The following is a 243,793-nucleotide window of genomic DNA, read 5'->3' as shown; positions in this document are numbered from 1 at the left end:
CTGATATAAAAAGCCAATAAAAATTACTATATAAGAGGGAAAAATATTCAGAGTCTATGCTGTTCAGTGCATCATTGTTTTGAAATGTCAGTAAGACCTTATAAAGGTTTTTTTCTTTTAACAGTAAAAACATTTATAGGGCACTGGGATTCCTGGTGTAACTACTTTTCCTATTTTATTTGCAAGTTGTATACATTATCGAGGGAGATGTTAAAAAATTTTATGAGTTTTTGAAAATGTTGTCTAACATAATTGAAAAATCCATAACATATATGAGAGAGTATATTGCATAATATACAGTTGACCCTTGAACAACATGGGTTTGAACTGGCAGGTTAACTTATACATGGATTTTTTTTTGCTATGGTACAGTACTGTGAAAGTATTTTCTCTTATGATTTTCTTAATGACGTTTTTCTCTAGCTTCCTTTATTATAAGAACACAGTATGTAATACATGCAACATACAAAATATATGTTAGTCGACTGTTATTGATAAGGCTTCTGGTCAATAATAGGCTATTAGTGGTTAAGTTTTTGGGGAGTCAAAAGTTATACGCAGATTTTTGACTGCGCAGGGGTCAGCACCCATAATCTCCGTGTTGTTCAAGGGTCAACTGTACATCATTTGCCTTTTCTTTTTCAAGAATGTGCATCACTCCATTTGCCAGTCTAAGACATTCCATTTTATAGGTAAGAAGAAGGAAAGAGGGAAGAGTAATGGCCAATTCCTTTCTTACTTGTTACTGATCAGATTCTTAGCAGCTGCCTCTTCTCGGATTTCTTCCACAAAGAAATGATTTTTCTAACTATTAATTACCTTGCCGATTGCAGATACTTCACTCATAATAAACAAAACCACACTTTGTGTCAAAACCATCACTTTTCTTTAGCTATTTGTTCAAGAGCTACGTGAGCCCTAAACTGTAATCGGGCTTCCATGGAATAGTCCTTGTAGTTTTTTATGCTGTCTAGGTTTTTTGTTGCACTGTCATAATCTCCTTTTAGATAGTGAAGAATTCCTAGTTCGTAGTAAGTATATGGCACCAAGTAGTGGTCATATTTTAACAATTTCTCCTTTTGAATGACACGATTAAAGTAATGCTCAGCTGTCGAATATCTGCCTAAGTGTTTCAGGCATAGACCTTTCAGTAAATTTAACAAACTGATGTCATCTGTGCCATACTCCTTATTTGGATTTTCTCGTAAAAGGTCTTGTCCTCTATTAATTATCGAGAGCCAGCTTGAAATAAGGTCTAGTTTTTTGCTCATGACTCGGAAACCACTACAGGCATAAATGAATTCCAGAATGGGCTGTGCTGTGAACCAGCCAGTGGTCGTGCCATAGCGCTGACCCTTCTCAGCAACAAACTTCTCTATTGGCACAGAAGTTCCCAAGATTTTGATTCTCAGGCTATCCACTTTTAAGAAGAGAGAGTTTATGTCCTCGCTCCCTGATTTGACAGAATCAGAAGGAAGCAGGGCAAGTAGCATAGTTTTACTGTACATGTATATTGCCTTGGACCACCTGCTGTTATGATACAGTAGATCGGCATAGCGGTAAGCTCGCTTCCAATTCCGCGTAAAAATGTGGCACCACATGAGTTCCCAGTAACAGAGGTGATGAATCTGCTTCCATTCGTTTTGAATCAAAATGCACTCCTCTAATACTAACTGTGCATTTTCAAAATTTCCTTTCAGCATACTAAGACGTGCATGAAAAAATTTAAGTATGACACAGTTTGGAAATTTCTGGAGGTATATTAGGAAGAGGTCCTCTGCAGCAGAATTGTGACCCTTTTCAACACCAACAGCTATATAGATATAACTGTAATAAAAGAGGAGAGTCAAAACACTTAAGATATTATTTATATGGGATTCAGATGCACTCTCATAAAGCAAAGTCAGGCCCACCTCTTTATTACCGGAATATCCAGCAATATTGAGTAGTTTAAGGGTCTTTGGTGGCAAAAGCGATAATATCAGATTGAATGCTCCAAGTCCAAATTTCACTCCTCCAACTAGGTGTCGGTAGGTTTTGCTGTGGTTGTGAGGTATCTGTGTTAATACTTGTTGACAGTCTTTGTATATTTGATAACTTAACCCGATGTTGATTGCGCTTTTAAGAAAACCAAACATACTGTCATCCTGTATAAATGTGATGGTGGATTTCAGAATCAAACACTCAGCATAGCAGACTTCCGCATGCAGTTCCTCTTCTTTGATAGCCTTTATTCCCTGTTTACTCACTAGATGAGAAAAACTTGTCATCCTAGATTTTCTTCGGAAACTGTTACAGGTTTTCAAAGCCTCCTTTGTGGCAGTCATTCCAATCTGTAGATCCAGGGGATCAAAAGTCAAGATGGCCTTGACAACCATAAGGATATTATAAATTAGAGCATGGTATATGCTGTTTTTCGACCACGGATGAATGAGATCTATGGCCTCTGAGAATCTGTTATTTAGAAATAAATATGATCCAGTTGTGCATTCTTCCAGGGAAGATGTTAGATTCATTGTTGATGCCATAGGGATAACTTCATAGGCGTCTTCAAACTTGTCCTCTTCACTTTCTGCCTTACTTAGAGTGACTGATGTAAAGTTACTCCCCTTATCATTTTCTCTTCTACTTACAGTAAATGACATATTTGCTCTCCTACTTTAGAGACAGGCGGTATCTGAAGGGAAGAGGCGTAGCGGCAATAAGGGTAGGTCCTGCTCTCCCAACTAGGCTCACTTCTGCAGCCTGAGGTGTCACTGTTACAATGAAGGCAGACAAACTAATAGTGTGGGTACAGCATTAGGAGATCCTCATCTATACCAGACAAAGAGGGAGGGGGAGAGAAAGAGAATTTTATTTACCTAAGAGGTATTTCTGAGAAGTTCAAATCATTTGTAATACATAGAAAACATATGATGTAAAACCAAAAATTCTTTCATCAATAACATACATTTTCAGAAATGTTGATGGGGCAAGGCTTATTCCCTTTAAAAAAATTTTTTTTGTTTGAGTATAGTTGACACACTCCCTATTCTTCACCCCTCCCCCCAGCTTCATTGAGATAAAATTGACAAAACTGTAAGATATTTAAAATCTATAACATGTTGGTTTGGGGGGGATAAGAACATTTTTCTACTCTCAGCAAATTTCTTAAATATTTTTTTTAAAGATTTTATTTATTTATTTGAGAGAGAATGAGATAGAGAGCATGAGAGGGGAGAGGGTCAGAGGGAGAAGCAGACTCCCCGCTGAGCAGGGAGCCCGATGCGGGACTCGATCCCGGGACTCCAGGATCATGACCTGAGCTGAAGGCAGTCGCTTAACCAACTGAGCCACCCAGGCGCCCTACTGTCAGCAAATTTCAATTATACAATACAGTATTATCAGCTATAGTCACCATGTTATATATTAGATCCTCAGACCTTATTCATCTTATAACTGAAAATTTGTGTCCTTTTATCAACCTCTCCTCATCCCCCCCACCCCCAGTCCTTGTTCTTAATGTTCCCATAAGGGGACTTTTCTGCTAGAGGAATACTCTGGGCTGACTTCTGGCTGGGAGCTGATAAAAGAACCTGGAAGAGTATTGCTCTGTGCCTTCTGAATTCCTCCTTTTTGAATTGGCCTGTTCAGAGTCTGAAACCAAAAACCAGGAAGAGGGGCACCTGGGTGGCTCAGTCCTTAAGCATCTGCCTTCGGCTCAGGTCATGATCCCAGGGTCCTGGGATCGAGCCCCACATCAGGCTCCCTGCTAGATTGATCCTTTAAAAAGTAGGAAGCCTGCTTCTCCCTCTCCCTCTGCCTCTCCCCGTACGTGTGCTTTCTCTCTGTATCTCTGTGTCTCAAATGAATAAATAAAATCTTAAAAAAAAACCAGGAACAGTTTTCTGCTCTCTAGCTGTGCCAAGGACCAGGTGGGTAAATGTTTAATTAGGGGCTGAAGCATCAGTGAGCCCACTTGGCAGCACATCACATCTGAAATCATAGTAACTATCAACTTAATCAAAAAGGTCATGTTTTGGTGTTCTGCCTCTTGCATCTATATCCTATTGGTTCTGAACTCAGGCAGGAAAAGGCATGTTATTTATTGACCCCTAAGGCCATCTCCTCCTCCTCCAACTCTTGCATTCCCTCTTTAGATGATTGGTACCATCATCCACACTAGATCTCTTTTTTTCCCCCTCCTCTCATATCCATCAGTGACCAAACCCTGTCAGATCTGCTTTGCTGAATGCAGTACCTCTCTCTTGTCCTCCAAATCACTCTGGACATTCTTCTTTAACAAGGTTATAATATAGTAAAATGGTATAAAATGGTAAAATGCACAGACTGTGAAGTTAGACTGGTTAGGTTTGAATCTGGCTTCTCCACTTGCTTGGCTTTACTGTGCCTCTGTTTCTGCAAATAGGGAATAACAGTACTTCTACCAAAGAGTGGTTGGGAAAATTAGGTAAATTAATATATGTAAAGGGGTCAGGAGAGTACCTGGCATCCATAGTAAATACTCAATATATTATTCTATACACATCCCCCCATAGCCTGGCATATAGCAGGTGAATGCTGAATTGTTTTAAATGGGGTTTGGGATGCAGACTGCTGTGTGTAGGAGTCCCATAGCTTTTGGTGATAGAAGTGGAGTCATTCTGCCATTCTTTTGCTTAAAATGTTTTGTCTGAAATGTCTTCTTTTCCTCTGTCTGCTTGTCTACCTTTTTTTTTTTTAAGATTTTATTTATTTGACAGAGAGAGATACAGCGAGAGGAGGAACACAAGCAAGGGGAGTGGGAGAGGGAGAAGCAGGCTTCCCGCCAAGCAAGGAGCCCAATGCGGGGCTCGACCCCAGGACCCTGGGACCATGACCTGAGCCGAAGGCAGATGCTTAACGACTGAGCCACCCAGGCGCCCTGTCTGCTTGTCTACTTTTGAAAGGATCAATCTAGCAGGGTGCCTGGCTGGTTCCATTGGTAGAGCATGCAACTCGATCTCAGAGTTAAAAGTTTCAGCCCCACGCTGGGTGTAGAGATTACTTAAAAGTATAATCTCTAAAAAAAAAAAAAAAAAGATCAGTCTAGTAAGAATGGATTAGGGAACACTAACACAGAGCTGGGAAGATCAGTCAAGTAGGGGCTTGAGTAAAAGAGAGAGGGAGAAGTTGAAGGTTCAGAAAGGAATATTCAAGGAAAAAGAGGCAGAGAGGGATGCACAGAGCACAGGTGCAGGGAGGTAAAGCCTTAAACAAGATGAGGAAAAACCTCTTGCGCTAACAGAGAAGAGCCTTCCTTTCTGTCATTCATTTACTACAGATTGAATTGAGCTCCTTCAATATACTGAGCACTCTTCTTGGTGCTGGGGATACAGCAGTGAACAAAACAAAGACCTGGCTCCCATGGATTTGGTTTTCTTAGGGGAGGGGCATTCTGGCAGGGAGAGGGATGTTGTGATGGGGAGGAAAATGATAAATAGATGAATAAGTAACGTGTCAGCAGTTGAGGGGCACCTAGTGGCTCAGTCGTTAAGCGTCTGCCTTTGGCTCAGGTCGTGATTCCAGGGTCCTGGGATCAAGCCCCGCATCGGGCTCCCTACTCTGTGGGGAACCTGCTTCTCCCTCTCCCTCTCCCCCGGCTTGTGTTCCCTCTCTCACCGTGTCTCTCTCTGTCAAATAAATAAATAAAATCTAAAAAAAAAAATGTCAGCAGTTGATATACCACTATGAAGAAGAATAAGACAGATTAAGACAGAATAAGAATTTAAAGAGTAGGGCGCCTGGGTGGCTCGGTTGGGCGACTGCCTTCGGCTCAGGTCATGGTCCTGGAGTCCCGGGATCGAGTCCCACGTCGGGCTCCCTGCTCAGCGGGGTGTCTGCTTCTCCCTCTGACCCTCTTCCCTCTCGTGCTCTCTATCTTTCATTCTCTCTCTCTCTCGAATAAATAAAAATAAAATCTTTAAAAAAAAAAGAATTTAAAGAGTAATGGGGTGTGAGGTACTTGGTATTTTATGTAGGGTAGTCAGGGAAATCCTCCCCAGTAAGGTGACATTTGAGCAGAGATGTAGATGTGAGAATCTCTTGATCTCTTCTTTCAGTCTAAGATAAGTGAACATCCTATGTGTTCCCATGATGCCTTGTGCTTACCTCTATGCCAGCACTTGCTATATATATATTTTTAAACATCTATCTTCTTCCTGCATCTTTTATTTTTTTTTAAAGATTTTATTTATTTATTCATGAAAGACAGAGAGAGAGAGGCAGAGGGAGAAGCAGGCTCCCAAGGAGCAGGGAGCCCGATGCGGGACTCGATCCCAGGACCCTGGGATCATGATCTGAGCCAAAGGCAGATACTTAACCATCTGAGCCACCCAGGCGCCCCTGCATCTTTTATATCTATCTTCATCACCAAGTACAATGACTGGCACTTAGTCATTAAACTAAATTAGCATTTATTGAATGGCTATAACAGTTTTCAATTTACATATACTAAGATAAATTCAAGATGAAGTAATCATTTAACTGTTAAAACTATGAGACAAAAAAAATAACAGTGAATACTACAAAGAATTGATGTCCTTAATATAGTAAGAGATCCTAAGAATCACTAAGCTAGAAAAAAACACCCCAACAGAAAAGTCAACAAAGGACATAAACGAATTGCCAGTAAGCATAATGTTGAATTTCATTGTAAATAACAAAATGCAAATTAAAAAAAATAGCTATCTTAAAAATGAAATTTGGCAGATTAAAAAAATTCATCCAGTGTTAATGAAGGTGCAGAAAACCAAGTACCTTTGTGGACTTGTTGGTGGGTATACAAGTGGCTGCAACCATTTTGGAGAGCTATTTGGCAACATGTTTTAAAAGCTTTTACATTTTTTTAAAGATTTATTTATTTTAGAGGGGGGGAGGAGGGCAGAGGGAGAGGGTGAGAATCCCAAAGCTGACTCCCCGCTAAGCATGAAACCTGATGGCTGGGGGGGGGGGGGGGGCGCGGCTTTCCTGTGGGGTTTGTCATGGGGCTTGATCCCACAACCCTGAAATCAAGAATCAGTCACTGAACTGACTGAGCTACCCTGGTGCCCCAGCTTTTACATTTTTTTTACACTCTTTGACCGAGTAATTTCACTTATGGAATTATTCTAAGGAAATAATCAGGGTTATACATAAATATCTATCAAAGGTATATATACTTCAGCATTATTTATAATACAAAAAAATGAAAAGAATCTAAATTTCTTACAATAGTAGATACTGATGAAATGGAATACCACTGCAAACATTATAATGTTGTAGAATATTTAATAACGGGAAATTGTTTATGGTGTAATACACTGTATTAGTCGGGGTTCTCCAGAGAAGCATAACTAATGCCAGATATATACAAAATAATATATAAAATAAGGAATTGGTTCATGCAATTCTGGAGGCTGAGAAGTCTCAAGATCTGTAATTGACAAGCTGAAGACCCAGGAGCCAATGGTATAAATTCTAATCCGAAAGCCGGCAGGCTCAAAATCCAGAAGAGCCAATTTTTCAGTTAGAGCCCTAAGGCAGGAAGAGACTGGTGTCCTGGCTCAGGCAGTCATACAGGAGGAATTCTATCTTGCTCAGCCTTTTGTTCTGTTCTATTCAGGTCTTCAATTGATTGGATGAGGCCCACCCATAATAGCGGAGGCAATCTGCTTTACTCAGTCTATTGATTCAAACGTTAATCTCACCCAAACACCCTCACCAACACACCCAGAATAATATTTGGCCAAATGTCTGGTCCTGTGGACCAGTCACGTTGAGTCATAAAATTAACCATCATATATACTAAGTAAAAAGAAAAGGTTTTTACAAAACTATATCATATAATTTTTTTCCAAAGTGATATAGGCATAGGTAAAAATTGGAACTATAAATTTCAGATTATTAATAATGGTTATATCTGAGTGGTTGGATTATGGATAACATTTATATTCTTTATTTAACAACATTCAGTAAATACTGAGCACCTACTATGTGATAAGGACTATGCTAGGAACTAGGCATACCATGGTTAATGAGATAGCTTTGGACCCTGCCCTCACAAAATTCACAGCCTGGTATTTGTGCTATTATATAATTTCCACAATCAACATGTTACTTATAATCAGGGAAAAAAAGCCTGTGATAGTTTTGTGGGCTTATCTCATGTAATTCTCACAACTGGATGAGGTGGATATTATTGTCATTTCTCTTTTATGTATGGGGAAACTAAGTCCAAGTGAAGTTAAGTTACTTGCCCAAAATTATAGTTGGTGTGTGTAGGGAGAACAGGATTCAAACCCAGGTAGTTGGACTGCAGAGCTTATAGTCCTAGTCAACATTACAACATGAGCTAACTTATTTATTTGTTTATTTATTTACTTTTATTTAATTTTTAAAAATTTATTTAATCTCTACACCCAGTGTGGGGCTTGAACTCACAACCCCAAGATCAGGAGTCACATGCTTTTCTGACTGGGCCAGTCAGGTGCCCCAAACTTCTTCTTCTTTTTTTTTTTTAAGATTTTATTTATTTATTTGAGAGAGAGAGATCATGAGCAGTGGGGAAGGATAGAGGGAGAAGCAGACTCCCTGCTGAGCAAGGAGCCCATACAGGACTCAATCCCAGGACCTTGGGATCATGACCTGAGCCAAACGCAGATGCTTAACTGACTGAGCCACCCAGGGGCCCCCCAAAAATTAAGCGTCTGCCTTTGGCTCTGGTTTGGCTCCCTGCTCAGCGGGGAGCCTGCTTCTCCCTCTGCCTCTCCCCCTGCTTGTGCTCTCTCTCTTTGTCAAATAAGTAAATAAAATCTTAAAAAATAAATAAAGTCATTTGGCAATTATTTATTGAACATCTCCTTTGTACCTGGCACTGTTCTAAGATGCTTGGTCTACAACAGTGAATAAGCAAGTATTTTACTGGGAAAGTTAAACCATGTAGGATTATTGTGTTTTTTTTTATTCTGCTTTTCATATTTTCCATTTTCTGCAGCAAAAGTAAATTATTTTTATAATTAAAGTTTTTACATTCCCAATTTAATATCACATGAATAATTAATAATTTTTTTAAAAGATTTTATTTGAGAGAGAGAGAGAGCACACAGAGGGAAAGGGAAGAAGCAGACTCCCCACTGAGTAGAGAGACCAACAGAGGGCCCAATCCCAGGACCCCGAGATCATGACCTGAGCTGAAGGCAGATGCTTAACTGACTGAGCCAACCAGGTGCCCCTGGAAAATTAATAATCTTATCCATATAACCCAACGAAATAATTGAGCTAAGTACAGAAGAACATACAACACTGCGGTCCAAAATAACTCAAAATTTTGAATTGGATTATGGTTATTAGCTTTAAATCATTTTTCAAATTATGCTTGAATGTATATCACATGAATGAATACAAATGAGACAACAAATGTCTAAAACATTAAGTGGTTTTTCTAAAACCAAGTAGTAAATTGCAGAGACAGGATTCAATTTCAAGTCTTCTAAGTCCCAGGTCATTGCTCTTTTCATTAACTCAGACTGTATTCATCAAAGAGGTAGCTGGATGGCCTTGGGCAAATAATTTTATTTCTCTGATTCTAGGAAGTGATACATTTAAGCTAAGCTTTTAAATATAAGTAGGACTTTCATAGATAGGACTGTTCATAGAAACAATGAAGGATATTAATATAAGGATAATGGCATAAGGAAAGGGGCAGAGGTTTGTTCAAAAATGAGCAGTTTACTTTTATTTGTAAAGTGAAAAAAAGAGTTAACATATGTAAAACACTTAGTATAGTGTATGGCACATAGTAAATACTCAGTGAATACTCCATCCCCACGTTGGGCATGGAGCCTCGTTAAAATAAAAAAATTAAAAAATTATATACTAATTAGAAATGTTATATCTGAGTTAGTGAAAAGTTAAAGGATATTTTGGAAGAATTAAATTTTATATATTCTAAAGTTTGTGTGTGGGGGTGTATATAGGCTATAAAAGTGCTTCATTAAAGAAGGAAACAACATATTGATAAATTGACCCTCAAATATGTGGTATTATTTCACATTCCCATTACTGTGTATAAGTGCCAATTTCACTGCACTCCTGACAAAAACAGCATATTGTTTTAATTTGCATTTTTAGTAAGGATAGACATGTTTTTTTCTTTGTGGTTCTTCTTTTCTTGTTTGTTTCTGTGGGTTTGTTGTTTTTTTTTTTCTATTTTTTACCGGGTGAAGTCATTCTTTTTTTTTTAAAGTAAGCTCTGTGCCCAAGGTGGGACTTGAAGTCAAGACCCTGAGGTAAGAGTCACATGTTCTACCGACTGAGCCAGCCAGGAACCCTGTCATACTTTGTTCTTAGCTAGAGATTCCAGACTTGGATTTTGGGAACTAGGTAGATCTGAAAAACTTTTTCCTTTTTTTTTTTTTAAGATTTTATTTATTTATTTATTTGACAGAGAGAGAGAGCACAAGAAGGGGGGAGAGATAGGCCAGAGGGAGAGGGAGAAGCAGGCTTCCCGCCGAGCAAGGACCCCCAAATGTGGGGCTCAATCCCAGGGTCCCGGGATCACGACCCAAGCTGAAGGCAGACGCCCAACCGACTGAGCCACCCAAGCGCCCCCACAAATTTTTTTCTATCAAGAAACCATGAAGAGGAGTGCTGGGCTGGCTCAGTCAGAGGATCATACTGACTCTTGATCTCATGGTTGTGAGTTGGAGCCCCATGTTGGGTGTAGAGATTACTAAAAATAAACAAACTTAAAGGAAGAAAAAGAAAACATGAGGTTTTTTAAAAAAGTACTCTTAGCATCCTTTCATTGGGGGCGCCTGGGTGGCTTAGATGGTTAAGCCTCTGCCTTTGGCTCAGGTCAAGGTCTCCAGGTCCTGGGATTGAGCCCCATATTGGGCTCCCAGCTCAGTGGGGAGTCTGCTTCTCCCTCTCCCTCTGCCTCTCCCCCTGCTTGTGCGCTCTGTCTCTCTCTCAAATGAATAAATAAATTTTAAAGAGGGGGGGAGGAACATTTAAAAAAATAAGACATATTCACAGAATAAAAGATGGTTCTTCCCAAGAAAGAGTGGTTGGCAATAGTTCCTAGTTTTCTGGAATTGGAGATATTTTTATCAAAGTTCTGATAGTCCTCGTGGCAAGATTTGGGTACCACTGCACTCACTGTGTTATAATTCTAAGTCTTAGTCTCATTTGAAAAATGAGGTAGTTAAACTGATTTAATAAAATTCCTCATTTCTCTATGTGTTTCAAACCACTTCTTTATTTTTTAAAAAAAGATTTTATTTATTTGAGAGAGAGAGAGAGAGCACAAGCTGGGCAGGGGGAGAGGGAGAAGCAGACTCCCCATTGAACAGGGAGCCCGACCTGGGACTTGATCCCAGGACGCTGGGATCAGGGCCCCAGCCAAATGCAGCCACTCAATTGACTGAGCCACATAGGCACCCCTCAAACTGCTCCTTTCTTACGAAGTCTGAACCTACCTCTTTGAGTCATGGTGTATGTATCCATTTGTCATTGGCTTGGGAATAGGTTTTCTATTTGCTTTTTTTAAAAAGGTATACTTAGAAATTAGCTTCAAAGGGGCACCTGGGTGGCTCAGTTGGTTAGGTGTCTGATGCAATTTCAGCTCAGGTCATGATTTCAGGGTCATGAGATCGAGCCCCGAGTTGGGCTCCAAGCTGGGCATGGAACCTGCTTAAGATTCTCTCTCTCCCTCACCCCTCTGCTCCTCCCTCTCTCTCTCTTTCTCTCAAAAAAAAAAAAAGCTTCAAAGACTTTGTAATAAAAAGCAACACCTTCCCCATTGTTCATGAACATGTATCTCCCCATTCCGTAGGCAAATGCCATAGAACCTTAAAGAAGGTTTTAGCATTTGATTTTGGGATTCCTGTAAATTCTCTTTTCATGAAGAAAATTTATTTTTCTGCCTTGTTGCTTTTTATAAGTGTCAGATTGTTTTTGTCTGTATGGATAGGGTCAAAGAAGAAAAGTGACAATTTCACGTAGAAGTCAATGAGTGAAGAGACAAAGATGTCTTAGGAGTAGCCACATAAGGCTAGTTACTGTGTTTCAGGGTCTAGTCCCCAGCTTTGCAGAAACAAAACTTCACTTTTGTCAGTGTACCTAGGTCATATCAAATTTTTAGCAACTGACAAAGGTTAGTCAAAACACTGCTACTCCCGTCCCTCTTCATTCTCCTAACAGCTAACATTTATTAAATACTCAGTATGTGCTAGACGCTGGGCAATGTTAATTGCTTGATTTACCTCATCTAATCCTAACAACAACTCTCTAAGATGGGTAGTCTTGCAAACCCCATTTTGCAGATGAGGAAGCTGAAGTACCAGGAGATTAACAACTTGATCAAGGGTAGGCAGCTATTAAATAGTGGAGCCAAGCTTCAAACCCAACTGTCACACTCCATGAGCTTATGCTCTAAATCATTATACTATACTATACTATACTATACCTACCTAAAAGTATATACCACCTGTTTTAAGGAAATAATTCATAAACAGAAATCGTTTTTATTAATTTACAGTAGAGGATATTCATTTCCAGGGACTAAAAGATCAGTATCAAAACATCAAATAAGGGAAGTCAACGGTCTTCAGCAGTAATCTTTAAGCACAGCTGAGGGCTGGCTAATAACATAGGTTCTCTCCTAAGATAGTGCTGAATGAACTGCTAAACTCTATCCAAGCCAGTCTAGCTCTCTCTAGTGAAGACAACAAGCTGACCAAGTCCCTTTCATTGCTATTCTTTCTTTAGATAAGGAACAACATAATTGAACTGGGGTTTGATGGTTTTACAGTTCCACACTTTTTAATACAATCAGGCATTCCTCAGAAAGCCTCATTTTTCCTAGATTGTTTTATACTCCTAAACCACCCATTTAGGTAATATTTGTATCAGTGGATCACTCTTGCATCACATTTTCACTCTTCCTAGTTTCACCCTTTGAGGTTGGTGAAGGCACGGGCATTCTTAATGAGCCACCGTTGCTCCCCCACCCCCATATTCACACTTCAGTACTGATCCTAGTCCAGTACTTGGCTAATGAAAAGTTAATTTCTTTATACAATATGGAAGAATTATAAACATGATTCTGAGAATTTTTCCTTCCTAGAATTTTGTAAGAGCATTCTAGAGGGAATTGAAGATTATGAAATGTCGAAAAAAGAAAAGCAAATTGTAGTTGAATATAGCTGTTTGGACTGACCCACAGTACATACATGTATAAAGCAGATATATAAATACATATGAAAAGACTAGTGTTTAGAAGTACAGACTATTTCTTTACATTAAAAATAGATACATGTGCAAAAGGTCTAAATTTGTTTTTAAGGTTTTCACATATAAGCTAAAATAGTGACAATAATTTAAAAGTGAAACTAAAATGGAGAAGAAAATAAGAGAAAGAGTGAACTTTTTCTTTAATGCTTCTCTGGAAAAACTGAATCTGGGAAATGCAGATAAATTTTGAAAGCTGCTGTCAAAGGATTAAGAATTAACCCACCTTCTCCTAAACTAATAATATAATCAATATTTAACAACAGTAATATATCAAGAATTACTTAAAAATTTCGTATTAGGAAATCTTAGAATATTCGTTGAATTAAGTAGCTTTTATATTCCACTTGAATCTGGGAAGGTGATCTTAATTTAACTCACAATGCTATAAGCAGAAATTTATTGGCTGAAACTGATTTCAAAAGAATCAGTGGGAATAAAAGTACACTGTACAATAATATCTCCCTGATTTGGACTTTTAGTGAAAAGAACTCGTTATGTGTTCTTAGAGAAAGAGTGTACAGTAGAATAGTGTATGGAAATACTATGCGGAACTGTTGTTTTTTCATGGTACCAGCCTAGAATTGGCCCTCCTCTAATAGAGATAAAAACCTGTCATTAGCTTATCAAAGCACCTGTCTCTAGAGAGGTAGCCAAGCCAGTCCGGGTTTATCCCTTTTCCTTTAATGTGCTTGAAAGCAGTTTGTTACAAGTTGGAAAACTGCTTCTTTTAATATTTTTTACAGTATTACATCCTTCAAAATTCTCTTTAGTACAACAGACTTTGTATTCAAAGACAAAAAACATTTATTGAGGCCTAATAGTATACTGAGTACTATCTTTCAATAAGTTACTTATGCTTTGTGCAACAGCACTTCTCACAAATTCTTTTTTTTTTTTTTTTTTTTTGAGAGGGAGGACGGAGGGGTAGAGGGAGCAAGAGAATCTGAAGCAGGCTTCTCACCCAGTGTGGAGCCTGAAGTGGGGCTTGATCTCACAACTCCGAGAGCATGACATGAGGCAAAATCAAGAGTTGGATGCTTAATAGACCAAGCCACTCAAGCACCCCCATAAATTCATAATAGAAGAAAGTCAAATTAGTGAGCCTTTACAGAACTGATACTCTGTCTTCCAGGAAGTATATAAAAAGATCTTTATCATTTAATCCTTTGAGAAGAACCCAGTTAAGTGGAAAACAAAAATCAATAAAACTGAAAGGAGAACTGGGATGCCTGGGTGGCTCAGTCAGTTAAATGTCTGCATTCAGCTCAAGTCATGATCCCAGAGTCCTGGGATTAAGTCCCGCATCGGGCTTCTTGCTCAGCGGGGAGCCTGCTTCTCCCTCTGCTTGTGGCTCCTCCTGCTTGTGCTCTCTGACAAATAAATAAAATCTTAAAAAAAAAAAAACCTGAGAACAAATATAACATATCCTATAGAACTTCTATTTTCTTGCTAGAATTTTTTTGCAATGGATGTATTCCATAATTTGATAAATCTGAAAAAAATGTGTATGAATTTGTAGCATTGTCAAGAGAGGATTCCTACTTCACCAACTAAATTTCCTTTCTCCTATACATCACGTGCTGTTTACAGATGAGAAACATAGAGATACAAATATCTAAGGATTTCATCTTTCATTTGCAACAATTCCGACTCATATATTCCAAGTATTTATGGTGTAATGTCTTTTTTTGTGTGTATGGCTGGTGAAAAAGAAGTTAAATCTGTATTTGTAGACTTGGTGTTTGGCAAATATTTGATTGTATAAAATCAAAGCTGGAAAGTATAGCATAGGAAATATAGTCAATAATATTGTAATAATGTTGAATGGGTGACAGATGGTGACTACACTTATGGTGAACATAGAGTAATGTAAAGAATTATTGAAACACTAGGTTGCACATGTAAAACTAACATTGTCAACTATACTTACTACAAATAAAAAATAAAATCAAAACTGAATTCTAAGTGATTCTATCTAAAGAAAAGGTTTACATTTATTTTATATAGAGAATGGCTGAGCTGCAAGGCTGTTACTCAAAGACAACTTGAAGTCCCAGTCCTCAGGATGAGTATTAGTGGATGAGATGTGGTACTACAATACAAAGCAGAAAGCACTAGAAAGGAAGCACAAGTAAATAAGTCTGTGCTTCAAGTGCAGATAATTTCATAATTGCCACTAGCTAGAATGCTTTAAGGATTTAGGGTTTTTGCACAATTTCATAACCGCAAAACGAAACAAAATTCTATTCCTTTGTCCCCCAAGAACTCGTATGGTGTTGGAGAAAATTGGTTCTGAAGGGGCCGGAGGGTCAGTGCAGTCCCTGGGGGCGTCATTCTTTTTGAGGCCCAGGGGCAGTGACCACTACTCAGAATGGCGGGGTTCATGGAGTTCTCACCCTGGCCAAGCTCCGGATTACCTCTGATGCGCCCCAAAGATGACTGAGTATCAGTCTAGGCCAGGTTCCCCAGCAGAAAGGCGGCGATAGCTGCAACATCAGCGGTTAAATTTTACAGCCTTTCATAAGGCCGGTCTAATGTACCTGTAGTAAGATTACTAGAGCTGAGGGTCCCTAGATAGGGGTAAATGAAAGGGGGGAGGGAGAAGGGGAGGAAAATGAGGAGGGTACAGGAAAAGGGGGAGGGAAGGGGGCGGGACACCGCAGGGAAGTCCACAGGTTTACAGGCGCGGTCTGGCGTTCCCATGGAAACGTATCCCTCCGCCCGTGCCTAGCGTCTTAGCCTCTTCAGTTCCCTCCGCGCCGCTTCTCCACTGTTTCCGCCCAGCTCCTTTGTGCCGCGCAGAACGTCGAAATGACGCATGCGCAGAGAGACACAGCCGCCGCATATATAAACGCGAACCCAGCCTCTTCCTCGTAGTGCCGCCGGGACCGTTGGCCACGGACTAGGTTTTGCAGCTTTTGTATTTCACGCTCCCTGGGCTCTGCGAGCTGAAAGAGCCGAGCTCGCGGGCCAGTCATCATGTCGCGTTACGGGCGGTATGGAGGAGGTAAGAGGCCAGGGTCCGGTAAGGGACGTTGCTGTGGATGTAGTGAGTATTGCGAGGCCGTGGGGTTGGCGCGGCGGTTGGGAGACGGTTATTCCGCGTGCGTAATGGCGGCTTCGGCGCACACCATACGAAGCCGGAGGCCGCGGGGGCGGGGTATCGAGGGCAGCCGGGGGATGGCGGGTGCAGGTCTGTGGTGGGTTCCGTATTCATTCTTGGGCGATTTCGTTTCCCACCGCAGCCCGAGGCAGACCCACGATCACTGTTTCCCTGTTGCCCTTCCTCGAGGCGCCCGCCTGTCCCCCCCGTCCCCCCCCCCCCGCTCTCGGCTGCCATTTTGCGCACATTGACGACCATGGTGGCGCATTTCCTTGGCGCTTTCCCGCCACTTTAGCAGACAGATCTGGTCGCAGCCGTAAAATCAGGGGTGAATTTGAGACTGAACAAAAGCGTGGCAGCTTCGAGCTGCGCATTCTCGTCAGACAATCGGTCGAATGAGGAGTGGGAATGGAGACATAATCTTTTCGTCTGGCGGCTGGTTTCTTTTCTCTTTTAGCTCTTTCGAGCGCGGTTTATGGCTCTGGGGCGGGGAGCTGGAGTCTGGGCGAGCCTGCGCCTAGGGCGGTTGCCGCGGAGGACGAGAGCCGGCGCAGCCCCGCTCTCCCGGTCCGGCCCCTGCCGGGGCCCGCCCGCTGCCGACGCTGCCGGCCCGCGCGCTCCCCGCGCGCCCGGGGCTGCCGGGACTCGGGGGCGGGGCCGGGGCGGAGCCCGCCCCACGCCTCGGAATATCCTACCACGTGTCTGTGCTTCTGTTTTGGAGGTCGTTTCCTTACTAGAATGTAAAGATCTTTGTCATACACCTAGCTTCTCAAAATGTATGGGCTTTGCTGGGTTTAAGGCTAAAGTAAATCTTTGATAAAGCATTAAACGTGCTTTGCACAAGATTAAGGATGGCCTGTTTGGGGCACAGAATTCACTCAGACTTAGGCAAAATTTTGCATAACATGCGTTATTCTATTTGCGTTTTTAAACAGAAACCAAGGTGTATGTTGGTAATCTGGGAACCGGTGCCGGCAAAGGAGAGTTAGAAAGGGCTTTCAGTTATTATGGTCCCTTAAGAACTGTGTGGATTGCGAGAAATCCTCCAGGATTTGCCTTTGTGGAATTTGAAGATCCTAGAGATGCAGAAGATGCAGTGCGAGGCCTGGATGGGAAGTAAGTAAGATGTTGGTTATGGGAAATTGATGTCTATTAGAATATTCCTGTGGGCTGGGTAGTGAGCTAGGTGATAAGCTTGGATTCTGTAGTCTGGAGGAGACTAGCTAATCGTAATTCTGTATTTTTAAGATATGAAGGGGGCGCAAAGGTGGGAGTTGGAAGGGTTTAGAAAGATAGCTGAAGTTTGTGAGGGAAAAGAGTGGTTGGAAAGTTCTAAATCTAGAAGTGATGTGTATTCTTAGCATTAGAATTTTGTTTATTCTCTTTTATAGGGTGATTTGTGGTTCCCGAGTGAGAGTTGAATTATCAACAGGCATGCCTCGGAGATCTCGTTTTGATAGACCACCCGCCCGACGTCCCTTTGATCCCAATGATAGATGCTATGAGTGTGGCGAAAAGGGACATTATGCTTATGATTGTCATCGTTATAGCCGGCGGCGGCGAAGCAGGTATTTATTTTAATAAAGGAATGGTTGGTATACTAGTTAATCAAGTAATTTTTTTATTAGCAAGGCAGAAACTAGTATTTTTCTATAAACTTGAATGTTAATTGTACAGGTGTATTTTACAATTTTTGTTTAATTAAACAAATGTTAATATATTAATAATCAACCTGGTCAAAACCTTTCAGGTTTCTTCGTTTGAGTCAGTCGCCTTGATTCAGAATGTCACGAGCCTTATGATATCATGCTGAGGCGCCTTGCAAATCCGACAATTAAGATCCTCCTAGACCTTGAGGTGATCAGCATAAGAGGCCAGATCCCCTCGAGTCATCTACACCTAGCTTCACCTTATTCTTTAAAGGGCAGAAAATTTGAGACGGTGATCGCCGTAACAGTAAATTTGGCTTACAATTGGGGCCCCCTCCGGTTTAGAAAGAGGAACACCAGATTGACCACATTCCCAACTAGAAAAATCTTCTTGCGTCAATCAAGCCTCACCTGGCTCATTTGGCTGTCAGTTTGATCGTCGTTAGATTGAAGAAAACATCTAGATGCAGCGATCGGCTATAGATACTTCTAGATCGTCTAGATCTACTAGACCATGGGCCAAAGAGGGTCGACCTGCAAACTTGCAAGGTTTATTTTAAATACACATTATAGTGTTTTATATTATGTAATTCTAAGATGTAATTCAGCTTTTAACAAATCTTTTTTTAGGTAGTAAAAAAAAAAAAAAACTTAATAGGCCCAGAGTTTATTTCCGAATGAGACACTAAATTTAAATAGCTTTGAGATTTGATTTCAGCAGAGGCACACAAACTCTAAAAACGAGTTACCATCTAACATTTTGTGTTTTTCTAACTTAAAAAAATAGGTCACGGTCTAGATCACATTCGAGGTCCAGGGGTAGGCGATACTCTCGCTCACGAAGCAGGAGCAGGGGAAGGAGGTGAGAAATACTGCTTAATTTAAGCTTTAACAAGTGATAAACTAATTGGACATAAGACTTAAACTTGGATTTATGTTTTAGATCAAGATCAGCATCTCCACGACGATCAAGATCGGTGTCTCTTCGTAGATCAAGATCAGCTTCACTCAGACGATCTAGGTCTGGTTCTATAAAAGGATCGAGGTATTTCCAGTATGTAACACTTTTTTTCCCTTATTTGTATTTGGATTGTCACGTCTTAATGACTGCACTTCAAGGCAATGAGTGTCTTAAAGACGTAATTGAAATGGGATTGCTTCAAAAATAATTTTGAGACCTAGAAGTTGAATTTATACATGACCTATAAATGGATATTACTGTAATTGTACAGATAAAGAAAAGCCCAATCAAAGATTTTTAGAGGGTTGAGAGGCCATGGTAGAGGATGGTCCAAAGCACAAATCCTCAAGTCATTCCAGTGAACACTCTGGGTAGACGTATTGCTGAACTCTAGTCAGATTATGTCTGTCTAGGTAAATGATGCTACCTCTAAAAGGTGGTAATTGCTGGATCTCTGATCAGGAGGCCCATTAGAACAAGGAGGATAAGGGTGCCTGGGTGGCTCAGTTGGTTAAGCGACTCCCTTTGGCTCAGGTCATGACCCTGGGGTCCCAGGATCGAGTCCCACATCGGACTCCCTGCTCAGTGGGGAGTATGTTTCTCCCTCTGACCCTACCCCGTCTTGTGTACTGTCTCTCAAATAAATAGATAAAATCTTTTAAAAGAACGAGGAGGTTACTTAGAAGCAAGTTTAAACATAAAAATTTCTCCTTTTTTGAACAATGGGTGAATTTGAGACCATGGGAAGTTGTTTACAGTAGTGTAACTGTGGGTGAATGTGGCCTGTTTTTAACCAGAGACTGACACTGAAATGTAAGAAGTTAAAAATCAAACTACGAACCTTATTTTTTTTACTCCTTTTATAGAAGTCCTTTAAAGGTGATTGAAATGGTTAAGATTCTAGAAAATGAAGAGTTGACAATACTACAGTTGAGTCACTAGTAGGGAATGCCACTGGGAGTTAAATAATAGCACAAAATCTCTAAATGCAGGGATTCTAAAATTTTAGTCCACTTGAGAAAGCTCTGGACTCTCTAGACGAATGCATTGCAGGACCCCGATTTGTGTATTTTAGAGCCAGATTTAGTTTGTATGACAAATCGATGGTCCTGAACTATGAAAGCTTGTTAATGATCTTGAGAATAGTCTTTTAAGATCCAGTTGTGACATTATATACTGATACATCACCAGAAGTATTGAAATGTCTTTTTAGGGGTCTGATGTTGGTTTGATTCTTTGAAGGTAAAGCAGTCTTAAATGAAAACCATTTATTTCTCTTGGATACTATATAGTCTAAGAATGTCATACCTCTCTTCAGGAACTGTGACAATCAACCCAGATCAATGAGTATGATAGAACCAAGTAATTGAAGTGGTGGTTCTTATTCATGTCGTTTGTCCAGTCATAGGCCGATATAAGGAAAGAGTTGTCTGCTTAGTTTTGGGTTTTTGTTTTTGTTTTTGTAATACTTAATTGAAAAACTTTTTTAGGGGCACTTGGGTGTCTCAGTTGTTAAGGTCTGCATTTGGCTCAGGTCATGATTCCAGGGTCCTGGGATGGAGCCCCACATCGGGCTCCCTGTTCAGCGGGAAGCTTGCTCCTCCCTCTCCCACTCCCCCTGCTTGTGTTCCCTCTCTCACTGTATCTTTCTGTCAATTTTATAATAAAATCTTTAAAAAAACAACACAATTTTTTTAATCTTTACACCCAGCCTGGGCTCTTAACTCCTAACCCCTGAGATCAAGAGTCACATACTACCTACTGAGTCAGCCAAGCACCCTGTGTCTTGCTTAATTTTAGTTTCTCTATTCTTAGTTTACCTAAAAGTGCTCAGTAGGTGTTTAGAGAGATTATTCCTATGAACTAATTGGTATAATTGTTTTTCTTTTTATTAAGATCACGGTCAAGGTCAAGATCAAGATCCAGGTCTCTTTCACGACCACGAAGCAGGTAGGGTAAAAATCTGATGAATGCTCTTCTAGTTATATGGCACCAATATCCAAAGAGTTCAAAGTGTTTTGAATTGTTGATTAAGCTTAGGTGTTAGTGGAACACAGTACCTTCTTAGTAAATCAAACTTTAGAACTTCAGCCACAATAGGCCTATTGACTTCCTGGACAAGAAAATGTCAAGCTATAGTGCGAAGTTTCTGGCTTTGGGGTTACATGAAGAGGCCTTGTTAGAACTGATGGGCGCATGGAGAAGCATTCTGAGATACCGTGCTTAAAGCAGATGTAAAGATTGTGATGTAGTGAAGCAGTTCATTTTATGAAGAACAGTTGTTGGAAGATTGGCTTTTGTTTGCAAAAACTGCAAGGCTCTTTCTCAGTTTAATTGTGGCCTGACCTTTTAATTTTAAGCTCAGGGCAACTTGGGGGTTCATTTCATGATACTGTGATTATAAGAAAGGGATTGGTTAGTACTTTTTCTTAATAGAATTTCTCATGTTTTGACAGCCGATCAAAGTCCAGATCTCCATCTCCAAAAAGAAGGTAAGCTAAATAATTTGTTGGCAAATCTTAACTGTCAAGTGTGGCCTCCGCAGAATTTGTTTTGCTTACTGCTTACTTTTGCAGGCTTTGAGCTCTTTGGAGAATTGGTGCTATATATATTACTAGATACTAAGTTTCTTAGATGATTGCTTTTCCTACTTCAACATTAGTTTGTAGTTTTGGTAGATTCTTAGTCATAAAATGTTAGGGTGATTATTAAGATGTTTAGTGCTGTGAACCTTTAACTGTATAATTTCATGTTGAGAAACCTTTTTCCTCCACATGGGACGATAGGTAAATGAAGTACCCACATGAAGGAAAAACCTCCCAGAATTCAAAATTGTTCTCTAGCAGTTGTAGTAAGGAGGCTATTAAACTAATCTTAAGCAGAGACAAAGGATTTATATGTTAATCTTGGGATTTTTAGCTTTCTGCCATAAAGTACTTTTGGCCACTTTCGAGTTTATTGAAATTGAGTTTTGCCCTGACATGTACACGAGAAGAGTAAATTTCAGTAAATACTAATCAGTGCCAAACTTAATGTTTTTTTTTTTTTTAGTCGTTCCCCATCAGGAAGTCCGCGAAGAAGTGCAAGTCCTGAAAGAGTGGACTGAAGTTCTCAAGTTCACCTTTTAGGGAAAAGTTATTTTGTTTACATTATTATAAGGGATTTGTGGTGTCAAAGTGTAACCTAGGAAGGGTATTTCAACCATCTAATCAAAGTGGATCTGGATTATTACTCTGTAAATTCACAGCAGTAAGATAATATAAAATTTTTGTTGAATGTATTAACATCCTATGGTCTGAAAATGTGGGTTTTTATTTGGCACATTTAAATAAAATGTTTCTAACTAGATTTTTGATTTGTGTTCAATATTAATAATTCAGTTTGTTAAGCTTCAGGGGTGAACCTTGATATTAACCATATTCATACAGACTTAACATTTCAAAGTTTAATGGTGTTGAGTCGTCAACATCATTAGCTGTAGTATACATACACTTTGAAAATTCCTTTTTATCCTTAGAGCTTTGGGTGAGATAACTCAAGTCCCCTTAATAGCATAAGTGTATATGACAAGTCCCTACATTAATCTATTGGAGTTGGTGTTACTAGATATCAAGCTCTAATCTCAATCTGTCAACCTAGAGGGACCAATGATTCCAAAGGCTATTTAGTTAAGTATCGTAACTGAGGTTTTCAGGCTATTAGATGGGATGGTGTCAAACTAGAACTCCTGATTTTATTAAGTTTTACCCAATGTTTTTGTTTTTTCAACATTTTATACCACAACTTCTGCATGTTTGAGGAATTGTCTGAATTTGGGACAAAACATCTTCATGTAAACCAGCTTTGCAAAATTTTCCAGTCCGGATAATCTGTCTCTTGAAATGGATTGCCATATTCTGAGCAGAGATCTGTTAATTCCCAATCTAGGTTTTTCAGTTTCTGACTACCAACCAACATCTTATTTTGCCAGGCTGGTGCAAAAGTAAAGATGTCAATCAGAGAAAAGAAAAAAGATGTCAATCAGAAATGTTAATGAGACTAAAGCAGTTTTGTAAATCTCACATTTAGCAACACCTTATGTAGTTGTTTTGGTAGCATCTGGTAGATCTTAGAATATAGCCAGTAGATTCTTTATTGAGACTTTATCTTTAGTAGGGCAATAGTAGTTAATTTTGAGTTTTCCGGTCAAGCTTTTACCAGGTATTCACTAGCATTGGTGCAAAAAAAGGGGAATACTGGTCTGCATCAAATTTTATTTGGTCTGATCACTAGTGCGTTGAAAGATTGGATGCTTTGTTTTCAGAATTTTGACAACTGGCTGAATTATAATGGTGTAAAGCTGTGTATAATTGGCAGGCTTATTTGTTCCACTTGGTCAGCTTTAATTGTTCTGTATTATATAAAGATAAGTTCACTTAATAAATCTGCAGAGAACAAACAATCCTGATATCAATTTTTGGAAGTGGGAGTTCTGAGCCAAGAGTAGGAATCACCTGTAGCTTGGGGATGGATTGCTAGCTGCATCCTAGAGATTAGTACAAAAGAATGAGAAGGATATAGAGGAGGGGTAGGGGCAAAAATGGGTTTAAGAAACCAGCACGGAAAGTTCTGCCCTTAATGGGAAAGGGAATGCTGGGTATCTAGGCTAGTACCTTTCACGTGCTTCACAGCGACTACTTCTATGATTAGTATACATCTTAAAATGGTAACACTTTGATGCAGTGTACTTTTGTTTACAATTTAAGATGTTAGGAATGCTAAATTTATGTGACTGACTTGATAAGGTGCCAGTCTAGGCTCATTCCTTCCAAATTTTAAACCTGGCACTACCTGGTAGCTAATTAAACACATCAGACACAGTACTTTGGACATAAAATCTTATTTTGGTCCTCTCACCTACCGAGAGGTGTTGAAAGGTAGGTAATGCATACCCCTGACTTCACAGTGGTAGTTTTCCTTTGGACTTGGAGCTAGGCTTAAGTATTGAGTGAAAGTTCCTACCACCTTGCCATGTTCCCTCCTGAGATGAAGGAAATCTGAGGGAGTTTGGAAACACCGTCAAACTTTGAGAATTGGTTAAATGAATGGTGGTATAGGATTGTGATTTCTCATCTTTATGTAGCCTATCTTGAAGTCTAAAGAGCATGGTGATTTCCAAGATAATATTAAAAGGAAGTGGAAGCTCTTAACAGCTTGGCGAAGAGTAATAGCGAAGAATTCATTAGATCTGGCTCTCCTTGAGCAACCGTTATTTGGAGGACTTTGGAAGGGAGGGCTGTACAACCTCGATGTAAATAATTGCATAGCTGGAAAGACATGTTGGAGTAAAAGTCGAAGTAACATACTAGGGGCCTGGCTGGTCTTGGAGTGTTTGGAGGGTGGTGAAAACTGGTGACAAGCCAAAGAAATGGGATGAAGATGCCTAGGTTTAAGGTATGGTAGTATTAAAGCTGTTCTATCCAGAATTATCTTAAGGGACAGTGGCAGGGAACACCAGTAGGCAGCTTTAAAGCCAGATAGGTTATTTTTTCCACACCTTAGGGGTTTCCTGTTATTCTAGTAAAAATACCAAACTTTTGATATTTTTGTCAATCCCCACAACAAAATAGTGCTGTCAACCCCATCTTGCAGAAGAGGAAATGGGTTCAGAAAGATTAATACTGTACTATTATCCTGTTAGGAGGTAGGAAACGTTGAATCCTACATACCATTCCAAAACCCTTACTTTTTTTTTTTTTTAAGGATTTTACTTATTTTGACAGCACAAGCAGGCAGAGCAGCAGAGGGAGAGGGAGAGGGAGAAGCAGGCTTCCCGTGGAGCAGGGAGCCCGATGCGGGGCATCATCCCAGGACCCTGGGATCATGACCTGAGCCGAAGGCAGACAGTTAACGACTGAGCCACCCAGGCACCCAAAGCCCTTACTTTTCTAATCAATAAAGCATCTTATTGCTCCTTTAAAACAAAACCATATGGGAAAATCAGAAAATAAAATCTATGATTCTATCCATTGTAGATTATGCCATTGCTAATAATTTGGCTATTTTGTTTCCAGACTTAATGAGGAAAAGATGCTGGTTAGAAGGATAACAAACATGTGGAATGCAGTAGCTAATTAACTGTTACGCCCTCAAGGCCAGTTCTCAGATCTAGTGCTTTTTCCCTTTCCCATAGCCATTGGCCCAACTTATTTTCCATTTTATCTCATTTTTTGACTTGGTAATATATATTCAAGGTGTATACAGTAAGAAGGCTCCCTACCCCTAACTAAGCAGCACAGTTCTCTCCCCAAAGATAACCACTGTTAACCAATTATATAGCCTGAGCACACATACATACTTTCTCCTTTTTCCTTTTAACACAAAAGAGATAGACCTTGTTTTTCTCACTTAACATTTTGGAGTTCTTTTATGTAGGTAAAAATGGCACTTGCTCATTTTTTTTATGCTGCATACTATTTAGTTCCTGGATATTGCATAATTTATGCAGTTAACTTTTGTGCCCCTTCAATGTGCCAGGTTCTGCTAGCCTTGGAAAACAGGTGAACAAAGTCCGTCTTCATGGAGCTTAAGTTCTGGGAAAGACAAATGAACAAACAGGTGGGTAATAACGTATATGCACAACCATGAAGCTGGGGGAGAGAGAGGGAGTTGGTTGGTGTTGAGTAAAGGGTGTCTAAGTAAGGCCTCTGATGGTGACAATTGCACAAGTGAGGGAGTAAGGTACATCAACTCTGGGCAGAGGGCACAGTAACTGAAGGCCCTGAAGAGTTTTCAGTTGGGTAAGGAGACCACGATGAAGTGAACAGAAGGGAGAACCGGGAAGAGATGGCATAGGAAGGGAGAGGGCTGTAGGACACAGATCATACAGGACCTTGTATACTTTGGAGAGTGCTTGCTTTTTTTCCACTGAGCGTTTTTGAGCGGAGTTAACAGGAACTGAATCAGTTCCTTATCACCTGTGAGGGTTGTTTCTAATTACTGTAACAATGCTGTAGTGAATCACCTTGCACAATACATTACGTGTGACCCTGCATATCTTGGATAATCCCTAGAAGTTGAATTGCTGGTCAAAGGATATGTGCATTTATATTTTTGCTAGATATTGTTAGTTTGCCCTGGTGACTAGATATATATCTGTTTCTCTCCTATTGCCTACATGGTATACTTTGTGTAACATGGTGGGCTATCACTTGTTAATTTTACCAATCTTGTGTTGGAAAATGGTGTCTCAGCATAGTTTTTTTTGTTTTAATTGTGGCAGAATGCATATTTTCCCCCTATTCTGGAAAGTTTCCACATATTCAAAAGTCTGGTTGACGTTCCCTTGCTCTCAACACCGTGAACTTCTATAGTCGGATTCCTATTCACACTGTAATTGCCTATTTACTTCTCTGCAGGTATGCTGCCAAGTCTAATTGGGACAGGATGTACCAGGCCTTATTCCATTTCCTCACTGCCTAGTACTTGATGAAGGAAAAGTTAGTTAATGGATGAATGAATGAATTCTAATCTATTAAACCAAGCGTATAAAATTGGAACCTCCTCTCTTGTCTGAGACCTTTACAATCACCATTTCAATGAAAAGTTCCCATTTCCTTTCAGCTACCTCTAAGACTGACTCTGACCCTGTCTGACTCCGCCTGCAGAGGATCTGGATCCATAGGCCGCTGTTAATGTCCAGCTCCACTCTGCAGCTGTAGTGCAAGGTTTTTTTCTCATTTGGGTTAAACTCCAAGAGTTCTCCTCAGAAAGGGTGTGGAAGATTTCTGTGCAGACAGTTCTCTGAGAAGGGTGGGGACTTACCTACCACTCCAAGAGCTGGTGAGCCCAGATGAGTCCACCTATCCCATGTGAGAAACATTAATAACATCATTGGACCAACAGCAGCCATTTCATATGACTATCAGCTGCCTAAGGTTATAGCCTGTAATCCTATCCAGTTCTCTGCAGATTCCCTGGGGTAGTTCTCGGTAACCAAAGCTTGCAGGAGGCTGAATGTGATCCTATAGGAAGACCTTGTTAGTTTTTATTTGGGGTTATAGCATATCTTGAAGAAATCTGGATTCTAGAAAATGAATCTGTTCAATGCCAAGAATAAAAAATCTGGCTGTAAAGAAAATATATATAGCAGAGGTAAAGTTAGATGGGCTAGTTTATCTCAGTCATTGTCAAAATGACCATCGCCAGAGTTCCTGGGCTCCTATAATAAGAACATACTGCCTTCTTTAAGTAAGGATGGTTATACTATGCTTTACTGTTTATATTCTTTCAGAGTGCAGGCTATTTAGACCAGGATTTAGGAAGTGATGGCCCACAGGCCAGATCTGGCCCACTGCTGTTTTCATACAGCTAATGAGCTAAGATGGTTTCTACATTTTTATGTGGTTGAAAAAATTAAAAGTGTAATAATACTTAATGACATGAAAATGATGTGAAATTCAAATTGCAGCATCCATAAAGTTTTACTGGAACGCAGCCAAGGCTCATTTGTTTACCTATCATCTCTTGACTTTTTGTGTTACAGGGGCAGAATTGAGTAATTGTGACAGATTGTAAATCACAAAACCATTACAGAAAATGTTTGCCATCCCTGGTTTAGACGTTTATCTTCAACTGTTCACAATCTTCAATATAATTATTTCTGAAGATCTTAGGTGCCATTACTGGTAGGGTTGCAACAGCCTTACCGAGACACACTTTTGGTCTGGGAAGATTGTTTCTCTGTGACTCATTCTTGAGGAAGTGCTTCCTGAAGCTACGGGGCAAATTCTAGCTAAACATTTATGCACTTAGAATGTTAGTGAAAGCTTTTACTCTAGGGTGGTGGTTTTCCCTAGTTACATATTAGGATCACCCAGAAGCCTTAGAAACATTCCAATGAAGTCAAAATTGCTGAGGGTGATGCCTGAGCATTAATATTCTAAAAATCTTCCTGGTGATTCTAATATATAACCAGAATATTGCAGTTGGGGCTAGTAATGGCCCACCTAGTTCACTAGTTACTGGACAGATTGGCCTGGCTTATTACTATTATAATAAAGTTTGCAATACTCATTCAAAGGAAGGTTCTAATATGTATTCTTTATGTTTCTCTGATCCTTTCTCTGAGCAAATGACCTTAAGCTGGAATGGAACCTTTCTTTCTTTCTTTTTTTTTTTTAAAGAATTTATTCATTTGAGACAGCATGAGCAGGGGAGAGGCAGAGGGAGAAGGAGAAGCAGAGTCCCCACTGAGCTGGAAGCCCGATGTGGGACTCGGTGTGGGGCTCGATCCCAGGACCTGGAGATCATGACCTGAGCCAAAGGCAGAGGCTTAACCATCCAAGCCCCCCAGGCGCCCCTGGAGTAGAACCTTTCTATGAAAATGGTAGAAACTGCATTTTAGTTTATATAAATACCAGCAGAGGTCACTGTGCTCAGAGAAATATTCATCTAAAAGAAAGAACGTGCTGTTCAGGAAATTTGAAGCCGTATTTACTAGAACTATTGGTTTTACCCAACACTAAGGTGACTCCAGGAGTGGCCTCTGGTCACAAAGCCTCTGTGGCTCTTCTAGCTGCATACATACATTTATAATTGTATCTTTCTGATATGATGATGCTTTTACTATAAAGTATTTTTGTCTCTACGAATACTTCTTGTTTTAAAATCTATTTTGTCTGATAATAATATAGCCACTCCAGCTCTATTTTTTTTTTAAGATTTTATTTATTTATTTGACACAGAAAGAGAAGAGAGCGCAAGCGGGGGGGAATGGCAGGCAGAGGGAGAGGGAGAAGCAGACTCCCTGCCAAGTGGGGAGCCTGATGCGGGGCTCCATCCCAGGACACCAAGACCATGACCTGAGCTGAAGGCAGACGTCCAACCGACTGAGCCCCCCAGGCGCCCCTCCAACTCTCTATTGATGACTGTTTTGTATGGCACATTTTTTCCATCCACTTAATTTCAGCCTATTGGTGCATGTAGTTAGTTGCTATATCTTGCTTTTTAATTTCAGTCTGACAAAACTGCCTTTTGGGGTATTTAAGCCATCTACAGTTAATACAATCATTGCTATGGTTGGATTTACAATTCCCTTTTTTTTTTTGTATTTCCCATTTTTGTTGTTTTCTATATGTTTTCCGTCTTTTTTCCCCTCTTCCCCTTGGACCTGCCTTCTTTTGTATTAAGTGTTGTTTTGCTGTATCATTTTAATTCCTCTTCATTTTATTTTTTACTGTATTTGTGAGTTATTTCCTTAGTTGTTATATCTTCATTTATCACAATCTACTTCACATTAATATTCTGGTAAAATACAGAAATTTTGCTCCAGTGTATTTCCTTTTCCTGGATTTCCTTCCCGTGTGCTGTAGGTATTATAAACTCAGTGATACAGTGTCATAATGTTTGCTTTATACAGTCTTATGTCTTTTAAAAAAGAGATGAGAAAATACACAGGTCCTTTTTGTTACCCATAAATTTACTATATCTGATATTCTTCTTTCTTTCCAAGGATTCATGTTGCCATCTTAATTTCCTTTTAGCATGAAGGACTTCCTCTAGTATTTCTGGTAAGGCAGGTCTGCTAGCAATGAATTCTCTAATTCTTTATCTGGGAATGTTTTCATTTCATCTTTGCTTTTGAGTGGTAGTTTTGGGTGATACGGAATCCTTCGTTTTTAAGCACTTTGACTATGTCTTTCTGCTGCTTCCTGGACCCCACTGTTTCAGATGAGCAGTCAGATAATTGTATTGGTAGTCCCGTGTAGTAATGAGTACTTTTTCTCTTTCCAATTTTCTTTGTTTTTTGGCATTCAGTAGTTTAAATATTATATAGCTAGGTGGGGATCTTTTTGTATTCTCTTGGAGTTATTTGAGCTGCTTGGTTGTATCGATTAATGGTTTTTGTCAAATTTGAGAGTTTTTGCCATTATTTTTTGAAATACTTTTCTGACCGTTTCCTCTTCTTTTTGTTCTTTTTTGTTTGTTTTGTTTTGTTTTTTGGTTCTCAAGTTTTATTCAAGAACTCATATAAAATATTCCAGATAAATGAGTTTTAATCCTCCTCTCCCTCATCCTGGTTAATCTGAAAGTAATGCAATTTGTAACTCTCTTTGCTGGTAGCAACTGTGTGTAACCAATCACATAGATTATTGTTCTTCAAATATTTTTTGGTGAGATATTTCAAATACCTTTTGGAAAAAGGCACCTCAGAGGTTACAGTAATCTCGCTCTTGCTCCTTTCAATGGTTACAACCCCTCCACTGAGACTCCCAGTTTCTCCATTCACTTTGATTCTTTCTTGCAGAAACCGCTCAAAACTGGCAGCTTCCATGATTCCATCCTCTACAGAGGGAGTGCGGTCAAGGGTTCTTTTTTTTGCCCCCACTTCGCCATAAGCTTTTTCACAGGTGCCATGGCAGCAGTGGGCACAGAACGCATCCTCTCCTTCTTGGACTCTCACACATGTGTTGATGTGCTTGATGTCTTACAGGTCTCCGAGGTTCTGTTCTGTTTTCCTCTTTTTTTAAGATCTTATTTACTTATTTGAGAGCGCGCACACAAGCAGGGGGGAGCGGCAGGCAGAGGGAGAGGGAGAAGCGGACACGTGGGACTCCATCCCGGGACCCTGAGATCATGGCCTGAGCCGAAGGCAGACGTTTAACCAACTGAGCCACCCAGGTGTCCCTGTTCTGTTTTCTCTATTTTTCAGTTGATGATTTCTATGGATTTATCTTCAGGTTCACTTATTTTTTTTCTTCTGTCATCTCAAATCCATTTCTTAGCTTCTCTAGTGTTATTTCATGTGTTGTTGTACGTTTCAACCCTACAGTTTTCACTTGGTTCTTTTTTATAATCTATCTCTATTCAACTTTTTGGTTATTTTTAAAAAACATTCTTGGGGCGCCTGGGTGGCTCAGGTGTTAAGCATCTGCCTTCGGCTTGGGTCATGATCCCAGGGTCCTGGGATCGAGTCCCACATCAGGCTCCCTGCTCAGCGGGAAGCCTGCTTCTCCCTCTCCCACTCCCCTGCTTGTGTTCCCTCTCTCGCTGTGTCTCTCTCTGTCAAACAAATAAATACAATCTTAAAAAAATAATAAAAAATAAAAACATTCTTGTGTTTATTTTTAAGTTTAGCTTTCTAGGGGGTTGCCCTGTGTCTGCATAGCTTAGTGGTGCTAAGAAACCCCAACCAGTCGGATTTCTGCCCTTTGCTGATGGATGTGTTTTAGATGGGGAGTGAATTCACTGTTTGGGCTGTTTTCAAGTCTGTCCTGGCTTATACTTTTTGCTGAACCCTTTTTAATTTCCTGTGCACGTGCATGCAGCCTCAGAGTTGGCCAGGAGTGTACAGCTTGGACCCTATCTGGTCTCTGCTATGCATGTGCACAGCCTCTGATCATCCAGAAATCTGCATTTTCCAACCAGACTGCAATGTCAGGCTAGTAGGGCCGTCAGCTGCCCCTGCTTGCATAGCAGAGAGAGATCATTGATAAAAATGTTGGGTATTGGTATCACCCGCTGCTCCAAATTGAGCGAACACCCCCTTCAGCCACAGCAACCTGCCGGCCCATATGTTCTGTTTTGTCCCGCAGAACCTCCACAGTGACTGAGCTGGGGGAGGAGGAGGGTGGGAGCAGCTCCAGGCAAAAATGCCACAGTCTCCCACGGTCCCTGCACAAAGTCTGCAGTTTTCCAAACATAAACACATGTCAGATTGTTGTATGCTTTTGGCCAGTTTCCAGAGCAGCAGAGTTGTTTGGTCAATTTTTTTTCCCGCATTATAGTTGCTTTTTTGAGGAGAGGATTTGCTGACCTCCTTCCTTGGCGATAGCTAGAAGTGCTACCCAAAGCATCTGAGCCTTGAATTATGTTTTGAATAATTGGAGGAGAAGTTGAGACTTGAAAAAGATAAATGCCTCAATTGGAAAAGGATTGCACTCCTACCAAAACTATCTAAATAGCCCACTGCAAACTGGTGATCCAATTGTTTAAAATGGTTACAGCTGATAATGGGAACTGGCTAAGGAACAGGAGGTATGTGCTGTGTTTCCCTTCTGTCTTCTGCTGGTAGTTCTGAATTCTTTCACGCTCTGCTCTTCACGAACTATCCTTGTATTCGTTGACACTAACTTCCTTTAGTCCTTTGAGATTGGACGGTCATTGGTTACCTAGCGGTCACAACAGTTCAAACTCCACAGTATGCCATCTTAGTTTGGTCTTTACAGTGATGCCTGTGTAGTTGTTTAGTATCACATCTTACCTGGTTAGGCAAAATGTCTGGGAACTGGAAAAATGAAAATCCCACAGCTAATGATAAGAACTTATATTCTAAGAATTTGAAACAGGAATCCATAGATCATTGAACTAAAGTCAGTGATAGGCTCACCTGTGAAGGGTCAGAACTGGGGTGTATGGTAAAGAAGGCATGGACTCCTGGACGCCTAGAGACTTATTCTTGTGGGGGTGGGGTAGGTTGTGTTGCATTTTAGTGGGTATTTGCATTTTCAACAAGGCTTTACTAGATCTGTGGTTGTGTGGTGTTTTTCATATTGAATACCATGTTTGTCTTCACCATCTCACATGAACTAAAATTGTCCTGTTATTAGACCGTAAAGTTTTGTTTCTTGCTGACACCGTCAGTGAGTTCGTCATCAAATGCCACAATTAAGCTCACATGTTGTCACACTCTACATGTCTCATATAGAAGGTCTTTTCTCAGGAAAATCAAAGTTCTCTTTTATGTGTGTATTTTATAAAAAGGGATAGATTGGTTGCCACCACAAAACATCAATTTCTCTAAGATTTTACTCTCATCGGATCTTTGGTTTGACATATAATTAGCCTTTTTATTGTCTTTCATAAAAAAAATTAATTACCAGTATCTTCCTCCAACTGCCCCCCAAAGGTGCATATCCTTACTGGGGCTAAGTAACTCTTATTTATTTGTTTTTGTTTGTTTTATTTTGTTTATTTGTTTTGTTTTTATTTGTTTTGTTTTATTTACTTATATATTAGAGAGAGAGAGAGCACACTGGGGGAGAAGCAGGAGAGGGGACCCAGACTTCACGCTAAGTTAGGAGCCTGATGTGGGGCCGGAGATCCCACGACCCTGAGATCGTGACCTGAGCCGAAATCAAGAGTCAGACGCCTAACTGGCTAAGCCACCCAGGTGCCCTATTTATTTATTTTTAATTTTTTAAATTATTTTTTTAATAAGTGGAAGATGTTACTTTATTTTTTCTTTGTAATTATTTTCTTTTTAAAGACAATTCTTTAGAACAGAGGAAAACCAAGTCCGGTTGAACAACATGGGTTTGAACTGCACAGGTGCACATATATGTGGGTTTTTTACAGTTCAGTACCTTAAATGTATTTTCTCTTATGACTCTCTTCATAACATTTTCTTTTCTCTAGCTTATTTTACTGTAAGAACACAATATGCAATACATGTAACATGCAAAATATGTGTTAATCAACTGTTTATATGTTATTGGTACAGCTTTTGGTCAACAATAGGCTATTAGTAGTTAAGTTTTGGGGAGTCAAAAGTTATATGTGGATTTTTGACTGCATGGGGGTTGATGCCCTGAACCCCTGCATTGCTCAAGGGTCAACTATACTTGGGTAATAAATGTAATCTCAAACCTAGAAGCCACCAAATTGGGAACTAATTTGTAGTTGTTATGTTTCCTTGTGAATAAGAAAATATTCTTTTTCTTTCTTCTCTAGGGTTTCCCAAATGATTTCTGACACCTAGAATATTACAACCCTGCATTGAACAGTTAATTAAACTAGTGGATAGGTTATAATTAGTTTAATATTTCATCTCTGAGGCCCCTTGGCTAAAGTATATATTAGTAGCTTTAGGGTGAAGAAACCTGGCAACCTTACCCAGGTGAACAAGGTTAACCTCATGGGTGAGAGGCCACACCCGGAACTTGGCATTACCTGAGAGGTGTGAAGAACAGCATTATTTCAGTGATAATCCTGCGAAAGATGTATGACTCCAATCTCATCAGGAAGAAACACCAGACAAATCCCAGTGGAAGCACACTGTATAAAATAGTTTTCCTGCAACCCTCAAAAATATGAAAGTCATAAAGGTCAAGTCAAGGGAGGACTGAGGAATTGTGCTGGACTGAAGGAAACTGAAGAAACAAGTTCAGTTGTGCTCCTGGTTTGAACCCTTTTGCCAGGAAGGACGTTGAGACAGGTGCTGAAATTTGAATGGGATCTCTTGAGTGAGGGGTGTATGGAAATTTTTCTACTGTTGTTGCAACTTTTCTGTAAATTTGAAATATATTTTTTGGATGTCTTCCCCCCTCACTTTGCAGACTTAAATTTTTATTTTTTATTAAAGATTTTTATTTATTTATTTGGCAGAGAGAGAGAGCACAAGCAGGGGGAGCGGCAGGCAGAGGGAGAGGGAGAAGCAGACTCCCCGCCAGAGCAGGGAGCCCTATACGGGGCTCGATCCCAGGACCCTGGGATCATGACCTGAGCCGAAGGCAGCTGCTTAACTGACTGAGCCACACAGGCGTCCTAAACATTGGGTTTCTTATTGAAGGGCTTGTGTTCTAAATCTGCCACTTCCTGGCACTATTACTTTCTCCAGCTAGTGACCTCTTGTTTTTAATGAGGATTTTTCTACCTCATTACAGGTTGTAAGGGTCAGATGAAATAATTTCTTCAATCATACTTTTGGCAATCAATAAAATGAAGACGAGCCATTAAGGAGGAGAATCCTGGCAAGATGGTAGCAGTCTAAGAATTGTCCAGAGGGTCCTAGAAGAAGGATGTGTGATGGAAGCTCTAAACAGTAATGTAGTTAGACCTCCACTGCCTGCTCAAGCCCAACACGGGACGAGAAATGGGACCACAGCTCCTAGCGCTCAGGCTCTGGCTGGCTTAATCACTTGCTGTCCACCTTCTCAGGTCCTTTGTCACGGCACAGGGATGGGCCTGTGGAAAAAGAATTTGACTAGTGGCCAGTTTTCGTTGTAGCCCTGCAGACATAGACTTACCTTCCAGATATTTTAAGTCTAATCCCTTTGCCTCACAGGTGAGAAAAATTGACTCCAAGTGAAATTAGATTGTTTGCCCATGTAGTAAATGCCAGTAGCAAAGTTAATGCTCAGGGTTTGGTCCATCCTGGTGCAATTCTACATCACCTTATTGTCACTATTAGTCTTGTCTTCCCCAGAGAGACTGACAGATCCCTGAGGGAATACACTATATCTTAGACATTACTTCCTGAATTCCTTAAAAGACTCAGCAGAGAACTGTGGACACAACAGGGATCTGGAAAATCCATGATGAATTAAAAAATGATCACTATTTCTGATTTATTGTTGTTGCTAAGAAAGAGGGACTATAGGAAGGTCAACAAGCGGCCAGTTAGGTGGCTTTCTTCTAGAAAGATGCTGGTGCTTGGACTGGAGAGCACAGTGGAATCCAGAACACACCATATACTCGGTCAATTTCCCAAAGGTCCGTGTCTGACAGATTTAAAAATGAATGAAGACACGGGCAGTCTTCCGAAGGTGCAGCTTTTGGTTTTATTTCAACTGGCTGCCGGTATACAAAAGTGTAAGATACATTTCTTTAAAAACCTAAACCAACCACCAACCCAAACCCGTAACTGGTAATTCAATTGTTCAGGAAAGGGGGCAGCCCCGAGCTCATCTACATAACAAGACATCTTGCTCCAGGTGCAATGTGCAGCCCTCAGGTGAGGCCCTGTCTCCACACTAACACAGTTCCGGTCTCCAGTGGCTTGCTGGCTTCCCATGCCTTGGCTGGGCTGGGACTTTTTCAACCCCAAAGGCAGAAAATCAAAATCACAGATTTTTTCTGGATATTTTGACCTGGCCCTTTAAGTGACATCTTTAAGACAGCTAAACTCAAACTCAGACTCATATAAACGTGAATCTGGGAAGAAAGGCCGGCGCAAAGAGAGGAGGGTCAGACCTACTCCTTTCCGCATCAGTGACCCCGCGAATGCCCTGGCAGACTGAAACGGAAGCAAAGAAGGGGACTCGAATGTGCATGACCTGATGTCAAGTCCTGGCTAAAACTGTCCCCAGCTGTGTGTTTTTACGAGGGTCGTTTACCCTCCTGAAGCCCCGGCTCCCTCCGTCTGTCATCTCCTGCCTTCTCAAGGCAGACAGGTCCATCTGCCAGCATGGTGCAGGAGCTAATGCGACTGAAATCCGAAGTGCTGCACGGGGGCGGGGGGGGGGGGGGGCAAGGTGGTCTGAGGAGGCGGAGGAGGAGGACGAAGAGAAGGAGAGAAAGTAGGATCAAAGAAAGGAAGGGTGGAGAGACGGAGCCAACACAGTACAAGGGGCGTGGGCGCCACTTCTGGGCTAGGCTTGGGCTTAGGTGATGACGTTAGCGGGTGGGTCCTCTTCACCACACAGAGGAGACAGCTCGCTGCTCATTAGACCTGACCTGGAGCCAGTCACTGGGAAAGAAAATCAACACTCAGACTCACTACTACGAAGCTACCCTTCATATGGCTTCCATTCACAGGATCACTTGTAAAGCCTCTATCGCCTCTCTGGGCAGGAGACAGGCTGCTGAAGGGGCTCCCAGCCTGGCCCTGGAAGAGGTCACATCTTCACACTTCTTCAAGCCACAGAAAACTTGAACCAAGTGGTGTGGTCATACTCCTCCCCAGGCCTCAGCAGCACAGGAGGGAAGTGGGGCTGTGAAGGGAAAAAGAAGACAGGTTACACTTGCCAGCCCAGCTGCCCCCTTCACCATTCAGGATGGCTCTGGACTGGTCTCTAGAACCAGCTGCCAGGGTAACAACTGTTTACTCTTGGTTTGCAGTGAGAGAGAACTCAAGCCACATCACTGAGCACTTTGTTACAGCAGGACTTTCCCGATGAAGGAGGCCGTGTATCAATTTACATTCTGGTGCAAGCTGCAGAGCTGGTGCTTTGGGGAGCACTACTCTAGGCAGTAGCTAGAAAAAGAAGTCATCAGTAAGCAAATAGGAAGAGAAGATGGGATCATTTTAAAAGTGTGGTTGGGGCGCCTGGGTGGCTCAGTCGTTAAGGATCTGCCTTTGGCTCAGGTCATGATCCCAGGGTCCTGGGATCGAGCCCAACATCAGGCTCCCTGCTCGGCAGGGAGCCTGCCTCTCCCTCTCCCAGTCCCCCTGCTTGGGGGGGGTCCCCTCTCTCGCTGTGTCTCTCTCTGTCAAATAAATAAAATCTTAAAAAAAAAAGTGTGGTTGCAGGGGGAGCCTGGGTGGCTCAGTTAGGCATCTGACTCTCAATCTCGGCTCAGGTCATGATCCCAGGGTTGTGAGATCAAGCCCTGTGTCAGGCTCCGTGCTGGGCGTGGAGCCTGCTTAGGATTCTCCTTCTCCCTCCCCTTCTGCACCCCACCTCCCAAAAAAGTATGGTTGCAGAAGATGAGCAGGTATTGATAAGGAGCAACGTTGAACTGAATAAAGGCTTTGAAGGCATAAAATAGATTTAAAAAATACATAAATGCTATGTTAGTAACTTGGCTAAAGGTTTCCTTATCATGACTGGGAGAACATGACTGGGAGAAGAGAACCCCGTGGACCTGTGATTCACACAGACCTGAGTGTCGTGACCTCTGTCATACAGTGTGACCTTGGGCACAACACCACTGAGAAGCCAGGCTGGAGCTTTACCTGATTGACGGCATCAGGCCAGTTCTGGGTCTCGAGACAGAAACCAGAATGCTTGGGATAGACTGCGCCGCCCTTGCCCTTCAGCGTGCCATCCAGGAAGTTGCCTGTGTAAAACTGGACCCCAGGCTGGGTGGTGTACACCTCCAGTAGCCGCCCGCTTCCAGCATGCCGGACCCTGGGGGTAAAGCAGACCACATCGGTACATTGGTACGGGACACAGAAGCCGGCAGGGACAGGGCGAAGCTGGGAAGCAGCCTCTGAGACAGTAAGCAGGCCCAGCCACAGAGCAGGGACAGATTCACGGAGACAAAGATGAGGAGAGCATGATGGGAAATTCTCGTAGTCTCCTGGGTGAGGCGTGAGCAGGTGGTTCTGAGGATCCTCCAATGGCCACTTCTCACTGTGATCTTGGCTTCTCTGAGGAAGGCTCACCCCAGCCAGATGTGTGTGTGTGTGTGTGTGTGTGTGTGTGTGTGTGTGTGTGTGTGTGTGTGTGTGTGTGTGTGTGTGTGTGTCGGGGGCAGCCAGGTTGAAGAGACACAGTTTTCAGGTTCTGGAGGGGCTGAGATTCTTTCTCATAAAAGAGTTGGAGCTCTCTGCTCGGCCTGGCAAAGCCACCAGCTTTGTCTTGAAAGAGAAGGGATGCTTTTCTAAATTAAACCATCCCCCTTCCCTGGGGCTCGAGCAGGCGGCGCTTTTCAGTCAGATCTCCCCTGAGAACAGATGTACTGTCAGTTTTTGCTAGACTCACTGTTTCCTTTAAAAAAACAAACAAAAGAACCCCCCCAAAAAACAGGCCTCTACAGAGCTGAGAGTACCTACCCGCTCCCATACTTGGTGTTGAAGGGATATGGATAAAGAAAAGCCTCGGTCTTCTCCTCTTACTGAGAGGTAAAACATCCCAGCAATGTATGGTCAATGAAGAGGTTCAGGGAAAGATGTTTGGGAAGAGGAGGGTCAGGATCTGAAGAGTGGAGAGAGGCCGGAGAGTCTCCTCAAGGTGGGTGCAGGAGAGAGAGGAATGTGAGCGCTAGGCAAGAGGAGAATGGCAGAGTCCAGCTGGAAGAACACAGGGACTGGGGCTCTGAGGGGGAGAAGGCTTTTGAAGTTTCTCTTGGAGTTTGAATCACTTTCTCTGCTTTATTTCAAATCTATTTATTCTACAGACATTATTTGCTGGCGCCAAGCATGGTGTTAGGCACTAGGGCAGTGGAGCGGGGGGACTCAGGGAGACGAGACGGCACGAGGAGTCAGAATTTAGTGAGGAGGAGGGAGAGTGCACACAAATGCCGCTGAAACAAGGCTGCTGGTGCTGGTGGTGGGTGCTCCGGGGAGAAGGGCGACCTCTGACGCTCCATGGAAGTAGACAGAGCATGAATCACATGTGAACACAGTACAAAGGGCTCCAGAAGTTCAAGGAAAGCAGAGGTGACTTCAGTCTGGAGGATTCAGGCCTTCTAAAAACAGTGGGCCTTAACAGGCACAGATGGGGAGCGAGGGAGCGAAGAGAAACAGGCTGCCAGGTGGGCGCACAGGGCTAATGGCCCGGTGGGGGAGGGGGAGAGAAGTTCCGGGGGTGGGGGGGGCGGCTCCGTGGAAGAGGAGCTTTGAAAAGACAGGGGATGTGTATGCGGTCCCTGCAGCAGAGTGAATGCTACTGATACGGCCAGAGAAAAAGCTCCTCATATAGGACGTGGCATCTCTTCTTCCCCACAGAGGCAGCAACTGAAGAGGACCTACCATGCACAAAAGTGCTTTTCTTTAGATCCCTTCAGACAGAAATTGTGGTCGAAGCCGTTGAGATGGAAGTCCTGCAGGTGCTTCCCAAGCTCGACTGGCTTCCGCAGGTCAAAGGCAGTTCCTTGTACTGGAGCGACTTCTCCTGGTGGGAAGAGGCAGATAAAAAGGCAGCAGGCTGGAGCACTCTGGTCAGGCTTTCTTGAAAGAGGAGAGGGATTCTACTCCAGAGCTTTACACCGTGATCCAGTTTAGTCTCTGTCTTTATTTAAAAAAAATTTTTTTTGTTTTCCTAATTTGAGCATAGTTAACACACAATATTGCGTTAGTTTTAGGTGTGCAACGTAGTGATTCTACCTTATGCCGTGCTCTCCATGAGAGGGGTCCCCGTCTGTCACCAGGCAACTCTATTACAATACCACTGCCTAGATTCCTCGTGCTGTGCCTTTTATTCCTGTGACTTACTCATTCCACAGCCGGAAGCCCGGTTTAGTTTCTTTAAAAGTCTTCTTTTGTTCTAGAATAGTATCACATATTTAAAGGTGGACACAAATGCTAGTTAGTTAATATACTCTTCTAGGGTTAGAACTACTTTTGCCGGGGCGCCTGGGTGACTCAGTCATTAAGCGTCTGCCTTCGGCTCAGGTCATGGTCCCAGGGTCCTGGGATCGAGCCCCGCGTCGGGCTCCCTGCTCGGCGGGAAGCCTGCTGCTCCCTCTCCCACTCCCCCTGCTTGTGTTCCCTCTCTCGCTGTGTCTCTCTCTGTCAAATAAATAAATAAATCTTAAAAGAAAAAAAAAACTACTTTTGCCTTTCATGTGGTCAGATGGAGATGTTGTAGGAACTTGGTTTCTGTGCTATTTTTAGAGGAGAGAGAGGTAGCATGCAAAGTGGGTCTGAAGTCTTAGGAGGCTGAGAAAACTCAGGAACTTGTAACTTACCACTAAAAGATTTAAACAAGTAAAAGGAGAACCAACTTTAGCTGTTCAAAACGTTGAGTTCTGCTTTTGTGTGTTCCTAAATACTAAGAGGAAACACGAATCTATCTTTGGGCGAAAGACAGCAACCTTTTCTTAAACTCGGAGCTCCTGTTCAGAAACAGGGTCTTCCTGGTATGTGAGGACTGGAGTCTGTGAGTTCACACAGAGCTGCGGGGATGCCTGGGGTCCAAAGCACCCAAGGGGGACCCAGAGGCCTGGCCAATACCATCCTAGCGTCCGATGCCCACTATTTGACCAAGGGAGTTTGGGAAGCACACAGAAGAATCCTTCTCTTACCAGAGTCAGCTCTAGGAAAAAATAAGTAGCATTCTTTTTTGAAAACACCCTTTAAAACCATCTATTTCCTTTGCCTGGTTCTGCTTGTATGAAAAAGAATTTTTGAATGGGTAATATTTGCACATGTAATCAATTTATTTATTTATTATTTATTTATTTTTAAAAGGTTTTATTTACATGAGAGAGAGAGTGAGAGAGAGAGCATGAGAGGGGCGGGTGTCAGAGGGAGAAGCAGACTCCCCGCTGAATGGGGAGTCCGAGGCAGGACTCCATCGTGGGACCCCGGGGATCATGACCTGAGCCAAAGGCAGACGCTCAACTGACTGAGCCACCCAGGTGCTCACATGTAATCAATTTAAAAGGTAACAAATGTAAAAGATATAAAATACTATAAATCAAAACAATCTCTCTCATCTTTGCTCCCCACAGATCCAATTTCCTTCAACAGAAGCAACCGCTGTTGCTTGTTCCTGACCCAGCCTTCCAGAGATGTTACAAAGATATCGAAGTATGTAAACACAGACCCATGCACACACACACACAAAGATAGAGCCTATTTCCACCTTGATCTTTTTATTCAATTTGTCTTGGAGGTTGTTGCTAAATTTATTCCTATGTATTTCATTGGACAACTCTATATGGACTCATATTTCTATTTTTTCTATGATAATCTGCCGATTTAAAATTTCTTTTCTGGTGTCATAATTGCAAATTTATATTTTTCTAGAAACATATGCATTCCATCTATATTACTCTCACTTATTTGTAGAGTTGAGGAAGACAGTAACTTATGATCCTTTCAATTTCATCTGTCTGTGGTTATTGGCCTGTGCTCATTTCTAACTGTGCATTGAATAGGTTAGCTAATGCTTTATCTATTTTATTTTTCCCCCCTCCAATGAAGCAGCTCTTGGATTTATGTATTAGTACTACATTTTTCCTCCTCTTTTCAAAATAATAATTTCTGCTTTTATTTGTATTAATTTTTCTTTTGTTTTCTTGCGTTTATTTTGCTATTTTTCAAATATCTTGCATTAGATGCCTAATTAATTTATTTTCACATTTTTTGGATTAATATAAGCATTTAGTGCTACAATGTTCTTCTGAGCAATAGGCTTTATAACGCATATAGGAATTTCAGTTATATATAATTGTAACATCCTATTTCCATTTATTATATATTCCAATATATATTATGTATATATTTCCATTATATGTAATTATGATTTATTATTTACTTATTTTCTAAATGTTACTAGTTTTGGGGTTTGAATTCCCTTTTGATCCAAGAATTAGAAAGAGGTAAAACATTTCTAGGTCAGTATTGGCTGTCTTACTCCTATTTTGTGAGACTACCTGAGGTTTTCTTTATAGTCTCAGATATGGTGAACTCTCATTGTAAATTGCATCCTTTATCATTACAAGGTTCCCTCCTTTATGTAATTCAATGCTTTCTGTCCTGAAATCAACCTTTACTGATATCAAGATTGAGACTCCTGCCACTTTGGCTTTCATTTGCTTGGTTTGCTTTGAAATCTATTTTTAACCTTTCTGTACGACTTGGTTGCACACAGCATTCTGACGGGTTTTGCTTTGTGATTCAATCTGAGAGACTTTGTTTAGTAGAGTATTTTATGGCATTACTATGACATATGTATGTTCTACGTATTCTTAGTTCTATCGTTACATTTTATGGTGTGCTTTCCGTGTTTATGAATTTTTGTTGTTGCTTGCTTTTTAAAATCTTTTACTATATGGTCTGTGTGTGTGTGTGTGTGTGTGTGTGTCTTTTAAGTTTGAAAGCTAGTAATTTTGTTTTAGTGGTTACATCTGTATATAAGTAACTTCAATATAATATACTTAATCCTCTGTTTCTCAGAATCTGCTAAGCTTTTCCTTTCTTACCCTTTCTCCTTTCTCTTTGCTACCAGACTTGGGTTTCTGATGCTTTCAACTGTTACGAAGCCTAATAAAGGCACTCTTGTTTCCCAGTAGATGGTGCTAGGGACACAATATAAAGAGCTTGCTTTATAAACATCCACCTCTGAATTCAGAGTCAGCCCTCTAAAACCTGATCAGTTCTAGGAGAATGAAGAGTTGAAGTTTTGGGATCCCTCAGGCCAAAGGCCAAATCCTGGATGGAAATGACCCACCTGGGTGCTACTGTCTTGTGAAGTCTGGGTGACCAACCACCTCCCACACTGATTTTTAAAAAGGTAAAATGTTTCCTTATGAAACAATTAGTCTGGGAAAAAGCAGCAGCTGTTTTCATGGGCTTAAGAAGATTTTTGTCTTACCAGCCCATATTCAGAGTATCAATTTACGTTATGCTTTTTTCCCTAACCTTATATGGTATTCACAATATTTAGTTCCTTAAAGTCATGCTTGACTCAAACTCTGACCCTTATGACAGTTCCAATGTAATATTGCACAAGTCAGTCAAGATTACTTATTTCTCTTGACTTTAAGGTAAAAAGAAAGTCATGGAATTTTCATGAAGGAGGGAGCCAGGGCATATTTCAGGTCTGTTTACCTGATACTGAGCAATCTACAAATCAAGGTTTATATTAACTTTTCTCTTTGTAAAATGAAGCTATTATTTGCTGCCTTATATACATTATATGGAAATATTTGATAAATGATAAATGGTTTCTGGAGGGTTGCATAAATAAACAGGCCAAATTTCAGGATAACATATGTAACACAAAGGAGAGCCTAGAGGGGGTAAGACTTCAGAATGGCAGAGAAGCCCTGACTTAAAAATGAGAAACTTGGGATAATTCCAAAATGAGATGTTAGCTAAATGAGAAGAAAAAAAGAGAGAGGGTTCCAATCTACCTTGTTCCAGCCTCATGCCCTGACACATGTACCTAATCATCGGGCAGATGGAAAACTTGGAATTGGTCCCCCAGATTCACTATGTCTTTGGGCCCTTTCTCATAACTGGAATGTCCTCTCTGTGCCTACCTCCAGCACACCCTGGCAAAGTTGTTTAAGAATACTTACTCTCCAATGCCATTTCCTCTGTGAAGGACAGTAACCACCACAGCTAGAACTAATCTCCTTTTCTACTTGGTTCCTACCACACTTTGAACATTCTTTCTTTGTTTTTTTTTTTTTAAGATTTTATTTATTTTTTTTGAGAGAAAGAATGAGAGAGAGAGCACATGAGAGGGGGGAGGGTCAGAGGGAGAAGCAGACTCCCCGCCGAGCAGGGAGCCCGATGTGGGACTCGATCCCGGGACTCCAGGATCATGACCCGAGCCGAAGGCAGTCGCCTAACCAACTGAGCCACCCAGGCGCCCGACATACTTTCTTCAAAACATTGATCACATTAGGCATAATTATAGGATTATATCAAGCTCCTAGAGGGCAGGGATTGTGTCCTTTTTACCTTTGTACCCTCTGAGCATGAAGCGAGCCTTTACTCGATTGAAAAACTGATGGATGTATGAAGTAGAGGCAGAAAAAACAGGGGCAACTGTGAATGTTGGTACATCCTCTGGCAAAGTCAGAATGAAAGATCTAGAAAGTACCTTAAGAATTACCTCATCCAGTCCCCTCGCTTTGCAGATGATAAGATTGGGAACCAGAGAGCTAAAGGGACTTGCCCACGGTGACACATCTTCACAGTGTCAAAGTCTCCAGGCTCCTCACCCTGGAGTGACTTGGGTACAGTGCCTTCTACTGCCAACCCTCCAAGTGATTTTTCAAATAATTTGGAAAATCAATGTGCTGTTCTAATTTTGGTCTCTCTGCATATGTGACTTTGTACTTTGGTGCTAAGAATAGAAGATGTCAAAATCACTCTCTCAGCAATGCTGAGTGTACAGAAAATGAGGCGGAAATGGAAAGGGTGCCCTCAGAGGGGATGTCGCATCACCAGACTGCAGTTTTGAAGCCACCAGAAAGCTGGGGTGTTGGCAGAGAGAAGTTGTTTTCTGAAGGGGATTTCTTAATGCTCCTGCAGGTTGGCTGGCTGTGCATTAAGGTCTGAGCAGCAATGCCATAATGCCTGGCAGATGGTGGGCTCTGACCCAAAGATACAGGGTTACAGCTCTGGGGCAGGTGAACAGCCTGAGGTGGCATTTCCACATCCCCATATCAAGGAAAGCTTGACTGCTGGCTCCACGGCAGACTCATCTGAGGTTACTGTCATGAATTTAGAATGAGACTGGTCCCTGCATGGTGGCAGCTGTGGACGGCATGGCGGGTTGGGTTTGTTAGGAGAATACACAAAAGAGGGAGGGGGGTGAGGGAGTGGAGAGCACATGCAAAGGGGTGAATCTAATGATGGACTTCTGATTTAAGTAGGTGGGGAGCGAGCTCGTGAGCAAGCAAGGGGCAGTGAAAGGGTGGTAGGATCAAGGGACTATAGGTTTGTGTGGCATCAAAGAATTGTTGGGGCTGAAAAAGACATCTTAAATAGGGATTATAGACGGCTACAATAAGAGGTGATGACAAAGTCAAGGGTATGACCCAATGACCATGGGATTGAGTTGGGGGACAAGGTTGGGGGACAAGATCATTGGAAGAGAGGATGTCAAGAAGAAGCTGAGAGGCCAGTATCATCAGTATGGATAATGAAATAATTAGGGACTATGACAAGAGTGGTGTTGGAATGACTGAGCCAGGGATGAGCTGATATCTATAGCCAACCTCAACAGATGTGTCACTCTGGCAACTACAGCTGCCCCATCCTTGCAAGAAGATGATGTAGACCTGTTAATTGGAAACAGGACTCTCTAACATTCTAGATCTCTCTCACAAGGTGTTAAATCTTCTTTTTCCTATTTCCATTCCTGACAGAGTTATAATGACCTGCCTTCTGGCAGCAAAGGAAAAACTCACTGCCTTCATGAAATCCATCTGCCTTCATTCATATCTCTCTTCTCACATAAGGGGTTCTTATATGTGTTCTATTATATGGACTTTGGCCTTTTCCCCATGACTGCTTGTGGCAGATTCCACTTTTCAAAGATGGCCACACCGGTATGTATCCCATTCCACAGGCTCTACTTACAATGTGATGGTGACACTCCTTCACTGAGAGGTAGAGTCTTTGTTCCCCACCTTAAACAGGGAAGGACCCCTGTAACTGCTTCGACCAATAGAATATGGCACAGATGATGCTATGTGATTTCTGAGGTCAGGTTATAAATACAAAATGGTCTTGGCTTGGCCCTTGCTCTCCAGGTTATTTCCCCTTGGAAGCCAGCCGCCATGTTGTAAGGAAGCTCAAGTCACATTAAAAGGCCATCTGTGGGGTGTTCTGGCTGATAGCCCTAGCCAGTAGCCAGCATACAAGTAAATGAGCCCCAGACATCACATGCAGACATAAGCTATGCCCTGTCTAAATTCCTGACCACAGAAACAACAAAAAATAATACATGAAGTGTGGAGTAATTTATTATATAGCAATAGATGACTAGTATACTGCCTTAGGATGTTTTCACCTCTTGGCACTTGACTAGTCTTGACAGGAGGTTAATGCACCCCTCCCCTCCCTTTACTACATAGTCAGAAGTGTCTAATTTGTTCTACTTTAAGAACACTAATCCTTGTAATTACTTTTGGGTGGGGGAAAAACAAATACAAAGTTGTTAATTCACGCATTTTTGAGCAGCTTTTATGTACCAGGCATGAAACTGGCCTCAGAGAGCCTAGAATCTGGTGAAGGAGACAGATAAAAAAATATTAACACTGACAGGAGAGTGTGACAAAGGCCATGAGAGTGGCGGTCAGGGGGCTCTCGTGGAGGAGAAGCTGCCCCCAGTGCAGCTGTGGGGGTCAGGAAAGGCTTTCCAGAGGTGGTGACAGGAGCCCTAATCTTGAAGGATAAGTTGGGACTGGCTCAGTGGACAGGGTGCGGGTCCGAACAAGCACAGGAATGGACTCCTGTCCCCTGTGAAGTTGTATCTGGAGTGTAGGCAAGATGCATTTATATTACACATATCCTAGAGACTGCTCACTCTGACTTAATGTGGGGGGCAAACGACTTAAGAAACGGAGTGGAAGGTGAATTAGTCCTTTGACTAATCAAACACTGATCAAACACTGACTCCAGTGAAATGTTTTTTTGTAACATCTGGGCATGAACACTCTCCCGGTGTCTGACTGAGAAAATTCACCTGGGGTGAATTTTAATTCAATTCTTTTAATTTCTCATCATCAGAAATAGCTCTTTCCTCTGCCTGGTGGCCCTAGTTAGTACCTGACTCTCTGAGAAGATGAACAGATGGTCACTGCAAGAGTCACTGCATCTCCACATTCATTCATTTTTAGCCCCTTCCTGGCAGGTCCCCTTTCTTGCTCATCTTCACACAACCCAGTAACACAACTGCAGCCATAAAATCAGAGTCCCACCGGACAGTCCTCAGCAAAGTCTTATTTATAATAACAATTAAAAATTATTTTGGGAAAAGGGAAAAAAAAGAGAAAAGAAAATCTGGCATAGACTTTCTGGAAAAATTTGGATGAGTGGAGAAATTTTTTCCAAAAATTTTTTTCTCCCTTAAAAAAGAAATCTTAAAAAGAGAGAAATATTTTAAAAATTAAGTATATTATTTGAACATTATTTTCTATGATTTGTCCTATATTTTGGTTTACAAATCTATGTAAGACATCTTAGGATTTAGACAGACTTACTAACTGACCTTGGGCAAGTTTCTGTGCCTTTGTAAGATTCAATTTCTTTATAAAATAGAGCTAATATTGGTGTCTACCTAAAACAGATATTGTGAGGTTTGAGAGAATGATATGAAGGAACCTATCTCTAGGGCAGTACCTGGCACATAATGCTCTGTCTCTTTGTCACACACTCTCTCTCTCTCTCTCTCTCTCTCTCCAGAAATAGAGAACAGAGAGAACAAAGAGAACACTTATTCATTACAGCATAAATCACTGATGCAAAAGGAAGGTACATTTCTGCCTCCAGGGAGCATTGCCATTTTCATTAAAAAAGGAATAAGGGTTTTTTTGGTTTAGTTTTGTTTTTTGAAGCTTCCTTCCTTAGTGATTTTTAAATCTAGAACTGTAGTTTTTAAACTGGCTTTGGAGTTATGTACTCCTTTGAGAATATTGTAAAAATTAAGGGCTCACTCTCTAGGAAAATGCATACAAATGTAAAGAATGTTCTCAGAACCTCTGAAGGCCAGCCATGCATGACTGGTTAAGAATCCCTGATTTCCAGGCCGATGAATATGTTCTGCCAGACCACTACTTCTCACCAAGCAAGTTGCCCTCTCATGACCTGAGACTAAAATGCACATTTGGAATGTTGCAGTCACACAACCTTAGGGGTTTGGTCAAGAAAATGCAGTCTGGGGGTCTACTGGGAGACTCATCCTATAGGAATACGGCAAAGGCTTTTTGCACAATACATCAGGGCCTCCTTCTGGACTATCTACGATTCCTCCATATTCTTGCAGGATGTACAATAAACTAATATGTGAAATACGCAGGAACTTGTCTTAATCTGAGCAAATCAACAGCTTACAGAAATTGCAGGAAAGTGAAGCATCGGAGAAAGTGGAAATTGCCCCTAACAACAGCTCAGAAGATGGCGCTGATCAGGCAAACTGTGTCCCCCCAGGTTACAGTGGCTATCAGGAATCGAGATCACCAATGGCTGTTATCAACCTCCCAGGAGCAGCATCTTGCTCACTTGTTTGGCAGTCAAACTCAATAGATACTAGAATGGATTTTAAGAGTCAGGCAATCTGGACTTAAATTCTTTGCTGTAAAAATGTGTGGAGGTTGCTTAGCTTCTCTGAACCTTGCTTTCCTCATCTGTAAACCGGGGATAAGAAGAGTATCTACTTCATGGGATTATGAAAATTAAACAAGGTAAGGCCCATAAAATGCTCTGCATCCTACCCAGTGGGCAGAAGTACTCTGTAACACAGCTGTTTTTATGGAACATGGCCAGGGGTGATAACAGCATAGACTCTGGAGTTAGGGAGACTTGGCTCCAAATCCTGACTTCCTGAATTACTTACCTGCCTAGCTCGGTGCAGCTTAATTAACCTCTCCAGATGTCCGTTTCTTTGACTGAGGCATAACTGAAGCATTATAGCTCTTCCAAAAGGTAGTGAAATGAGCTAACGTGTGTATGTGCTTAGCTTAGTGGCTGGTACATATTCAACACTCAGAAATGGTGGTGATGGTGATGAAAACGGTAATAATAGTAGTTAATCCTTACAAAGCTCTTATGAAATGCCGGGAGCTGTTCTATGCACCTTACATGTAATACCTCATTTAATCTTCATGACCAATGAGGTAGGTCCAGTGGATTACCTTTACTTTACACATGAAGTTTGCAGAGGTTAAATAAATGATCCAGTGTCACAGAGCTGGATTTAAACCCAAGCAGTCAGGGTTTGAGTCCCTGCCTTTAGCTACTTTGTTTTCCTGAGGATGTGTCAAAATCAGCATTTAAGCATTCAAGGTCACACCAAGGGCTCACTAAGGTCAGAGGCATTTTTCATTTCCAGTGGAAGCTCCCTCACCTGTCCCCATCATTTTCATGGCATCCTGGGGCACCAACTGCCCAAGAGTAGGTGCATTGCTAGGGCCAGATGTTGATCTATGAGAATTAAGACTGGCTTCCCCAGATCCTCCTGGGTCCACCGGGCTCAGTCTGCCAATGGTCCTTCACGGCTCCAGCAGAAGAAGGACACCCTTCTGCCTGACCACACAGAGAGACAGTGTTCGGCGTTTGCTTGATGATTTCAAGAGGGGAACATGTTGGGGCAGAAACATCTTCCTGCATGCTTGTTCTGCGCTTCACAGTAACTTGGGCAGGCTCCAGCGACAGTGGCGTAATTAGGGAGCCCAGGCTCCTGGTAGACCCATGGCTTCCTGCTGTCCTCCAAGAGCCAGGAGGCTCCCACAGTCATGGGTCACGGAAGCCAAGAAGGGTGGTAACTGAAGAGAGCCAAACTGCATTAATGGCCCAGGGTCAGAGAATATAACCCGTACGGGGAGAGGGAAGAAATCAGTCCAGCCTTCCTGGTCAGTCGGCACAGTGGCACCCAGAAATGGCATTATGTGGGGGGTCTAGCCCCTCTGATCTCCATCATTGCTTCCCTTTCCTGCAAATCGCTCCAAATAAACCTACAATTTAAGTTTCAAAGCACGCCCCAGCCTCCCTTCCAAGGAGACTGGGGCCCCACGCTCTACCTACACAGAAATATTGACCACCACGACTGCTCAGCCTCCTGTGGTTTAGTCAGGACATAGAAGGGCTGTGGAGCCAGAAGGAAGGGAGCCTTGAAATGCAGAGCCAGCCTCCTAGGTCTCATTATCTGCAGGACGTGGTCAGTATCTTCCCCGGTACGTGTGTTCGGCAGACCCTGCATTCGACTCCGTCTTTGCAACTGGACCTACCTAGAGGGTCAGTTTCACAAACTATAAATTTAGGAGCTGCCCTCTGTTCTGGGAAGAACTCTGGAATGGAATGGAGTCCTGGAAGGCAAGAGGAAGCATGCTCACTAGGAGCCAAATACAGATATATTCAAATACAAATCGTCCCCAGGCTAACCCCTCGGCTTCTCTGGGTTACAAAGCTGCTGGCTCGGGAGCTTCGGGAGAGGGAGCACCTGGGCTTCAGTGAGCAGAATCTGCAGGGAGCTGTCACATGGCCTCTGATCTGTGGATGATCTAGAGGGAGATAGAGAAGGTATTCTTCTCAAATTAGGACGGACAGCGTGAAGCTGGGAGGCAGATGCGCTTGGGATAACAGAACCAGGAATCCAAAAGACAGTGCAAAGTGGGGGTAAAGCACTGGTTATATGATGAAATTTTCGAATAATGGCAAAGGATACGGTCTTGCACTTGTGTCCAAAAAAGCCAAAAACCAAAAAGCAAAGGACACTGCCTCACTTTACATTGTAACTCCAACCCTGGGCACGAAAAATAATCTTTGGAGGTTCCATCTCCTTCCTTGTAAAATTGGGACGATTAATTAAAACAGTTATTGTGGGCAAAGTGCTTAGCACAGGGAGGATGATGATAATCATGACGGTGATAACTAACAATGACACGTTCTTCATTCAGTGCTTCACACCTAGGCAGTCTGGTTCTAGAGCCTGTGTTCTCAGCTATCATGTTCTACTAATTCTCATAAATGTTAAGTCTAATGACTACAATTATTACTGACTAGGGAGATGTAAGCTGAGCTGCAGCATGTGTGAAAATGACTTCAAGGATGTGGTTGGCAGTAAGTTCGACAGGAGTCACATCAAGAGTGTAATGAGGTGGTAGACAGTTCTTGATAACTTTGTGCAGTGCGGGCATCCCAGATGGAGAGGCCTAGACACACAGAAGCAGAATCAGAGGACAATGACCAGAATGGTCAACTCAGGGCAGAAGAAGAACAGCTCTTCCTGGAAAAAGAAATGACTTGGGGGCACCAGCACAACTACCTTTCAAGGCTTGAGCCAAGAAGCGGGCAAAATGGGGCTGGCTCTAGATCCCAGCTCAATTTCTGCAAGGCTTTCTGTCTGACGTGCTGACCATCCCGACCTGGAGGCACCTGAGTGCCTGTGGAGCCCCCAGTCTGGGATTCAACTTTTCTGACTGTGACCTTCCAAGGCTGTAGATCCATTGGCCCACGTGATAAACAGAATGAAGCAGGCTGTTCCCTTTAGGGACACACTGTGACATCTAGTTATTTCCCTCCTCTCTTTAAAATCAAATTGTTAGCTTGTCTTATCTAGGGAGGCCATAGGCTGAGAGCAGCTCTTTGTAGAAAGACCGATAGAGAGGCCCAGAAGTGGGAGAATGAAGAGTTGAAGGGGGGGAGGGGAGCTCAGAGCTCAGCAGGAGGACAGCAGGGTTGTTGGGGAGGGAAGCAAAAAGGGAAGGGCAGGTGCCCAAAAAAGGAAAAAGTAATAAACTTGAGGCCAGCCAGAGCTTTTTTGCACTTTTTATGGGGCTAGAGAAAGGGTGGACCCAGGACCACCACCTGGGGCTTTTTAGAAACCCGACCCAGAGGCTCTCCCTCAGACCAACCGAGTCAGAATCTGCATATTAACAAGCTCCCCAGGTGATCTCTGTGCACACTAAAGGTGAAAGGCATTGATGTGGAGACCATCTAAGGGAGACCCAGGCTCAGATGTGTCCTGCATTCATCTCAGAAAGAAAAAAGGGGGGGTGGGGAGGAAAGCTGGGGCAACGGCAAGAGCGGGGAGTCTGGTCTCCATGGGGACGGCCCAGCCGTGCTTCCAGCCCAGCTGCTCCAATTCTGTCCGTTTCTTTATCTAGTCAGGTTCAGAAGTCAGTCCCATTTGCATAAGGAAGCCAGCAGTAATGGGGCTCATGGGCACAGGTACTCATCTGACATCTAATTAAGCCATCTTGGTATATCATCTCTAGAATGCCTGCTATTATTTTAAGAAACAACATAAAGAGAATGATAATTAAAAGTAACACCCTGGGTGGGAATTTTGTCTTCATTCCAGTGGTTGGCAAGTAAAGCACCCTGGGATTTTTTTTTTTTTTTTTTAGGTAACATTTCTATAAATTTTCATAGATCACACAACCTCAAAGCTTGTCTCTGCTGCAGTTTTCCCCCTTCCCTCCGCCGAAGCTTTGGGTTTGTGGCTTTATTCTACTGCTGTTTTCTTTCTTTCTTTCTTTCTTTTCTTTTCACTGAGCATTTTCTGATTTTACTTTGACTAGCAATGGGGGGAGGGTATTGCTTCTGGATATTACATGCCATCCGAAGCATAAAATTCTAAACCCAGTTACATGTTGTTTTCAGGTGAGAAGGCAATTTTACACTTCACAGTTTGTCCCACACGAGGCATTTTCATGCAGAGAATTTTTCCATCCTAGACTCACATCAAGATGGCACCCAGAGATTTGCTGCCAGTGGGAAGTGCACCCACTGTCTGTGTGCAGCCTTCCCGCAGGGGCATTCCTGATAGACCTGTTCTCCAGAGTGCTGCTACACTCCCCTGGTCTTCGGGTTCCCCCGCCAGAGCGTCCATCAGGCCCCTCATGTCCTTTGCTACGTGTCTGGGCCCAGTGACTATGACCTGAGGCGCTGTGGTTAGTAACACTCTTAGTGACCTGCCTTACACCCTGTCCTCCTGCCCCTCCAACCTGACAAAACTCCAGCTTTGGATCATCCCACGGTCCACCTTCTCTGCTCCCGACTTGAAACTCCTGAGAGAATCTGGAGGAAAATCCCAGTGGCACCAGCTGAGGCCACCACAGATTCCTGGTCTCCATTCTCACCTGGAACCCTTTGACAAACATTTTACTTGCCCGCCATCAGCTCCTCTGCCCTGAAAAAACCTCTTCCTTGACCTTGCATCTGCACCTCATGGAGGTACCCTGTCTTCTTCCTTTCCCGGGTTTCCGAAAGCATATTCAACACCAGTGGTTCCCGCTGGCTCAGTGGGGAGCTTACAGATGTACAGACTCGCTGGCCCCACACTAAAGCAAATGAACCAGAACCTCTGAGGTGGGGCCTGAGATTTTGTATTCCAGAAAGTTGCCTCCTCATTGGCCTATGCTCCCCCACTCTCCTTCCTCACTTTCAGTGGCTCCTCCAGCTGTCAGAGCCTGGCTCCTCCCTCACCACTCTGTGAAAGGAGGTCAGCAGGGACAGCCCACCACAGCCCGCATGCTCTCCCCAGGCCTCCGCAGGGAGAGTACTCTCCGGAGTACTGATGCTGTCGGTCACTCCTAGACTGCCGGTCACCTTTTCTCTTTGGCTTCTACCTCTGACCATCTCCCCTGGCGCCTTTCGTGTAAGCTTTTCTTGCACCCTAAATATCGGTGGTGCTTTCACAAAAGTATCTCACTCTCCTTGCTGCTAGATCCTCACAGACACTAAGAAACTTCTTGTAGCTCAGGGGGAACTTGAGAAAGCCTCCTTCTACCCTTGTCTCTGGGCTCCCTGAGCCCCATGGACATCCCCTTTTCTCCTGTTCTGACCACATTAGATTCTTCATTCCCTGTGAGCTTCTCAAGGGCAGAGATAGTGTTCAACCATCTTTCCATGGCCAGCGCCTCAGGAAGCAGGTAGCAATTAGCAGGCGCTCCATAAATGTTCGCTGAACTGAATATAAGTGTGCTCTGAGTACTTGTGTGAATCAGCCTCAGGCCCATAGTGCAAAGCCCACAGTTACATCTCAGCTCCTTCAGAATGGGGTGACCTTGAAGGAATGAGCTGGAGCCAGCCTCTGTCCACACCCGGGGTGGGGAGGGTGGGTGTTAAACACCGGCTCTCCAAGGGTGGTAGTCAGAGCTCTAGCAAATAACATCTCTTCTGGCAGATGCACTTGTCGTTAGTCTGAAATTTTCATAGGAGTTACATAATGCCTGGCCAAGTGCTAATTTCTGAGCTTTCTTCCTGCCAAATTTCCACCATGCTGGCTCACGTTTGCCCATCTTGTAGCAGTGATGTGTTTTCTAGCAGCGAACACAAGTACTGCTTTGGAAGTTATTCTAGAGCCTCATAAAACTGTTCTTGGGGCCCTTTTATAGAGAAGGATTCAGTAACGCACCCGGTTGGAGAGTATTATTGCTACCAGGAGAGGTCCTTAGAGTTTTTGTCATGAACTTCCCCAAACTATCTAGGAGGGACCATCATAGCAGAAACAGCTCTAGGTAACTAACATTCCGTAAGTGCCAATATCACGAGTTTCACTTTTTTAGTGTTATTCAAATCCTTTCTTTAATAACACTAGCCTTATTTCTTTAAGCACAGGACGTGTGCTATACGCCTGCCTGTGTGTTCTCCACGGTGACGAAGAATGGAAAAAGAAGAAACTTCGGGCGTAGGCCCACAGCTAGAGGTGCTTGTCTCGAGAACTGCAGAGCTGAAGGTGACAACCAGGACACCATGCTCTGGCTTCCTGCCCACAGGAGGCCCCTGCGTGCCTGCCTGCTCCTATACTCCACAGACCGATGGCCAGACCTAGAGTCTTGACTGCACCAAGGGTTGGTGGATACAGAAAGGCAATTGCATTCGTCAGATCAAGCAGAAACAGAGAAGCTGGCCATGCAACCCTCACTCCTGGCAGTTCTTGCTCCTCCAGATGGAACCTTGGAGAAGTTCCTTTCCTTCTGGGAATGCCATCTTCCTCCTCTTGCTAGTCTTCTAGCTCCCTTCAGAAAATCAACTGGTGACGAACTAGCAAAAAATTGTAAAGCCACCCTGAAGATTACCAAAACGAAAACACACTATTGCTCATCTCCAAAACAATGGCTATCTTATATATAATAATACATAGTAGGATAACCATAAACTATCATTACCTTGAGAAAGGACAACCCTCCCCTCCCCCTTCACACACAAAACACAAACCCTCTGTGGACCAAGATGATGCGATCAGCTCATATAGGGCTTTACACAGAATTCTGGGGGCCCGTGAAGCCCCTGAAGATCTCTCATCATCTTCTCAGATATACATCTATGGATCCTGGTTATGAATATCTGGGTTAGAGGCTGCACGGAGTCTCTGAATCAGGGTTAGAAACTGACTGGATTTCAGAGTTCAACTGATATAACCCCCATCTGATGAGAGTTAGCAGATTAGCTTATGAGGCCCAGCGAGTTTTCCTGGCTGGCTCGCGCACGCAGCTGGTGGGTAGTAGAAGAGAGCCCGGTGTCCAAGCTTTCTGAATCCCAGTTACCCTGCACTGTTGTGTTCATATGCTCTGTTGAAAACAAATGTCAAGAAGGGAGAAGACTGGAGAGAGACTGAGTGTAGGGAAAGGAGGGAGTACCTGTTCCTAGAACGTACAGCCTGGCTCTTACTGGGTTTCATTTTTGTGTTTAGCACAGTTTTCTAGCTTTAAGCCAAAGAGACCAAGCCTGAAGCTCCCTCCAGCTCCCTATTTTAGACCTGTAACTAAATCCTGCTAGATCATCTCAGGCCAGGCCGACTTGTGGAAGGGAAGATAAGAAAGGTGAGCTCTGGGCACAGGGTGAGCTCTAAACAGTTTCTGTCATTACACAAACCCTTGAACAACAAAGAATCTATTGTTTGCAGGAAGTGAGGAAAAGACTTCTAAGGAGAAAGTATGGCCTTGAAGAGTAGGGGTTTATGCAACAGAGAAGGGGGAGTTGGGTGGTCCCTGTGGGTGGCAGGTGTGTGGGATATGAGTGAGGCACGCCAGGAGATGGGTCTGAGGCAGCTGGTGTGTGGCCTGGGAGCCACCTAAAAGGTTTTTAAGCTGTAGGGTATCAAAGCAAGATTTGCATTTTAGATAGATAACTTTAGTAACCAGATGGAGGCTAGATCTAAAGAGATTTTTTTTTTCCCCAGTTAGAGAGCTATTTTCCAGATTCATTTGTTCATCCACTGATCCCAATTTGTGAAACTCATAATATAAGCCAGGCAGTGATCTAGACAAGAAAAGACAGCCTAACCAGGACAGTGACGATGGAAATAGAACAATATAATCAATAATATACACCAAAGAGACAAATTCGAGAAATACTTAGGAGTTAAAAATCAGCACGACTCGATGATTAACAATACTGGGGGGAGGGGAGACTCAAAAGGAAAGAGGAAGCGTACTGATGGCTGGTTGAAACTAATATTATGTCCAGAGGATTTTAGGGCAGCGAATACTCTGTGTGCTATCATTATGATGGATACATGTCATTCTACATTTGTCCAAGAGTGAACCCTAATGTAAACTATGAACTTTGGGTGATGATGATATGTCAATGTAGGTTCATCAAATTGTTAACAAATGCTTCACTCTGGTGGTATATGTTGAAAAGGGGGGGGGTTGTGCATATGTGGGGGCATGGGTATATGGGAAATTTCGGTACCTTCTGCTCAATTTTGCTGTGAACCTAAAAATTCTCTCTAAAAGAAAAAAAACACAGTCTTGGTTTAAAAAATCAGCAGCACCTGATGACTAACAATATTGGGGGGAGGGGCGCCTGGGTGGCTCAGATGGTTAAGCGTCTGCCTTCGGCTCAGGTCATGATCCCAGGGTCCTGGGATCGAGCCCCACATCGGTCTCCCTGCTCGGCGGGGAGCCTGCTGCTCCCTCTGCCTCTGCCCCCCCCCCTCTGACTCTCATGAATAAATAAATAAAACATTAAAAAAAATACTGGGGGGAAGTGGGATGCAAAGAAAAAGGCTGCATACTGGTGTAGGTTTGAAACTAGTACTATGTCCAACATTTTAGAATCATATAAAGTCTAAAGGAACTTTCTGTAAGAAGCTCCAGAATGATTAAAACATGTAGATCAAAACAGTCTTCATTTGCACCATCTTTGAGCCGGGAGACTACTTTGGAATTTGTTATTTCTCCAGGGCAGAGACTTAGACTTGCCCTAGGGAAGTAATTATAAAATTGACTGAATTGTAGGTTGAACCCAGAGAGGATGAAAAAAAATACAAAGGTTTTTGCTGGGCCTTTCTCCACAGCCTCATGGTAAGCCTTTCGTACCAGAATTCTAATTTTGTCAAAATGGGGTTGCTTTTCATGTAATTTTAGAAGGCGCTTTCAAAAACCGAGAGCAGCAAGAACAGCAAGTGAACACAGATGGGCTGGGGGACAGAGTGGGTTGTGTAGATTTCTATAAAAATAAAAGGTACCTTTTCTCAAGGAAAAGAATAAGATAGAATTTTACTAATGTTACTGTAAGAGGCAAAAACCTAGTCAAAGCATTCATTTTTTGCTTTCTTAATTCCCCATCTACGACTGTAAGTAAAGAACAGCAACATTAAAAGAAAAGAAAAAAAAAACTGCGTGCTGCAAATGCCTATAAAGACACGTGCTTGGTTCTGCACAATCTTGTGTACATGATAATATCTTGCTGGGCAGGTTGCCCACACTGCCTCCAAGTCTCACAGTTCTATAAAGCGAAAAGGGGACGTGTAATGTTTACAACCCTGGGAATGAATTAATCCCCAGGGAAACAGAAGGCCAGAATTTTCTCACCTGTTCACATTTAGCTGGCTTCGTACCTGAGCAGGGCTCCAAGAACTGATTTCCTCTTGTTGCCCCAGGACAGGACAACTAGACTCGGGTCCCAAAGCTAAATGCCCGACATAGCTGCACAGAGATCTGGCACTGGAATGTTCTCTGTCTGTGGACACTGATTATACACTGGTCCTTCCTGATAAATAGCTTCCGGGAGTTGCACTTTTGGGAAACTACAGGGACAGCCCTGACAACAACATATATAAACATACACTCAAGACGATCTGAAGATGCCCCAGTAACAGAGTACGAGCCCATCCTAAGTAGTGGCAAATGCTTTACGGGCTGCATTTTTTTTTTTTTTAAAGTAGGGAAGGACAACTGCTCAGAAGAAGCAAAGCTAAACTAACTGCTGACATGCAAACCCAGCCTGACAGCTTAGCTGCAGACACTGCTCTTGGTCTCCAGGTGAACCAAGCATGCAGCCTTGCAGAAGCCTTCTGGTGGTGCAGCAGTGGTGCAGGAGACACCTGTGAACCAGGACCCTGTGACCCAACACCCCTGCCAGCTCCAAAGTGCCCAGAATTACATCCAGAGCAGTAGCTTCAGAAACCAGGTGATGGATTCTATTCTTTTATTCAACAGAGTTTCTTCTTCTTTTTTTTTTCCCAGAAAAAAAAAAGCAAAGACGCTGGAGTCTTGCAGCCTAACACACAAAGGATATTGTTTGCCTGCCTTTGCCTGGAAGCCTCCAGGAATGACAAAATGGCAGAAATTTCCATGGGGAAAGCGGGGTGGGGGGAGAGGGGGCGGGCGGGTGATTTGATTTGAATGGGCCCCTTTGAAGGCTTCTGCTACCCCCACACTTGCTGAGGCTTTTCCACTGAGCTTTGGGAAAAGGATAGCTTTTTATTTTTTTTTTAAGATTTTATTTATTTATTTGAGAGAGAGAATGAGAGATAGAGAGCACGAGAGGGAAGAGGGTCAGAGGGAGAAGCAGACTCCCCGCTGAGCAGGAAGCCCGATGCGGGACTCGATCCCGGGACTCCAGGATCATGACCTGAGCCGAAGGCAGTCGCTTAACCAACTGAGCCACCCAGGCGCCCAAAGGATAGCTTTTTAATAGGAGCTCACAGAAAGGGGGAGAATGAAGAAGCCAGTAATGCAGGCTGTTGTCTTCCGTGTCTTACTGACCGAGAGGGCTGAAGACATTTTCTATGCTCCCCAGATTGCCAACAGGAAGAAAGCCAGGAGCAAAACAGGAGCCTGAGGCCGCCAGAGGTCTGAGGGCGCTGCCTGGGCGAGGGGTCTAAATGGGGGCTATGAGTTTAAGACAAGGGGATTTCATGATATGTGCTTTCTTTGGCTCCCTCAAACTGTATGCCAAGGCAACCCTTTCCTTTCTGTGTGATGAGGCCCAATCGGTGAGCCTGCAACAGGCAAAATGGAGGCCAAGGCTCTGCCCCTCCCCACCAACACACACGGGGAGGGGGAAGGTCCCTTTTTACCGACTACCTCGGCCACAGTATCATAGCTACTGTACAATAAGAGGTGCTGCTTTCTCGTGACAGTGGGTTTTCCCTTCACCTGAAAAATTATTTACCGAAAATCTATGACCAAGGTGAAAAACGCCCGCAAAGTTTAGATCTGCATCAGCATTTCCCTCAGAAATAGTTTCTATGAAGGGCAAACAAAAAGAAGGAGTTGAAACACAAACATAAGTAAAAATTCACAGTCACAAAAGGCAGGGGCCTGGGACTATTAAACATCTTTGTATCACAGAAAGACACGAGCTTCGAAGCAAGCCTAGGGGGCCTTGGCAGAAAGTCAAGAGAAGGTTGGCTCAATGAAGCTACAGAAATTGCCATTTGTCAGATGAAGCATTTGGGACAAACTGGCACAGAATTCAAAGAATGATCTGATAAAAGTCCTCATGGTTATACAATGTTGCCCCGAGCTTCCTCCAAATCCACCACAAGTTCTCCCGCGGAGCTACCCTTTCAGACATGTTTCGCGGCTGTCTCTTCTTGGGATACTGGGTGCAGGTAAGGAGTTCTCAGTTTCTTTTTTTGTACAATGATGATAACAGAGACTTTTCTCTCTGGGAGTTCCAAGTAAAAACAATGAGGATTTTTATGACCCTAAAATAAGAAATCTAAAAAAACCCAAAGACACAAGGATTTGGGGTGGAAAGCAGAGGATGGGGGATGGTGCCCAAAATATTTGATGGTAGAGTAAAAGGCATTCACACACAAGGAGACCAACGTGGCCCGCCAACCTCTGCCGGGCTCCCTGCGACCAGGCAGCAGCCCCAGGGAAAGCCAGGGAGAGCCAAAGGGTCTAGAATGAACTCACTGCCCAGCACCCTGCTAGTTAAATGAGGCATCTCATTGTAAGTGAATACCAGATGACCGAAAGCTACCCAGGTACACGGTGAAGCTTTTCTTCTACTCTGTTGGTGAACTTCCTACCCCCTTCAACAGAGATGACCAGTGGAAGACGGTAGATCTGCAACAATAGCCTGCTCAGATGAGAAAACTGAAAACAAGCAGGACAAGGGATGCATCACCAAACAAGGTCTGACATTGCAACAGCGCAATGACCTCCGAGGTTACTGAGGGGCGCGCAGAATAATTCTGAGCTTTAAACTGGACTGTTCTAGAGTTGTTCCTTTTCCACATTCCCTTCCTGGCCAGTCTAACACGACCAGGCACTTCCACTCATGCTCTTTACTCTCAGGCAAGCCTCTTAACGCTCCATCTTTGCCTTTCTTTTTTCCTCCTCTTTCCAATATAACTTGTTTTCTGCTTTCTTTGCAGAAAGGTCAAAATAAAGGGAGGAAAAGAGAGAAGCTATAAGGCTACTTCTATAAAAGGTAGAAAAGAAATGAGAACTGACAACTGTTGAAGGCAGCTTTTTTTTTTTCTGGCTTTGTACCCATGTCATGACCACATGGTGATCTTGTCTATCTATATCATCAAGAAATGACTTTTCTTTCCTCTCCCACCCACCCCATCCCAGAACCCTTCTCAACATCTAACCACACGGTAGGGTCTGCAGAGTACGGGTGTAGTGAAGAGCCTGAGTTTGAATACCAGTCTCCCTAGGTTTGAATCCCAGCTTCCCACCACTTGTTAACTGGGTAATCCCCAGTAAGTTACTGACACTTCTCAGATTCCAGGTTCTCTATCTGTTAAATAAGAATCGTTATAGGATTCTGGTATGGATTACCATTTATAAATCCTCTCTTAAATGTTAGCTATTATTATCATAAACCTTCACCTCACCTCACAAATAAACAGTATCTTCCTTTTTCTCAATTCAGTACAACCACAATCTCTAATACTGCATATCAATCCCCAGAACTCTTAACCGAGTGTGACTGGTCTAACGGGTTTCTTATATGCCTCAAGGAAGTGGCCTTGTGGTTCAGTCCACTTCTGGCTCAATGTCCGGAAGTTTAAGACTGGACTCAGGTACACCTGTGAGTCTGCCCTGTGTAGATCAGCCTTGAACTCTAGGCCAGCCTAGGGTCATCCAGGGCCATCCAGAGCCATCCAGGACTGCAGCCACACGAGGGCCTGGTGCAGATCTGACATGGTCCCAGCCAACCCCTCTGCACCCGTTGGTTTTCTGCCACTGAGAGCACGCCCCGGATCCTTCAGAAGCGCAGCGCTTTCCTGGGCATAGTCCTGCTGTTCCTGCACTCCCTTTCCTTGTTCATCTCTACCCAGAACACCTTTCTCCTCGTTGCCTGGCAAATCTCCACTTGCCCTTGCAGGTTTTATTTAACTCGCATCTCCTCCATCTGGGAGCCCTCAGGCCGCGCTTTTCCTCTGAAGCAAGTCTCTGAGTTCCATCTATCCTGACATTTGCCAGGTGAATGGATAATATTCTGGCTGACTCCTCCACTAGACTGTCCATTCCTGGTGAGCCCAGCAGCAGAGGGGAGGCATTTCCAAATGACCAAATGACTTTGGACTGGTCTCAGAGTTAAGCCACACACTCATGGGCTTTGGGTCAGGGTTAAGAATCCGATGAAATCTGGGCTCCCAGAGATCTGTTCTTGGCTGAAAGAGGGTCAGACATGTGAATTCTTCCATCAGGGCAGGGCAGAGTGGAAGTGACCGCCCATTTCTGGAGGCAGTGCCGAAGCAAACACACAATTCATTTGTTTCTCACACATTTCTGACAAAGGGGAGGAAGAAACAACCCTATAATTTCAGTTGAAGTGTCACTGGGCAAACGGACATAACCTCTGTTGGACTGGCTAATGTATGGAAGGTAAAAGAGACTTAGGGATTTTTGTACGTGCTCTGAAGTTGTTGCAACTTATCTGCTTTCATGGCAGAGTTCTAATGGATTTGAAGGGTGGCAGAAAAATAGCAGTAAGATGTTATAAGAGCCTTATAGAATCATGGAATGTAAGCACTTCAAGTGATCTTTCAGACCAATTACTGGTTTACAATCATGAGTCCATGATAACATTTTTATTGGTCTACAGAAAACAGAGATATATTTGGATAACCTATCACATTTCTTTAAAAAGCAAGATGAATTCAATTTAAAGGGGTGTTCTTTATTCTGAGATTAAAATTTCCCCACTTTTGTGCTGTTAAAATATTTTCTTTTATAAAAAGATGGTGATTATAAATGGCAGCTTGGGTTTTAGAAAAAAATAAATGTAGTCTATTTCTTCCTCTTTTTTTTTCCCAATAGGCTCCACGCCCAACATGGGATTTGAACTCAGGATCTCAAGATTGAGAGTCACATGCCCTACTGACTAAACCAGCCAGGCACCACTAGTCTATTTATTTCTGTTCCTCATTATTACCTCGGTTAGTTTAAATTATTTTTTTAATTGAAATATATATACATACATTCCCATTAGTTTTAATAGCCCTATATTTATGATCGCTCTCTAACTTGGCAAAATGAAAAGTTGGGCAACCCCATGTAAGTCTCTCAAATTATTTTTTAAAGAAAATTTACAGGTCCATAATATTGGATTGAGTTCAACATCCCTCCCATTTGCAGAAAAGGAAATGAGGGCGTAGGGAAGTTAAATGTTAAAGCATTACACAAACACTGAAGGCTGCCTAGCGAGTTAACAGCAGAGCCCAGACCAAAACCAGGGCTCTTGCCTCCCAGGGTCCAGAGCCCTTACAGCCCTATTCAGCTTCACAGGTGTTCAAAATTAGTACAAAGTATAGAATTTGATCCTAAAACCATTCACAGTGCAGACCTGAGCTGACCATGAGTTTTCTGAGCTCTATGGTGCTTTGCCACAATTCTCTCTTACCATCATGACAAATAATCTTTTTTTTTTAAGATTTTATTTATTTATTTGAGAGGGAGAGAATGAGAGATAGAGAGCACGAGAGGGAAGAGGGTCAGAGGGAGAAGCAGACTCCCCGCTGAGCAGGGAGCCCGATGCGGGACTCGATCCCGGCACTCCAGGATCATGACCTGAGCCGAAGGCAGTCGCTTAACCAGCTGAGCCACCCAGGCGCCCCGACAAATACTCTTTACACGGCATGAGTTACACATTTTTGTGATTTTCATCTGATCAAAATGCAACAGGACAACATAAGATTTTATAAATATACACAAATAAATATGCACTAATTTCATCACCTCCACCTAGAAGCTCCTGAATTCATTTTCTTCCTTTTCGGTCGCAAACCAGCAGCCGCCGCCATTTTCCCTTTGGAGTTCACAATACGGAGTTCTAATGCAATCCTGCAGCATCTAGGATAGGATGGGCCGGCTTACTCATCCTCACGCTGAGTCACGCAAATATCAGAAGATGACACATGTTACCAAGACAAATGTGAAAGCCTTTAATCCCAGCCCTGGAGCAAGGAAAACTGCGATGCACAAATTTTTAATCCATTTATCTTGATTTCTCGTTATTATTCTAATTAGCTCTGTAGTCCCTATATTGATGGGTTTCTAATTCCTGCTGTTCACAGAAGTTGCTGCTTAGTATGCAGGCTCACATTCTTACCATTTTCCTCATACAAATTTTGAACTAGTGGCCATAAACACAACCCCATTATTTTAAAGACGCCCAAATAAAACAAAAGCCCTTACCTATAAATAAAGGCAAGTGTCCAGGAAAATTAAAAATAATATATTACTTGGAGCCCTGGGCTTTTTAAAATTTTTTTTTAAAAATTTGAAATAATTTTAGGGCGCCTGGGTGGCTCAGTTGGTTAAGCGACTGCCTTCGGCTCAGGTCATGATCCTGGAGTCCCGGGATCGAGTCCCACATCGGGCTCCCTGCTCAGCGGGGAGTCTGCTTCTCCCTCTGACCCTCCCCCTCTCATGTGCTCACTCTCTCTCTCATTCTCTCTCTCAAATAAATAAATAAAATCTTTAAAAAAAATAAAAAAAAATAAAAAATTTGAAATAATTTTAGACATCAGAGAGGTTACAAAAATAGTACATCCCTGGGGGTGCCTGGCTGGCTCAGTCAGTACGGCGTGCAACTCTTGATCTCAGGATTGTGAGTCTGAGCCCCACGTTGGGGGTAGAGATTTCTTAAAAATAAAATCTTAAAAAAAAAAAAAGTACATCTCTGTATACCTGTCCTTTCCCCAATGTTAACATCATAGATAACCATGGTGCAATGATCACAACTAAGAAATTAACACTGGTTCAATACTATTAACTACACGCCTCCCTAGAATTTCACCAGTGTTCCCACCAACATCCTCTTTCTGGCTCAGGATCCAGTCCAGGATCTCCCATTGCATTTAGTTGTCCTTATATTCTTAGTCTCTTCTGTGACCATTCTTCAGTCTTGCTTCAAGGCCACCATGACCTTGACACTCCTGAAGAGTACTGCTTAATTATTTTGTAGACTGTCCCTCAACTGGGTTCACGTGATGCCTTCTCCTGAATGGAATGAGGTTAGGCATTTCTGACAGAATATGACACAGATGATGTGCTTTTCCAGGACATCATATGAGGAGGGTACAATACATCTTATTAGTGGTGATGTAAAACTTGATTACTTATGATGATGCCCTTGGCTTCAGAGTGCTCATATTCTGTCATTCTAAGCTCTTTACTAGCAGAGGAGACAAGCAAAGTAGTAGCACCCTTCCAGGGGGTGGGAACGGGGAAAGGCCTTCCTGACCTTCCACGAGTAGCTGCCAGCAGATGGGGTGATGGAAGGCTGGAACTCTGAACGGATGCCTAAGAGAGCGGAACACAAGACAACAGGGCTCTGACAAAGGGGCTCTGACCTAGCACCTCTAAGTCGCTGTCACACAGGCAGGAGATCTTGGCCAGCCAAGCAAGGGGCAGCAGGCAGCAGCCCTTCTTCCCAGGGGAAGGGGAGCTCATGCAAAAGTGTTTGTGTGGTTCTGGATTTCTGCTCTTCTTTCCCTTCATCCTCTGCTTTTGTTTACTTTGGTTTTCTCTGGCTAAGCCTTCTACACTTACCTCAGCTCTGATTTTTTTTTAAAGATTTTATTTATTTGACAGAGAGAGACACAGCAAGAGAGGGGACACAAGCAGGGGGAGTGGGAGAGGGAGAAGCAGGCTCTCCACTGAGCAGGGAGCCCGACGCGGGGCTCGATCCCAGGACCCTGGGATCATGACCGGAGCCGAAGGCAGACGCTTAACGACTGAGCCAGCCAGGCGCCCCCTCAGCTCTGATTTTAATGAAATCCAAATAAGAATATTTATCTACTGCTTTGGGGTAATTACCTCAAGTGAATTTCTATAAGCTGCCACAAATAACAGCACCCCTGCGAGCCACCTTGCTGTCATCCGTCTGTCCCCTGGAGGCAGATGGCAGTGCACCTGCAATCTAGTACAAATCTACACCACTTAATCCTCGAGACAACACAGAAACCAAGTTTGTTTGGTTTGTTTCTTCCTTTCTTTCTTGTTTTTAATTGAGATATAATCCCATACCACAAAATTCACCCTTTTAAAGTACACAGGTTAGTAGTGTTTAGTATATTTACAGATGTTTAGCATATTTACAGGATATTACCATCACCACTATCTAATTCCAGAATCTTTCATCACCCCCTACCAAAAAAATCTTGTACCAATTGTCACTCTCCATTCCCTTTGTCCCCAACCCCTGGCAACCTCCTAATGTACTTTCTATCTCTATGGAGCTATGGATTTGCCTATTTGTACTAAGGTAGTTTTGCTCACAAATAATAACAACCAAGATGATCTCAATCCAGTTAACCTAGGAGGCGCACCACACACACAGACACACACACACACCCATAAGGCTTGAGTTTGGTAACACCTCACCTTCCCTTTTGATACTTTGGACTCTCCATGCTACCCCATCCCCACAACTGTGTCTCAGAGGTGACACATGCATTGTCTTCCTCAGGGTCCAACCTTTCCTCCTCCATCTAAAACCACGTTGTGTTCTGTCAGTGTCCTGCACTGGGGAGGTAATGCTGAGGTAAATTTAGCTCCGCTGAGGTGCTAAGAAGTACCTGATTTACATTTTAGCAGAGAACTCTTGCGGTCTACGGCTCAGCTAGGATCGCCGTCTGACCCAGTTTGTTTAGAACTGCCCAGTTGCCCCAGCTTAATTATTAATAGCATCCCCTTTCCCTCTCAAAAGTGTCCTGGCTTGGGTGTTTAATTATATGGTCACCCAACCTTAACTCACATAAATGACTAATCACGGTAATTATAGGCAATTTGGCGGGCCAACAGAGAAAATAAATTTAGGTAAATGAGGTTTCAGTACTCTCCCAATCACACCCCAGCTCTGCATTCCCGTAAAAACGTTGAAGTTCACCAACCTGTAGGAATCAGGGTTTCATCCACAGGCAAAAAGGCATCAGCCTCTATAATGACTTCATGGTCGTATATGTTTGGGGAACCCTGGGACAGAAAGAGAGAGAAAGAAAAGAAGATCTAATGCTTAGTCTTATTTTGTATTTTTGCTTTTTTTTTAAGATTTATTTATTTGAGAGAGAGAGCACGTGAGCTGGGAGGTAGGGTGGAGGGAGGGACAGAGGAAGAGAGAGAGAGAATCCCAAGCAGTTTCCACGCTCAGCGCTCAGCGAGGAGCCCCACGCAGGGCTCGATCCCACGACCCTGAGATCATGACCTGAGTGGAAATCAAGAGTTGGACACTTAACCACTTGAGCGACCGAGGCGCCCCAGGTATTTTTCTAACTTCTCCGCAGAAATGTTTTCAGGCATTGACAAATACTTTAGAAATCCCATTTGACCTATGGCGACGATTAATATGTTCATTTAAGTGTAGGTAGATAGGTCCTCAACATCGCAACTGATACATTTGAAAGAAGTTTTTGAGGGTGACCCCAGCATGCATCTTCTTGTCTAAGTGGAATTACGAGTGTGAAAAGTCAGAGAGACATCAGTGGTTTGAAAGACTTTTCAACTTTGGCTTATTAACAGAGGGGTTTCTCCCACTCTCCCCACGTGCTAGGCAAACAGAAGAGCAAGAGTTGTTGACCTGGAACACGCAAGTGCTGGATGGCCAACATCTTGCCTCCAGGCTTGGAGGTGGGGTACCCTGTCCCCCTTCTCTGGCCCAGCTCCCACCCAGAGGACCCACTCTCTAGCACAGGACAGAAGCCAGGCGGTCAGAAGTAGAGTTCCTGCATTCGGGAGCTCGCTCATCTCTTCCATTAAAGATGTGGCCTGCCTTCCCGGGGGGAGCCAAAGACAGGTCAGTAGCCAGCAGGCCCGGGGTCTAGTTCTGGCTCTCATCGAGTGGCCCCAGGGAAATCACTTAGCCTAGAATCTCTTGTCCTTCAGGGTAAAACAGGCCAATGATGCTCCTTTTCCACCTTTTCCAGGCTGTTTGTGAAGGACAGTTTAGTAAAGCTATGTTGTGCTGCTTGCAAATTGGCAAGGATACATACAGGTTTCTGATAAAAAGGATTATATTTGAATAGTGTATTTTCAAGCTTCACAGCAGAAGTCATGGAAGGGGAACCAGGTTCCCCTGGAGAAGGTTTCTCCTTGGTGAATGCTCAAAACTAAGCTCAACTAGTGCTTCTCAACTGGGGATGATCTTGCCGTAGGGCAAAATTTGACAATGTTCTGGAGACATTTTTGATAGTCATGACTGGAGGTGGTAATGCTACTGGCATCTAATGGGAAGAGGCCAGGAATTCTGCCCAATGCCCTATAATGCACAGCCCTGCAACAAAGATATTGTCTGACCCAACATGTCAATGTGCTCGGGTTGAGAAACTCCGAGCTAAGCTAAACTGAAAGCTAGGCTGGGTAATTGAGAAGCAGGCAGAGGGAGGCAGAGCCCTGTGGGTTAACCGAAACAGATCCTCTAGTCAGAAAGACTTAGGCCGGGGCACCTGGGTGGCTCAGTTGGTTGAGCGACTGCCTTCGGCTCAGGTCATGATCCTGGAGTCCCGGGATCGAGTCCCACGTCGGGCTCCCTGCTCAGCGGGGAGTCTGCTTCTCCCTCTGACCCTCTTCCCTCTCGTGCTCTCTATCTCTCATTCTCTCTCTCTCAAATAAATAAATAAAATCTTAAAAAAAAAAAAAAAGAAAGAAAGACTTAGGCCCACACAATCAAATGGAGTCATCCTGAGGAGAAATGCCAGGATTTTAGAGACCATGAGAATCTATGTCTAAACAGGCCAGAAATTGCTTTAATTACACTCCGAGGAGGCTCTGTTCCTCAAGAACTGCCCTGGTCTTGTGCCCTCCCGGTGCATACACATGGGCAGGGGTAGGAGGGGACTGAAGACAAGGCCAGGGCAGAGGCCTCTCCTCTGCTCCCATAATCTCTACCTTAGTCACTCGTTTGGTCCCTGTTCTGACCTGAGAAGGGAGGTCCAAAATGGGAGGGGTCTGCACCACCACCTACAGCAGCTCTAGACTAGAGGGGGGTCTCTCCTGGCGGGCTCCCCGTACTCCCATCCCCTCATGCCTCAGGGGTCCTGCCAGCACCGAAGAGGCCTCTGGGCCTGAGGGGAGCAGAGATGAGGGAAGAGAACTGGGGACTGTTTCCTTGGCTCTATCCACTTGATGCTCAGCCGAAGGTTGAGTAGTATTCCATTGTACGAATATTTGGTAGACTGTTGCTTGTTTCCAGTATTTTTACTATTATGAATAAAGCTGCTCAGGAATTTCCTTTTTTTGTTTGTTTTGTAGCACTAGGGCAGGAAAAAAATGATTCAATCACACACCAAATAAACTGATGAGTCTGAGAGGTTAGGAAGAAGCCTGGGTTGGGGGAGAAGGCAAAGAACATTTACGAGAGAGCCACTCCCTTAATGCATCGGGTCACCAAGCGGCACCTATGTTCCTTTATGAAAGGGAAGCAGGCTTCATTTTACCATTCTTCTGACCTGGAATAATTCAATGATCCACTCTGGTGGAATATTCCTGCTGGATTCATTTCCTTTCTAGGCTGATGAAAACCTGGCAAGGAAGGCTGATCCACCAACAGCTCTTGAGGCCCATCTCTGGGTTCACTGTTGGTTTTGGTTAGCTTTGCTCAGCTGCTATTATTTCGGAACATTAACCATTTATAAAGCCCTTTGTGGCCTGCCGGGGGCTTTATAGACCTCTCCGTGCGTTGCCACTAGGACCGCCTTCATTCAGCTCTCCTGACCCTCTGCAGGGCAGCACCGACACTCGAGTACTCCCCCAAGCCACTGCAACTCCCTTCCTGGCACCCTTGTTTGCCCCTGGCAGAGCGCTGACTTGTTGACTCGTCCTGTGCTAGGGTCATATGCTCAGGGTAAAGGACGCCCTCCCTAATCCCACCGAGTAGTCCAATTCCCTTGCTGGTACTCGGTTACGCAGGGCATGGGACACACTTCTGGCGCATGAACTGGGAGGCAAAGGCTGCTGGAGAGCCTCTGGGAAAAGTTTTGTTTATTCTTAAAAATGGAACATTAGAGATATGAAAAAAAGGAATAGGCTCTTTTTTTGCCTCTGGGTGTGACTACACGAAGACATGATTCCTGGAGCTGCAGGTCAAAACCATCTTGTGGCCAGGAGACAATGAGCCCGAAGACAAGAGCCAAAACACTGAAGAGGCAGAATGGGAAGATGGAAGAACCTGGGTCTTTGCTGATGTACCTCTCCAGTCAGGCTGGAACCCCACTATTGCCTTTCATCTCAAACTCCCCCCAGGCTGCTCCATTGCCCCGTTCGGGGTTAGGTAAGTAAGGAACAAGAACAACAAAGCTCAAACAACCTGCAACCCGTATACCTTTTCCATTCTTTGAAAAACACAGTTCTCTCCTCCCCCCAGGCCATCAACACTCAATCTTAGAAGTGATGAGTCAAAATTTGGCCCCAGGTAGAACAAACATATTGCTTATTAAATTTAAAAAAGAAATAAACAAGCAACAAGCAAAAATACATTAAGATGAGCTGACCACCTTAAATGATCAAGTTTTGAGTTATTTCCCTGGGGAGGGTTTAAGACACATAATAATGCTTCGCTGGGTAGGGTAAGAGATGTTCTGAAGATGCAGAGGCCCCTGGACCCCAGGCCTGGTGAGTGACCACCCACTCTCATCAAAGGGCCCCAAAGGGCTAATGGCCCTCTCCCATCCTCAACCCTGAAGCTAGTGGCTGTGGATTCCAGTTGCACTCACTAAGACAGTAGACAGAAGGGAGTTAATGTTGACTACCCCTGTGGGTGGGTCTGTGATCTGCAAGGGTCCTCCTGCCTGGTAAATGGACAGAGCCTTAGTGAACCTGCATTCCCATTTTGTCTCCTTGATTGGAATACATCAGAAGATAGTTACATATTTAATGTATAATTTCCATATCTGAATTTTTTCTTTAGATTATAAAATCGGATGTCCTAAGTATACAAAAATGTGGAAAATAGTAAAAAATCACCATGATCTACTACCTATAAAAAACCACCAATAGTTTCTTTCTGAACTTATTAGAAAAGGTAGGGTCTTTATGAACAGTATTGCAGAGCCTCCTATGGCTGGGCATGTTTGTTTTGGTTTTGGTTTTTGGTTTGTCTTTAAGATTTTTTTTTTTAAAGATTTTATTTATTTATTTGACACACACAGTGAGAGAGAGAGAGCACAGCAGGGGGAGCGGCAGACAGAGGGAGAGGGGGAGGGAGAAGCAGGCTCCCAGGACCCCCGGGGTCAAGACTGGAGCTGAAGGCAGACGCTTAACCGCCTGAGCCACCCAGGTGCCCCAGTCTTTTAAGATCTTAAGGAGGACAGTGGAAGTTTCTGAGGATAAGCAATAGGCAAGTTTAGAATTTTCTTCTTTATTTTTAAGGGGAGAACTTCGGAAATTACATAAGAACCAATTAATTTGTGCTATTTGGAAAGATCCTAGAAAAAAAAGCAGCACATCGTCAGCAGACTCCTAAAAGAGTGTAAAAATGCAAGATATTACTAGTTGGCTGTGAACATCATCTTGTGGTAGGAAATCATGCCAAAGCGATTCAAGTATAGTAGACAATGATGAGCTTTTTAGATGAAGAGGAAGTAATAGATAGAGTCTACAGAGTTTAGCTAAACTTTCTACTCTCTGCCTCATGTAACAGCCTCCTCAACAAGCTCAAATATTACCATCAGGAGGGAATAAGGTAGTGTAGAGGGGATTACCTGAGGGGTGAGGAGTGTCTCTATAGCACTCTTGACGGTGGGCTACATGCTGGAGGCATACAAATGTTGGCAGCATGTCTAAAGGGGCTGAGCCAAGCCCATTTTTAAAATTCCAAGGATGGAAAGTGCCTTAACTGGAAACTTTTAGGGGTAGGAGTGGAATGAGGAAGCAAATGTAAGCTCATGTTACAGTGAGATGAAAGGGAGTTCTTGAAATAGCTGGTTCCTTGTCTGAACATGTGGGAAAGAGATAATTCTCTGGGTAATACAACGTACTCATTCTGTCTTTCTCTATAACTTCCATTTATTGAGCACCTACTATGAGTCCGCAGCTTTGCTAGCCATTTCTCTTCAACGCCAGGGTTGACCCCATTGCAAGAGTAATTCCGTCCTGGGTTGGTCTCTCCAGCCACTCCCCAGGTCATTTCACAAGGCACATGGCAGGAGAGAAGGGGCAAGTTACCGTTTATGCTACAGAAGGAGAGCTGAGGAAAGTCCACTTACCTGGCCTGCCAGGTTGAAGTAAGAATGGTTGGTCAGATTGACCGGTGTGGTCCGACTGGCCTGGGCTCGATAGTTGATCATAAGCTCCCCACCATCAAGCGTGTATGTCACCCAGACTTTCAGCTCTCCAGGATAACCTTCCTCACCATCTGGACTGACTCTTGAGAACTGGACACCATTTGACAGCATCCGAGGGGTCCAGAGGACCTAGAAAAGTGTTTTCAAAGCTGTTAAGTCATTGCAATCTCGAGCTAAATGCCACGTTTCAATATTTAAAGCTAGCTAATTCTAGGAAGAGAAATGGTTATATGATCTTCAAGATGTTTGAGTAATAGCTTGGATTTTAATTGTTGTAAAATTTTGTTTTATACAAAAAAGATCTTGAGAGAAAATTTTTTTCTTTCTCTTTACCTACTCATATTCCCCATACTCTTTCTCTTTAAACGTATATGTATGTGTCTACAATATTTTCTTCTTCCCCTTCTTTAAAAGTTTTTTTTTTTTATCTTGATGCCCCATTCTGATAAACGTCATATAGCAAAATCTGCTAATGGTATTTAAAAAACGACCGTAATAAATCAGCCCCTCTTTCCCAGGGAAGTACTACTTATGAATATTTATAAAAAATGCTCCAAGATTCTATATTCCCTGGGCAGAGTTCCAAACAAGTAAGACGGCACTTGTTCTATTAGGAAGAGTTCTGCCCACATGTCAGGAGTCCTGATTTGGGGGCCAGGTTTGTTCCTAGCTCAGTGTATGATGTCGGGCATCAGTCCCTGGCATAAAGGGGTTAAAAAATGATCTTGAAGTTTTCTTCTTATTCTAGAAAATATGGTTCTAAGGGTGGCAAGAAAAATATGAAGAAAAGTCTTCTAGAATTTTTTGCTTTTGGCAATAGGAATTTTTGATTCACACACAGTGGTTCCTCTCACCTTTGCCCTAGAGTCCTTAAGATTACCCTTACAGGGGAGAGACAACCAGGATTTCCTGAGTGCCCATGATGAGCCATGGGCTCTCTTTGCTTTGCTAGGAACTTCACAGAAATTCTCTTATCTGTCTCAGAGCTGATTCAATGTAGGCACCACTATCTTCATTTAACAATGAGAGAGCTGGAAGACACTTTGCTAGGAACTTCACAGAAATTCTCTTATCTGTCTCAGAGCTGATTCAATGTAGGCACCACTATCTTCATTTAACAATGAGAGAGCTGAGCTCAGAAAAAACACAGTTTTTCCTAGCTTCTTCCAGCTGAGAAGACAGTAGTCTGATCCTGAGCTGTTTTCCTTATTCTATGCGATCAGAGGACATACTGTCCAGAGAGCCCAGTCCCTCTGGGGAGTCCTGGGGGTCACTATCAAGAGGTCTTTGCTGACAGGAGATGTCCATTTGTTCGGTGCTCACCAGCCACTGACCTGGTGCTTTACATAAATCATTTCATAAGGTAAAGATTTGGTTGAACCAAATGAAATGACCATCTTTGTAGGTCAAAACAATTGAACACTGGCAATTTCAAATCGCTCCAACTAATACTATGACCCCATTTTACAGATGAGCAAATTGAGTTCTGTGGTGTTTCCTTGCCTACTTCCACCTCCCATGTTCCAGGGGGATTGAGTAGAACCTTTTCATACTTCATGCTCATTGTTTAAAACTTTTTTTTTAAGATTTATTTATTTATTATATATATAGAGAGAGAGAGAGGGAGAGAGAGAGAGAGAGAGTGCACACATGCACACATGCACAAGCAGGGGGAGGAGCAGAGGAAGAGAGAGTCTTAAGCAGACTCCAGGCCGAGCATGGCGCCCGCTGCGGGGCCATGCCCATTGTTTAAAGGGGTAAAAAAATCTTGTTTAAAGTCATACATGTCATTAGTGACAGAGCTAGGATTCAAACTCAGGCCTGGCAGGCGACACCATCCACATCTTCATTTCAGTGAATGTTTTGTTTGAATCTCCTTCTGTCAACAGAAGAGTTGAGGCCAAACACTGTCATTCCAAATAGACTTGAAAGATAATAATTTCTGTGGGGTCACAGGAATGGCCTTTGAGCCCGGGCTCTGCCCACCTGCTCCTAGCATGGCCTGGATCTCTGTCACTGATGTTGAGAGATCCCACATTTACCAGGAAGGGGAGCCCAGCAGGAGTGGAGGTCTCTGCATTTACCTATGGGAAAGCAGCTGGTATCTGAAATAAATTTACTGACCTTAGTAAAAAATTAATTTTACACCCTAGTTATCTCCTAGAAATGTTGAACTTTCAAGACACTTAAAATATAAAAGCCGGTTATATGCATGATTAAAAAAAGAAAAAAGAATCCCCCAAATGGAAAATTTTAGGAATAAAATATTTGAAATAAAGTGTTCTTCAATTGCTACCTAGGTCTTGTCCTTCAGAGAAAGAACACAGTGGAAAGTTTTTTGTGTAAACCAATATTATCAGATAAGTATAGTTTTGTGGAACACACAATTTCTATTCATGGGAGAATATCCCTGACCCTGCACTTTCCGAATTTCCTGAAAAATTTCCACGTTTGCATCTCTAGGCCTACTTATATGCCATTTCTAATCCTGTTAAGTTATTCAAATTTCATCTTTTAAAAAAAAAATGTGTTGATATAAATAGAAAAAGACGTATCTACAAACCAGCTATTTGTTCAGTAATTGTTGAGATGAAACACAACTGGAAACAAAGTTCATGCAATACTGCTCATGTCACTGTGCGAAAGCTTACAGTTCAAAAGCTTTCAATATCTCCAGGATAACATTCCAAGTCTTTCCCCCACCGTTTCTGGGCTTCTGCACAGCCATTTTTTCCAGGACCTACTTACTAAACGAAAGGCTATTCTTTCTTCAAGGGTGGTTCCAATCCTCCCTCCTGAGTTGCTATGAATCTGTCCACACCTGGTTTCTATAGCACACCACTGGCATCTGTATGCGGGGGCTGGTTGCCTAGAACAGCTATTTATCGAAGGGTCTGGCTCCCTCGCTATAGGGGAGTCTCAGGAATCCCTGCCATATTATGCTGCCCTGTTCACAGAAGGAACTCAGGAGGCACAGTGCACTGAAGGATGTGTTGACTCACTACTGGGCTGTTTTTACAGGGCACACACGTGAAGCAACACCACAGAAAACCCCACAGTGGAACAGAGGGAAGAGCACCAAGCCAGAACAGGTGCTGTTCTGAGGCTCTTCTGAAAATCCCTGTCAGAACAGAGCTGGGCCTAACTTCCCCTGGCTGGGCTTTGCCCATGGGCCTGCCATATTACGGAGACCCTCTGCCCTAGTACTGCTAGGACCGAGGCTACCCCTTGCCTTCATGCCTTCCTGGTGTGAGGAGTCCATTCACGGAGGAACAGGGAAGAGACGGGGCAGTGCGGTTCTAGGCTACAGACAGGAAGTCGGTGAGACGGGAAAGAGAGTGACCAACTTCCTTCAACAGGACAGGAGGCAGTAAGAGGCAGAAAGGAGGAAACAGTGATCTTTAACTGCCATACACGTTCCAGTATTTTCTGGCTCTTCTTTAGGAAATAAACGGGGGAGGGGCTATAATTTAAAGGAGAGTTAGCTACCAAAATTATCTCCCTGAAATTAGACTAGTAAGAGAGTCGCGGGGGGTTAACCCTCTAACTCCCCCACAGCTAGGAAGCACACCAGGCATCTCTACTTCAGGGAGAAGCTGTCTGATCAGCTGGCAGTCCGAACCTTGTTTTTCCAGGGATTCACTTGGGGAATGGGAGTTTTAATGTGGAAAGAGGTAACTGGGGGAGGATCTGAGGTAATTTTGAGGCATGAGGCACCTCAGTGGAAGGCTACGCCTGGATGTGGCACCACACTGTGGGGTGGGGGTGGGGCCTCAGCGGCAGTTTCAGGGGTGTGTGTTGGACCGGGAGCACCTACACCAGCGGTTATGTGTAGAAATGAGGGCTGTGGGCCAGGCCACCCAACCTAGGCGTTATATGGCCTTTCAGACCCTCAGATTTCTCATTTGGCGATAACGCAGGGCTCTCATAAGCATGAGAGAGAAGATGTGCAAATGCCTTGTACAGTAAGTGGCAGGTACTGGTTTTAAGCCACTTTTCCGTTGCGCCCAAGGTCCACTGGACTTCCTGATCCCGACGAGGAGAAAGTCATTCCCTGTCTTTCCCTTTCACTCCGGGCTCCCCTGCCTGTTACAGTCCGAAGAGCTACAGAAGGATGGGTCCTGGAACAGGGCCAGCACATCTGCTCCCCCCGAGTCCCTGGATCAGCCTCTTTCCTCTATCACCTCCCCACGCATTTGCTGTAGGGCCTAGGATTGAGCCTGGAGAATAGATGGTATGTTTGAAGGTTCTCTGTGAAGTACGCCAGGTGAGGACTCTGTCCAGTGCCCCTGACTCACCTTATCAAACCCTCTGACTCCTCCATGCAGACTGTTGGGCCCATTGTTAATGGCCAGTTTATACTCCTTCCCGTCCAACGTGAATGTTCCTTTGGCAATTCGGTTGGCCACCCTGCCAACCACGGCTCCAAAGTAGGGCTGCTTTTGGAGGTAGCCTGCAGGACATGAGATGGAATGGTTTTTTAAAACCTCAAACCGAGGGTGAGGCTCACAGTGCTGCCCACCCCTTTCTTCTGAGAGCAGCTGAAAGTAGGAACAACTTGGGCATATTCTTTTTTTTTTTTTTAAGATTTTATTTATTTATTTGACAGAGAGAGACACAGCGAGAGAGGGAACAGAAGCAGGGGGAGTGGGAGAGGGAGAGGCAGGCTCCCCGCCGAGCAGGGAGCCCGATGCGGGGCTCGATCCCAGGACCCTGGGATCATGACCTGAGCCGAAGGCAGCCGCTTAACGACTGAGCCACCCAGGCGCCCCCAACTTGGGCATATTCAACTCCTCAGGGGAGCACAGGAAAATGGTGTTCTTTACACACGACGCTTTCCCTTTCCAAAAGTAATGCGTGTTCTTTATAAACATTGTGAAAGAACTTCATAAAGCACAAAGAAGAAATTTATTTTTTATATTTATTTATTTGAGCGGGGGAGGGGAAGGAGAGGGAGAGAGAGTCTTAAGCAGACTCTGCACTGAGCACAAAGCCCCACTTGGGGCTGGATCTCACGACCCATGAGATCATGACCAGGCCAAAACCAAGAGTCGGATGTGCAACCGACTGAGCCACCCAGGTGCCCCAAGAAATTTAAATCATCCTAATCTCATCACCAGAGGGAACTATTGTTAATATTCTTATGTATAGCCTCCTGCCTTTTAGTACGTGCAGACATGTGCTTTTCTTCTTCTTTTTATAAAGAAGTAGAGTCTCAATTTACATGCTGCTTTGTAATCTGCTCTTTTCTAGGCCAATTTCCTTAACTAAACATTTCCTAAACATATATTTGTGTTGTCTTGAGAATTCTTCTTCTTTTTATTTTTTTTAGAATAATACAATTATTTCATGAAACTACCCTTTAAAGAGCATTAAACAAATGTATAGAGTAGGCTTGTCAGAGGAAATACAGGACACCCAGCTGAATCTGAATTTCAGATAAACAATAAATAATTTTTTAGAATAAGTACAACCATATTATTATTATGCATGAGACATACTTAACACTTGAAAAACCATTTGTTGGGGTGCCTGGCTGGCTCAGTCAGAAGAGCATGTGACTCTTGACCTTGGGGTCATGAGTTTAAGCCCCAAGCTGGCTGTAGAGATTACTTAAATAAATGAAGAAAAACTTTTTTAAGAAGTTTAAAAAAGCATGGGGGCCTGGGTGACTCAGTCGGTTAAGCGTCTGCCTTCAGCTCAGGTCACGATCCCAGGGTCCTGGGATTGAGCCCCGCGTCGGGCTCCCCACTCGGTGGGGAGCCTGCTTCTCCCTCTCCCTCTGCCTGCTTCTCTGCCTACTTGTGCTCTCTCTATCACTCTGTCAAATAAATAAATAAAATCTTAAAAAACAAGAAAAAAATAAAAAGTTTAAAAAAACAACCAAAAAAACCCCATTTGTTATTTATCTGAAATTCAAATTTAATCAGGTGTATTTTCATGTATTTTCGTTTGCTAAATCTGGCAACCTTAATAAAGAGTAAAACATGAAAGGGGCTCCTGGGTGACTCAGTTGGTTAAGTGTCTGACTCTTGATTTTGGCTCAGGTCATGATCATGATCTTGGGGTTGTGAGATAGAGCCCCACGTCAGGCTCCATGCCCAGTGAGAAGTCTGCTTGAGATTCTCTCTCTCCCTTTGCCCCTTACCTGCCCCTCACCCGCTCTCTCTCTCAAACAAATAAATAAATCTTTAAAAACAAAAAAGAGTAAAACGTGAAAGTCCCTCTTTTATGCCTCAACTCTTCTTCTTCCCAGTGACAACCAATGCTAACAGTTTGGTGTATACACTTCCAGTTTTTTTGTTTTTTAATTAACTATAGAGAAGCACGTACAATTACACAAATGCAATATTTATATAAAGAGGATCGTACTATGCACATCGTTTTGCAAGTTCTCATTTATCAAATGCCTTAAGATCTGTCCATGTGACTACCTATCCATCTACCATATTCCTTTTTTTTTTTTAAAGATTTTGTTTATCTATTTGACAGAGAGAGATAGCAAGAGAGAGAGAGAGAGCACAAGCAGGGGACGCAGCAGGCAGAGGGAGGGAGAAGCAGGCTTCCCGCTGAGCAAGGAGCCCAACACAGGGCTCGATCCCAGGACCCCGGGATCATGACCTGAGCTGAAGGCAGACACTAACTTGACTGAGTCACCCAGGCGCCCTACCATGCTACATGGCATACTGATGAGCAAATTGTTGTGGGGCTTTTTAGTGGCTATAAAAAGCAATGTGCTTGTGCCCTTTTACTTACAAGTCTGTGCACAGGAATGTTTAAATAGATCTTTCCTTCTCTTTAAGTTCCTCTACCAAACGATTACAATGGTAGAGACTAAGGTTTGGAGGTAGTTTGTTTTTTGCATTATCACTAGCATCACTGTCTACTCTGTTTTTCACTCAGATGCCCTTGGAATTCCATCCCCCTTTCCTGTGGTACTCTGTATCCATTCCGTCTATGTGGATGAGAAGAGTATATAATTCTCAGGGAAAAACCACCTCACACCCGTCAGAATGGCTAAAATTAACAAGTCAGGAAACGACAGATGTTGGCGGGGATGCGGAGAAAGGGGAACCGTCCCACACTGTTGGTGGGAATGCAAGCTGGTGCAGCCACTCTGGAAAACAGTATGGAGGTTCCTCAAACAGTTGAAAATAGAACTACCATACGATCCAGCAATTGCACTACTGGGTATTTACCCCAAAGATACAAATGTAGTGATCCAAAGGGGCACCTGCACCCCCATGTTTATAGCAGCAATGTCCACAATAGCCAAAACATGGAAACAGGACAGATGTCCATCGACAGATGGATAAAGAAGATGTGGTGTATATATATAAAGGAATACTACCCAGCCATCAAAAAAAGTGAAATCTTGCCATTTGCAACAATGTGGATGGAACTAGAGGGTATTATGCTAAGCGAAATAAGTCAATCAGAGAAAGACAATTATCATATGATCTCCCTGATATGTGGACTTTAAGAAACAAAACAGAAGATCATAGGGAAGAGAGGAAAAAATAAAACAAGACAAAAATCAGAGAGGGAGACAAACCATAAGAGACTCTTAATCATAGGAAACAAACTGAGGGTTGCTGGAGGGGAGGGAAGTTTGAGGGATGGGGTAACTTGGTGATAAACATTAAGGAGAGCATGTAATGTAATGAGCACTGGGTATTATATAAGACTGATGAATCACTGACCTCTACCTCTGAAACCAATTAATATATTATATGTTCATTAATTGAATTTAAATTTAAAAAAAAGAAGAGTATGCAATTCAAGCATATGAATTTTTACCATGGCTGGAGGGGTTCTCAGGATACAGACCTTGAACCATTAGGGCCAGTTACAGACCATAGGTTCCCATTACTCAGCCGGTTGGGCACAAGTGAAACATTAACCATTCTCTTCCAGGTCTCTCCTGATTCACTCCCCTGCTAACCTGCAGGTCCTCAGAGTCCTGCTCATGGACTACCATAATAGCTAACGCCGAGTTCTTCCTAAGGCTCGGCTACTTTCTAAATGCTCTACGTTTAACTCATTTCATCTTCAGGATAGTTCTACGAGCTAGACAGTATTATTACCCTCCTTCTATAGATGTGGAAACTAAGGACAGAAAGGCTAAGTAACTTGCCCCCAAACACAGCTAGTTATCAGAAGAACCTGGATTTGAACAGTCTGGCTCCTAAGGACTTATTCTGAAGCATCACATTATTTGAAAACAAGGCTTTCTGATGAATTGATCTTACTACCATCCCTTCGCATAGGCCAGACTGACCTCTCCACCAGCTCCCACCTCCCTCCCCACCCTCCTCTCTTTCTGAAGCTGCAGCTTTAAAACTCCTTACACTGGGTAACCAAAAGGAGTTCCCATGGGCCAGGAAAACTTCTCTTGGTTTTGCTTCATCTGCTTTTGTTTTTTTAGTAACTTTATTTTTAAAAGATTTTATTTATTTATTTGTGAGACAGAGCACAAGCAGGGGGAGAGGCAGGGAGAGAGGCAGGCTCTCTGCTGAGCAAGGAGCGCCATTCAGGACTCGATCCCAGGACCCTGGGATCATGATCTGAGCCGAAGGCAGACACTTAACTGACTGAGCCACCCAGGAATCCTAGACTTTATTTTTTAGAGCAGTTTTAGGTATACGGCAAAATTGAGCAGAAAGTGCAGATTCCCCATACATCCCCTGTCCCCACACATGCATAGCCTCTCCCATTACCAACACCCCCCCATCAGAGAGACACATTTCTAATAATTGATGAACCCACACTGACATAATCATTATCACCCAAAGTCCCTAGTTCAACAGTAGGGCTCTCTCTTGGTGTTGTACATTCTATGGGTTTGGACAAATGAATAATGATATGTATCCATCATTATAATACAGAGTATTTTCGCTGCCCTAAAAATCTTCTGTGCTCTGCCTACTCATCTCTCCCATCCCCCTAGCCCTTGGCAACCACAGATCTTTTTACTGTCTCTATAAATTTGCCTTTTTCAGAATGTCATAGTTGGAATTGGATAGTATATAGCCCTTTCAGATGGGCTTTAGTGGCTCTTTGTGGCTTGACAGTTCATTTCTTTTTAGCATTGAATAATATTCCATTGTCTGGATGTACCAGTTTATTTGTCCACCTACTAAAGGACATCTTGGTTGCTTGTTTTGGCAATTATGAATAAAGCTGCTTATAAACACCTTTGTGCAGGTTTTTTTGTGGACATAAGTTTGTGTGTGTGTGTGGACATAAGGTTTTAACTACTTTGAGTAACCACCAAGAAGCATGACTGCTTGATCATATGGTTAGAGTACGTTGGGTTTTGTAAGAAACAATCAAACTGTCTCCCAAAGCGGCGGTACCATTTTGCATTCCCACCAGCAATGAATGAGATTTCCTGTTGCCCCACATCCTCACCAGCATTTGGGGTTGTCAGTGTTCTGGATTTTGGCCATTCTGGTAACCCTCACTATTATTTTAATCTGCATTTCCCTGATGATGTATAATGTGGGCCATTCATCTGCTTTTCAGGAGCTCAAAAACGTGAAGAAAAGCAGAATTTTTGTTCAAAATTATTTGGCTGTATCTATCTTTGATTACTACTTTGATCCATTCAACAAATGTACACGGAGCCCCAACTCTCCGTGGAGACAATGACAAATCCAACAGCAATGCTGCTGGTTCATGGGCTTGCAAGAATTCCCTCAGAAGGGACCACTATCTGGCCACAGTAAATAGCCCATGGAGATAAGAAGCACTTGTCAGTGCTTGGTTTAGAGGAAGTTTTCAATGACTGAACCATAAAGACAGCAGAAACTACTGCTCCCAACTGTCTCCGAAAAACTCTTCAGAACAAATGGATTTTATACTATCTTGATATGTTACTAAGTTTTATATCAAATCAGAATTATAGAAAGTGACAGTCCTCAAATTCTGAATAGGACAAGCCTAAAAAGCTTCTTTTGAAATGCAGAAAATATGGGGCACCTGGGTGGCTCAGTTGTTTAGCATCTGCCTTCAGCTCAGGTCATGATCCCAGGGTCCTGGGATGGAGCCCTGCATCTCCCTCCCCCACTCCCCCTGCTTGTGTTCCCTCTCTCGCTATCTCTCTCTCTCTCTGTCAAATAAATAAATATTTTTAAAAAACTTTTAAAGGATAAAATAAAGACATTTTTGAAATGCAGAAAATACTGTTTTCCATGCAAAAAGGGCAAAGTTTGTAGGTCAAGCCACGAATGATGATTTAATCAAGCCCATTGCTGACGTGGGATAAAGGGTAGAGGAAAAGTCTGTCCCTTTACCTGGGCAAAGGACTGGCCCGAATATATTAATGGATCTTTCCACTCCTCTACCATCCCAAGGACTCCAGCTGTGCTGTCCACCTCATACAGCCCAAATTTCAGCCAGAGTCCCCTAAAGTCTGAAATAAAAGTGCCTACTAATCCCAGGCGAAGGTTCTACAACCTGAATGACTTTCCTTTGGCTTTTGGAGGAAAACAGCCATTACTTTCATTGACAAGCATTTTAATTGTCCCCAGTATTTTATATATTTTCAATGGCTGCTGGTTATCCACACGGATCTTCATGCCCTTTTTTCAGTATTAACTAAGTGAAGTAAAAGTTTCCAGGAGTGTGAGGGAAGGTATTTGGAGGCAAGGGAAGGAAAAGAGATAAAAGCTATTGATTGTTCACTACCCAGACACTATCACAGCTGGTAGCACATTTAATCATCATTATCCATTAATTTAGGTGAGGAAATAAGTCTGGGGAGGTTAAATAACTTGCTTAGGTCCCACAGCTTTAAGGGACAAAGCAGAGATCTAAACCAGGAATCCTCAATGTTTCCTCTAAGGGCACTCTCGGGCACCTGCAATACGGAGCCCCTCCCTTTTCCTCCACCCCGCTATGAACAGCGGTTTTCGAAAAACACAAAGTCTGTTTTTTCTATTTCTTTTCATAATGGCTCTCATGGCAGTAATAGCTGGGTATTTGGTGGTGACTGGGGGGAAGATAAAGGGGCAGGCAGGTGGTGACTGTGTGGGTAGGTTGTTTATACCTGTGGCTTACAGGCAAATAGTCTCATCACAGGTTTTGAAAGAAGTCATAATGACTGTAGGTGGGACAGGAAGATGAAAAGCATTTTTAAGTACTTTAAGTACAAAAAAATGGCAGAAAAATTCATAGGAGGCATTACTGATTTTTCCAGGCTGTAACTAAAAGATCCTAGGATTTACCTCTTTAGAATTCTACAGAAGAAAGATCCAATTTTCCCAGGGAGAAATTGAACCATTCTGACCTCTGGTCATGGCCATGATCCAGGCAGATTATATAAGCTATCTGGGAAACTGGAGAGCGTTCACATCTAACCTGGCAGTTAGGAAAGGACCATATCTCATGGAATTATCCATGCTTAGCTCCTCCGTGTGGCTCAAAACGTTTTGGGGACATAGTAATGTCAAGATAACCCCCTACTCTGTCATATTCTGTCATGTCTTGTAGCGTTAAATGATTTACCTCTGTTTTGTTTATATCATACTTACATATTCAGATATTCCAAAAGAATATGCAGTGAAAATAAAGTCTCCTTCTTAACCCTCCACCCCAGCTACTCAGTGTCTTGTCTTTTTTTTTTTTTTAAGATTTTATTCATTTATTCATGAGAGACAGAGGGAGAGAGAGAGGGAGAGAGAGAGAGAAGCAGAGGGAGAAGCAGGCTCCCAAGGAGCAGGGAGCCCGACGCGGGACTTGATCCCAGGACCCCGGGACCATGACCTGAGCCAAAGGCAGACGCTTAAACATCTGAGCCACCCAGGCGCCCCTCAGTGTCTTTTCTTAAAGACAATCACTGTTAGCAATTTTTTTCTTTTTTAAGATTTTTTTTTAAGTAATATCTACACCCAACTGGGGGGGCTCAAACTCACAACCCCGAGATCAAGAGCCGTACTCTCCACCAACTGAGCTAGCCAGGTGCCCATTTTTGCCAGTTTCTTACCAGGGGTTTTAATACACAAGAATTAATCAAAATAGTAGTAGAGCACCATTTCACACTACTCTAACCCAGACAAATATGCTTCCTGTTATGACATATATGAAGTCTTCTTTTATCTTTAACAATACTGAAAGAATCTACAAAAAAACTGAAAGGGCTGTAAAAAGGGAACAAAGGGCCACTTGCAATAACCACGAGGATGGTTGCACATATTAGAAAGCACTAACTGATATTCTGAGGGCTCTTTTCCAACTTCTCCTCTTCTGAAAATAGTGTGCTTTCCTTTTAAAATCAATAATTCAATTATCTAAATTATAGCATAGGAATGAGGATGTCTGTCTCAACCCAGCACCCAGAATATTTTAGAGGCTTTGATTCAACCTTTTTGGGAAGCCTGTGATGTATCCTAATAAGAAAACGCTATTGCGTGCCTGGGTGGCTCAGTTGGTTAAGTGACTGCCTTCGGCTCTGGTCATGATCCTGGAGTCCCGGGATCGAGTCCCACATCGGGAGTCTGCTTCTCCCTCTGACCCTCCCCCTCTCATGCTCTCTCTATCTCATTCTCTCTCTCAAATAAATAAATAAGATCTTTTTAAAAAAGAAAAGAAAATGCTATTTAATGTTCTCAAGACAGGTTACTAACGTGGAGGGCAATACAGCACAAGCCAGATCCCCATAATCTGAGGGCATCTGTTTTTTTTCTCCCTTTTAAGAACATGTGGGGATAATACTTTCTTCACCCAGATTCCCACAGGAGTCCTAGACTCAGAGACGACTCCACCGTATGGATGCCCTCACAAAATCGGCACTTCCACGCCCATGAAGACACTGCTACTTCCCAGGTGTCATGTCCCCGCACGCAGTTCCTAAGAGTTCCACAGACGCTCTGTCTTTGAAGATCCATGTGACTCTTGCAGCAGAACTAAAACGGGGAAGGAGGGAGGGTAGGTGAATGTGTGTGTGTAGAGGTGCAGAGGGAGGGCCGCTATCTCTTGAACGGCAATAAAGCAGAGATGGAGGAGGTGGTAAAAGTGGATGCTGACAGCTTAGCATCTCCAATGCTTTGCTGGCTCTGGAATTCTAGGCCCCACGTCGAATTCTTCGACTCCACTGGGCAATTCTGCACCAGCCAAGTAATCTCTTTGTGATTCTGCGTCAGCCCAGAAAATAGCTATGCTACTAACAGAGTGGTGACTCAGCAGAATGACTAAGAGTCCTCTTTTGTCACTTGTCAGCCCTCCTGCCTTCTGACTCTGAAGGCAGAAGATCTGAACCCCCACCAGGGAAAAACCAAGACCTGGAGTTTTCTGTTGACTTCTAACCATGAGCCATGTTACATTAGCTAAAGAACCAAGCAGATAGAAAGACGCACCCAAAGGAAAACCTCAAACCTCCTCTCCAGCAGTTTTTGTGCACACCCCTTCCACTGAGCAAAGGGTATTTATCTTCAAGCAGTTTCCCTTTGCCAACTTTATTTCAGACCTTATCTCCAATGTCTAGCTACACAGCAGGGACAAGAGATAGCTCTGCGTCCATTTTCCTTTGCTGAGATCAAACTGCAAGTGTAATTATTCATGAATCCTGATTCATGAATCATGAGTAATCATGATTATTTGGCTAATGTCTATCTCCCCAGCTAAAGGGCAAGCTCTGTGAGGGTGAGGACCATGTCTGTCTCACTGAATGAGAGACTGAATGAACCGTTTTTGAATGCATGGATTCATACATGATCCTAATTGCCCACGGATTCCACTAGAAGTTCATCCTTAGTTGGGAGACCTCATTGCTAGACAATGAGTCGGTCTTCCACTTCTGCACCCTTTGAGCCATGTTGGAGCATTTCTTTCTTTCTTTCCTTCCTTCTTTAGATTTTATTTATTTGTCAGAGAAAGAGAGAGAGCGGCAGGCAGAGGGAGAAGCAGGCTCCCAACGTGCAGGGAGCCCGATGCAGGACTCGATCCTAGGACTCTGGGATCATGACCTGAGCTGAAGGCAGACGCTTAACGATTGAGCCACCCAGGCGTCCCCATGTTGGAGCATTTCTGAGACAATCAGTCCTCCAAGAGGATCTGATGGGGGAGAAAACAAGTAGAAAAGGCAGGTCTTAGATTGTCCTACTTCAGAACACAGGGGAAGAACGGGGAGCCACACCCCCTAGTCAGCTTTTCCCTCTCCTGCCCTCACAGACCTGGCAGTTCAAATATGGCTCCTGGGTTGCTGGGATTTCATCTTACCCTCAGCTATTCTAAATTAATTAGAGCAAAGCCGAACTGGATAACCAGAGGCCAAGTCCCGTAGCTGTTCGCATTCACTTGTCTTTTTTTCCGGACACTGGATGGAAACACAGAGTTGGCCGACTGCTAGCACTCTTGACGGCGCCAAGCTCGGGGACTTCCTCTGGATCCCCGCCGCCAGCAGCCCGATCGATCCGGGCGCGTGTCCGGGGGCGCTCGGGGCCTGGGGCCGGCCCGGCAGCCCGGGGCAGAGTTCAACCCACCTTCCAGGTCTGCAAAGCCGAGCACCACATCTGACGCCTTGCCCTGCCTGTCTTTGACCTCCAGGGCCATAATGGTGCAGCCCCAGGAGATGATGTCCACTTTCAGCAGGTCTGACTGCAGCTGGAACTTCTCCACTGTCCCTGCCCCTGACGGCAGGTCTCCAAACACGGCTCTGGTCACCGAAGCCATGGGGAAAGCCGGGGGCGTGCTACTGCTCCCTGCCCTAGGAACTCCAGCCTCCAAAGCTGGAGCGGGAGAAGTTTACTGGAGAAGAGGCGGGACCCGGCTCAGACTCCTCCCCTTCCTCGCCTAGATTTAGAGTGACCGCTCCTGCAAAAAATATCCTCTGGCGACTTCCTAAATCTTTCCTTGGCCTGAGGGTGACAGGAAGGCAAAACTTCAGACAGGCTTTTCCTTTGCTAACTCTGGCTGCATTGCATGTTGGGAGTGGTAGTCTTTGGAAGGTGAAATTGCATTTTGGGGCCTGTAGTCTTTCTAAACCCAAGTCCTGAATCTGCAGGATTCTACCCCCTTCTCTGGCACGCGGTTCTCAAACAGGCAGTGAGCTAGCTGTTCATTAATGTTGGTGGCAGGCTTTCAGATGAAATTCTGGAAAATGCAGAAAGCAGAATTAGAGGCAGACGAATGGTGGGGGTGGGGCGGAATTCTGGTTTTAAATTAACTCTTTGATCCAGAGGAGAAGGAAGTGCAGAGGTAATTTAGAGAAGGGGCAGATAAGTGCGGGTGACTCTGAACATTGACTGAAGATTCCTTCTGTTTGTCCCTCACAGTGAAGCTCTGGACATGTTTGTGCTGGAAGCTCTGCCCATGGGCTTTCCTGGCGGTGGGTCTGGAGTAGCAGCCTGGACAGGGTCAAGTGTAGATGAACTAGGGCTTAGTTACCTGGAGGTGGTCAGAGACTGCCTCTGACTTTCTTTTTCTCAGGGGTCTGGGGGCTGGCCTTGAGGTTCTACCCTGTCTTGTTCCTGAAGTCCAAAATTCCTTTAAGAAGGGATTAAGGGAGCGGTGCCTGGGTGGCCCAGTGGGTTAAGGTCATAATTCAGGTAGTGGGATCAAGCCCCAGGCTCCCCACTCAACAAGGGAGTGGGCTTGCTTGAAGAGGAAAGAGCCCTTTGCCCCTCCTCCTATTCATGTGCTCATTTGCTCGCTCTCTCTCAGATAAATAAATTTTTTTTTAAAAAAAGAGGCGATTAAGGGAATATTTATTAAGTTCCCCTTAAATGTCACATACTGTACTTTTATTATCTCTTTTCTACAAGCAGAAAAAGGCCTTAAGTATGTACTGACGGGAGAGGAAAAGACAAGCAGATCATTAAATAACTGTCATACTTTAGAGTACCTCTGAGTTATCTGAGACACTCTTTTTCAAGAATGTGTATTTCCAGGGCACCTGGGTGGCTCAGTTGGTTGAGCAACTGCCTTCGGCTCGGGTCATGATCCTGGAGTCCCGGGATCGAGTCCCGCATCGGACTACCTGCTCAGCGGGGAGTCTGCTTCTCCCTCTGACCCTCCCCCCTCTCAGGCTCTCTCTCTCTCTCTCATTCTCCCTCTCAAATAAATAAATAAAATCTTAAAAAAAAAAGAATGTGTATTTCCAGGCTCATCCCTGGAATTTCTGATTCTGGGAGTAAAGGGCAAGACTCAGGAATCTGCCCCTTTCACAGGTGTCCTAGGTTATTCTAATGCGGATTACCTGGGACCAGACTTTGAGAAAGGCTGCTCAATAGTCTGATGACTAATCTCAGATTTTTTTTTTCCCCCAAAATAGACTGTGATGCCATAAGACTAAGATAGAGCTCCTAAAGGCCTTAATAGGATTGTCAAATAAAATATAGGAGCCTGTGTATTTCTTTGCTAAATGTGTCAACCCTAGACAGTACTGGGCCTAGGTAGGGGGAGGATGCTGGAAGCCGGAGGACATGTTTTATTTGACTGCCTTCATACTCCTCTTTGCTTGACACTGCTTTTGGTTTGGTTCCTAGGTACCACGGAGGGGATTCAACTAGACTGTGGTAAGCGCCAAAACGCATCTATGGTTGGGAAATGAGGAGAATTGGAATCGTGTTCCTGGAATCAGACGCTAATACAACAGAACTGTCTCTCAGCCCTTCCTGTCTGTAGTTTGAAGGAATATTTAGCATTCTTGCCACAAGCCTGAATTCTCATTCATGAAGCAGTGGGATTGTGAGAGCATAGGAAAAAGAGAACTTGCAACAGGCCTTAGTGAAGCGTTAACACATAATAACAAAAAGACCCAAACAAGTGAAATTACAGATTGCACCACACTCACACGATGACCGATAGCACTGTTACATGCTGCTTCACCAGAAATTCTCATAAACTCTGCAATCCTCATCAGCCCACTTAACATTTGTGGCTGATTCATATACAAGCCCTTTCGGCAATGCTGTGTTAGCACGGATGTCTCAGAATCTCTTCTGTGGGCAGGAAGACTGCATTTTCTTTTCTCAGCCTACAGTTCTCAATGTTCTGCCAAGCTCATGTTGTTGTCACAGAAAGAGATAAATGCATTTGAATAGCCAAAGCCAAGTGTCACTAGGGGAAGTATTGTAGCTAGGCTTGGTAGAAAATGAAACATACTGTGATGTCTCTCTAAGGTGTAAGGACTACATGTCTTCAGTTCATTTTCCTTTCACTTTTAAGGGCTTAACATGGTGTCCTAAATAGGACTACCTTGTGTTAGGTCAGCTTTCAGGCACAAATCTTGACTTTTCTTACCAAAATATCCTATTTTCCTAGTTCCACAGTGATAGTTTAAAGGAATATTTGTGCATTTGGGGCACCTGGCCAGCTCAGTCGGTAGAGCATGTGGCTCTTGATCTTAGGGTCATGAGTTCAAGCCCCATGTTGGGTGTGGAGCCTACTTTAAAAAAAAAATACATATATTCAGGGAGATCTAGCTTATTTTGCAAGGTTAAGTATTTGATATAAATGATATTTCTGCATCCTTCTGCACTGTTTTTTTCTTCCTTAACGTTATAATTATGAAATTTATGCCCGAGCACCTGTGGAGTCCCTAGTGCATTTATTTTCCTGTTATGTCATATTGCATTACATGGATATATACCAAAATTATTTTATCTATTTTTAAATTGACAGACTTTAGGTTGATTCCAAATTTTTATTCTTACACATAATACTGCTATAAATATTCTTATGCCCTTATGCAAGAGATCATCTAGGGTATATTCCAAGGCATGTAATATACCCAGCAATAGCCCATGACATGTGCAATTTGACTTTATTAGATATTGACAAGTTGTCCTCCAAAGTGGTTTTATCAATTGCAAGTTCTACCAGCTGTGTATGAGAGATGCTTCACATCCTTTCCAGCATTGAAACATTCATTCAACAAATATTTTTTAGCGATCTACTAATCTGTTTTAGTTACTGGGATACAGCAGTGAAAGTTCTCACTCTTGTGGAGCTTCCATTTTCTTGGCAGAAGACATAATAATAAATAAACAAACAAATGACAATATAGTAGGTCTGGAGGTGATGAGTGCCTCATTTCCAGAGTGTGCAGGTGCCAAGGACTAGCTCTTCTCCTTGGACCCTTCTTTACCTACAGTAAGTGAATGCAAAGCCGTCTTGAGCCCAATGTAACCTAATCCCAGAAACTAATTTTTTAAACTTGTAATTGCTATAAAAATTAGGAGATGAACATTTTACATTGGTGTAATGTACTAGAATTTGTAAAGTGGTTTGGCATCCAGGTCCTCAGTTGACCACAATACCAGGCAGCATATAAGGAAGTGGTTACATGCTCCTATCTCTGCAAAATAAGCTAGATCTCCCTGAATTTAAGCCATTAGTCCAGGGTCATTTAGCTCGGGGGCTTTGTAGTGCTAGGATTTTAATCCAGAGCACTTTCCATTACATCCTTCAGCCTCAGGTAAGCAATGATAGTCAGATATGTATTAGACCCTCAATAGTGCTCTGGAAACCCCATTGATTGATCTTTCCTTAGTCTGAGTGAATGGTGTCGCCAAGGGAGTGGTTTGGGGGGATGTCTTTTTTTCCTCCTCATTTTTTGATATGAATAATAGATGGTTAATCAATTTCAGGTAAAGCTGCTTCAAAACAAGTCCCTCATCCATTCCCCCCCTTTTTTAAAGATTTTATTTATTTATTTGACAGAGACACAGAGAGAGAGGGAACACAAGCAGGGGGAGGGGTAAGAGGGAGAGGCAGGCTTCCTGCTGAACAGGGAGACCGATGCGGGGCTCGGTCCCAGGACCCTGGGACCATGACCTGAGCTGAAGGCAGATGCTTAATGACTGAGCCACCCAGGCACCCTCATCTATTTCCTTTTACTTGATTGTGGCACCTACTTACAGAAATTCTAAAGCCACAACAGGCCTGAGCACATTCTTTGGTTTTTTTTTTTTTTTTTTTAAAGATTTTATCCATTTGAGAGAGAGAGAGAATGAGAGATAGAGAGCACGAGAGGGAAGAGGGTCAGAGGGAGAAGCAGACTCCCCGCTGAGCCGGGAGCCCGATGTGGGACTCGATCCCGGGACTCCAGGATCATGACCTGAGCTGAAGGCAGTCGCTTAACCAACTGAGCCACCCAGGCGCCCTCTTTGGTTTTATATAGACTGGATAAACACTTCTGGTTGTCCTTTTTGACAGCAATAAAGTTTCAAGAGTCAGAACTCTTTTAATTCCACAAGTCATAAACCAGCTCAAACTTGGCTTAGGCAAAAAGGGAAATTATTAGATCACATCGTGAAAATGTTATCTAATGGATGAATCTCCCTGCAGGCGTGGCTGGATCTAGGCTAAAACTATGTCAATAGAACTCGGTTCCTCTCTCCTCTTGTTCTGTTCTCCACTGTGTTGGCCCTATTTTCAGGCTGTTTTTTTCTACCTATGATTCCTAGCATCTCCAGGCTTATATTATCCCTACAGTAGCAATCTCAGGACACAGCAAGCCTCACATTCCCAAATAGTATCAACAGAAGTCCCAGTGTTGAATCTCACCAGGTCTTGTGCCCTTCTGCACCAATTACCTGGTGCTTGGTAGGGCTGGGTCAGGCTCAGCCAGAAATGTGGACTGGGGAGCGGGAAGGGGTGATTCTCCAAGGGAAAATCTAGATGCTAGTCCCAAAGTGAGAATGGATGCTGAACAGGCGAAAACAACATTCGCCCACCAAAATGAGTCATGGGGTAATTTCGTTAGAGAATTGTTCAACAGGTGCACAGGGAATTCTGGCAGAGAGAGTTCATGCACTCAGAATATTTGACACATCAAAATACCTGTGCCTCACAAAGAGCCGTCAACATTCTGTCAGTGGCTGTGTAGCTGGGACTGCCACATCCTCACTTCTATTCTTCTTTTATCTTTGTCGGCTCCGGTCTCCTGACTAATGTGGTAGTGACGCAAACTTGCTTGAACCTTTCTCAACATCTTCAATTATCCTGCTGTTTTTCAAAGGACAAGAGCTGCCAACATTCTAGAAAGAACGTTAGCTCAGATTCAGCCTCACCTGAAGCACATTCACCCCCGCCTTGTCTGAGATAAGGCAGATCTGGGTTCATCTGGATTCCCTTCCTCATAATAGGGAATCCTATATCAAAAAGCATGGCTGAATATTAAGTCTTGGCAGAAAGTAACACTCAAGCATTTAAAACAATTAAAGCTTATCTGACTCACATCAGTGTGGAGAATTTGCTCTTGTGATTTTGCCAGCCTGGTTAAGTAACCTTCGATTCAATGCCTGCAACAGCTGCTCACCAGTCATAGTGTGATCTTGATTTCTCTAGGACACTGTTCAAGAGGTCCCAAGTGGCACACACTTCTTACTTTCATAATTTCTTGCTTTTGAATGAATCACATTTGGCTCAGCTTGAAAGATAAATTTCTAACAAGATATAACAAGCATGTTTTTTTTTTTCCTTTTTTCTTTTTTGCCAAATTAGAGCTTTGAAAAGTTACTCTTTGATTAGAAAGAATTAGATTTGGCTGCCTATTACAGAGATCTAAAATAACAGTGGCTCAAGAGAGATACAAGTTGTTCTCTTTTTCCCTAAAAACAGTCTAGAGGTAGGTATGTCAGGATCTGAGATTTTACCCTATTTGCAAGTTAATAAATTACTGTTTCACGGATGCTGACTGAAGACAGATTTCTGGGTCCAAGACAAAGGATTTCATTGCTCACTGCATAGCAAGAAGCACATGCATCCTGCTGGTGCTGGTTTCTTATGCCCCCCACGACCCATGGAGGCAACACGGAAGAACCAAGGTAGACATGATATGTATAGTGGGTTTGCATTACACCTGGAATTACCACTTTTATAGTGAGTGGTAAGCAAGCCTACTCTTTGTCTAGGAGAAGCTGAATCTACTCACTGTGAACTCAACCCCGAGAAATGGTTGCCTAAAGAGTAGTCAGGGCTTTGCATTCTTAGCATAACCAAAAAGGATGTTCAGGGATGCTCAGGGCCTTGGTGGATTGGTTCTCTCAGCCAGTGGTCCAGGTGAGTACGGCAGTTCTGCTCCATGTGGGTCACCTGATACATAAGTTCCCTCTAACTTGTTGCTTCACTATCTGAACGGTGTGATCTGAAGTCCACTTAGCCAAGGACGTATGCCACTGTGTCCACATTTAGAGCAGCGGATGGAGGGGAGGAGGTGTGGAGGGGGAATGTTGGAGAAAGGGCAGGCTCCCTCCCTTTGAGGATACACCCTGAAAGTTCCGTAACTTATTCACATAATCATATCAAACTTCAGGGTAGGTTGGGAAATCTTGTTTTCTCTGGGTTCTGTTCATGTAGTATAAGGAAGATGATATTGGAGCAGTCTGCCACATTCTTTACTAAAAGTTTACAGTATTTCAATAAATACTTTTCAGGAACCTTGGAGGGTTGCTAACAGCCACCTTGTCCCTCCCATTCTTTGCACGTAATGAAAATTTGAGCCTGGTTTGGGTGTATACTAGCCAGATAGCTATGAGCACACATTGGGGATGGTAGTACGGGTATCAGGTACACTTCAGGCACTGCCCAAGGTGAGAACACAAAGGAATCAGAGCATTTCAGGGGATCTAGAAGAAGACAGAGATTTTAGTCCAGAAGATGGTGCCTTTGTGAGTGTGGAGCTAGAAATTGCAAGGATCAAAGTGACAAGGTCTGCAACAGCTCTAGTTGGAGAGGTTCATAATGTCCAGAGTGTGGGTGGTACAGGGTGCGATCCAGTTTGATAGTGATGTGTTTTTAAACGGAGGAAGAGCTCAAGCCACACGGGATTTCCCCCCAGCCCTCCCAGAACTGGCTTCCCTGAAGGATATCTAGAACCCCAAGTCAATCACCCACAGTGCATGCGCTGTTTGTATCTTGGAAGAGGACACTGAGCCAGAGTTGGAGGGAGGGTTTTAAGGAGTCAGTGTTGTCACAGGAAGAATGTCCTGGTGCCAAGTGACTGGGAGCTGCCTAGGGCACTATCCTAAGGAGGGCCCAGCTGAGATCTTTGGGGATGACCTTGAAGCTGGCAGGTACTTTCCCCTCATTAATGGTGGCTCTGCGGTATAGCCCTCTAGTTCCTGGGGAGCTTCTCTTTCATGGGAGACTTGAGCCTCCACTCTAAGTAGAAGCACTTAGCTTCTTCATTCCACCTGGACTTCAGCGCATAGGGCCTCTGTCATGTCCCTTGACTTTGTGCCACCTTTTACCAAATTGACCGTGTCTCCCTCCCTCAGGTGGGCAAGACAATCATTGACCAGGTTACTTTGTCCTAACAGGGTCTTCGTAGAAGAAGTCTCTGTCAAAAATCACCACATATTTTTAAAAAGATGAAGAATGAGGGCCCTTTGCGTGGTTTCAGGTGGTATACTAAGATGGGTGGCATTGACTAATAAAACAGTTTGGCTTCTCCAGGAGGAAAGAGAGGAGAAGGCAAGGAAGGGAAGGTATAGCATCCTAATAAACGCTGGGACAACAGTGCAGCTGAGACCTCAGGAATGAATCCAGTATAGGAAAGCTTATCAGCAAAGCCTTCACCTGGACTCTTGGGGGCACGTTCTGGTGGAAATGGCTGAGTGAGTTTATTGTAGCAATTTTGGGGCACGAGGAAAGGCTTGACTACTGATAAATAGCCAAGAGGAGCTAGGGCAAAGGATCTAGCTAGATGGAAGGGGTCTGGCAGGTCAAAAGGTCAAGAGGCAGGTCAAGTAGTGTCTAGCCAGAGTCAAGGTGGTCAGTGAACCCAGATTCCAGAAAATGGACTTGTGCCCTATTCCAGAGTGGGCCCTTGCCTCCCTGGCCTGTTGAAGATTGTCCACTGGCTATGGTGTGGATTATAATCAGCAGGTCAGAGGCACATAGGCAAATTCTGCCCTCCTTTGGGTAGGTTTGAACAGGGAAAATTTAAGCCCCACTTCTGCTCCTCTTCAAAAGGCTAACACTGAATTTAGGTCAAAGAATTGCAACAGAATTGGCCATTTCTTCTGGGCTTAACCACATTCTATAAAGAAGTGCAGTTGTACAAGGGCCCAGGTGAAGTCAAAAGGAGATGAAATACAACAGGGCCCCTGTGTGGTTTTTTTCTGATACCAAATGTGTCATGTTTTTACAGACACCAACCAATTCTATGACACTAATTGGGTGCCCAACAATTCAATTCAATTCTGACACTATTCACCTAGAGTTTGGGTCAGATCTCATGAGTTAAAAGACTCAGTCCCGGAGGACTGGCTCCACATCACACATCAGTTGTAAATGGGGTACGCAGCCTACCGAGATTTCTTCCAGCCTGACTACAAATTTGGAAGTTCCCTTGAGCTCCCTTCAGATTTGATAATTTGCTAGAATGACTCACAGAACTCAGGAAAACACTTTACTTAGGTTGACCAATTCATTCTAAAGGTTGTACTTCAGGAACAGCCAAGTGGAGAAGATGCGTAGGACCAATTATGGGGGTTTGGGGTGGGGACTGGGGATTGGTGTGGAGCTTCCATGTTCTGCATGAATGTGTTCACCAACCTGTCCTTTAGGATTTTTATCAAGGTTTCATTAGGTCGATTAATCTAAATGGTTGGTTAAATTCAATGGTTGGCATGGTTGATTAAATCTCTGGCCATTGGTGATTGAACTCCATTCTCCCCTCCCTGGAGGTCAAGGGGTGAGGCTGAAAATTCTAACCCTCTAATTACTTGGTTGGTTTTTCTTGTGACCAGGTTTCAAACTGAAGCTATCTAGCCCCCTACCACACCCCAACGGTTGTCTCTTTAGCATAAAATAATCATCACTTAAGACACTCTTATCACTCAAGAGAGCTCTGTGCCAGGAAGCAGAGACAAAGACCAAATATTTTTTATTATCCTACAGCCCCCAACTGGGCCCTACCATGCACTCTGTCTTCAGGGAGTAACCAGGTCAAGGAGGAGGAAACTTTGGTGCACCTTAGAATATTCTGGGGGCCCTATTAAAAATATAGATTCTTGGGTCTGACCCTCAGTGGCTCAGTGACTCTCAGTCACTGAGGGAGGGACCTGGGTATCTGTATTTTTAATAAACTCCCTAAGTGATTCCCATGCTCACTGAAGTTGGAGAATCATGGAGCAAGCATTTCCTTGAGTTGTTCTCCCACTCCCCCAACACCATTCCTTCCAGAAGCATGTCCAATCATGCCATGAAAGAAGAGCCCCAAGTCTGCCTACAGGTTACAATCTTCCCCTGACTAAGGACAAGGAAGAATTACAACTGAGTACAGAGGACCCCTAGGTGAGGCCAATCTTTAGGATCTTGGAGATTCTGCCTCAGGTTAGAATCAGAAACTCAGAAAAAGGAATCAGAATTAACACTGGTCAGTGTCTGTTGTGTGTCAGGCAATGTGCATGCTAGGCGTTTTATGTAGTGTCTCTGCCTGGGAGGTAATAACCATTGTTACTCTCATGGCTGAGAAAACTGAGACTCAGGGAAGACTGTGGCCGAGGAGGCTCGGCAGTGTCAGAGACTTCCTAGGAAATTACCCATCCTGCTGAATGTTTCCTATCTTTCTGTTGAACTCAAATCCCGAAGGGAGAACCCAGCCAACAGTTCTAGAAGTTGTTGGGATCTACGTATCTCATGCTGATTATAACACAGTTGATCCCAACTTGTGCCTCATCTGACATGATGCGTGTGCCCTGGACAGAGGGTCTAGGTCCTATCTGTATAAAATAAAAGCCCATTCTGTTTCTTTTTAAGGGGGGAGGGGTATCCTTTTCCAGTACCGGGCTCTAGAATTAAAGAACTGGTGACAATTAAGTAATAATCACAGGCCATTTTATGAACATAGACTGGGGCAAAGAGCTAGAGAGTCTTGGGCCAGGCTCGGGTCCCCCAAAACATACCTACTTCCTAAGTGAAAGTTATCTCTGGTGACCCGATTGCTGATGTCCCCTAGATTCAGGGCCATGCGTGAGCAGTGCGGGATAGAATCAGCCGATGTTTGTATGTTTGACTCTGCTTTCTTGGTGCTTCTGTATCAGGGGTGCATAATCTAACTTGTGCTCTACAACTGTTTTGCAGAGAAGATGGCTTTTCCTATTGTTTTGTCCATAATTGATCTGGGCTTCTCTAGAGCTCCCACCTACATAGTTAGCTGCTGTTAGTTGTGGTGGTGGTGATTAGCTGGATGTCTGATTTGGTTTAAAGCATGGTGATGCTGATAATTGAAATGATCTCTCTGAGCGTGTTAAAAGATAAACTGAGGCAGATTAAAAATTTGAAGAGCTTATTTGAGTGAAACTCAACTCGAATGGGCAGGACAAAACTGGAAGTGGTTAGGAGTAAGACCTTTCTAGAGAAAAGGTGGATGTAAGGAGAGTGTTCATTGGTTATAGTTTAGTCTAGTTGGCTGTTCGTGATTGGTTGTCTTTAGGTTTCAGTTTCATAACCTTGAGGAATTTACAGGCTTAGATTATGGTTTGCTTACATAGGCTGCCCGTCGCATTAGGGCCACCTTGGTCTAATGGCCCCCTTATTTAATTAAATTTTTTAAAAAAGATTTTATTTATTTATTCATGAGAGAGAGAGAGGCAGAGGGAGAAGCAGGCTCCCAAGGAGCAGGGAGCCCGATGCGGGTCTCGATCCCACGACTCTGGGATCATGACCTGAGCCGAAGGCAGACGCTTAACCATCTGAGCCACCCAGGCGCCCTTTATTTAATTAATTTAATAGGTATGTTCAGTTTCTCTTGGATAAAAATATTGTAACTCTCAGATAACCTCCCCCTTTGCCTGCTTCTTTTCCTAATATGGTGAGCGGGTGTATGGAGAAGAGGCAGGGGTGTGGCTTAGGAGCCTACCACAGCAGGAAGGCTGGGGTCCTCAGGCTGGGGGTCCTCTGCCTCCATGGCTGCCTTGTCCACCTGTTTGCTCTGTGCTGTGCTGGTTCCTAAGCTGCATCCTCCAGCAGTTACCAGGTGGCCCTTCATAGCCTTAGCAATGCCTCCTGGGAACACTGACCCCCTCTCCCTTGCAGACTTTGCCTCCCCCCAGTTCCCTCTGACTCTGGACCCTGAGCCTGCTTTGTCCTCCATTGGACCCCTGCCCAGGGGGTCCAGGGCAGCCTCTGCAGTGGTGTCTTCTCTTTGTTTGGTTCCTGATCCTCCCTGTAGTAGTCTCCAAATAGCCTCCCTACCTCTGGCCCCCAATCTCTTTTTCTTGCTTTCTTTTTAAAAATTTCTTTTTAAAAGATTTTATTAATTTATTTTAGAGAGAGAGAAAGAGAGCATGAGCTATGGGGCGAGGGGAGAGAAAAGAGGGGCAGAGGGGGAGAGAGAGAATCCTAAACGAAGCCCAACAAGGGGCTCCATCCCAGGACCCTGAGATCATGACCTGAGCCGAAATCAAGAGTCAGATGCTCAACTGACTGAGCCACCCAGGTACCCCACTTTCTAAAACATCATATGATCATGTCACTCCCTTCCTTCAAAACCTCTTAAGAGCTTCTATTTTCTGAAGGATAAAGTTTAAGCAACTTAGGGGAGGCTGGGTGGCTCAGTTGTTAGGCGTCTGCCTTCGGTTCAGGTCATGATCCCACGGTGCTGGGATCAAGCGCCGTGTCGGGCTCCCTGCTCTGTGGGAAGCCTGCTTCTCCCTCTCCTACTCCCCCTGCTTGTGTTCCCTCTCTCGCTGTGTCTCTCTCTGTCAAATAAATAAATAAAAAATCTTAAAAAAAAAAAAATAAGTGCTTCACTCTTGTTTAAAAAAAAAAGAAAGTTTAAGCAACTTAGTCTGGTACACAAGACTTGAAAGGATTTGGCCTCAATTTGCTTTCTAACATCATCTCTCCTTCTCCAGCCTCACACACCCATCTAGCATATCATGCTCTTTCGTGCCTCTGAGCTTATACATTCTTTCGGTCTGGAACTCTCTTTTTTCTCCATTCTTTTTTTAAAGATTTTATTTATTTATTTGACAGAGAGAGACACAGTGAGAGAGGGAACACAAGCAGAGGGAGAGGGAGAGGGAGAAGCGGGCCTCCCACGGAGCAGGGAGCCCGATGCGGGACTTGATCCCAGGCCCCTGGGATCATGACCTGAGCTGAAGGCAGACGCCTAATGACTGAGCCACCCAGGTTCCCCTTTTTTCTCCATTTTTTAGGGCCTAGCTCAAATGCTTCTCTGTGAAACGTTCTTTTTCTCCATCTGTGCCCAGATCTCTAGTGTGGCACTTCCCTTATTAGATCTATAAGGAAGATAAAATATTTTATTAACATATAATGTATTATCTGTTTCAGAGGTACAGATCTGTGATTCAACAGTCTTACACAATTCACAGCATTCACCATAGCACATACCCTCCCCAGTGTCTATCACCCAGCCCCCCCATCCCTCCCACCCCCCTCCCCTCCAGCAACCCTCAGTTTGTTTCCTGAGATTAAGAGTCTCTTATGGTTTGTCTCCCCCTTTGGTTTTGTCTTGTTTCATTTTTCCCTCCCTTCCCCTATGATCCTCTGCCTTGTTTCTCTCTCTTTTTTTTAAAGATTTTATTTTATTTATCTGAGAGAGAGAGAGAGAGAGAGAGAGAGAGAGAGAGAGAGAGCATGAGAGGGGGGAGGGTCAGAGGGAGAAGCAGACTCCCCGCTGAGCAGGTAGTCCGATGTGGGACTCGATCCCGGGACTCCAGGATCATGACCTGAGCCGAAGGCAGTCGCTTAACCAACTGAGCCACCCAGGCACCCCTCTGCCTTGTTTCTCAAATTCCACATATCAGTGACATCATATGATAATTGTCTTTCTCTGATTGACCTATTTTGCTTAGCATAATACCCTCTAGTTCCATCCACGTTGTTGCAAATGGCAAGATTTCAATTTTTTGATGGCTGCATAATATTCTGTTGTGTATGTATACTACAGGAAGATAAAATATTTTAAATTAAACTTTAAGGTTTAAGCAAAATATGATTCTTCACTAAATATAAAATAACTCGAACCCCAACTATGAATGGTGTCCTCTGTGCACAAGAAGCAGCCCCTGGCCATTAAAATAGAACCACTTTGAAACATATTTAAGTAATTTTTGAATAGGCAAGTCTCTGGGGCACCTGGGTGGCTCAGTTGGTTAAGCCTCTGGCTTCGGCTCAGGTCATGATCCTGGGGTCCTGGGATCCAGCCCCATGTTGGGCTCCCTGCTTAGCGGGGAGCCTGCTTGTCCCTCTGCCCCTCCCCTTGCTCATGCTTGCGCTTGCTCGTTCTCTCTCTAAAATAAATAAAATCTTTAAAAATAAGTGAATGGATGAATGAATAAATAGGCAAGTCTCATAACTGGCTGGTTAGGAGTGCTTTTGGTTGCAAATAACAGGATATCTGTTTGCAATAACAAGCAGCAGTAGGTTAACACAAAAGAGTTTTCTTTTTCTTACAAGACAAGAAGTCCAGAGCTGAGCAATCCAGCATGGGGACAGCTGCTAGAAATGCTGATGAGAACCAAGGCTCTTTCAAATTTTTCTGCTCTGCCTTTCTTAGCTGATGGGCTTTTATCCTCATGCTTGTCACTTCATGTCCCCAACAGGCTGTTGGCACCTCATGTTTGCCCTCTAGGCAGGAAGAAGGGGGAAGGCAACAGGGACAAAAGCTCTGCCAGTTTTATCTATCCCTTTGGCCGCTCCTCACAGCAAATATGGAAAATCAGGTATTTGCTTTCCAGCCTCTATAGTAGAAAAAGGCAGAAGAGGACCCTGTGAATGGCTTTGGGGTTGCTAATCCTCAGTGTCTCTCACGGGGCTCTATTGGGGTAGATTATTCATGAGATCAATTACAAAGAAGGACCCTGCTGGGAAGAGGGGAGAGAGCATGGTGGAAAAATCCCAGGTCCGTATAGTGTCTGTAGTGCACACTTGTGCAGCCACCTCCCAAATCTAAGTGTGGAACATTTTCATTATCCCAGTAAGTAAGCCCCTTCCCCATAGCAAGTCACTCTCATCTTTACCCCCAGGCCCCCAGGACCAGGCAATCATTATTTTACCCTCTGAGAACAAATGTTTAAAAGGGCGATTTTTCTGCTAGAAAGTCAGTAGAAAGCATTAATAAAAATGAGTTTCAGGGCAGGGACTTAGATTTAAATGTATCACGAAAGGCAATTCATCTGCCCTGGTAGAGTTTTTTTTGTGAAGGAAATGATTCATTATCTCACTCAGTGAAAGAATTTCTAAGCCCCTCATCCCTTTCCTCATTTGGTCCAAAAGAATCATGCTGTTTGCTAAATCTTGTCTGTTGTCTATTCCAACCTTTCTTAAAGCAAGTGAGACTTAGACAAAGTAGATACAAAGTTACAGAGTCAGAATTTGAATTCAAAAACTCCCTAGAAGGAAGGCTTTCATTAAAACAAAACAAAACAGGGCGCCTGGGTGGCTCAGATGGTTGAGCGACTGCCTTCGGCTCAGGTCATGATCCTGGAGTCCCGGGCATCGGGCTCCCTGCTCAGCAGGGAGTCTGCTTCTCCCTCTGACCCTCCCCCCTCTCATGCTATCTCTCATTCTCTCTCTCTCAAATAAATAAATAAAATCTTAAAAAAAAACAACAACAAAACAAAACACCACCCCCTTCCCCCGCAAGGCCTGAGGAAGCCAAACAAGCTGCTAATTGGTAGTGATAACTGGAGGCAGGTGCCTTTTCTCTCCTTAAATGGGTGTAGCCTGTCCCACTTTACATGCAAGAGATACTATCACTTAGCTTCTGAAATGAAAAGGAGCAAATGCACCAAAGACTCAGAGTAATTGCTTTCATTCTTGTTTGCAGCATTCCCTCTAACTGTCATATCCTGCTCCGCGGGGTACCTGTTGTATCTAGATGAGAGAGAAAACAGGAAATGAGGCAGGTAATTAGCGCGGGCAAACTACCATCACCAAGGAGCATCCAGGGCCACCGCTTTCTGATCAAAGGTTTGGGGATCAGTGAAGAAAACCAGAACATTTGCCAGGTAATACTGAAAATAGAAAAACTGTGCCCAAACAGAAGTTGGGGGGGAACGTTTCCATGAGCCAGCTTTTTGAGCTGGGGTTATGTACCACTTAAAGTAGAGCTCTTACCCCCTGAAGACCGCAGATTTGAATGTTGTTCAGTTGGTTTCAAACCCAGTCAGACTACCGAGTTTATTTTCCTATGAGCTATTTTTTTTCTTTTTCCTTTAATTACTATCACTATGGCAGAAAGATGTCCATTAAAAATGGTATAGGGCTACGTTAACTTTATGCTTATTTTTATCTTGTTTACTGAGATTTAAATGCATCAACTGGGGCGCCTGGTGCTCAGTCATTAAGCGTCTGCCTTCGGCTCAGGTCATGATCCCGGGCTCCTAGGATCGAGCCCCACATCGGGCTCCCTGCTCAGCGGGAAGCCTGCTTCTCCCTCTCCCACTCCCCCTGCTTGTGTTCCTGCTCTCGCTGTGTCTCTCGCTGTCAAATAAATAAATAAAATCTTAAAAAAAAATAAATGCATCAACTGCTGAGTGGGTACTTTAAAAACCAATAATACTATGTGTGAAGAAAAGATAAATCCCTATTTTAGATTTTTTTTTCCAATTTAAAAAGTTCGTAAATGAAAAATATTTCCGGTTTCCAGAACTGCATGGGCATTCTTAATAAGCACAGTTTTTTATTTGCTGCTATTTTTTCTTATTCTTTTGTTATTAAATTTTTGAGGCATGTGAAAAGAGGTAGAGAGTAATATAATAAGTACTGAAGTTTCAAATCTTTGCTTAAGAAATAAAATGTTACAAATAAAATTGGCCCTTCTGTGTATCTTTTCCTAAGCGCATTTCCCCATCTTTCCCCACAGAAGAGCCGAATTTGTGCCTGACTTGGGTTTTCACTCTCGGATATGCCTTTATCATTGTGACACATGTCCATGTAATATTCGTTTAAAGCAAGACAAAAGGACCTTTGTGCTAAGCTCCACATTACCAAATTGAGACCATGACAGTTTTGGCTCTCCCAGGAATGGTATCTTAAACCCATCACCTGATCAGCGCTATTAGGTAATCTGCCCGATAGATCCCTACCATCCCCTAAAGAAAAGTAACCTTGCAATAACCAGTCCGCCTATTTGCCTAGTACAACCTCCTTGTTCCCCCCTCCCTTCTGCCTATAAAATCCTTTATTCTGTACGGCTCCTCAGAGTTACCTTCTATCTGCTAAATTGGATGCTGCCCAATTCATGAATCATTAAATAAAGTCAGTAAGATCTTTATAAAGCCTACTCAGTTGAATTTTATTTCTTAATACCCTAAACAAAATCAGGTTTGTCTGCATATTTTATTTTATTTTTTTAAAGATTTTATTTATTTATCTGAGAGAGAGAGAGAGAAGGAGCCGGGGGAGGGGCAGAGCCGGGAGAGGGAGAAGCAGACTCCCCGCTGAGCAGGGAGCCCCAACATGGGGCTCAATCCTGGGACTCTGGGATCAGAACCTGAGACAAAGGCAGAGCCACCCAGGCGCCCCCCGTATATTTTAAGCTTTTCAAGATGAAGGAGGCACTACAATTCCAGCGTCAGTTTTGGCTTTGGGAAGTCCAAATAGCTGAATACCTACTGAAGGATCATTTTTGGTGCTCAGTTCAGGGCTCAAGGCGTGATCACAGGTCATGTGATCTCATAGGCAACATTAGAGCTAATCGGTACTGTCCTCTAAGTTACTCAAACAAGATGTTATTTGGATTTATTGTTAATATCTAAAAATTCATTTCAAATATAGGTTAACACTTAGATATAACTTGGAGTGAAAAACCTCTGTATATTTTTGTATGTTGAAATTCTACCAGTTGTTGAAGTAAAAGTATGTATTTATTATTGCAAGAAGAATATGCTGCAATAATTGACGATTGTCAAAGCTGTAAAAAAGAGAGAACCTTTCAACAGCTAAATAGGGAAATAATGCAAATATTCAGTACATTTGCTAGACAGTTTTAGGAAGAAAAATAGATTTTTATCATGTCAATAAAGGGAAATCCTTATAAAAATAAAAATACAAGTTGGAATAATAGAGATTAAGTTATATCCTAATTTTAATAATTGTCCAACTTTTTATATACTAGAATCTAAAACATTAAATAAAATAATTTTGGGGAGCCTGGGTGGCTCACTCAGTTGGGCAACCAACTCTTGGTTTTGGCTCAGGTTATCATCGCAGGGTCCTGGGATCAAGCCCTGTGTTGGGCTCCACGCTTAGCATGGTGTCTGCTTGTCCTTCCCCCTCCCCCTCTGTCCCTGCCCCCGCTTGTTCTCTCCCTCTCAAACAAATAAATAAATAAATGCTTTAAAAAAAGAATAAAGAAGAACTCTAATTTTTAGGTTTTTTTTTTTTTTTTTTTTTGAGTGTGGGAAGGGAGGAAGGAGGGGAAGAGAGAGAATCCCAAGCAGGCTCCATGCCCAGCATGGAGCTCAATGCAGGGCTCAATCCCACAACCCTGACTGAGAGCATGACCTGACCCAAAATCAGGAGTTGGATGCTTAACCGACTGAGCCACCCAGGTGCCCCTAATTTTTAGTTTTAAAATTCCATTGAAAAAAAAATTTTTTTAAAGATATTTATTTATTTATTTAAGAGAGAGTGAGCTAGAGAGAGTGAGCTAGCGAGAGCGAGCACAAGCAGGAGGAGCTGCAGAGGGAGAGGGAGAAGCAGGCTTCCCGCTGAGCAGGGAGCCCGATTCAGGGCTTGATCCCAGGACCCTGGGATCATGACCTGAGACCCCAGGATCATGACCTGAGCTGAAGCAGACGCTTAACCAACTGAGCCACCCAGGCGCCCCTTAAAATTCCATTTAGATCATGAATTGGTTAAGAAAAAGTGTCACTGGGAATAATTTTTTTTATGAGGATACATTTAGGATGTCAATTTTGCCATCTCAAAATTTCACCAAGAGGGAAAACTCCAAAATCATGCACAATATTTATAATAAATCATTTTTGATTCAGGCATCATAACAAATATAAAATATATGAAGAAAAAGTATTAGAGAAAAATTAGATGATCTCAGAATAGCTTTGCTGTTCTGAGCTCAGGTGAAAATGTGTCTATTTAACATCACTTGTAGTAGAACAGTGTCTGCAGGAACAAAATAGTACCTGACCATGCTAAAGAAATGATTGTTTATGTACTAGGATGTAATTGCTACTACAATTAATAAAATAACAATAATTTAAGATTCATTCTTGTGCCCCAGAAGCCATTCTTAGATGTTGACATTTATCTTTGTCTTCAACTAAATATTGATTTTTAACCTATTGGCCCTCTGCCAAAGTGTATATTTGGTGTACCTCAGTTCGTGCTATATATTTTAAGTAGTCTTCAACCGGACTTTTTACTCAACTTTATATTCGTGAGATTAGTTCATGTTGTTACATGTAATTCAAGTTATTCTGTTTCGCTACTGCTATGCAGTTTAGCATGAATTGTATGTTCAATTCATTTATCCCTGTTCTGTTGATGGAAATTGAGTTTGTTTTCAAATTTTCACAACCACAGCAAAACAATCTTGCTGTGTGCATTTGTGTACACAAATATCATCTTGTGAGGGCTTCTCTAATATTTGTACCTGAAGTGGTAGTGACATGCTGGGTCATATTTTTTTCACATGCTTTCTAAATCTTTATGAACTCAAAAGAACACCTTTGGACTGATGACTTCCAAATTGACACCTCCAGTCTTGTCCTGTCTCCCAGGCATTAGACTTCTATCTTCATCTGCCTAATAAGTATTCCAACTAGAAGCTTGGAGGGGCCACTGCCACTGTAGGCTTATCCTATTCAAGACAGAGCTCATGGTTTCCACCCCAGCTCTTTCCTTATAAAACACATGTGAGTGTCATAGTTACAAAAGCCTTGGGCATGAGAACTGTTCTTTACAAAATAGGAACATCATCTACCTAATCATCAAATTCTTTCTAATTCAGATTATTCTCCTCTTTTAAACATAGATAGATAGACAGGCTGGCCTTTCCAGCATTGCTTTAGAGCCGGGGTTGGGAAATGTTTTCTGTAATAGGCCGGATGGTAAATATTTCATGTTTGCTGGGCCTTAGGGTGTTCCTCACAACTACTCATCTCTGCTGTTGTAGTCCGAAAACAGCCACAGAGAATAGATGAACACATAGGTGTGGCTGTTTTCCAATAAAACTTTACTTGCAAAAATAGGCAGTGGGCCAGATTTGGCCCTGAGTCATAGTTTGCTGACCCTCTTCTAGAAAGTCAATGGTTGTCACATAAATGATTATTGGCTTCCTGGAGCATCCTGTGCCGAGCCGTGCATCTGAGAAGCAGCTAGGTTGTGGTTCTGCACAGTAATGGGGCAATTTGCAGCGCCTGACCCTGTGATTTATGATTTGGGTATGGTTTCTAAAGAAATAACATTCTTTATATGGTTTATAAAGAAAGACAACATTCCATGTTTTCTTTGCCTGTAATATCTTTGTTAATATCATGTGTCTCTCCCAGTGAGCACCCCCAGTGGTCTTGGGTTGTACTTCAGTATCAGATGCTCTGGCCAGTAACTACTCTCTAGTCCTCTACCAAAGTGATTTTTTTTGTAAACCACGTAGCCTATATTTTAAAGTCAGATATTTCTTCACAACAATTCCACCCTGAATGTGGCAAAAACTGGCCCAGAGTCCTTAATTATTTATATAATTAGTTATGCAGCATTTACTTCTTGGGTGATTTTGGCAGATTATGTCATTTTTCTGACTTTTTATTTGCAAAATGAGACTAATAATATTTATCATGTAAGTTTCCTGCAATGATGAAATGAGCCTATGTGTATAAAGGATCCTGTGGCCAGGCACATAGTATGTGCTTACTAATAATGAAGATGACAATAATAGCAAACACTCACATTGCAGTTGCTATACATTGTGCCTGTATTGACTTGAATAAACCTTACAATAATCCTATACATAGGGATTATGGTCATCCCAATTTTACAGATGAGAAACTGAGAGAAAAAGAGGTCACACTGGGGTGCCTGGGTGGCTCAGTCAGTTGAGCGTCGTCCGTTGGCTCGGGTCATAATCTCAGGGTCCTGGGATCGAGCCCCATGTCTGGCTCCCCGCTCAGCAGGGAGTCTGCTTCTCCCTCTCCCTCTGCCCTTCCCCTCCCTGGTGAGCTCTCTCTCTCAAATAAATAAATAAAATCTTTATAAAAAAAGAAAGAAGTCACATAGACTGGATTTAAAACAAGGCAGTCTGGCTCCAGAGTTGCCCTAATAATGTTGCCCTAATAAGAATAAAAGACTAAGAACATGCTCTAATTTCTTGATTATTACAGTGCTGCACTGTGTGTCTATCTTTGTTCTGATATCTTTGTCTCCATATTAGATTATTTCCTTAAAACTCCTGTATATTTTCATTTATAATATGAAATCAAAGCGTGGAAGGAGCCTTGTGATATGGAAGGGACCCTAAGAATTTAACACTATTTCAGTAATTCCATGAGAGGAGGGACCCCTCCACATCGATTGCTGAAGACCTCTTATTTCACATTTAAATAGTCCGGGAGTCCTTTCTGAAACTTCTGGAAGGAGATCAAGTTCATTAAAGTGATTTGGCCTCATGAGCACATGTATGAGATATGTGAGGTGTTGTATAACAAAGATGCACATGTATTATGTTTGTGTTATCATGTATTATAGCAGGCTACCTCCTTGCTATAAACTGAGCAAATGTGGGTCTAGGAGACAAATTTTCTCTTGCTTCCTTTTTTTCCTTTTTCTTTCTTTCTTTCTTTCTTTCTTTCTTTTTTTTTTGTGTATGGCTCAGGACCTATTTAAGAGCAATTTGATGCAGTGGTTGCCATGGTAAATACTTTTCATAAGAACTAAGTAATTGTTGAAAGCTGTTATAATTTATCATTATTTCAGAGTGATTTGAATGTTCTCACTTTCTCCTTTCATTTAAACATTTTATCTGCTTCAGACTTTCTTTTTAGATTTTCTCTGGAAAAGACATACCTCATTAAGGATTAGGATACAGTAATTAGAGTGAAAATATATGCATTTTTTTTCCTCAAAGAAAATTGTCAATATGGTGTTCTGCTTTTTGTTCTGCAGGACTTAAAGTATCTGACTCTGACCTCACATTATAGTTGCTTTAAACCAGGCAACAGATCCTGGTCTTCAACACTTCGGGGAAAAGAAGGGCAGTTGAGCCATTTTACCACAGAGGGAGTATTTGTGAATGCTCACATTATAAATGTGCTCAATAGCATCATAATGGAATCATACTTCATTCAAACTCTAAAAAACAAAATTTAAATGCAGTTTTATAGCAGAGATGAGTTCTGCAGCTGTGCTAACAGCATCTATTGCCAGGTGTCCTGTGGCTTATCCTGTTAATTGATACACGGCACCCGAAGATACCAAGATAATGAACTATCCTTAAAAAGAAAAGGACTTGGGGCACCTGGGTGGCTCAGTTGGTTAAGCGTCTGCTTCAGCTCAGGTCATGATCCCAGGGTCCTGGGATCGAGCCCCGCATCAGGCTCCCTGCTCCGCGGGGAGTCGGCTTCTCCCTCTGCCTCTGCCCCTGCCCCCCCACTCATTCTTTCTTACACATTCTCGCTCTCTCCTTCTCAAATAAATAAATAAAATCTTTTAAACAATTTTTTTTAAAAAGAAAAGGACTCTAACACACAAATGACATCAAGAACTTGAGTTGATATAAACAGGATTGAGAAACATGAGGTGGAGGATTTTTGTTGTAACCACATACTCATAAAAATAGCCAACCCAACAGAGCCCAAAATGTTCAGGTGTATTTTAATCACAGGGTGAGAGACTTGCCATGTATCCTTCTAGGGCAACCTTTGTTTTTGTCCCTCAAAATCTAAGACTTCTTATTTTCCTAAGATGATATTGTGGAACATCTATTGTGGACTTATTTGTTTTTCTTTCTTTTCTAGGATGCATGATAATCTTGCCCATTAGTGAGTTATCTGCACATACACTGAGCTCTCTTCTCTCTCCTCTCCCTGTCTCCCTCTGTTTCCTTGTCCATTCCTTCCTTATCTTCCTCTCTCCTCCCTCCCTCCCTCCCTTATTTCTAGAGCATTCCAAAGGAATCAAAGACATGGTAATGGTATAGGTATGGGTGAGGATGAGTGAGGAAGATAAAGAAATGGAGGTGTATTGGAGGTTGAGTCATGTGAAAAACTCTGAATTATTCATCCTGAAATAATTTCTTTTTACTTTCTCTGTTATTAGTAACAAGTGATGTAACTTTCAGTTCTGTGTGACTGTATTGGCATCTAGGTGTTTCACATAGGTAATCTTTATATCCCTAATTAGCAGTCGTGAAAACAGGGTCTGTTTCAAAACAGAAAGCTCCTCAGTCTTTCACTCTGGCAACTCTCCCCCGAGGCCATCCAAAGTCTGTTTTTTATATTTGCCTCAAAACTCATCTTCTCCAGGAATCTTTTACCAATGTACCCCCTTCTGCTATCATCTCTATTTTTATTTTTTAAATTTTAAAGAATTAAAAAATACAGGTAAGTATAAAATACAAATTTTCTCACCTCCCAGAATTGAGAGCTGTTAGCATGTTGGCATATTTGCTTTTAGCCTTTATGTGTATTTCTATGTATTCAATAAAATCTTCCCCAATTCATTTGAGGTACCCTCCTCCAATGACCAACCATACATTTGAAGTGAATCCTTAACTTCATTTTCACTTTCTGCCATTTCTTCATTTTGTGTCATGAATGCTTTTTTCTTTTTCTTCCTTCCTTCCTTCCTTCCTTCCTTCCTTCCTTCCTTCCTTCCTTCCTTCCTTCCTTCCTTCCTTCCTTCCTTCTTCCTTCCTTCTCTCTCTTTCTTTTTTGGTATGGAATTCTTGGTGGTTGCTCTAGGACTTTTAGGGAGAGCGAGAGCATGCATGCATGAGCAAGGGTGGGGGGTTGGGTGGGGTGGGGCAGAGAGAGAGAGAGAATCTTAAGCAGGCTCCACACCCAGCGTGGAGTCCAACATGGGGCTCCATCTCACAACCCTGAGATCATGACCTGAGCTGAAATCAAGAGTCAGATGCTCCACCAACTGAGCCACCCAGGGGACCCTAGGCCATTTGTTTTTTTTTTGTTTTGTTTTGTTTTGTTTCTGCTGGATGGGGATGAGCCAGGTGGCAACTATAACCCCCCGAGGCTGGCCCTGCCTGCAGTTGATCTGTGAATCCCCTGGAGCCACCAGATTTGGTGAGGAGTTTGCTCTTTTCCTAAATGTAGCTTGTCTTTTCCCTACTACAATTCTGCATCTTGGTCCTTGGTACCAGATTCATGGAGGAGCTCAAATAAATGCATGATGCTGGATCTAACAACATCTGGGCCCTGTTTACTTCGGCTCCACGAATAGAACTCCAACTTGGCTTCTGATTTAATAACTGATCTAGATTTTTCTCTTGCTTGGCTGCTGGAAGGAAGCTCAAAACCAAAAATACAGTCCACCTGTATGAATAGGAAGGATCCTCATGGCATGTCTTTTGGGTATTAACTACATCATGACTTTATTTTCATTTGTCTCAATGTTCTTCATTTACACGTTTTTATCCTGTATAATTTATGAATCTAAAATGCCCAACATCTTTTTAAGTTAGGAGAATGAAAATCTAACAAACAATCTGCTATCGTGGGTAGGAGTTCTCATTGTTCTTGATCCAGGAGAATTCAGTGAGCTGACAAGTAACAGAAAAAGAAAATTTATAATTGGAAGGATTAATTATTTCTCATACTGAGGTACACATTAAGCGTGGTAGATATCTTCATTTATTATTTTTCTATGAATATTTTGTGAATCTCCTTTGTCTAATAGTTAAATATATTTTGAATGCATTAAATGAAATGGACAAAATATGATTTGGAGCCATAGCTTGATTTTTTTGCTTCAAAAATATTCAAAAAATAAAATGTACCAGCTATCAGTTTAAATCTTTTCCTTCTTACTTTGAACCTAGAAAGAATCAAGATTCTGTTTTTCTGGCATTTGGTGGACTGGCACTAACCTTCAGCAAGTGGCATGTGTGACCAACCTGTGTACTATAATCAGGAGTACCGATCGGGCCCCTTCTATGTTCCCCACCAGCCTCTTCTAAGTTCTAAAGCACCAGTGTCAGTTAGGTGGCTTTTGGTCTTTAGAAATCTTTTTGAAATGTGAGTATTCCTTGGAAAAGTAAATCATCTTTTTTTGGTAAAGATTTTATTTATTTGACAGAGAGAGAGAGAGAGAGCACAAGCAGGGGGAGTGGCAGACAGAGGGAGAGGGAGAAGCAGGCTCCCCGCTGAGCAGAGAGCCTGGCATGGGACTCTATCCCAGGATCCCGGGATCATGATCTGAGCCCAAGGCAGATGCCTAACCGAATGAGCCACCCAGGTGCCCCTGGAAAGGTAAACCATCTTAATGAGGATTTGTTTATAAGATGATATCTGGCCAGGAAACAAGAGTTTGAAGTAATACGACAAACAGCTAAGTGGGAAGGGGTACTGGGAGGTATGCTAGCCGGGGAGGAAACTTGCTTGTAATTTTGTCCAGGATGAGCCCCTAAGGTAACTGAGTACCCCTTTATTTCCCCCAGAATTTTAAGGCCTGTCTTCCTTCCTTTCCTTCCTACTTTCCTTCCTCAAATATGAAGTTCAAAGGGCTTTGTTCAATAAAAAAAATTATTATAAGAATTGACCAAAGAGGGGAAAGTCTTTTATACCACAGAGCAAATATCCCCTAAAGGAAATTTTCAGTAAATTTTTCCTTCAATGAGTCTCTATATTAGAATTTTTCCCTTCAGAAATTCTTTTTTAAATTGTCCCATAGAAAATCAAATTATACATCTCTAAACTGTGGTTTCCCAAGACTGTCAAGTTTCCTAAGACAAGATTCTGCACTAGCAAAAGTGGCACCAGTTTAAACAAATTCTATGGGATCGTCAGCACAGCTGATAGGTTTAGGGCAGAATTTCTGCCAAATTTTGTAAGATAACAATCAAGTACAGCATGACCTTAATAGATTCTTTTCTTATTTTAGCAAAACCACATTCTTCTCTGAGAAAGGTCAAAGTCAGAGCAAGGACATAGCTGCTTCTTGGTTGGTCTTTCATGAACTTATCCCTTGATATAAGATGCTGTAAGAACAAAAAGAGAATTTGCTTCATCTGGACACCTTACAGTTTCATCTCAAAGTACCTAACTCTTGGGGCCAATTTTTCATGGATTTATCTTGCTTTTTTTCCCCCCGGCCAAATAATGCTAAATCCTATTACTTTGAAAAGTTATTGGCTAATCTGAGTTTTCGAATAAAATATTTTTTTTCCTTCCATGTTGGGTGCAGTGCTTACTTAAAAGAAAAAAGAAAATGAAAAAAAAAATAGGGGCACCTGGCTGGCTCAGTCGGTGGAGCATACATATGACTCTTGATCTTGGGGTGGTGAGTTCCAGCCCCATGTTGGGTGTAGAGCAAAAAATAAAATAAAATAAAAATAAAAAGGAAAAAAAATTTTTCTATGTATAACTGCAGACTTGTGCTTTCTTTTCAGGCTTCTAGAAAATCCACATATGCCTGGTTCCACCTGCTTCCTATCCTCTACAATGCATCACCTTTTCTATCAAATGATGTCTTTCCTGGAACGTACAATTTCCATTGTGTTTATTGCCTCGGGGTTATTGGTCATAAAATTGGGCCAGATTTTTTTTTTTATAGTGCAGGTAGACCTTACTTGTGAAGAGCCAGGTGGACATTTGGGAAGCAAAGACATGGTGCTTGAGCGAGAGTTAGCCAAATTGAACTGCATTTAGCTTTGTCTTCAGGAAAGTGGTGAGGATACCTGGGGTTCTCAGGAGACATTTGTCACAGGGGTATGGTGACCTCATTTTCAAAACGCAGATTAGGGGCACCTGGGTGGCTCAGTCTGTTAAGCGGCCAACTCTTGATTTAGGCTCAGGTCATGGTCTCAGGGTTGTGAGATAGAGCCCTGTGTGAGTCTGTGCTCAGCAGGGAGTCTGCTTGAGATTCTTTCCCTCCCTCTTCCTCTGTCCCCCCACCCCCCGCTCTCTCGTTCTTTCTCTCTCTCAAAAATAAATAAATAAATCTTAAAACAAACACAGCCTAGAGCTGTATCAAAACTCAGCATTAGGGACACCTGAGTGGCTCAGTCTGTTAAGCATCTGCCTTTAGCTCAGGTCATGATCCCAGGGTCCTGGGATCGAGACCCACATCAGGCTCCTTGCTCAGCGGGGAGCCTGCTTTTCCCTCTCCTACTCCCCCTGCTTGTGTTCTCCCTGACAAATAAATAAATAAGTAAATAAAATCCTTTAAAAAAGCAAATCAGCACTAAATCAAGCTTGAAAACACCACATCAAAACAGAATGAAATTTATGGATCCCCACTTTCCCAAATTCCACAAAGTAACCAAAACTTCCACTGTTGCCAAATAATGCAGAGAAGTATGAGAAGTGGGGAACTAAAAAAGCCCCATGCTGGGAGGCAGGAACCTTGAACTGTCCTCCAACCAAGATGAATAGTTTAATGTGACCCCAGGCCTGTCATTTAAACTTTTTGCTTTAGTTGTCTCTTCTTGGCAGACTGAAGGCAAAAGACTGGGCCAGATGACATTTAATTAAAAAGCCCTTATTTAAAAACTAATCATGCTCATTGTAGCAAAACAAAATAAAGCAAGAAATTGAAAAATGCAGAAAAGGATAAAAAAAAAAAACTAGAGGAAACGCATGTAACTCATAATCCCACCTGCCCTGATAGATTAATGTTAATATAATGAACTATTTCCTTTTACCCCCTCCCCCCCCCTTTTTTTTGCATAACTGAGATCATTGATATATACAGTTTTATGTCTATGCATTGCTTTTTGAAAAGTAGTGGGTTCTGGGGCGCCTGGGTGGCTCAGTCGGTTGAGTGTCTGCCTTCGGCTCAGGTCATGATCCCAGGGTCCTGGGATCGAGTCCCTCATTGGGCTTTCTGCTCAGCGGGGAGTCTGCTTCTCCCTCTCCCTCTCCCTCTGTGTTCTCTCTCCCTTTCTTGCTCTCTCTCAAATAAATAAATACAATCTTAAAAAAAACCCTAGTGGGTCCAAAATGTGTTGTCCTCCACAAAAGAAGGCTGGGACAAATGGAAAAGCAGAACATGTTCTTGGGTAGGAAGACCTAATGGTATAAAGTTTTAGTGCATTAGGAATTGGTAGGATCCATCAAAAGTATAAATGGATATACATATGGACCCACTTTCAACAATGACTTCTAGAAATAGTATCTAAGAAATAGTATTCATTGCAGCATTTTTTTATAATAGCCAAAAATTGGAAGCAACACAAATGTCAATTAATATAGGTGTTGTTAAATAATTTATGGTACAGCTACTTTGGAATACTATACAGCTATTAAAAAGAATGAGTAAGTGCTTTTTGTATTGACTCAGAAAGATCTTCAAGATAGACTAAATGAAAAAAAGTTGCTGGAAAATGCATCTAGTATTTTATTATGCGTGTAAAAAAAGAAGAGGACAAAAGTTGTCCTCTTTGACCAGGAACAATCCCCTGGAAGGCTAAACAAGACACTATTAGTATTGATGAGCTGTGTTGGGGTTACGGTTGGGAACCAACTGCATTTGGGACAGAGTGGGACTGAGACTTTCTACTGTGTATATTTTTAGACTTGTTTGATATTTGGACAATATGAATGTATTATCTACTCACACTAAATTAAAATAGAAATGCAGAATTGCTCTCCTTTTGCTTACTAAGATGATGCAGTTGATTTACCATAAGTAGGACTTTCATTTTTAGTTTAATTTTAACAGTAATACATTTGCAGTGAAACACGATGCCACATTTCTTCAATTCTAAGATGCCTATTCTCCCATGTACTAAGATTTCTCTGAAACGAGAGTGATCTCCCTTCTCTTCTTGCACGTAAACATAGTACCACGCTTTATTGTGCTATTTGCCTATTGTTGCACATTAAGGTTGTTGCTAGGTTTCTTTTTTCTTTTTCCTTTCATTTCTTCTCCATGAATTGTCTCACACTGTTTATTGAATTGTGAAGAAGTGTTCTGTTTTGTTTTTGACAATTAGAAATAATGCTCCAACGCTCCAGTATAGTGTGGCACTTAAAAATATGGATTCTAGGGGAGCCTGGGTGGCTCAGTCAGTTAAGCGGCCACCTTCGGCTCAGGTCATGATCCCAAAGGTCCTGTGATTGAGCCCCGCGTCAGGATCCCTGCTCCAGTGGAGAGCCTGCTTCTCCCTCTCCCTCTGCCTGCCGCTCTGCCTATCTGTGCTCTCTCTGTCTTTATCAAATAAATAAATAAATAAAATCTTTTTTTTTTTAAGATTTTATTTATTTATTTGAGAGAAAGAGCACAAGCAGGGGGAACGGCAGAGGGAGAAAGAAGCAGGCCCCCCGCTGAGCAGGGAGCCTGACGCGGGGCTCCACCCCAGGACCCCAGGATCATGACCTGAGCCGAAGGCAGACGCTTAACCGACTGAGCCACCAGGTGTCCCTAAATAAATAAAATCTTAAAAAAAAAAACTTAAAAAAGATATGGGTTCTAGAATCACAGTGCCTGGGTTTAGACTGGGCCGTACTACCTGCCGGCTGAGTAGTTTGGGCAGTAACCTAGCTCAAGTCTCCTTATTTGTGAGATTGGGACTGCGACAGCCCTCTTTCATATGGTTTAGCACCATAGTTTGCACATGGCATAAGCATTCAGCAAATATTATCCTCTTTGTAACAAAAAATATGTGTTGATGTATAAGAATAATTTCTATACAACAGATTCCTGGAAATGGTATTATTTAACCAAAGGATATCAACACTATAGGACTCGTGATAGGTATTGATAATTTGCTTTTCACAAATTTGTATTAATTTACTTGCGTATCAGCAGTACAGTGCCACAAATGAATATATTTTTTCTTTTTTAAAATTTGGGACATAGTATTTAAATATGAAATTTTAATTTCTTTTTACTACTAGGTTGATGAAACTTTTTTTTACTCTGTATGTTTATCTATTGTTTATATTTCCTCTTGTTTGAATTTGTCTACTCTTGACTTCTCTTTCATTTTCTAACATGGTCTTAGTATTTATCTGATCGATTTATGAGTTCTATACAATATTGATACTTTAATTCTGTATTATTTATGCATTTTCAACTTGTTTTTTTTAATTTAGTGATTTTAAAAATAAACTCGTCACCTTTTAAATTAAAAATATGAAGATATTAAAACAAAAGAGCATATATAATGTATTTGTACAGTTTAAAGATTAAGAATAAATTGAACATGTCTGTACTCCCCACTCAGTTTAAGGAGAGCATTAACAATACTTTTGACGGCTGCAATTCTCCAGTCCCATTCTCCCCAAGCCCTGTGGGTGTGAAAGTTTGCATTTCATTTCTTGCTTTTAAAAATAATTTTACCAGGGACTTATGTATCCCTAAATAATATATTGCTTGATTTTGTCCATTTTCAACTTTCGTATACAAGCACTCATACTGTGTGCATGCTTCTGTAACCTGTCACAGTGCCGGTTCTATTATATATCACATATAAACCTATTTCTGGGTTATCTAGTCTGTTCTGTTGGTCTATTTGTCTCCGAGTTAATACCACAGAGTTTTTATAAAAGGTCTTAATATTCATTAGGACAAACCTCCACATCTGTTTGTCAGGAGTGTCTTGGCTACACTTGGCACCCTGCTCTTTCATCTAAATGCCAAAAGAAACTTGTAACGTTCAATGGAAAAAACCTGAGGGGGTTATGATTCAAAATTGCACTGAATCTGTAAGTCATCTTGAGAGAACTGACGTCTTTATGATGTCTTATTTATGAAAAAAATGTCTTTCCATTTGTATTTGTGGTAGGCAGATTTTGCTGTTTGTTGTTTCTGGCGACTTTCACTTATGGGGGTGAGGTCATGTTCCTTGGAACTTCGTGGGAATTCTCTGAAGCCTGGGTTTAAAGTGTGTCCCAGCAAAGAGATTTTTTTGCGGGGGGAGGGCACCTCCTAAATGCTTGGGAGCACTGGTGGTCTAGGACCACTTTAGCTAAGTCTTCAGATTAGGGAGTTGCTGGCCGTATAGGCAGCATAAATGCCCAGGATTTATGTGATAGTATGTGGTTTGTGGTTGGGAGATCTCAGTGCCAAAACAGATGAGAATTTCTTATATCATACATTTAGTGGATTACCTTAGAGCATTCTAGCATCGAGGGTTTCTGTTCTGATCTTCCATCTTGTGAAAGACTCCAGCTTTTCTCCTGCAGCTCTCATACCCAAGAGGTTTATTAAAGCTCAAGTATTAGGTCACCAGGGATCAGCAGATGCCTCAGGTCAAACGCTCACCACTTAACTTCTCTGGCCCCCATGGATTTCCTTTATATTCTAGCCAGCTCAACCATGCATTTAAAAAACTGTTTTTTTTTAAATGTGTGTTTTTCTAAAATCTCAATGTTTTATGGTGCTTTGGCTTTTTTTTGGTTTTTGCTTTTCTTTTTTGTAATTTTATGGTTTTATTAACACAAATATGATGTGCACATAAGCCGTCTGTCCATTCCTTTTCTTTGCTGCACAGCCTGGCGTTGGGATTGGGGACTCTGATGGCCAGCTGGGCTGCTCTTTCCACAATGGCTTTCCAGTTCTGGAAGGAGACACTGTGAGCAATCTCTGCACAGTGAGGTGTGTTCACATCAACAGCACTTCAAGCTCCTTGACCTTGTGGACAAGGAACTTCTGGAAGCCCCTGGGCAGCAAATGCTTTGTTTTCTTGTTGCTCCTGATGCTTTGGCTTTTTAAATGATGAAATGTTTTAGATACACAAAAGCGTATGGAATATTGTAATGAATCTTTATCTAGTTTAATAAATCAAGCATTATAAAACATTGTTTGCTATGATTTTAGCAATATAGAAATCCCGTAGGTATTCACTTTCTTTCTTTCGGAATAACATGGTAGTTAAGAACTCTGCCTCTAGGGTCAGAAAGACCTGAGTTCTAATTCGATCTCAAGCACTGGAGAATACACATTTTGGGAAGTCTTCCCAGACCACAAGCCTCCTTCTCTGAGAACCCGCCCCCAGGAGTACACCCTACAATCATGTTTCTATTGTGTGATGGCCTGACTGGACATATTTAATTGGATCAGAGGAGGAAACAAGATTAACCAAATTCCCTCTCCTAATATTTAGAGTCATTCCCACTTGGATTTAGAACAAGTAAACTTGCAAGCTATGGGCGGGGTGGGGGGGGGCAACTATATTTGGCTGTGCACATATGGAGCAGCAGAGCCTATGCCTGGAGCATAGAAAAGAATGAAACAGAGGAACACAGGCAGAGAATGAGGCAAGAGACCTTGAGGAAGGAGGATCGAAAGGAAGAGAGAGAGAGAGATGAACTCCTAGCCACAAATATACCCTCCCATGAACTCTGGGCAGTCACACTATTCCTAACAGATTTCTAATTCCTGATTCAAGTCCATCTTGATGCCTGATGTTCCTGACCCTTGGGTTCCTGGTAATACCCTTCTGTTCTTACATCTCCTTTTTGTGTAGGAGGATGGAGCTGAATTTAGCTCAAGAAGGTTTCTATTGCTTACAATGTAAGAAAACCTGATTCTAACAATTATTTACTAGCTGTGTAACTTTAGGGTTCTTTTTTTTTTTTAAAGATTTTATTTATTTATTTGACAGAGAGACACAGCGAGAGAGGGAACACAAGCAGGGGGAGTGGGAGAGGAAGGGGGAGAAGCAGACTCCCCGCTGAGCAGGGAGCCCGATGCGGGGCTCGATCCCAGGACCCTGGGATCATGACCTGAGCCGAAGGCAGACGCTTAACGACTGAGCCACCCAGGCGCCCCAACTTTAGGGTTCTTTAATCTCCTCGCCTCACTTTTCTCATTGGTAAAATGGGATAGTAAGAATCTTTATTTGCCAGGATTGCTGTAAAGATTATGTGAGTTAATAAATGTAAAGTGTTTAACAGAGTGCTTGGCATGTGGTACATTCTCCATACGTTAGATGCTATTTTTATTACTGATTTTTTTTCCAGCCAGGCTGGAACTATACTGAGTACAGGGCACTTTGTGAAGCCATGAAGGATTATATGACACCACCATAACATGACATGCCACCAAGATTCAGATACCCTCCTGGGCTTGTCACCCACTAACAGAGATCTCTACCTCCTAAGTAAGCACTTCCCTGAAAGTCTCAGGTCACAGAGAGACCTAAGTGGGGGCTGAGAACAGTGGGCGAGGATATAAATGGGAGGAGGTGGTACAAGTGTCTCTCCAGAGAGGCCCCCAGGCTGCAGCAGAGAAGAGGCTGCTGCTGGCTCCTTGCCTTTTTGGGGGGCTGGGGATGTGTGAAGGTTGTGAGGGAAGTTGTTAATAGGAGTGGCTTGATGGCTGCCAAAGGCTCAGACGCATGTTTCTTAGTTTTAGTGGAGCCCAATTCCCATTTGAGGACCCTTGGTTTAGACTACTAATTGTTAAATACAGGGAATCGGGATAATGATCATTGGTAAATTAGCAGATGGTATTGCTGCTGACACGGTTTCCCTAAGGAAACTTCCTGTCTAGTTAACTGGCAGTTAGTGTGTCCATGTGGGACTGTTAACAACCACCATCAAAAAAATGTAAAATGGGTTTTGAAAAAAAGTTCTACAAGCACATCATTTTTCTCCCCCACTCCCCAGCCTTATTGAGATGTAATTGAAATATAACATTGTATAAGTTTAGAGTGTGCAGTGATGATTTGATACATGTATATATTGTAAAATCACTACCACAATAAAGTTAGTCAACAGCTCCATTATCACCTCACAAAGTTACCTTTTTTGTGTGTGTGGTGAGAACACTTAAGATCTCCTGTTTTAGCAACTTTCAAGTATATAATACAGTGTCGTTCACTATAGGCACCATGCTGTGCATTAGGTCCTCAGAATTTATTCATCTTATCACTGGTAGTGTGTACCCTCTGATGAACATCTCCCTATTTCCCCCACCTCTCCCTGGCAATCACCACTCTTTTTAGGAGTTAGGCTTCTTTAGATTCCATGTATCTGTATCGGAGAAATCATATAGTATCTGTCTTTCACTGGCTGACTTACTTCACTTAGCATAATACCCTCAAGGTTTGTCTATGTTGTGGCAAATGGCAGGATTTCTTTTTTCATGGCTGAATAATATTGTGTGTGTGTGTGTTTTCTTTATCCATTCATCTGTGCACAGATACTTAGGTTATTTCCATGTCTTGGATATTGTTAATAATGCTTCAGTGAACATGGAAGTACAGATGACTCTTAAGATTGTGATTTTATTTCGTTCAGATATATACCCAGAAGTGGATTGCTGGATCATATGGTTAGATCTAATTTTTTGAGGACCCTCCAACTCTTTTTCCATATTGGCTGTACCAATACGCGTTCCTACCAACAGTGCATAAGGGTTCCCTCCTTTTCTCCAAACTCTCCTTAGCACTTAACTCTTGTCTTTTTGAAAATAGCCTTTCTAACAGATGTGAAGTGATATCGCATTGTGGTTTTGATTTGATTTCCTTGATTAGTGATGTTGAGCATCTTTTCATGGACCTGTTTGTCATTTGTATGTGTTCTTTGGAAAATGTCTATTCAGATCCTGTACCCCTTTTGAAACTGATTATTATTTTTGCTATTGAGTTGTAGATGTTCTCTTTTTTTTAAAGATTTTATTTATTTATTTGAGAGAGAGAATGAGAGAGAGAGGGCACATGAGAGGGGGGGAGGGTCAGAGGGAGAAGCAGACTCCCCACTGAGCAGGGAACCCGATGCGGGACTCGATCCCGGGACTCCAGGATCATGACCTGAGCCGAAGGCAGTCGCTTAACCAACTGAGCCACCCAGGCGCCCGAGTTGTAGAAGTTCTTTATGTATTTTGGATTTTAACCCCTTATTAGATAGATGGTTTGCAAATATTTACTCCCATTCCATAGGTTGCCTTTTCATTTTGTTGATTGTTTCTTTTGCTGTGCAGAAGCTTTTTAGTTTGATGTAGTCCCACTTGTTTATTTTTACTTTTGTTGCTTGTGCTTTTGGTATCATATCCAAAAAATCATTGCCAAGACCACTGTCCAGGAACTGTTCCCCTATGTTATATTCTAAGAGTTTTATAGTTTCAGGCTTTACCTTTAAGTCTTCAATCCATTTCAAGTTAATTTTTGTGAGTGGTGTAAGGGATCCAATTTCATTCTTTTTCATGATTAGTTATCCAATTTTCCCAACACCATTTATTGAAGAGACTGTCCTTTCCCCAGTGAGCATTCTTGGCTCCCTTGTCAAATATTAGTTGGCCATAGATACATGGTTTTTTTCTGGGCTTTTGATTGTGTTCTTTTGGTTTATGTGTCTATTTTTATGCCTGTACTATATTGTTTTGATTACTAGAGCTTTGTAATATAATTTGAAATAAGGCAGCATGATGCCTAAGCTTTGTTCTTTCCCAGGATGGCTTTGGCTATTTGACATCTTTTGTGGCTCCATACAAATATTAGGATTAAAAAAAAAAATTCTGTGACAAATGCCGAATGCCATTGGAATTTTGATAGGGATTGCACTGGATCTATAGGTGGTTTTGGATAGTATGACTATTTATTTTAATAATATTATTCATCCCAATCCATTAACCCAGGACATCTTTCCACTTATTTGTGTCTTCTCAATTTCTTTCATCAAAGTCTTATAGTTTTCAGTGTACAGATCTTTCACCTCCTTCGTTATGTTTATTTCTAAGTATTTTATTGTTTTTGATGCTATTGTAAATGGGACTGTTTTCTGTATTTCTTTTTCAGATATTTCATTGTTGGTGCACAACTGATTTTTGTATAATTTTGTTTCTGAGCACATCACTTTTTAAAGGTTTAACGCTTATCATTTTAAAACTGTATTTCATGTTATGATATATAAAGCATCCTCAAATGGTTTAAAAATATGTTGCTATTGACCATGTAAAGCCGGCAATGTTCTGTGCCTATCAATTTCTCAGATCCTCAGGAGATTAATTCAGAGATGAATGAGGCTAACTTGGGAATCAGTCTCTGGAGCTGGTTGTGGATGACAACAATTTTTAGCCTTTTTTCTTAAAGCATAAAAAATTCATAAACATCATCATGTAATGGTGATATAAATCAAAACTATTGAGGGAAAATCACCCATAATTCCATCACCATAACAAATTAACCATTTTTATGTTTCCATGTTTAGTCTATATATCTTTTAATGCTGACTGACATATCTCTTTAAATTATAAATTATTAATCCAAATGCAAGCTGCATGAGCTATGAAAGATGCTTACAAAGCATTTGAAGGATAGGACCACATGAGAAGTTTGACTCATCTTTTTTAAAAAACTCTTCTGATGGGGCGCCTGTGTGGTACAGTTGGTTAAGCGTCTGACTCTTGGTTTTGGCTCAGGTCATGATCTCAGGGCCATGAGATGGAGCCCTGCATTGGGCACTGCGCTCAGTGCGGAGTCTCCTTGGGATTCTCTCTCTCTCAAATAAATAACAAAATAACCCCCCCAAAAAACTTCTGACACAAAGTAGCAATTAGTAAAAAATCGTAATTTGTATACACATCTCATCTCCTGTTCTAGATCATAATCTCAGAGAACAAATGAGGATCATGGTTTGTTCACTATTGCATTACCTGAAATACATAGTGTGCATTTTATACATAAAGGACAATAGTAAACATTTGTTGAAAAGTGAATGGGGCCTATCAAGATGGATGTGCAGGTACTGGAGACTGAGACCAGAAAGGGGGAAGCAAAGTTTCCTGTTCTCTCAGCTTCTCTCTTCCTTGGCCAATGACATTCCTGCGTGAGAAGAGGGCCCAAGGGGTGGGTGTGGGACACCACCATGAATCTACTCAATGTAACTCTCTGAGTCCCTGTCCACTTGTGGCTACCCCAGACTCTCATCTTTACTTAGAGACCAGAGAAAAACACTATGAGATCTTTGAGAAGCTCTCCTCTTCCGTAGCAGCCAGAGATTCAAGAGGATTCATGAAGCCATCACCAGAGGAACATGCCATTCCCGAAGAGGAACACGCCATTCCTGAAGAGGCACCCTAGGGAGTACCCTGTGCAGTTAGGGGCCTGAGGACAGGGTGTGAGCTGGAAATAGACAGTTGTTAACCATGTAGCAGCACACCACCGAATAGATGCCTGTGCTGGGACAAAAAGCCACCTACGTAGAGATTTTATGACTCAAAAGAAATGGACAAAACCAGCAACTCCATCAGCAATGGCAGCACAATACCACAATGGCTAGAGAGGAAGGAACATTTGCACTCAGGATCCATCATGCAGGGAGAAGACCAAAGCAGAGTCCTTCCACAGCAGAAGCCAGCAAGGATCCTGGATACTGCCTGGATCTGAGGTCCCTCTCCCCTTTTACCCTGCCATCTCCCATCACTGAGCCTCCAGCCTCAGAATGTCACTGAGCATCTGCCCTCGTGACTGAGTTATTCAAGAGACTGCTCAAAAGCTAAGACTCAGAGACTTTCGATTGGCTGGTTAAACAAACTTCATATTGTAACTAAAGAAAGTAAAGTTTGACAAAGTCTCCTTGGGTGATAGGAAATGAATTTCTGCAGGAGACGAGATTCTTGTATTTACTGAAAGAGGAGAAGGATTTAAAAAAAAATGATTAGAAATACTATTCTAGACTAGAGGATAGATACTTCTACTTCCTATAGATCTTGTGATTATGTTATCTTTTATCTTGATCTGGTACATATTACACTGGATATATATATCAAACAGGATCCATTATTCTCAGTTCATTAAGTTTGAAAATAATTCTCTTAATAATAGTGCTATGGTCAAGAATGCCTGCTGCATCCATTACTTGGTGCATTTTTAAAATAGTGATTTTAGGGGCGCCTGGGTGGCTCAGTCGTTAAGCATCTAAGCCTTTAGCTTAGGTCATGATCCCAGAGTCCTGGGATCGAGCCCCACATCGGGCTCCCTGCTCTGCGGGAAGCCTGCTTCTCCCTCTCCCACTCCCCCTGCTTGTGTTCCCGCTCTCGCTTTGTCTCTCTCTGTCAAATAAATAAATAAATTCTTTTAAAAAAATAAATAAAATAAAATAGTGATTTTACATTTACACTGACCATTTGGACCTGGCTACATCAAAATGGCTGTTTAAAAATGCCCTGCTTCAGACCTGTGTCCTATTTGGTCTTCTAACCACAGTCTATTATAACCACTCCACTTCCTTCTCCTTGAAACTTCAGCCTAAAGAACACAGGAGCATTGCTAGTGGGAGTGGTGATTAAGGATCTGTTCATACACAACCAGCAATCGTGGCAGAAGTAAAGGCTGTGCACACTCTCTTCATCACATTTTTTGGCATAATTCTTTTTTTTTTTTTAAGATTTTATTTATTTATTTGACAGAGACAGCGAGAGAGGGAACACAAACAGGGGGAGTGGGAGAGGGAGAAGCAGGCTTCCCGCTGAGCAGGGAGCCTGATGTGGGGCTCGATCCCAGGACCCTGGGATCATGACCTGAGCTGAAGGCAGATGCTTAACGACTGAGCCACCCAGGCGCCCCTTTTTGGCATAATTCTTAAAAGTCTAGTCATTCAGGTAGTTGTATAGGATTGATGGTACCTTTTGCTGGCTGGACAATGGATAGCATAGAATGGGAACTAGGGGACGATTCTACCTTTTGCAAAAAGTTCCCTCACATGCCTGAAATGTTACCGTTTTCTTCTGCAAAAGGTGAGAGGTGGAGTAGGGGAGCAAGGAGAAAAGAGGAAGAGATTCATTCATTCAATTAACAAATATTTTTTGAGCCCTATTATATTCTAGGTGCTGTTCTAGGCACTCTTGATAGAAACAAAGCAAAGATCCGTGAACTTGGAGCTTGAGTTCTAGCAGGATATTGCTGAATATCTTCAACTTCCTGTTATGTGAGAATAAAACTGCTATTTAGTTAATTGTGGTCTGGTTTTCTGTTACTTGCAATTGAATGTAATCCAAGTGATATGGCACTTTGTGGGCATGGTAGTGCTAACTCTGCTGATCAAACATCCTCAGAAGCAGTGATTGTAACTAGACTTTACTCCTTCCAGGGTAAAGGACTTTCTGGCTTCCATTCTTCTGTTTGCTTTGGGATACTTCTTTCATGTTGCAGGTTTTTTCTCAAATCTCTGGCTTCCTTGGCTGGCCACTAATTTTTAAGACTGACTTATGAAAAAGCTCTTTGGGGGTCTGGGTGCATTGACAAGGTTTATTGCTTGAAGGGCCTTGCTGTAGGATCACTGAGTCCTGAACCAACCTTATTATTTGGGAACTGCCTAATGTCAGTCTGTAGGTCTGTAGATCTTTCCTCTGGGACTGTCTAGTTTCTTCAGAGGAGAATCTCTAGTTGATTAGGTTTGAGCACGGGAGAGGGACGTGCCTGAGGCTCCCCATAGGTCAGTATTAGCTTCTTACATGATACTCTGGTTTTCAACTTGATGACTTGTCCTTACCCTGCATGTGGCTTAGTCTTCAAGTCCAGAGCCTCTTGGGTTAATTTTTCCAGAATATGAACCTCCATTCTCCTGTGGAGTGGTATTTTTCTGGCTCCTTAGAATTGAGAAGGGGACTGGGGACTAGATGCCCAACCATTTTCCACATATAGTTCACCAGTCACATTACTTTTGGAGTCACACCTTCACTTCTACCTTTTGGGGTCCAAGCCCTGAGACTCTCAGTTTCTAGCTCATTATTCATTGGAAATCCCCCTCTGAGATGCTTGGATTTCAACTTCCTCTGTTTTATTAGGTTAGTTGTGACTTCTCCATTTACTTTTCATCTTCTGTAAGTTTGTCGAATAGTCTTTGTTTCCGTTTCCTCTCCAATTTTTTGTTGGGGGCTAATACCTTTTTACTGTATTCTTTTACTGTTATTTTACTAGTGTTTGGGAGGAGGCATAGGTGTGCAGTCATGCTACCATGCTTTCCCTCATCTCAGGAATTATGATAGCAAACATCCTAATAACTGGCTATAGTAATGAAAACCCTTGAGAAGGGTCTAATGGTTCAACATGTTGTGGCAGGAGCTAGAGTCACTTTTTGGTGAAAGAAACCCTCCGTAAACAGGCTTACGGAAATGAAGAATTTATTGGCTCAGGAAAGCTGGGAGGTTCAGGGGGCTGAATGGACAATTTTGGTCTCAAAGAGAACTTCAGAGAGAGAATGTGTTACGTAGGAGGGAGAAAAGCTACCCATATTAGTTAGTAAAGATAAAATAAGTTAAATTAGTAAATTCAGGGCAAAATGAATGTATGCCACAAGTTTTGGAAAGAGACAGAACAAGGAGAGAGATGGGCAGGGACGGCAGAAAGTCTGTTTTTGTGAATACAAAGGCAAGAGGAGCCAAGAACACAGTGGGGATTGAACCTGAGGTGGTTCAAGCTTCATTAAAGTTGTGATGGGCTCTTTCCCCATGGGTGTTCCTTTTTTTTTTTTATAAGATTTTATTTTTAAGTAGTCTCTACACCCAATGTGGGGCTCAAACTCACAACCTTGAGATTAAGAGTCATATGCTCTATCCACTGAGCCAGCCAGGTGCCCCTCCCCACAGGTGTTCTCATGATGGAACACTTTCTTTATGATAATGGCAAAGACCACATGCCCAAAAGTAAACAAACTAAACCTTGGAGGACTATCTGGAGAGGCATTTTGGAAGTGATGTGACCACAGATAAAAGAGTTGTATCATGAGGACAGTGATTTCGGTTTATAAAAAAGATTCTCTAGATCCTGTGGGCTTGAGAGAGCTTCTAGGTACTTCTAAACCGTTGTCTTTCTCCCTGACTTCATTAACTCCCTAAGTTAATGAAGATAAAGAATCACGTGCTTGCATATTCTTATTGTCTCGCCAGTTGTTTCATTTGACACCACTGCCTGGAAGCAAACTCCAGGAACCCAGGACTGGGAAATGGTGGGAGTTTTTACTCCTGGTGAGCCAGGTAAATTGATTTGGGATTGGAGTAATTGAGCCCACTGCTCTGGAGTGGATGGTAGGAGAAGAAAGGGGAGTCAACATGAAGTTGGCTTCAGGCATAACTGAATCCAGTGTTTCAAATGATGTCTTTAGGCCTGTTTCCCTATCTCCTAGCTCTGCTTATCTCTTGCAGTTTCATTCTGGGCTTCTCCAGTCCCAGATGCCTAAGCTCCCAGCTTAGCAAATCCAACACAAACAAGTCTATCCCAATAGTTCTAACCAAAAACTCCTGAAAGCAATCCTGATATGTTCTGCTGGGTCACACATACATCTCTGAAATGAGCAAGGACAGTGAGGCAACAGGGAACTCTGGTTGGCCTGCCCTGGTCACTTGCATACTTGTCATGATGCCCGTGTGAGAGTTCAGCCCCACCTGAGACACCAGGACTGGGTTCCTTACAGGAAAGACGAGTTCTAATATAAAGGGGAGAAACCAGACTGTTAAAAACAAGAGATGTCCATTATAGGTTCATTTACCACTGATGGGTTAGAATCTTGTCCTTGTGTGCTAATCAGCATGGTCCCTAAGAGGGATTACAACATTCGATATAAAACATTCTAAACTTTTGGAAAATGAACATGGAACTGATTTGTTCTGCATAATTTTTTTAAAGATTCTTTTTAATTAATCTTTATATCCAATGCGGGGCTTCAACTCACAACCCCAAGATCAAGAGCTGCATGCTTCACTGATTGAGCCAGCCAGGTGCCCCTGTTCTACTTACTTAATTTTAAGTAAATTTTAATTTGGTGTGATAATAGTACCAGCAGAAATGATGCTATTACAGTCTCATTTTTTAGGCTCCACAAATACCAGCTTAAATATCTGGAGTTGTGAACATGGCGACTCTGGCAGAGGCTAATAGTGGAGGAGTCATTTCAGAGTAGGGGATGCGTCCCCATTGGCTTGTCAGTGCCCACCCTGCTCCAACCTAGCATTCATCTCAGTTCCCCCCATTATCAAAAGTTCTAAATCCAATTTATTGGAATTTTTCCTCCACTAGAAAAGAATTTACTTCATGTTTTATTTATAGTCAACTTTTCTGAAATCATTTTATAAAGTGAGGAATACTTACGGAATATAAAATTGGGAATAAATGGGGTATTTTTTTGGTAAACCAGATGTATACATGCCTACCTAAAAGATCTCAGTAACTCCTTCATAAAACCTTCACCAATTAATTTGGGAGTTGTGAATGAGTTTCTTACATGTGCTGAGGCACAAATGTGCTCATGTTCCTGTGGGGGTGGAAGTTCCTTGCTCAAAATATGGTTGAAGGAGGCGCCCACCCTGTTGCTAGGACCTGCTGCTCCATCCTACAAGGCACATGGTAGGTGTGATTTGCTCCACCCACCCTGCAATTAAGACAACGACCCATCCACTCTGTCCTTTCTTACTTAGGTCTCAAAACAGCACTATCTGTGCCTAGTCCAACAAAGTATCATGAGAAAGTTTCAGCTTCTGATTCTAATGCTTCTTTTTGCAAGGACCTAATGAGTTCACAGGCCCCAGTGTGTTGGGATGGAGTAGAAGTGGAGTGGTGAGAAGCCATACCTTCCACTCTGCTCTCCCAGATTCTTGCTCCCAATCTTTTCTTCCTTTCTTTCTCAGCCTCCAAATTCCCCAAGTCTCCGAATATAACTCACTAAGTCAAGCGTCAAACACCCCTGTATTTGTTTACAGATTCAAATATATGCCCCAGACCAGGAGAAGGTGTGTGTCAATCATTCACATCCCCCCTCCGCCAAGGCTTAAGTCCACCCGATCACTTGCCTCTCAGACCGATTGCTTTTCAGAACAATTTCACTGAGACATTAAAAAATCATTTCTAATCATCTGTACTAATGGAGCAAGGAACAGAATGGCTATATAAATGTTGATAATGGTGTTATTCTTTTCCCAATCTTACAGTGTTAGAGTAGCCTACACTTTGTCCTATATTATATACTTGCCCTATTACTCAGCACATGTTCACAAGTGAGGTTCTATTTCTTGTGCTCACATCCATTATATAAGAGAAGGAATGCTGTAAAGTATTCTGCAAATGTTAGATGCTGCTGTAATCCCTAATACATTTTTTTATAACATTGGGCATTGCCAAAATATTTTCAGTAACTTTCCCATTGAAGCCAAACATAACATTAAGTTCTTATTCAAATCATGGGAATCAGTGATGAAATAATTCTGAATTCATTTTTTTTCTTGTACAAAGTTTCTCCAGAAATCAGTGGTAATTCTGAATGTGGGCTAGCTCCAGGAAGCATTCTGCAGAATGAGAATCATGTCCACTATTAATGGGTCATTGTGTCCTTCTTCCCCATCTGAATCATATATCAATTTGGCCTCCTTAAAAAATGATTTTGCAATCATCTAAATAAAGTTTCTTTTGATGATATGACTATAGTGGGAAGGTAAAAATTATCTATTGCCATTTGTAATGGCGTGGATGGAGCTAGGGAGTATAATGCTAAGTGAAATCAGTCAAGAAGGACAAATACCGTATGATTTCACTGATATGTGGTATTTAAGAAACAAAACAAATGAGCAAAGGGGGAGAGCGAAAGAGATGACAGCACAGAAAGTATTGTGTTCCCATGAAACCATTAGTACTCAGGTGGCATTTCGTTCTTAGTTATCACCATACTTAATGATTTAGATTGTTGCTCCCACTATCACATTCTTCTAGGAGTATCTGCTAAAGTGGTGGTAGAAGCCAAGATATTGAAGATCTAGGGACAAACAACATGCCTCTTTCTCTCAGCCAGGACAAAAAAACACTCTCTTGTAAGATAATACTAGTTTTTGTTTAATTTAACTGGGACACAAAGGCACTAACAAATTAATGAATTGATTGATGAATTTTTAATAACTAGGGAATATGTGTATATGGCACAAAATTGAAAAAGTATAAAAGAATATGTATTCTTTCAAGCTGTGGTTTCCAGGAATCCTGTTTCCCTCCCTGGGGGTCTGACATAGATATGTTAGGTATAGATTAGAAACTGCCATTACCAAGAGATCCCCAAATAAGGCATACAAGCAAAATGGAAGTTTGCCTTTCTCATGTAACAGTCTGGAAGTACGTGGCTCGGGCTGGGGAGGTGGCTCTGCTCCATAAAAGTCACCGAGGGACCTTGTTGCCCTGCCTTCTTTTATAGTGTTCTGTACGGTGGAAGCTGATTCAGTCCCACCTGTGTGCTCCCGCATGTGGGAAGGGAAAGAGAGAACACGGAGGGCAAACGATTTCTTTCTAAGCAATGATGCAGCAATTCCACCATCCTTTCTGCTCCTATTCCATTGGCAAGAACTTTGTCACATGGCCACACCTAGCTGCAAGGGGGGCTGGGAATGTAGTTTTTAGTCAGGTGGCTGTAAGACCAACTGAAAATGCAGAAGAGAGGTGATATAGCTGTGGGTGTCTAGAAGAAAGAATTGGGCACCAGGGTGGCTCATTTGGTTGAGTGTCCAACTCTGTTTTGGCTCAGGTCGTGATCTCAGGGTTGTGGGATCCAGCTGCATCGGGCTCCGGGCTTGGTGCAGAGTCTGCTTGGGATTCTCTCCCTCTGCCCCTCCTCCTGCTCAAGTGCTCTCTCTCTTTCTCTCTCAAATAAATAAAATCTTAAAAAAAAAAAAAAACAGTAAGGGGGCGCCTGAGTGGCTCGGTCGTTAAGCGTCTGCCTTCCACTTAGGTCATGATCCCAGGGTCCTGGGATCGAGAGCCATGTCGGGCTCCCTGCTCCGTGGGAAGCCTGCTTTTCCCTCTCCCACTCCCCCTGCTTGTGTTCCCTCTCTTGCTGTGTCTCTCTCTGTCAAATAAATAAATAAAATCTTTATAAAAAAAAACAGTAAGAATCAATTCTTTCACAATGTGGCAATGATGTCAACTGGATTGTGAATCATTGAATCTGTCTCAGTATTGAATTGTAATGTCTGGCATGTTATAACTAGATGCCTTCAAAATACCAGGGATAAAGTAAATAGCAGTCAATACAGGCCTGATGCTTCATTCCTTTTCATTTCTAGATTATGTCTTTTTTTTTTTTAAAGTAGGCTCCGTGCCCAGTGTGGGGCTTGAACTCATGACCCTGAGATCGAGTCACATGCTCTACTGACGCAGCCAGCCACCACTCCAAGATCATTTATCTTCTTTAACCCATTCTTTTCTCTCTTTTATCTGAATCTGCAAGGCTGGAGCTTGGTAATCTGGAGGTGATTGGCAATCGTCCTTCCCCACTGGGCAGACTTAATCTTTTAAAGTTGTGAAGTGGGTGAAATTTATCTTTGGTGATCTCAGTTCTTTACCTCCCTTCCCTGGACATATAATAGCCATGGTGCTACTGACCATTCAGAACCCCGCACCATAGGGCACATAGGGCTGCTCTCCATGGAAGGCTATGGCTGCAAAATTCTCTCTTTTTCTTACCCAACAAATACATCCTTAGTGTTCCACTTCTAGCTGGTTGATAAGGATGGGAAGTTAGGGGCAGAGAAGGGACATAAGGAGTGGTTGAAATGTTGCTGCTTGTGACAAGAACTCAATTTGTCTAGGTAGAACTATTGCCTCACCTAGTTTAAAACGACCAGAGTTTGTCTTACTGTCTGTAGGACCAAAAAAAAAAAAAAAAAAAAAATCTGTTTAAATTGCAGATGTATATATTGGTATTCAGGAAGAAACTATTCTAAATATTGTTTTTGTAAATTTCCACTTATTTTCTGCAAAAAAGCATTGCACACTATAGAAACAGTCAAGCAGATGGACTTTCTGTTCCCTTCCTATGGTCATTTTGATGTCATTGGCAGAAGAGCTGAAGCCATCTTAGATCTTTTTCCTTTCTTTCTTTTTTTTTTAGAGCGAGAGAGACTGTACATGTGCATGGGGGGTGGAGGCAGAGCAGGGGGAGAAGGAGAGAGAATCTTAAGCAAGCTCCATGCCCAGCTCAGAGCCCGATGTAGGGCTCCATCTCAGGACCCTGAGATCATGTGAGCCAAAATCAAGAGTCAGACTCTTAACCAACTGAGCCACCCAGGTCCCTCACTACTCTTTCCTCACTGTAAATCTTAAATATAAGAGTTGACTTGGTGATATGTAAGTTGATTATACTATCTTACTTCTCACTTTTTTTTTTTAAGATTTATTTACTTATTTTTAGAGAGAGAGTGAGAAGGGAGAGGGGCAGAGAGAGAGGGAATCTCAAGCAGACTCCAATGCTGAGCGCAGAGCCTGATGTTGGGCTTGATCCCTGGACCCTGAGATCATGGCCTGAGCCAAAATCAAGAGTCGGATGGTCAACCAACTGAGCCACCCAGGCACCCAAGCTATCTTTAGTTCCCTACATTTGTTGCAAGAATAGTTAACATTTAAAAAAATTTTTTGCTACTAATAAAAGATTCCAAAAGAGAGTACACATATTGGCCAATACTTGTCAAAGACTCAATGACGGACATATTTATGCAAAGAGTGCAATGCTTCCCACATCACAGCGCAGGTGGAAAATATTAGTACTTGTATGACACACTGATGGGAACTGGGGCCAACTGACCTAGAGGCTCTGCCTGCACCTGCCTCACCTAACTGTCCCAAGGGTTTAAGGTAATCATTGCCTTGGCACACTCCATTCATTCGGTGGCCTGGTTGGAGAAGACTTATCTAAAATGCTGGTATTCAGGGGCGCCTGGGTGGCTCAGTTGGTTGAGCGATTGCCTTCGGCTCAGGTCATGATCCTGGAGTCCCAGGATCGAGTCCCATATCAGGCTCCCTGCTCAGTGGGGAGTCTGCTTCTCCCTCTGACCCTCTTCCCTCTTGTGCTCTGTCTCTCATTCTCTCTCTCTCAAATAAATAAATAAAATCTTAAAAAAAATAAAATGCTGGTATTCAAAATGTAGTTTTCATATCAGCAGCATCAGCATCATCTGGGTGGCTCTAAAATTTTAGAGATGCAAAATTGGGGGTGCCTGGGCGGCTCAGTCAGTTAAGCATCCAACTCTTGATTTCGGCTCAGGTCATGATCTCAGGGTCGTGGGATCAAGCTTCTCACTGGGCTCCACGCTGGGTGTGCAGCCTGCTCAAGAGTCTCTTTCTCTCTCCCTCTGCTCCTCCCCCACAACTTGCTCACTTTCCCTAAAAAAGAAGAGAGAGAGAAAGAAAGAGAATCATCCCATTAATACTCTCAATTATTCTTTAAGTATTTTAATACTTTTGGCTTAAACTTACTGGAATGAATTCTGTTCTCTGCAACTGAACTTTGACTGATATAGTCAGCTCTGTTTTCAGGACGATGCATGTAATCACTGATTTATTTAGCAAATATTTATTGAGGGTCTTCTCTGAACAGGTATTTATATATAGTATATATTATTATTTATATATAATTAAAAATTATATTCCTAAGAAAGTAGTTCCATCCAAATAGGGCAGAAAAATTAAAAGTTTCAACTCCAATCTAATCACCATAAATAATAGTTCCTATGTGCTCATTGGCCTACTGGAAAGAAGATGGGAATTTAGAGAAAAAACATTAGTTTTTCTGAACATTGCAGTAAGGACTTGCCCTGTCTCCCTCATAAAGTTTCTGTGAAAATCATATAAGGCAATGTATGTGAAACTGCTTTGTATATAGTAAAGTTCTATGCAGTGCTGGTTATTTATTTATAATTAGTAATAATAGTAAATTTATCCTACAAACTTTTAACATTGGATGCTTATGATAGCACCTTTAAAGAATACTATTTTTATTTGCCTAATTCTCAATTCAGTGCAAATTCTGATGTTCATGTAATAGCATTCTTTTCTTTTAAGATTTTATTTCTTATTTGACAGAGAGAGAGAGACACAAGCGAGAGAGGGAACACAGCAGGGGGAGTGGGAGAGGGAGAAGCAGGCTCCCTGCTGAGCAAGGAGCCCGATACGGGACTCAATCCCAGGATCCTGGGATCATGACCTGGGCCGAAGGCAGACACTTAACAACAGAGCCACCCAGGCGCCCCCATGTAATGGCATTCTTAAAGATAAATCAGAGAATGACTACTTTGTGAAAGGAATTTTCACTTTTGAAAAACATTCACAATAGGAAATCTTTCAATAGATGTGCCTCATTTAATACAATTGGTTGATTGACAAATTTAAATCATACACATTTTTTTTTAAATCATACACATTTTGGTACATCCAGTGTACAAAATGAGCTTGGTTGAAAAATGTAATTACATCTTTTAAATGATCTCATTTCAAGTATGGGTGAGGAGCAAATCAAATTGCAGATCAATCTTTGAGACAAAAACATAGACATAACTTGCAAAGCTTACACGTTTTATGGGCTTCTTTTTCTTGAGCTACGAGAAAGAGGAGCTTAATTCAGACCAACAAATGTCTTGTCAGTGGCTACTATGTACAATGTTGTAGGTGATGAAGACACAAAGATGAATGAGATACAGCCATTCTCTAGGCTACAGTCCAGTCCAGCATGTCCAAAGCAGCAGCCGCTTGTACATGTGGCTATTGGTCACTTAAAATGCGATTCGTGCGACTCAGAAATAGAATTTTGCATTTTCTTTCATTTTTAACTAATTTAAATGTAGATAGCCACACGTGACTAGTGGCCACTGCATTGGATGGCACACGTCTAGCCAAACTCAAGAGCTGACATGTGGTTAGGATGCATGGGCAAAACACTTTCCTTGTCTTAAAATAAAGGTAGTCTATTGATCTTCTGGTCATAGGGGTAACGGTGGGGAAAGTGCCACAATGGTTTGGGACTGTACATTGTATCAAGAGAAACAATTATACAATTCTGTTAAAAATCCATTCCTTCTGGGACACCTGGATGGCTCAGTCCTTAAGCGTCTGCCTTTGGCTCAGGTCATGATCCCAGGGTCCTGGGATCGAGCCCCACATCGGGCTCCCTGCTCAGCAGGGAGCCTGCTTCTCCCTCTCCCACTCCCTCTGCTTGTGTTCTCTCTCTCTGTCAAATAAATAAATAAAATAAAAAAATCTTAAAAAAAATCCATTCCTTTTGATTCAAATGTCTGCTAACATATTCAGAATGCAAAGGCATTGCCAGGCCAAGAAAGCTAAAGATAGGAAAGGTTAAAAAAAAAAATGGAGGTCTAAAAAACCTAGTTTATCTGTTATCTTAGTATTCCTTGTAATTTTTAAAGTGGTCCCAGCATAAAAGATAGGGAAAGAATGGGTGAATTAGTAACTTTTTTTTACCAAGGAAACTTCCTTGATGGGATGAAGTGGGGTGTTTCCAAGAAATTTTTATTTTTCTCAAATTAAAAAAGAAAAGAAGAACCGAGAGCTCATACTTAACAACAAAAAGGTATTAAGTACCACTGGTCATTCCCAAATATTTTACGTTCTACACAATTGGAAATCATTGGTAGCACTTAGTACCGTTTTGTTAAGTGTGAGCAACTACTTGTTAATTTTGTTTCACTATATTTTTACATGTAAGGTGAATTTACTTTGATAAATTCTATTTACTCTCACCTGGGGATAGAAATGCTATGATTTTACTCTTTTTGCTTATTAAAATTATTTTTAAAGATATCTAAAGCACTCTCAATTCACAGGAGCTAGAGCAAAGTGGAAATAATTTAAGTATTATTTCTAAGACTAAGTGGCTATCACCGATATTAAGAATCTGAATTTTACCTGTCATTATTTGGTAGATGAGCTAGTCCTCTAAGGTAAATCTATTTTATTTTTGCTGATTTATCACAAATTGTTATTTTTTTAAAGAGGCCAAACATGGTGGCAGTTCTAGCCCCAAAGCCGATGTGCATGATGAAAGTACCTGAAAAAAGAATACCACTGTGGTTACACTTGACTACACAGCAAGCGAATAGTGCTCAGGGCACTTCCTACAGGGTGCATCCTCTTGGAACCAGTGGCTTCTTTTCACCATAACAAACCCAATGTAGATCAAATTAAAAGGGCTAGCTTGGGTACAGCACCACAGTGCCCTTTCTTGGGGATCTCTGTCAAACACAGAAGTGGTATCATCACAAATACACTCTGGATTTGACAAAGTTTCATAGGAACTAATTGATTTGTCTCCGAATGGACTTTGTTGGTGTTAAAACAGGTCTTAATTAAAATATACCTCTATGGTTTCAATCCTTTGGAAATGTGGCTCACGGGCGTGGTGTGCATAAGGGTTTTATTTACCTGATTTTGCAAGAACTGAGGCAGGAAACAAAGTTTTATATATTCAGTGAAATAGCCGCAATATTGGAAATTGAGTTTGGGTATGAAAAGTTTATAATTTGTATCTCCAGTTTTTCAAATTATGTATCTATCACAAAATAGAGATACTTCTCTCATGATTTCTGAGCCTTTTCTATAGAAATTAAATTTAAAAATGAACATGAAAACAGCTTAATTTGTAATTTCTTATGGAAGCTAATTAAATTTCCTTGTATCAACGAAAATGGTGAAAACTATTCACGCCTTTCTAGAATTACAGCTGCATAGCCCTGGTAAAAATTAGGGAATAAACTGGTATCATGATAAGTGACTTTAAGATCTGTGTTCATGGCAGTAAAAATAAAACAATAATTAAATCATTCTTTTTGATGAAGAGTACTGGCTCTGGAATCAGATAGCTTGGATTCTAATTCTGATTCTGGTTTACTTTGTCTCTAGTGCAGGTCCCTTAACCCTTCCTGGATTGTTTCCTTTAACTGTACAATGGCCATAGTAACAATAACACCTATTAGAGGTCTTCTGTCAGAATTTGCTGACAGGACCCGTACAACGGTTAGCACAGTGCCTGGCACACTGTGAATGGCTGTTATTATTACGTGTATATTATATGTGCCTTGTTTCCTCAACTTGATTGCAAACTTTGAGAAGGCAGGGACCATCTCTTACAGTTTTCTGGTCCCTTCATCACCTAGCACACTATCTTATAAATTAACAGAGCCGGCCCTGAGATTTAAAACTAAAGGGAAACTCAGGGTTAGATTATAAAGGACCTTGACTATCAGTTTCCCTAGGGCTGCTCTGGACCTGTCTCCCACTCTTGTAGAGCCCCTGAATCCACTTGGAGCTGTGGCAATGGTAGTTCATGGCCATTTCTTAGCCTAATCAAGAGCAGCCAATCCAATTGAGCATCCAGACAATCAGCCAAAGGCCTGAGGCTATATGTAGTGCAACAGAAATTCCAGATGGTCGTGACACTTAGGAGCTGTTTCTGGCTTTCTTAGGCATTTCTGGCTGCTGGGTGGTGTATAATTTCTTTATCTCATCTAAGTTAAATCATGCAGAGTATAATTTATGCCCTCCTTCTTTAGCTCTTCTCATGAGGTAGAGAGCTAGCTAGCATTTTCCTTATCAAAAGACTTATTGTCACTGAGTAACTTATCAGCAACAAGCTCACAGATAACCCATGGTCAATGTACTGATCTATGTCCTTTAAACATGCTTTCTATGTTTTACTTCTTCAGTTTTTTTATTGAACAGTTTGAGCTATTCCAAAAAAGAACAAAGTTTCATGCTGGTACTTCGTATTTAGAATTTAAACTTAAATTCTGTTTATCAAAATTACCTACCTTCTGGGGTGCCTGGGCGGCTCAGTCGGTTAAGCGGCTGCCTTTGGCTCAGGTCATAATCCCAGGGTCCTGGGATCGAGCAGGGAGCCCGCTTCTCCCTCTCCCTCTGCCTGCCTCTCTGCCTACTTGTTCTCTCTCTGTATCTCTCTGCCAAATAAATAAATAAAATCTTTAAAATTATCTACCTTCTGTTAGTAAACACTGAGTATAGCAACAATGTTTGGCAAGGCTTGGTTTCCTTATGGATTAATGTGAGAATTGCATTTTAACCTGGTATAATCTAGGAGTTGGAGGCAGGCTTTGAGAATTTAATATTTTCACCATCACTATAAAATATTTGGAAAGTTTGGATAAGGCCTTCCTTCTGGCTCTTCTCATTCTTCCCAGTGCCAGTAATATTTCCTCATGTAGCTGGCACTGTAGCTCCCTCTTGGATATTTTTCTTTTTTTTTTTTTAAGATTTTATTTATTTGACACAGAGAGAGCTAGAGAGAGCTAGAGACAGAGAACAAGCACAAGCAGGGGAAACGGCAGGAAGGGGAGAAGCAGGCTCCCAGCTCAGCAGGGAGCCTGATGTGGGGCCTGATGTGAGCCTGGGATCATGACCTGAGCCGAAGGCAGCGCTTGACTGACTGAGCCACCCAGGCGCCCCATCCTCTTGGATATTTCTTTTGTCCACTTCCATTCTATCTTAATTTAAAAAATAAATTCCTAAAAATTTTTTAGTTCTATTTTGTCAGTGTACACTTGCAGCTGCACACAAATTTGATTATAAGCTCTATGGTGCTGTGAAAAGCTTGCAATTTTTCCCCCCAAAATGACAGGCAGTGTAAATTACAAAGTACAAAATAGTGTTGTTAAAGCACTGCCAGCAATAAATAAAAACGGCTTTTTGGGAAGAAATAACTTTGGAAATGAGGGAGAATGAGGCGGGAGGAGGAAACGGTCCACATACACAGTTAGGAAAAAGCCACATTTAGAGGAGCATCTGAGGGATAAGGACAATGGAAACACGTAAGGCATCTTGATCCAAGGCAGTCCTCCAAGGGGTAAGTCACAGAGGGTAGTTAGGTTGTGTTAGATTTGTTAGTTTCTTTCCTGAAAGATACTGGACTTTTATTTCCCAAGGACCTCAGCCCACCCCTTCAGCATTGCTGAGTACCTAACTTGTGCCAGGGATCTGCAGAGGAACTGGATTTGCAAAGGTGAAAAAAGAGCACAGTTTGCCTTCAAGCCTTTCTAGTCTTTAAAACAGAACACCCTAAGAGGTAAGTATAAAGGGCCCTGCTGGAAAAAGAGAAAGCAGCTAGAAGCTTGGAAGAGTCCTCTGGGCTCCACGGAGGAAGTGAGTTGTGGTCCGAAGGACAAACAGAATTTTGTTAGGCTTTTGTATCTTTCAAAAATAAACGATAATGTGAAATAAAGAGATCATCCCGAAAGGAAAGGGTTGGGATGAAGGATGACGTATTATATGGAAGATTTAAAACACATCTAACTGGAGCAGGAACTTAAACACACCAGTCAGGAAAGAGGGGTCTAGATGATAAATGGGTGCTTACTGATTAAACTGATTAAACTGACATTCACCCCCGTGCAGCGTCTTCTTCAGACTTGCACCTTGCGAAATGTACATCTTGACTGCTGTTCTTGAAAATCCAGTTAGGGGCGGGAAGACAGTGCACCCACTTTCATCAGATTTTGCACACAAAATAGAAGGCTACTTTCATGGTTCCAAACCCTTTTCTCCGCTTAGCCTCTGTAGTTTTAAGGGCTGTACGAGGTCTATCTGCAGGGATTTTAGAGGTTTTCCTCAGCCTTTTCTGAAGAGAAGTAATAAAAGCATTTAAATTAGCGGGAGGGCGGTTAACACCCGCAGCCCTGGCCCCACTGCACGCCTCACCGCCCGCGGGGGTTCACGCCGCGCCTGCCTTCGGCTGAGTCCAACAGCGCTAACGGCCGCAGGGCAGCAACGGCTCCCGGGCAGCGCGCGGCGAACGTTGTGCGTCCAGGACTCGCAGGCCAGCGGCGAGTTCACAAGGCGCAGGGAGGGGGGCGAGGCCGAGCCGTGGGCGGCTCTTGACGAACAGTCCTTCCGGCCAATTGGAAGCCTGGTCGACTTTTCCCCCTGCCAATAGGGAGCAGGACCCAGGCTGAGGGGCGCTTCCCGCGGGCTGCGGCTGGATTCGATCCTGCGCGGCGGCTGCTAAGGCGGGGGCGGAGGCTCGGTCTGGGCGGCAGGGAGCGGATTAGGGGAGGAGGGAAGACCGGAAGCCACGGTCGCGTCCCCATCCTTAGATTTGCTCCCCCGGGCTGGGAGCGGAGACGGAGGAGGAGGGAGAGGCTGAATGTTGGCTCCGTAATAAAGGGGAGCGGCCGCTCCGGAGCCTCCTCCCGGGGCGCCCCCCTCATTCCGCCCGCTCCCTGCACCCACCCAGCTCCTGGGCGCCCGGCCCCCGAGGCCGGCCCGGCAGCACAGACCTTCGCTGGAGAGACTCGGCCAGTGGCGGGGACTGGCCGGCGGCGTCCGAGGCCCGCGCCCCGCCGCCACCCCCACCCGCTAGCCCGCCGGTCCCTCTGGCCGCCGCCATGTCCTCCTCCTCATCCTCTCCCAGGGAGACGTACGAGGAGGACCGCGAGTACGAGAGCCAGGCCAAGCGCCTCAAGACCGAGGAGGGGGAGATCGACTACTCGGCCGAGGAAGGCGAGAACCGCCGGGAAGCGACGCCCCGGGGCGGGGGCGATGGCGGCGGCGGCGGCGGCGGCCGGAGCTTCTCACAGCCGGTAACAAAGCGCGGCGCCCCGTCCCCTGTGCCTGGCGGCTTCTCGGGAAAGCAGGGCCCAGCGGCGGGAACTCGGCCCCGGGGCCTTCCGCGCGCCCAGTTTCCCTCTGCTGCTGCGCTGACCCGGTCGGGAAGCGCCGGCTCCTCTCTTTAGGGCTTTTATTTTTTGCCCTACCTGTTTCCCGCATCCCGACCGCGAACCCGGCTCCGGCCTGGCTGCAGGCCCCGCGTGCGAGTTGTCTGCCGGCCCCGAACTTGGGGAGGGTAGCCGGGCGGGGGCGGCGGGACGGCTTTGCTTCCGCTCCGGGGGGGCCTTTGGTGCGCGATTAGCTCTTTGTTAGTTTAACTCCTCCGGCGGCTGGCCGGCGTCGTGACGACCCTCTCTCCCCCTTCTGCCCCTGTGCCCGCAGCATCCGCGCGCCCGTCTCGGTCACAGGATGGTTGCGTGGGTTCTGCCGGGGTCTCTCTTCGTCTGGGTCCTGAGCAGAGCCGTAACCGAATGACAAATTGCGCTCAGGCGCTCACACCCTAGTTCTGAAGGTTTAATTTCAGAATTTTTATTCTTGGAAGGCATGGCGTGCCTGCTTTGTCACCCAGTTTTATGGTTATTACTCAGTACAGATTTTAGCTCTTCGATTAAAAAAAAAAAAGTGTTGGTAGGTGTTAACACCACCCTTATTTTCCAAATAAAACGAATCTGAAAATCACATCAGCTGTTCGTTGACCCTTTATTCCATATTTGCCCCACGAAAGGAGAAACTGAACTCGGAACTGCATTAAACACACATTCCTGCATTCTTGTTGCTCTTATCAGAAATGTGAGCTGGAGGCAGAAGGAATGTGAAAATCGTCTTATCCACAGCGAGTAGTAGTAACTCAGCTTCAGTTGCATGGAGACTTTAAGGAAACAAAGCAAAGCAAAAGTTTTTGCCCTTTTTTGGTGCACTTAAGATGCCTTAATGGCTTAGATGACCTTTAAACATTTATCACATTTTAATTGTGATTTTTTGAAAGGAAGCTTTACCTGAAGTTTAAGAAATTGTACACGTATATTCTACTTAGAATGTTTAATAAAAGTATTAAGAGGCAAATTATAAGCCTTTTAGCTATTGTTTGAATTTTTATGTAAAAAATTCAGGTCAGTAGTCCCCAGTGTTGAGTTTCCAAATATGAAACAGGGACACATACGTTTCAACCCATTAGAAAAAAGGAACTTCTTCTTCCTCTAAATAAATGTTTCCTTATGGGGGCGCCTAGGTGACTCAGTCCTTAAGCGTCTGCCTTTCGCTCAGGTCATGATCCCAGAGTCCTGGGGTCGAGCCCCACAACGGCTCCCTGCTTGGCGAGAGGCCTGCTTTTCCCTCTCCCACTCCCCCCTGCTTGTGTTGCCTCTCTCGCTGTCTCTCTCTCTCTGTCAAATAAGATCTTTTAAAAAAAAATAAATGTTTCCTTATGGCTAGATATGGCTTCTGATTTTTGTGCCTATGTATTTGGAATATTCAAAATGTAGCTTGGGCATGTGAATAAAAAATGCATGTTTTCTTAAAGTTTCAGTTCAAAGCCAATTCCAGTGTGGAATTTGGAAGCAGGAATACTGTAACTGATATTTTAGATGGAGCCGATGGATCAGTGTTATTTCTTTTGCCGAAAGTCCTAAGTTTTTTGTGTAGTAGCATGAAATGTCTTCCATTAAGTGTCTTGAAAAGATACTTTAATCTTTTTATGAAAAAATTTTTTGGAAAAATAAATAGATTAGATGTTAAGGCAATAGTATTATTTTGGATGTTGGGAAGAAAATAATACATAATTAATATATCCAAAGTGAATTGTATCTGGCAGTGGAAATAGCACTGGGCAGGGCTTGGGGAGAGTCAGAAGTCTTAGCTAGCATACAATATGTACCTTAGGGAAAGTCCGTTAACTACTACTCTTGAGTTCGCTTAGTCTGTAAAATATAAAAGTTGAACCTTTCCATACCTGAAGTTGTAGTTCAGTGATTACTGTAATGCAGCTTTTAAATTACCCAAGCAGAAACTGCTATATGCAGATTGAGTTATAAATTCTAATTTTTGTTTATTTTACTGTTGTTTTGTTTCTTAGGAGAGAGTGAACTGCTTTTATTTAACTGTAGAACCAATACTGCACTGTGAAATCTAATGAAGGTTTATTTTTCCTGTTTTAAACCTTTTTATTCATGTAAATTTTGGTACTATTTTGAAAGTATTGCAACTATGGAAACATGTACATAATAAAATTTTATTAGGATAGGCATTCCCTGGATAGAAGTTCAATGTCTAGTGCGTCTTCAGCCAGAAATATGGTAATTCATCTAACTAAAATGAGTTTGGCTCAACCTCAGTTGTCCTCCAGTCCAGCCAGGGAAGAAATACCTTGTGGTCAAACTGTTAAAAACAACAGTAAATGCAGATTAGGTACAATGATAAGCAATCTTTTAAACTCCAGTTGGAGGTTTGTAAGGTGCAAAGTAAGACTTTAAAAATTTATATTACTTAGCTTTAGATAATTAAGTTTCCACAAGTGCTTTAATAATGTATTAATTAGATTTAAAGAGGAAAGTGAGTATTTAAGAAAAGCAGTGTTGGGGTGCCTGGGTGGCTCAGTCAGTTAAGCGTCTCACTCTTGATTTCCGCTCAGATCCTGATCTCAGGGTCGTGAGGTAAAGCCCCACCTCAGGCTCTGCGCTTAGAGTCTATTTGTCCCTCTCCCTCTGCTCCACCCCTCTTACGTGCTCTCTGTCAAATAAATAAATCTTTTAGAAAAAGAGAAGTAGTGTTTTTACAAATGCCTATTTAAAGAAGAGTTGATCATTGTGAATGATCATGATGTGTTAAGGTGTATAGAGAAATGAGTTAGAAAAAAAGAAGTGCGTTAGCAGGTTGGATATGAGAAATAAGACACTCTTCAAATTTATGGCTTCTGGCACTTAATTTGAAGATCAAAAATTCCTAGAGTGTTTCAGATTCACTGGGCTGCATTGTTGAACAAAGCTGGATTATGGAGGTTTGTGCTATGTATTATACAATTTATTCTTAGAGAGTGAGTGGTGTTCTTAAATTTAGCAGGACCTTCAAGATCATATTAATGGTAAATTTCTGTATCTGCTTATTTTTAAGAAAGCAGCTTGACTTCCAAATATTAGGGTTTTACTTGGCAAAACCAGTTGAGGAATTAAATTGGGAGGTTACATAGAAAAGATCTGCTTTTATAAAGACCGGTATCAATAAAGATTTATGGAGTGCTAATTCATTTTGGAGACTTTCAAGTTTTTCTTTTATTCTATTCTGCCATTGAGTAAACAGGCAAATTGGGTTGTTAAAGTGGTTTGTTTGCTGATGAGGTGAAAATTCAAGTTTCTCAACTTTTAATAAATAGACTTACAAGATGGCAAAATGCCAAGATAAAAGTGTAGCTCCTAGGATTTTCTAATGGTATATATGAGGTAGAGAATCTAGTTTGAATTTAAGATACACTTCTATACTTTTAAGGTCTGAATTACAGAGATGCATAGGGATATTATGATGGCTTATTGGATGAATATGGGATGGGAGATGAGATGAGGTCACTTTGTTAGCTTAACTCCCACAGGAAAAGTTTAGAGGCTGACAGTGAGCATAGTAACTACACCCTGGGCAATAAAAAAGTTAAAGGATGTGTGCCCTGGAGGTAAGTGTCAGCGTCTCGAGGCAATAACGTTCTCTGTCTGCTTTAGCTAAGCTGTTGCAGTAGAGTGAGGATTTTCTGGCTTGGCATTAGGAAAGAAGTGAAAAGGAGTAGGTTTTACCATTTTTTGGTTTTAACAAGTCACTGTATTTCTTCGTGTTAGTACATACAGTGAAAAGAGCTGCTAATAGAGCCATAAGCCCAACCAGGGCAGGTGTCTTGGATCTGCTGCCAACATGCTTTGTGACTTAACCTCTCTGGAACTCAACGATCACATGAAAAGATTGGATTAGATGATCACTGTGATCTCTTAACGCATCAAAAAACAATACTTGAGCCCTTTTTGTGTGCTAGGTGCTGTTCTCAGTGATGGAGATATAAAAGTTTTAAAAAAAATTCCATATCTAAAAATCTGTGATTCTACATCATTTAGTGCTTTTTTTTTTTTTTTTTTTTGCCTCTGTGAATTGAATACAACTTTCAAAGCTTGTAGTTGTAGCCACAGCAACAATTCAGGTGAGCTTAAGCAAAACAAAAAGTTGGCAGAGATAGGGAGTTTATTGGCCCATGTAACTGAGAAAGCCAGATTGTGGCAGTGGTTTCAGGCATGGCTGGATCTAGGGATTTAGATAATGTCACTGAGACTTGATTCTGTATGCTCTATTTCCTCTATGTAGTTATAAAGCTAGACTTACATTTTTTTTTTTAAGATTTTTATTTATTATCAGACAGAGACACAGCGAGAGAGGGAACACAAGCAGGGGGAGTGGGAGAGGGAGAAGCAGGCTTCTTGAGGAGCGGGGAGCCTGATGCGGGGCTCGATCCCAGTATCTGGGGATCATGTCCTGAGCTGAAGGCAGATGCTTAATGACTGAGCCACCCAGGCACCCCTAGACTTATATTCTTACAGCTAGCAAGTGGAGAACACCGTTCTCCCCAGTGTCCGTATGTATCCCTTCTAATCAACACTTTCTATCTTCTCTCTCCCTGCAACTAATCACTGGGCTACCTCTGAAATTGGTCAGGCATGACTGTGTGATTGAGAATACCAGTGGAGTAACAGAGTTCCAGGTGTGTGTGTGTGTGCGTGTATGTGTGTATGTGTTTAATCAGAAGAAAGGGGTTCTGGGTAGGCAAAACCAAATAATTTCTACTACATGAGCAAAAAAGCAAAGATTTTTTTTAATTAAAATTTTTTAATTTAAAAAAAGTTTATTTTTTTATTTTTTAAAGATTTTATTTGAGAGAGAAAGAGAGCACGGGAGGGGGGAGGGTCAGAAGGAGAAGCAGACTCCCTGCTGAGCAGGGAGCCCAATGCGGGGTTTGATCCCGGGACTCTGGGATCATGACCTGAGCCGGAGGCAGATGCTTAACCAACTGAGCCACCCAGGCTCCCCAAAAGCAAAGATTTTTTAGTTATTTGAATCATATGGCTGTTCTTTTTAATCTTTGTTATGTGATCAAGTGTACCTAAAAACTTTAAGAAAATTAAAGGGTTTCCCATATTTTGGGTCTGCTGTATTGTTTCTTTAGGAAAAAAAAAACAGAAACGGGTGCCTGGGTGACTCAGTTGTTTAAGTGTCCAACTTTTGATTTTGGCTCAGGTCATCATCTCAGGGTGGTGGGATCGGGCCCACGTTGGGCTCCATGCTGTGCATGTAGCTGCTTAAGATTCTCTCCCCCCCCCCCCTTTCTCCCTCTCTAAAAAAAAAAAAAAGAAAGAAAAAGAAGTAGGGGTGCCTGGGTGGCTCAGATGGTTAAGTGTCTGCCTTCGACTCAGGTCATGATCCCAGGGTCCTGGGATTGAGCCCTGCATCGGGCTCCCTGCTAGGTGGGGAGCCTGCTTCTCCCTCTGCCTCTGCCTCTCTCTCTCTCTCTCTGACTCTCATGAATAAATAAATAAAACATTTAAAAAAAGTAAAGAGATGTGATTGTTTAATAAGAAAAATTGTAACACTCTAAGCATAGTGTGAGTTAAAAGATATTCGCAGGTGCCCCTTAAAACACCTTTTTTCTTCATTTGTATGAACAAGCCAAATAAAAGGGATAACCTTAAATATCTAGAAATACTGTACTCATTTCTTGGTATAATGTTGATAAATTCTAATGCATCCAGAGAATGATTACCAGAATGGAAAAGACACTTGAAATCACATTATAAGAGGAATGACAGAAGAATCTGGGGCTATTTAGCCTGAAGGGTATATTTAGGTATGGTTTGAGTAATCATTACAAATAATTGGAAGGTTATCATGTAGAAGAGGGAAATGTAGATAAGGGCAGTGGGCACCATTTAATATTTCTTGAACCCTTGCTAAATACATCTTGCACTGTGCTAGACATTTTATATTTGTTGTTCCACTTATTTACTGTAACCTTACATGATATGGATTTTTTTTTTTTTAATAGTGAAACCGAGGCTGGAAAAGGTAATTAGCCTAAGATCAGTGAGCCAGTAAGTGTCCAAAGATTCAAATGCTTGTCTGACTTCAAAGGCCATTTTGGATACAAAACCACAGAAAGACAGATTTGGGTATATATTATGAAGAATTTTCTAGAAATATAGTGGATTGTCTCATGAGTAGTATGTTTCTTGTCATTGGAGGTGTGTAAGGAGAAGCTGGATAATCACTTGGCAGTGGTTCTGTGTCTGGTGTTGGGGTATGAATTATTGGAATTTGAGGTTGGTCTTTTTTAATCCTGTAATTATAAGAGGGCCGAAGAAGGCTGTTCATTTGCTCTTAAGCATGTGTTGTCCTATTAAGCATGTGTTGTGCATGGAGATGTCGGGAAAACAAAAAAGCCTAATAAGGACGTTGTGCCTGGCCTTTACTGGTTTACAGTTGTTGCTTTACTATGTGAAGAGACATTAATGGGCCCTTTTTTTTTCTTTTTATTAACATATAATGCATTATTTCAGGGGTACATGTCTCTGATTCATCAGTCTTACACAATTCACATGCTCACCATAGCACATACCCTCCCCAATGTCCATCAACCAGCCACCCGATCCCTCCCACCCCCCTCCACTCCAGCAACCCTCAGTTTGTTTCCTGAGATGAAGAGTCTCTTATGGTTTGTCTCCTCCTCCAGTTTCGTCTTGTTTCATTTTTCCCTCCCTTCCCCTATGATCCTCTGCCTTGTTTCTCAAATTCCTTGTATCAGTGAGATCATATGGTAATTGTCTTTCTCTGATTGCCTTAATTTGCTTAGCATAATACCCTCTAGTTCCATCCATGTCATTGCAAATGGCAGGATTTCATTTTTTGATGGCTGCCTAATATTCCATTATATATATACACATCACATCTTTATCTAATGGGCCCTTATTCCTCTCAGAATCTTCATTTATACTCTCTTGAGCTTCCCTTCTCTTCAGAAGAGTGTGGTCTTCAATCAGCAATAGTTAAAATTTGCACTTAAAGTTGGTATTATTAGAGTTGGTCCTTGAGATAGCCTTTAAGGGGCTAGGAGTTTGGAATGGTTATGACTAGACTGGTCTATAGCCTGCAAAGGGGACCAAATAATGCCTCCATTATAGTTGACAAAGTTTGCCTAAAGAAGGGATAGAGTAATTAAAAAAGAAAAAACGTATATGTAAAGTGAAGGCATGCCTTCATTTGCTAAGTGCTCACTTGGAATATTGTTTTTAGTCTGATAAGTAATCAGTATAAATAGATCAGGAGGGAGCCTAGATAACTAAATATTTGAAATGGAAGGACTTTGGGCTTCTGTATGAGAAAGGATTAAAAACTTTTCAAACTGGAGAAGACATGATCAAAGTGTTAATACGTGGATGGGGTAAATAATACTGATTTAGTCACCAATTTAGGAATTGGTTGGTGCTTTAAAAAGGTAATTTTAGGGTAAGTAAAAGAAGTACAGATGATTTCAGATTTCTTACCACCAGTATGTAGCATAGGTAGAGATAAGAAAATACAGATTTGAGAAAAGTTTTAGGGGGCACCAGGGTGGCTCAGTTGGTTAAGCATCTGACTCTTGATTTTGCCTCAGGTCATGATTGAACCCCAACGTTGGGCTCTGCCCTGAGTGTGGAGCCTGCTTAAATTAAGATTCTCTCTCCCTTTTTCTCTACCCCCGTTCCCCTCCTTGTGCACACTCTCTCTCTCTCTCTCTCCAAACAAACAACCCCCAAAACTTTTAATATTGGGGGCAAAAGGGGTGGTAAAAATATTGTTTGAAAAGATACCACTAATATATCAGATTTATATTTGGAAACAACCCTAGGATTTTTTTCTTTTTTTCTTTAAGCAGAAGGGATAAAAAATTTTTAAGTTCAGGAAAAGGGGACATAATATAAAGATTAGAGAAATGTCAAGGTAGTTAAACTCATGAATAGCAGATTCACTGAGTGGGAATTAGGAAAATACAAGGCGAATAGGATATGTTCTCTGCCTTGAAGTTCAGATAATTGTATCCTCCCCTAAGTACCATGTTGTTTGCATTTAATAGCTTCTAGCTTCTGAAGAATGACTTAAGTCTTGAACTGTTCCATTTGGGAAATAAAATTAAATAATAATATATTAATATCATATTTTTGAGGGATTTTTAAAAATTGGTCCTATAATCCATTTCTTTGTGAGAAGACCAATTTGAAAAATAGTCATATTTTTTAGCGTTGTATTCAAGATAGTGGTTATCCACGATGGGAAGGGAGGTAGGAGATATATTCAGCTGATTGGTAGTGTTTTATTTATTAAACTGGGTGGTGAGTTAATGACTGTTTATACTGTTCTTCATACCTTATTGTAGGCCTTAAATATTATATAATAAAATAATTTCCCAACTTTTTATTATGTGAAATATTCAATTACATATGCCCTTCACCTAGATTCAGCAGTTTTTAACATTTTGCCATTTGGGATTTTATCTCCATATGTGTATATCTATATTTATATGCATTTTTCCCCCTAAACTGTGAAAGTAACTTGTACACACCATAACAATCCATCCCTAAATATCCCAGCTTTTCTAAGAATAAGGATATTCTTTTCACATAAACATTACCATTATAATGGTACCTAAGACAATAAATAGTTCTGTCACATAATATAATATCCTGTCTGTATTTAAATTTCTCCAATTGTCCGTAAGATGTCTTTTATAGCAGTTTTTCTCTATTATAAAATAAAGACTCAAGTAATGCCTTTGGTTGTTGTCTCTCTTTAGTCTTAATCTAAAATCTTCCACTTTTTTTATACTAACTTTTTGAAGAGTCTTGGCCAATGTAGTTTTCTTCTGCACATTCACCTTCACCAGCTGATTTCTAAGGATCAACTGAGATGACGGTCTTATTTCTTGAAGTTTATTGTTGTCTTATTGTTTTTAGAGTAAAACTTGTTTAAACTTTAAATATGTGTTCCGAATTAGGTTTTCAGGTGTGATTTAGAGCTCTTTTCCTGCACTGTTCAGTTATATTTAGTAGCTTAATGATGATAATGCATATTTGGTTGTTGAGTTTCACTTAGGCAGAGTCTCATTTGTTAAGGTTGTTAATAGAGTGTTTGGTTACATAGTGTACAATCAGAATGATTCATTTCAAACTTAGTGGCATGTAATGAATATCTGCTTGACCATAGAAAAGACTCAGCATAAGCAATTCAAATGAAATTCCAACTATTGAATTAGTATTTGCAGAGGACTGAATTTATTTGTTGAATTTGACAGTAGCGTAAGAGAGTAGTCCCATGGTTGCTTTATATATTTAAGTCAGCTCTTTTCTTTAAGCCATGATGTAATTTTTTTATTGGCAGGGCACAGGACTGTTATATTTTTCTAATAGTCTTTATAGTAAAGAGAAATTGGTGAGTCTTTTAAAATAGTCATAAGGAGATTTAACTTTCTTAAAATGATTAAGTTTTAAAGGTAAAACATTTGTGCTTTTAGTCTCTTTGTAGGAGAAAAAAACCTTTCATTTAATAGATTTTTTTGGTGTGTGTATATGGAGCATATGTGGAAGTCATTTCTGAAGTGAAATAAGAGAGGTGCCCAGTAGCTAGTTGTAAATACAGATTTTTGTCTTAATAGAAGTTGAATAAGTAAATGAGAGAGCTCTTTTCATTTTCAAAGTAATTCTCATACATAGTCCATATACTTATATTAAAACTGCCTCCTAGGAGTACTCAGAGATACACAGTACTCCGTAAAAGCCCTGGAAGGCTTGCATTTTTGAGTGTTACTTGTTCATCAATAGAGATGGTACCTTGTATAAATTTAAGTTGTCAAGTGTAGTGCGTCGGGCTCCCTCCTCGCAGGAAACTGCTTCTCTCTTTCCTCCCTGCTCTGCTCTCTCTCACTATCTGTCTGTCTCTCAAATAAATAAATAAAATCTTAAAAAAAAAAAGAGCTTCAAATTATAATGGGACTCGATAACCAATTAAACAAGGACAAAAGAGGATATAAATAAAGTTTACAATCTTTATATTAAACATTTTAAATTGGGACTTTTTGTTCATTTGGACTACTTGAAATTTTTATTTTATGGAGGTGAAACTATGAAATTATGAATATAAAATATAATTCCAGTCATAGCATACTCTGTATCTGCTGAATTTTTTTCTGAGATTTTATTGAAGTTGAATGCACCCTTTTAAGAAATCAAAATTTTCATGCCAAACGTTTAATTCATGATTTTATTCTCAGGTCCTTTTGCTAACTTGTGAATGCAGTTTGGTTTGGATTTTTTTTTTTTAATGTTTGCTTTTTAATGCAGAGTTGAATTTACTAAAGATGCAATTTAGACTTTTAAAGTTTTTAACCAGAAATTATTTTCTTTTGCTAGGAGGCAGGTGGAAGTCATCATAAAGTTTCTGTTTCACCAGTTGTCCATGTTCGAGGACTCTGTGAATCTGTGGTGGAAGCAGACCTTGTGGAGGCTCTGGAGAAATTTGGGACAATATGGTAAGGCTCATAGGGACTTCATGCAGATTGAAAACAGTATGGTAAAAGCCTTGATGTTTAACCATAGTATATATTGCTTGCCTGTGACTGTATTTCTTTAGAACCTCTGTATTTCTTTTAAGCCTCTTATTTTTAACCTTCTGGGATGATGCATGTATGTATTTTTGTGGATCCATGATCACCTCACATTCCTCAGCCAGGTTGTATGTAAGATAGATTATGGCATCTTCCATTTGATTTTCAAATGAGTCCATGATTCCTTGTTAGGCACTGTTTTAATGTTTGAATGAGTTGATAACACCCTTCGTCTTTAGAGTTTTAAGTAGTGGTACTTAAAAACTGATTTTTTGTTGTTTATTTTGGAATATTTAAGAATTAATAGGCAAGTAACAGTGGGTAGATTAAGGATAGGCATTATTTGCTTAGGTGTGTGTTGCTGAGTTCTTATGCAGACCAGGAGCAGTCAGTGTTTTATCCTAGTTTGTTTTATTTTTGTGTTTTGTATTCACTCAGGCTCCTCCTTTCTCTTCCCACAGCTGGTGTATGCTTAAGAATATTGACTTAAGTGAAAACATAATCAGAAAAGTGAATCTGCTGCCAAAAATAGACACTCAAAAATTCTTTCTAAATTATTTTTGGAGTATGCCCGGCTGTTGTTCTCTTCTTAGTTGATTTTATTATTTTTTCCTTGGTGAATATGTTTGGGGTTTTGGTTATAGGCATCAGAGACACAGACTAACTCAAAATATAGAAACAGCAGAGAAATTTCAGTATATTTGCTGAGATTGATTGCTTCAATCTTACAAAAATTTATGTGGAGTTCTGAGTTTTGAAAGGATGCATAAATAGATGGTGAGAGAGTAATCAGAGATGTCCGGCAGGAATCGTTGCTTCAAAGGAGTAGTAGTGTTAGGTGACACATTCCATCATGGCATCTTTTTTTCTTTTTTTAATTTTATTTTATTTTCCTCAATGACCTTATTGAGAGGTGGATGACTTGGGAAACCTGTTATCCTCAACTTACGTACGTCAGAAACCACAGTTACATATTGTTTATTCTTGGAGGTACAAATTGGCAATCTACATGGGCAGAAGAAAGTCCATTTCTTAAAGTGTCATTAAGATGACTGTATCACTTCTTGTCATTTCAAGTGGATATTGGAAATGAAGTTTGTCTGGAGCTTTATATATTGAAGCAGACCCTTAGACCTTATTTAGACTCGACATGTTGGCACTAGACTAACTCTATGGGTTGCATTATCCCATGGAGTTAGAAAGAGATGGTTATTTCTGGCTTATTTTTTCTTCTCTTTTTTTATATTGGGCTTTTAAAGTTATTTCCTTAAAGTGAAGAAATACTGAAACAGTATTAGAAAACAAGTTGATGAGCAAATACTGGTAGAAACTTTAGAGAAATGATAACTGTATTGATATTTTGATGTTAATTATGACCATGACCTAAATGTTGGGCATTAAAGAAATAGGACTATTTTTTTTTTAAAGATTTTATTTGAGAGAGAGAGAATGAGAGACAGAGAGCACGAGAGGGAAGAGGGTCAGAGGGAGAAGCAGACTCCCTGCTGAGCAGGGAGCCCGATGTGGGACTCGATCCCAGGACCTCGGGATCATGACCCGAGCTGAAGGCAGTCGCTCAACCAACTGAGCCACCCAGGCGCCCAGAAATAGGACTATTTTTTGAAGTTGGTGAATTATTTGAATCACTTTTGAGTGGCCTGTCCATTTTTAGCCTGTATACTTTTTGATATTTAGTCCATGGTAAAGTGTTTTACATATGAATGTAATTCATAATTTGCATAGTACATCATTCTACCCTCAGGACTGGTAGTTTTGTGGATAAAAAAGTCATGAAATAGGGGCTCCTGGGTGGCTCAGTCATTCAGTCTCTGCCGTCGGCTCAGGTCATGATCCCAGGGTCCTGGGATCAAGCCCCACATCGGGCTCCCTGCTCAGCGGGAAGCCTGCTTCTCCCTCTCCCACTCCCCCTGCTTGTGTTCCATTCCCTCTCTCACTGTGTCTCTCTCTGTCAAATACATAAAATCTTAAAAAAAAAAGTTATGAAATAATTGGAACAAATTAGTGTATAATTAAAAGTTTAATTGGCATAAATATGTGCAGTAGGAGTTTTAATTGTATGAAATGCTCTTGAATAAGAGGTGGCTACTGTTGAAGCTGAAAGACCTTGAATAGCCTCCAAAGAGGAGTAGGTGTTTTGCTTCAAAATGTTGCATTTATAGAACCTTTCTCTGTTTATTTCTTTAGTGGTGTGTGTGGGATTATAAAGATTATATAGAAACTGCTCATATTAAAAAGATGCGTCGCTAAGTTCAACATATAGTAAGTTTATACCTAAAAACTAAATGCGTAGGATAGAATACGATGTTGAGAATGGTTGTGTCAGTATAATAAAATTCTATGTATTTTTTGTCTTTATTCTGTAATGTATTCATGTATTAGGATCAAAAGAATGTTTAAAAATCTATACTGAGTCTCTCTTCCTCCCTTTTCCCCTTCTGTTAAAGGAGAGGATGCTAGGTATAATTAGCTGTATTGGTTTAAAATTTTAAAACAAAACTTTTGGGACCTAATTTGTATAATAAATCTTTTGCCGCCTCCTGTTTCCATTTAAAAATCAGTAAATGTGTTTTGAGTTATAAGTTGAAAGCACTGACCCTACCATGTCCCTTAGCCCTTTTGTTAATTTTTTTCTTTTCTTGGGTCTTCCAGTCTTCCTCAGTATTAGTGCTTTTAAAGATTTCTTTTTTTTTTTTTAAAGATTTTATTTATTTATTTGACAGAGAGAGACAGAGCAGGAACAAAAGCAGGGGGAGTGGGAGAGGGAGAAGCAGGCTTCCCGCCGAGCAGGGAGCCTGATGTGGGGCTCGATCCCAGGACCCTGGGATCATGAGCTGAGCTGAAGGCAGATGCTTAATGACTGAGCCACCCAGGCGCCCGCTTTTAAAGATTTCTTGTAAATTATGTGCCAGACAGTTTAGGTGCATTCTAAAATGTGACATTCTAGTTTCCCCTTCTTTATCTTCATGTAATGGTACTTCTTAACTTTTAAGTCTGTGCTTCTAGCTCACTTACTGTAGTTACAGAAGGCAGTTTTACTGTGACCATGTCTGTAATAGGCAAAGAGTTTATTTTTGAACCTTTATAATTTTCTGTGTGCCAAAGAATCAGAGGGCATTATTAATGTATTTACTTGGTAATACCATTTAGCTATTCAACCAACTTATATTTTTGTGAGAGGGGAATGTTTATTCTTTAATTTCTTCAGCGTAGTCCTGACTCCAGGGTTTTCTATTTTTTGTATGCAAGACTTCAGAACTTTATGGGCGCCTGGGTGGCTCAGTTGGTTGGGCGACTGCCTTCGGCTCAGGTCATGATCCTGGAGTCCCTGGATCGAGTCCCGCATTGGGGCTCCCTGCTCAGCAGGGAGTCTGCTTCGCCCTCTGACCCTACCCCCTCTCATGTGGTCTCTCTCTTTCAATCTCTCTCTCTCAAATAAATAAAATCTTTAAAAAAAAAAGACTTAAGAACTTTAGCAAGAAATTTCTAAAAGGAATGTTCTTCTCTCCTGGGATTTATATTTTGCATTCATAATTGGTAAATCTTTAATTCAAGGTCTGTTGTTTCTGTATTTTCTTTAATTTTGAACGATGTGGGTGGGAAGAGCTACCAAGCCTCATAGACGGACAAATATTGATTGAATGCCTGTTATGCATCAGCTCTGGTTCTAGATTCTGAGGATATGAAGATGAATGAGGCAAGGCAAGCAGTTTGTATGTAGTAACATAATCTTGACAACAGGATTGTCAAGTTGAAACTCTTTCAAGTTTTATAAATGAGGAAGCTGAAATTCTTAAGAAATTATGTAACTTGTCAGGTTACAAAGTGGTCTGTTTCTTATTAGTAAGCCATTTACCACTTTCTAAAGGGTAGCAGTAGGTCTGGATGCTTATTGAGAAACAGTGCTTTTACTGAGTACCTGATATGATGTTTTTTTCTGCAGCCTTCTACTGTTATAAAACCATGATAATTGTTTTTTTAAAACATTTTTAAGGTGCTTGTTTTTGTGAACAGAGGACATGTTGTTTCCCCTGGTGTGATCCATGTGCTTTGACTTCTTTCTTCCCTTCATTGCTTTATTTTTCATTTCATATACTAAAATATGTTCCTCCAGTGAAATGTGAATAACTTCACCCTCTTGCTCATAGGCAACCATGATTACTATAACCTAGTGAATATCTTTTTGTAGATTCTTTAATATTTAAAAATATTTTGGAGGAGATTATTTGTATGAAATTTGGTTGGTTTGGAGTTGCTTCTATGTATCTTTTGATTCTCTAGTTTTTAGTAAGATAAATGAAAGTATATAGTCAGTTCTTAGTTATTAGTGGGGGTACTTATTTGGAAAATTTAATAGAGGTAGTAGTTTCTGTTGTTAGGGGTCCTATCTGCTAATTTTCTGTTCAGTTTTTTTTTAAAGATTTTATTTATTTATTTGTCAGAGAGATAGAGAGCACAAGCAGGGGGAGTGGCAGGCAGAGGGAGAGGGAGAAGCAGGCTCCCCGCTGAGCAGCGAGCCCGATGTGGGACTCGATTCCAGGACCCTGGGATCGTGACCTGAGCCGAAGGCAGTCGCTTAACTGACTGAGCCACCCAGGTGCCCTCTGTTCAGTTTTATTTCCATTAGTGTCTATATCTAGATATTTTCTAATACTGCTTGGGAGTGGTGGCCTGAAGAATAAATGGGGCGGTGTCATTAGTAACTGATAACAGAGACTTGTGCTTGAGGAGGGCAAAAAGTGGAAAACCTTTCAGTCACAGGAGGATAAGCTTTCAAATATGCATCATCTGTCTGGTGTACCACAATTTATTTGGATGATTTAAGAATTGACTAACATTGGATAAATGTAGTGAAGAATACTAATCTGTGTGATTTGACACATTTTTATTAAAGTCTGCTTTTCCTTGATTGAGAATAAATAATGTTAACTGAATTTATTATATTTGGGTATTCCTTTCCAATCTCCCTTTCAGCTATGTTATGATGATGCCGTTTAAACGGCAGGCTCTAGTGGAATTTGAAAACATAGATAGTGCCAAAGAATGTGTGACGTTTGCTGCGGATGAACCTGTGTACATTGCTGGTCAACAGGCTTTTTTCAACTATTCTACAAGCAAAAGGATCACTCGGCCAGGAAATACTGATGATCCATCAGGAGGCAACAAAGTTCTTCTGCTATCAATTCAGAATCCTCTCTATCCAATTACAGTGGTATGCATTTTAGTATAATAAACTAAATTAAAAGTGATTTTGAAAATTGCCTCTAGAGTGACTAACCTATAGTTTTCTTCACTGCCATCTAGATATTTAAAAACAGTGTTTTTTAAAAGAATTATTAACATGAATCTTAATTTTGACTATCATGTTCAATGAACAAAGAAATGGTGAGCACTGAAGCTAAAAAGGTCAGAAGTGCAGTTGTCACAAATAAGCACTTTTAAAGAATTTGTATTATTTAGCATCAATATTAACTGTTTCTGATAAGGAATTAGACTTGTTAGAAATAATCCAAGAAATTTCTCTCACTTGCATGCCAGCACGTGTTAAGAGCATCTGCTAGGTAAGGACAGAATCCCAAAGATGTATATATTATTATAAGTGGTTTTGAGATAACTTATTAAAAACCTGTCTGATTTACTTAAAATTTCCAGTTTCGCCCTTTAAAAAAGTGGTATTAGCAGAATTTTTACAAAGAATTCATGTCCTGAACCAATTAAGTTTTCTACTTCATAATGAGATGCTGTTTCATAATAAGCCAGTGACAAGGACACTTTATTTTTGTGATGAATAGTGTATCACAGTAAGGGAAGCTTCAATTAGTATGATTTCTAGTAAGGATATATGATATTGGGACATAAAAGAAAGCATAAGATACTATTTAAATTAGATATTTACCTCTGTAATACTTCTAGACTTATTAATAAGCAGTATTAATTAGTATTAATTACAGTATTTGGTGTTTGGGGAGAAAGAATGTACCTAATCTAGTATAAGTATTCTGATTTGTTTATGGTTGTATCCCTAGAACCTAATGGTGCCGCTGTGTAATTGTAGGTGCTCAAGAAATTTCTTGATAGTTGAAGAATTGTTCTTAAGTAGGTATTTAAGTTCTCTCTTATTTAATTCAGGGATCTTGTTTGCTGACATCTAACATTGTATAAATGATCTTTCCAGAATCTTTTCTCTATATAGTCGTTGTCCCTTGAAAAATGGATACCAAGTTGATCTGTTACTACTTCTAATAAACATTTATTACTGTAATTCAAGGGATTATAAAACAGTCTGGAGTCACATTTGGAAAATAAAACATAAATTAATTGATTATAGTTTCGGTTTACTTATTGTATATTGTCAGACATCATTTTAGGTACCTGTTAAGAATCAAGGATTTATTTAGGAGATAAAATAGGTAGCAGTCCTTTTGAAATGTTTCATTTTAACTTCTCTAATGTTGGATATACTGTATGGGTGAGGAAATAACTTTAGAAGTGTAACAGTTTTTAAAAGTTTAATTAGTAAAAGTTTAATTAGTAATGAATAGAAATGATGTCTTGAGGTTTTTTTAAGTTAAAAAAAGCAGGGTGTAATTTTCTTGTTTTGCCAAATATAAAATGTGAAGAAATCTTGTTTTCTTTCCTTCATAGGATGTTTTATACACTGTATGCAACCCTGTTGGAAAAGTACAACGTATTGTTATATTCAAGAGAAATGGGATACAAGCAATGGTTGAATATCCTTTACCTATAAATTTTTTTATTGATGTATAAGATTTCTGTGTAATATGGTCTTATTTTTTCCTGCTTAATCATATCCTGACAAGTGGTATATATTCTCTGCTCTTCTCCAAAGATCTACTTGTTTTAGATTTAAAAAATGAAACTGCAGTACCCACAGATAAGAATAACTTGTTACCTAAAAACATTCCAGTACTTCATCTCACAGTATGCTTTTCTTTTTAATGGGGAAGAAATAACATTATTTGATAATATGTACATTTATACCTTTTTATTTTATTTTATTTTTTAAAATTTTCTATGTTCAGTTAGCCAACATATAGTATATCATTAGTTTTTGATGTAGTGTTCAACGATTCATTAGTTGCATATAACACCCAGTGCTCATTTGTACCTTTTTAAAATGCATCCCAAATGGACTATTCTGACTCTCTCCTTAAAATAGGTAATTTGGAAGTACTAAAACTTTATAGAGTCAGGAATACAAAACTCTTCTTCCCTTTTTTGGTTGAATTTTTCAAATGGTCATGGTTTATGTAAAAACTTTTTTGTTAAATTTAATTGTTGAGTAAAAAGAGCAAGTTTCAAAATAGTATGTATTGTATAATCCCATGTAAAAAAATAACTATCCCCCAACCTGTGTGTACATGTGTATGCATAAAAAAGGTGGGGGCTATACAGCAAACTCTTAATAGTGCTGACTTCAAGCAAGGTGTTTTTGTCCTTTTTTTTTTTTTTAAACCACTTTGGTGGTTTGATTTTTTTTTTTTAAACAACGGTAGACCCAAGTAATTTTTTAAAACCAATAAAATGAAGATAGTTAAGTGATTATAAAACTGTCTTCTCAGAAATATATAAAAATCAAATTATTTGTTTTATATAGTTTTGGTTTTTTGTAATGTTTTTCCTCCTTTAAGAGTAAAATATTTTCTGTTTCTAGATAGCAAACTGTCATTTGCCAGGGAATGGGACCATGCTCCATTTCCCCTCTTCTTTTCAATTTATAAAGTACTTTTGATTATTTAGAAGGATTAATGTAGATAGTTTGGTTTATTATGTTTTCTTTGGTATCCTGGATCTTAAAAATGAATTTTCCTAAAATTCATCTAGAAATTTTATTGGTAAAACATTTCTAGAAGGGAGAATTATGTTTATTTTCAGTCCTTTTCTTAGGCAGTGAATAATGATTAAATATTGGACACCTTAAACCAAATTTCCTTAATAGAGCTTATGTTTGAATCAGTCCTTTGTGCCCAGAAAGCTAAAGCAGCACTCAATGGAGCAGATATATATGCTGGATGTTGCACACTAAAAATCGAATATGCAAGGGTAAATATTTTTTCAACACTTAGCCAAAGAAATATTTATGCTTTGGATATATAATTTGAGCTTACTTTCTTTTTAATCTTAACAGCCAACTCGTCTAAATGTTATTAGGAATGACAATGACAGTTGGGACTACACTAAACCATATTTGGGAAGACGAGGTAAGTATTTTATGCATTTTAGAATGTACTTAAATCTGCTGACAAATTTTTACATACAGTTAGATTCCTTTTTCCGGAGGTGAGCTAGTTCATTCAAAAGAAAACCTTGTTGGTGAATGCTTTTGTTGCAAAAGGCCATGTAATGCTGGAAAATAACCTTGAAATTAGTGCCCCCTACTGGTATGTACTGAGTTATTTATATTTAGTTCAACAAGGAGCCCACACATACAGGCACGCCCGCAGTTCAAGGACTTGCATTTCTCCAAGCAGCTCTCTCTCTTTGGAGGAGAGGAAACTGATTCAGAATATTCCTTACAAACTGCAAACTTGCACACTGCTTCTCTATGGAAAGGACTTTTCCCCCAAGCTGGACGAGGCATTAAGAAGGATAGAGGACTCCAGCAGGCTGACTCTACACTTCATCATGCACAACATCGGCATCAGCAAAAAGCCCTCTGAAAAACTCAGACTTGCAATTCACCTTGACTGCATACTGCATGCACCATCACCCCAAGTTTTTAAAGGAGGACACTTAACAGTACTTCAGACTTGCATGGGATGAACACCATGATAGACTGTGCCCATTTATTCAAGTTGTATGTGTATATTGGTCTGATTTCCCTTAAGGTTTCAGTTGTAGAATTTAAGACTTTTCACTAACGGGTACTAGACTTTATTTACAATGTTGTAAATCTTAATGCCCATTAATGTAACTGTTTTCAGCTTAGATTTAAATTGTTAATTGGCAAATAACCAGGGCCAATTTATCTATAGGTCTTGAGAACTGCTAATGCTCAACCAATCCACACAGATATTAAAGATAAAAGGATTAGAAAGGTGCACGTTTGCTGCACTTAAATATACTCTTTTGGGGTTTTTTTTCCTTAACTGTGGACATTGAACAGATTAACATAATGATGAAAAGTTGCATTATATGTAAAAGATGGTTTCTGTGTGGTTTGATTTTTTGTAAAGTGGCTGTTTATAAGTTGTTACTTTTTGTAACGATTTAAGGTTATTACTCATGTTAACTTGTGTAACTAGAAATTTCGACATTTCAAATGTAGGTGAAAGTAACATGTCTGTTTAAGGTAGACTATATTTAAACTTGATAAATCTTAAAATAAGAGCATTTCATTTGAGATGCATTTTCACCTATAACTTATAAATGCTAGATTTCATGAGCATAGATTTGACTGATAAAATTGTTCAACTAACTGTGTGGCAATTCTGGAATATACAAATTAAAATGTGGATCTTGTAAAAACAAGGGGGCTGCAGTATTGGCTACACCTCAACTACAATATCAGTGTGTGAACCACATGTTGAAAAAACTCACCAAGATGAGCATATCTGTAAAAGTCCATAAAGTAGGAAAAATTTTTACGGCATCCAAAATATCTTGGGCAGTAGGGACTCAGTAGTGCATGTACTCTTGCCAAAAGAGAAAATGAAGGACAATGTGATGATCCTTTGCATGTTCCAGTATTTAGAACTTTGGCTGATTGGCCCCTTTAATTCTCAATTCTTAGGAAATCATCTTGCCTTATGCATGGGGTTGCAGACAGGTTTGTATTGTGATGCAGCTTTGGCTGGACCCCACATTTTTCCCTATTTACAAATCTGTTTGGCATAGGCTTGGTACAGTTGAATGCAGTATTGGAAAACAAGGCCTTAGTACTCAAACAACAGAACAAGTGGTTGATGAGAAATCTCTCACTTCTGTCAAATTACAGTCTGTTATTGAATACTTTTTTTTTTTTAACTCATTTGAAACAGTGAGTTTTGGTTACATTTCTCTTAATGTCTCTTAAAACATTTGTAGATGTGCTTCTTATTTTAATAGTGTTTACATCTGTTCTTCTGGGTTTAAAGTTTCCGCAGAGCCAGCTTAGATTAGTTTTTGATACAAGGAATTACAGTCAGGAAAGGTTAGAAACGTATGAGGTAGATACTTAAATAGTGAAATATAAAGAAGTAAAGCAGAAGTTTGGTTGGTTTTCAAGGGGAAAACATTCTTGCTTTCTAATTCCTGATATTTGTCTGGCAAGGCAGTTTCCGTTTTTGTTTTTGTAGTGACTTCATCTTCCACTCAAGTTGATACTGAATTGTAACTTTTTCTACCAAAAAAATCTCTGTAATAAATATAACCTCATTTTTGAAAGTCCCTTTTCAGCCCAAATTACATTTTAGTGCAAAAAGTTCTTAACCTGGACTCCAGAGAATCATTCCAGAAATGTTAAACAAAAACTTGTATATGTGTGCATCTTTTTGGGGAGAAGATACACAGTTTCCATCAGATTTCAGATGAATTCATGAAAAGTCACAAACCACTATTTATAGACTGATGTGATCAGTATTTGACTCTTCTGCACACTTCTGTTTTATGTGACCTTTTATTAGATAGTGAATGCTTTGAATGAAGAGAATTATTAATAATGAGAATGTTTGGCTGAAAGATACCTTGGGAGACCATCCACTCTAACTCCTTCATTTTATGAATGAAGATTGTGAGTTTCTGTGATTATACAGTGAATTAGTGGTTAAATTGGAATCTTCTGATTCCCAGTCTAGTGCTCTTTCCTTTATATAGCACATTCTTAACTGTATCAATAAAACTGAGCCATGAAGACATTATGGTGGTTTTGGTTAAGATTCCTTAGATCAGAAAAGGAATTGCATGTAGTGTTTGGTGGCATGCTTAAGTAGAAGAATATTAACAGGAGGGATTAGCAGACTGGATTAATTCAGGAGGAGTGGGACTTAAATTATGATGCTGGAACCCATGTAATGGAAAGAAGGAACTGTGAATGACTGGAGAAGAAATGACTTTGGGGAAATGGAGGGAGGATCTTGATAAATTGGCAGCATTTGAGAGGGTTTTTGGAGAAAGATGAAGTCTGTGAGGCCCGAATGGGATAAAATATGGGTAGAGGACCAATTTCTATACAATATAAAAATTATCTCATTATTTAGGACCAACTGAAAATGTAAGGGAAAGTAGTGAGTACCTTGTTATTGGTGTTGGGTAAGCAGAGGGCTAGATGGTTCCAATTGATAGGGATGGTGTAAAGAGAATTTATATACTGAATAAAAGTTGAATAAGATGACCTCTTAGGTCCCTTTTATAATGCTATAACTTGGAATAGGTACTTAAAATGATACTTCTCTGGGCTGAAGTGAAAATTATTTCTCATCTCCCATAAACCTCATTTGTTTAGATGACTAAGGATTTATAGAAAGCCTTTCTATGAATTTTCAAAGATTAGAATGACCAGACTCATAAGATACATTTAAAAAAAAAATCTTATTTGGTACTATAATTTGATCAGCAAACTTTCTAAAAGTATTGTACAGTAATTTCTAAAATTTACCAACCAACATAGGAAGTGCTATTTTAGAAACTTACAAGTAATTTTTTTTTTGATGTCTCAAATTAAATTTAGGAAAATTGGCATGCCTTTCCTGAAAACGTAGCTAGAATAAAAATTATTTTTTAGGAGTATTGTAGTACTCTCATCCAATAATGTAGCCCCCTTGGTTAGCTTTATCTTGGCATATTTAAACTTTGGGGGGGTGCTCATAGTCCTGCCTGGTGTTAAGGTCTATAGACAATGACCAATCCATGATATAATATGGGCCAGTGATGTGCAAATTTCCAGCTCTCAAGTCAGTAGGTGTTTGTAAATATGTGTATATACATACAAAATACTCTGTGTTTACTGATTGTGAAACCATGTAATACAGGTTGTTGTTGGCTTATGCTGAACTTCTTGAAAGAAGCCCACTTTGAAAATGTGTTGCTGTTGAAGCTAATAGTATGATTCAGGTACTGTCTTTCAAAAGTACTGCACTTAAAGCTTGTTTTAAAGACATGTATTGGTAAAAACTTCTGTACAGTGTCAAACTCTAGCATTGTGTATGTTCACTTTCTGAAAAGTATCCATTCTTTCCTTAAATTTGAAAGTGTGATTGTATTTGGCATTTGCCAAAAAGATATTTCAAGTTAAGTGGAATTTGTTAGATAGAATTACTTCCTTAAACTCTTGGTGTTTGTATTTAAATTGGATATGAATGGATGTTTAAAGTTAACCAGGAATCATATTTCTTTTATGAATTGTAATGGATGTTTTGAATGGGTGTTTCCCATGTGAGTACTCTGTTAAGTACTTGGGTCAAAATTGTTAAAACCATGTTTCTACTTTTGTGTCAGATAGAGGAAAGGGTCGCCAGAGACAAGCCATTTTGGGAGAACACCCTTCTTCGTTTAGACATGATGGCTATGGTAAGTTTGTCAAGGCAGAAGGAAGGTAGTATAGATGAACTATTAGAATTTTTGCTTTTCTGATGAAGAATGGCACATATCTTGTCTCTATTTTTCCTGCTCACCTGACTTGGTTTATAGAGGATCTGTCCCGTATAATGTACTCCCAAGGAGTTGTCCAAAATCCTTTGTTTTCTTAGGATATTGATATATCATATAATCCTTGAGATGAATGAGAGCTATTGGTTGGGGATTGAAAGCTTTTTTACCATTTTGGTTTGGTTTGGTTTGGTTTTGATTAGTAATGGCCTCTGGTCTGTTAGAGGACCAAAAGGAAATACTATTGGTTAGTAAGTATATTTTCTTCCATTCTAGCAATTATGAACAAAGAGGAACTTTGAGTAATAAAGGCAGAAAGAATGGGGCATTTGTCAAAAAGAAACATGTTTCTGGTTAGAGCCTAATTTTTTAGTTCTACAGTTGGTATTTTGGCTTTGGCTAAATTTGTTTGTATTTAATTCCTCTTTTAAAACTTCTGTTTTAATGTTTGCTATCTTGGTAAGATTAAGATCATGAAACCTAGAATAATATTCTTCCTCAGGAAAGAGTTAGGTATCAGACTATTGTCCTTGTAGGGGTAAATGTTGAGAATTGCTATTGATAAGACTTTTAACTGGTTATAAGTTCTGTGTTTTTTAATCTTTTTTAGTTTTTAGTAGTAGTTATTGGCCCTACCTATTCTGTGGTTTAAAGCTGAAGTACAATGCTATTTGAAGTGGTAGAAGATAGAAATTGCTATATTGTACTCTTGGGATTTATCTTCGAAAATCTCCCTGTGTTGCCTATTGTCTGAAATGTTTTCAAATTGCCTACATGTTTGATGACTCTTCTTAGCCGTGAGTTTTAGCTTATTCCTTAGTGTCTTTTTTTGAACTCTGGGATTTAGTACCTCTGTGTGTGTGTGTGTGTGTGTGTGTGTGTTCAGGTTGCTATGGTAGTCTATATGGCAGAAGTGATTGAAACAATCTCTTTTTTTTTTTGTCAAAACAGTAAATGTGGTATAGAATGATAATCTTCCTACCGTTGTTTTAGTGAGTTCCTTGATCATTTTTCTTAGCTGTTTAACAGCATAAATATTAAATCTGGTCATATGGATAGTTCTCCTGCAGTAAAGAAACACTTATTAGGAGCCTACTGTGCTGCCCATAATGGAAGGTTACAAAGAATCGCTAACCACAAGTTTGTAGTGTAGTTGTGGGGTATATGTGTCATGGCAGTCAGCGGAAGGCTAAAAATTGTTTAAATATTTTGCCAAAGAGGTCTAGAAAAATCTGTGAAAGAATAAATGAAGGACAAAGAACCTTACTGTGGTAGTGTTGACACAGACTATTTTTTCAGTATGGGTTTTCAGGTTTGCCTTTCTTTATAAAATATATCTTACTGATAAATTGTATAAATAAAAATATATGCATGCCGAGAACTTTGTTTTTAAATATAAAAATTCCTCTTTATATTTTTAAAAAGCCTGTTGTGAAATTCTTTGTCAATTTCATACCCTAATTGATTTTGCATGTTTGTGTGTGTGTAAATTTTAATGTAAGCTTACTTAAAGAGAGGTGCAAAATTCTTTGCATTGGCAGTTAAATAGGGTTCTGCTGAGGAGGAATGGTTGTGGTGGGGTTGTGTAGGGGCATCCATTCTGAGCTATGTCCATTGAAACAGTTAACTCTCTGAGGATAACTTGTTCTGCTTTCCTAGGGGAGTATAGGAGGAGAGAGAGATGAATAAAAAGAGGTGGAGAAGAGAAGTAAGGTGAGGAAATTGGGGGGAAAGCGAAGAAGATGGGGAGTAGGTGCTAGTGATATATTGAGCCTTTTTAAAAACTGCAAATTGAGCTGTATCCCTTCAGATCAGCAATTCAGCAAAACAGGTGTTTTTGCATTTTGGTGTCATATCATGGGTGGCTTTCCCTTTATGATGGTATATGAGAATGAGGGAATAGAAAAGGCTTAATTATTTAATTAAATTAAATTTATTCATTGGTTTTTTTTTTTATAGCAGTATAAATCTGTGCTTTCAGAACTCTTTAAATCTTTTACTTTGGGAAGCCCTGTCCTATGAGGTGAACTGGTAGACGTCCTCATACTTGAAAAATACTATTTTTACCACTTTTATACAGATTTAGTTTCTGTGGGTCTAAGAAAAGTTTGTATATTAATTGCAAGCATCTTTGGATATGGCTCCTGGACCAAAGATTTTAAAGTACAAGGATGAGAAATGCTTTCCAAATGATAATAATGCCATTTATGTAGCATTTTCCCACATAAGTGAATTTTTTTAATACCTGAAGTATTAACTTTTTAAGCATCAAAACATTTTGTATGAACTTTTTTATGTATAGAAACCTTTAAAAAGATTTTCTATTTTCTTAAACAATATAGGCAACAATTTAAATAGTGTAGATAACGTAATTTAATCCTGATCAGTTACATTTTCTTGCACTGAATTCAGTTGTTACTTATGGCAGTGGATCTCAACATTTTTGGCCAACTTAAGGTAGAGTGGAAGTTTGTACTGCCCATCCAGCACACATCTTTCTACTTTCTACGAAAAAGAAAATTTAGTGATAATAGTGAAGTGTCATTACTGTACAAGCAAATGGTGGTAGTGGAGGGACGGTATAGTATGGATATGTACTTTTGCAATAGGGATAAGAATGATTGATATTTGACCCCAGCATATATATATAAAGTTTAAATTGGAGGCCAAAACATGTGTTGTTACTAACAAGTAACTCACCATGAGCTATATTGTTTTGATAAACTACTAATTACCAGCAAGAAGGGCAGTTGAAAACCATTCCAGTTTCAGGCAACACTGATGATGATGCATTGATGAAGTGTTTCTTCCTTCATGAAATTGTAGGAATTCACATGTGTGTGTGCTCAGTGGTGGTATTGCTGTGTTGTTATGAATGGCAGTTATATTTAGAATACTAAATACTGAATTGGAGTCCGCATGAGCTCTGATAGCATGCTATGAATACCAAAATGTAGTTCTTAGTACCTTACTTAGTAGATGACAAGTATCTCTTACATAAAAATGAGAGTCAGTAGCATTGCATATTCTTACTTCTTGAGAAATGAGGAAAAGACTTGAGTTTTTGGATTGGTTTCTTGCACATCAGGAGGACCTTTGCATGTTACAAGAGTATACTTCTGTAATCACTAACTCAGGAGCACCTAACGGAAATGAGGAAAGGACTTGGGTTTTTTGATTGGTTTCTTGCACATCAGGAGGACCTTTGCATGTTATAAGAGTATACTTCTGTAATCACTAACTTAGGAGCACCTAACACGTAGGTTTATATTTCTGAGCTATGCCTCCATTTTTTTTTTAAGATTTTTATTTATTTATTCATGAGAGATAGAGAGAGAGAGAGAGAGAGAGGCAGAGGGAGAAGCAGGCTCCCAAGGAGCAGGGAGCCCGATGCGGGACTCGATCCCAGGACTCTGGGATCACGACCCGAGCTGAAGGCAGACGCCCAACCATCTGAGCCACCCAGGCGCCCTATGCCTCCATTTTAGTTGCTGCTGCTTTTTTTTAAATTGAAGTATAGTTGACATACAATGTTATATTAGTTTCAGGTATACAACCTAGCAATTGGATGATTCTATACATTGTGCAGTGCTCACCGTGATAAGTGTAGTACCATACAACATTATTACAGTATTATTGACCATATTCCCTCCATAGTACTTTTCATCCCAGAGACTTATTTTTTAGTAACTGGGAGTTGGTACTTGATCCCATCCCCTTCACCTATTTCACCGCCTCTCGTCTCCCCTCCGGCAACCACCAGTTTGAGTCAGTTTCTTAGTTGCTTCTCAGTTCTTACGACTTTCTCTTCTTGCTCTTGTGAATGTGCCCTATGCCTGCTTTTAGTATCAGTTTCTCCAGACTCCCCTATTCCTGTCTGTTCCATTCACTTTAGCTTTATTTTTCTTGTTACTTCCAATCTGTTATGGATGGGAAAACTGGATAAATCAAAGTTGTTTAGAACTATTCTAAAATTAGAAAGTTGATTCTTTATAAGGATTCTTAGTATGAGACATAGATTTGTGTGTGTTTTGTGACAACGGTTTCAGATATTCAGGCATTATTCTGGGTTCTTGATGTTGTTTCAGATAATGTGGGATGCTGAATAAATGACACCTTTGAGTAGGTGAGATATTAATGAAATTAGGAATTTCGTTTCCTAAATTAGAATTAGGGGAATAAAATACCAGAAAGCACGTTACAGTAAAAGGAGTAGGAGTGAAAAGGAGATAGCTTTTCAGTGGAACTAGAGATGTTCTTTTTGTTATGTCTGTATAGAGATAGTTTTCAGGATTTCCCTGTATATTTTATTGTATTATCCTCCAAAAGATGTTGGCAGAAGGTTTTTAAAAAAAAATTTAAGATACAGTTTGTACACAGCGACCCAAAGTTTTACACTGATTCTTCCCATCCCTGCTATCTGTGGCCTGACCTTATATACTTTTTTGTTAAACAGTATTTTTTAAACGTAAAGCCTGATGTATATGCAGGGATGTGCAGGTCAATGTATCTTAGATCTGGTACACAGAAATACAGATTTTATTAATCCCCACAGGTTATATTTGAATATTAACACATTTATTTGAGTTTTCCTTGGACATACATCAAACTAGCTAATATTAATAGTTTACTTTTAATGTGGTGAAGAATATCTGCTAAAGTTGTGTTTTGTTTTGTTTATCATTTTTATAGGATCCCATGGTCCATTATTGCCTTTACCAAGTCGTTACAGAATGGGCTCTCGAGATACGCCTGAGCTTGTTGCATATCCATTACCACAGGCTTCTTCCTCTTACATGCATGGAGGAAATCCCTCTGGTTCAGTTGTAATGGTTAGTGGATTACATCAGCTAAAAATGAATTGTTCAAGAGTGTTCAACTTATTCTGCTTATATGGAAATATTGAAAAGGTAAGTTTCGTTTTATATTAATTTCTTTTGCTAGGATATCTAGTAGGAAAGTTTGAAAAGGCAGCAAATACATGTGTCTTCCCCTTGTATTAGGAACATACAAGTTCTTTTAGTAGTAACCCACATAAGCTAAAAATTCATTAGGTAGAAGCTTCAGAAATTGTTTTTTGTTGGTAAGTGATTAGTATAGGTTGTTGGTACTAAAAATACTTTAAAAATAGGTAATATAAATAGAAGTCCAAAACAGTAGTTTAATCAATTACTAGCCTGCATTTTTTTATCATTGCAAAGTGTTTCTAGCACTTAACATGTCGAACTACAGAATTTGAAAGAGCAGTATTTTCATGGAGCTTGGCCACAAGTCATGGAATTTTAGGAGAGTTCTAGGTTTAATTACTTGCCTCTCAAATGCTAGATTTCCAGTATCTTCTGAGGAACAATGTGCTTTTAGCTCTATCAGTATTTGAAACTGACAAAATGTATTCAAAACTTTATCTGGATTACACTCAGAAAGTAGCAAAATATTTAAATTTTACATATTTTAAAGATCTTTAAAGTTATAATCCTATTTTCATTAGACAACCATTTCCCCAGATCTGTGCTGTTTTGTTCATTGATATCTCATAAATATTTAAAATAGTATCATAAAGTAGATATTTAAACTATTTTCTAAAAAATCATGGAAATTTAACTGGGGAAATGATTGGTCATCTTAAGTTACCAGTTATTTGATACACTTGCCAACTTGAGTTTCAGTACTGAGATAATGTTTTTTTCTCTATTGTTTTGAGTGATTTTAGTGTTCTTTTCACAACAATTAAAAGGTACAAGTATGTGAGTCATAAATGTGTGGGAGGAGGAGCTTGGCTTCAAAAGTTGGTACTCTTAGTTCTTAGTTCATTAATTCTAAAGTAAAGTCTCCTTGAACTGAGAAAGCAACTCAGAAAAATCTCTGGAACAAGAATTTTCTCAACATAACCATTTGACCACATTTAGAAAAGAAAAGAAAGAAAATCCCACATTGGTCTAGGGATAGAACATATGGGGTGTTTCTGCTTATATAACTTGCCAGGAATACATGGACAGATTTAGCAACACTGGGAGAAGTAGTTCAGATTTTTTCACACAGACATTTATCTTAGACACCTAGGTGTTAGGGTTTAGGAACTGCATGTTTGATAACTAAATGGGCTTTAATGTGTATTTTAACCTTATCACATAATGTTACTTTTCTCTTTGTGCTTTTCACATTTGTAAACAATCAGATCAGTCAGTTAAATCAACATCTTTAGTATATCTTTGTCTTTTCTCTTATGAACTAATTATCTCATGATTTAGAAACCTAAGTCATTTTGTCTAATAAACTTAAAAGTTTTCTGTGTGCTATTTGAACAATTCCAGTCTCACATGTCAAAAAAAATATTTTAAATGATCTATTATGATACATGAAACTTAGGCTATGCTAGTCCTTTAAAAGACCTATATATAGGTAATTATGCCTCACCTTTTTTTTAGATTTATAAGTATAAGAGCTACATATTTAACATAAGATATTTATTTAGTCGTTGTTAGATTTGTAGGATGTTATTGGATTAAATCAAAGTATAGAAATTTTGCCCACAAGAAGATAATTGATTTCAAGTAAAGCTGAAAAGTCCTGCTACAACTGAGTTTTGTTCAAGTACAGGTATAGTATAAAAATGCTGGAATAGCCCATTAAAATCGGTAGTTGCAAGGGTGGATATAAATGCTATTATGCTGCATTTATTAAATCCATTCGTAGTATTCTAAGGCTAACAAATATCTCAAGGTGTCACCAATGTTAGTGGTACAGAATAGCTATTGAAGGACTTTCTAAGGGGTAGGTACTATGCTGAATGATTATCATACATTAACCCATTTAACCCTTATTACTATAGTGTTATCTACTAAAATTAGAATAATATAAGAGGCTAAGTATGGCCTCTGCCCAAGATGCCATGAAAATTTGTGAAGTACGCCTGTTTTTAAAACTGCCCCTACCTTGTACAAGCCTTCCTACTGGCAGTGTTGTCTCAAGGCTATCATGCATTATTTCTTACAGCATCTTGTTTATTGCTTTAACAGCATTCTGAGTAGTTGGGAATCATTTTTTACTTTAAAATTTTTTGACCTTCTTACCGGAATATAAGTTTCAAGAAGACTGTATCTATTATGTTTACCATTAATACCCAGTACCCAGCACAGTGTTTATCAAAACATTTAGGCACCTAATAAATATTTGTTGAATGAATAAATATTGATGAACCCAGCAGGTATTATCATTGTCTCTGTTTTATAGGGAGATCTCTGGCTCAGAGAAGAAAATCACCCCAAATCACAAAATAAGTAGCAGAGCCAGGGTAAGCCTGTGCTCTTCTTCATTGTGCTACACAATAGAATTATAGTCTTCCTTTTTAACTTTGTTAAATTTTGGTAAGACTTATGAGTGTCTAATAGCACAGCAGAGTAAAGTCAAGATTCCAGGTGATCTTCCATATTTGACCTCAACCACTTAAATCATACTCTCTTTCAGAAAATCCGTTATTATAGAAGGGAAATAAATAGTCACCTTTTTGGGATTTTGTATTTACAGGTAAAATTTATGAAGACCATTCCTGGTACAGCACTGGTAGAAATGGGTGATGAGTATGCTGTAGAAAGAGCTGTCACACACCTTAACAATGTCAAATTATTTGGGAAAAGACTTAATGTTTGGTAATTATCTTAAAAGTGGTAAATTTTAAAAGTATTAAAAAATCTTCATTTTTATTAGAGATATTAATTTTAATTTCAGAATATTTTAATGTAACTGAGAGCACATTTGAAACTAGCACCTATAATGTTATCATTTTAGACAAAGTATGTTAGGTTCATATAATTCAGGTTTTGCTCACCTATACCTAGTTTTTAGTGTTATGATTATAAAACAGCATGTTAAAAATGGGCAAGTTTTATATAAAGTTTCCTAATGTGAGAATATACCTAAACTATAAGAGTGATGGTTTATAAATTAAACTAAATTTAAGTATTCAAATAAATGTTTAAAATATTAAATAACTAAATCACATTTAAATAGCTACATTTGTCTTATTTGTTAAAATTGATGCAGGCATAGATATTAACCTTTTGACACTGCCTACTTGTTGCTTTACATCTAACAAGGTATCTTCTATACCTTTTTCCTTCCCAATCTTTAGTGTGTCTAAACAACATTCAGTTGTTCCAAGTCAAATATTTGAACTGGAGGATGGTACAAGTAGCTACAAAGATTTTGCAATGAGCAAAAATAATCGCTTTACAAGTGCTGGTCAAGCATCTAAGAATATAATCCAGCCACCCTCATGTGTGCTGCATTATTATAATGTTCCATTGTGTGTCACAGAGGAGACTTTCACAAAGGTAGGTGGCTGAAATACAGCTGTGTAGAATGTTCCTATTTCTTATTTTAAAATTTATAATATTTTAGCCTCATTTTAAAGTCTTGGTCTGTTCATCATCTGCTTTGGACATTATTAGTATTTTGTTATTTAGTTCACTCTGTACTTTTCTGGCCTCCATTCTGCATTAGCCTTTTTAGTCTTTTGTTGATTTGTGGCTCAGTCTTTTTGAGAGTTGGAATTAGAATGAGATACCTGACTTCTGCATTCAGTGAGTTCTTTTATTATGCCCTTAAATCTTGCCCATAACAGGGGGCACCTGGGTGGCTCAGTTGGTTAAGCATCTACCATCGGCTCAGGTCATGATCTCAGGGTCCTGGGATCGAGTCCCGCATTGGGCTCCCTGCTCAGCAGGGAGCCTGCTTCTCCCTCTCCCTTTGCCCCTCCCTCCCACTCGTGCTCATGTGCACTCTCTCTCTCTCGTAAAAATAAATAAGTAAAATCTTTAAAAAAAAAAATCTTGCCCATAACGAAATTTTATATATCCCTGGCTTTTTGCCAAACTGTAGTAAATGCTTCAGAAAAGAATTGATTTTCTGGGAAAATGTCTGGGAACTCCACTCTGTCCCTTAGGTACTAGATAAATCCTAATAACTCTGAGAATACATATTTCAGTTATAAATCTGTGGTTTTATCGTACAGCACTAAATTATTTACATAGTTTATAGAATATCACTTTTTAAAGTTTATTTTCTCATAGAACTTACCAATCTAAAAATATGTTTGGGGGCGCCTGGGTGGCTCAGTCGTTAAGCGTCTGCCTTCGGCTTAGGTCATGGTCCCAGGGTCCTGGGATCAAGTCCTGCATCGGGCTCCCTGCTCAGCGGGAAGCCTGCTTCTCCCTCTCCCACTCCCCCTGCTTGTGTTCCCTCTCTCCCTGTCTCTCTCTCTATCGAAAAAAATACTAATAAATAAAAACATGTTTGATTTAATTCATTCATGCCAGACTTAAATGCTGCCATAAAGTTTATTTTTCTTTATTCTAGAGAGAGAGAGTGAGAGCATGATGAGCACATGAGTGCACGCAGGGGGGTGGGGAGGGGCAGAGGGAGAGGCACAGAGAGAATCTTAAGCTGGCTTCATGCTGGGGCCCAATGCTCACGACCCTGAGATCATGACCTAAGCTGAAATCAAGAGTCCCGGACGCTTAACCGACTGAGCCACACAGGTGCCCCCATAAAGTTTACTTTCTAAAAAAGTAAAAGGCAGGAATATTATTTTGGCCATATTTTTAATGGAGTTTCACATTTCTTTGACAGTTATGTAACGACCATGAAGTTCTTACATTCATCAAATATAAAGTGTTTGATGCAAAACGTAAGTGCACATTCCCTCTTCTTAAGTTTTCTGGTTAAACTGATGACAAGCACGTAACAACTGGATTTGTGTTTCTTTGTTTTGTTTTAGCTTCTGCCAAAACACTTTCTGGGCTATTAGAATGGGAGTGCAAAACTGATGCAGTAGAAGCCCTTACGGCACTTAATCACTACCAGATAAGAGTTCCAAGTAAGTAAAATTGTGTCATAATTATTCAGTAGGAGTAACTTTAGAAACATCGACAATAATTTTAAAATAACACTTACTGCTTTTGTTGTTGTTTTCTTTTAATAGAGAAGTATGAAGAAAAAAGTCCTACAAATCCCACAACCCACACAATCCTTATATTAGTTACCCATTGCTATGTAACAGATTACCACATTTAGCAGCTTAAAACAGCAAACTAAGGGTCAGTATTCTGTGTACAGTTTAGCTGGGTGTTTCTAGCTTATGGTCTCTTGAGGTTACAGTCAAGCTGTTGTCTGGGTCTACAGTCATTTCAAGTCATGATTGGAGATTGGGAAATCCATTTCCAAGCTCATTTATGTGGTTGTTTGCAAGTCCACTGAAGCTACATTGGCCATTTCATCATGGTGGCTGGCTTCCTTCAGAGTGAGTGATCCAAGATGGATGAGAGCAAAAGACTAAAACAGAAGCCACAGTGTCTCTTATAACCTAACATTGGAAGTGACATACTATCACTTATGCTGTATTCTTGTGGTCCCACAGACCATCCGTGGTACAGTGTGGGAGGGGACTGTACAGAGCTGTGAATACCAGGAGGGTAGGGATCATTGGGGCCATCTTGGATGCTGGCTTCCACAGTCTCTGTTGATCTTTTTAGAAGAAAGCAATACATACATTTATGTGGTTAAAAAACTTAAGACAGCACATGAGGTGCAAAATGAAAGTTAAAGCTTTCTACAACTTCTAACCTATTTGTCTCCTTTTATTCCTCCTCCTCAGTGTATGTATATCTACATTTTTAAAAGTTATACAAAATGGTTATTCTATACAACTCTTCAGTGCCTTGCTGTTTTCATTTAATATGCCTTAGAACTATATATCAGCACTTGCAAAGCTACTTTTTTTTTTAAAGCATATGCAGAGTAGCTATTCATAGTAGAGATATACCACAGTTTGATTTACCCATTTCCCCACTGATGAATACAGTTTTTTTCCAGTTGTTTTTTCTATTACTATAATACAACATCCTTATCATTGCACTTTTTTGTATTTGTAGGGCAATTTCCTAGTAGTGGAGAACATAAAGGTTTATATTCTGATAAATGTTGCTAGAGTGCCCTTTAAAAAGGTTGCACCAATTTACATTTCTACCTGTGGTATGTGAGAATGCCCGTTTCCCAACACTCTTTACCAACACTGAGTCTTGTCAGATGTTGAATCTTTAACCAGTATGATAGATGAAAAATGGTATTCCATTGTTTTAATTTGTATTAAATGAAATTGTCACTGTTTATTCTCTCCAGAATGGTAAACGACCTCTTTTTCTACCACACAAAGTATGCTCAAGTATTTAACTTTTGAAGCTTTGTGCTGTGTACTTTATTTTGATCCTGGATCTAAAGGGTGTTAAACCCTTATTTTTCTAAATAGTGGAAGAAAAAATAATTTTACTAGATGTGATGTGGAAAAAGAAAAATACACACTGACGGATTTATGGGTAGAATAAACGTATCTAGGATTTAGTTTAAAATATTCTAGCTCCCGGGCGCCTGGGTGGCTCAGATGGTTAAGCGTCTGCCTTCGGCTCAGGTCGTGATCCCAGGGTCCTGGGATCGAGTCCCGCATCGGGCTCCTTGCTCAGCAGGGAGTCTGCTTCTCTCTCCCTCTCCCTCTGCCTCTCCCCTGCTTGTTCTCTCTCTGTCTCTCCCGCAAATGAATAAATAAAAATCTTTAAAAAAAAAAATATTCCAGCTCCCAAAATGGTGTGTCGGGTAGGTAGATGAAATAAGACTGCCAAATGCTGACAATTATTGAAGCTAGGTGGTTTATCATATCAATCTATATATTTTTTATATTTAAAAATTTTAATTAAAAGACAAAAAATAAATAGGAATACTTCCTTTCATTTAACTTTTAGTCACAGAAGTAAATTTTAAGTAGTAAATCAAGCCTAATATTTGTTAGAAGGTTTTTAAAGGCTTTAAAATTATATGCATATTTGAGACATACCCAAGATATATTTCAAACTCCTTGGAGGCAGGAACAATTATTTATCTTTTTATCCTCTCCAGTGCATGCAAATACTTGTTAATTTATATGCTTTTCCCTTTATAGGAATTAAAAATTTTTTTAATATGTTAAGATACCAGAATTGTTTCTTTGCATAATTAATTGAGGAGGAATTATCTCTGCCTGGTCTGAGAAGTTAAAGAAAAATATATAAAATGGAAAACTTTTTGTGGATCATTCTCTTGTTGTTGTTGTTTTTTGGAGGGGTAATTTTAGAACTTAATACTAGCTCTCCTGGAACTTTTTCAGCTTATTAATATCTTCCTGTACATTCCATTCTTACCCATTTCCCAGCCTGTATTTGAATTGGCTTTTTTTTTTTAATTTAAATTCAGGGCGCCTGGGTGGCTCAGTTGGTTGGGCGACTGCCTTCGGCTCAGGTCATGATCCTGGAGTCCCGGGATCGAGTCCCACATCGGGCTCCCTGCTCAGCGGGGAGTCTGCTTCTCCCTCTGACCCTCTTCCCTCTCGTGCTCTCTGTCTCTCACTCTCTCTCTCTCTCAAATAAATAAATAAAATCTTAAAAAAATAAATAAAAATAAATTCAATTAGCCAACATATAGAACATTAGTTTCAGATGTAGAGTTCAGTAATTCATCAGTTGCGTATAATACCCAGTGCTCATCACATCACCCTATTACCCCATCCCCTCTACTGACCTCCCCTCCAGCAACCCTGTTTGTTTCTTAGAGTTAAGAGTCTCTCAGGGTTTGTCTCCCTCTCTGATTACTTCCCATTCAGTTTGAACTGGCTTTTATAGAGGAATTGCTATTCTAATATATTCTGCAAAGTGAACTTTGCTGATGGACATAAGCCTAATCCCATACTGTTTATCTGTAATGATTAATTAATTTACTAAGAAATATTGAGTGTCTCTATGTGTCAGATAAGGTTTAGAGCAGTAGGAATGTAGCAGTGGACAAAGTTCCTACCTTCATGTAGCTTACCTGCTGGTAGAGATGTACAAAAGTAATCTTCCCCTTACCTTACGTAGAAATTTTCCTTTCTGTTTCCGCTTCTGATTTTATAAAAATGTGAAATAATTTACTCTGCTAATTCAAGGTAATCTTGAAAGTTTGATGAAGTGACCTGTTAACTTTGTTTTTTAATTTTTGCAGATGGTTCCAATCCCTACACATTGAAGCTTTGCTTTTCTACATCATCCCATTTATAAGAAGAGAAGAGCATGTTAGAATTTATGTTCACCTTTATTACAATTTTAAAGCTACACTTCATTAAAAAAAAAAACTAAGATGGTTGATCTAATGTTGCCTTGCTTACTTTGATTTAAGATCCTGTTCTGTAATAAACAAATATTTTGCCTTGAGTAAACTTGTTGTAAAGTTAAATATTGAATTGTTTTCATTTTAAAATAGAATGTCATAATGTAGACTATCTACAGCTTCCTTGTAGATTACGCAAATATATGATTTCTAATCTTATTTTTCTTCCACAGTGAAAATATATTTGCATTCTTAATGCTAATTATCTGCAAGTATTTTTCCATTGTGTATGAGATTAATGCAGGTGAAAGTATTGCATTTTAATATTATAGAATTCCTATTATATGTTTAGATGTTTAAGTATGTTGCAGTTATTCATATTAAACATAACTTGTATTTATTAAGTATTTTAATCAAGTTTGAGAATAACATTGCACACAATGAATTTTAAGTACTAAAGATTTAGCTGATTTTATATTTCTGAAAGGCTAACAGACATGGATACACTTGTACAGTATGCACTCAAACTTATTTAAATTGTTGTAATTTTTTTTTTTTTAAGTCATTGTCCATTTGTATTGCCATGCCTCTGTTTCTAGTTCCAGTTTGGAGATTTTATAAAGTTACAACAATGAGTTAATGTGTTCATCTTCATTTGTTGCATGTGACTTGATCTTGAAAACACATCTGGTATTTGGCATTAAGATTTTAATAGAAGTTATGATTAATAATTCCTAACCTGAGATCCATGAATGGGCTTTAGGGAGTCCCAGAACCCCTTAAAATTGTATGTAGAGTTTTGGGTACTTGCATTTTTATTTTTTACTCTTGAATCCATCAGTAATATATGTATTTTTCTATATGGTGCAAGGTGTAAGGATCTAATTTTATTTTTATTCCAAACAGATAGCTATTTGTTTCAACACCATTTATTAAACATTCTTTCTCCCACTGGATCTGTTTTTTTTCCTTTTTTGGGAAAGAATATATCGTAAGGAAGGTGTAAGTAGGGTGTAAAACATGATATTAAGAGACTATATATAGGGGTGCCTGGGTGGCTCAGTTGTGAAGTGTCTGACTTTGGCTCAGGTCATGATCCCAGGGTCCTGGCATCGAGCCCCGCATCGGGCTCCCTGCTCAGCAGGCTCCCTGCTCAGCGGGAAGCCTGCTTCTCTCTCTCCCACTCCCCGTGCTTGTGTTCCCTCTCTCGCTGTGTCTCTCTCTGTCAAATGAATAAATAAAATCTTAAAAAAAAAGAGAGACTATATGTAGCACACTTGAGTGCCTTGATGGCTCAGTTGGTTAAGCGTCTGCCTTCAGCTCAGGTCATGATCCCAGGGTCCTGGGATTGAGTCCTGCATTGGGCTCCCTGCTCAGTGGGGAGTCTGCCTCTCTCTCTCCCTCTGCCTGCCACTGCCCTTGCTTGTGCTTGCTCTCTTTCTCTCACTCTTGTAAAAAATAAAATCTGAAAAAAAAGAAAGACTATAGCACACTTGTTATCAAATTCATTTTTTAAGATTAATTAATTAATTTGACATAGCACGTAAGCAGGGGGAGAAGCAGACTCCCCACTGAGCAGGAAGCCTGATGCGGGGCTCAATCCCAGGACCCTGGGATCATGACCTGAGTTAAAGCAGACAAAGCTTAACCAACTGAGCCACCCAGGTGCCCCAAATTCATAGCTTTTTTATAATAAAAATGTGATACAGCCATTTTATATTTATCTTTAATAAGAGGGAAATGTTTCATCTACCCAGATTAACTGAATAGTTGGCAATAGCAGTTTTGTGATCTTGAGACTTTTAAATAAATTTGCAAGTAGAAGTTCCATTTAGATCTTTTGTAAAAGTTTTATTTTGAATTTTAACTTACAAGAGTTTGCCTTAATCCTTTCAGAAATGAGACGGGTTTAAAAAGTTTAGAGCTATTGAATAGAAAGTTAAGATGGAAACTAAACACACATTAACATTTATTTCCCCTTGAATTTTAATAGCTGCAGACAATGTCCCTTTAGCCTTCTAAAGACCTAGAAAAATTTAAATTCAGTCGAGACGTTTTAGACTCTTACGATGGAATACAGTATGTTTTGCCGAGGGTAACTTTGTGTACAAACTCTTAAGTGTATGGTACTGTGTTGTGTATGTACATTCCTCATTCATTCATTGCCAATTTAAAACCTAAGTTTACCTAATGCTACAATAAACAAAGCTTTTTTTCCCCTTCCCCTATAAATACTTTCCTACATTTGTTGCAAAATTAAGATGTCTTAATTTTAAAAGATAACTTCGGAGTTTATGTAATAATTGTCGTCTCCTCTTCCCCGCTTCTGAAAAGTAATGGTGATGGTTATAGATTATTTTGTATTTTAGAAACAAAAACTTAATGATGACAGGGCTTATTTAATTTAGATTTGGTTTATTTTTTATTTTTATTTTTTAAAGATTTATTTATTTGACAGAGAGCACAAGTAGGCAGAGCGGCAGGCAAAGGGAGAGGAAGAAGCAGACTCCCCACTGAGCAGGGAGCCCGATGCGGGGCTCAATCCCAGGACTCTGGGTTCATGACCTGAGCCAAAGGCAGACGCCTAACCGACTGAGCCACCCGGTGCCCCTTTAGGTTTGGTTTAAGTGGTATTGACTATTTTTTATTTATATTTTAAAAAGATTTATTTGTTTTAGAGAGAAAGCATGGAGGGGAAGAGGGAGAGGGAAAGAGAGTCATAAGCAAACTCCGCACTGAGCACGGAGCTGACGGGACTAGATCTCAGGACCCTGAGGTCATGACCTGAGCCGAAACCAAGAACTGGTAGCTCAACCGACTATGCCACCCAGGCGCCCCTAAGTGGTATTGACTTTTAGATATGAACTCTGTCTTAATTCTCTTTCCCCAACAAAATGATGAGTAAATTCTTCAGGTGTAAAGTTTTTTTTTTTTTTTTTTTTAAATATTAGAGCACAAGCAGGGGGAGCGGCAGGCAGAGGGAGAAGCTGACTCCCCGCCGAGCAGGGAGCCCAATGTGGGGCTTGATCCCTGGACCCTGGGATCATGACCTGAGCTGAAGGCTTGACCATCCGAGCCACCCAGGTGCCCCTAAAGTGTGTTTAAGTTGTACCTTACCGATCTGTGCACTGGTATGTTAGCCCTATACTTTGCTATCAGTAATGTCTTCGACATTTTACTTGGGCATCCCTGCTGTTAATATCGGGTATTATCTGATCCTAGAATGGAATGGGCTTTGGCAACGTTCTCTCTTTCCTTAGCCTTAACAACAGTTCTTGTGCTATCTTTCTGCTTTTAGGAGAACATGAAAGAACAGATTCGATAGCAGTAAAGAAATAATACTAGCTTTTATTTTTTAAATATTGGAATCCTATTCCATATCTAAATTCCATTAAATATTTGATAATACCTCTGTATAACTGAGTTAAGGAATATAAGCTGCCTATTAAAGTCCTACTTCCCTGCTGAGGGTATTACCCCAAATAAACAAACAAAACTGCCATTGTAGCTGACAGGAGACTTACCAGCATCCTAGTGATTTGGTCATCCAGACTATATTTTCTAGGACTGAACTGAGAGAAGAGAATAAAAATGACCAAATAGGGTCAATTATGTTTCATTTTTTTAAAATCACTATTTGTAGGGATAGGTTGCTAGGTAACTGCTTTTTAGTATTTATCAGTGATACTGTATTCCTCTTTAGAGCAAAGCAATTTTGACTGTAGAGCATTCTTCCATAATTAAGAATCAAAAGTACAAGGAGCTTTGCTTCACTTAAAAAGTTCTTCAGGTGGCAAAGGTCCTTGTAAGAAAGATAACTGCAATAAACCTTCCTGCCTCCATATGGCCATTTGGCTCAAGAGAATTTAGTCCATTAAGGGGCCATGTAAAGTAGCAAGCCTTTTTGGGGTCCCAGAGTGGCTCACTAAGCGTCTGCCTTCAGCTTAGGTCATGATCCCAGGGTTCTGGGATGGAGCCCTGAGTCCAGCTCCCTCTCAGTGGGGAGTCTGCTTCTCCCTCTCCCTCTGCCTCCCTCCCCCACTCATGCTTGCTCACTTTCTCTCAATTTTATTTTTCTCAAAATAAAATCTTGTTTTAAAAAAGGGCGCCTGGGTGGCTCAGATGGTTGGGCGACTGCCTTCGGCTCGGGTCATGATCCTGGAGTCCTGGGATCGAGGCCCACGTGGGGCTCCCTGCTCAGCGGGGAGTCGGCTTCTCCCTCTGACCCTCCCCGCTCTCATGCTCTCTATCTCTCATTCTCTCTCTCTCAAATAAATAAAATCTTAAAAAAAAAGTAGCAAGCCTTTTTATCATAGTACCACTTGTTTGCTCAGAGTTAAATCACAAAAAACGATTTAGAGGAAACAAAAAACTTAAGGTTCATAGGTTCTGTCCCTCAGCATGTTTTATTCCTTCTAAATTATTTCTACTATGATGATATCCAATGTCAACTAAAAAATAAGTGGTGCAAACATGATTCCTGTTTAAAGCCAAGAAAACCATTGGGAATTTGAAATCTAGTGGATATTTAATCTGTAATGTCATTGCTTTTTTCCTAAAACCAAAAAAAAAAAAAAAAAAAAAGCCTAGCATTTTTACCAAACGGATTCAAGTGCTAATTCAAAACTGATACATTTTTCTTTAGTTCATTCAGCTAATCACGTTTCTAGCCATCTCAATTTTAATTTTAACATGCTTTGAACTTGAACAAATACAAAAGGCTTTGCTTTACTAGTAGAAATTTCTTGAATCTAAACCCCTTTATCTGAGGAAGCACTTGAAAATCTCTTCGTGTTTTGTTTGTTTTTAAGTTTTTATTTTAATCACCCGGTGCTCTTCATGACAAGTGCACTCCTTAATCCCCATCACCTATTTAACCCCATTCCCCACCCACTTCCCCTCTGGTAAACCATCAGTTTGTTCTCTCACTTTTTTTTCCCCCTTTGCTCATTTATTTTGTTTCTTAAATTCCACATATGAGTGAAATCACGTATTTGTTATCTGTCTTTCTCTGACTGACTTATTTCACTGAGGATTATACTCTAGCTCCATCCATGTCGTTGCAAATGGCAAGGTTTCATTATTTTTTATGGCTGAATAATATTCCATTATATATCTATATCTCATATCTTTATCCATCAGTTGATGGACACTTGGGCTGTTTCCATAATTTGACTATTGTAAATAACACTGCTATAAACATTAGGTTGCATGTATCCCTTTAAATTAGTGTTTTTGTATTCTTTAGGTAAATACCTGGTAGTGGGATTGCTGGGTTGTAGGGTAGTTGTATTTTTAACTTTTTGAGGAATCTCTGTGCTGTTGTCCAGAGTGGCTGCACCAGTTTGGATTCCCACCAACAGTGCAGGAGGGTTTCTTTTTCTCCACATCCTCACCAACACCTGTTGTTTCTTGTTTTTTATTTTCACCATTCTGACAAGTGTGAGGTAGTTCGGATTTGCATTTTCCTGATGTTAAGTGATAATGTGTCTGTTGGCCATCTCTGTGTCTTCTTTGGAGAAATGTCTGTTCATGTCTTATGCCCATTTTTTAATCATTTGTTTTTTGGGTGAAATTCTCTTAGTTTTAATTTATGAACTATCAATTTATGAATTTAATTGCTGCCTCTCGCCTTCATTTTGTAGAGTAATTGAGGTTTGAGTGAGCCTTACTGACTTAATCTGATTCCTGCACGCCAGTGGCTCTTAATGCTCCCTTGGAGAACATTTCAACAGTTTGTAGGAGTGCTTTTTCACAGTTTAGGGGGGTAATACTACAGATATTTGATGGGCAGAGACTAGGAAGAATTGTCCTTTGTCCTATATGAATTGCCAGATATTATCTGATCTTAGAATTAACTCTATTTTGTAGATATAAACTCAGTGTTTTTGTATACAGTGCAATGAATTTCCTAGGAATGCAACTGCCTTGTAAATCAAGGAAAGATGATTGTTTTGTTTGGAATATTTCTAAGAGTTGTTTGCTGTTTTGGAAAATTACATCATTACAGTATTTGAGTTGACATTACAGCACATCAGGGTCAGTTTTCATTTGCAGCAGTCCTACTCATCTGTCTTCTGTTGTAGTCATTCCTGAACAGTTACGTATCACAATATGCATTGACTATAAGTTTTATTTCTCCCTGATAATATAAGTTTTTATGTTGTTTTTCTTCAAATATTGTGTGTGTGTAGTAGGTAGGTGTTGTCAAGGAATTTTATTTCAGCATAATATAAGGATGTCAGATTGTCTGGGTTGGGAACCATTGCTTTAAACTAATCTGGTTCTGGGTTGAAGAGGTAAATCTATGTTGATCCAAAGATAGTGAAGCCTAGGATTTGTTGATGGGTGGGTGAGGAGATGCTCTCCCAAAGGGGTGTGGCCTGCATCTATGAGGTAGGCCTGGGACTGCTCTAGCCACTTTGCTATCTTGAGAGAAACTGGCAGGTGGAGAAAAAATACACAGACACCTAAATTTAGACAACTTGTGGAAACCATTGTGAGCATAGGCTAGTTTGATATCATGCTCAGTAGACTGTTGTCTTCAGAGTTCCCTTTTCAGCTTGAAGTCTTAACTAGACGTTTTAAGAATGTCTAAGTGCCTAAATCTCACCTTTAGCTGTTGTAATGTAAAACAGCACAATCACATGAAAGAACACAATTGTTTGACAGGTAGCCCTATTTTTAAACCTGAGATATTTTTATCTTTTTGCCAGTCTGGGCCTACGACCCATTGTATTTTCTCACTTTGAGTTTTTCATCATAAGTACTATCTTAAAGTTTAAACATAGGTAAAATATTTCTGGACTCTTCTACAGTGAAACTATTCTCTGTAGATTTGTTAATGAGCTGCCTTATTTTCAAGAGCAGAAAACTTTAATATATACTCAAACCACAAATTCTATTGTGTAACTGAAATCCTTTTATGAAAATCTTACAGAACTTGATTGAATTAAGCAGAAGCACTAAACTAGTGGCAATTTCTGGTTTGAAAACATATATAGCTCCCTTCTGTGATACAGTAATCAGATAGGCTAAAGCAGCTGAACAACCCTGAAATACTTGCTTTGAGTTGATTTGATAATTTGGTTATCATTTGGTTTTTTTCTCCCCAGAAATACCAAGAGAAATCAAGAGCAATATTAATCCTTTCTGGGGAGTAGTTACAGATTTTTGAGAGCCTGGAAAGTAAGCCAGTAAATGGCCTGAAATATTGTGATTATTACTATAATTGGAGTGTAGCTGATAAGACAACTGAATACCAGTGGGATAATTTGGGGACTTGAAATTTGATTACAATTTAGGATTGTGAAACTTAGGTTGTTAATATGATTATGGATGTGGTTTTGTTTATTTGAAATAATACTTTTCTTAAGACAGTAGGAGAAAAACACGTGGTAGATGATGCTTGAGTTGCCCAGTAATATTTGACAGTGATTCTGAACAGAAAAGAGGATTTTGTGGGGAAGCAGGGTGGTGTTGGGGACCTGGGGGAGGGAATGATTCCATGAGTACAAACTAGAATCATACTGCTATCCTGGTCCATCCGCAGATTTTGACCTAATTGGACTATATGTGTGTGTTTCTAATAGTCAAAGCAAATTGTATTATTCATTGCTTTTCATTTGAAGTTTATGATTTTATGATGTCACAAAGCATTAATGTAAAGTAGATAAGATTATTTTTGTTATTACTTAGAGGTACAAAGGAAAAATGACAACAATTGGAGCCAACAAATATCAGTTTCTACAAAAACCATTCCAGAAGCGTCACTTGTAACCATTTGGCTTCTTGAACGTTTAACTCATTTATTTTTTTTAACATCTATTAAGTGCACAAAATGTGCCATATATTAAAAGTTCAGGCAGTCAGTAGGTTAATTTGAGCTTATAAAGGAACCAACAGAAGAATGGCAAAGGTATCTTCCGGGATAGGAAACACTATTTCCTAAGAAGGAGGAACTAAAAATTGATTAGTGAATCTCTAGTCTTTGAGTAATGTAACTTAAATCTGTTCTTTTATGAATTCTGTAAAATGGAAAAATGAGGTCAAGGAGTGGTTAGCACTGCATGGAGTGTGCAGGGAAACAGGTATGATAATTCTATTTCACAAATTAATGATGAGAGACCCAGATACTGTGATCTGTTAAAGTTTAACAAAACCTATAGGGAGGTTATGACCTGAAGTTAAATTGGACTTCCAGATGTTAATCCTTAAAATTCTTATATAAACAAAAAAGCCCTTTTGTTTCATTGAATTAATTGGTCCTTCTCAGTGACTAGCACTATTAGCTATGTTAGCCCAAACTGTTCATTGCTGTGGCAAGTGACAGCAGAATAAGTGGTTGACAGGGACGGGGGCTGGAGTGAATGGGGAGTGATGGCTAATGGATACAGGATTTTGGGGGGGGTGATAATATTGCTCTTGAACTAGAGAGTGGTGATGGTTAGGCAAACTGTGAAATACTAAATGCCATAGAATTGTACACTTTAAATTGGTTAAAATGGTAATTCTATGTGTATTTTGCAACAAAGGGAAAAAAGGTTTGGCCCAGCAGCCCTTCAGTTTAGACAAGGGTCAATGGAGTGGGTGTGTCAGGGCTTTCATTAGCTGGTTAGATAGGCTGAGGAAGAGGGGGGGCTAAGGAGAGTGTGGGTTAATTTCACCCAACACCAGCCAAAGATGTGATTCTAGATCTGGCTTATGGTTGCATTGCTCTGATGGCTGGCTGCTTCCGTTCTGTCATCCTGGACTATGGGGCAGGGGAGTTGGAGCCAGGGAAGAGAAACCACGGGGGTCTTGTCAACAGTGAGCAGTTAGGAAAGAGAGTTTGAGAAGGGAGTGTATGATTCCATAAGGAGAAAGTAGAATTTCTCTGCACTCCTAAACCAGAGTAGTACACTAGCTCTCAGTTCAGGTTCTGCTGGGACTCTACTAAAGTTTTGAGCTGTCTCTACTTAATAAGCCCTGGACTACAGGCAGACATTTACGAGTATACCCAATTTCCTTGAAAGTTAATAGACTATCTTATCTAGTCTACCTGATTTTACTTAGCCTTTGATACATATGTTACATTCAGAGCTGTTCAAAGGCTTGAGAAATTCATTAAGAGACTGATTTATGTAGAAAATAATACATAAACCAAAAATGTTTATGTATATGGTATATCAATTCAAAAAAAGGATTTTATTTATTTATTTGACAGCAAGAGCAGGAACACAAGCGGGTGGGGGGGACGGTGGGAGAGGGAGAGGCAGGCTCCCTGCTGAGTGATGGGAGGGGCTTCTGTGCGGGGCTCAATCCCAGGACCCTGCGATCACGACCTGAGCCAAAGGCAGATGCTTATCGACCGAGCCACACAGGCGCCCCTATAGTATATAAATTCTTGCTCATGGTATGTTCAAGAGGGCTTTAGGAGGCTTTTATCTAAAATGAGAATGCTATTGCATTTTGTTTTATGCATCTGTATGATACATGATAAAACCTGAGCTTTTTCTGCCTAATACAAAGTAATCGAGAGGACTGATTCCACTATCAGTGACCTCAATCACGGTAGAGCTTTTCTTGCTAAACTGTTAAAAGGATAAGTAGTATCTACAGGACTAATAGACTTGTTCTAAAAAGGCCTCATACAATTGTTTATTTAATACCACAGTATTTCTTAGCAAAGTGCTATTATTTGAACTGAAATTTCTACCACAGGCCCAAAAAGACCAAAATAGCTCACAGCGTGTTTTACCTCCTCCTGCTGTGTAATAACCCTGGAGTCCCTACACTTTCTGCTCTATACACTAATCTTGGAATCAGTAAAACCTGTTATTTTCCTTAGTTCATTTATGTTTCTGAGGACGTAGGACTGCTTTGGGTGATTATCTCCATTATGTGTGAATGAAGACCGCAGGGTTTATAAATTGTAGCGTAAGCCACTGAAAATGCACAGGGAAAACCCCTTGGAACCTACCTCCCAACCTACCTGCCACCAGGTGTGACACATTGGATTGAGCTATAACCCAGGGTTGCTGTGATGCTCTTCCAGTGGAGAGCACGTGCCTGTGTATAGTGCGAAGGGCAGAGACTGTGAAGAAGGAGACCTGGATTATAGTAAGAGTTCCTAGGTCTACCTCTGCACTGATACAATATATGGTTTAGGCTAGATGACACCGTTTGCTCAAGAAGCAGTTCTATGTGGTGGTGTTTGTTTGTTTGTTTGTTTAAAGAATTTATTTATTCATGAGAGACAGAGAGAGAGAGAGAGGCAGAGGGAGAAGCAGGCTCCCAAGGAGCAGGGAGCCCGATGCGGGACTCGATCCTAGGACCCTGGGATCATGACCTGAGCCGAAGGCAGACGCTTAACCATCTGAGCCACCCAGGCGCCCGGTGGTGTTTGTTTTTGTTTTAAATTCTTTTCTGACCCAAGAGTTATCACGGGGAAAGGGGCTGTCCAAAATTATTTGGATAAAATGAGTAAAATTGTTCTTGAGTAACAGTTTTTTTTCTTGTCTGAATTATCCAGATAGGTTTCATAAATTGATCCAGGTATTCTTGTTCCTTAGTAATTTTGCTCTTGTAGCAAAGTTTTAGTGAAAAAAGGAATGGCTCAGGCTGCTTACCAATTCCTTGCATCATGAGTGCTCATGTGAGGATCCTTAAAGCTCGATATCACAGAGGGAACTTGGATAAGGGGAAGAAATTTCTACCCCAGCTTATGGGAAGCTGGCTGAGGAGGTCGCTGCCCAGCAACACTGCTTCTGTTCCATGGTACTCCCTAATGACACTAGCCACGTCTGTTCAGGTCACGGTAAGATGGATGGGGCCAGGTTATGGGATGGGTTGCCGTGATGGGGGAGGGGAGCGACAGTGTTGGCACACCCAGGTGTTGGTTTTGCCTTTCCGAGCTTGAAGAAATATCTGAGGTGCACCAGATTCTAACTCGGTTGAAAAAAAGAAACACAGTAGTTAGAACTTTGATTCCCGCATCCCCACCCCAAAGCTATGTGGCTTTGAGAAAAATCTAGACATCTCTGATTACAAGAAAATCTCACTGTGCCATTGGCCATCTAATGAGAGGGAGTGATCATAGCCATTTTAAAAACAGCTCCATTAAGTGGGAGACACCTTACTGGAAAGACCTAGCCTTATATTTTGTCCGGACTGTAGTCCTACTGTATCAACCAAAAGTCCTGCTTTGATCGCGTATACATCTTGCCAACTCCCAAAGACTCTTAGAAGAAATGTCTTTTTGTCCTAGCAGACAGGTGACTGGATATACTGCAGCAAAGAGTGGTATTTTTCAGTCAAGGCACAATTTATACATATTTCAAGATAATGTGTTGAGATTGAGAAGGGACAGAAACAGAACTCTTTTAACTACATTCTGGTTGTTTTGGATGAGTCAAAAATAACTCCTAATAACTTTGAGGTAGCACTGTGTATCGGGACTTGTGAGACCTGACTTCTTGTCCCAGCTGTTGTACTAATGAGCTGTGTGACCTTGAGCAAAGTCATTTAAGGTACCTTAAACTTTAAGATCTTTGTTTGTGTAAAATGAGAACAGTAATATCCTATCTCTCACAATGAAATAATATATATAAACGTGCTTCTGGTGGTAGTCAGTATAAATCTTGAGGACAGATAGGGGGCACTTCCATTGGATAGAGCCTCAGCACTGCCATGGGGTTGACACTTGGGAGGGAAATGCAGGCTGTCACAACCCAATCATTGTCATTTCAAATTCATGGTCAGCTGCTCCTTTGAGACCTTTTTCAACAATAAAAATGGATTTTATAGATTAAAATGTAGTTTATCGCCGATAATAGTAAATCCAACAAGTTGGTGGTTTGAATTATTACAATCTATCTGGACAGTTTTTTCTGTTTGTTTTCTTGAAGACTTGACTTACTCATAATGATCTCCATAAAAGCCCTCCTAAATTCTAAAGGTAGGCAAAATTAAATAGTTTAAGAGAAGTTTATGTGATAGAATTTCACTTTTAGTATTGAATATATATAAATTATGTATATTTGTATACACATGTTATAGTAAATTGAGATCTCACACAACCAGGATGTGGTACATATTGACCCTTTTTTATGAATATGTAACTTTGAAGTCATAATATTGGGCTTTCATCTATGTTGGCCATATCTGTGATTTATTTGACATAATACTGCCTTGGTCAAGATGCTTTATCATGCTACTGGGAAATGGGAAATAATGGGAAAACACACTTTAATTCCTAATGATCAATTTATAAATTTTTTCCAGGAACTCATTGTTATGAAGACTGATTGCCTGAATATTTCTGGCTAGCACTATTTCATGGAAGTAGAGAGTTGGATACATTTCTGCTCCATGAAGAAGTACTTTACCAGGAGTTTGAAAGGTGCCAACTAGATTACAGCAAATAGTGCCCATCAGTCTTTGTTCTGTCAGTCTGGATTGGTTGTTTTGTTTTGTTTTTTTTCTCAGCTGTAACATTTCTAAGCTGAAGAGTTCCAATTTCTCTCTCTTTTTTTATTCTAATGAAGTAGCTCTTCTTTCATCAAAGGCCCAGGATTTCTTCCATCATTTAGTTGTCCCCTTTCTGGGGCTTTTCAGGTTCCAAGATGTGGCAAGCAGAACTGTATGCCAGTGGTGTACCCGCTCCAGTTCATAGGAAGATGTTTTCCATTTTGTTTTCAAAACCATTAGAAGGAAGAGTGTGGAGGGGGAAGGAATGTAGGATTCAGAAATCCTGGGTTCATGGCCTCCCTCTGCCCTTTATCAGCTATTTGAGCCCGAAGAAGTCATTTAAAATGGCCTGAGCCTCAGTTGTTTATTAATCTATAAAGTGAGGATGTTAATATCTCCTTATCTCATTTATCCACTTAAAACTAAATTGTCTTAGAGTGGGCCTTGGGTGCCATTTGCAGTTGACCCTATTTTTTTCTTATTTTGAAAGGGGCTACTAATTAGACTAGGAATGCCTTCAGGGCAGGAGCCTTTGTATTTCCTTTCCCCTTCTTAGCCCCTGACCCAGAGAGTCAGGGTCTCTCACATGATTGTTCTCAAAGATAGGAGCTGTCTCCATTGGTGTGACAGCTACAGCTTGACCTTCCTTAACTTTGTGACCGGGATGAAGCAGCAAGCGTGCTCATCAAAGGGAAGATAACACAAATATAAAAGGAAGTTAAAATATTGCAGACCGCAGAATTGAGATTAAAAACTATCTTGACTGGCTGTGGTCCTGGGTTGGAAACAATTTGCTGGAATTTAATTGAGATAACAAAAATTTCCTTATTTAAGTTTAATAATAATAGCTAACAGTTACTGAGTGTTTATGTATGTTAGGCACCTGCTAAGTATATGTGTTCTGTAGTGCTTATGGGAGTCAGTTGGGGAAGATGCCATTATTATAAAGGAGAGATTTAAAGTAACTTGTCCAAGATTGCTCAGCCGTTAGGTGTTAGAACCAGATTCAAACCCCTGAGGATTCCAAAGCACACACACTTAACTGCTCACCAAGGTGTCCAAGTCCTAATCCCCAAAACCTATAAATATGTAACCTCATGACAAAAGGGACTTTGCCGATGTGAGTAAATTTACTGACCTTTAGTTGGGGAGAGTATTCTGGATTATCTGGTTGAGGCCAATCTAATCAAATTGAAAACTTTCCTATCTGCCCTGGGGAGGAGATAGGAGAAGGAGGAGAGATTTGAATAAGAAGAACTCGACCTGCTATTGATGGTTTTTAAGATGGAGAATGGAGGCCACAAGTCAAGGAATGTGGGTAGTCTCTAAAGATGGGAACAGTCCTTAAGTTGAGAGTCAGCAAGCAAATGGGGGTCTCAGTGCCACAACTGCAATGAACTGAATTATGCCAACAACCTGAATGAGCAAGGAAAGAGATTCTCCCCTAGAACCTCCAGACAGGAACACAGCCTTGCTGACACCTTGATTTTAGCCAAGTGAGACCAGTATCAGATTTCTGATCTATTGAACTGTATGATAATAAATTTGTGTTGTTTAAGCCATTAAGTTTGTGGCAATTTGTTATGACAAGAATAGGAAACTAATAGAGCTGTATTTGCTTTCCAGTGGTTGGACGCCTGGGGGGCTTTTTACTGACCACAGTCTAAATACAGGTATACCTCAGAGGTATTGCGGGTTGGGTTCCAGACCACCACAGTAAAGAATATCACAATAAAGCAAGTTGAATGAAGTTCTTGGTTTCATAGTGCATATAAAAGTTATGTTTACACTATACTGGAGTCTATTAAGTGTGCAATAGTGTTATGTCTTAAAAAACAATGTTCATACTTTAAGAATACTTCATTGGCAAAAAATACCATCATTCGAGCTTTCCGGTAATCAATCTTTTTGCTAGTGGAGGGTCTTGCCTTGATGTTGATGGCCGCTGACTGAATGGGGTGGTGGTTGCTCAAGCTGGGGTGGCTGGTGGTGGCAATTTCATAAAATAAGACAATGAAATTTGCCCCATTGATTGACTCTTCCTTTCATGAACAATTTCTCTGTAGCATGTGATGTTGACAGTATTTTACCCATAAAACTTCTTTCAAAATTGGAGTCCATCCTCTCAAACCCTGTTGCTGCTTTATCAATTAAGTTTGTATAAACTTATAAATATTCCAAATCCTTTGTTGTCACTTCAACGATTTTCACAAAATCTTCACCAGGAGTAATTTCCATCTCAAGAAACCACTTCTTTGCTCATCCATAAGAAGCAACATCTCATCCATTAAAGTTGTATCATGAGATTGCAGCAATTCAAATATAATAATGAAAACGTTTGAAATATTGCAAGAATTGCCAAAACATGACAGAGACATGAAGTGAGCAAATACTGTTGGAAAAATGGTGCTGATAGACTTGCTTGATGCAGGGTTGCCCCAAACCTTCAATTAGTAAGAAATGCAGTGCATTTCAAGTGAAGTGCAATAAAGGAGCTATGCCTGCATGAAACACACTGTGATGAGGCTAAAACAGCACTAACAAAATCAGGAGAGAGAAACATTTTTCAGATCAGGTCACTGTTTTGTAGGTTGGCCAGACTATTTCTGGAATATTAGGTTAGTTCTGAATGCTATATTTGGAAAGTCATCAGCAAATCAGAGTGAATCAAGCATAATGAACGTGGAGGAATGGTAAGCATAGGATTCACAAATTTTTAATATTTTGGAAATTGAAGTGTTTTCACATAGCTTTGTTTTATTTCATTACCTTCTGAAAGTATTGATATATTTCATTAGAGTACATAATATACATCTTTTATTTGCTTTTTTGGAGGATTCTTTTCTGGAGAACCTGTCTAGCCAAAGGCAAAAATATTATAGATTCTGACATTTTAGGGTTTTTTTTTTTTTTTTTGAATGGGAAGTTAATCTACAGATATGGCTAGTGGTGAACCATCCTTGCCCATGCATACAGAACTTCTAATTGGCTTTTTAGTGTCTTCCCCTTGAATATGAATGGACTGCCAAAAAAAAAAAAAAACAATCAATCCTTTAACATGAAAGATAAAGACCCAAACAACAGCAGAGAAACCTAGAGAAAACAGATTATTCAGGGAGCAGAAGAAAATTATAAAACAAAGACTTACATTCTTAGAAGATTTTGCATGACAAGCAATTATGGGATGCTTTTATTTATTTTAAAGATTTTATTTGTCAGAGAGAGGGAGAGAGAGCACAAGCAGGGGGAGTGGCAGGCAGAGGGAGAAGCAGGCACCCCACTGAGCAAGGACCCCGATGCGGGACTTGATCTCAGGACCCTGGGATCATGACTTGAGCTGATCCCATGGAATGCTTTTAATAACAAAAAAACAGAGAACCATAAAAAAATAAGAAATGAAAAAGAACTCAAAATTTAGTTCTATTATTTGAATACTAGCAACAAATAATCAGAAATTGAAAAAAATTTAAGTACCACTTATAGTAGCATAAAAAATATGAACTATTTAGGGAATAAACCTGACAAAAGATGTGTTAAGACCTGTGCACTGAAAACTATAAGGCACTGATGAGAGAAGACCTAAATAAATTGAGAAGTCTATCTTTTTTTTTTTTTTTATGGGTCAGAAGACTCAGTATAGTTAAAATGTCAATTCTCACCAATTGATCTATAAATTTAAGGCAATCCCTTTCAAAATCCCAGCAGGCTTTTTTTTTCAATTAAAATTTATAACCTGATTCTAAAAATTTATATGAAATGCAAAGGACCCAGAATGTCAAAACAACTTTGAAAAAGAACAAAATTGGAGAACTAAAACTATCTAGTTTCAAACTTATCAACACAGTGGGTGGTGGCACAAAATAGAAATAAATCAGTGGAACAGAATAAAGAGTGTGGAAAGAGATCTACACACACATACATTGACGACTACTTTACAAAGATGAAAAGATAATTCAGTGGTGAAAGGATGGTCTTTTCAACAAATGTTGTTGGAACAATTGGATTTACAAAAGCAAAAACAACAAAAGAAATTCCAATTCATATTCTGTACCACATACAAAAATTAATTCAAGATGGGTCATAGACCTAAATGTAAGAAAGAGCTAAAACTATAAAACTTGTAGACAAAAGATAGGAGAAAAATCTTTGTGACCTTGGTTTAGGTAACGATTTCTTAGTTATGACACCAAAAGCATGATCTATAAAAGAACAAACTCATAAATTGGACTTCATCAAAATTAAAAAGTTCTGCTCTTAGAAAGAATGAAAAGACAAGCCATGGGCTAGGAGAAAATATTTGCAATGTACATATTGATAAAGCACTTGTATCTAGAAAATATAAACAACCTTCAGAACTCAATATAAGAAAACAACACTGGGTGCTTGAAGCATCGCCGCCATCATGAATGACACAGTAACTATCCGGACCAGGAAGTTCATGACTAACCGACTACTTCAGCGGAAACAGATGGTCACTGATGTTCTTCACCCTGGAAAGGCAACAGTACCTAAGACAGAAATTCGGGAAAAACTAGCCAAAATGTACAAGACCACACCAGATGTCATATTTGTGTTTGGATTCAGAACCCATTTTGGTGGTGGCAAGACAACCAGCTTTGGCATGATTTATGATTCTTTGGATTATGCAAAGAAAAATGAACCCAAACACGGACTTGCAAGACATGGCCTGTATGAGAAGAAAAAGACATCAAGAAAACAGCAAAAGGAACATAAGAACAGAATGAAGAAAGTCAGGGGGACTGCAAAAGCCAATGTTGGTGCTGGCAAAAAGTGAGCTGGAGATTGGACAACAGAAGGAGTAAAGATGCTGCAGTGGCTTTATCTGTGGTGGTTGTGCAGATTTTTCATGAGAAGATCAATAAACTAAGAATGTTAATAAAAAAAAGAAAGAAAAAGAAAACAACACTGGGGTACCTGGGTGGCTCAGCCAGTTAAGAGTCAATTTTGGCTAAGGTCATGATTTCAGGGTCATGACAATTGAGTCCTGTGTAGGGCTCCACACTGGGCATGGAGCCTCCTTAAGATTCTCTCTCCCTCTCCCCTTCCCAGCCCCTGCTCGTGTACACATGTGTGTGCTCTCTCTCTCTCAAAAATAAATAAAAAGGGACGCCTGTGTGGCTCAGTTAGTTTGTGTGGCTCAGTTGGTTAAGTGTCAGCCTTTGGCTCAAGTCATGACCCAGGGTCCTGGGATTAAGTCCTTGCTTAGCAGGGGGCCTGCTTCTCCCTCTCCCTTTGCCCCTCCCCCTGCTTGTGCTCTCTCTCTCTCTCTCTCTCTGACAAATAAATAAGTAAAATCTTTAAAAAAAATTAAAAAGTAATTTTTAGAAAAGAAAGAAAACAACCCTATTAAAACATCAAAAATGTTAGAATAGACATTTCACCAAAGAGGATATATGAATGATCAACAAGCACATGCATAGATGTTTGACATCATTAGTCATTAGGGAAATGAAAATTAAAACCCCAGTGAGATACCACTCCATACTGATTAGAATGGCTAACTTTAGAAGACTGACCATATGAAATGTTGGTGACGAAGTGGAGGAACTGGAACTCTCATACACTTCTAGCAGGAATGGAAAATGGTCCAACACTTTGCAAAAACTATTTGGCAGTTTCCTAACAGTTAAACAATACACCTGCCATATGATCCAGCCACTTACTCCTAGAAAAAAGAAAGTACATGTCCACACAATGACTTGTACACAAATGTTCATAGCAGGTTTATTTGTAATAGCACAAAATTGGAAACAACCAAGTGTCCATCAACAAGCAAATTAATAAATAAAGGTGGTATATCCTTACATAGTGTCACTTCTGCTATGCCACAAGCCTGCCCAGATTCAAGGGAAGGAAACACAGACCCCACCTCTCACTGGCAGGAGTGTCAAAGTCACAATGTTAGAAGGAAGAAGGGCATATACAATGAGAGAGATTGTTGAACATGCCACAGTGTGTGATGATGTAACTCATGTCAAACTCCCAACACAAAGAATCATTGTCCCATAGCTTGGTACAGTGTTCATGTTTGTTGAAAGCCCATTAACTAGAACAGTTCTGCCTCTGCTTAATGAAAGCTCATTTCTGAGAGGCAACAGAGTGTGTTTTATCATAAACTAAGTGCTATTTAAGAACTTCCTGAGCTCAAAGAAATGCAGTACAGGATTGTGGCTTGAGGGTCAGATGTGAAAATTATAGTTAGCTTAGGTCAACACTTATCATGGCTACTCTTTCTGATGGATTATTTCTGGTTGCCAATCATGTTTGTGCACAGACACAGATATTGCTAAAAGGACTCCAGAATTTGGGGCCAATGACTGTTAAACTAGCTCCTTATTTGGAAAATGGTAGAGGAAAAAGAAATAAATGTAACTTGCCTTTCCAATAGGAACTGGTAACCAAATGGCCCCAGATGAGTAGTAAAAATCTATTGCTACTTACGCCAGGACAAGTGGGTCTTCCAGGTGAGCCAGGAGGCATGGCCATCCACCAGCGGCTGTTTGCAGACATCCCACAAGCAGCAGCACAGTAGAATTGCCTGGGGGTGGGGGGCAGATGCGGAAGGCATGGAACATGAAGATTCCTAGGCCCCATCCCCAGAGACTCTGACTCAGTAGGTTTGGAATGGGCCCAACAATTGGCCTTTTTCCTAATTGCCCAGGTTATTCTTTCTTTTCTTTTCTTTCTTTTTCTTTCTTTCTTTCTTTCTTTCTTTCTTTCTTTCTTTCTTTCTTTCTTTTCTTTCTTTCTTTCTTTTTCTTTCTTTCTTTTTCTCTTTCTTTCTTTCTTTCTTTCTTTCTTCCTTCCTTCCTTCCTTCCTTCCTTCCTTCCTTCCTTTTTCCTTCCTTCCTTCCTTCCTTCCTTCCTTCCTTCCTTCCTTCCTTCCTTTCTTTCTTTCTTTCTTTCTTTCTTTCTTTCTTTCTTTCTTTCTTTCTTTCTTTCTTTCTTTCTTTCTTTCTTTCTTTCTTTCTTTATCTAGCTATCATCTATCTATCATCTATTTAAATTTCACTTAATTAACATACAGTGCATATTGGTTTCTGGAGTAGAATTCAGTGATTCACCACTTACATACAACACCCAGTGCCCATAACAACAGGTGCCCTCCTTAATGGGTGGAGGGGTACTTCACCCATTTAGCCTATCCCCCACCCATCTCCCTCCATCAACCCTCAGTTTATTCTCTATTGTTAAGAGTCTCTTGTCATTTATCTCCCTCTCTCCCCTCTCCCTCCCCCTTCCCTATGCTCATCTGTTTTCTTTCTTAAATTCCACATATGATTGAGATCATATGGTATTTATCTTTCTCTGACTGACCTATTTCACTTAGCATAATACTCTTTAACTCCATCAGTGTCGTTGCAAAGGGCAAGATTTCATTATTTTTGATGGCTGAGTAATATTCCATGGTATATATACCACATCTGTATCCACTCATCAGTCGAAGGACACTTGGGCTCTTTCCATAGTTTGGGTATTGCTAATACTGCTGCTATAAGCATTGGGATGCATGTACCCCCTTTGAATCTGTATTTTTTTATCCTTTGGGTAAATGCCCAGTAGTACAATTGCTGGGTTGTAGGGTAGCTCTATTTTTAACTTTCTGAGGAACCTCCAGACTGTTCTCCAGAGTGTGCCATGTCATTCTGATGCTGGAACTGGTGAGGGAATGGAGCTTGCCCCACAGCAGTTTCTATTGACGCCACCAGTGAGCAGGGATTGGCGAGTCTTTGTGGATATGTTTAACTGGATCTTTCCTTCTTCCTTTCTCCTGCCCTCCCTCCCTCCTCCTTCTCTCTCTTTCTTTCTTTCTTTCTTTCTTTCTTTCTTTCTTTCTTTCTTTCTTTCTTTCTTTCTTTCTTTCTTTCTTTCTTTCTTTCTTTCTTCCTTCCTTCCTTCCTTCCTTCCTTCCTTCCTTCCTTCTTTCCTTCTTTCTTCTTCTTTCTCTCCCTCCTCCATCCCTCCTCCATCTCTCTCTTTTCCTCCCTCCCTTCCTTCCTCCCTCCCTTCCTTCCTTCCTTCCTTCCTTCTTTCCTTCCTTCCTTCCTTCCTCCCTCCCTCCCTCCCTTCTTTCCTTCCTCCCTCCCTTTTGTCCTTCCTCCCTCCCTTCTTTCCTTCCTTCCTTCTTTTCTCTTCCTCCCTCCTTCCCCCTCTCTCTCTTTCTTCCTTTCTTTCTTTCTCTCCCTTCCTTTCTCCCCGTCTGTCTTTGTTTTTCTAGTCAATCACTCAGAAATCCATCAAATGTCCATTAAAGGAGATAGGAAAGTGCAGTGGTTAAATGAATTGCTTTTGTAGTCTGATAGAACTAGTTTGAGTACCAGCTTTATTTAGCACTTACTAGCTGTATGATATTAGGTATGTATATATTTTTTAGATTTTATTTATTTATTTATTTGACAGAGACACAGCGAGAGAGGGAACACAAGCAGGGGGATTGGGAGAGGAAGAAGCAGGCTTCCCACGGAGCAGGGAGCCCAATGCAGGGCTCGATCCCAGGACCCTGGGATCATGACCTGAGCTCCTGAGCCACCCAGGAGCCCCTAGGTATGTTTCTTAACATCTCTAAATCTGTTTTCTTGTAGATAAAAGAGGAAGGAATGTTGATAGGGTTGTTATGAGGATGAAACAAGATGATACATTTATAGCACATAGTAAGTCTCCATAAACAGTAGCTATGACTATTGTCACTATTACTATAACAAAGGGGCTGCTGGGCTGGGCTAACTCTGGAAGTGCTACATATGTATCACCTGCCTTTCAGCAAGAGGGTGTTTCCTGGAAAGCAAAATGAGCTCCTCTTCCCTGGCCCTCATGGTTGATTCATAAATGCTTGGAGAATAGCTTCTCGCTGCACATCTGTTCTCTGACAGCCCCTTAGAAGTCCATGGAATAATGGGCCTGAGTTTTTGGGTATGGGAGACCTACACAGCACGGCTGCCTCAGGGGTTTGCTCTGAAATCTTGGGTCTGGTTACCACAGAAAAGAAAGCTGGGGACAGGGACAAGAAGAAGGTTCTCCAGTCTTTTGAACTCAACTTGTCCTTTCTGGCTACATTTTGCTTCTTATCCAAGGTAAGTCTAAGGAGGCAGGATTTTCTTGGCAACATAATTATTGCTACCTAATAAAGGAAGGTGATTTCTTTTTAAAGATTCCTGCTATTTTCCTAGCAGGCAGAAACTTCGGTCTCCGCAGGGGCTCTGTTCTGTTCTTGGACTTCCCGTGTTTGTTTTTTCCATTCTGAGACAGGAAACAAAACATCCATAGGAAACAATTGGTAGTTCTGTCTCCATTTATACTCATTTGGTGGGGAGAGGGAAGAGGGTTGGTTTTTTTTGTGTTTTTTTTTTGTTGTTGTTTTGTTTTTTTGCTTTGTTTTCTTTGTCTTTTGAACTTCCATTTTATAACATTATTGCCTATATTTCTTTGAAAAGTCAAGAGGCATCATTTGACATATGGTCTGATAAAATATTTGAAATAGGAACTGACCTGATTACTCTGGGGGCTTCTGGTTACTGTGTTACTGCCTCCCAAGAGGGTCTGAGCAGCTTTGTCCAGATATATGTGGGGGATCAGAAAGCATGCCCCAGCTATGCCCTACTTTACTCTGTGTAAGGCCCAGGGGCAATCTTACCCTGAAACTAAAGGAAATTAATCTTCAGCACCCTTCACTTGCCAGGGCCTGGCCTTTTCTAAGGCACTAGGAGAGGGCCTAGTGATGATATGTTCATATGTTTTTGTATAAGTAGCAAAAATAAGATTTTTTTGGTACTGTTTCCCATTAAAAACTATCTCAAAAATTTTATAAGCTGGATCCATTCCTGACCAGGCTCTCTTCTCTGTCCATGCCTGGCAGATTTCACCTTTATATAACCAGATAGTAAACAGCTCCAACTCCAGGCCAGGGCACGCTGGAATGCCAAGCATCATACAGGAGTGTGAGGAAAGAAGTGCATTCACCACCCGAATCACTGCTGGATGAGGAGAAAACTGCAAGCTGGGACCAGAGCAGCCCTGGGGAAAACAAGCTATAGACTCAGTGTCTGACGGAGAGAGTTCCCTCTTCAGAGGGATGGGTAGGAAGTGGCACTAGTCAGTTACCTGTTTCAGTCTTTGAAAAACATCAATAGTCTACTTTTAAATCCTCCTCCAATAAAAATACAGTTGCCTGTGTGCTGAACCCCTCCACCCCCAAGTCCTGGGGGGCTGTGTCCTGCAGTGGAGGGGGCCCTGGGGTGGTCCTAGCCCAGCTGCAAGTTACCGATCCCTTTGAGCCTCACTCTGTTCATCTTTTAAAACCAGGGTGTTCTATTAGTCAGGCTTGGTCCAAAACTTGAATTATTTTATGGTGCGAGGGATTGAATTTAAATGATTTCTGTAGTGACACAACAGTATTTTCATGGGAAAATCTGAGGCACGTGTTGGGAGGGAGATTGGCATATGGAAAAAAATTGGACCATATGGGATTAAGAAATTAAAAATTATTTCCTCCTGTTCAGTAAATGTGCCAAATATGAGCCTCTCATCCTAAGAACTGTCTTCCTTTTAGCAAATGGAAAGAAGACATTATGAGCATTTCCAAAATTAAAAGAATATTCATGTCATGTCAAATGTGTGATGTGTGTAGGCAGTGATGTGTTAGGTTTTAGGAAGGAAATTTGTATTTCAGACATGGTCTTCGTTATTTAAGAGCTTACAACTAAGCAAGACTAGCCCAGACTTAACGATTAGCAAACAAAGCTGATAAGATAGAACCCTAACCCATGATTCATGTTGGGCTGATTTCATAAATTATGGTACATCCATTCTATAGAATATTATGCAATCATCAAATAAAATGAATGACACATTTATCCATATTAACTTGGAAAGGTGTAGAAGACATTGTTAAGTGCAAATAGGCAAGTGGTAGAATAATATGAAGAGCATGATCATGTTTTTGTAAAAAGCAAAAGTGAGACTCTAAATAGGCAACTCTGTATAAGCATGGAAGCATGGACAGATCTATACTGATAGGCTAACATGTTACTTTAAGAGGGTGGGACTGGGCAGAGGAGGAAGAAAGGAATTAAAAAAAATCTTTCTGTCATTCAATTTGCTTAAATTGTTACAGTGAGTGGGTATTATAATCTTTAAAAATGCTTTTGTAAAACACAAAAATAGCATAGCTTTTGTCTCCCATTCTGTGGATGTCCATCGGGTCATACAATGGTTAGACCTTTCACTCTGCAGTGCCCCCAGCTCCCACTAGATCTCTCCCAGTGATTTCAGAGCCAGCCCTCTCCAGTTTTGGGGGGCGCCAGCGTCCAGGTAGAGGTCCCCCTTGAGGGACTCTGTGTTCAGGGCTCGGCCAGAGCTGCAAGGTAGCAGCGTGTTCCCTCAGATTCCCAAAGTGCCCTTGGTTCTTTGGGAACAAGGAATACCTTTCCTCCACGCCCCTTCGCCCATCACACTCGGCTGGGTGGTCACAGGGTGGGCTTCTTGGGCTCCCTGTGCCCATCAGCTCTTCCACGCTGGTCCCACCCTTCTCCAGAAAAGCCTGCACCCCTCTACTCAGGTTCAGTCTCCATGGGCATGTGGACACACCGTGAGTGCTAAGTTATATGTTGGAGGCAGAAATTCAGTGAAGGGAGAGAACTAGGGTCCAAACAGGGTCGTGGGTTGAAGACACCAAATATGTAAGCCATAACAGCAGCAAGACAGAGAAAGTGGAATGAGAGAGGAGAAAAGCAGCTGACCTCATGCGATTGACTAATCTGTGGTACACTCTTGTCCATCTCACACAACACCCGGGTCAGACAAGGCCATTCTTTGACTGTGGGGGATCAAAACAAAAGCAAGACCCATCTGTCGGGCGCCTGGGTGGCTCAGTCATTAAGCATCTGCCTTCGGCTCAGGTCATGATCCCAGGGTCCTGGATCGAGCCCTCCATCGGGCTTCTTGCTCCGCGGGAAGCCTGCTTCTCCCTCTCCCACTCCCCCTGCTTGTGTTCCCTCTCTCGCTGTGTCTCTCTCTGTCAAATAAAGAAATAAAATCTTAAAAAAATAAAAAAAGACCCATCTGTCATCATGTCTGACTGTAAACAGAAACAAGAAATTGTCCGGATCACAAAAATGGCCACCTACCATCCCCCTATTCCTGGGTGGTATGAATAACTGCGGCTTCTTTCCCCACTGTAGCTGTAGGCTCACTTCTCTCCTCTTGCCTTTCAGATAAGAATGAAGATACCCATCATAGCAGCACCTCTGCTTCCTGACAACATCCAATCCAGAGCAGAGCCCCACTTCCTGAGCCCTCCCCAGAATCACTGAACACAATCCCAAATCCTACCGTCAGCTCCTTGGGACACCCTCTCACTGAGGCTCCATGATCTCCTCCAGCCCAGCAAGGCCCTGAGCCCACAGCTGACTGGAGTTGTGTTCGGTGGCCTTTCAGCTGGAGGGCACTGGCAAAGGGCAGGCTCCAGGGGGCAGTGGGGAGTGCCATTGAAGGCAGAGGCCTAAGAGTCTTCACTCCGCCATTTACTTTCCCACTCGTGAGAAGGTCATTTTTACACATTTGCACCAACAGTATTTATTCGTTGCCTGAAGGAGCCAGGGGTGTTGAGGGCCTTTCAGAGAATGATCTGACTGTAGAAACTAGAAGGTCAGGTGGGGACAGATGAAAAAAGGTTTGAATTCCAGAGTGCTTTACCAATCTGTATTCTACCCTCATGGGGGCAGTTGGTGCTGAGGGTGTGGAGTTTCAGGTCAGTCCTGGCTCTACTGTTTACAAGGCGTATGACTTGGAGCAAGTTTCTTAACCTCTCTAAGCTGCAGAGTCTGCATCTTATGAATGAAGAGAATACCACTGAGCCACAGGCTTCAGTAGAATGTGTAAATCCCTGGTATGTAGGGTAGTGGGTACTCACCAAAGATGCCACTTTTTTCCTTCCCAATAGGCAGTGGACAGCCACTGTAGATTCCTGAAAGAGAAGCAGCCCAAAAAGAGTAGGCATCCTAGGAAGGTAGACCTGATGGTGGTGTGCAAGATGACCTAAGTGGGGAGGCTCTAGGCAGCCCTCAGAGAGGCCGGAATGCTCCAGCTCACACAGCACTTGCCGCCCACTGCAGACATTGCATTACATTCTCACAAGCCACACAACTGTCCTGGATGGACATGGGCAAAAAATGAGTGATGGAGACATGACACGCAGCGTGTCTTCCAGCAAGTCTTAGTGGGATACGGTGGAAAGAAGAAATGTTAACTTCAGGGACACTTCTAGAAAGGCAGCTGAACTCTGGGCTGGTTGGAAGAACAAGAGGATCAGACTCCCTCAGAATGCAGCAGTCAGCAAAGAGATGCCCCTTTTTAACAAATAAGTCCAGGAGCCATAACATTTTCCAGTTGTGGATTATTGCCAGACACACAGCATTAGCTTCAAATAGGGAGGATGATGCTGAGCTCTGAAGGCTGGCTTGGGCTTTCTTCCACGTACTAATTTTCGGGTGACCCAGGCAGACCACTCTACTCTAGCCCAAGGGCGCATAAGTCCAAGGAAGAGGAAACGGATGATTGACGTCAAGAGCTACATTAGGCAAGCACTCTTTCCTCCCTAGTTTCACCTCTAGTAGCTCTTAAATTTTATAGTTAATAGTACTCCAGGGATACCTCAAGCTGGCACATTCCTCACTTAGCAAGGAACTTTGGGATCTGGAGCATTTGTATTAAAAAAGACAAACACAAAATCCCAGGCGATGTGTGAAAGATGTAAAAAAAAATAATACAACAGCATGTGAATTAGCTGCAGATGGGGTAAGAGCCAAATCAAGGTGATACCAAATTGCCCCAATGGTCTGAGTCAATCAACGTTTATTGGGCAGCTACTTTCTGAGGTTGGGCCCTGAGGAACCTGAAGATGAACGGGCCGATCTGGTTCACAATTTGGTCATGGAGAGAGGAGAGGCTAACAAGACTATCAACCAATGGAATGCAGGGGCATAAGGAATGTGCTCAAGCCGTCATGATCATGTGAAGAAGGGGATGATTACATCTTACTAGAAGGGTCAAGATTTTATTTTTTTATTATTATTTTTTTAATAACTTTTTTTTTTTAAGAGAGAGACACAGCGAGAGAGGGAACACAAGCAGGGGGAGTGGGAGAGGGAGAAGCAGGCTTCCCGCCGAGCAGGGAGCCTGATGCGGGGCTTGATCCCAGGACCCTGGGGTCATGACCTGAGCCGAAGGCAGAGGCTTAACGACTGAGCCACCCAGGTGCCCCTCAAGATTTTATTTTATGTATGTATGTATGTATGTATTTAAAGTGGGTCCATGCCCACCATGGAGCTCAACACAGAGCTTGAACTCACCACCCTGAGATCAAGACCTGAGCTGAAACCAAGAGTCAGATACTGAATGAGCCACCCAGGCGCCCCGAAGGATCAAGATTTTGAAAGAAGAAAGAGATTCTGAGGAATTCTTGATTTTGGCTTCAGACCATCCACCAACAGCCATGGAATAATGGTCACCTCCTCGCCCCTCTCCTGGAAGTGTGGGAGGGCCCTGGTTCCTACAAGACTGTACTGCCCTGGACCTTTGTGCCTCTGGCTTGCATGCGTGATAGAAGGAGAGTCAACTGCTGCTCAGCTCTGTTGATCCCTAAGGAGTCTCATTTTCAAGATGCAGAGGCTGTAGGAACTGGAGACCTATCCTTATGGGGCTCTTGGAATCCTAACCCAGACCCTGGAGAATAACGATCAGGAGAAGGCATAATTGTGCTAGAGAACTCAGCCAGTTTGCTAAAAGAGAATGGAGGAAACTGGGAATTATATACCTAGGTCTAGACAGTCTCTCTGCTTGATATAACATGGTTACATTTTTTCCTGTTTTGAGAATGAGAGGAAGACAGATGCCTACTTTATAAATATAACAAGAGAACAGCACCAAGATTTGTATATCAGTGTTAATTCAGTGAGAGAATCCACTTAGCTCATTAAACTACAAATTGGAATACTGTGTGTGTATTCCTGGATTCTCTTGCATTTTAGTCTCAGGGTCCTCCTTTGTAAGATGGGTGTAATCCCAGCTTCATAGGGTGGTGAGGATTAGTCTTTTCTTGTGAAAGTCCCTTAGTAACAATAATATAAATATTACAAAGTCTGAGACACCCTAATGTTGGCTACTGTTATTAATTATACTGGAAATAAGATAACCCTTTCCAAAGAAGCTCAAAACTATCCCACAGCGCAGTGTGAGCCTGCCTCCCATCACTGTCTGTCACTCAGGCAGTGTGTAGTAACAATAGTGCTTAATTTCAAAAGGACACAGTTGAAACAAGACCTTATTATGTGTTTGGTTTCCATCTTTTTTCTGTCTCAAAGGGCTTTTAATGTAAAGAATATTAGGCAGGTGTGTATGTACCTATATATCTTACGTCAATAGTTTAAAATGTTAACATAGTTCCAAAGGCCTCGAGGAAAAAAAATTTGGTTAAATTTTCATTGTGAAAGTGACATTGGTACTGTGTAAGGAACACTGGGCAGACAATGGTTTACCCCCTGAAGTATTGGGTGTGTATCCTAAAACCTTCAAGTGTCTGGAGAAGTGGTTTCCTTCTTGAAATGGGTCATATCCTGCTCTGAGTGCGGGAGTCTGACTATGTAATTAGAAGTCTCCTTCCCTGACTGTGATAATTCAGACTGGGCTGGGTCTCCATGGATAGAAGAACAGCCTCTGGATTCTCACTGGGAGGAAGCCAGGGGCTGAAGGCAATGTTCCTTCCTTAGAACACATCTTTTGAGAAGTGGAAATATTTTCCAGCAAAAAAAACTATTGCTCCAAATTTTTCATTACTGATTCAGTATTCAGTTCCAATTTCTGTGTCAAATGCTACTGTAGGAAAGATAGATACTCAGTGTCATGGGAAATCGCAGACTGATGAATACAACAGATTATTCATAGAGATAATATTAAATAAACATTGAGCTTTAAAAATTACTGTGCAATAGTCAAGTGTGTAGGAATGAAATAATATGAGATCTGGGGTTTGCTTTAGAATAACCCAGCCGACTGCAGGAGGGGGCACAGGGTATAGACTAAACAGAATTGGCCATGTGTTGATAGTTATTGAAACTAGGTGATGGGTCTATGAGGGTTCATTATACTATTTTCGCTAGTTTTAGAAACATTTGAAAATCTCCATATAAAAAGGTAACAAAAAAGCCCCAAAGGTGTGACTTTCTCTTGTTCGAATGAAAGATGTTTTTAAAAATTAGTAAATCATGGACGTTGCATACTGAAATATACAATATAACTAACATCGGTGCTATGTTAGGCATTTGCATGCTATTACATATATCTCTGTAACTTTATCTATATTACGTATATATAATATAATTTATAGATATATACATATACTTTTACATGTACATATATAATTTAATATGTATATCTATTAAATACACACACATACATATGTAGTATATCAATTCATTTAATTTCTGTTCACAACTCCCTGTGTAGGTTCTATGTAAATTACCTGCATTTGCAGATGAGGCCGTGGGATATGGAGATTAGTACACAAGGTCATTAAGTAGGATTCGAACGCATTTAGACTCCGGAACCCACGCTCCTTCTTGAAACAGAGCCCTCTACTGCTGTCAGTATCCATGCTGTTCTGTACCATTACATTGTCGCCAACAACTTCCCTTATCACAGTTTATTATTATTGTTTAAATGGATGCGAGAGTGGTGGGTGGGGTGGAAAGTTTTTTTTACTAGACTGTTCAGTAATCCTGCTGAAAATGCCTGCCCCTCCCTTAGCCCCAGGCACGGAGCCGGTGTGACCGAGGAGTGAGGTCGGGCGTGTTGGCTCAGAGTGGTCCTTGGTCCTTGGTTCCCTGGACCACCCTGGAGCGGCGCGCTGGTAGCCGAGTGGCGCCACCTGGTGGCCAGAAGTCCCGCAGCGGGCGTCTCCACCGCGCCGTTGGCCTCTGGAGCTGGGAGCGCGGCCCCTAGCGGTCGGACCTGGCGCTGCAGCCCGGAGGGCGGACGCCGGCCCTCCCCCGGGGACCAGGCAGAGGCGTGACAAGCCCAGGACAGATGGGCCTTTGACCTTGCCTGGAGTGTCCTGTCGGGTGGAGCCGGCCTCGGAAGGGCGATCTGGGGACTGGGCCAGAGAGACCGAGTGAGAGCTCCCTCCAGGGGCCCGCCTTCCCAGCCCCAGCCAGGGCTTACCTCCAGACCCTGGAGAAAGTGGGGTTGAGAAGGGGGTGGCTTTGCCTAAGGGCTCTTAAAATGAGCTCTTTAACGTTTCCAGGTATTTAAAATTCACGTATTTATGCACATAGACATATGTATATTTCGTTGTATCCTCACCTCTTTGCAGAAAGGGTATTAAAGCTGGAATCGTGTCATACAATGTTATTTTTTTCCTCACCACAGTCATCTTAGGCTTGTGAAGAACACAGGCCTGCTGGCTGCCAGAGCCGAGACCCAGTGAGCAAGGCCAACCAAGGGCATTTGGCCACAGTCTTGAGGACCTCAGCCCAAGTTCTGAGCACCCTGATGCCTGCAGGCGAGCCCTTCCCCCTGGTGCTGGAGGAGGATGGCACAGCTCTAGAGCCTGAAGAGTATGTGGGAGCCCTGGCAGAGGGCACAGTGCTCTGTAGGGTGCAGCCCCCATGCGGGCAGAGACCTAGGCACCAACTCTCCCTCTCTCATGAGCCCGCCAAAATCAGTGAGGTCTGCACAAGGTGAATTTGCAGGACTTCATCGGCTACCTGGACCTGAAGGCAGTCTCTGTGGCACATGCTCTCTTCGCTACAGTCTCTTCACTGCTCTGGGGCTAAGCACGTCCTGAAGGGAGCCCCTTGCTGGATCCTCTTCAGCACACAGGGTACCTTCTGTTACATGAAGCAGGTTCTGGATGCCACAGAGGGAGGGCAGCCCCTCCGAGAGCAAGGCCTCATTTGTCATCCAGAGCTGCCCAAAGTTAACTGCGGCGAAGGCCCAAGTTCATGGAGGCCTGCCCTGGCCAGGGACTAGCCTGGCCTTCGCGTCTACTTTGTGAATACTGCGTGAACTATTAAGGAGGAGGGACATTTCTCAAATCTGATTCCCTGATCTGAGCAGCGTAAATGGGCAGGCTGCAGAGTAGGCTCTCGCACTTTGTCTAGAGATTGAAGATGTCAGGACTGCCAATGAGGGGGCTCCTGGGGGCCGGGCTGGAGGATGGTGCCCTCCATGTAGAAAAGAGGAACGCAAAGAGGGTACCTGAAGACTTGTATCACATCCTTTGGGCAGGTGTATGGGTCTCTCAGACAGCGACTGAGCTAGGTTAGAACCTGGGGACAAATGAGCTATGTTGGAGCCAACTCCCATACTGACTAAGCCATTTATCTTAGCGGAGCCAAGAGAAAATCAGTAGATGAGGGAAGGGGGGTGGTGTCCACACTTAGATTCCCACCGTAAGAGAAGGCTATGGCCCCTGGGGACCGGAGCGATGTTGACAGGGTAATGGAAGCAAGAGAGCCCAAAGGTTAATGATAGAGTGGGGGCTCCTTAGTTATCCCTTCCTCTTTGACTTCTCCTGATGCTAAACCTTGCAGGATCTAGGGTTAGCTTTATTTAGGAAAAAGTTGTTCCTCATAACCCATGATTTCAATAAGAACCAATAACAAAACCGGTTCGAAAGATAACTGCAATGTTTGCTTGCAGTAATAGCAGCCCAGAACCTGGGCCATGGGATGGAATCGTCCAACTGTAGTTACTTACTCTTTGTTGGTTGTTGGCTGTTCCTCTGTTGGAAGGAGGTGGAGATGGCCCGGTGTTGGCCAGCCCTTAGGGCTGAGCGGTCTTCAGGCACACCTTTTCCCTAGGACTAAGTCCAGGCCAAAGGCAGATGAAAAGTCTCTCTGGCCCCTTTTATCTGGCCCTTTTACTTGGGTGATGAGAAGGCCTGGGTAAAGGGACCACAGCCCTTCCGGACCTGGAGTACGGCGGCAGGCCAGCCACTCCATATTTCCTTTGCCTGGCTTCCCCTTGGGCCCTAAGGGCACGTTCTCTTCCCACGCAGGAGGCAAACCCTGGTCCTTTTGATAAGACCAGAGGCATGTGCTTCCGAGAGATAGAGATGCTAACAGGGAGAGGGGAAGAAGCCAAAACGATGTATGCTCAACTCTGTACCCTTTTCCAGGTTCTAGCTTCCTCCTCCTCTAGGGCCGGTTAAGGGAGCCTCGAGCTTCCCCTTGTGGCTAAAATGTGCCATGACTCTGGTCAAACCATCTTTCTAAAAGATGCATCATACATTAGGGTATAGTTAACAGGGAACTGTGGACGACAGGCCTGGGAACCAAGAACCAGTTGCAGGAACTAAGGATGTTTGGTTTAGAATAAAGAAGACATGCAAGGACCAATCCCTCTTTAAATATTTAGAATGTGGGGGCGCCTGGTGGCTCAGTCGGTTGAGCGTCTGACTCTTGATTTCAGCTCAGGTCATGAGCTCAGGGTCGTGGAATCGAGCCTCACATCGGGTGGGCTCCGTGGTTGGTGCAGAGTCTGCTTGAGGTTCTCTCCCTCTCCCTCCCCTTCTGCCCCTCTCCCGGCTCTTGCTCTCTCTCAACTAAACAAATAAAATCTTAAAAAAATTTTTTTAAAGCTAAAAAATATTTAGAATGTGGAAGAGAAGGTATTTATTTTGTGGAGGATAAGAGGGCAAAGTCCTAACCAAGGAATAAGTTATTAGGAAGCAGATTTTTGCCTCAATATTAAAATTACCCACCCCCACCCCCAGAGATATTCAAGAAGGTGCTGCTGACCCCATGGCGGTGCCCTGGGAAGGAACATCCTGGCTGGAAATCTCCCCATTCCTGCAACCCTCGTCGCAGGCTTTCCGGCACAGTCCTATTTTCGATATTCACCGGTGGTGGTGACTATAAACAATGACATTACCCAGAGACTCCAGTTTGCCCACGTGCACTCCACACCCTCTGGAACACATCTTGCCTTTGGAAATGGAATAAGGATGTTTTGCCTAATAGATCTTGACTTGTGGTTTGCAAAACATGGGCAAGGTGCTAGAGTTTCCTACAACTCTGAAGGCCTGTAACTCCACATTTATCAGAGGAGATTAAGTAACCCCTTTAGCTTACCTAGAGAAGTAGCGACAGAATGGGAGCTAGACCCAAGGATCTGACTCCTCTTTGGATGTTACTGGAGACTTTTACAAATTCTGACTCCAGGGAGGCTGGCTTCCCATGATAAGATACAAGAGTCATCTCTGGGTTTGGAATAAGCTTTCTCTGTTTAGCTCCGCCTGCCCCATTCTGCAGGTCTTCCCCTCAGCCTCCCCTCCCTGTAACACATCCCCATAGTGACGGCTTTTCTCTGCTCTCTGGGATGCCCCTGGTACAGTAGTAGACAAGACAGGGCTCACTCCGGAATGGAGCCGGTGTTTCTCCGGAGATGAGCTCACATCTGTGTGTCTGTACACCTTGGGTAGGGACCAGCCCTGGTGTCATCTAATGTCCCCGCCCTGGTTGTGTACTGGGAGAGTCTGCTTTTGCCTTAGAAGCTGTGAGTCCAGGGCACCTGGGTGGCTCAGTTGGTTAAGCAGCTGCCTTCGACTCAGGTCATGATCCTGGAGTCCCGGGATCGAGGCCCACATTGGGCCCCCTGCTCAATGGGGAGTATGCTTCTCCCTCTGACCCTCCCCTGTCATGTGCTCTCTCTCAGATAAATAAATAAAATCTTAAAAAAAAAAAAAAAAGAGGCTGTGAGTCCTTGAGGCCAAGCAACACCGGCTCATTACTCTGAATCTCCAGGCAGCTAATAAAGTGTTACACCCTGTGGGCCTTTGGTAGGTATTCAGCATTTGCTTCTCTTCTCCCACATGTACGCTCCAGATTCCATCATCCAGGGAGGCCCTTCTACCTGTCGCTCCTCTTCCAAGCTCAGCTTTGGGAGCTAAGGCTCTGGAAGGGAAGTGTGTCTTTGGCAGACGGCTCTGTTTTACACTTACTGTGTTTGAGTACCTAGGTACCATGGTGATCGGTGCTATAGAGATAGAAAGAGCAGGGAGGCGGAACAGAGAAAGGGAGCACCCCGAGCCCCAGGGGGCTGGAAGCAGTGTTTTGTGACACTGGTGTTTATTTTGAGCTGGCAGTATTATTTATCGTGTCCTTGTGCCCAGATCTCTCCCCTGGGCACGTGCGCGCTGTCTGCTTCCTGACCACTTACATTCTCTGGGCCTTGCGAGGAGAGACGCTGCCTTCGGCATAGAAAGATGCGCACCGTTGTCATGACTTCTTACGTTTGCCTCTCGCTCGGCGCTTGGCCCGTTCACGCACCTTACTTCCCTCCTTTGATCCTCCATCCGAGCAGATTGCATTCACCCTATTTCCTGATGAATTTCACGTTCAGAGACTAACTTGTCCAAAGTCACACGGGAAGTGAGCGATTGGAGCTAAAGTCCACCTGCTTCCTAGAGTCAGCCCCCTTCCACTAAGGTCGGGCTGGGCGGATGCAGTGCGTTTTGGGCCGAGCCCTTCAGGGTAGAAGGAGCTGCACGGAGTTGTCCGAGTCACAGAGAAGCCCCTGGTGCCTCTGCACAGAGCCCACCAAAAAAATGTGATTGGCTGCAGAAGTTTTGCTAACTTTATGTCCGGAGACAAAAGAAAGCACAGGCCGGGGCGCCTGGGTGGCTCAGTCCATTAAGTGACAGGCTCTTGGCTTTGGCTCAGGCCGTGATCTCGGGGTTGTGAGATGGAGCCCTGCTCCTCTCCCTCTACCCCTTCCCCGCTTGTATGTTTTCTCTCCCTCTCAAATAAATAAATAAATAAATAAATAAATAAATAAAATCTTTAAAAAACAAAAACAAGAAAACCCTGGTTGATTCTAGATCATGGGATTATGAATGTTTTCTATTTTCTATTTTCTTTCCCATATGAACAGATACGCCCTGTTAAATTCTCCTTTATTCTGCAAGACCTTTTCATGTTATAAGCTTCTGAAGACTGGAATGTGTATTCCTGAGAGGACACAATGCAGGTCCAATAAAAATATATTTTTTTGAAGAAATTTGTCCATAATTCATGGGCAGTCAAACAATGAGGATTTGAGTGCTTACCGTGCACACAAATACCAGGAAAAGCACAATCATCTGAGTAGACAGGTCTAAATGTCAAGTCCATTAACCTGGAGGGGAGTAGGGGCCATTTAAAAGCCAAATGGTGCAGACAGGCAAAGTGAATAATTCACAGGAGGGAGAGATCTCCATGGGCGGGGGTGACCGGAGAGTCTTTAGAGAGGAAGAGTCTTCCAGTTAGTGCTTGAACAAGGAATAGGATTTAGAACGACAGGGAGAGAAGAGAGGCACATCCAGGCAAGCACAGCATTGTGAGCAGAGGTGAAGGAGAGGGCCGTAGGGTGTCCAGGGCACCAGGTAGGCAAGGCTAATCAAAGAGGGCCTTCCTTGAGCATCTGACACAGTTCACTGTGACTGGGGAGCAACGCTCTCTGCTCCAGAAATGGGCTGAGTCTGTCTGCGGTCCCTAGGGACTGGGAGCCTCTCAGAGGACCCAGTTACACACAGAACTCCTCCCCACGGGGCTCATCTCTGACGGCAAACTGCTTGCAGATATTGCTGCACATGGACAAAGAGACTGTCAAGGTTTGGATTTGATTTTGCTCTGAATCATCCCGTTCTTGGCTGGAGCCCCTGGTGGGAGGCCCCTTGAGCCTGCACCCGGACCTAGCCAGCCCTCCGGGATGGGAAGGAGGCAGCTTCCCGGCAGGGCCCGTGGAGGACCAGCACCCGGCCTCAGATGGCTTCTGCTTAGAAGGTCCCTGAGCACAAATCTCCCCCCTCCTCCAAGCATCAGAATAAGCAACGGGACTTATGTTGGGGGGATGAGGGGAAGGACAGGCAAGTGTAATGGCCGAAAACAGCCACCTCACCGCCTGTCATACACTAGAGCCTCATTCTTTTGAGTGTTAAGGTAAAAAAAAAAGGGCCCCCCAATTTCCAGTTTGATTTTGTGTATGTGTGTGTGTTTGGCGGGGCTGGGAGGCTCTTCTGTGACTCTCCGGAAATGACTTCTAGGCCCCATTGCCACATCCTTTCCTTTGCGCTGCCCCTGGATGACCAAGGGACCCCTTGGCCATGTCCTCTCCCACTTTCGGGGCAGGGCAACGTTGTCAAGTCATCTCGCAAAGGGACTTCTTTAACATCCTGAGAGAATCCGTTTTCGTGTCAGGCGATTCCTATTCGTGCCTAACCTGAGGCTCTCATGTTGCAGAAATAGAAAATATCCAAGTACCACCTTCTTTCCCTTAAACCCAGACTCTCCTATTGTTCCCCCTGAAGGCCACATGGTGAGATGAGCCTCAAGTCAGACGAGCCGTGGTTCTGTCACTACCAGCTGGGGGACCTCAGGCAAGTGACTTAGCTCTGAGCCTGGGTCTGTACCTTTGCCTGGTGAGGACCATGAGCCGGCAAAGTGCCTGGCTTGTGAGCAGAATGTGGCAAAATTAGTTTCTTTGATATATTCAAAAGCCTCTATCGGTGTAGCCCTCAGCCTTCTGTGTGTTCAGCCCCTAAGCTTATCCGTCCGTTTCCAGCACTTTAATCCCCCTCTTTGAGTGTGTTGTTGTCCACTAAGGCACTGAGCTCGCCCAGAAGCCTCTCCTGAGCCTGCAAAAAGGAAATAGTCCTTTCCAGGCAAGATTTTTACATGAAAGACTGGCTTCTAGGCCCAAGGAGGCTGCCCCAGGGAGCAAGCATGCCCTGGACACTGCTTACAGAGGTGCCTGTGTTTGCCATCTTGTCCTCGGTCATCGGATGCAAGTCTCCGCGGGAATTCGCGACAGGGGTCTCCAGTTTCAGGGTACATATTTCTATCTGAGGTTGAGCTGTCTATCTTCTCCCTCCATGGACCTGTACCACATCCTCCCGGAAATAAGTGACCCAGCCTCCTTGTGGAGTGACCTATACAGAAAACCTGCCTTCCTGCGTACAGGACGAGAACTAGGGCAATACACGAGGGAGAGATGAGGCTCTTGTGACTTAAACAGAGCTGGTCAGGAGCCAAGTCATTAATGTTCCTACTGACTTCCCTTTGGAGCCGTCAGGAGCTGTTTTTCTCTCATCTTCACTCCTCTCTTTTGTGTCTGGCAACCACTTTGATCATCAAGATGGCAGTACACAAAAACAGGTCCCTCCACACCTCCCCATAACTGTATTTCAGTGACTCTTTCCTCCTTTGTCCTGGGGCAGACACCCTCACACCGTCCTCGGGCCACCCTCTGCCCCACCTCATTTTCCTTGGAGCCAGTTTTAGCCATGGTTCTACCTATACAACTTTGCATCTCACTATCTCAGCACCAAAGTGTTAACAAACTAATGTAATGAATGTTTCCAAGCTCGGTGAGAGAAGACCGGAGGTATTCTTGATTCCCTCTTGAGTTCCTTGCGTAGTGCCAGGCATCCCATCCCTGACTTGGTGATTCTGATGTTGGAAATTTCTCAGAAAGCAGGAGATGCTTTTGGGCCAATGGGTCATTCAAGTAACCCTCCTATTATACTGGATACCAAGTTCTCCATAAATTTAAGACAAAATTATGAGATGACCATCATGCTCATAAGCAAGAAACGGAATGCTGTGCGCTGGTGATCGGGACCATAAGGTGACATAATCAAAATGATCTAATGCCTACTTAGTGACATTATTTTATGCTTTCTTCCAGCCCTCATTACAACTCACATGGAGGAGAGTATCTTTCAATGTGACTTTTCTATGATAGTAGATAGCTTCTCATAAGTCATGGTTTCTTTCTCCAAACTGTAGAGTGGTGTTCTTCAAAGTATGGTCTGGGAACCAGCAACATCAGCATCACGGGGCAGCTTGTTAGAAAGGCAAATGCTCAGGTCCCACTGCAGACTATGGAATTAGGAATTCGGAGTGGGGGGGCCCAGCAGTGTGTTAGAACAAGCCCGCCAGGGAATCCTGATGCTCGCTCAGGTCTGAGAACCAACAGTGGAGAGTCACCCGTTAACCAATTCATAGTCTGTTACCTGCTCTAGCTCAGAGTGCTAGACTGCCCCTCTCCAGGAGGCCTCCCAGAAAAAATAAAATTCTTGTCAACCTTGTCTCTTCCCTAATCAACTTAACTTGTTTTGCCTGGAGTAGTGAGGTGAGGCGGGGGGGAAAAGGGAGACGGCCTTAGGAACAGCAGGAGAGGCTGAGAGAACCCTTGGAAGGAGCTTGCTCCATCCAGTTGAGGGCTGCGAGCAGCATGTGCCTGGGATTAAGAGCTGCTGAGTTCAAACTGAGCCAAAAGGCAGACGTGAGCACCCATTGTGCTCAAGGGGGCCCCACCATCCCTGGAGTGGGTTCCTTGCTGATCTGCCCCTCTCCATTCATCAATTCGGATAAGAGGAGCTGTATAAATGTTATTTATTGGTGTGTGGTGTCTGGTTTTAAAGTAAGTTATGAACAGGACTTATAATCATAGGGATGGTCTACAAGCATACAGCCTGTCTCTTGAGCTAGAGGTGATAAATTAGATATTATATTGGAATGATTTCTGCCAAAGGAGGTGTTTACTTTTTTATTTTTATTTTTTAATTTTAATTTTTTATTTTATTATTATTATTTTTATTTATTTGAGAGAGAGGGAGCACAAGCAAGGAGAGAGGCAGGCAGAGGGAGAAGCAGGCTGCCCGGTGAGCAGGGAGCCCGACGCGGGGCTCGATCCCAGGACCTTGGGGTCATGACTCCAGCTGAAGGCAGACGCCCAACCAACTGAGCCACCCAGGAACCCCTATTTTTTTAATTTTTAAAGATTTTATTTATTTGAGAGAGAGGAGAGAGAGTGTGTGTGTGGGCGCGTGCATGCGTGCACAACCTGGGGGGAGGAGCAGAGGGAGAGGGAGAAGTAGGCTTCCCGTGGAGCAGGGAGCCCGACTCAGGGCTCGATCCCAGGACCCTGGGACCATGACCTGAGCCGAAGGCAGACGCTTAAGCGACTGAACCATCCAGGTCCTCCAAAAGGAGGTGTTTAGAATCATACAAGAGTTCCCACTGACAGAGTGCTTCTTGTCACCGTGACCACACCGGCTAATGAAGCCTGGGAAAACACCAACTACCTCATGCACTGGCTACTCATGACTCTTCAGGAGAGGTACCATTAGCCTATTTACAGGTGGGGAAACTAAGGCTCAAAATGTTGAGTCAACTGCCTCTTAGAAAGGGACTGGTGCTTCAATTAAGCAGCGTCAAAATCCTACAGGTTTAACCACCATGAGTCTAATGGGCCAGAATCTTCCTTCATTCGTTTTCCATGAAATCTCAGCTTCTCTGCTCAACTCCATCTTCTTGTCCCTCTTTCCCTCTTCTTCCTGAGTTTGCCAACAGTCTTTTCTCTATCCTGATGGAATGCTTTGCTTTTGGGGGTCTCTCTGGGCTGCTCTTTGTTTGATCCATCCATAATTAACCCTAAAAATGATCAGAGGCAGAAATTTGTATTTAAAAAAGTATTTTTGGTACTCTCTTGGGCTTAAAAAAGACACAATAGGTTTTTTTTTTAATTTTTTATTGTTATGTTAATCACCATATATTACATAATTTGTTTTGGTGTACTAGTGTTCCATGATTCATTGTTTGTTCATAACACCCAGTGCTCCATGCAGAATGTGCCCTCTTTAATACCCATCACCAGGCTAACCCATCCCCCTACCCTCCTCCCCTCTAGAAACCTGTTTGTTTTTCAGAGTCCATCATCTCTCCTGGTTCGTCTCCCCCTCTGACTTACTCCCCTTCATTCTTCCTCTCCTGCTATCTTCTTCTTTTTCTTTTTTCTTAAAATATGTTGCGTTATTTGTTTCAGATCTGTGATTCAACAGTCTTACACAATTCACAGCGCTCACCGTAGCACATATCTTCCCCAATGTCCATCACCCAGCCACCCCCTCCCTCCCACCCCCGACCACTCCAGCAACCCTCAGTTTGTTCCTGAGATTAAGAATTCCTCATATCAAGACACAATAGGTTTTGAATAATACTTATTTGCTGAATGTCGGACCAGCCAGTGGATTCCCTCCTAGAGGCGAATGGTGTTGGGCTGAGGTGTAAGTTATAAGTAAACCAGTGGTTGCTGGAGCCCCAGATCAGTAATTCTCAAGTGAGTTTGGATGAGTGGATATGCCCCCCCCCCCGGGGGTGGGCGGGGGGTGCATCTAATCGGAGCCTGGCTGTGTCAACTATTCTCTCCCATGCTAATTCTTAATGCCCCAGGGCAGGGGCCAGGACACTGGTTTTTCCAAGAGGTCCACAGTAATACTTAAGGTTAGGCCAGTTTGGGAAATGCTGGCTGGAAGGAGTAAACTCTGGTTCTTTTTTTTTTTAAGATTTTATTTATTTATTTGTCGGAGAGAGAGAGCACAAGCAGGGGCAGCAGCAGGCAGAGGGAGAAGCAGGCTCCCCACTGAGCAGGGAGCCTGATGTGGGACTCGATGAGGGACTCCATCCCAGGATCCTGGGATCATGACCTGAGCCAAAGCAGACGCTTACCCGACTGAGCCACCCAGGTGCCCCAAACTCTGGTTCTTTTATTGCATCTCCAATTACCTATTTCAGAAGCTCCCTGTGGAGATCCTGAGGCTGGGCTCCCGGGACCAGAACTTGAGAATATTGCTCCTTGAGCGTATGCCCTCAAACCCGGAGCATGCATCAGAATCCTCCCAAGGCTTGTTAAAACACAGACTATGGGCCCCACTCCCAGGGTTTCTGATCTAATTGGTTGGGGAATTTGCATTTCTAATAATCCCCTGGGGGACACTGATGCTGCTGGTCTGGAGACCATACTTTGAGAACTGCTTTGCTAGATCCTTCCATTGCATTGAAGAGTAAATTGGCTCTCAGCCCAGACGGGAGAGACCTTTCTTTACTTCAAGCTAAGATGTATAAGGGTAATGCCATCTGACATGCCCGGACTTCCTCATAAATCACCAGGCTTCTTTAGTCGAGAGTTCTGCTCTCACTCCGTCCAGCAAATGTTCTAATTGCTATTAAAACCAGCTGTTGGGAAGCTCAGGCTCTAGGATTCCAGGACCCAGACACTACATACAACCCAGACACTGACTTTGTGAATGACCACAAGGAAGTCATTTATCTTTCCCTGGCCCGATTTTCCCCTCATCTGACAAAGGTGACATGTTGAGGAGATGAAATGAGAGAATAAATTCAAACCCATTCAGACATATTTAAAGCTCAATGTACAAATGCCGGCCATTACCCTCAGTCTGTGACTGGAGAGACAAAGAGAGTGCCTCCCGGGTCTTGGTTTTCACTAACTCGTGTGACCTGGAGCCAGGGGTCTCCATCCATCAAAGGCAAGGGATTGGCCTGGGTAGTCTCAAATGTCACTTGTAGCTGGAGGATCGCAGGGTTTGACTCCCAACCCCAGCACCCGAGATTGGCTTCATTCTTATGTTGGTTTATACAGACGTCTGTTCCTCCTCTTCTTCACGTTGTAACGAATGTTTGGGGCACCAAATACCCCACTTAAAGTACCTAGGATGTTTGGAGCAAGTGGGAAGAAAAAGTATCAGGGTCATTTAGTACAGAACAAGGCCAAGCGAAAATGAAAAGCAAGCCAAGAGTGGCCGTGGACTTCTGCAGAGTGATCCGACTTATCTTGACCACAGCAAAACCTCCAGGGTGCAGGTGAACACAGAACAAAGAGAAGCAGCAGAAGAAGGGTATGTGAGGAGGACTCCTCGCTCTCTTGACACAGGTGTGCGCTTCACAGGGCTCAGCGTCTCCCAGCCAGCCTGAGGAGAAGGGCAGGGCAGGCAGCGGAATCCCTATTTCCCCAGCAGAAAGCTCTTGCTCTGAGATTAAATGCATTTTCCATAGTCCTCTGGACAGGACTTAGCTTGGAGTCAGCTCTTTCATGAGACGTGGAAGGTCAAGAGAACAAGGGTCTCTTTCTGAGTAAACCCAGAGAAGTCCTGGTTCACCAGCAGCTTCTCAGTGAAGGCAGAAACCCTGGCTTGTGCCCAGGGTGGAGGGAAGCGAAACAAAGGACTCTCACTGAGCTAATGGGAACTAGACCTGGAAGGGAATCTCTGCAAATGTTGCCTTTTGCCTGTAGTTTGAAGTTGCATTTAAAAATTGTCTACCGATTGCTTTAACATTCATTCTCATTGACGTGTTTGTAAGTTCTTCTGTTTGAAAGGAGAGAGCAGGGGTGCCGGGGTGGCTCAGTCGGTTAAGGGTCTGCCTTCGGTTCAGGTCATGGTCCCAGGGTCCTGGGATCGAGTCCCACATCGGGCTCCCTGCTCAGCGGGGAGTCTGCTTCCCCCTCTGCCCTACCCCCTCCCACTCAGTCTCTCTCTTTCAAATGAATAAATAAAATCTTTACAAAAAAAAAAAGAGAGAGAGAGAGCAAAATCCCAAGGCCATTGTTTGGGTGGGAGGAGCAGGTTTTCAGACAACAAAGGCTGAGGGTGGGGGGCAGGGGGCTGCCGCTGCATCAGCCTTAATCTGGGGAGCAATTTTTCGTTGTTGAGGAACGGCATGACAATTAGTGAGATGTCATTAGAATACACAGAATATAAACAGCTATGAAAACAAATTTTTGCAGTGTTTAGGGACTGACTGATAGTAAGAATGCTCAGCCATGATCACTAGGAAGACAACGGGTATGCAATTGTATTGTAACTGTTTATTTGTCCACACCCCGTTGTCTGCTCCTTAAAAATGCCCTCTTTGGGATAAATTGGTTTCACCTTAGATCCATTTTGGAACAAAGCAGGGATAAGCATGTTACTGAATGAGTGGCTAAATGAGAGAATCAAGGAGCAAATGAGTGAATAAACCAATGACCAAAACAGTGAACCGACAAACAGACGAATAAGAAACACATACGTCAGTAGCCTCTTGTCTTGTCCTGATGGATTGAGGCCATGGGCAGCCCTTGCTCTAGAGCATTTAGTGCTCTGCAGAGGTCTGTAGTTGTCCAGCGCGATTTTGTGGGGGACCAAAGGAACGAGACTGGGGTTGTCAGCTCAATTCACACAGGAGCCATGGAGTGCTGCTCTGCCTTGTGGCCCAGGCTGCAGTGTGGAACCAGACCCAGGTCAAGCTAATCCTGACAGATGATGGCGTGAGCCGTGTTTGCCTTCTCAGGGTTTCTCCTTGTGGAGCGATTTCTCTTCTTCCTACGAGGCCAGAGCCATCCATGCTGCATGTCCCAGGAGCATATCCCCGGCTGGGTCTCTCACAGGACTGACAGTCCCATGCTATCAACAGTTCCCTTGACCTAATTCATCACAGGTCCTCTCTCGTAGTATTCTACTCAACTCTGTGGACAGTGGGGAGGACCCAGTTAACCTAGTCAACGGGAAGAGCCCTCTAAGAGGTGGAGACAGTCATGGTGTAAGTGTCAGGCATAACTGAAAGCCAGAGGAGAAGGCGTTTCTGGAAAGATGGGCCACCAGATCCTTCCTTCTATGGGGTAGTTGTTTATGTGTTAGATACCAGGCCAGGTGCCATAGAAGATTAAATACAGACACAGATGGACAAATAGACATACACACATACACACACTTTCTCCCTCCAGAACCTTACAGATGAATGGGGGAAGCCATACAAGTGCACAGAAATTACAAGTCAGTATATAAAAAACAATCATTTTTGCTTTAAATAATGATTTGCCAATTCCTATAAAGAGTTGCTCTTGCCCCTCTTTTTCTTCCTACTAACATTTCTTTCCTTTCTACCTTTATCTGACTGCACATTCCAGCTCAGGGACTTTATACAGAATAGGAGTTCCCCTGAAAAGCAAGAATAAGAAAAACAATAGCTTTTCAGTCAATTCTTGTTGGCAGGAAAACACCAGAGACCGGGAGGGTCATGGAAGTTGGTGAACTGTTGCTCCCGGCAATTGAAATACTTAATTTGTCATCTGAAAATGAGAAGTCAGGACTGCCCTGGAGCTTAGCTAAAAACCATGGGGTTACCTGAGGTCTGGAACTAGGTTGCCAGGAAAGAAGAAGGGAAATGACCCAGTGGGGCCAAGGTCAGCAAAGGCTTCCATGAAGCACAGAGCTTATCTCAGTTCTTTTGTGTCCTGTCTCCAACTTCGGGAAGTCACGCTGCTTCTCTGGACCTTAATCTCTTCATTTGCAGCACAGCCATAATATCTACTCTGTGCACATCACAGAGCTGGCCTAAGGATAAAATGGGTTAACATCTGCACATGAACTCCATCCTGAGCACACAACATCGTATGTAGTGGCTGCTCACTTCAGGGGAACTCGTGTTTCCTGGTTTGCTGGAAAAGAGGTGAGATTGGCAAGTACCCAACACTCCATTAAACCAGAGAAATGATCTAGCAATTTCCTCACAAACCATCCAAGGACTCAAACACCTTTATCAGGCATCCTCTCTGGTGTGATGTACATGATTTAATTTAATCATCTGACCAACCCCACAAAGAAAATATTTTCTTCTTCCTCAGGCAGAGAGAGACCAAAGCTCAGAAGAGTTGACTATACCATGCTTGAGACCACATGGGGATTCTAATTCAGATTTGTCTGACTCAAAGCATATTCATTTTTCACTGTGCCCCACTGGCTCACAGCTTTGATGGATATGGAAATAAAACCTAGGCCTTCACATGAAGTCACCAGGACCCTATACACCCCAATAGGCCATGGAGAAATGAGAGAAGAGATAAAATGGGATCTCTGGAAAAGTTACCTCACCTCAGGACTGTTTGTGGAGACAGCTGAGGGCTGATAAGAGGCCCCATGCCCACCGAATGGGCTTCACCTTTTCATCCTCTCTCTGTCTCTCTCTGTCTCTGTCTCTCTCCAGATTCTACTTCAGATGACCCCAAAGCCAATGGTCCACAAAACACATCTTCCTGGCCTCACATAGGCCTCTCAAAGCTGCCCAACTGTCCTCCAGCAGCCAGGCCGGATGGACACTGGAGGTGGAGCCTAGTTTGGAAACAGCTTGAGAGCTCAGTGGGGGTGGGCCGGGCGAGGGGCAGGCTTCACTCTATCTCCCTTTCTCCACGCAGTGCTGTCTCCTCCCCCTGGCCTGCTTTCTGATGTCCCCAAGGCCTTTTCAAGTAGCGAGAGTGGAAGGACAGAGTGGATGTGGCCAATCAAGAAACAACATCTTTTAATCAGGTCATCCAGGCAGCCCCTTGTCTAACCCAGCTGGCTCTGAGCCTTTTGCCTGGGGATCATTCTGTTTTGTAACAGTAAAGCTGACCTCAAGCTAGGCCACTCTGTCCAGATCCTTGTTTGATCTAAACAAGCACAACAGCTATGTCACCAGAGAGTTCTGTCTCGCTGGCAGGTCTCCAGAAGGGGGTGTTGCTGCTTAGCCAGGAGAGTCAGCAGAGAGCCTCTCCCCTGCTTTGGTCACCAAGGGTGAGAGCCTGCTGATGGATTTTCCTTGGGTACAGAGGATCCTGATTTTCTAGAGCTATGTAAAAAGGAGACTCATACAACTTGTAAGAGATGCATCAAGTTTGCTGAATAGAAGGGCATTATACAAAAACCATTTTGCATTTTCATGATCAATCACTGTTAGAAAACACAAGCTTTTGGATAAAGAAGATGTGGTGTATGTATATATGGAATATTACTCAGCCATCAGAAAGAATGAATATTTACCATTTACATTGATGTGGATGGAACTGGAGCATATTATGCTGAGAGAAATAAGTCCATCAGAGAAAGACAATTGTCATGTGGTTTCACTCGTATGTGGAATATGAGAAACAGTGCAGAAGATCATAGGAGAAGGGAGGGAAAACTGAATGGGAAGAAATCAGAGAGGGAGATAAACCACGAGAGATTCTTTTTTTTGTTTTAAAGATTGTATTTATTTGACAGAGAGAGAGCGCGAGAGAGGGAACACAGCAGGGGGAGTGGGAGAGGGAGAAGCAGACTTCCCGTGGAGCAGGGAGCCCGATGTGGGACTCGATCCCAGGACCCTGGGATCGTGACCTGAGCCGAAGGCAGACGCTTAACGACTGAGCCACCCAGGCACCCCAAACCATGAGAGATTCTTAACTATAGGAAACAAACTGAGGGTTGCTGGAGGAAAGGTGGGTGGGGGGATGGGGTAATTGGGTGATGGACATTAAGGAGGGCATGTGATGTGATGAGCACCAGGTGTTATGCACGACTAATGAATTATTGAACTCTACATCTGAAACTAATGATGTACTATACGTTGGCTAATTGAATTTTAAAAAAGTAAAAAAAAAAAAAGAAAGAAAAAGAAAACACAAGCTTTTAAAGCTAACATCTAAAAAAGAAACAAAAGCTATAAGGGACCAGAAATGAACCTAATAAAATGTATGCGTGATCTTTATGAAGAAAATGATAAAGCTTCATTTATTTAGGTGTTCTTCAATAGATGAATAAGGTGTTCATGATACAAAGGTTCACGGTCATTTCGATTTTTCCTAAATTAATCTGTAAGTTCTACGTGACACCAAGCCATATCCAGGCAGGGGTTTTTTTGTGTGTTGTAACTAGATGAGATGATTCTAACCTGGCTGCGAAAAAGCAAAGGGCCAAAAGAGTTATAAAATTTTTAAGAAAACAAGATGAGTGACTTGCCCTATAAGATTCTAAGACTGACTAAATTAAGGCAGTCTTGGCCCAGAAAGAGACAAATAGAACCAACGAAACAGAATAGGTTTTCCCCAGACAGGTCCCTCTACATGTGAAGACTTGATATGTGACAGGAGTGACATCCAGATCCATGGAGAAAGAATGAATTGTTCAACTAATGGCACTGGGAATTTGGTAATGCATACAGAAACACAAAACCAAAAAGAACCCATTAAATTCTAGGTGAAAAATTTGAAAAGCAGAACTTTCAGACTTTTAGGAGCAAATATAGAAAACTTTCAAGATCACAGTGTAGGCAATACTATCTGAAAACACAAAAAGAACAAGCCATAAAGAAAAGTAGTGGTAAATTTAACTGCATTAAAAATGTAAAGCCTCTTTTCGTCAAAAGATGCCATAAGGGAAAGGTAACAAATAGACAAGCACGAAGTAGGAGAAGATCTTGGCAGTGTGGCAGCCATCGGAGTGTGCTGCTCAGTTTCCCTTCTAGAGAGAAGCACCTGCCAGGTGTGTGACTAGAGGACAGCCTGTAGCTGTTGTGCCCTTGAGATCCACCATAGGGTTCAAGTTGAGGCCATGCTCTCCCTGATCTGATCCCCACTAAAGACTGAGCATGGCTGGAGAGCTGAGCCATTCCTACCCAATGTCGGACTCTTTTAAAAGACAAACTTCTAGGTCTCAGTAGCTGGGCAGAGACTTTCTCCGAGATGCCCTACAGTGGAGGCTCTTCCTACCCAATCCTCCTTTCTTCTCTCTTCCCCTTTCCAGATAGCAAGATCTGCACTGGCATCTGAAGGCTCTCCCCAACCACTCCCACCCCCATCCCATTACCCTTCAGAAGCATTAGCCCAAATAATTGTCTTGCACTTTTTTTTTTAAGATTTTATTTATTTATTTGACACAGGGAGAGAGAGACAGCTAGAGAGGGAACACAAGCAGGGGGAGTGGGAGAGGGAGAAGCAGGCTCCTGGCTGAGCAGGGAGCCCAATGCAGGGCTCGATCCCAGGACCCCAGGATCATGACCTGAGCCAAAGGCTGACACTCAACAACTAGAGCCACCCAGGCACCCCTGTCTTGCACTTCTAATTTCCTCTTGAAGTCTGCCTCTTGGAGGACTTGAACAGACATAGCCTATAAATGACCAAGGACTGGTATCCAGAATGTGTATGAAAACCAACGTATACATTGCTAAGATAAAAACAACTCAGTAGAAAACCAGGTGAAAGGTATGAACAGGTAGTTCACAGAAGAAATCTAAAAGGCCAATAAATACAAGAAAAGATACTCGATCTTACTTGTAGTCAGGGAAATGTAAATTACAGCAAAACAGATACCATTTTTGTACCTGTAAGACTGGTGAAAGCCCAAAACATTTGCAAAGTATTCGGGGAGATATGGAGCCACAGGAATACGTGCTGTTGGTGGGAGGGTGAATATATGTGGCCATTCTGGATCGTAGCTTAGTAATTACAGTACTCCTTTAGTAAAGATGAGCAAGTACTCATCCATCAATTCCTTGTAAGAGACTCTCCTGGGTATGCATAAGGAGACTTGTAGAAGACTATATTGCAGAATTATTTGAAAGAGGAAAAGAACCCAGGACAACCTAAATGTCTACCAAGAGAAAAATGGATGAACACAATGTGGGATAGACATGCTAAGGAATATCATAGAGCTGTGAAAAGAAGTAAACCAAAGCAAAAAGTTCCATATGGAACGAAAGTGAAAAGCTGCGTTTGGGCTGTTAAAAGTTCTAATAATACTTATTTTAAGAAAGTTAAAAAAAAAAAAAAACAGAAAGAGAGAAAAAGAGACACTTGTTTATCCTCTAGTCTATAACCAAGTTGGCAAGTACTTTTGACATAATTTGTCTTGGCCACACTAACTCTTGAAGGAGGCTATGATTTTGTAAGTTTTTCATCTATTTAAAGCAGACGGAAAAGGGCCATTGTTAACGATTTTTTGTCATCAACCATTGGAGTTGCTAGAGGTTTGGTGGTACTCTCTTAAATGCCTGCCCTCCTTGAGTGGGCCTGGCATTAGGGGAGTACGAAGGGGAAAGGAGAGGTGTGGGGAGGGGCCTTTGGTGGGGGCAGAGGTGAGGTACGTGTAGGAGGGCTGTGGGGCCCCCAAGTGTGCACCCCTGCTGGGGAGCTGCCACACCGGCCCTGCCGTGGGCCAGCATAAGCTGATAGTCCAGCTGCTGCCTCATGTGTGTTGTGCTGGAATCCTTACTATGTGCAGGAATCCCGCTCTGGCCAGCGATGAAATTACAGACAGCAGGCTCCAGCCTCGCCTAGGTGACCCGAGAGGGGAAACCTCTTTTCTGGATCCTGGCTTTGGAAAACCTCCCAGGCCTCTTTGCCAGGGCCTTGTCCCTAGTTGCCTTCCTGATCTGGGACTGACTGAGGAGCACTGAACTGTTTACTGGCGCCTCTGTGTCCGTAGGACAGTGTCCCTCCACTGACTTGGCCACCGCACCTTCCAATCGAGTTAATAGTAGGTAACACAGGGGTCCCCCTTTATCTGCGGGTTCAGTTACCAGAGGTCAACCTCAGTCTGAAAGCCAATGATCCTCTTTCTACCGTATCGATAGAGGATCAATAGTTGCCAAGCACTGCGCCATAACGCCTGCATCATCCGCCTCACTTCGTCCCATCACGTGGGTACCTTATCATCTCCCATCGTGATAGGAAGAGAAGAGTGAGTACAGGATAATAAGACATTTTGAGAGACCACATTTGTGTAACTTTTATTCAGTATACTGTTCTGGTTGTTCTATTTTATTGTTAATTGTTGTTGTTCTTCTCTTACTGTGCCTAATTTAGAAATTAAACTTTATCATAGGTGTGCATGTAGAGGAAAAAGCATAGCATATATAGGTTTCAGTGTTATCCACGGTTTTAGGCATCCCCCGGGGGCCTGGGATCACTTCCCACTAGTCAAGGGAGCTACCGTAAGCACGAAGAAGGAGCAGAATCTGGGCTAGGGCCGTCCATGAGCTGACCAGATCGGGTCTGGTACCCAAAGACTTTTCAATCAAAGGGAGTGTTATCTTATTTTATTTTTTAAAAAAATCTGATTCAGAAATATTTAGTGAGTCTTTCAACATACTTGGGGGAAAACATGGAACAAGATTCTGACCTTGTCCTCAAGGCATGCAAAGCTCGGAGAAGACAGATGAGGGGACAGGCGGTTACAAGCAGATGAAGTAAGGCCTGGGGCAGATGAGAGCGGGGCTCCACGTGTCCCCCGGGGCCCCATTTAACCTGAACCTGGAAGTCTGAGAAGGCTTCTGGGGAGATGACAGAGCCACTGGGGCTGAAGGGCCACCACCTGGCCAGGTGCTCTGTGTGGGGGCTGGGGTACAGTGAGGGTGACTGTTAGGATGGTACAGAGAGAAGCTTCCAGACAGAGAAGAGAGCCAGGAAAAGCTTGGTGGCAAAGAACAAGGACAAAAGGAAATCGCGTGGCCAAGAATGGTGTGGAGGGGGAAACCCTGGGGTGAGGGAGGGCAGGTGAGAGCCTGGGAATGAAGGAGTCCTTTCCCATGAGGAGGCCATGGCAAGAAGCACCCTTCCCTTCCCTCCGCTTCTCTTTCTTCTCTCCCGCGTCTCTTCTCCCCTCATTAAATACTTCATGATCCGGCCATGCATTGGCAGCAGATGAGAGGTGCTGGTGACAGAGGTGCTGGGAAGAGCCGTGTGATGGGCAGAATAATGGCCCAAGTGGCAGAAAAAAGGAGTTAACATGCTAATCCTGGAATCGGTGACTGTGTTACCTTAAAGGCAAAGTGGACTTTGCAGATGTGGTTAAATTAAGGATCTTGAGATGGGGAGATTAATCTGGATGATCTGGGTGAGCCCAAGGTAATTGCAAGAATCCTTAAAAGAAGGAAGAAGGCATAAGGTCAAAGTCAGAGGGAGATTGGAAGACGCTGCGCTGCTGGCTTTCACAACGGAGGAAGGGGCCAAGAGCCAAGGAACGCGGCAGCGTCTAGAAGCCAGACAGCACCAAGGGGATGGATTCCCCCTAAAGCCTCCGGAAGGAACGCAACTCTGCCGGCATCTTGATGTCAGCCCCGTGAGACTTATTTTAGGCTTGTGACCTCCAGGAACTGTAAGATAATAAATTTGGTCGTTTTAAGCTCCTAAGTTTGTAGGGATTTGTGACAGTAGCAACCGGAAACTAATATGAGGTGAACAGATTCGAGAGTGATTTGGTAAATAATTTGCTTAGAGAGAGGAGGTGGAGAGAGGCCTCCTGGGGTTTCTGGGTGTGAGTTAGGGAGGAGGGGTGGTGATCACGTATCGGTTTCGGACACGTTAGGTTTGAGCATCCATGGGGGTTCAAAGTAAAGATGTCCAGTAAGCAGCTGTCTTCCTCTTGGGTACAAATGGGCAGATTTCTGTTCTGCACTCCGGGATTCTCCGTCTTACCCTATTCAGGGGATAAGCCAGGGGCTTAAAAAAATGTTCCTGGGCTCCAGCTCCCACTCTTTCTTCAAGCAGGGCAGCCCCCTCCTACTGGTTGGGAGCATTAGGGTCTGCACGCAGCTGTGTCCGTGTCCCAGCAGCGACCCTGCCATCTGGGCTAGGCTGGCTGTCCGAAGCAGCGTCCCCACTGGCCCCAAAAGGCCTCAATGCTAGCCGGTTGTCCAAGCAATCTCCCTGGCCTCGCTTCCCTCCACCCTTCTCTGTCCTGACTCATTCTTCAGTCCTGACTCGTTCTTCTTACCCTCGCTCTTTCTCTGCTTCTCCCACTCAGATTTTGGCCCTGCAAGGAGGCAGCCAGCCTTCCTAACTCTGCTCTTGGCATTTGAACCTTAGCTTAATGTTGCTGTTTCAGGATTAGAGGACCCCAGCCCAGCTCCCTGGCTCTTGCACATACTGTTCTCTCTGTCTGGAACGCATTTCTGGAAGAAACCACTGGGTCTGCTTGACTCACCTTTCAAAGCACTTCTGCAGGCTTTTTGTACATGATGATAGTTTCTTTTTATGTAGCACCTGGATCGTAAATTACATGGATCGTGAAGGACTGTTTACCAGCCTGTGTCCCTCTTGACCACGAGCTACTTGTGAAGAGGGACCCTGGTTTATTTATTTCAGGATCCCCTGCACCTAATAGGGTAGGTGGTTCAACTGATATTTTTGTTGAACCGAACGAAACCCTTCTAGATTGCCTCTTTATGCCTTCACTCTGATAGCTAGGGGAGCTTGCACCAGCAGGTGGGGTCCCCCCACCCCGGAACAGCGAGCGCACTAATTAGCAACAGGTGAACAGGAGTGCTCTAATCCATGTGCCTCACTTACCTAACAGAGCCTTCTCCTCCTCAGCCTTCTGTTCCATTCTCATCTCTGCCTGCCAGAGGCTGCGGGGAGCACAGACATCTTGCCCCCCGCCCCCGATACCTGTTTTTGGCCTCCCTTGCCTTGGGCTTGACAATGTGAGCCAGGCTGGAAGGCATTGCCTCTGTCTTGGAACGCCCTGGCAGGTCTGGAACCCAGAGGAGAGAGTCACGTGGAATGTGTGGCTCGGGGGAGGGACGGGATGGGGCCAAAGGGTGAGTGACTGTAGCCGAGTCTCCAGGGCTATAAATTCCATTTTCCCTAGGAGTGGGGCAGGGAATCAGTGTTGAGAAATGCTAGAATAATTGACCTTGAAAACGAAAAGGAAATGGGAAGCATATGAGCAGTCTTAGCGGTTACTCACCTGTCACGTGCGGCCCTCCAAGCTCTTATTTCCAAAGAGAAGGACGAGCCGGTGCAGGTCTTAAGGACACTTCTCGGTTGCCTTGCCAGTTCAGGAGGCTCTATTCGGAGGGAGGGAGCCAAATGCAGCTGGAGCCCGGTCCCCCTGCATCTCTCTCTCTTTTTTAATTTTTTTTAAATTTTTTTATTTAAATTCAATGTAGTTAACTAAATATAGTGTGTTATTAGTTTCAGGGGTAGACTGTAGTGATTCATCAGTTGCATATAACAGCCAGTGCTCATTACATCACGTGCCCTCCTTAATGCCCATCATCCAGTTACTCCATCCTCCCACCCGCCTCCCCTCCAGCGACCCTAAGTTTGTTTCTTAGAGTTAAGAGTCTCTTCTGGTTGGCCCCTGCATCTCTTTGTTCACTTTGCTGCACTTCCCCCAGCCTAGGAAGGAAGGTCGATCAAATTACATTTTGGCCCTGTTGTACTTCCTCCTTACCCCCAAGGTTAAAAGAGTTAACTCAACACTGTCCATCATAACCCCGGAAACACATGAGCTCCATGTCATAGAAACCCTGTACACTTCTGCAAATAACTTTTAAATACAAAAGCCAAACACTGATTGATAAATAGCAAAGGGTGAAATATTTAGTACTTTCGTGGCTCAATGGCTCTGCCATTCTGCTAAAGCGATGGTGCTCAGACAAGCCTGCGTGGGCATCACCATCAGCAGAAGGGCTTGTAAAACACAGGTTGCTGGCTCTCCCCCCAGAGTTTCTGCTGCCTTAGGTCTGGGGTCAGGTAGAGCATTTGCATTTCTAACAAGTTCCCAGGTGATGCTGATGCGGCTAGTACAGGGACCCCTGCTTTGAGAACCACTAATTTTTTTTTTAAGAGAGAAATTAACAGCAACAACAAGGAATAAACAGACACAAAAGATACTATGAAAACTGGTGTCAGGGAGGTCACCAGTGCAAGATCTCTGGATGCTTCATTGCCCCCTCTTCCAGAATCATCTAAGGTCGAGGAGAAATGGCTTTTCCAAAGGGGGTGACTTGGGATTCATAGCCTCTCCCTTTTTCGGCTCCTGTAATGCCTCCCGCCCCCAGAACAGCGTCTACACATCCAACCTCTTGGTGCACAGCTCAGCGAAGACGAATGTCGGGGTGCAGTCCCTCCAAGACTATGGCCTCTGGCGGTTAGAAGGCTCCGCTAGTGTTAACCAAAAATACTACTGAGTTATCTCTAAATCTTTCAGGTTTCCTGCTCTTCTCTACTCCCCCAGCCCTGGCTTTGAGTCTAATGTCTTCTAAAGCGACTTGGAAGGCCAGTGTTTCTTTGTGAATAATCCCCTTTCTCGAAGAACACAGGTAGTTTTAGTTTCCCAGATGAGTCAAGATAATTTTCTGCTTGGCTCCATGTCTACCCTGTGATTTCACTCTGATATTTTCTCGTGGGCTCCAACAGCCTCAGCTCCCCTTTGTGAGCCTCCCAATGCTGGACTCTGCCACCCCACCCTTAGAGACTATAGCTTCTTGCCCCGCTTCCCCGGAGAATTCTCTTCCCTCCCCCCAGCGAACTGCCTCCCGACTGCCTCAGCCTGCTTCAGACCACTTTGCAGTGTTGGGAAGCCTCCCTCTCTCCAGTGGGAATGAGCTCTCACTTTCTAGGCAATAACATCCCTCAAATGCACCCCCTCCCCCACCCCCACTCCCCTAGGCTGGGTTGCAAATTTGGTGGAGGGAGGAGGGGGGGAGCGGTGAAGTAGGCGGTGGGAGGATGGGAGAGGTGGAGATCATTTGCTAATGAAATATTTATCATGGGGAAAATCAGATCTGTGTTCTCCTTCCCTTACACTTAAAAAAAAAAAAAGGCAATTTGATGTCATTTTTATTTGGGGTGGGTTCCTTAACTGGTTCTGTATTCGTGGTCTCTAAAGGGTCTTAACTGGGCTCTGACCACCACCTTGGAACCGTCATGTCTGTGACCAGATGTGTGTTTTAGTGAGAGAAACTTATGCACTGCTTAGCAGGTTGTTTTAGTTTTACACTGGGTGGAAGGAAAGAGCGAATCACACTCCTGTGATGCCATGGGCCTTAGCTTAGCAGTACCACAGGATTCATAGTAATAGCATCATACCTCTCGTAGACGTCACTGCAGAAAATATCTTACATTTAAAAAAAAAAGTGTTTTTGAGGTTGAAAAAGGTAAAATCTGCAAAACTGTTTTGGTCTCCGCAGAGAAAACCTCACTGCCTACCCCCCTCACTCACATATAAAGAAAGGAATTCTCTTTGAGAGGTAAAGGACAGAAGTCCCATGGCAGGGCCTGCCAAGCCGTAACTCCACGTGAGGGCTCTGGGACATACTCTCTCTTGACCCACAGCCTTTCTGGGACTGCGTGCTGGTGTTCTTGGTAAGCCTCAAGGATGGCACTAGGCTATTTCTTACCTCTGATCCCATGGAACGATTGTTAGGACTCAGTTATGAAGCAACTACGGAAGCTGGGGTAGCAGAGTTCAAGGTTTGGCTTGAGGTCTGATGCCAGGACAAAGGTCTTTGTGCCATCTGAGCAAATACCAAGCCCTGCTCACTGTTCCGTGCCATTCTCGGCTCACGTCGTGGGGGCACGGTTAAGAAATCGAAACCCGGGGGGCGCCTGGGTGGCTCAGCCGGTTAAGCGGCTGCCTTCGACTCAGGTCATGATCCCAGGGTCCTGGGATCGAGCCCCACGTCAGGAGCCTGCTTGTCCCGCTCCCTCTGCCTGCCTCTCTGCCTACTTGTTCTCTCTCTCTCTCTGTGTCAAATAAATAAATAAAATTAAAAAGAAGAAAGAAAGAAAGAAAGAAGGAAAGAAGGAAAGAAGGAAAGAAGGAAAGAAGGAAAGAAGGAAAGAAGGAAAGAAGGAAAGAAGGAAAGAAGGAAAGAAGGAAAGAAGGAAAGAAAGAAAGAAAGAAAGAAAGAAAGAAAGAAAGAAAGAAAGAAAGAAAGAAAGAAAGAAAGAAAGAAAGAAAGAAAGAAAGAAAGAAAGAAAGAAAGAAAGAAATCCAAACCCAGAGCCAAAGCTGTCATTCTGGCTGGGCTCACGGGTGGATGCTGCAGAGGGTGGGAATCCAGCCAGAATCTAACCAAACACAAGAGAGTCTCTCAAAATGTGGTGGTCACCCTGTCCCTCCCTGGTCCTCCTGCTCTGGAGGGGACCTTCTAGGGTTCACCTGGATGATCGTCTCTGGTGGTCTGAATTAGGACCACTGCAGAAACAACAGAACGATGCATGGCAGAGACGCACCCCCCCATCCCTTTGCCATGTAGAGTGGTTGGTGGGGGCCAGGCCCCCAGGATTTGGGGCTTGCTTGCTCAAGTCACTTCCTGGGAAATGGCAGTGTGAGGTCATAGCAGGCTGGGTGACTGCCACCCCCCCCCGCCACCCGGCCCACCCCCAGTAAAGAGCTTTGTTGAGAAGGGTACACTGCATTCTGGAGTAAGACTCCTTCTGAAACTTCTACCTCATTCTGAACTCAAGGAGTGTGGGGGCTGTCTATAATGAGGAAAATTACAGGCAAAGGCAAGGTTGAGAAATCATTTCTTTAAAGGTATTTACAGCAAACATAATTCTCTGTTCCTTTCCAGTGAGCTCTCCAGGCCCTGCCTTGTTCCTCTCCCCGATTCTGTGCCATGGGTATGCTAAGGCTCCCCTCTGCAGTAGGGTGCACGCCTGGGAAATCAGAGTGAGGGGTTCCTCCCGGAGACCACACATGAAGGCATCCAAATGATTGTGGGACAGGTCACTATGATTGGCTTTCTTTTCTAGGGGGGAGACTGAGGCTCTTGGGCAGGAGGGAGTTGCATGAGGTCCCACGGTACGAGTGCAGAATAGAAGGCCAGGTACCTGCTGCCATGTTTTCATTCCCAGGGCCCAGGTAGGGCTTCATTGCCAGGTGCACAGGAAGGCTGTGGGGGCCCACCAAATGTGCTTCTGGCCACAGGAATGTGTTGTTCTTAATAATACAAGACATTAATTGAACACTTACTATGTGCCATGCACTGGTCTAAGTACTTGACATGCATTAACTTAAGTAGCCCTATGAAGCAGGTGCTATGATAATCACCCCCGTTTTATAGATGAGAAAACTGAGGCACTCAGAGGCTAAGTAGGCCTTGTAGGAAGTGCCAGAGCCAGTGCTCTTAATTTCCACCTTCTGCTGTCTCATGCCCTTTACTGTCTGGGTATTAAGGACAACTGTTTACCCAGCACACTGTGCACACCTAAGCAGGTTCATGTACATGATCACATTTAATTTCTTTCTACAACAGCCCTTGGAGGCAGGTAGATTGAATGATACTGTTCTCCCATCCAAGTATTAACCAGGCCCGACCGTGCTTAGCTTCCGAGATCAGATGAGATCCGGGGCGTTCAGGGTGGTATGGCCGCAGACTGAATGATACTGTTCTCACCAGAGGCTGAGGAGACTGAGGCAGAGGTCAAGGAGCTTCCTCAAGGTCACTACTGGTTAGTAATAAATGAACCACTCAGGGCTCCTGATTTTGAAGAAATGTTTCCTGCATTGACCCACCGGGAGTTAACCCTATGTGTTGGATCAGGAAGGAGCAGTCATGCCCAACACAAAATCAGGGTGTCAGGTGACTTATGACCCAGGACTTCCCCATCGTGAGCTGCTTACAGAATAGAATGGAATAATCGCCTCTAGGTGCTTTCGGGCTACAAGGACAAGACAGGCGTGGCTCTCCTTAGGCGATGAGTGTGAACCGTAAGCCCACAGGGGGAAGTGAGGAGTCTCGGAAAGCCATCTCAAAGGGTCAAGCTGTGCTTTGTCCCAGGCCTCCCGGAGCTGGCCCGCAGGGTCACCTTGTAGGAGTAGAAACAATGGCCACAGCTTGTCTTGAAACACTGTCTTCCTGTGGTTGCTCTGGCATGTTCTCTGTAAGAACCTCACAGTCATCCTCTTGAGACAAGAAAATCTGAGGATCTGGTCACCATCAATCAGGAGGGCCCCTTTCAGATAGAGTCCCCACCTGCCACCTCCCTGCCAGCTAGCCTCCTTTGGTCTAGGGTGTGGCTTGCTTTTGGCATCTTCTCTGTTCTAGGTGGTTCCTGGTGGGCAGGGTTGCAAGACTGATCTCATTCAACATGCAGGATACTATCTAGAGTAATGTCACCAAAAGAGCCTCCTGGGCTCCTTACCTCAGAGGGGTGGCGAAGGGCTGACCAGGCAGTGCCCATGTGTGGCCTGTTAAACACAAGGGTAAGGCAAGAAGAGACCTTAGAGACTGCCTTTTAATTTTATTGAAAGCCAAGTTTGGAGAGTCGAGACATTTGCTTAGGGCCACTGGAAGGGTTCGCGGTGGAGCTGGAAGGGGGGCGCGGTGGCGACGATTCTAGGTCCTGCACACTTCCCACTGCTCTCTGGAGATGTCAAGGAGGAGTCTGCCATCTGCTCGGCTGGATGCTTGCTAAGTGCTTCACAGCAGTTAAAAAAAAAAATCAGGACTTTCTCGGGTATGAACATTTATTTCCCTATTTTCTCTCCCCCAACAAATCCCTGCTGTCTTAATTTGATGCAGACTCTGTATAGAAGGGGTGAGCAGGCATGAGGAAACCCCACAGGCCAGAGCCAGGAATCTGTCTGCAAGAGGGAGAGATGCGGGAAGCATCAAGCAGGTGGGCAGTTCTCAGACACCATGTGTCTTTGAGGTGGCGGCACTGCCACCCAATGCTGCCCAGGTTTCCTGGCACCGGCTGCCACCCCCCCCCCCCCCGAGGGATGATTCAGCCAGAGGGCACACTAAAACCTGTTAGCCATGGAACACCAAGTAAACAGCCCCTAGGAATTTCTCTGACTTGAATTTCAACTCATTTCCTTGGGAGCATCTGTCCTCTCTGCTTGGGGAAAGGGGGTGGGGTGGGGAAGGCTAAGATTACAATGTCCTTCTGCCTAAAGGAGCCCGCGTGGTCTAGAGGTGCTGAGGTCCCCAAACAGCGTTCCCAGGGTGTTTGCTGGGGCTACTGCAAGGACGGCGCGGGGGTGGTGGCGGGGAGGAAGGAGAGACTGAGAAGGACGCTCATTCCCTGCACCCCCTCACCCCCTCGCCCCCTGCCACTGATTACTCAGCTTTCTCGGTGGATTCTGCCTACATTTTGTTTCAGGTGAAGATTCTGTTGCTGAAGCTTTTTGAGAAGCACGGATCCAGTGGGGAGATGTGGGAGGGGAGACAGCAAGGTTTTCGGCTCACACCTCCACCAGCTTGGGAGTGAGCTTCATCAAGCCTGCTCATCCCAAGAGCCGCACCTCGGCCGGCCATTTCCACTTCGAGGAAGGCTCACCTGGGCTCTCTCCTCCCTTCCCTCACGAGAATGGTCGGGGGCGGGGGGCTACCCTTCCTTGGAAATATTCTCAGGCCTCTACCTGTGCTCTCAGGCCGGCCCCAGCTCACTGCCCGCCAGGGTCTCCCACTCGCCCACCATCCCAACCCCAGAGTCTTTCTCAGATGAGCCCAAAGGTGTGACGCTAACTGAAAAGGTAAAACGGATGATTAAAGATCAAGGTTCTATTATTGCATAAATTGACAGGGAAGAAGAAAGATTGGGGGTGGGGTGGGGAAGAAGGCAGGAAGGGGGATGAAGACTCCTGAGCCTGGAAACCCGGTCGGGGCTACTTTTAGCAAATAATATTTACTTTCTAGTCAAACAAGCTTCGTAGATCCAGGAGGAAGGGATGCAGAGACTTTCAGGCAGATACGCTGGCTCTGGTTAGGTAAACTACACTAATTAGGATGGGGTGGGAAGCCAGAAAAAATGTAATTACTCATCCGATCCCAAATGCAGCTCATTGAATCCATGGGAAGCCTGCCCCGGGAACACACCCTGTTGGAAAGGTCAACACCGTCAGACGAAAACTGCAGGCGGATCGGGAGTGCACTCTGACATTCAACTGAGGACTGACAGGTCTCCAGAGAAAGGCCAGGCACCTTTGCTGACTGCTGAATTCCCAGCTCGAGCTTGCTCTCCACATTCCATGACGAGCTGAATTCTCCACCTCCCCCAAGCGCCTTCTTGCTGTTCTGTGCAGTTACCTGTGAAAGGAAGGACGACTTTCAAAGCAACGTTCCCTGTGCAGTAGGTGTTCGACAGGGGTGGATCTCAGGGGCCTGGGGGAGTGGTGATGACAGAGCAGATGAAGAGGGAAAAATAATAAGGTTATATACAGGTTAGCAAATCTGGATTTTTAAAAAAGTAGTTTTTGGAGAATACCTCTATGCCAAAAAAAGAGGTTATGGAACACAAAAACAGGCCTAAACTTTCCATTGAGGTTCTTAGGAACAGAGGGATTTCAGCTTCAGGGGATGATAGCCTAGTAATTCAACTCCCGTATCCCTGTGACTAAAAATAAGGATGATTAAAGAATGGAATCCTAGCTCCCTGTCATCCCAGACAGCCAGGCCTTGGCCCCGGACTTGTAAATCAAGCAAGCAGGCACACTGGAGAGAAACAGTTGCCGTTGTAAATATTTTAACTATTATCTACCCATTATTAAGGCAGTAAGGTTGAGGACGACAAGGTCGCCAATGGATCCCCATCGGGGCCTTCTCTGGCCAGCTGCTTCCTGGGTGGGTCAGAGTACGTGCTTGAAATGACTCCGAAGTCAGCTGGCCTCTCTCAGACCATGTGTCCTTGCATCTTCTGTTGCTGGGAGCGACTTGCATGTCCTCCAGAATTTCTCAGGCTGCATCTCCAAATGCCTTCTACAACATTTGGAATGTCACTCTTATCTCACAACCTGCTCTCTCCAACCAGGGATTCCTCCCAGGGCACTGGCTGCATTTCCATCAGGCACCCCCATTACCACAGCTGTGAGAGCAGACAGAGCCAGGGGGACAGGTGAAGCTGTCCCTGCAGCAACTTCTCAGACTGGCAAAGTAGTTCCAGCCAACAAGAGAACCCAAAGAATGTCTCTGTTATGGGGGCCAGTCTGTGGGACATATGTTTCCTTAGGGGCAAGGCTCAGAGGTGTCAAGGCCAGGGCTCTGGCCAAATGGGACGGTAAAAGAGAAGGAAAGGTGAGGGACACGGATACATCCTGAATGTCCTGAGCCAGGCCAACGCAAGACAGATTTCACACAAGACAGATCTAAATTACCTTTGGGATTCCCCTAATTAAATTCTCTGAGACTTTGAAATTACAGCAAGTATAGGGTGTAAATTGCTCTGCGTTCTGTTTGCCGTCTATTAGACTCATACAGCTTATGATCGTCTTTGGCTCATGGTGGTTGGCTATCACCAGACTGCACTGAATCCCACGGAAGGTAAGGACATTTTTATTTAACTCTCCCAGAACCCCATATAGGGATCTACACACACACACACACACACACACACACACTCTACAGGGCTTTACTATTATCCAGGTTGAGCCAGTATTTCTGTTGTCCTAGGAAAAAGGAGATGAGGAGTTAATGGTATCTGTATTTACCTTAGTATAGACTTTTTTTCAGGGTATGCCTCTGGCACTGGAAACTGGGAAATCAAACCTAGAAGGAAAGAGAAAGACAAATGACCCTGCCATCTAGAAATCTCAGAGACAGGCAGCACAGAGTGAACTGGTGTTACTGATGTCTCCAAGGCCTCCCCTTGGCTCCAGTCATCCCAGAGAAACTGGGAGAGCAGGGTTCCGCCCCATCCCCACCATAAACCTGAGATACCTACAGGTGCGCTGACCCCATGGGCTGCTCCAAGAGAAAACAGTGAGGGCCATGGGTTGGATAACAAGGATGTTCATGGGGGTACAGTGTGGTGACAAAAGCGTGATTTTAAATCTGGGTTCCTGGGGCGCCTGGGTGGCTCAGATGGTTAAGCGTCTGCCTTTGGCTCAGGTCATGATCCCGGGGTCCTGGGATTGAGCCCCGCATCGGGCTCCTTGCTCAGAGGGGAGTCTGCTTCTCCCTCTCTCTCTGCTGTTCCCCCTGCTTGTGCTCTCTCTCTCTCTCTCTCTGTCAAAAATAAATAATAAAAAAAAAATAGATAGAATCTGGGTTCCACCATCCACCAGCTGTGTGATCTTGCCCACAAGCCTTAAACTCTCTGGGCCTCAGTTTCCTCATGTGGTGTGATGATCAGAATGGTCTAAAGTGACCGTGGGTTCTCACTCTAGTTGCCTGGACAGTGAGCCCGCGGGGGATCGGGTGGGAGCTTCTCACTGTCTCCCCACAAGAGGCACTGCATCTCAGCTTAGCCCATGGGTCCACTCCTTCTTTTCCTGACAGGAGGGACTCTACTATCCCATGGACCCCAAGATCTGGGCAGTTGGCATTCTCAGACAGCTCCTTAAACGGCTGGCAAATCCAGACCACCTGGAACCACTGTCAGCTTTGTTCCTAGGCTTGGACTATTTGGGAGGATGGGTGGATCCAAGCGATGGCTGCCTTCGCTCATTTTGTAGATCCTTGCCTGATTCATTCGCCCTTTCCCCGATACAGCACATTCCCTAGCTCATGCTTTGTGACATCATGAAGTTTGTCTTGGACCCTGGTAACAGGGAGCCATCTTGCGGGACCCTTTGTTTGCAGAAATGGGGTTAGTAACACTTACCTTAAAGGATTGTGGTAAAAATTCATTCACCGAGTCAGGTCCAGAGGCAACAGCCTGAATAAAGGCATGAAGTTGTGCCTGGGCTTGCATCTTCAGGACATTTAAAAATTGAGACCATTGCCAAAAATGAAGGGAATATTAATAAATTTCACCTAAAACACTTCACTGAATGATGCTTGCTTTGTTCACCTACATTTCCTACGTACCCTTTATAGGCCCGTTGGCTCCTGACTCCTGTATGATGCAAACCGGCTCCCCTAACTAATTTTTATGTTAAATTGAGTTCACTCTCCGAACCCGAGGGGAGAAGTGCCCGCCCCAGGATCTGAGGTGAATCGTTACGTGTGTGGCGGCGGCGGGGGTGTGGCTCGTGGTGTTAAAACGAGAGAAGGGATGTGGAAGCATGAACAGGCGGGTTCTGACATCTCGGCTCTGCATCCTGCGGGGAGAGAGCACTTGCTAGCCTCTTGAGATCCCTATCCCCAGCCCCACCCACCCCAGAAGCCAGCCTTTCCAAGGATTAGTCCTCTCTCTGCTGCAAAGGCGGGAGAAACTAACGCCAAGAGCGCCCTGCAAGACCCGTCCTACCTGGGGGGGGCGGGGGGGGGCGCTGCGCCGGTCTTCAGCTGCCGGATGAAATGACCACAATCCTGGGAGAGCACTGTCTGCAACAAAGCTGGGGTTCCCTCAGAAGCTGCCGGGAGCGCGGCCCTGCAGACTGGCCTGGGCCCCAGGGAAAAGAATGTCCAGAGGGAGACCCTCGCTGAAAATGTCACATCTCTTGTTCAGTTATGGATTGAGCTTGGGTTGTTTTGTTTTTGTTTTTTTTTGTCTTTAAATTTTATACAGCTCTTTGTGCCCCAGAATGAACAATTATAGTAAGCCTCATTTTAAAAAAAGTTCTCTTGGGCTATAATTCACATATTGTATAATTCACTCGTTTAAAGTACAATTCAATGGGGTTTTTTGATATATTATCATATTAATTTTAAAAATTGTGGTAAAATATTTGTAACATAAGATATGCAGTATTTAAGTATAAATTCAGGGCCACTGATGACATTCGCAATGTTGAGCAACCATCACTCCTATTTCCAAAAGGTTTCCATCACCCCAAACAGAAACTCTGTAACTCTGTAACTAACTCCGCACTTGCCCCTCTCCCCAGCCCTTGCAAGCCTCTAATGTGCTTTCTGTCTCTATGAATTTGCTTATTCCAGACGTCTCATATAAGTGGAATCCTACAATATTTGTCTTTTTTGTGTCTGGCTTATTTCACTTAGCTTCATGGTTTAAAGGTTCATCCATGGTGAGGCAGGTGTCAGAACTTCACTCCTGTTTAAGGCTGAATAATATTCCATCACTCATACACACCAAGCTTTGTTTATCCAATCGTCTGGTGGTGGACACCTGGGTTGTTTCATTTTTTTGGCTATTGGGAATAATCCTGCCATGAACATTGGCATGCAAGTATCTGTTGGAGTCCCTGTTTTCAATTCCTTTGGATATATACCTAGCTGTGAAACACCATCCACTTTTAACTTCCTCCCCCATCCTGGGTGCTCACACCAAGCCAGAAAATGAACTCTGATCCTAGAAATAGACAGACACTTAGATGTTCTGGGCAAGCTGACTGCAGGTTGACCACATAGGAGTACCTGTGTCAATCCTTTGTTTCTTCAAAGCCACAAATGATATTGCTCCCTCTGTGTGCAAATAGCTGAGCCTCTGTGGAGGGCAGTGTGTGGGGAGGGCAGATACTCTCACGGGAGCTTCTGCTGCTTGCCTCCTCCCCGAAAGAGCAGAGAAAGAGAAGACACTCCATTGTTCCTGAGGAGAGCGGCCCATTTAGAAGGAGGGAGAGAAGAAATTGGCATGTTGAATTTTTTCGGGGGGCCAGATGCTGGGGTAGGGGCTGTTGGCTTATCTTATCCTCTGGAGTATCATTTCTCCCATTTAATAGAACAGGAAATTGGCTCAGAGGAGGTACCTCACCGACTCAAAGACTCAGTGGCAGAAACTAACAATGTAAAACTTCAAAAGCCCAAGCAGGTGACACATCCTGAATGAGGCACCCACAAAATGCTGTGGGAGCTCAGGACAGGGAGAGCCCACTGCTGCTGGGGGGTTCTGGGGAGTTTTCGTAGAGAAGGTGGGCCATGAAGCTGGATCATGAAGGATAATTTTATTTGCACAAGAAGATGGGGCAGGGATGGGGAGCAGCAGGAATTGAGATGCGGTTGTGAAGTATGGAAATTGGTTTGGAATCTTTTTCTGTTATACCTGGTTGAACCCGTAAGTCCAGCAGCTGCTGTCTGAGATGCGGGTCTACAGGGGTCTCCTGGGAGGCAGATTCTGAGAGAGGGGGTAGAGAGCAGGGTGTTTACTGGGGAGTGCCCCTGGGGTCCACACCAAGGGGAGGGAGCAGGAGTGGCCGGAGCGGAAGGTGGGACTGTGACACCTGCCAATGAAGGTGGCCCTTCCCTTGTCCCAGGTGGGTGAGGGAGCGTGGCCTTTCTCTCCTGCATCAGTCATTGGATACGGACTGCCCTTGGAAGGAGCGTGACCTTGGATGAGGCAGTAATCTTCAACCAATATAATCCTCAAAGAGGGTGGACAGCTGAGGCCTATCAACTGACAATCTTAGCAGCATCTGGTGGAATCAGGTTTCCATTCCCAAAGGGGGATCTGGTGGCAGAGCACAGGGTCCCCGTGCACTGACTCCCTGAGGGTCCCCTTGCCCTGTTGTGCGCTCAAGGCTGAGAACCATCAGATTCTTCGGGCCCCTCGTCTCTCCTCACTCAGGCGATGATTGAAAAAATAAACCAGCTTGAATGTGTTGAGCTGTTCATTTGCACAACATTTTGATGCTAGACAGGAAGACGAAGGTATACATTGTTATTAATTAGTTTATTTGATTGATTAAAAATAATGTTTCTTCATTCAAAATGCAAAATTTTAAATATATATTTGAAAATAGAATAACGCATTCTGATATTATCACTTCTAAATGGGATTCCCAAAGAAAATGTTAAGACCCTTGTCATCTTTCAGAGCAAAACAAACACCCCCTCACTGGGGATTCAGAGACAGGAGTGGTTTTTACATCAGTGAAGACAAGCCAAGGCTGCAGCTGTCCATGCTGTAACCCTAGCTCCAGCTGCTCACTCTCCCCATTGTCTCTGGACTTTCTCACTTCAGTGCGAGTGTTTAACTCTTGAGGAGCTGGGGTACTAGTCTCAATAAGCCAGTGGCTGCCTCCTGCACATTCAGGGGAATGATCAAAATGGGTCTTGGGTAACATTCCCGTGTGTCCCCCCGACCCCCGCCAAATGACAATTAAAATGAACTTAAACAAAAAGAAAAGATATTGGTTCATGTACCTGACAAGCCCAGAAGGCTTCAGGAATGGCTGAATCCAGGGGTTCAAAAATGTCATCAGATCCCAGCTTCTTTCTGTCTCTTGGGTTTGCCTCATCTCAGTTGGCTCCATTCTCAGATGGGCTTTTCTCTTGCAATGAAAGATGGATGTAGCAGCTCTAGATTTTTCAGGTTCATGTTCAGCTGGAAAGAGCAAGTCTCTTTTCCAGGAGCTTAGGCAAAAGTCCTGAGGTTGATCAGCTTGAACAGTCCTAAGGCATGTGTCTTCTTGAGCCAATTACTGTGGCCAGGAGAATGAGGTATGCTGACTGTCATGTCCTGTGCCTCTGGAATCAGGGATAGACCCCACCCCTGGTCCCCACCTTAAACATATGGATTGATGCAATTAAAGTTAGAAACTCTAGCCCAAAGAAGAGTGTGGCAGACACAGTTGGTTGCTGTGGCTGATTATGTGGGGTTGGAACTCAGTGTCTTCCTTCCTTCCCCTGGTGTACCTCCCTGTATCACAGGTGATTAAGAGCAAACAAGGACATTTCCCAGACTCTCTTGCAGCTATAATTTCTGCTGTGATTTGATTCTGCCTGTTGAATGCTCTCCTATGAATCTTGAACCACTGAATTGAGGGGGAGCCAAGTTTCCACTGGCAAATTTGGTTGGGGAGGTGTTTAGTTTTTCTGTAGCTGACAGAGCAGAGAAAATGTCCAGTCTCTGGCCTTGTGGGTGTTAAGAGGCAGGATGGGCCATCTGTGAACCTGGTGCAGACCACAGCAGACATGGTGTGGTCAAGGAGGTGGCAACAGTGCTGGTGGCTTCCTGATCATGGCCACGGCAGTGTGGTTCTGGAGCCTGTGGCTTTCTGAGCACAGACCAGGCAGCAGGGTGACTGCAGGACTCTTTTCTGAATACCCAACCCAGAATCTGTTTCTTTAGCCTTCACACTTTTGTTGGCCAGTTAATACCCTGGAACAAATTCTTCTGCTTCATTTAGTGAGAATGAACTCCATTCTCTGCACCGAAATTCTCTTGCCAACCCTACAGATGTCTCCTCTGTGCTACTGCCTTGCAACCCCACCCCCTACTTTTCTCTTGCTGGCGGTGCCCACTCCCACTAGAGACGCTGAGGGCCTTTCCCAGGCTTTTTGCTGCACGTTCTGTGTTGCGGGTGTGTGTGTGAGGAGGAGTGCATTCCCAGACATGTTTTCTGCCCTCATGATAGAAATGCCCTGGAGACATTTAAGCAAAATCTTCCCTCCTGCTTTTGGATGTGGTTGGGAGAGAATGCGCTGGTGGGGTGCGGAAGCAGCCTTTTTGTAACCCTGTGGCAATAAGCCCGAGGATATAAGCCAACTGATGTGCCAGTAAATTAACAAATCTTGGAATTGGAAACTGCATGAGAATTTTCTATTGTTTAAGCCACTTTCAGCTGGATTGTGTGGTTATCTGCAGCTGGAAATTGAGATCAAGAGTGAGCAAGAGAGAGAGAGAGACAGAAAGAGAGAGAGGAGACAGGGAGGCAGTGGAGGGGGACAAATTCTAATTCGGCTAATGTCCCTTGTGGAATTAACAGCAACTTTGGTTGTTGGCAGGAAGCCACAGTTTTCATTTTTAGGAGATACAAACATTCATCTTTTGGCTGCTTTGGTGCTGAGTCCACCAAGTTTGGCAGAGGGGCGTGGCAGCGACTCCTTTGTCGGTTGGCATTGTCATTTACAGTTTATAAAAATAATATCGTTCTTATCCATGCTCCCCCAAGGCTTCGTATGCCTATTTTTATGTGATCTTCACAAAAAATCTTCAAGGCGGGAGGGCAAATATTCGTCCTGCATTTCTGATGACAAAACTGGGACAGGGACTTAAATTGCTTGGCCAACCTCGCATAGCTGATTAAGGGAGGCACAGATTTCCTGACCCTTGTTCTAGTTTTGTTTCTACTGCACCATATTGTTGCCTCTAAACTTTGGCAAAATGATTTGTGTGAAAAAAAAATAAATAACCCTAAGTGCCCAGCAACGAAACAGCCTGCAGTTTCACCCTGTGCTCCCAGAGGGCAAAGGACCTCACTGGTCTCCCTGGGACCCTATCATAGTTTTGGCCTTCTGTTGCTCAGCAGAGGCCAGGGACTGCTTGCAAAACTGTCTTCTGGCTCATTTGTTAGTGAGGGGGGAGAAACCTCGAGCTCACCCAAGTCGGGGGTGTTTGGGGTGAGTTTGATATTGCTCCACACAGAGCAATAAGGAACATGGCACAGATATGCAAGACAAGAGCCACGGGGGTCAGAACTCGCAGAGGAGGGGCTGGAGGGCGGTTCTGGATCCTGTCTGGCTCCGGGGACCCTGACATGGGACTGGTGACAGGCATTTCAGGCTCCTCCATGGGCCTCAGCTGCCCTCTGTGTCTACTTTTCTGTCCCGCCATGGGCTTCCTCC

At 42.3% G+C, this 243,793-nt stretch overlaps 4 protein-coding genes and 1 pseudogene across 11 annotated transcripts; 2 read left to right on the top strand and 3 right to left on the bottom strand.

Moving 5' to 3' along the window:
* Positions 1-455: 455 nt before the first annotated feature.
* On the bottom strand, positions 456-15,965 carry LOC113937754 (tetratricopeptide repeat protein 39B-like). 2 transcript variants are annotated; one of them, XM_027622556.2, is made up of 2 exons: positions 15,690-15,965; positions 456-2,814 (listed from the first exon to the last, which is right to left on the bottom strand). In XM_027622556.2, exon 2 carries the CDS (start codon positions 2,643-2,645, stop codon positions 879-881), a length of 1,767 nt encoding a protein of 588 aa, XP_027478357.1. In that variant the 5' UTR covers positions 2,646-2,814; positions 15,690-15,965; the 3' UTR covers positions 456-878. The 2 variants fall into 2 exon arrangements, with proteins under 2 accessions (XP_027478357.1, XP_027478358.1); XM_027622557.2 differs by having other exon boundaries at positions 15,711-15,965.
* A 166-nt stretch (positions 15,966-16,131) lies between these two features.
* SRSF7 (serine and arginine rich splicing factor 7) lies at positions 16,132-22,354 on the top strand. Of its 4 annotated transcripts, none has more exons than XM_027622559.1 (8): positions 16,132-16,300; positions 17,332-17,512; positions 17,788-17,964; positions 18,833-18,907; positions 18,989-19,090; positions 20,903-20,956; positions 21,463-21,498; positions 22,058-22,354. In XM_027622559.1, the coding sequence occupies exons 1-8, from the start codon at positions 16,273-16,275 to the stop codon at positions 22,110-22,112; spliced, it is 708 nt and encodes a 235-aa protein (XP_027478360.1). In that variant the 5' UTR covers positions 16,132-16,272; the 3' UTR covers positions 22,113-22,354. The 4 variants fall into 4 exon arrangements, with proteins under 4 accessions (XP_027478360.1, XP_027478359.1, XP_027478362.1 ...); XM_027622558.1 differs by having other exon boundaries at positions 18,989-19,099; XM_027622561.1 differs by lacking the exon at positions 21,463-21,498.
* Positions 22,355-30,041: 7,687 nt separating this feature from the next.
* On the bottom strand, positions 30,042-30,403 carry LOC113938297 (annotated as a pseudogene).
* A 4,040-nt stretch (positions 30,404-34,443) lies between these two features.
* On the bottom strand, positions 34,444-140,518 carry GALM (galactose mutarotase). Of its 2 annotated transcripts, none has more exons than XM_027621333.2 (7): positions 140,299-140,518; positions 76,068-76,222; positions 71,692-71,898; positions 66,388-66,469; positions 39,405-39,546; positions 37,665-37,839; positions 34,444-36,699 (listed from the first exon to the last, which is right to left on the bottom strand). In XM_027621333.2, exons 1-7 carry the CDS (start codon positions 140,309-140,311, stop codon positions 36,622-36,624), a joined length of 852 nt encoding a protein of 283 aa, XP_027477134.1. In that variant the 5' UTR covers positions 140,312-140,518; the 3' UTR covers positions 34,444-36,621. The 2 variants fall into 2 exon arrangements, with proteins under 2 accessions (XP_027477134.1, XP_027477133.1); XM_027621332.2 differs by lacking the exon at positions 140,299-140,518 and adding an exon at positions 86,253-86,615.
* On the top strand, positions 101,573-177,202 carry HNRNPLL (heterogeneous nuclear ribonucleoprotein L like). 3 transcript variants are annotated; one of them, XM_027621331.2, is made up of 13 exons: positions 101,573-101,702; positions 150,607-150,725; positions 155,793-156,030; positions 157,464-157,549; positions 158,786-158,882; positions 158,968-159,040; positions 163,254-163,325; positions 168,096-168,313; positions 170,928-171,049; positions 171,532-171,733; positions 173,031-173,088; positions 173,179-173,277; positions 176,463-177,202. In XM_027621331.2, exons 1-13 carry the CDS (start codon positions 101,592-101,594, stop codon positions 176,516-176,518), a joined length of 1,551 nt encoding a protein of 516 aa, XP_027477132.1. In that variant the 5' UTR covers positions 101,573-101,591; the 3' UTR covers positions 176,519-177,202. The 3 variants fall into 3 exon arrangements, with proteins under 3 accessions (XP_027477132.1, XP_027477131.1, XP_027477130.1); XM_027621329.2 differs by lacking the exon at positions 101,573-101,702 and adding an exon at positions 139,527-140,124; XM_027621330.2 differs by lacking the exons at positions 101,573-101,702; positions 163,254-163,325 and adding an exon at positions 139,526-140,124.
* Positions 177,203-243,793: the final 66,591 nt, after the last annotated feature.

The sequence above is a fragment of the Zalophus californianus genome, chromosome 8 (assembly GCF_009762305.2).
Source record: "Zalophus californianus isolate mZalCal1 chromosome 8, mZalCal1.pri.v2, whole genome shotgun sequence".
In the NCBI taxonomy this organism is placed as follows: Eukaryota; Metazoa; Chordata; class Mammalia; order Carnivora; family Otariidae; genus Zalophus; species Zalophus californianus.
The sequence above is the reverse complement of the archived record's forward strand: the minus strand, read 5'-3'. Positions and strand labels throughout refer to the sequence as shown.

Bases quoted from the DNA above. Each gene is read 5' to 3' on its own strand.
- LOC113937754 (XM_027622556.2), bottom strand. From the start codon at position 2,645: ATGTCATTTACTGTAAGTAGAAGAGAAAATGATAAGGGGAGTAACTTT.
- SRSF7 (XM_027622558.1), top strand. From the start codon at position 16,273: ATGTCGCGTTACGGGCGGTATGGAGGAG. The intron at 17,513-17,787 runs GTAAGTAAGATG...TCTCTTTTATAG, and splicing joins GTGCGAGGCCTGGATGGGAA to GGTGATTTGTGGTTCCCGAG. The intron at 20,957-21,462 runs GTAGGGTAAAAA...ATGTTTTGACAG, and splicing joins CTTTCACGACCACGAAGCAG to CCGATCAAAGTCCAGATCTC.
- GALM (XM_027621332.2), bottom strand. From the start codon at position 86,442: ATGGCTTCGGTGACCAGAGCCGTGTTTGGAGACCTGCCGTCAGGGGCA. The intron at 76,223-86,252 runs GTGGGTTGAACT...CATGTCCTGCAG, and splicing joins CGGCTTTGCAGACCTGGAAG to GCTACCTCCAAAAGCAGCCC. The intron at 37,840-39,404 runs GTAGGTCCTCTT...CTTTACCCCCAG, and splicing joins GAAAAGCACTTTTGTGCATG to GGTCCGGCATGCTGGAAGCG.
- HNRNPLL (XM_027621329.2), top strand. From the start codon at position 139,930: ATGTCCTCCTCCTCATCCTCTCCCAGGGAGACGTACGAGGAGGACCGC. The intron at 157,550-158,785 runs ATATCCTTTACC...AATAGAGCTTAT, and splicing joins GGGATACAAGCAATGGTTGA to GTTTGAATCAGTCCTTTGTG. The intron at 173,278-176,462 runs GTAAGTAAAATT...TAATTTTTGCAG, and splicing joins CTACCAGATAAGAGTTCCAA to ATGGTTCCAATCCCTACACA.